At 42.0% G+C, this 243,677-nt stretch overlaps 2 protein-coding genes across 4 annotated transcripts; one reads left to right on the plus strand and one right to left on the minus strand.

Annotated features, from left to right (window-relative positions):
- The first annotated feature begins 9,228 nt into the window (after positions 1–9,228).
- On the plus strand, positions 9,229–186,253 carry GLIS1 (GLIS family zinc finger 1). Of its 3 annotated transcripts, none has more exons than XM_033068047.1 (11): positions 9,229–9,256; positions 9,825–10,205; positions 90,739–90,937; positions 96,774–97,875; positions 152,602–152,763; positions 155,850–155,948; positions 159,130–159,262; positions 164,367–164,517; positions 177,174–177,358; positions 182,649–182,816; positions 185,170–186,253. In XM_033068047.1, the coding sequence occupies exons 2-11, from the start codon at positions 9,863–9,865 to the stop codon at positions 185,304–185,306; spliced, it is 2,679 nt and encodes an 892-aa protein (XP_032923938.1). In that variant the 5' UTR covers positions 9,229–9,256; positions 9,825–9,862; the 3' UTR covers positions 185,307–186,253. The 3 variants fall into 3 exon arrangements, with proteins under 3 accessions (XP_032923938.1, XP_032923937.1, XP_032923939.1); XM_033068046.2 differs by having other exon boundaries at positions 155,850–155,960; positions 185,170–186,252; XM_033068048.1 differs by lacking the exons at positions 9,229–9,256; positions 9,825–10,205 and adding an exon at positions 53,512–53,621 and having other exon boundaries at positions 155,850–155,960; positions 185,170–186,251.
- Positions 186,254–216,048: 29,795 nt separating this feature from the next.
- On the minus strand, positions 216,049–222,120 carry DMRTB1 (DMRT like family B with proline rich C-terminal 1). The gene is made up of 4 exons (XM_033067985.1): positions 221,745–222,120; positions 219,720–219,952; positions 219,024–219,168; positions 216,049–216,119 (listed from the first exon to the last, which is right to left on the minus strand). Exons 1-4 carry the CDS (start codon positions 222,118–222,120, stop codon positions 216,049–216,051), a joined length of 825 nt encoding a protein of 274 aa, XP_032923876.1.
- Between the last annotated feature and the right edge of the window lie 21,557 nt (positions 222,121–243,677).

Consider the following 243,677-nt stretch of genomic DNA (forward strand, 5'->3'; position numbering starts at 1 on the left):
TATACAGAAACATACAGGAAACAGTGCTGCATTTAGTAAAACTCCCAGGTAATGATACTGGGAATTAAAGGAATCAACAGCTTTCTGTTTGGGGGGTAGGAAGGATGTTTGCACATCCAAATTTTTCAAAACGGTAGACATTATTGGTAGATTCTGGTGAAAAATACTACTTTTTAAAGCCTTTTGATCTGAAAACCTAACTAAATAATTTGAAAATTAACCACTCAATTTTTAAACAGATTCCAGTTACTGTGATACCTCTACTGGAAAATGTGTGGAGTATGAAGATGAGAACAGTAAGTTAAATGGTCTTGCAAATGAATTTAGTTTGATAAGGGGAAACAAAACTTTCACTTTCCTTCAGTGCTGTTAATCCTATGGTTTTTGTTGTGTTGTTCTTTGTTTTTAACAGAGGACCCAAGATTTGAGGATGGCCATGGTATTAGTTATGTTGGTGGGATGTGGCTGGGTAGTAATAGGGTGTCTGTAGGGTTTGGATAGAAGAGAAACCCCTGAATCTCCAGTCAGAGCTGCATATTGGTTTCTTCAGTACAGAGAGGTAATTTTTTTGTAATTCAGACACTGCAGATTTTAGATTTGGGAGTGGAAGTGAGAATCATACTGTTTTTTTTACATTTAGATGGCCCATAGCAAACACAATTAGGGGATAGATAGCCTTTCACAGTGTGTAAAGGTTAAGTTAAAGCTTCCCCACACTTGATTTCTACACAGGTAGAAGCGTCTTGCCTGCCTGACTTATTACATAATTTAATTTGCATATTTTTGGCATTGCAATGTGCACCTGGAGTTAAATGGTGCTTTAGCTGGTACCTCTGGTAACCCAAATACTACAGAGGAAAGTGTCAAATAAATTTTTCACACTTTCCATCAGGTGCAGTATTTTTTTTTATTGCTGTGGTATTTTCTGCAATGCTCTCACAGCCACAAACTGCAAGTTCTAATTAAGTGTTAGAGTTGTGAACAACAACTAAAGCGTAAATGACTTTTTGATGGCAAAGTGGTTGAGGTCCTTGTGTTGCAGCAGAGATTTGCACAGATCTGCTAATGTGTGTGTGATTCCTCCTTGTGACAGAAGAGCTTTCAAAAGCTGATTTCTTTATGGTTTCTTTAACAGCTCCAATACTTAAAGAGCTGAAGACTTTTTTTTTTTTAAGCCTTAACTTAAAAGTCCATCTTTAACAGTATCCCATGCTTGTGAATCACAGTGTACAAGAATATAAAGTGTGTGTTGGGTGCCCTTTGAAGTTGAGTAGCTGATAACATCTTATTCTGGTTTTGGCTTTGGGAATTATTCTATTCCCCTGGCAAACGGTGGTGATTTTCAAGTCCTTTTGTATACTTTTGTCTTAACATAAAAAGAACCAGTCTGTAAAGCCTCTGTGAGGTAGGGGAAGAGTATCCCGAGTTCAATTCTGCATTCTGGGTACTGAGGAAAAAAATAAAGCCTTTTTACAGTTGGTTTCTGTGTAGCTGCAACTAAACTGGATCCCTCAAGCCTGATACTTTTCATCTGTTTAATCATCTCCAAGCTGAGCTGCATCTTGTTGCTGGATTGCCTGCTGCATGCACAGGTGGAACAGCATTCTGGTAACCTTGTGAACAACCTGCTTTTCCCACAGGTGAGCTGCAGTCAGGAGTACCTGAAATAATATCCACTGCAGCTGTGCAGAGGTACGTGGTTGATGGTTCAGATACACGTTACTGTTACAGTGGAGTAATGAAATAAGGTCTTGAGCAATGAGTTATAAATCTGAAAAAAGCCTATCTTCCTTCATTTTCTGAGATACAGCTGTGAAAATTCAGACTGTGGGTGGATAAATGCAGAGGCCCTGGTCCTTGAAGCTCTTGCACGCTCCGTATCCACGGGAGCCGGGCAGGACTCGCTCCCTGCACAGGAGCTCTGCCCCTCTGGAGAATTGTCCCGGTGCCAGTCGCGGCTCCGGGCCTCAACGCCCCTTGAGATGAAGTGGTTTCGATTCTGTCGCTGCGTGCTTTGAACAGAGGCTGCATTGTGTGTGCTGTGCTCGCTGTCCTGAGGCCTGCAGCAGCCATCTTCCCACCTCCCACCGCGCTCTCCGGCTCCCAGGGCAGCCAGGGAAGCGCCAGGCTCTCGCTGATCCATGGGCTGGTCCCTGTTCAGTCACAGGCAAGTGGCGCAGTCTGCGGGCTCTGTGCTTGCCAGGCCTCCCCCAGCTCCTGCAGGTGGCCTGGGGGGTGGGTGGGTGTGTGGAATCCATAGGCTCAGGAGCACCCTTGGCTGTGGAGATGCTTTGCCACATACAGTGCTGCCCCTCTCCCTGTGGGATGAATGCTGCTCGCAGTGCTGTCCCTGTTCAAGCAGGTGTGTTGTAGCTACAGGGCTTCACACACCTCCCACCACTCCCATCACCACCTCTCCCCAAAGATGCAATAAAACAGTGGAAGTCTGTGTGGAATTACCACAGACACCACACTGCAAGTTGAAAATCCTCCCCACTATCCCCACACCCTCCTCCCTCTGTGGTCTTTGGTATTTTCCATCACCAGTACCGTGTTAATGTATTTGCTGTATGGATTAAACGCGTTTTGGGTGCTGTGGACATGCCTGGAATGTGGTTTGCCAAGCTTGTGTTGTAAGGGGATGTAGAATATTGTTTTCCTTTGCTGCAGACTTGTGGTAGAGATTTGCATCTGATAGATTGGCTTTGCACAAAAGAACAAACAAACAGCACAGCTCCCTTGGGTCTGAGAGAGCAAAACCTGCACCATGCTCAGATTTCAGGGGAAAAAAAAAACCAAAAACAAAACAAAAAACCTAGAGAAGATCTCACCTTTCTGTCCTTAAAAAAATCTTGGGCCTAGAGCAGACCTAGTCTTTCAGGAAACAGATGAACATGGGGTCTCTGGAGCCTGCTATGAGAACAAAACAGAAATAGAGAAATTCAAGTGGGAATAGTTCCCTATAGGATAGTCAAGCTGATTCATCAAATAAATGGTGATGGCACAGGAATTTCCTCTTTAGTTTCTTTTTCTCTCTCCCTAAAGAGTCAGTTCCTACACTAAGAAGAATTTCAGAGAAAACTGTGGCCTAAGCCACATGTATGTACTCATGCAATCACCAAAGGAACCAGTGCTGAGTGTACTGTGAGTTCCTCTCTACCCCTGCCCAAAACACACAAAAAATTACAGGCTTTGCCTTTCACTTCTTGAATAACTCCACTTTTACATCTGACTCATAAAACAGAGGGCTGAGGTGGGCTGTTGTATATAACAGCATCTCGTCTGAAAATGTATGACAAGAACCCTGGAGGAATTTTGCAGGAATTAGGAATGGAAATCTGTAACTGCCTGCGAGTCAAAGATTCTTGAGGATTATGTGTAAGCATCATTCTCTGCTCTTGCTAAGCAAGTTCCAGTTCTGAAGTTTTAGCTCAAAAGACAGACTGTGTGCTACCTCCAGGGCAAGCTCTGAGGAAAAGGGAGATGGGGCAGTAGCTCTGTAAGGCACTGGGTTCCCTGCCAGAGGTCACTGCTCAGAGCAGGTCTAGGCTGCAGACCTTGTCAGGGCTGGTAAAAGTTTTGGGTTGAGCGTGGCTGTATCTCAGAGCTGGGTACTGAGGGGCTTTTGTCTTTGCACACACTGGCAATCAGTTCTGGGAAAGCTTTATCAGCAACCACAGTGTGTTTTAGGAAGAAAAAGTCCACTCTTGTAAGCAGTGCAAGCTGAAAACTGACAGGGATAAATGGGTTTGTCTTTTTTGTGCTTTGCACAGAGATCCTGTGCAGCACTTCAGTTCTTCACAGGTGGCCTGTTTGCAAGTCTCCCAGATTCTGCATGTTCTGTTTGGGACACCAAGGGTTGAATTTAACTGATGGAACTGGAAATTATTTTTACTATAGACAATGCTGGGAAATGCTGAATAACCTGGAGCAAAGGGTGAGGGAAGCAGTCGATCTTTCTCAAAGTTTAGCACTCAAACAAGATTTTGGCTTCTGGGCCCCTGTTGTAAAATGGGGTTTAGCCTGACCTCACCCTCCCTCACCTCCAGTGATGATAACAAAATGTTTGTGTCCAAATCAATAGGCTGCAGTGATGGACACCAAAGAAATAGCCTGGAGTAAATGAATAATTCTGTATTCTGCGCAGGGCTTGGCTGGTGTTCAGTAAATACATTCACTGTGTGGCCCAGACATTGTGCCAATGAAGAGAAAACAGAAAGAAGAGTGACTAGCAGCTCATTCAGCAATCACTGTCTTCAGTGCATTGAATATATGGAACCCCAGGCAAAATAACTGGGGGTCATGTTATAACTCCAGTTCTGTAACTCATTTAGAGTAGGCATGAGTCAAGTTTGTACCAGCAATTCTAGTCCTGGCATGTCCCAGTGCCAAGGACTGGGTTTTACAAGCTGAACATTCTTAAGTTGTCCTGTTCTGAGGGGGTTTTGTTTGTTTGTTTGTTTGTTTATGACTGAAGTTTATTCTACTACCTGTGTTGTGTATACATGGTGTGAGAGATGATCTGTTTATGGACTGATGCAGAGAAATAGTACAGATCAATGTTTGAGGAAACTAACTGAATGGAGCCTGGTTGGACCCTTCCTTAGAGGTATTTTCCTCACAGTTCACATGAACGATCTGCCAATTAACTGGGGAGGCAGGAGGGATCTGTAGTGCTACAGTGGATTTTGGAGATAATAGTTGTTTCTTGCAGTTTCTGCAAGACAAAGGTGGAGTCAAGATTACCATTACCATGTGATTTTCCCAAAATATGCTATTGTAAAGAGGTTTGTTTTTAAAAGATAAGTCAGAGTGATCTGAGGAATTTCTTTTTTCTAACTACAAGAACTATAAACAATTCTGTAAGTGATGAGGCAATAGTTGAGTCCATCGCTAGATAATGTGTGGTCAGTTTGACCCTGCTGCCTTAATTTAGGAGGTCGTTTTCAAACCACTATAAAGAAGGGCTTTGTGCTGCCTTAAAGGGATATGGGCAATCTCTAAGGAACGTCAGAGGCAATTCCTTTGGCTCAGTTTTTGTTTGGTTGTTTCTCTTTTGCTATCTGTGATGCAGTAAATTACAACAAAAACAAGTCTGGACTTGGCATGCCTTCATAAATAAACTGCTGTGTGTGAATTGACAGCTCCTTTACAACCAGGTTATTTATAATAAAGTTTGTTATCCTCCCTCCAGAGAGCTTCTTTTGCCCAGTATTAAGAGAATGCTTATGGCAACACCTCCCACCTCTGTCTGCACTGCAGCAGTTACACAAAGTTCTCGCAGTTTCAATTGTGCCCTTTTAAAATCTCGTTTTGTTGTCTGCTGGAAGAGATGATTTCATTATGTGAACTAGAGATTAATACTTCACCTCTGCTTGTTTGCTCTGTGCAGCTCTCCTTACCTTGTGCAGCTCTCCTTACCTGTATCCATTCTCCTTCATTCCTCTCCTTGCACAGAACTGCTTGGGGAACAGGAGGTTTCAGCTGCTCTGAGTTTCTCAAAGATCCAGTTTGTGACCATGGCTGGTTACAGCTGTCACTTCCTGACACAGGTGAAGAGCTTGGAAGGCTGCATTTGGTGAACTGGAGTGTCCTTTACCCGCTCCTGTTACAGATGATCTCTCACTGTCCTCCTGTGTATCCAGCTCACGAGGCAGCAAACTGTGCCTGTGCAGCTGTGGGCATGGGGACTGTTCAGAGCAGAGAGGTTGTTGAGTGTCTACAAAAGCACCTTTAGGCCCTGAAAACACTACCCTGGCAATGATCTGATCGTGGCTGGTGTCAGTGGGAACATGTACCAAACTTTCAAGAACTTGTTCTCCTTACTGGAACAATTTCACTCTGGCCCAAGATAGCCTTAGACTACTACCTGTTTTCTCTTTCTTTTCACCAGCTAGGAGCAACTAGACAGATGGACAATTCTCTAATGACTTAGCACCTGTCCTAACCACTTGACATAGTGAGAGGGTAAGCAGCAGTTCCATTCCTCTGGATGTTTTTATACCAAATTGCAACCCCACCTTTCCTATGTGACTCAGAATGAAGCAGGGACTGAAGATGGGCTGTCTGCCTCAACTGAAAGGTTTGCTTTGCTGCTGGTGACATCATTAACAGAGACAAGAGCAAAGTGGCCTAAGTGTGAGCCATGCCATGACCAATGACCACAGCCCTTGGCAACCATGAATGCTGAACAAGAAGGCTAATAGAGAGAAATCTGTCCCCTCCATTTCCCTAAGGGCAGAATATTGCTGTCATGGGGGACAGGGGCCAATGACTGGTTTTCACAAGGACACAAGGAGGGAGACACCCATCCAACTCATGGACGTAGTGACAGCATTGGGTGAATCAGTGTGTGCTGTACAGCTCGTGCATGCAGCAAAGTCGTGGTGACCCAGGGCATGGAATAGTCTCAGCAGCCACGATTGCACTTGCTTGGCCTTTGTTCCAGAACCAAAACGTCTGAAGTGTCTTCTGACTCAGCAGGGAGAGAAAAGGGACTACTTAACTCTTACATTAGTGTAGTTATTGAAGGAGCATTTGTTTCTCCCAGCACTTGTTCCTTCCACGTCTGTGGACTTGCCAGACGAGCCAAGTTGCGGCTTTGGAACAGCCCTAGAAGTCTCTGTCAGGTCTGGAAGAGAATGTCCATCCACCACCTGTTTCTCTTGCTCAGGGCCAGGGCTGGGCATCCCCAGCTGCACAGTCCCACTAAAGACAGGGCAGCTGCCAAATGCCTTACAGGAACCTGAGCAAACAGCGCTCCGTGCCTGCTCCTGCCATGGAACAGCCAAGCCCTGCGCGATTGCTGAGCCAGTGGCGGCACCTGCCGGTGTTTTGCAGAAAGTTCTGGATATTGGTGATAAAAAGAAAGCAGCAGCGGTTCAGAGCAGGACACACGCGACCTCAGGTACAGAATGCAGTGATGAGGCTTAACGAGCTTCTCCCTGCTTGCTGTGGGAAAACCCTAACCACAAAAGAAAATCCCCCCAGGAAGGTACACAATATACCCAAAACTGTTTTCTAGGAAACTCCCTCTAGGTATTTGGGCAGCACGTATCAATATAGCTGTAATAATTTGCACAAGATGAGCCCACGTTCAGAATCCACCTAAATGCTATTTATTTCCTGCACTGGAAGCAGTGGGATTTCTCTGGTTACACTACGTTCTGGAATAATATTTCCCTCAGTAAATTTTGCTGTCTCTTCATGTCAACTAAGGTTTAGGCTGTTGCCACGGTGTATTTCTGTCTTAAATAATTACGGCTTGTGGTAGTACTGCCAGGTGCCTTTAGCATTTCCAAATCAAAGAAAAAGAACAGCTTGGTCCTGAGGGCCTCATGGATGGACGGGACTGGGGGATGGGGACATAGGTTAGCAGAGCACTAAGAGGTGGTGTGATAATGTACACTGAAAATTTTTACTTTGTTTTCATAAATCCCCCGGATATTACCATTCCAATTCAGTATTTGTGCCAGCTAGTTGATATTCAGTTTTGTTTCCCACTGAGGTTAAGGTAAGGATTTTCTCCCTCTTTGTAGCTTCTTGTTCCCACTAAGATATTCACAGGACATTTACCAGTTTTCAACCACATTTGACAGACAGCTATTAACTTCTGACAATTTTAGCGTGGTCTTACAGAAGAAAACAACCCCTTAACTGCCATTATTGAGGGGAAAAACTGGCAAGTTCCTTGCTTGGTAGACCTCAGGTCATCCATGCTAGGCAGGAATGAGGAGAGGCAATGCAAATTGGAGTCATTAGTACTGCTTCTCCCAGAACTACTTGTTCTATTTCAAGATCTTGTATCTTTTATTGAGAGTTGCTTCCCTCCCACTAAATCCACAACATTCACAGCATTTGCCAAGAAAAAGTCATGCCCTGCTGTCCTGACCATTCCAGCACTCTGTACACTGCAGCGTGGCAGATGTTACTACGGGTAGGATAAAACTGTGAGTGAGGCACTCTGCGCAGCATCTGTGCTACAAGAAGATGAAGATCTCTTGTCTCGCTGCGGGACGCTCCTCAGGAGGGGTGTAGCAAGACGCCAGTTCAGTAGCTGTCCCTCCTCCTTGTGCTAAATCTCTCAAGTCTCTCCTTTAGGTTTGCTGTGAACAAGCAGGATTTCCAGCCAGATGTCTGCCTGATTTACACCCATGTAAATCAGGGCTGACTCCGAGTGTCTCCTATCTCCGAGCTGTCCTGGTGTGTTACAGACCTGCTGTGCTGCACCTGTGCTGACAGCACCATGTAGGGCAGGAGGGTGGAGACATCCCTGAGCCAGAGAAGAGTGGGCTGGTACAGCTCTCTGGTGCAAAGCTGCACATTGTGGCTCAGCCTGCATTTGCTTGGAACCAGGCCCAAGCTAATAAACCCAACTAGATTGCTTCCAGACCCAAGCTGGCCCAGGAGGAGCCAGTGCTAATGTCACTGTGCTGTGGTGCTTGCTCTGAGCTTGCTTAATTGTCTCTGTGGGCACAGGCCAGCTCCTGCACCTGTAGGGCAGGCAGGGAATGATGCATGTCCATAGACTGAAGCACTGAATGCAGCTGGAACTGCATCACCAGAGAGATGTCTTGGCTAGGTTGTACCCACATCTCGTACTTCCCAGTCCCTGTCCTTGGCAAGACTCTGCTCTCTCCTGCTGCTCCTCTGCGACACGCTGCAGTGGCTGTGGCTTTCGCACACAAGTTGTTTATAGGGCACTGCCAGCTGTTCAGTGGCAGGCTGGCTTGTGGCTGTGCAGTGCCGGGGCAGCCACACGCCTGAGCAGATTGCCTGGGGCCGGGCACGAGGATCCTCGACGACCGCAGGCTAAGGGAAAGGGTCCAGGCCCATGGCAGCGGGGCCGCGGGAGGGAAAATCACGGACCTGTCGGGAGGGAAGTGGGCAATGCGGGGACTCTCCTCACCGGGCGGGCACCGGTAAGGTGCGGACCCGGGGCGCACCTATTGCCAGGCTGACCCTCCCAGTGGTCCCGCAAACACGGGATACCCGCGTTACCCCAGCCGCGCTGCGTGATGCGCAGCCGGACCGGGCCCGCGGCCGTACCCCGCTGCCAAACCCCGAGGGGCGGCCCCGGCGGCACAGCCCTCCCCCTGCCCGCCCCGACTGGCCCCGCCGCCGCGCCAGGGTAATGGCCCGGGCCGCCTGCGCTCTGGCAGCCGGCCCTGCGGCGGGGGAGTGGGGCTGAGCCCGTGCGCCCGGCGCGGCGGCGGGAGCCGGCGGGCAGCGCGTCCCCCCGGGCGGCCCCTCCCAGGTAGGAGCGCGGGGGCGCGGCTGTCACCGCGCCCGGCCGGGCTCTCCCCCCTTCCTCCCTCCCTCCCTCGGGGACCGCTGACTCGGGGACCGGGGCGAGCCCGGCGGTGGTGAACCCGCTTTGCCACCGCGTCCGTGGTTGCCGGGGCGGCCGCTGTTCGGATGCCTCAGCTGAAAGGCACCGGCCTCCAAACAACCCGCCCGTGTGCCGGGCCCCCTCCCCGCCCCTCCCGGCCGCGCTCGCCTTCCCGGGAGCGGCTCCGAGCAGCCCGGCAGTGTTGCCTAGAGAGGGAGCGAAGCCGACGCTCGGCACCGGCCGCCCCGTCCCTTACGGAGGAGCCGCCGGCGGGGTCGGAGCGCCCCGGGTCCTCCCCGGTGCGGGCGGTGTGTGTGAGACAGCGGGCGGGGGCTGAGGGCAGCGGGCTGAGGGCAGCGGGCTGCGCTGCCCACACGCGCGGCGGTTACCGGCCGTTGGCGGCGCGGGGCTGAGGCGGGAGGCGGCGGGACGGAGGGCACGGGGCTGAGGCGGCGGGGCCGGGCGCTGACAGCCCGTGTGCCGCTCGCTGCAGGACAGTGGCGAGGGCCCCGGCAGCAGCCGCGAGCGGACATGCACTGCGAGCTCGCCGCGGGTCAGAAAGACAGCGCCCGCCTCGAGGGGACCGACAAATGCCAGGGAGCGCCGCAGAAGGATCTGCCGCGGGTGACTCGTCCCGGCGCTGCTAAAGCTCACTTGAATGCTCAGATGTCCTTTAAAGCATCCGTCAGCAACAGCAGTGACCACACGGAGCCTCAGCAGAGCCCACCTGAAATGTCAGCGCCTCTGCTAGATTTCATCCCCAAACGACCCAGCATATTCGAGAGGATTCCGATTCTGCCCAGGGCGCAGGAGCTGCGATGCGCTAGAGGCTCGAAAGATTATTTCCAGCAGCAGAAACATCAAAGCGTGAAGGGTGAGTTTGAAAATGCATGCACTGAACACTACCATCACCAAAAACCTATTCACTAAATAAATAAAAACGTAACACGCTTCCCCCACCTCCCTTTTTGCTCTTCACTGTGTTTTCCAACTTATTTATTTAACTTCAAGCTTTAAAACTTTTTTTTTACTGCGCACCTTGGAGGGACAGGATAAAGCAGACTGTGCTTTGCTAGTGTGAAACTGAGTGTCTCTTAATAGTGCTTAAAATATTTTGAGACCAATATTTTGAGTTGTCCTGAACGGGTGCTGCTCATGCGGTCGCGTCTCGAAGGTTTTGGGGTTGGTGCTGGTCAGAGAGTGCTTGTGGGGTGTTTGTTTGTGAGCGTGCCCGGCTGACAATAAATGTCTGGTTCTTATTCAGCAGTTTCACCACGGTTGCTTGGATTTTATAGTTCGTATTCCAAGGAGGTGTTACAAATGCTGGATTCAGACGGTGAATCCTCAGGCTTGGAAACTCCAGGTGCCCAAAAGGTCAAATTCTGCTAGTTAACAAATGTCTGATTTTCAGCTGTCCATCGTTAAAGAAGTGGCACTGAAGTAGGGTAAGGAGTTGCCTACTAAAAACCTACACTTAGGTTTTAAAGTTAATTACACTTTTCAGCTAGAACTTATTAGCTCAGCTGAAATTTGTTAATCAAAATTCAGTTAAGATAATCCCTCTAAGGTATCAGTGGATGGGTTCAGAGGGAATTGGAGCATTTCTTTATGCTGCAAAATCGATAGCAGAGACTTATGTATACCTAAGGTTATTAACATTAAGACAACGTTTTCTGCAATGTTAAAAGGTAATTCCTTTTATTCTCTTCTTATCAGTCCTTTCCCATTCTCTATTTCAGATATATACATGCAGTTATCTTGTTGGTGTAAGATTGTTCTCACTGGGGTTGTTTCCAGTTCTGTCCATTCTTCTGAAAATTAAAAGTAGGCTGCATGCCCTTGGACTAGTGACATTTTCTTTTGTGAGCTTGTTACCTAGGGTGATGGCACCTTTCATTGCCATGAAGTTATGTTAATGAACACCTCGATCTGTGCTAGGTCTGTCCTGCAGACTCTAGGATGTGTTTGTTCATCACCACTGAATACAGACAGAGTGGAGCAGCAGGTTATAAATTACCTTTTTTATTTTTCTGTTTGTTAATGCTGCAATTCTTCTCTCCTGATTGAAAAAAAAAAAAAAAGGTTGTTAATGTTTGGCAGGAATGAAATGAAGGTCTGTTTCACAGCCTCCTGTTTGGAGGGGGGAGAAGGAGGATTCACACAGTGTAAAGGGAGACCTGCAAGCTCTTGTTCTGTGCTGCAGCCTGTGGAAGGGACTCGAGGGTGTTCTAAACCCTTGTACTCCCATGGGTGAGGTTGGTGCCACTTGACAGGGTTCATACTAGCTTGAAACCCTGTCCAGGCAGACTGCTGAAACACTTTAAAAATCTTTTTTTCCGTTGAGCTGTTTGGCCCTCTTTTCATGCATATCCCTCTTGCTGTTGCAGGGGTGTAGGGAGGGAAAGAGGAAGAATTAAATTTTGCCTTCACTTGGGACTGTTACAGTAGATGTAGGTGGGCATGGGAGAAGGTTGCTAATTCATCTTTCCTGACTGATCAGTTTCCCATTTTTACCACTGGGGGAAAAAAAAAAGTGTTTTAAATTTTGTTGTTGTTTTTTTAGTGTGTTTTCTGTCCAGGGTGTTACCTTGTGGTTGCTTCAGTGTATGGGTGACTTGAGTCATGGGAATAAGTAGGAGGTGTCCATGGGCAGGATAGGGTTCGTTTAACTAAGCAGGAGGATTTGATGGATAATGTTGGATTTTTTTCAAAGATGGCAACACTGAGTTTTTTGGGTTGCTTCCTGTTGTTTGTTTGTTGGGATTTTTTTGTTTGGTTTGGTTTTGCCTTTTTCTTTCTCCCCAAGAAGACATTTTCAGGAGGAGTTAGGGAAAATAAAATTTAAAGTAACATTCTGAGTCTGATATAAAATATGTGGGATGTTCTGCTCTTTCTGACCTGGACATGTCAGCAGGTGCTTTAATGTCCACTGGGGCATTTTGGAGTGCTCACTGTGCTCCAACTCACAAATCAGAGAGTATCTAAAGCAGGCTCTGCTGCAGACAGGAGAGCTGCTGCTCCTTCAGTGAGCAGTGCAAACCATCTCCCACCAACCCTGGTTCTCTCAGCAAGATAAAGGACTGGGATAGCTGCATGTGATGTGATATACCAAGATAAAGCTAAGAAGTGGAAGTGAGGGAAATACTCAGATTTACCCAGTGCAAGGTTTTGGGAAGGAGACTGATGACAGTTTGATTTCAGACCATCCTGCCGTGTGTCTCCTGTTCTCCAGCCCCAGAGTGCCATGTACCCAGTAATTCCCTCTGCAGTCTGGGTTAGATTACAGAATGTGCCTCCTGGTTTTGGTTTATCCACAGTTGAAAGCTGCAAGTAAGGAGTGTAAAAGACCTTCTCTTACAAGAGCAAAACCGATTTTATAGTTGCCTGTAAGGTTTTTTTTTCCCCCTAAACAAATCTTACTTTAATTTTTTTTCCAAAAAGAATGAATCAAAATGATACACTGCTCTACTAATAAAAAGGGCAGCTTTGAAGTAATCACAATGGGGAAGAAGTATCCTGCTGTTGTAATGTCTCTGTGGTGTTACTCTGCTGCTTCACAGCGTTTAAGTTATGATCCTGCAAAATGCTTCCGTGCCTGAGCAAGTCTTTTGGACTTTCTGAACAGCAAAACAAAAACTTGAGGGGTTGTGGTGGGGATTATTTCTGGGAATCAGATCGTTTGGGTCTAAACCTTTCAGGATGGAGCTGCTGGTTGTTTGCTGGAAATACCAGTGTTCTGGGATTGTGCTCTATGTTGTTTTCTGTTTGGGAGCTGTTTAAAATAAATGTCCAGTTTTCACCCAGCCAACCCCTTCTGATGTGGTTGGCTGTGATAGGCACCACGCTTTTCTTGGTCATTGATTTCCCTGTGTGTCACAAGGCAGAGTATTTGCATACACACTGCTTTTCAGAGGTATTTGTTATGGAATAACTACCATGAGGTATGAAGTCCATTTTACAGTGTTTTCCTGGGATTCTGTGTCTTTGATTCTGTGTTTTTGAATTTATAACACGGGGCAAAATACTTATTGTCTACAGGGAAGAAGCTTTTGGGAAGGCTTTAGTGGTGACAAAAGAGCGATCTATAAAGATGCCAAATATCTCAGTTTCTAAATGACATTGATTACGGTTGTTACCAGGAAACACTTCTCCTTTTCATTCTTTTCCAGTTTTGTTCAGTGTACCTAATTCATGACTCAGTAGAAATGACGAGATTTATCCTGTTAGCTGTGCCACTGGGAAATCATCCAAATGGCCCGGACCTTTGCAGCAAGCACTTCAGATATTAACTTACAGTGGGCAAAACAATAAGCTGGTCAAGTTGCAGTAGTTGGATGTTTCCTTGTTGAGAGTATGTTTTATTCAGACAAGGAGAACAGGCTTGGATTTTTTTTTTGTTTGTTGTTAACTGTAGCTGCTTTCAGCAAACATACAACTGATGTATTGAAATGTATTAATTTCATTCTACTGTTGAGAAGGAGGGACAAATCTTGCCATTTAATCCCCCTGTGACTATTTCCTTGGTTATCAAACCTGTCCTTGTGAAAGTAGCAGCTTATACAGTTGAGATTCTAAGCAAAAGCATGTTGGTTATGTGACGTACTAGGTGAATTGACTGATCTTGGGCCTGATCTTGCCATTTTCTTTCTTACACCTTATCTGTGTTCACTGGAATAATCTCACTGGAGCAAGTGTGACTGCCTAGAGCTGATAAATATGATGTGAGCTGATAAGGAAACAGGGACAAGTTCACTGCTATGGTGATCTCTAAACTCTCAGTTTCATGTAGGGCTGTAGTAATAATTATTTCTTGTTTTTACTCTTGCTGCATTTGAACTGTGCTACAAAAAGGAATTGAAAGGTTGGTCTGAACAGAATGTGCAGTTACAGAACTATATTTTTATTTCATGGTCTTTTTTTTGCCTAATTTTGTTTTGCAAGGAGAAAAAGGAGAAGAAACTGCAAATTGGAGAATGTGTTCATAAATTCATTTGGGATAAATAGTGACTGTCCTCTCCTCCCTTAAATTGCCTATAATGCTTACTTGTCTTGAATAGGCAAATAACTTTCAGTTACTTGCTGCTGAAGGAAGTTCTTCTAATGATTTGTGTTGCAAAATCAGTCACTGACTTGAAGATGGGACTTTCATGGAATTAATTTAAAAGCGGTTTAATTGTAGCTAATCATGAAATCCATTGTAATTTAGGAATCGTTAGTGGAAAATATCTAGCAAATATAAACCAGGAGATCTAATGATCAACCCATCATATAAAGGCATTCAGTACTTGTAAAGTAAAAGCAAAAAACCTCTTTTTCTGCTTCATGAAAAAAACCTACAACTACTGGAAAAGCTCAAGAGAAGAAATGTGTCTATTTTAATATTTGTAGAATTGTATGGAATAATAGTTAACGTCAGATTACTCTCAACAAGGAAATAAGTCTAATCATTGGAAGAAATTTTTTTATTTGATTTTGTTTGAAGGAATAGGAGTTAAAAATAAGAAACCACTTGTTCTGTCTTTAAAATGTTACGATAGTGGAAGTTATTATATACCGGGCTAAGCGGAGTGAGAAGAAAAATATCCTTTCTTTTATAGTTAGAAAAAAAATAAAGTGTACATCTTGCAAGTGGTTAAGTATGTACATTACTGCTTCTGTGAGCAGTTTCATCAACTATAAATTTTTGGACATAGAGTATTCTAAATTATCATTTAGATATAACTGAATGCATTATTTGTATCTTAAAAGTTCAACCCTGTATACACAAACTTTTAAGTGTATGCTGAGGATCTTTAGTGTATTTGGGATTATGTTCTGGGAGGGTTTCAAGATTAATTTTAGTGAAACTGCTTAAATTTAAAGTCAGTGTCTTCTAGAAGACTGTACTGCTTCATTGCAGTGAAGTGGTTTGGCTTTTTGTTGAATAAGGAGGACAAAATTTTACCCTAAATTATTAATATCAGTAGGGGTCTTGCCACTAACTTTAGATGGGTCAGTATTTCAATTCTACTATTACAGAAGTTCTTTTTCCCGAGTACAGGGAAAAGCTTGTAGAACAAATAACAAGTTTGTATTAAATCCATGTGTAAACTAGGAAGTGAAATAACGTATGGACGATGAGAGAAGTTTGTAGTACTGTGAATATAATTTCCATGCTCAGTACCATAATTACCATTATTGTAGAAATTATGCTATTTAGTGATTTTTAGAACTGTCAAAGATGTTGATGGCAGGGTAATTGGAGAGGGAAAATAGATGTAAACCACTCCGCTTTTGCACTCCAGATTTCAATCATTGTATGTCAACAAGCTTGAACCAGGCGTGCAATCTAGTAATCATTTCACAGTGCCTGAAACGGCTTTTAATAGACTGGGGTTTGTTTGCTCTTTTTTTTCCCTCAGCCACCCAACGTTGTTTCCCAGCACATTGCTGCAACCCAGAATACAGGGTTCCAAAGCCAGGGCAGTGCTCACTGAGTGTGGTACAGCGTAATCTTTCCCCATAAATGTGCAAACAATAGCAAAAGTATGTGTTTGGGAATATGGCACAGCTGTTATCTTCTGCCGGGAGCAGGCAGCGTTACAGTGACACAGAAGGACCAGTTAGAACCACCCCGGCCGTTTTATTGCCTGTAAATGGGGCGTGCAAAGAAAATCGAGGGCTAGTCCCTCCATCCAGATAACCATCGGTGCAGACTAGCCCGGCACTGCCTTTCCTTTTGAAGAATAGAGGCAAAGAGTTCCCCTTTTTCCCTCCCCTCCTGTTACATTTCTGGCACCCTGTATGTGAAATCTCGGTTGGAACCTGAACTTGCTGTTCTGAGAATCTGTGCTTCACTGGTTACCTGGAACAAGGACTTCTTTTTTTTTTTTATTGCAGTCATTAGTTTGACTATATGAAATGATTGTTAATGATTATTTGTAGACAGGACTGCTTGTAAAACGGATGAGACATCGTCAGAGCTGCAGCAGGAAATTGGTCCAAATTCTGTATTTTAGGTTATTTTTGAGCATTACAAGGTTGATCTCAGTCAACTCAAAGTGCTTAAGATCTTTTCATTTAAAGCAACTGTTTTGCTTTAACTCTGATAATTATCTTTGACTTCTCCATCATTATGCTTGAATGTATAGGTGATTATCTTACTGAATAGATTGGTAAGGAGCACTGTGATTGAATTTACGGCACCACATTTATTCTAAAGGTTAAATGAGTGCAAAACATTATAAACTACACTTAATTCTGGCATTTACATGTGTGATAAGAGGGCTTTGTGAGAGCTGTAGAGTTGTTAGTTGTTTTACAATGAGGAGAAAGCAAATTCATTCTTACATGTTGTTTGCATATTAGCCAGAGGGAGAAATGACACTAAGGCGACATCATCAAATACAGTAAAAAACTAACTTTTTAATACAGATGTCCATTGTTGTTTTAAGTGCTTAGGGGGTTGGTGGTTTGGTTTATTTTGGAACTTGCTGAACTATATGAAGTGTGTCTCCAGGGGCCTGGTATTTTAATACCTTGTAGAAGGTTGTATAACAGTAGATGATGTATTTTGCCTGCCTTCCAGTGCTGTAAATAAATTACATGTGCTGGCTTGGGAGAATGTACGTGAGGTGTAAATCAAAGGCTAATATAAGAAGAAAAATACCAATTAGTGATGTCTTGCAACAGGTTAGAGTTTCTTTACTTATTTATCTATAATCAAGAGATATAAGAGCAGTAATGTGTATAAAAATGTTAACATGAGACTCTTCCCTGGAAGGGGTAGAGGGTCTAGGATTATTTAAAATAAGTGCTGTGATTCACTGCTTTTCCACAATTTGCTATGGTTAAGTTGCTTGAATACTGAAGTCAACAATCCCCTAGGCAAAGAAAGATAATATAATTTTAAGCGTATTGTTAAAATTGAAATTTGATAGCTTCCACTCTCTAATCCTATCTAAGTCTCAGTTGTATTAAAAGGAAAATAGATACATGTGTCAGTTTTGGAGCATAATCTTTCTTTTGAGTTTAAAGGATGATAAATGTGCTTCAGACAAGCAACACAGCAGTTTATTGGTATGAATGTTTTGCTAAATACTACATGCTTAACGCAATCCCCATTCCTTTATAATAAGTTTAAATATTAATTCTTTGGAATGCTAGATGCCTAAAGCTAGATAGAAATGCTGTGCAGTTTCAGATATCTAGGAGTGGGCTTGTGAAACAGGATATTTAACTGGGAGAGATGAGTAGCACATTTCAGAGTTATTAGGGCAGAACAACAATGCAAGAGGATGACTTAAAAGTTACAAAATTGTTTTCTGTGCATGCGGCTTAAATACCTTAGAGTTATTTATTTGAACCACAAGAGTAGATTTCCTATCTATGTAGGTTCTAGATTGCATTTTTTATTATTATGTTGTTTAACTTCTTAGCTGCCTGCCCCTCTAAAGCAGCTGGCTTTGATTTAACCTGAATCCTTGACTGAGAGGGAGTGATCAGTCACGATGACTGCGAGTTGTGCTCTTTGGTGGAACATCTCTGTTGTTACCGAGGAGAGAGGACTAAACAGGACAGGAACAGTGCTCAAGGAAAGCAGCAGTTTGTATTCAGAAGGACTCACTTCACTCTTAAGTTAGCATTTACTGTCCCTGCCTACCTCCCAATCCCCATCTGTGCTGGATAGAGAGGAGAGAGTTAAAGTGAGAACAGATAAAAGAGGAAATTTTTGTTTTATTACCCAGTATTTTCTGGGAAAATCCCAGAAAGGGTTTAACATAAGGTTTCATAACTCTTGCTTTGCTCTACTGCTCCTCCTGAAATTGCAGGGAGTTGACTTCAGGAGGAGGCCAGTATTGAATATTTTTGAAAATTCCTTCCATACTCCTTTGAGACATAGAAAAGAAGATCCAAGTGTTGAATTTTCTCCTGGAGAAAAAAGCGTGCAAGCCCTTGTAGCCCAGTAGCTCAGGTGCCAAGGTCAGTTAGCACAGCACATTTGCCTTCAATTTCTCTTGTGTTGAAGACCATGCATGGATGTAAAGCTGGTGTGATCAGCCATTGTATGTGAAACAGGAAAAAGTGGTGAAGGATTGTGCCAGCAACCAACATGGCTGAGTATATTTATATTTTGGATTAACAGAACAAGGATGCTTGGACTCTGTTCTGGACTACTATTTTTATCATTTTGGGGCAAAGCTGTGTTCTGGTCATGATGTTTCTACAGTGAGAGCATAGCAGAGTATGGTGTAGAGAAGGACAAGCCAGTTTTGGAAACAGAAACAGGGCAGTTTTTGGGCAAACTCTCAGGACCAGCTTAATTTTCTGTGTTTCTCTGTCGAGTTTGTTAGTTCAGGTGCAGTGTTGGGATGGTGTGGCTGTGCTATGTTTGAGGTCTGACCTGTGGTGGTGCAGGATGTGGCTGTATCAGCCCAGGGTGGCACTTGTTTGAGTGTGGCTGCAACCCCTCTGCACAGTGTGTGCATGGCCTGGGATTCTCTCCTGGCTACATGAAATTAGCTGTGGTGTTTGCCCTTGTTGGTGAGTCTCTGTTAAACATGAATGGTGGGAAGTGCACAATCCATCTTTGTTATCTTTGGGAGAGAAGGTTTTTAACAGAGCGTTGAGTTGGGCTTGTTGCTGCCTGGCATCTGGATTGCGCTGCCAGTTGTGGAATTGTTGCAGAGGAGCAAAATCTTTATTTTAGTGCTTGATGTGCTGAGGTGAGGAAAGGAGGCTACATTAAGGGAGCTGTGTTGGACACAGCCAAGAATAAACTACCTGTTGGGAGGAAAATTTCTGTCCCCCACTCCCCAGTTTTCTGGTTTGCTCTCCCAGAGATGTCACAGTCTCTTAGGGTGCATTGTTCTTGAGGTAGAAATCGCCTGATGGACTATGTGTCCCTGGGCTTTTGAGGTGCAGGTGGCTCCTACAAGCTTCCCAAGATCCTCACCACTCTGGCAGAATGTATTTTGCACACAGCTGAGACTGTCTCCAGGACATGAAAAAGAAAAAGCAACACTAAATTCCTTCTTTCTGGATATCTGATTGTTGTAATGTTCAGTTTCCTTGAAGTTATCAGAGCTGGTTTATGTTCAACTGAAACTGAACTGGCCTGATCCCATTGTCCCTAACTCTGGTGCAAATCTGAAGTGATGCCATTTTAAATCCAAGAGTGGATAAAAGGAAGGCAGACTTGAGCTCTGGAGGGCTTATGTATAAAAATGTGTCCTCTAAGTATGGACTCAGTTCACTTGGCAAAAGAAAAAGACATCTCACGCTTTTAATCTGAACAGTTTGCTTCTTATTTTTCCTCCTGCCAACTTACCACAAATCCACTTTAATTCCTTTTCTTTGAGTTCTTGAGCTATTCGAGGTTTGCTGACTTGTCATAGTTTTGTGGGGATAAGCTACAGACAATGTGTGGATGGTTCTCCTTTTAGAATAAAGATCCCCATGCATTTCAGCATCTCTCTGATTTGGATGGATATGCAGGAAATTTAAGGGGATATTTAGAACCACTAGAGCCCACCTCTTCTTTCCCTTGAGTCTTAGTGACCTTTTCTTTCTACTCTCTTGGCCTCCTTACTGTGCCACTGTGCTATTAGTTTATTTTTAAATATATAGCTAAAGGTTGTAACTTAACTTGAATTGTGGGCTAAGTGAGTGGAAGCATGGCAACTGGTGTAAATAGCTTTTGGTCTGCTGAATGTGTAAATACTCAAAATCTGTCAGGGTGATTTGACTGGCTTTTATTGGAATCATTATTCCTATGAGATCTCCTTTCTCTTGTACTGCATCCTGTCAGAAGCTATTAGGCAGAGATTGCTGGCATAAGTACTCAAACTGCTTTGTCAAAATGCACTTTTATACCTGTTACTTTTGTATTTGCCAGTTCCATAGATATTTTTACAAGCGGATATGTTCTGGAAGGTTAGTAATAGAAAGCTGATATAAAGGGACCAAAAGCTAGAAGGTGAGAGCAGACTGGGATGATTAATCATCAGCAGTGTTTTGAGCTGAAATGTATGATAGCATTGGCTACAAGTGCAGCTTTTTTGACAAGTTAGAATGAAAACACTGGTGTGTTGCAGAGACCTGCAGCCTCAGTGGCACCCAGGTTGAGTTTCTCAAAATGAGACTAACCTGCTTGGGGAACTTTCCTTGCTAAGGGCTGGTGTTAATGCCAACAATAGATTTTTTTATTAGCTGCTGGAGAAGTTGCTGGAAGACTTGAAAATTAGGAACAGTAAACATCAGAGGTGGTAAAGAAGTTTTATGCATGGGGTAGATGTTTTGGCAGCAAGCAGTCGCTCTTGAAGAGACAGGGAGGAAGTTGTGGATCCTAGATAATAAGAGACTTGAGAGAAAACCTGGTGAAAAATAGCCTCATAGCCAGCTAGCATTTAGATAAAAATGAGTTATGACACTAACTACCACTAGAGAAAACAATCTGGGAGGTGGGATACAGGTTTCAGTGTGAAGGCTGCTGACTGCAGCGTTTGCTAGTTTGATGAGCAGTCCTGATTCAGAATTTGTTGTATATGGGAAGGAGCTTCCAAACTGAGTGATTTGTAGATCAGAGTTGCAGTTCCTGTGTATGGTGCCCTCGCATCTGTCAGAGGCACTGAGCTTGTTCTGGTCCAGAAGGAAATCTCCTGTTGCATCCTTTCTGAGCTGTGTGTAGCTGTAGGTTTTCTCTCTTGGTAACTAAATATTTTGTGGAATGAACCTGATCTTCAGCACCTTCTGTGTCTTCTGGATTAGTTTATTCTTCCACAAGGATTATGTGGACTTGACACTAGGAAAGATATACATTCTAGGACTATATTAATTTTCTGACATATGATGCCCAAGGATGGCATGGATTGTTTATCACTGGAGTTTTTAAAGACAGGCTGGATGGAAGTCCTACTGTGGAATGTAATTCTTTGGGCCCAGCTGTCTTTCCTGTGACATTTTTAATTCCCACATTCAACCGCTTAGGCACTAGAGAGTTAGAAGAGGTCTCTCAAGCTGTAATAGCCCAGGCTTCTGTCCTCTTTGACTTGCTGAACAAAGTTCAAATCCCTCCTTGTCTAACGTTGGTGTTTCTGGCCACTCATTTGTTTGTCAAGAAAACACTGAGAAGGCATACAATAAAAACCAGACTGAGTGAAGGGCTTGAAGAGCACCAGTTGGGAGAGCCAGTGGTGGGACAACTGGGCATGGAAAATGATTGATTTTATGTGCAAAGCAGTTGTGAAATGTTCTGTGGCATTCTGGGGACATGCCATTGCTAACAAATGATTGCCTGTTGGGGATAGAAAATGCCAACCATTGTTCTGAAGAAGGAAATAGCCTTATTGATACTGAATTAGGCTCACATTGAATTATTATTCATTTGCAGTGCATCCTGTTTTCCAAATACAAAAATTAACTGAAGGCCTGCAGCACTATTGGCCTTCAGCTGTTGGTTGTATCTACATCCCTATGGTCCAGGTGGAGTTTAGACTGTTTGTGTCTGAGGATGGATTGTGGCAGAAACTGGCATTAACAGAGCAGCTGAAGGAAGCTGTTCTTCTTTTTAAGAGTTCATCAAGTTAATTCTCGTTTTACAGCAAGCCTGAGAGTGAGGCTGGCAGGGGTACGTGTGTTGGTAGATAAGACTTAACTTCTGGGATGCATTTTAAATTGTCACATTCAATGCTGATGGCAGAAAAATAATGGTATAGAAAACAATACTGTTGCCTTTTTAAAGGAATGGAAACTGGCTTATCTATAGAAATTGAGATGCACACCAGATATAAATATTTTGTACAGTGACAGTGTTTTGTATGCAGCTCTGAAAGTTTGAGTTTTGTTCCCAGTGTTATTGAATAGTTTCTGCTGAAATCCTAACAGAATACAGAAAACCACTATAAGTGAAGTTTGTCCCTTCAGTTTAAGAGACTATTTTTATTTAATAAAAAAAATCAGGAAGTGACTGACATTTGACATTGATTTCTTGAGCAGTCATCAGGAACTGGACAACAGGTATTTTCTTGTGTCCTACATATGAGGCAGTACCTTGACATGGAGGATATAAATTGGTTTGTAGGTGGGAGGCTGTTTATTCTAGAATGCAGTGTCACTGAAAAGGGTTGGAATGTCACATCCAACTGGTATGAGAAAATAACACTTCTAGTAGGGTATGAAGTGATGGGATACATTATTGAAAACCTTAAGGAAGAGATGTAATTTTTCTGTAAATTATCGCTCTGGTAGCAGGAGGATAGATTAATGCTCAGATTTTCTTAAATGGCTTTGAAAATCAAAGGATTTGGAGAAGAACTGGAAGATGCTGATCCGTGTATGGTATCCATGGACTAATGGAAGATTACAGGGAATCTGGTCTGTTCCAGAGATGCAGTGGAGGGGAAAATAAGTGATACTTGAGGGTTCTTTTGAGTGCAGAATGGTATCTCATGGCTGGAAACTGAGAAGGATGAGACAAGAAGGAAGATGGGCTTTTGACTGCAAGGGTGATTAAACCTGGCAGTTTAGTAAAGGATGAACCTTCTGGTATTCAGAGAGTCTGAATGTTCCTATGGAAGAAATTATTAATTTCAACCAGAGACATTTGCATTCAGTGGCAGAATCACTAAATGGATGAGTTAGACCATGCCAAGGGCTTCCACTTGCAATCTGTAAAAGACTGGATTCCAAACCTGATGCTGCAGTTCTTCATGTGCCCTCTGCAGTGCAGTCCATGGGCCTGGCATCCAGATGAGGCCAAATTTATGCCCTCATTCTGGGTGTTGTGACAAAGAATAAGGAACAGACAGGGAGGAGAAGCATTGCCACAACCACAACCACACAGTTTGGGCAGTAGTTATGGCAAGGGAATCACTAGCAACTAATGTTTCCTCCAAACTCACCCTTTCTTTCCTCTTGTTATGTCTCTCCCTTCAGCAAACAGCACCACTCCTCCTGGACTAGACTGTTCAGGGATGTGATGGAACCTGCTGTCTCCCAGGGCCTGGGCTGAGACCAACTAAAACCAAATGCTGGGCTTAAAACCTGGACACGTGGGGAAAGGATAATGGCTCTGATAGTCTCTTGCCTGGCACTGATGATTTTCAACATTAATGTCTTCCCTTTCTTTGTTTTCTGAAATGAAAACAAAGGTTCAGCCTCCTTTCTAGCCCAGCAATAGTGACATACTAACACAGTTATTGCAGCAAACATTTTGGCCTTCTCTGGTCATGATGTTTTCTTTCTGTGGGGAGACTGAAATACTAACTCACAAATAATGTCTTCAGAAGTCATATTAGTCACACATTTTTAAGACATTCCAAAATCATACCAACCTCCTTCTGAGCTTGTCTGTTGCTACCAATGATTCAAAGTTTTGAAAACTCTCCTTTAGTTTTGATTTACATTTTGGTCTTGGGCACTTGTTATTTCTGGCAAATGCCAGCTCAGTTTCATTAAAGAAAAATCTGTTTTACAGCCACGCGGCTCAGATCTGCTGCGCTTCTAATAATTGATGGCTGGTTTCCTTATTTCCTGCATTGTAGAAAAATAAGGACCTTGTTAGATCCAAACAAGCCTGCATAAAGTCACAGTGTGAAACATCAGGTTGGGGGTGAGCAGAGCAGCTGTGGGCAGGTTTTACAACTTCGGGCTACAGTTGGTCGAGGCAGCCAAGGGAAACTGAGAGATACCCATGTGACTAAAATTCAGCTGAGTTCTTTGGCTCCCTGGCCTGAGATTTATGTTTGTGACACCTTTCCCTCTGTCAGTCCCTGGGCCAGACACAAGTCTGTCTGTCTGTGTACCTACGGCTCTGCACGCCCCGTGGAGTGGCCGCTGTGCCTGCTCCTTGCTGTGCCACCACGGGACGTGTCTATTCCCAGTGCTGCCTGTCTTGCTCCTGCAGCCCACAACAGTGTGAGTGTGTGCCCTGGGAGAAAGCAGCTGCCATGTGGTGGAGATGAAAAATCAAGAGCAAACACTTTCTGAATTTCTGCAAGTGGGCAAATTAATTTCAATCTGAACTGTCATCACAAGGGCCTTTTTTTCCTTTCCCTTTCCTTTGGGTGGTATCTTTGATTTATATTTCTGAATGAGGCAAGTGATCACCCTTTGGTGCTAAGTTCAGTTTCTTTATGGATTTTCAGTTGCAGAACCCAGCCACATTAATTTTGGTTAATGTGGTAGCTTTTTGGATTTGCTTGGGGTTTTTGTTTTATGTTGTTTTAAGAACCAGTGAAATTCAATGGTGCCTGTGTTAATTGAAAACAATCTGCTAGTTTTAAGGAGCAGCTAATGTCTCTCAGGTATTCTTCTATAGATGCTTCCTTGCCATTCTATAAGCTATAAATAGAGACAGGATCCTGCTTCAGAAATCCATGGAGTTAAATGGCTCCTAGGAAGCCAAGCAGTGATACCTGAACAATGTCATAAAAGGTGATGATTTGTTTTTTATTTTCATGCATTTCTCAGGTCCAGCCTGTTCCCTTTGAGAATGGGATGGTTACTTTCAGGAAAGATAAATGTGTGATGACTTTCTAGACATTCCTTTGAAGGACTTGCCCCTCAAAGGAGGTGAAGAATTTGTAGGAATTGTAGAACTACTGGAAAATCAAGCCTTACAGTTTGCTTTACCACAGGCATGATGCTGAGAGGTATTGAAGCACCTAACTCCCACTGACATCTGTGGAAATTCAGTGCCTAAACAGTTCTCTGGATCTGGTGCTTGGTCTTCTGGCATTGAATATTACACAGTTCTTGCTTTCTGTGGGTCTCCTTTTAAGGCATCTTCTGTGAGTGGTGCAATAATTTCAATTTTCAATTCTTCCCGTCGTGCGTTCCAGCACGTGATGCAGACAGCTGCCTAGAAAGCTGTGCCATGTGATAATCTATTGTTCCACCAAGGAGTTGAGGCCTACTAGACAAGCAGTGGGGTGGGAAAGTGAGTCAGAGAAAATACACTGCACTTCTATTAATTATTGCTGAGGGAGGATGGGGCCAGCCTTCAGGCATTGTGACTTTGTTGAGTGGGGAACTAGAGTGACATACTCATTTGTTTGAGTGAAAATCCAGGGAAAAGTTGGAGATTTTTGTTGGCATTTCCTCCACTCAGCAGTGATCTTATCGTGCTGGTTTAGTAGCAGAGCTCTTTTGGCTCCTTGCCAGGTGATACCATTGGAGTCAGTCTGAGATGCACAAGATAAAAGATCTCAGGGAATTACAAGTATTATGACTTTCCTATCAAACTGTTCTAATGTGTAGACTCCTAGAGTCTTCTGACCCAGAAAATGATATTTCTTTTAAAAATCCTCTTACTGAAGGAAAAGGAAACACAAGAGCAGGGAAGTGGGACTTGATGTTTATAAGGGCCCTGAGAGCAGCCGTAATTAGAGTAGGTTTTTGGAAGAGACTTGTTCCTTTGCCAGCAAAGGGCCTTGGTGTTCAGCCAGGTTAGATGTAGCCTGAGAGTAAGCACTTGGGAACTGCCTACCATACACTGGTTCTGTGTCTGGCACTGAGAACATGAAGTGTCCTCTCACTTAAAATATTTAGTGTACTCCCAGAGCGCCCTGTGAAATGCTGCTGAGGGCTGAGTCACTGCCCAGCCACTGGGGCTGGTTCTCTACACCCTGACTTGTGAAGGGCTGCGCCGGGGTGCTGTGATGGTGATCCCTCCCCTGGGTGCTGGCTCACTTGTGGTACTGTGCAATGGGCAGTTTCAACATGGGCCCACAGTTCTGGTGGTGTGGCCAGCTGAGTGATGTGAGAGCCAGGGAGTTCCTGGAATCCCCACTGTCAGCCTCTTCCTTGCATTCACAGATTCACAACTGCTTTGGATGTGAGTGTAGGCTCATCTGCACAAAGAGGTAAAGGGACTTGCAGCATCTAAGTGTGTGGGTGATCAAAGTAGTCATTAAGGAAAAAGACCTAGATGTTCTTTACTTTTTTAATTTTCTTTGTAAAGCTCAAAATTGAGCTCTTGAGTTGTTAACTTATTTTTCAGATTTCACAGTGCATGAGAGGAAAACATTTGACTTCCTATCCCAGGGCCTCTAGAGCTGTTGTCAATCCAGTTTCCCTGGTTTTAGAGAGGAACCACAACTGTCCATCATATTCCAGATCATGCAGAAGTCAGTGGGACCTCAGGAAAAGATGGTTGCTTCTGGCAGAACAAAATTTGAGTGAGTCACCTAGGACACAGTGGGAGCTGCAGAGAAAGATGCTGGGGCAGGGATAAGGGACCCCAGTGAGGTCTCTGTGTTTGTGCTGCTGTAGAGCAGAAGGCTGGGCAGGGAGGGTGCCCAGTGCAAACCCCACTGGGTGCTAGGTGGAAGAGACTGGGAAGGAGCATGGAGAGGGCCAAATCCAGTTTGTGGCTGTTGCAGGCAGTTGGTGCTCAGTGCAGGGAGCATCTGTCCCATGCCACCCACAAAGCCTGTAACAAACTGAGATCAGTAGGGGAAAACACCAAAAGCCACAAACTGCTGTGTGCCTTAAAGAGCAGGAGAGATTGAAAGCACTGACTGCAACCCTGGAAAGGCTGGGAATTTCCTTAAATAAAAATTCCCAAGATGACCCAAGCATCAAATCTGATCATTATTGTAAGTACCAAAACTTTGTACCTCGTGTTATTTGTGTGATTGGACAATTGGAGAACTGGTGACAAACTGGTGCCCACCAGTGCTGGAGTGGAGTGGAGAGCTCCCAGGAATCCTTTGGATCTTGGTGCTTACAGCAGCCACATTTCCATGCAGTGCACAGGAGAAGGTGCTGCTTTTTTTCTTTTCTCTCCCCCCTCTTCTCCTTTCTTCCCCTCTCTCTATTAATACCTGAAGCCAATGGCTGCTCTGAGTTACGAGGGGGTTTTATTGCCCAGTTGCATGGTGGAGGGGCCTGGTTTTCATTGTGCAGTGCGGGGTATCAGTTTTAACCCAGAGGCAGTGATGTTATTTAACAGGTGCCTTAAAGGCATAGTGCTTATTTAATCACCGTCTCCAGATCAACATTATGTAAATTGAAATTGCTTAGGTACGCAATTAATTGTGAATGCTTTAGACATTTTTAAAGGCATAAGACAATACCTGAAGTTCCATTTTAAGAATATCCAGGTCAAAGGACACACATGTTTTTATTTTCTTATTTGAGGTATAATGTGTTCAAGGCAGATTTATGGCACAACCTTTGTTTATTGACTTGTACTTTTCCACATGAAACTAATGGAACATGACAGATGATATTTATGAGGCATGTGTTCTTGATTAAATCATGTTAGACATTAAAACCTGATAAAAGAACGTATTTTAAAGGGTGGATTAATAGAAAAGGAGGCAGCATTGATTGGGGAGTTTACACGGAACAAGACATATTGCTCTTAGACTGAGTATTTATAGGTGAGATATGTGGTTATAAAACTTTAGAAGCTGAACAGAAAAAGATTAATAAGCTCTGACTCTTTGGAAAATTTGAGTTTTTTGTTTTCCTCCCTCTGTAAGCCACTGGCCACCTTGTATTTCTGGTCTTTCAAGTGAATTTATTCAGTTCTGCATAAGAACTTGTGACCCTTTGTGGCCTACTGCTTGTAATGTTGGCCTTACGTGTGTTGTGTATTCTTCAGGATTCCCAGTCAGCAGATCTGTGCAAGCAGCCTGAGCCACTGCTAAAAACTGCTATGTAAACATGCTGCAAATTCTCCTTCGATGGTACAAATGGGGTGAATCAACAACAATCCCATGGGGCTCCTTGTTCCCACCTTGATACCTGGGGCTTTGCACAGAGTTCTGAGTAGCAGGTTAGTAGGGAGTCACCACAAGTAGTATTTTGCATGTCAGCATAAGAGTATCCTCTAAGTATTTCCTGTGGAGAGCAATTGGAGGATTTTCCTAAATGTGGCAAGTGGGAACAGATTGAATTTGTTTCCTGGCTAATGAGACTAAAGGGAAAGCAGATACCTGCGTTCTGCTTTCAGTTACACAGGTGCAAATGTGGAATGTTTCCTGATTTCAGCTATGCAGATGGATCTGAGGACATACTCTGTCTTGGTGCAGCATTTTCATTATTGAGTTTTAACTTTCTGTGGCTGAATTTGTGCTAACCTGGATCCTCAAAGCTGCATTTTGTCTCGAACAGAAAAACTGCTGCAAGAGAAGATAGCTTTGAGTTCATAAAGCTCCTATCAGCTTAGATTTGCAGAAATAATGTTCACTGCAAATACAAGAAAAATTTAAGTTGTTAAGTTTTTGTTACAGTAAAGTAGTTTCATGCTGTGGTGCAGTATTTACCTCCTGCTTGGAACCTCTTCATCATAACTTGTGCCAGATTAATAGCTCTTTACTTCTCATCTGGAAGCGTTATCTTTGCTGGATGAGATATGGTAAAATGTGTTAAAGTGATAGGATTCAAGTATTTAAATGAATAAATTGCTTCAATATCTTCTACAGAGAAGGAATGCCAATTATAGGCACATTTATTGTTTGCTTTTGTTTGGACTTGCCAGAGTAGAAACGAAAAATATTTGCGAAATGAGAAAACTGTATAAGAAATACAGCTTTTTGTGAATGGAGATGCTTTTATGAAGTGTTGTGTGACTTAATTTGAGTTAAAGCATGACCTTGCATCTCATATCATCAGAGCAAGTTGTGTTTGAAAAGCTGTTAGCTAAAGTATGCTTCTGCTTTTACAAATCCAGTGGTAATTTTTTTTTCTTTTTTTTTTGTTCCCAGCTTGCTCACCAAAACCTCCCTGCCTTACCTGAGATTTTAGACTAAGCATTCTCTCCCATTAGGAAGTAAAGATCTTCATAATGTAGTTGTTTCCCTGTAGAGATTTCAGCCCTCCCTCCCCATGCATATGGTGTAAGCCAAAACAACAGATGTTAGAGAATAAAAAGAAGAGAATAGAAAATAGCCCTGGAAGTAATATTATGTTGTTACATTAGTATTTTGCCTCCTAAAAGATTTAGCAGAATTTAAAAGGCTTCAAAGATGGATTGAATAATAGATCAGAGACTTAAAAAAAATAAGTGTGTTGAGGCTGAAAAGAAACAAAAGAGAAAGAGGGGAAAAGTGTGATTTTGGAAAAAAGTAGCTTAGCTCTCGGTCCTACAAAAAGTGGAAAAATTATCACATTTAGAAAGATGGAATCTTCAAGTGGCAGAATGGATACTGAATGTGAAGGGCAGGTAGAAGGGTATTTATAGTGTTTTGTCTTGTACTGGTCATCATACCCCACAGCTCTGCCCTTTAAGCTGGGTTCAGGTTCTCCTGGCAAAACAGCACTTTCAGTCACCAGTGAAAATGGCTGGGGATGATGGCCATCACTCCAGAGATGACAGATCAGGAGGAAATTCTTTCCTGTGAGGCCCTGGCACAGGTTGCCCAGAGAAGCTGTGGCTGCTCCATCCCTGGGAATGTCCAGGGCCAGGTTGGAACAGGGCTTGGAACAGCCTGGGACAGTGAAAGGTGTCCCTGCCCATGGCAGGGAGTGGAACTGGGTGAACTTCAAGGTCCCTTCCAGCCCAAGACCTTGTATATTTATTTCTATGATTCTTTTCCCACAAGGATCAATGCTTACCATACCATTTTTTGGTAGTTTTTTGCCAGCCTGTTCTTACACTCCATGAAGAGCAGAGATCCTGTGTCCCTTGTGTTCTCATGCTCAGCTGTCTTTCACAGCCCTCTCCTTGATTGTCTTGTTTGCTAAGCTTCACTTCTCTTCAGCAAAATCCATTCAGAGTTTCATGTTGTCATGCTAGTGATAGGATTGGATCCAGAAATCCACCTCTTGACTTCGATTTTTCTAAGTCTGTGTAAATTGAAGGAAAACTGAATTCCTTCAGCTCCAACAGGTAATTGCTTCACTAGGAAAATCAGTTGCACTATTGGTAATTTCATGTATCATAAAGGAATTGTTCTTGGAGTCAAAGTGTTGGTACCAGGCTGCCAGGGAGGAAGCCCTGAAATTAAAACTTCCTTTTCAACACATTTCATGCTGAACAGGTTCTTACTGAGTTCTCCCAGATTGTCTCCTTCCTCTGCTCTGTCCTGCCATACTTTGCCAGTGGTTGTTCCTTTTTCACTTCTTGCTTTTTCTTTGCCTGTATTTTTGCTTACTGCTAGTTTGTGTTTCTGCATCTCCTTGCTGTGGAGGATGCAAAGTGATGGTGCCAGGGCATTGCTGAAGGAAGCTAAACAGGCCAGGCAGGAGACCTTTAGGAGATGCCTGTAATAGCCAAATCATGCTTGAGAAGCAAGGATGACCTATTGGCTCTCCTGTTGCTTTGTAAAGACAGCTGTCTTTACAAAGACAGCTCTGCTGGGAGGCAGCAGATTCCCATTTCCCACCATCAGAGCTCACTGGGAGAATGTCACATCCAAAGATTGTAAGAAATTTGTGTTTAATCTGCATTTCTAATATAAATGGAAAGAAAAACACGTATCAGCTAATACTGATTAATTATATCCCTGTGCTGGTGGCCAACAATGGGGATGTCATGCCATATAGATTATATACAACATGTTCTTTTTATGAATCAGCCAGGGAAGGCATCCAAGCTCTTTCAGTAGGTAGGTAAAGGGTTTGGCTAGTTTTCAGGGTTTGAAGCCATCTGGAAAAATTTAACCAAAATTATCTGCTTCACAGTCCCAAGATAAATCATTTTCCCACTTACACAATTGTTCCTCATTAAGCTAGTGGGGTTAGGGCTGATTAAACCCTGATATTATAACTCAGGCTTTTACAGAGCATTTTGCAGATAGAGTTTTCGTGGTGACAGTGATACCACTCTCAGCCCCAGCTGAGAACAACAGAAAATACAGTTTCATGGAATGGAATAAATACTCCATGAAACAGAAACAATTCTGTTTAGCTCTGTGTGGTTTAAGACATTGTCCTTTCTAACAAATGTTTTATCTAAACAGTTCAGTGTGTACTGCAGTACATATGTACTTATGTATTAGTATGAGCTAAATCTGTATAATGTGTAGTATGAATAATCTTTTATTGTGAATCAAAGCTGCAGACATGTCCTACCTGTGACTGCAACCACACCAACTTTGAAAAGCAGCAGCGAATAATTCTCTCTTAAAAACCAGCTTCATTATATTTTTCATGTCTTCTCTGCATTCCTAAGCAAACACTTGTAACTGAGAAGCAGAGGGAAGAAAGACAATGAATATTGTTCTTTTTTAAATGAAAAGAAGTTGGTGAACCTGATGCTGTGTAAATGGAGACATAATTCAGTGATATGAGATCTCCTTATATTTAATAATTTCCAGTGCTTCTCTGCATTTTAGAAAATATTATGGAAATCAGCTATTTCAGTTTTTGACAGATCAGTCTCATACTCCAGTACATTGTCCTTGTGCACTTGAGTAATGTTGTTGACTTAGAGGTCTGCTTATATGGGTGTGTTTTTAGCTTGGATTTACAGACCTGCCTGTGAAGTGCCTGTGATACACTTGATTAGGTGATAAGGGTTAAATCATTGACAGGTTGTAGCTTGACTGAGTGTGTAAGAGCTGCAGCCAGCTGACAGCATCACTGCCTCCCTCAGCTGCAGGTGGGGGGCATCCCTGGGAATGTCTCACAGGCAGTGTTTACAAGATGGAATCCTTTATTCAGCATTTGCATTTTGTCAGCAAAGGTGCTAGGTTTTGCCTCCTAGTGCAGTAAGGTTTGCTATGGGTGTGTCATCCAGCTGAGTGACATCTGTCTGTGGCTGCAGTGCTGAGGTCTGGTGATGTGGCTGAGGGTCAGATCTGAGCTGGGGGCTCTGCCTTGGCTCATCATTAGACCCTCCAAGGAGGCAGAAACCCCCTCGCTTGCCCTGGGCTTGCTGCTTGCAGAATCAGGCTGGTGATACCTGCTTTTCTGAAGTGCCTCTTGACTGGGGGGAGTATATGTGGTCCAAGAGCACTGCATATAAGTAATTATTGCAACTCAGAGGTTGTTAGAACTCCACTTTCTGGAAGAGTGGTCAGGAGTAGAATTTCACTTACTGGGAAACTGATGAAGCTCTTGAATGCAGTGGCTTGGTACATGCAACTAAAACTGTGCAGGGAGAAAGAAGGAAAGAAGCTTCTGGTGCCCAGCTGTGCTCATGCCAACTGCTACCCGTTCTTCCTTTTTTTCCTTTTCAAACTTTGTTATTCTTCTCCTTTGGAATGAGGTTTTTGAATGCTAAGAATTACTCAAAGCTCATAAAGTGCAGGGCTTAGAGCTACAATAACTAGTATTTCCAGGGCACACGTCATTATTACTGGGAGATGTTGGTGGTGTGTGTGGGTGTTGGGGCACGTGTGTCATTGTGAAATACCAGGGAGTCTTACCAGGCAGAGGAGGTCTGCAGCAAAGCTGAGGTGGTTAACACACACTCACTTCAGGCATGCACTTTAAACATCTGCCAACACTGAAAAACTTCATTCTTTCATTAAGTTGGTGCCTTAGGATCTGTACCCTGATGCACTTTCTCTGAATTGAGGAGGTAGACTCTGTTCTCCTTAGTGCTGTTTATGCTGTCACAAGTGTGTGGTTTTCACATGCTCCAGCAAAGGTAATGGGTCAGATTAAAAAAAGAAATCGAGCCAAACTCTTTTTATTCTCATCCCATTGTGACCTGGGGTAATGGTCTCTTTAGAGTATTGAAGAGTTTATATTTCCTTATAATTGATTTTCCGTATTTTTGGAAGAGCAGCGATACATTGAGCAGTTTCTGTGAATCTTCATGATGCAGGTTCTGTAACATCAGGGCTACATTATGCAGGAGATCTGCAGCCCAGGTGACATGAGAGGGCCATTTCTCATTGCAGAGCATGTCCCTAGTGATGAGCTCAGGTGCTTCCTGCCCAGGACAAACCCAGCTCAGGAGGGACAGGCCATAGGGGCTGCTAGAAGAGCTCTGAAGGATGGTGTGGTGAAAGCAGAACCCCCAGCCTGCACTTGCTTTGGGTTGGTTTCTGTGCTAATTCTCACAGCTCTTAAAAACCAGAAAAGAACACTTGGTTGAGCTGGAAGGTTTCTCATCTTGTTTTAGCCAGCAGATACTTTGAAACTTTTCCCATCTTAGCTTCTTAAGTCCCTTTTTGATTTCACCTCAAGATACAGACTCTTGTCTGAGGTCCCTGTGCAAAGCTTCTTGTTGTGATGGGTGCGTGTTCTGAGGTTTCCTTTTTGTTCTCTGTACATTATTCTTTCACATAAGTGCAGTCTTGCAGATGCTTATAAATTGCATTGTAAACTTGAGAAGCTGTTTTGCACATAGAGCCCTCTGATACCAGAATGTAGCTCCTGTCCATTGTGTGCTAAAAACATTTAGAAGTGGGCTCTATCTCTTGGTACAGCACCCAGTACTGAAGAACTGATCTTGCCTAGATCCTCTACAGCTTCCCCAGCAGTGGAGTTCCAGATTATGTTAAAGTCGCAGGTTTGGGGTTGTTCCTTTCATTCCACATAGGTTATTGAGGTTGTGATTCAGAAACCAGACTATGATACTGTAATATTTATGTCTAAATGGTTATTGAACCCTCCCTTCTAACATCATCTCTTTCTTGTCTGCTGCTAGTTCAAGTGAGCTGGGAAGTTATTTGCATTTGGAAGGGAATATATAAAAACAAACTAACATCAAGGTGTGGTTGCAAAATGTTGCAGACTCTTTGAATGTTGGGTGCCTGCTTATTTTGGAGTGTTTGCTGGGCTAAATGTAACATGGATTTGTCTGTGATGTGTCATAGACTTATCAAAGCCAAATTATTCATTAAAATAATGCTGAATTGGAAATATAAAGCAGTAAATACAAAGCGGATAAATAAAAGTTTAGCAGAAAGGTAACTTGATATATGAAACCATAAAAGAGATTTCAGAATTAATGAGGGAGACAATATTTCTCCTGTAGAGACTTTAGGACTCAGTTGAAGTAGTGTAACAGCAACACATTATTTATTTCTTGTGTTGCCTTATTCTTAGGCCCATGGGACCAGACAGGAAGGAATTAGAGAGCCCTATATTACAATTTAATTGCTTGAAGAAAAAATATTATTTTTTTATTGTTAACCATTAGCTGCTTCTAGTTTTATTAAAGTCATAATGTCCATGTAGCACCAGTGTTTGCAGCATGCAGTGCGGGCAAGGAAAATTGTTTAGTTGCTATAAAATCAGCTTAATGTAGGGGAAAAAAAAAGGAAAAGGAAAAAAATTGAGAGCTGGAACTAGACCAGTGACTGTTGCTGTTACAGATGTCTGAGAGCTGTGTTTTCTTCCATCAGAGCTGTGAAGAAGTGTCCTGATCTTTCACTGAAGAAGTGTTCACATATGCACCCACAGCTTTCATTGAGTTGAGCCACTGGCAGAGCTTGTGCTCACAGTTCGTTGTTTTCTTCATGTTGGCTTGGGATTTCTGTGTAACGGCCTGGGCTTGGTCACTAAAAGTGTTTTTTGGTTTTGGCTTTTGTTTTTTAAGCCACAGGTTAAAATTGTGACATTATTTGACACCCCTGTTTAATGCACAAGTTTGGTTTTTAGACAGGTTTGGGGTTTATGTTCTTTGTTTGCAGAGACAGTGAACAATGTCTTCTGCTTTTCTAACTATTGTTCATTTTTCAAAATCAGAATTCTCATGTGCCAGCTACACTGTGATGACTGTCCCCTACTGTGTTCTTGGCCTGTGGGAAAGGAAAGACAATATAATTGAGTTTGGCTCACCATGGCAAAAATATTTGGAGGAATGATCTCACACCTGCTTCAGGCTAAAAATGCTTCTTCCATGAGCAGCCAGAATGGCTCAGCTGTTGAGCTGTGGTGATCTGACCGCATGGACAGATGAGCAAATCTGAGACATGTCTGTAATGCACAGAGCACGTTGGTAATGGCAGCACAGCAGTTCAGCCTTGCATGGATGCACATGGAAGGGTTCACAGAGCTGTAAAATAATCTGTTGCATTTTTGCACGGACTCAGAATTGTCTTCCTTCCCTCTGAAGCAGGCCAGCAGATTTTTTTCCTAGAATGTCTCAATCCTTGATCCTTTGCTTCTGAAGAGCAGTTTCATATGATGCAGGGAGCTGGGTCTTTTCACAGAGGTCTCCAGCTAGGAAGGGACCACAGGATTTCACCATCTGATTCCTCTCCGAGTCAGCTCTGTCTGAGGTGGGTTTAGCTCTTCTGATGACTGGGAGGTGAATGACTTTCCTACCCACAGGTAACACAGCAGTGTCTGCAGAAGTGTTGTGCCTTCCTGTAAATTCAGAAAATGGTGGTTGTCTTTCTTCCTTTGCCTTGTTAAATTCATCCCCACTGAGTAGTATTTTTAACATCTGTGGTTAAACCACAGGGTGAGAGGTGCTGGCTGGGTTACCGAGATGATGGAGCTGTTGCAGCTCGGTGCTGGGGACTGCTGATGTTACCTACAACTGGCTCAGATTCTGTTTTAAACAAGGGCATCTTCCACTCAAAGGGATTCTTTTCCACTGAAATCCAAATCATCCCTTGTTATTACAAAGACAGCAACAAGATAAAGACCCTCTCAGGAGGCTTCAGGGACCTGTAGATCCCCAGGGCAGTTGTGATAAGCTGCTGTCTACTGCTCCAGCAGTGGCACAGGGCTGTAGTGTGTACTCCTTCCTAGAGCTGGGATTTGTGGGCTTTGTCTCACGTTGGCAGCACTTTGCATGTGTGCAGGTCTCCTGAAAGCCTTGGAAATCTGCATTAGGAATGTCTGTGTGTATATGGATATATGTGAAACCCTCAGGTACTGCCTTCTGCAAGAGCTGCCTTGGGAGCCTGTGAGCTCACTCTGAGTTGTTCAGGAAACATGACCTGCCTGATTTTGTGAAGGATGGCTGAAATTTGAAATGCACTGTGGCCACTGTGACTGACTCTGGACTGTAACTTTTTTTAAGACAGAGTTGGCCTGTTGATACCAGGACCAACTCTGCTTTTCTACATTCTCACAAACATTCAACAGGGAAGGTGCACTACTTCTGATGAATACTTCCATTGTTTGCCATGGACCCTGGGCAGTAACTTTGGCCCTACTGGGAAAGATTCCCATTCTTTGATGCTCTGATTCTTCAGCCAACTCCATTCTGTTTGATATAATTTTTAATCAAGTTTTCCTTTTAACTTGTAATGTAACAAGTCCCTAAATGTGTTACTATCCACCAAAGAGGGTTTCTTGGCAGGATTTCCAAACAAAAACAAAACAAAAAACCTCTATTCAGCCAAAATACTCTTTAACGGATGAAGCAACAATTACTTGTGGCTTTGTGAAAATAGACTATATATTGTATATACTGTGGAGCAAGAGACCACGATGTGTGTAGTGATGATTTGAGGTATTGGGAAATTAAGTGATCCATCAGTATTGATGCTTGGTGCCAAGTATTAGTTCAATGCTCCAATTTCCTATGCAATTGAAAGTGGGAGTAGGCTTTCACGAAAGAGGGTCTAGTGGTTAATGCACTGGGCTGGGCCTTGGGAGGTCTGGCTTTAATTCCCAACTCTCTCCAGGCTTGCTGTTCAACTGCAAACATGTTCCTTGAACTCCCAGTGCCTCAGTTCTCCTCTTTCCCTCCCTCACCCACTTCTCTTTGAAATCCCTTTGGGAGGAACTGTCTTTAAGCTTGTGTGTGCTATCTAAACAAAGGGTACTGCATCTCAGTAGGGGCCTGGAGATACTTTGACTATTGAAAGATTTGTAAGTGTTCTGGCAAATACAAAACTGTCATGTACACACGCATGTCAGGCAGGCTGAGTTATGAATGCAGTAACAGGGGAAAAATTAGCAGGCAGAAATGGCAACTGTTACAACCGCATGTTTTCATTTGGATATCTTGATTATGTGAATATATGGAGCAGCTGCTCCCATCCCCATCCCAGTCCCTAGCAGTACTGTTCCACTTCTGCACCAGTTGGGATGACGACATACTTGCTTAAGAACAAAATTGTCCTTTCTTCTGTACGTTCTGAGGCATAACACAGGGAGAGGCAGCTAGAGAGAGCTGTGAACTTGAGGGAGGGCAGTGCTCTGAACACAGTCCTGCAGCCTGCCCTGGATGGATCTCCTGAGCCTCTTGGCTTCCATCACCTGTAACAGGCAGGAAGTCACAGCTACCGTGATACTTCCCTAGACTCTGCAGATTCATTGGTGTCTCTGCAGAACTCTGGAGGTGATGTTTCCCTTGAAGTCTAACTTAATATTAGCAGTTGTGTTCAGTGGAAGTTGGGAATTTGAATAATAAAAGCCTCTGGGGGTGGGTCAGTACTGAAGTGCGTTTGCAGAAGTTACTCCAGCCAAGGGCTCAGGTTCCTCAGCAAAGCCTGGAGCCTGGCAAGGAGCTCCTAGAGGTCCTGTCTGCTCTGCTTGCTGAAAGGTTTTGGTTTGAGGACAGTAGGGAACAGCTGTGTTGGCCTGAGAAAAAGATGATGAATGTCCTTCCTGCCACCTTATGTTCACTTGAAAGTAAAAATATTCTGTAATTCTGTAATAGTTGTTTCTGAGGATGAGCCCTATAACATTACCCAGTATGAAAGCACCAGTTCTGTGTCTATGCTAATTTTGGCTGTTGGAATAGATAAAGAAGCTTTTCCAATAAGTGTCTGATTTAACATTGCAGCCTAATAAAGACAAACCTCCTCTCTGAACATGAGTGACACAACACAGATTAATTTCATTCAAACCAAGGGATTAGTTTTTGGACTCAAACTCTCATTTTGTCATGACTAAAATGGTGGCAATGACTACTTTGCAAAGCAGTGTTTCACCCTCAGCCTGTGGGAAGGCAGGATTGAGTGTCATGTTTTGTTTTCATTAGCAGAATGTTTTGTCATTGGACCTAGGCCTAAACAAGGCAGTGACAGGAGAGCTGTTTATGTGCAAGTGGATTGGACACGCGTCGCTGGCTGTGTGCATTCTGCAAACTGGGTTTTACAGAGATTTGGCTGCTGGGGTCTGGCCCAAGTGCCATGTCCCTGGATCACAGCTATTTAAGATCACACCAGCACACACCTTTGGGGCCAAGGAGATTAGACTGCCTGTGTATGGTTCCTTCCACTACAGAAGAGAGTTTTGTTTTGTTTGCAACAATGGGTAATAAGATCTCTTGTTGTGACTCCTGTTTCTGGAGATCTGAGTAGCAAAGTGACCATTCATGGATATGATATGAAATTATTTTAAGAATAACTTGACAATCTTAAACCACATGTGCTGTGTAAAGAAATGGTACTATGCTGGAGTGAGCTTTACTGACCTACATAAAGAGAACCTTTCTGCCCTACTGATGGACTTTTACTATAGATTATCAGCTCAGTCCTTGTCTCTGAAGTAAAAAGAAATGTCCTGGTTAGACCCTCTGAGTGTTTGTTCTCCCTCCTACCGCTCACGGTTGAGTTAAATGGAGTTTTGGCCCACAGCAGGCATGAAATAGCACAAAGGAGGAAATGTATGGAAAACTGGTTTGGTTTTTTTACTTGTTGATAACTACAGGAATTCCTAGCTCTCATCTCTGTATTTCATTCAGATGTGTAAGCAAGTAAATATATAAGCCAAATTAAAAAGGAATGTGACTCCAAGATATCCTAGGATTCCAAAGGTAGAGTCTGTGGTTATTATAGATGCTCTATTTTTCTAGAACACTACTGCATCAGCATCCACAGTAATGCATGCAACCTCCTACCTGTCTTTAAAAATAATAACTTGCAAATAAATACTTCAAATTATTGCTGACATACAGATGTAAAAGTGGGAATAGAAGAAATGGCTGTTTTGCAAAATAAACATTTGCAAGATCTTTTTTTTCAAATGCAAACACAGTATGTATACATTTTTTGCCAACAAATGTCTTTAAGGTTTTAGAATAGAGTCAGTTTACTTTTTTTGAAGTCTCTATGGGAGTTATCTTGATTTCCAGCCAGTAGGATCTGTCTGGTCCACAGACTCTCCCTGATGGACAAGAGTGCTACTGTTTGCTTATAGCTGTTGAAAGAATCGTAGAATTGGAAAAAATAGTTAGTGATAGAACTTTCATCTGCTCGTTTGACACTGCAGTTAATGAATGTCTCATGTCTTACCATCCAGAGAAGTGATATTTGAAATCTAACTGAATGCTGCGTAAAGTTTTTCGCAGTTAAGGGAAATCATTATCTCATTAAGGACTGAATTTTCCCACCTTGACAGCCAGATATGTCAGAGGACTGTAGCCAGTTTGCTCATGTAAATACCCAAGTACACTGCTTCCTCCCCAAGTGTTCAGTCTTCATCCTCACCTGACACATGCACAGGTGCATGAATACAGTGACAAGTTTTGTCCTTGGAAAGCCCAGCTTTAAATCTGACCTTGCAGGAGAGAGACTCACACTGAAGCTTTCTGAATTGAAGATGTCTTTTTGGAGAGGTGTGGTCCACCTCCAGAAAGCCCTGGAGGGTTGATCTTAGATGGGTCAGGTGTCATAAAGCAGATGATGTGAAATTTCTCCATTCACTGTAGTTGTGTAAAGCCAGCAGTATCCACACAGTTACACTCAGTACACATTTTTTTGGGTGGTTGGAAGCACCTGATCTGTACCTTGGGTAATGCCTGATTTAAACACATTCCAAACTGCAGGTTATGGCACCAACTCAGTCTGCAGCTAGGGATGTATAGACTGGGTTTTTGGCAGGAGCTGTCTAACTTTTGTCTGCAATGTATAATAAGTCTTTATAGTGTTTAAGACACATAAATCTGATCTCCCCCCAAACTGTCTGTAGTTCATTTCCTCCAGGGTTAGGGGCAGAGGGAAATCCAGGTAAATGGAAGGACAATTTGAAGAAGAGAGAGATCCTGTGAAATCATTTGAGCATGAAATGTTGGATTTAAACAATGAAGTAGCTTCCTTTCCTATTCTATTTATCATTTTAATTGCTTAAAGCATATTTCTTAGAAATAGTCAAAATACAGACTCAGACATATTTATATTTTATGCATCCCTGCTGTTAACGTTTTTTTGGATGTAAAATGGATCGACAAAACCCATGGAGATGTTTATACAGAAAACATAGTATAATGAAAGTCTTACTGTGAATTTTGTGTTGATAGCATTTGTAATAAATCAGGAGAGTCAATTACTTTACTCTGCTATACACACAGTAACTACTGTCACATTGCATGAAAACATTACTTATCTACTCACTGTAAAGATGCCAACTGTCTCTGGATCAAACTGTGCTGAACTATGAAGTCAGACTTCTTATAAGGAAGGAATACTTGCAAATCATACAAATATATGTTCTGGTGATAAAGCCAAAGGTTTTTGACAAACTACTTCATGAGGATTTTTCTTATTTGTTGTTTTCTCTACTGAGGGGGAGGAGGGAACCCAAATCAGTTCCTTGAGTTGTTAATGTTGAGCTAGTTCCTTGGGGACACAGAGGGATCAAGCATTCTGTATCTTAAGCATTTACAGTTTGGCAAAGAGAGTCAAGGCATCAGTCTAGGGGGATGTCCTGCAGGGACAGAAATACTGGGTATGTAATGGACACTGTTATTTCTAAAAGAAATCCTTTCTCAGGATTTCCTCTGGTGTCAGGCTGAGCAGGGAATGAGGGACTCCAGACCAGTATTTTTAAACAAAAATGCCTTGAAAGACATTCTGATCTTAGCTTTGAGTATTCATTGTGGCTCTAAAAACAGTAATACATGGGCTGTAGACCAAGTTGAGCATCTCGGTGCAAAATTCAGGCTGTTAGTGACTGCAGGTTTTGTAAGAATTGAAGCAGTGTCCCTTTCATGGTATGTGTAAACTTCAAAGGCTTTAGCTCTAGAACCACCAGAGGCACAAATAACTTGAGGTTCTGGAGCCTTTCATCCCTTTGAAAAAGGGATTATGATTATAACCCAAAGTTCTAGTCACCCATATTTGTCCTGGTTTCTTGATACAAGTTTTTCCAAAATCCCTGTAAGCTCCAAGTCATCAGTTTTATTCTCACTTTCAAAACCACAAGACCCTGGAGAAGTGAGTATCTCAGCCTGGATTGAAGCTCAGTTTTTAGCACAATAGTGTTAAAACTATGCTTGCTTGCAGCACTGACAGCTGGTAACACCAGAATTAGCAGTTATGCTGTTCTGGACTCCAGCCTTGGCAGAACCAGCTTAGGTACTGCTGAACAGACTACAAGGACCTTCCTGTGAGCTTACAGTTGGCTTGCAGCAGAAGACTCTGAGTAATCAGGCAATTACAGCTGAAATCGGAATCAGCCACTTGAAGGCTTTTTTGTTTTTGCATTTCTGTTTTGTTTGGAGTTGTTATGTGAGTTTAAAGATCTTGAATCATTTTCTAAGCCTCTGCATTCAAGTTGATTGAATACTGGGTGCTATAAAAACATTACTTCAGCACAGATACACTTAGACAACTCCCTTCTAATTTTCTGTAACTGCATTCGGGCACTCCAGCAATCTTTGGTGAAAAGCCATTGGATACAAACAAGTTGTAACTTTTATCCCAATTGGATGGCTGAAGGCATTTCATGTCTTTGTGTAAGAAAGTGGCCTTCTCTAATAATATATCCAGGCCGTGCAGGGCTGTGAAAAGGTTGCCTGTTTACCATAGCCAGGACTCTCTTTATTCAGTGCCAAGGGGGGTATTAGGCTTTCCCATTTGTGCTGCTGTGCTATTAATGCAGGATCTTTCGCTGCACCTTTTCCATCTTCCCAAGTTTCATGTGTGCCAAGTTCTCAGAATGTGATTCCTCTTTCTGGATGACACACAGAGGCAAGGTGATGTCTGCAACAAAACCTTATTAATATGCTTCTTCCCTTTTGGGAATTTCCAGGAAAGATAAACGTTTTCAGAAATGTCTGTTTAGATAAAGGAAAATTCCTGTGCAGTGAGTATTAATGACTTACAGTTCTTCCTTCTGTAGTCAGGCTCTTGCAAAGATTGCCATTTTAACAGCACCCATGCAGCATTATCTATACCACTGGATGTCCCTTAGGTCCACACACAACATTCTAATTATTGATGAGATTTCATCACAAGTATAGCAGGATCTGGCAAACTCTGTATGAATGTTCATGTTGTCATCCACATACTGCAGACATAAAACCACTAGCTGTCTTTTGGAGAAATCCATTGTTTCATCATGCATAATTGTACAGCACTTTCCAGAAATTTTCTCAGAAGCATCCCTTATGAGTTATAGAGCCATAATTTCCATTATCTCATGTTGAGTAACTGGATTTGTGAATTTGTCTTGAGTCATTTTCAGCTACTTTGAAATATGAGGATCAGATTCCGTTTGCAAACAAGACAGTTGAGATTGATTTCAACTTTATTCTTTGCTAAAGGGTATATTTTCAGTTTCTTTAGTTTAGTGGTCTTGCAGTGCAAGCCTTTGTCAGGCAAGATAACATCTCCCACTTAGTGTTTTCATAAGGATCTTCCTGTTTTCTTTTTTCTTTAGAGAGCATTGAAAATTTAGCATTTCACCCACATGTTTGTGGTCTTCTGAACGGTATCAGCTGCTTTGCAATGATCTCAGATAGATTTTAAGATTGTTTTTTCTCCCAGCTGGAAAACATGGATGGCATAACAGCTTCATCTGTGCAGTTAGTCAAAAGTGCAGTTCTTTGGTGCAAGCTACAACAGTAAATGTCCTGTCTGCTGTGACTACCTTGCAAACAGAGAACTGTTAAAAATCCTCAAATTAGGGATCTGAGCACCCAGTCAAGTAAAGAAATGATACTTTTCTTGATGAGCTGTAATTGGATTCTGCTGCAGCCAACATTGGATAGAACTTTAACCACCAAAAGCTGAATCTTGCTGAAAGTTTGGTGGGTTTTTTCCTTTTTTTTTTTTTTTTTTTTTTTTTACCCAGCAAGCAGAAAGCTCAAGTGATTTTCTTTGGCCTCTGGAAGTTACACTGTGATTTTGTGCTTGTTCAATCACTGCTAGCACAGTGATACAGCACAACAGTGGTTTGTTTATCCATTAGGTAATCCTGTCTAGAAAAATGAAAGTTTTATAGAATTACTGCACCATTTGTAGAAGAGCAATACCTTCCAACAGAAAACCAAAACATCTATAAGAGAAGCATGAAACCCTTTAGCTTCATGGGTGTGGGGTTTCAAGCTGCAGAAAGTCACTGAAAAGATGATGGTCTCACCATGGGCTGGCTGGTCACTCCTCATGCAGAGGTAATTCTTGGAGCTTGGTGACAGAAGGGAAGAAGTGGGCAGAGTAGAGGAAGTTGGCCAGACCTACAGCACACAGAGGGTATCCTTGGGAACAGAGAACACAGAAAGCCATCTTTGAGAGAAGGACAATAGTGTAGAAGAAATGGGAGACATGGACAGTAAGCTTCAGCCAGGCTTAAGTAGAAAGACCGTGTTGGATTGTTCTTCCAGTCCAGGAAGAAAGAGGCATCTAGACATGGTTGCTGAAAAGGCCCATCCACTCAGAAGGGTTTTTCAATAGCCCTTGGCTCCATGGGAGAAGAAACAGCAGATACCACTGAAAACTTACTAATTTGAATTAAAGAAAACAGCGAAGTGCATATCCAAGGGATTGATTTTGGTGACAGTAATTCATAAAGAAAATGGTTTATCAGCTTTTCTGCTAAAGCTGTCTCTTCCCATTGCCTTCCTTCACTATTTCACATAGAAACAAGTGTCTGCACCGTGGCAAATCACAGGCATCCAAAGAAACACATGAGGACTTTGCAGCACTGCTCACTCAGGCAGATCCTGGTCCAGCTGTAAGAAAAATGCTTACGCACCCAACGTGCCTTTTGTAGAATTTAGGAGCTGATGCTAGAAGGCTTTGTTGGCTGAGTGCTTAAATGTTCAGAGCTTGGAATTAGAGAAAAGCCAGGAAGAAATGTGCTTTTGGAGTGATTTCAGTGCACTTTGACTCTATTGAGGTGCATAGTATCAATAGTGCAAGCTGCAGAATTCTTGCTCAGAACTGACTGTTCTATTGTACAAACTTTTTCATGCCTTGAAATGGCACATGCTGATCCCAGATGTTAGAAATAATCAAAGCAATGTGACAACTACAAAACTTAGTATCAAAAGGCACAATCTGATCTGCATTTTAAGTACCTTTTGAAAATGCAGAATCAGGGGAAAAAGTTCTAAAAAAAATGGAGATATCTTTTCAAAGGTGTAGTTAAAAAACCAAAACTATAAAATTACAAATAGTTAAAAGATTAATGAGAGATTGATTTGTTTTATGTAGTTAATGCAAAAGTAGAATATTTTACATCTTATTAACTGTGTATTGGTTAAAACTGTTACCTTGATGACTGTGGAAAAAATGCAGATTGTCTGAGAACCAAAGGAAAAGAGCACATCCTTCAAGGAGGGGACTTGTTCTCTGCTGACATAACTCTGTCATGACTTCCATAACACCCATGGTCCTGCAGTGATTGATTGTATGGACACATTACTGAAGTTGAAATACCCTGTTGATTGTAAAAAGTAGTGTCATTTCCCCACCTGTAGTTAATAGGATTATTTTCCAGCAGAAAATTTCAACTCAACTGTTTATTTTTGTATTCCATGATTCTATGATAGAGAGGCTTCAAATCTATGTTTGTGGTATATGGATAACACCATGGTTTAGACCTTTGTGTAAAGATGTTTGTTTGGACTCCTGTTCTTTTTCTCTCCAAGATGCATGTCTCAGAAATACATTTTTAAGAAAAACTATGGAATCTGGGTTCAGAACTTTGTTTTTCTTGCTGTAGTAAAGGCAAAGATAAGCCTTACCTAAAATTATTCAGATGCTTCTAGGCTTCTGGAGAATCGATCTTAGATCTCAGACCGATTGAAGGTTGATGCAGACCAAATCCTTCTATTAGTGTTTCACAACACCAAGTGATTAGTAAGGTGAAGGCTTGGGCTCATGGAGATGTGGTTTAGGACGTGGTGTGTCCTGGGTGTGAGTGGGTCATGAAATGTCTCTCCCTATTCTGAGTATGCTACAGAGCAAAACGAGGTGGGGTCTGATTAACAGCCAGCACAGCCATTTAATGCCACTGTGCTATAGTATTTCCCCCGATCTGAAAGGTGAATTCAGGGATGCCTCTGGCAGTAAACATGACTGCCACTCACAGTTACTTTCAGTAATAATAATAATTTTAAAATAAATTGGTGAGGAGAATTTTTCCTGATTTCTACATCAAGGCACAAGGTTTGGCTGAAGCTTTACTTGCTAGGAGGCAAGGCTGAGATAAGTGAGAGAAGATAGACTTGGATTTTCTTGGGAAGGAAAGACAGTAGAAATCCTGGCTCTTAGCACCTTGAGATGACATGGTTGGGACTGTCACACACATACAGCTAGATGAGTGTGAGAGCTTGATGTATTGAAGGGCAGAGTTTGTGAAATCATCTCCTGCTTGGGAAGATTTCTGTTGGGGATGAACTGGCCACAATTTACTCTGATTTGAGGCAGAGTTGTGAAGGTTAACATCTTAGGGGTCCTTCTCATCTCTTTTCCATGAGACAGATAAACTTGATTGATGGTCCCTGATGTATAAACACCCAATATTCTCTATAGTAATGGAAGTGGCAGCAAATGCTGAAGGAAGAGCAGAAGGAGTCAAGCATGTAGTCAGACTTCCTGCCACTAATATTGTACAACTGAGGACTTCTTGAAGTAGTGTTCCTGTTGTATAGACCTTCATCTGTCTGGCTACCACAGTTTTTTCTAGTCACTTTTTTCAACTTACAGATTCACAATATTCCCAATATCCTCTGCTGGTTTTTCATAGCTTAGCTGTATTTTAGTGAAACTCCCCACTAAGAGCTGACCCACTGTGATTACACAGAAACTGCCATTTGATATTTGCATTTGGTGCCTCCTCTCCTTTGCACCTTACAGGAATGTGAGTGAAGTAGTCCATTATCCATGTGCTGCTTAGTAGTATTTTACTGCTTGGATTGCACAACATTTAATGACATGTTAGGGAAGGGAATTTGTCATTTCTTGTCCTGAAGGAAACTTGTCACAGGATTGAAATCAGTTTGCTGGTACAAAACTCAAACTTGAGTTTTATAGCATGACCTTTCGGGTAGGATGAGATAATTTTAAGAGGCCATCATGCTCCAGGGAAGTCAAAATGGAAAGAGAAGTGTGGGGGGAGGAAATCATTAAAAACATGAGTACTAAATTGTTTTTGCTCTGTGTTAGGTTCAGATATTTGTCCTAACATCTGGTTTCTCTACCACTTTCATCTTAAATCTAAGCTGGATTTTCTTAGTAAACAAGCAGCAAATTCATCACTGTGAGCTTTCCAAAGAGCTTTACAAGTTATTTTAAAGATCTTTTTGGATCTTTTATTTTTATTGCACAATAAGCTTCCATTCATGACTAAAGATGCTTGCTTGAGGTGTCAACAACCATTTTTCTTTCCTGTATTTCAGCCATGTTCTGTGAAACTGGACCAAAAAATCTATTAAATTAGATACGCCAATAGAAATTGATTTTGAAATGGAGAAAAAATAAATTATTATTCCTTCTGATATTCATACAGCTGTGAATACATCTTGATTCAATTTGTACCAAGCGGTGGGAAAACACTTTTTGAACAGTTTGAAAGCATTTAATAGTCCTGTGATGCTCAGTTGATTTACAGTTGAGCTGTACTGGATTTCAGTGCCATGTGTCTGAAAGTTTGAAGGTATGATATGGAAAATTATTACCTTCCCTGTTATTCTGAGTAATTGCTCTCTAATGGACTCTTCCAGCTTTGAGACTGTTTTATTGCTTAAGGTAACTGTTAGCTGATGCCAGTTAATACAGCAGTGATTATTGACCAGCTCCTGGGAGGATATTGTCTGTTCCCTGGGTGACAGGAGCCCTCTGTGCTCTATCCCTCTTAGCTTCTAAACAGCTCAGAAAATGGAAAAAAAAATAAAAAAGCTCTTTTCCTTTAGGAGTGATAACTTAGGATTGCAGAAATAAAGGCCTGGTCAAAAGTGGTTTGGACCACTGATGCAGCTAATTGGGAGTCCCATCTCAGCCTGCAGTGATCCTGGATGTCTCAGAGGAGTGCTGCAGCACTGTGGTTATGGAGTGCTTCCTTTCTGCTGAAGTCTTGTTGATCATCTTCTTGTGACACAAGGAGGTGAGAATTAATTATTCATGTAGCTTGGTCACCTCCTGTTATCTCTGGGTTTGAGATAAAGCTCCAGATCTCTGTGGGATCTCTCACTCTGAGGTACATTCTCTGCCTTTGCTTACGTCTGCTTGTTTGTACAGTGTCCCTTTTGGCTGGAGTTTAACTGCAGTCCTGAGAAAGGGTAGCCATGGATACACTGAACACAATTTTTTTGCTATTTCCATTTGTTTGCAGCCCTTGAGTGTTCTTCCATTGAGTTTGTAGCATGGGCATGTGCCATCTGAGGTTCCATGGACTGAAACAGTCCTTAGTACATAACCAAAAGGAGTAAATTTAGGTACTTGACAAAGAATGGTTTGGGAGGAAAATAATTTTTTTTCTGACTGGAAGTAGAACCTATTCACCAGCCAAACATGTTGGAAAATCATGGATGCAGCTCGTGGCACTGGCAGAGTACATGGGAAATTTGGGCCTTGGATGAACAAGTACCCATCTGAAGAGGTACTTCATTCAGTCAGGCATGCTTTTGTGTATTTATTCCATTCATACCTTATCTCTGCTGATCCCTATGTTTTTTTCTGGTCTGAGTGAGGGACCAGATTGTTTCAGATTGAAACTTTATGGGAAAATAAAGAAATATTTTAGATAATTGAGACTGCAGCCAGGCTATGAACTGCTGAATATTCTATCAAATGCTGAAAGAAAGTAGAACATACTGAAACTTCTGAAAATCACACAAAAGCATCTGCAAGATGGGCTTTATGTCTTCCTAAGGTGCTGGGCAGCTATGGAGGGTAGGTGGCAATGAAAATTTGTGGACATAAGTAAAAAGCTGAGCTTTAAAAATACTGCTATTATCCATATTTCTTTGAATTTGAACAGTTTGGAGCTTGGCAGAAAGTAATTAAAAGTGTCTCCAGCTGAGGCTTTTAGTTCCGCTTTTCCCCTGTTATTTTCCAGGACATTCTGCCCAGGTAAAAACGGTGGGGGGACATCTCTGAAGTTTCCTAAAGTGCTCTTGGCTGTTGAGGTGTGCCGACATGTTCAGGGAAGTGTTACAGGGCACAGAGTCGGCTTGTCCTGCTCTGGAAACTACTGAGAGTTAATGTTCATGCATTGTCTGGTGTGCAGGCACACGGGATAATCACTGGTGGCCTTTTGCTGAATAAATGAAAGAGGAGCCAGTAATTCTTCTGTAGAGGTACATAACTGCCCAGGGGCCTTTGCTGTGGGTTATTCGTGTTCCAGGCACAAGACTTTGTCTCCTGGATAACTTAATCTGCACCAGGGGAATTCAGTGGCCTTCCTGAGGGGAGATACAAGTGATGTTCAGGTTGGGAGGCAAAGAAATGGGACTGCAGGGAGGGAGCTGCATCATGCCAAGGGACAAAAAGACAGAAAATGATATTTTGAAATATGGTGATCCACATACAGAGACTGATGCTGAGAACAGAGAGGAGTTTAAGGGGAGGGCAGGGCTGTCACTGAGTGATCCAAGCCATAGGAGACCTGTCTAGTTAACAGAGCAGTAAATCTGAGCTTTCCTGTGTATATTTATTTTCACATCACAATCTGTTTAAGCAAGAAAAGCACATTCTAATTGCACTCTAAACAAGGATTTCTCCTTCAGCATTTTACAGCTGTTTCTTGTATGCGGTGCCAAGCTGATCTTGGTGATGAGATGTTCTAGCACAGCATGGACATGAGCCCAGTGGGCAGATGTTTCACTGCTGCATTTTCATTCACTCTTTCAAGGGGCATTTGAGAGACTGTTTTACTCCTTCATAAAGGTTTATAATTCATGAAGCCCATTGCTGTGCACAGAGCTGCACATCTGGCATAAAGCACTCTGGTGGCCCAAAGAATGTGCTCACAAGAAATAAGATGCTTTTGTAGTAAATTCTGCAGTCTGACTGGAATTAACTTCATTTAAGACTAAAGAGCAAAGATAACAGATAAGATAATGGCTCCTGGAAAGGTGATACAGGAGCTGAGTTACAGTACCTGTGAGTGCAGAGCAGCGCGGAACGCTTTGGGCTGTAAAGCGCTTATCAGCTCATGTACACAGCGACCTAAGGGCTTGATCCCGGCACTTGGGCTAATGAGGACAGCGTGAGCAGGGCCGTGCGATCCCCGTGGCAGAGCGTGGGGAGCAAACAGCCCTGCAGCCCTTTCCTTGCTGTTTGTGTGGCGGTGGGGCCGCCGCGGCACGGCGCTGCTGCCGGGCTGTGCTGCGCTCCCCGGCACGGCCTGGACACCGCGGGGACAGCGCGGGGACACCGCGGGGACAGCGCCGGCAGCACCGCGGGGACAGCGCGGGGACAGCGCCGGCAGCACCGCGGGGACAGCGCGGGGACACCCTGGGGACACGGCCGGCAGCACCGCGGGGACAGCGCGGGGACACCGCGGGGACACCGCACCCGCTCCCTCCGCTCCTCTTCATTCATGCACTAAACAGCAAAAGCAGCGTTCTTCCCCTCTAGATGCCCGCTGCAAAACGTGCGTTTGAAAACTGCAGCCCGTGTTGGTTAATTTAAAACAATCAAAACGAGCCAGTGATTGCGAAGATAAAAATATTCCAGTTGAATAATCAAATGTACCATAAAGTCCCTCCGGACTAAGACATCTTACTAGTGGCATCCCAGCTAAATTTAGACTTTCAAATTGAAACCATTTCTGCTGAGAGGCCAGATCTGTCGGCATGTTCTGCAGTTGGTGAAAAGACAAAGATCATTCCCAAAGGTTAATTCAGACACCTGAGGTCTGAAGTTGTGGGTGTCTCTCCTGACTCTTGTAAAAGGCTCTTGTGCTCCCAAATTAGACAGCATCAGTGCAGTGCTGAATTCAAGTGTAAAGTTTAGGCTGTAGTGAATTGAGGCACAGATTTTGATTGGCTTTCAAAGGAGCTGAAGCCAAGCTGGTACTTTTAGGCACAAAGGGCTGGATAAAGAGTTTTTACGGGCATGGAAAAACTGTAAAGGCTGACAGTAAGTACACATTAATCAAAACTGCTCCAAAAATTATTTTTCTTTAATGGAACAGTATGATTCCTGCCGACTTTTAATGGGCCTTATATTCCAGTTCCTGCTGTGATCCACTGCCCACAGTGCACCACAGTCCCTGTATTTGTGGAATGTCCTCTTGATCAGTTGGTTACTGCAGTGTCTGGGAGAGCCTTGCTGACTTGGTAAGAATCTGTACCAAGCAGGTGAATGACAGCCCAGGGGAGGGATGAGTTTGATGTTACTTTTATCTTGGGAAGTGGCAGCATTTGGGATCCACAGTCTAACTGCAGTGCTGGTTATGTTGAAGTTCTCCACTCATAACATACATACAAGTCTGAAGTAAGTACTGCACCCTTTTCCTGGCTCCTCTAGGAGCTGGGATTCTTGTCAGAATGTGACAGGAGATCGCCACGGGAAGCTTTGGAGTATTCATTAATAGAGAGCCAAAATGATTCAGTTACTTTAACAGGTTTTCATCAAAATCGTGTCAGGGACATCATCCTCTGCCAGCTCCATTGGAGGAGTTGTAAGAATTGAGCCCAGAGAAGACCAGAGGGGAAAGAAAACACACTTGAGGGGAGTCAGTTTTAACTCCAATTTATGGATGTGGAAAAGCATCCCATTTGCTAAACAAAGTATTTTCCTGCTTTGCCTATTTTTAAGTTCCTATACCAGTTACCTAGTGATGTATTTCCCATATAAAATTTTAGGGTAAAAATCTCTCTTTGTTCACTGTCATAGCATGCCCTCTATTTTTTCAGTTAGAGTGAGAACAGAATGTGGCTGTTCTATTCTGGAACAATCAGTGTTCTCCTTTTCAGCCTAGTAAGTACTCATTTAGCTTTATTTAAATATTATCATTTTCTTCTTCTCCTCTGAAAAAATGGGGGAAAATGTTCTTTTAAAAATTTGACTCACACTCAAGGGCTTTGTAAAAGCTGGAATGTGCAATTAACATAAAACCAATTCTTCAGTATCTGAAATTGTGGGGGGAAAAAGGGCAGAACTGATTCTTGATGCCTCTCTTGTGCAACCCAGCATTCCTTCAGAGTAAAAAGATTCCAGTATTAGTGGAAAGCGTTTTTGTAAGACATCTCAGCCCGTGCCAGCACGGCATGTAATGCACACCAAGCAGCCAGCTCATGAAGAAAAACATGTTTACAGAAACTGAAATGACTTCTTTGTTGTTTACTCGTGCAGAGGAGAGAATGGCGTCAGGAGTACTTCGAGAATCTTGCTTTTAGATCACCACTGAACCAGCACCACGGTGTGACCAGGCAGAATTTCAGTGACCTTGGGACCGTTCCAGGGGCTGCTGAGCAGATGCCCCATCATGCACATACAGCTGATGTGTGGCACACAGAGGGGCATTGTCGTGAAAGACACGACTGTAGACTGGGCTTAACCCTGCCCTGTCACCCCAGGAAGAGTGACTCAGTGCTCAGTCACAACAAACCCTGCTCCTAACATCACCCACCTCCCCAGCACTGCCAGACTCTGCTGTCTCCCTGTGCTGATGGATCCAGCTCGCCTGACCAGCTCAGAGCTCCAGCATGTCACTGAGATCATCAGTAATGTGTGAAGGTTTAAATGCAACTGTGCTGCTGGGGCTGGTTCATGCTGACCTTTGAACAGCACATTAGAGAAATCTTCCTCCCAGTTACAGGATTTTGGAATTCCTCTGGTTATTTCCTGTTCACTTTTATCTGCTTCCCTTTAGGGATCTGTAACTGCTTCTGATTTTTTTTTTTTTTTTTACCTTTGATAGATATGCATCATCAGTACTTCTTAAAGGTGGGGTTTGTTTTGTTTTGTTTTCTCTAAAGAGCAATTTGTAATTCATGCAGTGGATGTGTCTTTTGGCTCCAGGCTTGAGATCCTGGAGATCCCACCCACTGTGGGCACAGGCACTGTTGCATCTCTGTTCACCCGGGTGTGGAAGGTGTTTTGAGTATTGCCTATGCAGTCAATCAAATCAGTTATTTGTATCCTTCTTTTTGCAGTAATAACTAAGTGTTTACCAGGGTTACCAAGACCCATGGGTGTGCTGTGACGGTACCTGGGCAGGGGGGCAGCTCTAGGCAGGAGAAGGAAAAACCTGGCAAAATCAAAACCACTGACTGTAGAAGGTGATTTTGCCTTCCCCTTTCCTGGTAGAATAGGTGCCCAACAGGGCTTCCAGCTAGATGCTGAAGGAGTTGTTACCATGAGCAGCATTCATGGAAAGTGTTTGTGTTGTGAATGTCCAGCCAGCACAGCTCTGAGCAAGTAATTTGTGTGAGGAGTGTGCACCTTATTATTTTTTATTTTTATTTTTTTAAATTTTTGGCTACAAAGAGCAGGGAAAGGGGAGAGGGGTGATTCACACAGTTAGACATCACTTATGGTAAGTGTGTTGCCCTTGAAGAGCTTTTCAGGCAATTCTGCAAACGCAGCAGAGCTCTTGTGGGGCTCGTCAGGATTTTTAGGTCCTTATCCTTTCATTTTCTTTCTGCTCCTGGGTGGTACTCCTTGTCTTTGCTCCACTAGATTTTCTCCCTTTTTAGCAATAGTTTTCTCTGCTCTTCACAGTATCTTGTATTGCAGGCTCTCCTGCTTCATTTTCGACTTTACATTACCCTTGTGGCATGAAGTTACCCCTGTTTGTAAGTGGAGGAGCAGAGGCACCGAGTCCCCAGACCCTTTGTCCATTCTTATTGATCCTTATATACAGAGGTGTTGTATGATGTTCTTTAGCCTAAATTCTGCCAGAGAAGTGTTGACTAAATGCTCCTTCTGCCACTCTGGGGTTTCTCTGTACTGCAGGTTTACTAGTGATTTCTCCGTCTGACCAAGGATTGTATTTTCTGGAAAAACTTCTGTGTAACTGAATAAGTCTCTCTAATCAGGCTGTATTTTCCTGCTCTCTGTCCTTAATTTAATCCTGTGCACTTACAGTCATGTTTGCCTTTTTGAGCAGCAAATAACACTGTGTTCTGTAGGATCATTGCTGTCCACTTGCCTTCTTCCCTCCCACCACCTTCCTAGGATGCATCTCCCATTCTTTCTCCTCAGATTAATGAAACTGCTTTTCAAGACCTGATGTCAGTTTTTCACTTTCCAGGCCTTTCCTCTCCATACTTACTGTTTCTCTGACTAGCTGGAGTGATCTCCTCCTCCTCCTGGTGTCAGCTGTGAGGGCAGGAGCTCTTCTGGTGCTTTCTCTTCTTCAGCAGTGGGAGGTGAGTGACTGGACAACCATTGCCACATAGCTGTCTTGTGCTGCCCTCAGCATGGCCTGGAGACAGTCTGGGACAAAGAAACTGCTGGGGTAAGATAGCTGGGTGCACAGGGATTGTGGGGGTGAGTCACATGGGATCAGAAGTGTGACACAAATCAGTGTTGCAGCAGTAGCAACTGCTTCATCCTCAAAAGCTGATGGCTCTGTGGGAAGCAGATTGCCTATGACTCAGTTGGCTTTGCTGACTCCTGCACAAGTTTGAATGAAGCCCAGGCTGACCCCAGAGGTCTGCAGTGAGTTCATCCTCTTGATGCACACAGCTGGGAGATGTCTGATCCTGTCTCCAGTTGCAGTGCTGGCAGGAGTTAAGATTGCTACCCTGTGCTCAGAGCTGAGCAAGGGAGAAGGAGTCTTCCAAGGCTCACTGTGAATGGTGTTCAGAGGAATAAATTAAAAGGTAATGAGGATCTCTGAGACCTTTTTATCTCTTGAAATGAGTTATACTAACAACAAAGGATAACTTTCCTGAGGTGTTTAATAGTCCTGAGAGGTTCTGACAGCCTCAGCTGCTCTGCTGTGTGTTCCTTGGATATAGAGCAGCTACTGAGACTGTGAGCAAGGCTCACACTCCTCTCCCTTTCCTCCACCTTGCCCCATTTCTCCTGCCTTTCTGATTGATCACTGTGTACAAAACCAGTGGGTGTCTGTTTCATTTCAGGCACTGAGGAGCCATGCCTTCTGTGACTGTTGTTGGACACTGCTGCTAATGTGTCACATCACTAGAGTGGCTCTTCTCCTTATACCTCAAACTTTTGGTGGTGGCGTCACTGTGAAAAGTAGCATGAAATAGATGTTGGATCAAAACACATAAAAATGAACACATGGGGTAGTGTTGAGCCAGTTAATGGGACTTAATATTCGGCAATATCATGATTTGATGAAGTATTGATGAACAGGCATGCAGTTAGTTTAGTGTGGTTGTAAGGAAAGTGTGTCTTGTCCAAGAAATCTGACGTCAGATTTCCTTGAGGTCATGAGGTTAATGGATTGAGGTTTTTTTAAAAAAACCCCTCAAGTGGTCAAAAACCATAAAACCCCCAGTACACATGGTGTGATATTGCTGAAACATTTGCTAAACAGCTGAAAGTGCTGGCTTGGAGTAATTGACAGTAGGAAGTCCAGAGTAGGTGGATCCCCAGTGGGTTTGTGTGTGCAATGGTCAAGTCTTTCAATACTTGAGGCTGGAGCTCCTAAACCATGGCTGATAGAACCTCCTGCAGGATGTGAAGGTGGATTCAATGCTGAATAATGACAAGAGCAGAGTAATGTAACATTTACAATCATTTTACAAGTTGGAACCCACTGAGAAAAAAATATTTCAGCACAGCTTGGTATTTGTATTGCTGGGGCAATAGGAGAGACACCTTGTCCTGGAAAGCCTTGAGGTGGTTCTGAGTTCTGGGCAGCAGTGGCAGTACATAGACTTAGGTATTAGAGAGTTTTGTGCTGCTCCCAGTAGAACATTACAAGTTGGAGAAAGTGCATTAAAGAGGAAGAAACCTTCCTGAACCTGAGTCCTTTACCTTCTAGGTTATCAGAAAAGTTGAGTGAGTTGATGACAATAAAGCTCTGTACATTACAGGATTCTTAATGAAGCAGAAAAAAAGCATAGCAAAAACTGAGTTCAAACAAATAAAATTGAAAAAAAAAATAAATTCTTAATAAGAGATGCAGAGAATCTCTAGGCTATATTAAAGCTCTGGGCCTCCTGAAGTCAAGACTGGATGTTTTTTTGGCAGTTGTGTTCAGCTAGAGCGTGAGTTTACAGAATCAGAGTAACTGAGAAAAATTCAGGGTCAGACAATGGGATTCAGTAGGTCCAGCAGTCTTAAAAAAAAACCTTGAAAAATTGTATCACCTAAAGCACAGGGTCAGGCACAGAGCCAGTTTTCTCTTGTGGATGCTAAAGGCAGATGTTAATCATATCACATTCCTGCCAACCTTCACCAGATTTTCTTTGTCATCATCCTTAAAAGGGTCTGATTTTGCTCAGTGGGAGGGTTTTCACTGGCTTCAGTGAAGATGAGTGAGTCAAAATAACATTACTTTTACTCCCAGATCAGTGCTCTGGCTCAGTAGTGTTCAGATATCGAGTGTGAGGGACTCACTAACACCTTTTTATACAGGCGTCTCTTTTGATGCACTTGTGAAGCTTTGGAGTGTAGTTATTTGACAGATTATTCTTCTAAGAGCTGACACAGAAATTAGAATTTGGATATTGCATTTTCCAGTGTCATTTGGTAACAATTGCAATAAATTTGATGCATTTCTACCCATATAAACTGAAAGATCAGAATCAGACTTGTTTATATTTTCGTGATTGAGTCATAATTGCTTTCATGTCTTTGCTGTTCTTTTCATGGATATTTCCTTGGACTTTTGAGTTTGAAGAATTATTTTGAAAAAGGAAATGTGGGGAGAAGGGTGAGGATAAAGGCAGAGAGAGGGAAAGCAGACTGTTTTCCAGGCTCTCATAGCTACGTTAAAAAGCACCTGGAGACAAGTTAAAGAAGAGGTATTCTTAGCCCCAGCACAGAACTTACTGTTGCTTATAAAATCAGCTTTGCTGATGTTGCCTAACAACATCCCTGGGCAGCTTGTGCTTGAACAATTCACCAGGTTATTGTAGAACAGATTATCCACACTGTCCATCTCCTTCTGCCCGGAGGAGAGGCTGCCAAGTCCTCATCAGAACCCAACTGCTGCCTTTACTGCCTATTTCCCACTGACTGGGAGAGGAGCTGGTATTTAATTTGAAAAGAGGTTGTGTTTGTTTTGTGTGCTGTTAGACAAGAATCCTTTGCAGGCAAGGATCTGTGCTTCCCGTTGGCTGCGCGTGCAGAATTCCCATGGACGCTGATGGGATGCAGTGGATGGGGAGGGCTCTGTGGGTCAGTGCAGGGAGCAAAGGGGCTGCCAGGTTTCTGTCTGTTGCTGTGTGTACATCACGATCTCAGGTTGTGGTAGGGAATGGAGGGGCAGCCTGAATTCCTCTGGGTGGGCAGAAGAAAGCAGGACTAGGGGCAGTGAGTGGTACCTAATGGGATTCCCATTTGTAGCCTCAAGACTTATCCCTGCTCTCCTCAGCAAGGTCTTCCCATGTTTTCTGGTGTTGCTAAGCTGCTTGATAGCATTTCTGTCTCTAGTTAGCTAACCAGAGTGCCCACAACTGGAGGGCAAGTAATTAATTTGTCTATTAACACAAACCATAATAATCCTGGAAATTTACTAGAACTAAACAGAAACAAGTGGTAGCAGAAGTGTGAATGCTGCCCTTCAGTATTCCCTGGTCACCTGGATTGAGGCAAAGTGAAAGGAAAGAAGATGGCTGTTCTGTTTCTTGTGATGCAGGTTGGTGGGATTTGTCCGATACCAGACCCAACCTTTCTGTCCTCAGGTTGCCACAGTTTTACAGCAGACACAGAGAGAAGGACAGTTGCAGTGATTTCAGATTTAGTCCAGCCACTACTATGTAGTTGGTCTCTTTGGCATAGAAACTGCTTCATCTTCCTGTCTTCCTCCTCACATGAGTTTGAAGCATGACTAGTTTGTCCAGCCTCCATCTGCAGGTTACCATGTGTGTAGCACCTTTTTTTTTTTATTTTTTAAAGGGTATGAAAGGATTAAGTTAGCTGTTAAATCTCCAAAAAAACGGACAACTTCTGTTGTTGAAAAAATTGCGTTATGATAGTACAAATAATATTTCTCAAGTCTAGTTTTTTGATACAGTGACAAAAAATGTGAGTAAATCCTTTTAATTACACTTAACAAATCAGTGCACAGTGGGATGTAGTGCAAAATTAAACAAGCTACAGTCTTACGGACAACCTAGAAATGCATTCCTCAGTGTCAGAGCCATCCGCTGGTTCCTCCAACCTATTTTTCAACCACATAAGATTTAATTGTTGCAAATGGAATACTTGTTCTACAGAAGTCCAATAAATCTGCAGTCTGTCTTCCCAGTAATCAATCACAGATTGTGAATTGCATGAGGAAAAATCTATAAGATATGTTCTTCATGTCTAGTACGTTGGGTTATTTTCATGTCTTGTGGTTTGAATTTGGCCACTGTCATTTTAGAGGAATTTCCTGCCATCTGCGTTCAATTGAATTTTCTCACAGATTTGGGCTTGCTTGTAAATACTGGGATCTGGCAAAAGGAGTATCTTTGTTCTTCAGGGGCATATTCAAAAACCGTTAACATGGTATTGGCAATGTGCTGGGTTAGGGAAGATCCAGGAGATAAAAAAGGTATAAATTCCCCCCTGCCCCTAACAGCTGATGATTTATCTGTGTAGGAAAAAACACAATGAGTGCATGAGTGTGTGGTAGAGTTTTATCTCAAACTATCACGCTATTTCATATTTTGCTTATTATTAGGGTGTTGGTCTGACTGTTTGCTCGTGACCATGTACACAGGCAGCAGGCTGAGAGTAGCCAAAATATTACAGCAAATTCCTGGGGGGTCTCATTGCACGGTCCCAAACAGATTAGGAGTTGGTTTACCACCAGCTCTAATTTGTGTTTTGGCTGCTGATTTTGCATTGAGTTAATTTCCAAACAGTGATATTGGCATATGTAGATTCTTAGAAAACACCATACCTTGGGGCAAAGGAGCTACTTTATCTTCAGCTTAACATATCAACTGCAGTGTTACGAAATTCAAGGTAATCTCATCATCCTAACTGAAAACTGGAGAGAGCCCTCTACATTCCTTCCTGAGAGAGTGTGTATAATCAAATAAAAAAAATTCCAAGCATTGAGGATCAAGTTTAAACTAACAAAATCAAAACAATTCAGAAGGGAGTTTATTGCCGTCTTGAGCTAAACCTCACAATGAGGAATAGCAGATAAAATGGATTTACATGTGTGCTCAACTGTGTTACTCGCTGGAGATGGAAGAGATGTCCCAACTCAGAAAGAACCTGCTTCAATTTATCTCATTTTGCATATTTCAATTTGTCAGACTTTGTGTTGTTTGGGCATAAATCAAGGGCAGTTCCAGCCTTGCTGTGAAATGTAGCCCTGTGAAAATGATGGCAAGGGCTTTTAGATTTATCATGTCTCTGGTTGCTTAACAGCTTACTCCGTTTGTGGATGGAAAGATGTGTTTTCTGACTTCCAGTTTCTCAAACTAACTTTTGTCTTCAGGAGTGGGTTACTTCACCCTACTGTATGACACTGGGCTGAGATTAGATCTTCCCCAGATCCTTTAAACTTGAACTGTGCATTTAAATATGTGCAACTGCCTGGAGTTGAGCAGTCATCTGTTGATAGTGCAGCAGAGGGAATCCTGCTTCTGCTCCCTTCGTTCTGCAGGAAGGGGAGAAACAAGTGTTTTGGCCGGCACTGTCCTTGGAATCTCTCAGTGTTCTTTAACCTTTGGTTTCTAGCAAGCATTTTCCAAATTCTGTCAGTACCTGACAGCAGTCCTGTCTGAGATGTTAAACAACAGCTCAGCCCAGGCAGCCAGAGGGTGTCATTTTTGCATAATTTATTTTTTTTAGAAGAACTGCAGCATGAGAAATCAGCGAGTTGTTTTCAGTATTGCATTTTCCATGGTCTGGAAATAGTCAGTGCCTGTGAGACACTGACTTGCTCCTTGCAGTAGCCTGGGACACTCCAAACTCTCAGGCTGTGTCACTGGAGCCTCTGCTCTGCCCAGGGATGCAGAGAGCTGGGGAGAGCACAGCTGGCGCTAAATGCACTTGCATTTCTGTCTCTGGCTGCTTCCAGGACCAGGCAGCTTTACCAAGTGTTTGCCCTGGATACACGGGCAGATTGCTGCTACACATGAATCCCAGGGAATGTTTGCACTCCTGCTCCAGGCAGGCTGGCAGTGAGTAAATGGGCATAGTTCAGCTGGAGCAGGGTGATGCTGTGTGGTTCTGCCTTTTGGGGTGCCAGTGTGTCACCCTGGCTGCCATGGACCTGTTCACTGCCTGGGAGCAACCTCTCACATGGAATATTCCCCCAAGGTTCACTTAGGTTATCTTTCCAAAGATTGCAAATCTTAGCAATATTTTGGAGGTTTTATCCAGTTCTTGCTGGGCATACTTTTCTTTCCTCTTTCCCTGTTTCCTTAATTTCTTATATTAGTTTTCTCGTCATGACATTGGTGTAGATATTTGTCATTTTTGAGGGTATTTCCAGTGATGTGACTATTTTAATTCAGTTATAATACATCAGGCAGCACTATTCTGATTTCACTAAGGAGCTGAGGCTGTTTCTTTATGAATAGATGTTTATTCACGACTTCTGTTTATAACATGGCATGACTATATTAGCAAAGATTACCTATTTGATCTTGACAGCAAAGCCCACAATAATCTGGAAACACACCTTCCAACTTTAAGCCATGACTCTGAGAGAGAGAGGCTCCTTTATTTAAATAAAGTTTCCAAGATTCTCTGGATCACCAGTTTAATTTGCTTGTTTACCAAACAAAGGGTTGCATTTTACACAAGCCAAATGAGCCTGGCACTGCAAATAAAAAACAGATTACATTCGTTGCCATTAGTCACTCAGACTTAAAGGGCAGCTCCTCCCTGAAAAGCAGCTCTAAAAACGGCATTGAAGATTTCCATGGGTTTTGTCCCTTAGTATTTCCAAAGCATAAACATTAAAGCAATACTTCTATTTCCATGTGTCAGTCTTGCACAAGTTAATTTTGTTGCCTGACCTTCTACTAATAAAGTGTTTCACATTTGACAAGCCTGTCTCCTGTCACTTCACTTATGCAGTTCACTCTGTGCAGGTTTTGTCCCTGATTATTCTGAGGCAAATCTGGGTTCTGTTGCTGTAGAAGAGCTGAAACTCCTTATTTCTTAATGATTTTTTTTTGAGTGGGTAAATGATAGATGGGATAAATCTTCAGCATTTTCTTCCGTGATTAGATCACATCATGTCCTGAATAAATCCTGTTGTTTGCTCCAATGTTCTTCTGCTTTGGGTATAATATTTCTTGCTTTGTCTTCAGGAAAGTTGATAATTTACTTTGTCCCTGATCCTTTGTCACTTTATCACTTTATCGTGTTACCCTCTTGTTCCCTCTGCTGTGCCTTCACACATTGTTATTTTCCTCTCTCAAACAACTATCTCCCTTCCTTCTGCTGGATTTCCCAAACACTTGCCAAGCCCTCAGTGAGTTCATCTGCATGATGCTCTTCATCTAAGGCTCTACTGGAGACCAATAAAACCTATAGGGAATTAGCTGACAAAGCCAATTGTTGCTGTTATTTCATAAGCAAACATGCTTGCATTTTCTTTCTCTTTCTGTGAATAGCTAAATGATCCTAACAATAGTTCTCTTGTTCTTCATTTGCTTCTCCCTGCCATTTTGTATCATGAAGTTAAAGTACTGATATATCTAGTGTGCTAAAGGGCATCTCTCATGTTTGCCATGTGTGGTTACTGCAGAATAAAGAACATCACTTAAAGTTCTGTATGATTTTGATAAGAACAGGATGCTTATCCTGTGGGTAGTGAAAACTTCCTGATGGTCTTACTGATCCAGTCTGGCTTTCAAATGCTTGGGGTTTGTTGTAATTTTGGTAAGTAAATCTGTTGTTGCTGGGAAGCTTCCCTGGATGTGCTAATTGAGTTTTATTTGGATCCTGAGCTGTATCTCAGTAAGAACAGAGACAATCTAGGCTGAAACATCATGTGGTTGTGCATATATATGACTCTTGGGGAGTCTCCAGGCTGAAGTTTCTGGAGTCAAAGGTGCCCCAGCGAGATGGAGCAATATAACCTGGATTCTTGCCTTGATCTCCCACTGTGCACCTGAGAATTGCAGGTGCTGATGTCACCGTGAGAACTCCTGAGATGCTGATGAAATCACATGAGCTGAATACAATTTTGCAGCATTTGCTCAAACCAATTGGATTAAAACCATATCCTGCTGCTTTTACTATGATTACCCAGAAAGGTTGCTGTGTTGTCATTGAAGATATTAATGTGGCTTAGTTGTCTGAGCTTCAGAATACATCATGGAAAATGGCTGTGCTAAAAACTCTGTTAGGTAAAGCCAGGAGTAAAAACTAACATCTCTAGTAGAGATTTCCACAGTTCTTCACCAAAGGGTTCTGTTAAAAGGTGGCATAAGTCTGTGTGCCTGAACTGTGTTTACTTAGCTGAGATGTTGACATGGATGGCACTGATCATTGGAAAGTACATTTGCATTGCAAGTACCTGTCATTTTATAGAAGGCAAATGCTTGAGTGCAAGCAGGTGAATAATTTAAACTATCATGGACTGTACACAATCCAGAGAGTAAATAGGTCATTAGAGTAAATTAGCAATGAAGCTATAGGATAGAACATGCCAGCTAAAAGATTTGATACATTATCCTTACAGTTCTCAAAGACATGAATAATTATCCTCCTGACACAAGTGTCTTAATTTAAGTCAGAATTTGTATCTGGAGTTAGTGTGAAGCTCTGAGAGATAGAGGAGCCATGGGAAGCACCATCTGAGAGGGTGAAAAGCTCCACAGTAGGGTAGCTGTGAGTGGTGCAGGGATCTCTGACTCCAGCCATGTTATTATTACTTTTTATGATGTGTGACTTGTGCTGTGACAGATTAGAAATATGCTGTTGGAAGCTCAGAGAGGCATAGATACATAAAGTTCTATGAAAGTGTTTTAAAAACTAGTGACATTTTCTAATTATATGCATTATTTTTTTCTAGTATTTTTTCCTGTTGCTTTGGTTTGTGGTTCTTGATAAACAATTGGCTTTATTTAAACTGAAGTTCTGTTCTCAAACCCTCAACTTGTGAGTTGGATGCTCAACCCCTCATTTTTGGCCTCACCCATTTGCTGTGAGCATGTTTAGGACTAATGTCATCACACATCTTGCTTGGTGTTAAGTAGGAAAACTAAAGAGGTGGTTGAGGATAAAGAGAGTCTGTAATCACAGAGGGAAATTACACCTTCAAGCCAGCACCTTTGCTCTTGGAAAGTTGAGAACCTTGGGGAAGGAGCAGTTAAAATTCTCGGTTAGGTTTCTGTTATAAGCTCCCAACAGGCTGCAGGAGGCGTGGGGCTGTGAGGTTGTTCTCAGCTCAGGGCAAAAGCTCAGCTGCCCTGAAACCAGCAAAGGGAGCTGAAGTCAAGGCAAACCCCAGCTCTCAGAAATCACTCCTTTGCCAGAAATCTGCTCCGGACTAATCCCCAAAGTGATGCTGATACTGCCAAGAGACAAGAGGGCTGTGGCTGTTCCTCCTCAGCTATTAGTACTAAACCAGCATGCCTATGGGAGGGATCAAATTGCATCTGCTGGGAGAAAACCCCTCTGGCTTACCCTGCCTTTGTGCCTGCTGGAAGATGTGGCAGGGCTGCAGTATTTGGGTAATGAATGTTGCTGTGCCATCTTCACTTGGAGCTCTTCCCTTGCAGAACTCCTTGGAAACGGTGTTTGTTTAAGAGGCAAGGGGGGAGGGAAATTAGTATCAGGTAAAAATGTATATGTCTGTGTGTATATATAAATTCCCAAAGCATTCACGGCCAGCTACTTAATAGTTTTCATTGAATTAATTTTAAAACGTGAACCTTGTTTCCTTTATTTAATAGAACAAAACGGCTTCCATATTCTTGCCTGTAACTAGCAGGGTTTATATAGCATTCTGCAAACAAAGTAAGCATTAAAGTCCCTTTTGTCCATCTGTGGAATGAATAATTTTGTGCAAAGTATTTATTATAAGCACACGATACACTTAAACTTTTTACTGTAGTGGTGACAGATCCAGCACAGAACTGGATTGTTAAGTAGCAAGCACACCACGCTTCTCTACTGTATAAAAATTTACTGACCTTTCTAAAGGCTCTTGGTTCAAAGGAAAATGTTAGCTCACTTGGCTAACTTTTGGGTGCTACTTGAAACGATTCTGGATGTTGGAATAGTGTGCAAGAGGCTGTGACGAGTTTCGGTCGGAATTGCACAACTTCATAAAGGTAAATGGAAAGCTTTGGGTCAGGTACACACGGGCACTGGCTGCCCACCTACTCCTTGGGACTGCATGAGGCAGCAGCTGGGCACCCCTGGGTTAGGTACCAAAATGTCTTGGGAACCACCTCAGAAAAACATTAGGATTTCCCTGTTACTTGGCAGAGGTTGGGACTAACCCAGAGGTGACATGTCACAAGTACCTCCCACTAAAGTAGTTGCTTTTAGGATGATTTACAGTAGGTTCTATAATACACTAATGTGCACACACACCAGTCTTATTTGCTGTCAGTGAGGCAGTCCCTTCCCTTCTGTGAGTTCCATTCTTGCACATGGCAGTTAATTGCTCCCAGAGTCTCACTGTTCCCCTCTGGGGTTCAGTACATGTTTAGCATTCAGCAGTCTTGTCAGAACCAGACTTTGGGCTCCTCAAAACATCCTTCACTTGGGTCTGAATGTAGAGAGCCATGTTCAGGCAGGGCATGAGGAGATGAGATTTATGGACTAGCCACAGGCACAGAGAAGCACACACCAGGCTGGAGGGAGTCCCAGTGGGGATGGCCCACAAGCACAGGGCTCTTGGAGGTGACCTAAGTCACACCACCATAGATTTCCTGTAACCTCGGTTATGCTCACCTCTAGATTGGGCCCATGGGCTCTGCAGAATGTCTTGGGTGTGGCAGTAGGGGCAGCTGGTTTAGTTTGTCTCTCATTGTACTGATGTTACTGGCTGGAGGAAAAAAAAAGAGACTTTTATGAAAATGTATTTCCAATGCTTTCTGGCAGACAAAGCAACAGATTCCTTTCTGTTGATCCCTTCCAATCTGCTGCCCTCACCCTTTGGAATTAGCTGCATGCCATGCCTTTACAACCAGTTGCAGGGCCAGTCTTGTCTCCAGCAAAATGTCTTTCCTTCATTTATTTGAATTTCCCAGGGATGAGTATTCAGGGACAGCATCTTAGCTGATGTCTGAATATTTGCCTTTGTCCATCTATCTGGTCCTCTTTCCAAATGCTGTTTTCTTTGATTTCTTGAATAGTATTTGCAGTCAGTGATAATGAATTCATGGGCAAACCCACTGTGCATCTTGTTCTTTATTGTCTTGATAGGGTTACTGCAGTGTGGTGTCTGTTCTGCCCTCTGAAGTGAGGTCGTTTGTCACTGACATTTCATCTGTGAGGGAAATGTCTTCAGCTACTGTGCTGGTATATTCTTGAGTTTTATGATAGAAAAGTTCTTCGGGTTTTGCAGTGGTTGGGTTATGTCTGATGTGTAGAATGGCACCAGAAGTGGACTCATGGATGAAGAATGTGTCCCCTTTTCCAGCTGTAGCACCATTCTTCAGGCTCATGGTGGGCTGTCCGTGCAGCTGTTCTGGAATCAAACCTTCTGGACACAGAGCTTGTGGAGCAGCTATCAGAATAAACATTAAATTCCTTTGTGCATCTTTGAAATCCAGCTGAAGATCAGAGAAGGTGTACTCATGTATGATAAGAGGATAGAGATTGTCATTTATATGCAACAGCATTCTCTCATAGGTTGTTTTTTCCCTCAGGCTTATGGTTAGTGAAGAAAGATCCCTGGATCTCTTTCTCACTGTTCAGCAGGAATGCTGCATTCCCTTTCAAGCTTTGCTTCATGAGCATTCCTCTGTCATCACAGTGTTTATAATGCTACTTTCAGGAAAGATTTGCTCTTGTGCTTGCCCAAATCCCAGAGGGATCTGTAAGAAAGGTACGAAACCAGAGGAGAACTGAGTTCCTGTCTGTGGATCAGGAAGGTGGAGGAGAAGACATTCCTAAATGCAGGTCTCTTCATTAGGTTTCTGTTCCTCCCAATTTCTTTGAGTCTGTGTAGGTGCCAGTTGAGCTACTGCCATTTGTCACATCCCTGAAATCTCATGCTCAGTCTTGGGAAGGTTGGAAATACCAGCTCTTTTGGAATGCCTTTTCCAAAATGTCCTCAGAGTTACACCCTGCACGGTTAGAGGCGTGGGCAAACACAGGGAGGGAGGAGCAGTGGGAATGTTTCATGTTATTGTGAGTTTGGGAAAATGTCTTTGGTGTGTAGTTGGAATGTATTGTTTTAACCAAGAACAATAAACATAATGACTGAGAATACATAGAAGTATTTCAGGATGTTAAGGAGTGACCAAAAAATTTCTTTTTTTCTCCTGTAAAAGCCCATTTTTTCTGTTGAATAATGATGTAAACACTGTTTATTTCCAAGCAGGCAATTTGCACATCTGTTCTGATGTTACTTTCCAGGTTTGTTTGCTATTATTCTTTGATGGGAACACCTAAATTGTTTACAGTTCACAGCAAGACCTATTTAGTTGGGTCAGTTGGTTTCTTCATGCATGTAAGACATTCAGGGAGTTGTTTGATACACAGATAGGAAGAATCTGATGAAAAACTGTAGAAATAGTGAAGGTGATTTTTACTTCTGTTTAGTCTTACACCTGACCCAGTGTTAGCTATAATTTAAATTTAACACTTGTGTCAAGGAGAAACTTGAAAATAAGTCATGTTTGATAGTCTTGATAATGTGGTGTCTGTTCCAGCTGATACTTTATTTCTTCAGTCCTTTGATTCTTTCCATATGAAGGCAGCAAATATTTCCATCAGGTTGATACAGCTTTTTCTTTCCTTAGAAGTTGGATACCTTTAAAATGGCTCGAGCAACTGCATCTCTAAAATTTGCATAAATAAATCAAATGTGTACTGTGGCTTTTGTGATGTTCAGTGTCTTTATTATTTGATGATTAAACGTAATGCAATTTACTAATGAAGAGATGTATTTTGAAGAGCAAAGGTCAGGGCCAGATTTGAAGACTTCCATTGCCTGAAATGTCTAAAGTAATTTTAATCAGGGAATTTGCTTGCAATCATCAAAGCACTTTTCCTTTCATGATTTGAAAAAGTCTTGCTGCTGATGTTTATAATTATGGAACACCACCATCAAACCCTTTGCTCATCAAACTTCATTACAATGATTTATTTGACATGCAGTAATACTTATAATGCAGAACAGAAACAGAGCTATTGATTTACCAGCAAATTCATTAAAATTGTGTAAGTATTATTGCCAATAGATACACAAGGAACATAAATTATTTTATTCTGTTTTTTGAGTTACAGTGGGTCTGTCAAGGAGCTCCATATAAAGCAGGGCAGAACGCTGATATTTCTGTATGTTAGCAGACTGCTGGAATAACTTTTCATATGTAGAGATCTCATACTGTCACATTTTGCTTACAAAAGTATTTTGGTTGGTGCAGTCCTGTCTTGGAAGGAGACATATTTTATGACCTGTAATGAAGTCAAGAGTATGGTGAGTGAGATATCAAGACTGTTTTTTAGATACTGAATAGATTACATAATGGGGAGGGAAGATGGTTTGCATTTTTCTGCATCACAAGTTTCAGGTTCATCCAGAAGCTACCATGTGTTCAGAATATTTTGTTGATATCAAGAACTCTTTGACTTGTTTTTATTTATATTAAAATGATTCCAGGAGTGCAGAGAAGGGCATTTGCTGTTATTGTATCTCCAGACTATGCTTTTGTGTTGCATCTCAGCTTTTGTAGGATGTTCTACAGCACCTGTTCCAGTGGAGCTGGAGGATTATCTACCACAAACTGGTAGTGACTTTGCTGTTGTCATTAGTAAGTGCTGGGAATTGTTGGTGTTGTGCAGGAGGAAAGGCACCATCCTGTTATACCAGTGATGGAACTCTGTGCAGAAGTGTGGCGATTGAGTTGGGCTCTGGAGTGAGTTTGTCTCTGTGGGATTTACTCGTGGAAGGTTGTTGGATGTTAGAGGGAACTCCTGGATCGCTTAAACTGCACTGAGTTCAAGGGCACATTTTGTTCTCTGTGTGTTTTACTGCTTTCCCTGGAGGGTTTCATTTTTTTTTTTTTTTTTCTTTGTTTTTTTCTCTGGGCAGTTCCATTTTGTGCTTATCAAAGCTCTGCCAGATGCCACACTGAACAGTGTGCTGCTTTCCCCAGTACAGAGCATCTACTACACTGTTTTTTGGTTTCCATGCCTAGCCTCAGGCAGGATTTGTTTTTTTAATTACAAAGTTAATTTTTTTCTTTGGACACAATTCAAACAGCTAACAGTAATGCTCGTATATCCCTTAATGCCTATGACAGGTTTTCCGTGTAAACAAAAATTGCATCTGTCCTCAGGGACTAACTTCTGTGAGTATATATCATGAAACGTTGGCTATTTTTATAAGGTATGTAAATGAACATGGAAAATACTGAGAGGCTGTCCTGGAATGTGAAGAGCTTATATTTCTGTCTGAACTTGGGTAAGCAAACCTGTCCTTGCTTTTAAAAATGGTTGTTTTATTTGGTTCAGGGCTTTGGTTTTGGCTGATTGGTAGTGTATGACCCTTCAGGTCAGTCTGGATCTAATGGAGATTTCTGTGAAATCACAGAATTGAGCAGTCAGGAGCCACATGAGACTGCAACAAGCAGATAGGAGATGGAAGCTGAGTTACTCATTGGCCCTAAAATTGAGTGGTTCTGCAAAAGGAGCTGGAGTCAGTGCTGGAGTGCAGGAAATTTTGGTGATGGCATGAGCTGAGAACCTGCCCCATGATCTCCCAGCAGCAGGATTTGACTGGGCTGTGCTGTGTGTCAGTGGATGGAGGACAGGGTCTGTTCTGATCAGCTGGATCCACAGAACCATCCTGGGTAGGTCAGGCAGTCTCACACAGCACAGCGTGAGAATGGCTGGACAGACAATATTTCCTTCCCTAGATTTTCTCTGAACTTTACAGGTTTTCCAAGAATATCCATTCCATGTGTACAGGTATTGCTCCTGAGGTGCATAAATGTCTCTGGTCCTTCTAGGAGACAAATTACTATTGTGTTGATGTTTCGGCTCTTTTAAAGAGCCCGTGGATAGGAGCAGATGTGTTCATGGAGGCACTGGGCCTCCGGGCTTTGGCATCAGGATAAATTACTGCAGAGTAACAAATCACCTCGTGTCAGTTGTTCACTTGTGAGTAACCACATGCACAGTCCTTCCCTGCAGCACCTCCTTGGGAGTGAAAGGTACTTCAGCTCTCATTTCTGAAAGGACAGCTACCTTAAATGAAGTTGCACTTACTTCAGGAAAGTGACTGTACAAGGCACTATGAAGTGGTTGATAAGTAGAAACTTGGCACCTTGCAGTGTGGCAGAATTGTGGATCATTTTAGTTTCCCTTCACTTTAAGTATAGTAATTTTTTTCCTAGTTCAAAAAGAAATCAAAACCAGTTTAATCTTCATCTATTTCTGACTTCAGAGCACGTTGGTATCTCCCTGTTAGTTACCTTAGAAGTTAAAAAATGCTCTTCCTGTTCTGTTGAAGAAATACCCTTCCTTAGAAAATTTCTGTAGAATGAAAATTTGGCAATTTAATTCCTAGGCTCAAATCACAGCATTCCCTTCAAAAAATACATCTTTCTTTTCCTTTCCTGAGTGCTTACAAAGAAGAAGAAAAAAATTAGCAAGTTTTCCTTAAGTTTGGGTTCTGTTGACTTGATTGGCTGATTTCCTTATGGTGTTTCTCCAGAAGAACACAGGACCTGAAACTCAGTGTTGATCCCAAAATCACATGAGTCCCCTAAACTGGATGAAGCAGAAGGAAGGGAACTGAAATGGGAAGAAAGGCATCTTCCTTTTTAAGCAATTCTTTTCTTTCAGCTGTTTTTGTTCCATGAGCGCTGCCAAATCTCCAGTGGAGATTGGAGTCTGGAGAAAACTCTTCCCACCTCCTCCAGTGTCAGCCATGCTGAAGATGGCTACACCCAGTGCTGTGTTTGAGTGAGGTGTTTGACTTTCTCCTGAGCTGGAATGCAGAACAGTGAAGGGCTGTTGGCAGCTTTGTGATGAGAGACCCTGGCCTGGGCAGATCCTCAGTCCTGGAGCAGGATGTACCCTGCAGCCATCCCCCCTTCCTGTGAGGGGCTGCTGGCAGCGGGCGTTTGGAAGGATGTGGAAACTGCAAACATCCCGGATTCCCAAGGCAGGCTGGAGGGAGGGATGTGCCAGTTTGCCTCCCTGGTGATGACAGGCCTTGAGGCCTTGGAAATAAGGGTGTGAGGGATGGGATGGGAGGGCTGGGATGACCCAACAGCAAAAGGCTGGGGAGAGGGAGGGAGGGAGAAAGTGGTGACAGGGACTCCAGGGCTCCTCTTGGTTTTCTTGCTTTTGTCCCTTTCTGTTGTTTTTCCCTGCCGATGCAACAATGAAAATGTGACCAGGCCACAATTTAAGGTGAATGGGAAGTGACTGAAACCTGATACTACAGGAAAATGTGTCTAATGATTGTCTTAAGCTGGACTTTTGCATAGAGCCAGGTCTCAGATTCGCCTGAGCCTTGGGCTGACTGCACTGTGCCTGATTTCTGGCTGCACCGTGGCTTGAGCTATTACTTCATTCCCATCAAAAACGTAATTCTCACAGAGAATTTTTCAATCTTTCTATCCTCTGAGCACTAAACTCAGCTTATTTGCCCCAGAAAGCCTCGCTGAAATGTGCTCTGACAAGGCTCTGACTACCTTTCCTTTCTCTGATGGGTGATCTGTTGGGGAATGGGCCTTGCAGTGCAGTCTGAGCTAATTTGCCAGAAATGAAGACAGATTGTAAAAGGCACAGCAGCCTACTCAGAAGAGCTTTCTTTCTCCCTTTCCCTTTGCATCAGTTGATTTGTTATAGGAGGCATGTCTGTGGGGGACACTTGCATTGATGATTCCTTGGGATGCTTCTGGAGATCCTTTCCTGTGCTCTAAAATTAACCATGAAGGTTCCTCCTGTCTGGCAGTGACAACAAAGGCTTAGGAGGTTTAGAGTTTAAGGCTTAGCTCCAGTGAGTATCCCAAAATATATATGTCTCTGCAATTCTGGAGCCTGTTTGAATTATTCAGACTTCTTCCTGACCAAGATCATGCAATCCCCTGTGTGCTCTCTGGCTGTATTTTAAGATACTTTGGGTGAAGGCTTCATATTAGGTCTTGCCAGCAAATACATAAAGCATTGAAATGGGGGTGGCCAGACAGCAATGTTTTGACAGTAACTTCTCTATGTAGAGTGATTGTATGGTCCTGCAGAACTCGGGTATCTCACAGTCTTTAATATATTTATTTTGTTAGTATCCCTATGAGATACAGAAACGCTGTTACTCCCATTTAACCAAAAAGCCATAAAGTGCAGGCTGAACTCAGTGATTTGCCTGAGGGCCATCCAAAATGTGAATTACAAGCTCCAGTGTTTCAGTCTTTGCTCTAATCCAAGGACCATCCACCTTCCAGGCTTCAAGCAGACATAGGCACCACAGTCTTTGAAGATAAATCATATACTGTTGGAGGAAAAGCTAGAAGTGCCCTAACCTTACCTTAATTAGGGTGTCTCAAGAAAACAACAGTAAAATACATCATCTGTGATGAAGTATTGAACTTGATAGGGAGATCTGAAAGAGTCAGAGTGTAAAGGGCCATTTTTGAAAGGCTAGTAAAATATATGGACTATATGGAAAATGAGTTCCATTAACCCCTGAAAACATAGCAATCCTAGCTGTCATTTTTGTTAATTGGCATATACTGGTGTTTCCTGCACTGAGGTGATGCAGTAAAACTTAGAGGAATTTGTACAGTTTATTTCATGCTCCTGGAATCTGTTGGACAGTCACATTTACAGAACTTGCAGTTTGAAGATCAGCCTGTGATGCCTTTTGCTTTCCTTGTTCTGTTGGGTGTAGTTCACCAAGACAGAGGTTGTTCCTTGCTCCTATAATGTCATGAAATAAAGTGATCCTACAGTAGTTCTATTTGTTTCTTCTTCTGAAGAAGTGGAGTCTTCCAGAATTGCAGTTAGTAGTTGTTGTTTAATAGCTAATTTGTGAAAATAGTATTTAATTGTGCTTTCATGTGCACATAGTTTGTATAAGCAGCGCCTCTGTTTGCTATGTAGATCAAGAATTGGTATTTTTCCATCTAATAACACTGATTCCATCCAGGAGCATCCAGAAGGCACCGACAGCAGTGGAACGTGGGGCTTGCTAGGTGTCAGACCCGCTTGCTGGTGCCTGAGACTTGAATTTCCCACCAAACCTGGCTGCTCAATGTTGATGTGCTTGCAAACCCTATCAAGTTCAAAGCATGAGTTAGGACAGTACTGATGCATCTGAGGAAATTCTGTCTCCATTTGCTTTGGCAAGGAATTATGAGTTGGTTTGAAAATATTGAAAATATTTTGGGAATTATTAATTGTTTTTCTCTACATAAAGTGTCTTTTCAAGAAAATTTGACTGTGTTAAAAAAACTTAGTCTCTGCTGAACTTCAGCTGAGTTAATAAAAAAATAAATCTTCAGACTAGATTTATCCAAGCTACTAAAAAGTTGCTGGGATGAAAACCTAAGGAAAAAGAAGTAATTTCTGGCACAATGTGTTGTTTTATTTTGCATTTTGTTACATTAATATATGAGTCCATTGTTGCTACTTGATTTCAATAAAAGGCAATCATTACACAAACCCTTACTCTGGTCACTGAGCCAATCTGCAGTCTTAACTAAAAGATTAGATTCAGATAACTCAGCTGAGCTTTCTCAGAAAAATAGCCTGATAATATTTAAGGACTGCCTTGACCGATTGTAAATTTATCTTCCAGTATCCTTATTAAAGAATTAACAGAGAAGTCTCAAGCACTTCACCAGTAGAGACAGAGAGAACTAAAACCTCACAGTGGTGAAGACTGTTGTTGCTGCAGAACGAAGACAGACTTAGTCTTGCAGATTTTTTTTTGCATTGTTCTGTTTATGTAAACACCAGCATTTCAGTGGAGAATCGTTTGGAAACTTGGAAACTTTTAGCAGTGAAATGCTTAGAAATGTCCATACACACTGTGCACTCATGTAAAGTTAGAGCCCCTGTGCTAAGCCCTATAAACTATTTGTAAAAGAGTATTGTTTTGTTTAAGCTGAGCCCCCACCATTGATTTCAGGGTATGGCACACTGCAATAAAACCGTGGCCTTCGGTATCTCCTGAAAGCATCACTGTTTTGTGAATTACACAAGAGACGTTAAAACTTGATGGCTGGAGAACAAGATGTAACATGCCTTAGAGGGTCAGGGTCACAGTCAGTGTCAGCCTGGAGACGTAATGTTTTCCTGGCAAGACAGCAAGACTTGCCATCCCTTCGGATTAGGAGGAGAAGGGACATTTATAGGTAGAGCTGAGTTTATCCTTGTGAGAACGGGGCATCCTTTAGGACTAGGATATTGTACACATTCTATAGCACAGCCTGGCCTGAGAGGTTACAGGGGCTGAAGAAATGTTGCTGGGATGTGACCAAAGATCTGTATGGGTGGTAGTGCCTGAGGGAGAACAGCAATAATTAAAATGGGTACAGTCAAGGCAAAACTCAAGGAATGAAAACCCCTATAGTTATTACTGATTTTGTTGTTTGTTAGATAAAAAACTCACAGAGTTTAGATAAGGTTTTTGTTGCAAGGTCAGGATTTGATTTGCTAAGTATTTTAAATTACTGTTCCTAATTAGTTTCTAATAAAAACCATGGAGATTAAGTCACTGAGAGCTCAGAATTAACTTCTTGATTCTGCCTCACATTCTTGTCTTTCAGAGGGAACTTTGTCCAGTGTTTCTCATTTACATAAATTCGTTATCAATGTAAATCTCATCCCCAGATGTTTGCATATCTCTGTAAAAATACAGTTGTCTTGGAGAAACTGTTTAATTTCATAAAAACCACTTTTTCTGTAGTGCAGCCCAAACTGCTTGAATTGAAGGGTCTTCTTAATAAGAAAACTTCTAAACTTCAAAAATGTAAGAGGCAAGGAAGCAGTGCAGCAGGATTGAGATAATAAAACACAACAAAGATACTACAAACAGGTGTGTCTGCTTCAGCAGCATCCTGTGAGCTGTCAGGGACCACTTAGCAGAATGCAGCTACATTTCTGCCATTTGTTTTTTCTGAGAGCAAAGGATGTATTTCAAGCAGTTTATTCTAGCAAAATCAAATAACTGCTGTTAATTTCTTGTTAATTTTATTATTTATTTAATATTTAAAGTTTTGTGCTTATGTTATTTTTCAAATGCATTTTCCTTTGTATCCTTTTTGGTCTCTTGTACATTGTGTGAGATTAAGGCTTGTTTTGTTTGCACATCATTAGCAAAAGAAAATTAATTTACTTTATAGCAGAGATTTTGGGCAAGATGGCAATATGAATAATGAACAAATACTCAGATTCCTGTCTCCTTATCCCAATTGATAGTGTCACTGTATTGCTATGAAAAATAACTCTGTATGTGGTACAGTGCAAATTAGGAAACTAGCCTCAAAATACTTTAATGTCTTGTGCTGAAATCCCATCCTGACAGACAATGCTGAATTTAGAGTGCTAAGATTTTAAAAATACAGGGTTTCTAAGCAACAGTGTTTAGAGAGGGAACACTTCTTGTTCCCAGTTTTGCCTTTGACTGCTGTATCTATAAAATAGCTTAAACAACAGGTTTCCATGTTGCAGAGTGATTAATTTTGATACTAATGAAATGGGGCCCTGCTACCTTGCTCATGCTCCCATGTACTTGCAGTGTTTTGTGGGCAAGGTGCAGGATCTTGTGATGAATGGGTTGCTTTGAGTGTTCTCTTCATTTTACAAAGCATATTGTTCAGGGCTGGTTTTGTGAACAGCAGCTCAGCGATCCATAAAATAACATAAACTGTAGGATAAGAACTCACAAAGGAAAATCTGGCATTGACAAAAATCCTAGCTTTATATTAAACATAATATCTGACAGAATGGAAGAATGTGGTGCCACAAACTGTGGGAAATGGTGTTTTACTAAGAAAACAAGTTCTGCTTGTCCCAGTGTCTTCCCCCTTTTCCCAGGTGATTTATGGAGTGACTCTCACAAGCCTTATGGCTTGTTTTTTGTTGAATTCCAAGGGAACTGACATAGAGAAGTGTGTGATAGGATTAAAACTCAAGTCACTGTCGTTTAAATGCTAATCTCTGTGGATTAGGAGAATTTGGCAGCAATTAGAGAGCCAGTGATTGTGCACACTGATTTGAGGTAATCCCTGATGTCCATTGCCCTGTGCTGGGAGAAGAACCAGCACCACTTTATGTCAGGGCCAAAGCAAAGAGAGAGAATAGATATTGCAGTAGATACTGGCTATGGATGGCCTTTCAGAGCATGCAAAGTCCTTTTGCATAGGATGGCTTTTTGTTAGAGCCAGCTGCTGGTGAAAGGCTCCTCGGCCTCGTGTGGCTGAGCAGCGAGGGGCGAGGGCTGGGTGTTTATAAAAACCTGTGTAGAGTAACTAATGCATGAGATCACTTAAAAGGAGCACTGGGATCTTAAGCAGCTAAAAGAAAATGTTGCCTGTTTTAATTCAAAATCTTGATTTCAAAGAAGTCTGGTAAGATTTAATGATTAGTCCTGATTTTACTTTTTTACAGATGATCTAAAACTTGGAATAGTGATTTGAGACAAATGGCAGAACCATTTTCATGAACCAGTATCAAGCTTTCCTGTATGTCTAGGTTGTTGTAATGGTATTAATCTCTGCAGAGTGTCCTGAATCCATGTGATATTCCCTCATGCTAATGTTTGCATTGGCACATTCATATTGACAGATTTACGTGCAACTCCAATCTTTTCCCTCCTGATCTGACAATTTAGGAGGCTGCTGTGACAGATATTTCTCCTGCAGCCTTCAGAGAACTCCTCATTAAATCTTGCTGAGTTTACTGTCAGGTGCTGCATTTTGAGTCATGGAATACCAGGGTGGAAGGAACATCATGGATCATCTGGTCCAGCCATTTTTGGCAAGAGCATGCTCAAAGAATCATAGAATTGTTTGGGTTGGAAACGACTTCTTAAGATCCAACTTCTAACCCAACCCTGCTGAGTCCACCGTTAACCCATGTCCTTAAGCACCACATCTACACAGTTTTTAAATTCCTCCAGGCATGGTGACTCCAGTGCTTTCCTGGGCATCCTGTTCAATGCTTGACAGCCCTTTCTGGTGAAGGAATTTTTCCTGATATCCAGTGGACAGGATGGCATAGCACCAGCTGCATCTTTAAAGTGACTGATGTTGAGGAATCCATTTTGGGAGACTTCGCTCTCTTCAGGAAGTTCATTGGTGTCCAAACAGAATGTGTGGTAGCAGATTGAGAATATAATTTATAATTTAAAAAAATAAAAAAAGCCTGGAGGTGAAAGTTTTTTCAGTGCACCAGTTTCTTGGGCCTTTTTTTATTATGTATTCTTTAGTAACTAATTCCTTCAGGACAGTTTATATCAAGATCTGTTCGGCTTCACAAGGAGCGTGTTGAGTGAGCATGGAATGGAGTGCACAACACACAAGATCTAATCTAGCAATGGCATGAGTGCAAGTAAAACTCTGTATTCATGCATTGCCCCGGGGATTTCACTGGGGCTCTGCCTGGGCACCCAGCTCTGCCTCCATGGGCAAATAGGAGTCATGTGTCTGAAAGCAGCACAGAGCTGTCAGATGCTTGTCTTAGCCAGGCTTTACTATTTGTATAAACACTTTAAGCACTCTGTTGCTGAGCTTGGAAAACATTTTGCTTTGCCTTCTTTGTTTTGGTTTGATTTTATTTGCATGCATCATCTTACACGTGAAGAGATTGATCCAGTATAACCAACCAGATTGCAGAAAAAGGTTTTACAAGCAAAATTTATTTCCTTATGTCCTTTCTTTCCTGGAACACAAATTCACCAAAAAAACCCCCCTATTTTGAAATAGCCAACGATTTGCTCATAATGAATGTTAAAAAATATAATCCAGGCATCTGCTGGTTTGTGAATGTGGGTTTGTGCTTTATTGAAAGTGGATCAGGCTGAAATGTTTATTTTAGACAATGATTCTGAATACTGAGATGTACAAATATTGGTCTTTCATCTGTCTTCAGAACAGGCAAATATTGGGAGATGAACTTGCTCATACTTCCTCTGCCACTTGGGTAGAGTGTTTTAGACATTGAGGTACAAATTTGCTTTTTGCTGTCAGCTTGTTTTTCTGTATATCTTCAGCATAAAGAATACAGAGAAAAGATACATTCATTATTGACTTCCTAGAGACTGGCCATCTGATTTGTGGCTTCAAAGTGTCTCCATTTTATCTGTCAAAACTGATTTTAAACTTCATTTGTCTTCTGTTTTTGGCAGCGCTTTTTACCTTGAATTCAACTGTTTGACATGCATTGTACCAGAGTCACATTTTAAAAACATTTACAGTATGTTGCAGAAAAAAAAGGTTCAAGTTGGTACATCTGCTTTCAATATTATGCATCTCTCAAAGTGAAAACAATTTGAGAGCTGGCAATGGAAATGTTCTTGTTGTAGCTGTAAGCACAGCATTTAGGTAACTTAGAAGAATAGAGTAATAATTACAGAAAATGAATTGTCACAGAATAACATTCTCCTGTGATTATCACCAATTACAGTTAGCAGCTCCAGAGGCCTTGGTGATTAGATGCAGAGCATGGTTTCCCTAGACTGAAAGATGGGCCATTTCTCAAAAGATTTCGTTAAAAATTTCTCTCAGAGATTGAATTCCTGCAAATGGGGCATTAACAGCCCCCTGGGGGCTGGCACAGACACCTCGCAGTGCAGAGCAGCTCTGGGGCTGATAAAGCTTCCTGCTCTCCCTTTGCCCCAGAGGAGCAGAGCCTCAGCTTGGGGCTTCTCTCCAGACTCTGTCAGCATTGAGTGACACTGAGCACTCACTGCTCCTTCCCTGACTCCCACTGAGCTGGAACAGTGGGAAGAGAGTGCATTGCAGCTGGAGGATGCTCCAGTGTGATGGAGGTCTTCAGCAGTGGTGCAGCTCTGATAGAGGGCAAGAGAAATCTCGGCCAAATACACACAACCCCAGGGTCCCCTGTAGTGCCTGTGGCTTTTATCACAGCCACAAAGGCTCATTTTTATCAGAAATCCCTTCATCAGCCTTTCCCCATCTTGCATGTTCTCACCTTACTGTCGCTGTGTGTTAGCTCTTTGCTGCTCCAGTCTGGATGATTATCAGTGAGGGAGTCTTGCATGAGTAAAGCTTATATGAGAGGATGTATTAGAGAAAGAAACACAGGTAATGGAGGCTGGGAGGATCTGCTGACAGTGCAGGTAGATCAGAAGGACCTTAGGAATAGTCTGCAGAAAAGCCTGGAGGTGGAGTGAGGGTTGTGAGTTCCAAGTCAGAGGTGGAGCCTATGGTATGAAGACCTTCTGTTCAAAGTCAGAGTGAAAAAAGGCAAACTGAAGGTGCAGCTGGTGGGAGCTGCCTGTGATGACTTAACCATCCATAAGCAATGCCAGAGACTGAATTTTTAAAGTGCTGCTAGGCAGACAGTTGTCAGTAGAAGCAGCATGATTATGTTATGTTTGAATTTCTAATTGAGATTACAAACCATATAGAGTGTGAAGAGACACGGAGAAAGGACTAAGCTCTTTGAAATTAAGAGAGAAATAGGATGAATAGGATCCATCCTCTGGACAGTTCACTGGAGTAAATTCTCCCTGTGCATCACAGGGTTTTTCATGATTCCCAGAGCTTAGAACAGAATAACCTGGTGTTGATGTGTACAACCACCAGTTCAGAGGAGCCTGCTGAGGCTGACATTCCTGGTCTGCACTCACCTCACACCTTTGTGGTGGTGTGTTGCGGGATTATTGCCTGTGTTCTCAGCAATGTAAGGAAGGATTTTAAGCAGTTTCATTTGTTTCTGCATGTGCATGATGCTGAGCCTGGGGTTTTTATTCTTTCAATTATGCTCTGTAGCTTGGAATGCTTAACAGAGCCAGGCACAGGCAGTGCATAGGGATGAGAGCGCTGGAATAGAAAAATAAACAGTGGAAACCCACAGCTAAACTACCAGATGCTGGGGTTTGTTGAGACTTTTTTATAAGAACACAAGGACTCTGACTGGGGTCATTATCCCCATCAGCCACTTGTCAGTGTAAGTTCCTTTTTTTTTTTCTCTATTCTTTTCTCCCCCCCTCCATTTATGCCCACTCCTCCCTGTAAAATGTCCCAGTCTAAGTGTGTCTGAAATAACTGATTAGCTACTGCTTCCCTGGAAGAGAGGGGTGCCCCAATGCCCATCCAGGCAGGGTTGTGCAGCCACCGTGTCACCTCTGGAGACATTGCTGTGGCACTGGGCTTGCCTTAGGCTACAGAGAAGCAGATGACTGCACAGTAGGATGTTTAGGCAGAACTTTCCTTCTCTACTGAAAGCACTGAGGGGAAGTGTGAGAGGTTCCCTGTTGCAGGGGCAGACCCTGATATGTGAATTTATTCCCCACAGTATTTCTGTGTGCTTTGGACAAACACTACCTGTGCCTCAGAACTTCAGTCAGGTGAGAGTAGAGGCCATGCATGATCCTGAGCAGACCACAGTAATTCCAATGCTCTGGCCTCTGCTGGATGGATGTTCTGCAGCAGAGAGTGAAGAAATATCAATGATTTTAAAGGGAAATCAAACCTGAAGCAGGTGTTACATGTGACTGTAGTGCATAGCAGTCATCGAGGGTCTGAGTCCAGAAGGAAGGTCAAGAGAGATTCCTACCAAAGCCAGTAATTGTTTTCTTTTTTAGCTTGTTTATTTTCTATGCAGTTAGCAAAACGTGACTCTTCATTATGGGTGGTGTAACCAGTCATTAGCTGTATACACATGGCTGGGGTTCAGTTTCACAGAAACAGGATACTTTACTTTTCCACACTGACTGAGAACAGGGAAATGCACTGACGTACAGGGCATGTAGGGCTTTGGGAAACCTTTCTTGCTTGTGTTTCTGCAGTGTTTAAGCTGGTTCAGTAGAGCTTAGTGTTTTCTAAGCATCTCCCCTCCAAAAGTGCCTGTGGCTGACCTGGGCTGGCCTGTGAACCACTCTGAGAGCAGTTGTGCCAGCCTAGCCCGGGCTGATACAGCCGTGGAGACAGGCTTGGATCCCCTCTGCAGCACCAGGACTTGGGAGCGAGTCCCAGCAGCTGAGACATCCCTGCAGCATGCTCTGAGGAGCCCCAGCTTGGCTGCTGCTCGTGTCTTCTTTCCCTGCTTTGCTTTCTGGAAAACTACTGCTAATGATTTGCAGTGCAAATAATGCATGAGACTTGCTTCTGTCGTATCACAAGGAGTGATTTTGGAGCTGCGCTCTTCTCATGTTTTCCCTCTTGCTGACTCGCTGACAATGAGAAGGGAAAAATTCTTGGTTTTCTCTTTTTGGGAACTTCCAGAGGTTGCATTCCTCCCCCTTAATCTCAGCTAATTTCTTAGTCAGCGTGCTCAGGATGACATGGATTTCTGCCAGGTAAGTAGGGATTTTTGTGAGCTGTAGTCTGTTCAGTCAGCAATCATTTTAGCTGTAAAAGGCCATGGCTTAGTGTGGGGCTCAGATGACACACACATTCAGCTTCCAGCTCCTTTATTTTTTAAATGGCTTTAGTTATTCCCTCTCTGCTTTTTTTGCAACCTAGCCATAGGGTTTAGATCTATTCTGTAAAACTAGTGCTAAACCAAACAAGGCAAACTTAAGAAAGGCTTAATTAAAATAACAGAAATCTCACACTCACTGAATCTATTGCTGGAGCTCTTTTTGCCTGTAAACAAAAAATTCAAATGGCTGTTTTTCCCCCCACCCCCCAGTTTCATAAGTGGTTACTGAGCTTCTGCAGTTGCTACATTCCTTAAAAAGTTGTTATTTCTTTTTTGGTCACACACTAGGGGACTCCATTGTTTTCAGTGGTGCCTATTGAGTTAGGCCCATCGACAGCAGAACTCATTCTGGGTCATTAACTTTGGAGGCACAGTAGTATAATTTGGTGACTTTATTCTGTTTCTTAGCAGACACTTGTATTAAAGTCACGCACAAAACCAGAATAACCATCCTTCTCCAGTCCTGAAAAAGCCGAGAGTCTTAAAGGACCTCTTAAAGATCTTTTAAAGGACCCGTTAAAAGACCATTAGAATTTGTAAAGATGTGATTAAGCACATATTAAGCAGAAGTAGCAAAACAATGCTGCTATCTTATGTTATTGATTCTAGTGCTGTGCTGTTCTAGTGTTGACAATTTAACAAGATTGCTTGGAAAAACTGGCTTTGTTTAAGAGAAGATTCACACAAACAATTCATGATCTGGAGCATTTACTGTAGTGTGAGAAAATGAAGAAATCAGAGAGTTAATCAGTGCAGGTAGGAACCAAGCCTGAAGTTATCTATAGAGGGAGAGAGTACCACGTATGTCGTGTGTTTTCACCTAGCACACATTCATAATGTGAGACCCAGTGCTTGAACTGAAGTCAAACAAGTTGAAGCTATTTAAAATTCATGCTGAGAACCATGGAACAAACTGCTACTGAAGCAATTCTCCATCATTGAAAGATTCCACTGTAAGATTTGATGTCTTGTTAAAAGATGCTCTCAAGATCCAACAGTGTGTGGTTAAACTAGATGGAGATATCCCAGAGGAAATACAATGCACCAGGCACACTGGCATTCTTTCTGGGCTCAGCCTGTAAACTGTGTGGTCTTTGGAAGTTTCACTCTATTCCTGTGCTATGCTTACTATACACAAACTCAGTCACTTCGCCCTCGAGGTCTGTTTCCCACTTAGAAATGGTTCTTATACAACATTTGGTCCTGACATTTAGGGAACTTCCCACACCTTCTGGCCACACTTTGTGTGCAGTGAACATTTTAATCTCCACAGCTCTTAATCAGCCTTTTCTTCCCAGCACCAAAGTCACATAAAGGTGCACATGATCGAAGTTAGCAGTGTGCTAGGATGATGGTAAAGAGGAAAGGAAGGGAATGAAGGATTTGCCCAGAGCTGTAACAAGCTAAATTTCCTCCAAGACCCTCAAATCTAGTCTAAATAGAAGTTCATTCTGTCCATGGCTCTCTGCTCATTTTGGTTAGTCAACAATATTTACTGAGTTCCTGGCTGCACTCTTTGTATCTCTAATTGAGCACTGTTATTAAAATGCAGATGTCAGAATTTAGTGTGCATCTTGAGATACTCAGTTCTGGAAGACTTCCTAACTCTGATCTTGGTTTTACTGGTTTTGTAGTGCTGTTCATTTCACTGCCTGGGGCAGAGACTCCTTCCTGACTGACAACCAAACAGGAACAGAACTGGGCTCAGAGACAATATGATTAATGGATTACTCTCAGTTCCATGGGATGGATTGGATCAGCTAGAATGATTTCATGCCTTTCACGTATTCTTGATGGCAGAGATGGTCAGCAGAAAAAGTGCTGTAAAGTCAACCCTAATGAGAGTTTTGAGACTTCTCTAACACCAGAGTCTGGACATTGTGCAAATATGTGCATGTTCCTGAGAGTTTTTGTTTAGTATTTTATGCTGCTAAATTGTATTTTGGTATGAGGGGACCTTGGTGGAGGCAACCTTTACTTCTGCATGTGTGTCTTTAGTAAGTTCCATTCTGGGCTTTCGAGGCATTTTTCAGAGAGCGGTTTGATCCAACAGTAAAAACCAACAGCAAAACTGGATCATGCCAAAGGTTCATAATCTCATTATTCTCTGTTTTACCCAAGAAACAAAGATAAATTAGTCCAGATAAGATTTAACTGCTGGATCTGCCTGCTGTAGTGTGCTGCTGGCTCTCTGTGAAAGGAACCTGCATCTGCTACCAACTGCAAAGAACAGAATCTGATAGTGAAAAGTGTGGAGAAAAAAGGTGTATAAAATACAGAAAAAGGACTGCTGGAGACAGTTCAGAAGAGAGACAGAGGGAAGAGATCAGAGCTCTGGAAAACATGATTTATGAGAAAAAAACTTGAATAATGAGAGCTGTGTAACACTGGCGAGAGAAGACTGAGTGGAGACAGCCTGCAAAAACAAAAGGTTGCTATGGAGGGCAGGAGAACAGACTCCTCTCCGTGTCCAGTTTGGACAGGACAATATGTAACAGACTGAGTTGTGCTGAGGGTTCTTTTTTAAGTTAGACATAAAGAAAAGAATTCCTAAGTCAAGTGAAATGACTGAATAGTTTGCTGGAAATGCTGGAGTCTGTGAAGTAGATTGGTCAAACACCCTCTTGAGTTTGTGAGGCTGGATTATGCTGTGGGGACACAGGTCAGAGTAAATAATGTTCTGAAGACTCTTTCAGCCCTGTTTTTCATGATTGCATAATGTGTTTGTCAGAGCAAAAGGCTTCTCATGGTTACAGTGATCCTTCTGTATCTGTTTCTTCACTGGCATATCCAGCTTCATGAAATCCCTGAGATACCTTGTTCACAGGGCTGGGGTGGAAAGTGCACACCCAGTTTATGGAAGGCAGCATTGCTAAATAAAAACAGAGAGTACTCCACATTCCTCCTAATCCATAGAAACTGCCCACTGTCATCACTGGAAGATTCACAGAGGCCTTCTAGCAGGAGCTGAACTTCTCATTGTTGTTTATTCAGTGTTCATGTAAGACACCACCATTCAGTGAGAATATTTTCCCTTTTTATAGCATTTTGTGTACCCTAATTTTTCTTCATCTTCATAGCTCTGCTTTTCTTCCTTCCTGTGCCTTTACCTCTTCACAACAGATTTCACAATAGCCTTGTTCTTACCCTGTTCCACAGTCTGCTAAAAACCCCACAGCAGAACAGGTGCTGGTGGAGGTGCCTTGGTTATCCCCAGAATCCATTTGGAAGAGATGGATACAGTCAGGATGTTCAGTCTGAAGCTGCCCCACTTTGGATAGACACCTGAACTAATTACATTTAAGTCATAGAGTTCTTTTCCTGTGTTACATGGCATGCAGATATTTAGTGCACCAAGAACTCCTCTGTTTGACACTGTCCTTCAGCAGACTGTGCTTACTGGTGATACATTAAGTTGTACATTTAACAGGCACTGCATATGTTTGCAGCCCCAAAACTGCAGTCAGAGGAGAGTCTGCAAGAGGCCCATTCATTGGCACTGAGTGCAGAAGGGTAAATTCAATTTGAGTAGAATTAGTCCCAAGCATAGTTCTGGTAAAATAGAAAACGACATTGCAAATCACTTGATGTTAAATATATTTCAAATCAGGCCATGAAATAATGCCAAAATCCTGGCAGAAAGAAATGTCAAACAATGAAAACAGCAAATGAAAAGTAACAGGGCTAGGCTGTTGCTCTTTTCAGCATATGTTGTGGAAACTGTTTGTTTGTCTTGAATTTTCTTTCTGGCAGTGTTAATTCTCAGCTGCAAAGAGGCCATTACTGTATTAGGTATCAAGTGTTAAATGATCAAGGAGATGGTGTAGGTGAAATTGCCTCTTATGTGGTAGCAATTTAAGTTTTCATTGTAAAAAAATTATTCTGTGTAAGAGTACAAAGATGTTGCTAGGGGGTGTGGGTTGCTTGGTAGGTGTGAGAGGTGTGCAGTGAGTCTGGATGGAGGTTGTGTGTGTGAGGATGTCTCCTTTTTGGGGAGAGCATGGAGGAGCCAATGCAAGTGTTTTAGGAGAATGTGTAATCTTCAGCAACCAAATGCATTTTGGCTGTAGCTTTTTATAAAGAAGCAGAAAACAATGTGTGGGAGCTCTTGCAACAAGTGAGCTTGAAGCAAGGATAGCAGTGAAAAGCAGAGACTCGTGAAGTGTCTCATAGGAAAGGAGCCTAATTCACACTTCTTGGAGGACCAGCAAGTGGAAAACAACCTGGCAGTGATGTGCAGGTTTAGTAACTCCCCCCATTGTATTCCCTGTACGTGTTGGAGCATTCCTATCACATAGCAACATGTTCTTTGCAAGTTCTTTGTAGACTCCAGTCCATTTTGATTCCTATTATGACTCATTTTCTGTGAGTAGACTGGTTTCCAAATGTATGCATCAGAATTACATCCACAAGAATACATGTGCATCCACATCCCACCAGACCTTTTCCTTCACCAAGCTTGCTTGTTTAAAAAGAACAAAATGCTTTCTAGTTACTAGTTTCCTCCATTTCTCAAAGTTTGTTTTTCTGTGTAAGCCCAGGTGATCTACAGTGATTCTGTCTTTGTGGTTCAGGCTCCTAAAATTTTGAGCCCAGCATCTTGATGGAAATATTTTTTGTTGTGTTATTTTTTTTCCCCTTTATAATGTATTTAGTGTACTGCTGAGCCAGGCAGACATAAAATTCCTTCTTGGAATATGTTTATATAAGACATATGCAAGGTGCCATATGGCAAACCCCCAGCTTTCATTCCCTGCACATCCTTGTGTTTCAAATGTTTGGGAGAGCCCATACCCCTGTGGATTCTTTACATGGTCTGCTGGCTAGAACTTCCATGGAAAAGAGAGACTAAATGGGCTAAGTAAAATATAGGGGAGTGGAGATCTGGGAGTTTAAAAGTTCAGGGCTTAGTAAGAAAATGGGAAAGCAATAACCCACATGCGGTTCTTAGTAGGCATGCTCTGGCTATTAGGGAACTAAATGACTTTGAGAACAAAAGAAAATAAATAGATTTTCTCAATCTGTACATGTATGGAAAGATCCTGATGGCCAGTGGAATCATGTAATCAATTATGAAAGCATCTTTACAGGGGCAGCAATACATGTACCTCATCACATAATCTGTGAACTTCTGTCTTGAAGGAGTCTCTGGACTTCTTCCAGCCTTCAAGCTCTGTCTAATGACAGGGTGCTGTGAAAACCTGGTGGTGTCCTTTTAGAGCAGCAAAACAGACAAACCCAGGGGGCCAAGGGCAGGTGAGAGTGTATAGTTGTCTTAAAGTTTACACCAAAAGCACAGTGGTATTTATTTGGGGGGTATCCTACCTATCAAAAATACTGAGAATGAAACCTATTCCAAACATGGTCTTTACATGGTCTTTTTTTTTTGTTGTTTAAAAAAAAAAGTGACACATCAAATTTCATTACATTGAGCTTATATTCTCCAAGTGCCCATTAGGAGGGTTTGAGGATTTCCTTTTAATTAAAATAATGTTTGTTGAGCTTAATATTTTCCTAAAACATTTATTTTTAATGTCTTTTCCCTCTCTTACTAAAATCCAACTAGTGAGGAAGGATAACTGACCACAAAAAAGGCCAGATGTGCTGAGAACAATATTTTTCAAATTGCCTGGCAACAGGAAAAGGGTGATTCCAAGCTGAAGAGACTGTGTAACAATGAATGTAATGACAAGACCTGTGTTTCATCAAATTATGAAAGGTTTTGTCCTGATGGTTACAAAAGAGGCCAATGGTCATTTTCAGTCTGCTCTCACCTCTGTTTGGGTGTATAATTTACAGGTCTGAGATCCAAATAGAAGCCAAGAATGTTGAGTTTCAAACCTACATGTAGGGAAAGACTCCTTTTGATAGTAGACAGTGTATTTCTGTATTTTTCTGAGAATTCATATTCACTATTGCCTAAAATTTTTCTACCCTTACACTTCTAGGGTCTAACTCAGAGCATCAGCTGAGGCTGAAAGTCGCTGAAACTAAAGATCATGGCATGTGTTTCCTGAATCTTGGCCATACTTGCTGAGTTCAAAAAGTGCTGTGCAGGTCTCACATGGAAATCTAAACTTTCTAACATTGCAGCTGGTTTAGCAATGAGAGATGCAGTAGATTATTGTGTGTTCTTTGCTGCCTTTAAAATACCATGATAAAGTCAAATATGGGAGCCAAATCTAGCCACATGCTTGAAAGTGAAAAGGTTACAGATCTGTAAACTACTGAACTGTTTTCAAATTGTGTTAAGCTGGGCTGATATAAAATTAACCATACTGCTTTATTTGGTAGGGCCAACCATACCCATTCACTCTCCTAAAATACTGTGTGTAGTCTGCAAAAATAAATTCCCCAGAACAGAAATATAATGCAATCCAAATAACTAGTTTTAAAAATAAATTGAACATGAAATAACAAATATGGATGTAGCCAACACTTAGGGTCCAGAATTTACTAGAAAGACACACATGGCTTGTATTTATCTTTCATGAGTTTTCAAGATTGATACTCGACAAATTATTTCTCTATCTGGGTTGTTTTAGTTTACAAGGGTTTTCTTAGCCCTTCTGTCTTCACTCATACATCAATGTGAAAGTAAAGAAATAAGTATTTTTGTTGTAGGATTTTACTGCATGGTTCATAAAAACTCAGAGGAAAGACATCCTTCTTTTTTATTCTAGTCTTATTCAGTGCTGTTGGTTTTAATCCTAATCTTTTATAGATTGTTATCATCTGTATCTGTTTGGAAATAGTCAGAGGATCTGCCACCCTTGTTTTAAAACACCAATGTAGGACAGTTTTGGTCTTTACTTGACTCTCACTATATAGTATGGTCTACTTGGTGATAAAGAATGTTTTGGCTCTCAGTGTGTTTTTATTAAGGTAGTGAGCAAGCATTATGAATAAATGAAGCCCTGTCTCTATCAGCTGTATGAAACAGACCTTACAATGTGAACAGGTTGTAATTGATAAAGAGATCCAGGGTGAACCTGGGGTGTGGTGTGAGCTGCTTTGTTCCTCTTTGAACTCTTGAATGCAGCAGTGAAAATGTAGTGCTGTTACTGTTAAACATTTCAGTTCTCAGGGAAAGGAAAACAACAAAAGAGACTCAGAGTGAAATGGTGAAAAGCCCAAATGTCTCGAGGTTTGTTGTGCATGAGATGGTGCAGGTGACTGTGAGGAAAGTGGCCAAGAAAGAATCTGAACATTCCCTCTTTTTGGATCTCTGGGCCGAGATCTGGAAATTCTTGTTCTAGCTGAAAATCCCAGTGATACACTTGGGTAAAGTCTAAGGCTGTAATGACATCCATGTCTAAATCACTCCAGCCTACTTCTAAAATGTTTTTCCTTCTCTTCTTCTTAGTTGTGTCCATAATAGAAAAATTTAGACCCAAACTCATGCCCCTCCTAATAGTGGTTCACTGAAACAAAGGAGAAGACATGTTTTTCCATGAGGCATAGAAAATCTGTCTCCACAGTCACACAGCTGGGCCTGCCTTGTAAGCGGTGTAAGAACAACTCTAATATCTATTTCCCATCCTTTGCTTTCCTTTCCTTTGCTACTTTTCAGCCTCCAAGGCTTGGGGTCACAGCATTAAGACAATCCCTCCCATTCACCATAGAGAATGGCATGACAGGCATAAAAAGCTTAGGCAAAGTGTTGATTTTGTTGTTATTGTTGAAAATGTAAAAAACGGCCTATTTCATGAATCACTTTGAAGATGCTGTGTTTTGAAGCACTCAGTTCCTTCATTAGAGCTTTCAATCAGCAGTGCTGTGCATCTCTCTGGATGGCTTTAAATTACTGACTGTGTGGGAGTTGTGGCAGTCACTCCAAACATTTGGGGGTGTGCATTATTGAGTGCTCATTTTATGGAATTAGATGCTGAGTATGGGTACGGTGCCTTCTCCCCCATGCCTTTGCTGTGCTGGCAACTCTTGAGTTAATAATTTCCTCTCAGTGGAGGGATGTGATGGCCTCTTCCAGTGTGGATGATTTTCACTTGTTTGAGAAAATCTGGTGCTGTTTGGTCTTTCGCTCGTCTCACGTGACTCATGCCGCTGCCAGTAACGGCGTTCCATTTCTGTGTTGTCGTGGTAAATTTTGGACATCACATCCAAACAAAACCAAGAATGGCAATTTTTTTTTTTTTTTAACAAGAAGTAATTAAAGAGAATGAACAGTAAGAAAAAAAAGGCAAATGACCTAGTTTGGTCTTTGCCGCAAAACCCACAAGTCTCTGGGGATATCTAGTATGTTAGGCAAATATTTCAAATCTGTCTCTATTTCGAATGTGAGTCATTTCAATTAGACATCTTTCAGTTATTTGTTCATTGGTCTTAATTAGGTAAACTCCAAAGCACTGCAACATGCTTTTATTGTTGAATAATTACCCTTTTGGTAAGTTTTCTTGGTCTTATCTTCTTAACCTTAATAGCTAATTTTGTCAGTAAGGGTGAAGCCTTCCTGAATGGTAAACAAGGTGTTCCCTGGGGAAGAAAGAGAGCTATTGCCCTATAGTTAGGGGTGTTTTAAATGTTGATCTCATTGTTGGACAAACAGGTTTACCTTTGTGTAAGGAAATGTTCTGTTCTGGTCTAGGAGAATTTACCCCAACAAGAAATGTAGGGCTGACCCTGCAGGTCCTGACCAGTGTGAATTTTCCTTCCTGAGGTGTGGAGCCTCATCACAGTCCATGGGACCAATTCTCACGTGACTTAACCTGGCATAAATCAAGAAAAAACTCCCCCAAAGTCAGTTACCCCAGAATGAAAGAAGCAAGATATCCAAAATTGAACCAACTTGATTACTCATATGGAAGGAATTGCCTGATTGCAGCCTTTGCACACTACTGTATCAACTCCTTCCGTTCCCTTGCGAACACTTAAATGTGAAGATATAAATCAAAACTGCAGGACACGAAAAGACAAAAGTTACCTTGATGGATTCCACTTCATGAGATCCTTCTGGAAACCATTCTACTTTTATTAGATTTACTCTCTGTAAATTAGGATTAGTTTTTTATATGGATTTATGGAATGGCTGTAGTACAGTGCAAGCGGGGTGACCCCTCTGGTCGAAGGCAAGGGAGCGTGTGCTCTTTTCATCTGTTATTGCTAAGTTACAGAATGTAGGTTAAAGGCCCCTCGATACCAGTGAAAGAAGAGATCTGGTTCCAGACATGGAAAGTGCTTAAATCTTATGTGTGCCAGCCAGTGATATTAATATTGTATAGAACAGCCAGTTGTCAAAGGGCCAGATTCTGTTCTCAGTTACAGTGGTGTAAAGTGGATTTTTTCCCTTTTTTTCAGACGTAATGAATTCGCTTTCAATGTGTTTGGACACTTGAAAATTTGGGTTGTCTATGCTTGGAGATAATCTCACAGATCTTTTTTTAGTTGTTATGGGGGAAAAAACCCATGAGCTGCTGGTGTTGCTCCTTGCCCATCGTTGTTCCAGCTCACATGTGGTGAGCACATTTCAGAAGCTTTGGTGCAAGTGCAGCTGCACTCAGGGCACTGTTGTGCAAGACATTTTTAGCTTTTACTAATGAATCTGTAAGGTACTTTGTGAAGGCAAATGAATTGGCTGAAACAGAGAATTTCATGGATTTAGCGTAAGTGTTCTGTTCCTTTGCAGGGAGTGAATGTGTTCTGTGATTTGACAGCTACAAGAGAAGATAATTATTTTTGACAGCACAGGGATAGTGTTCATGTTATTCTAGGAAATCTCTGTCTTCACACAAACAGGTATCAGTGTGTGCTACAGTTGGTATTGCTGAGCTTTGGTGGAAGCTTCAAGTTTCTGTGTTTTGATAATATGATAAAATTGGTAAAGTACATATTTAGAAAGCCCTAATGAATTTCAGACTTGTGTCATTTGGGGAATGAAAGAAAGTGTTTTATTACAAGTCCAGTATAAATCTTAAACACTTAAAAGGGATCTGCAGTATTTTGGAGGGAAGATACATCTTGACTGTATTCCAGGTAATTCTGCTTTTGGAAAGAGAGGAACTGTGAATTGGGTATTGTAATATGATTGATTTACCATCTTCTCTTGGTGGTGTGGCCTTTAAAAACTTACTCACAGTGTTCAACAGTGTATTTAGATACCCTTTAACAGTCAAAAGTCTTATTATACAGTCTTGCTAAGGTAGATATTAACCCTGAAGTGAGTTAAATTATGATGGGATAAAGCTAGAATAGGAATGGAATAAAGCCCGATGGAACTGTAGACTCCAGAGGATATGATAAATGATAATTTATGTCATGGTTACAAGCAGGGCAGAGCTGATAGTCAGAAAGACCCACTACAAGCTGAAAGGCATCCAGAGTGGTCTTCTTAAACACCTCAGTCCAAACCCACTGAATACAACTGGCTGTGCAGGCCAGAAGATGCTTCATTTCTGTGCAGTGAGAAATAAACAACCATACTTCATAGATCCAAATTCCTTGGCAATTATTTTGCTTCCCTGAGAAACCTTTCACTTCCACTGCCTTGCTGTAAATATAAGAATTTTGGAAGCAAATCCAAAAAGAGTTTTACAAAATAGTTGTCAGTGGACAGAGTTCTTAGCCAAAGCCTTCCCTTTTTTTAATTTTACTTTTTTTTTTTTTTGACAGTGAACGGTGGCTACAATCACTGCAGCTTGATCTCTGAGAAGAAGAACATGATGGACATGGAGATGACGAGTGGCTCGGTGCCTGTCTGCAGGCAAGGTCTGTTCCTGCACACGGGGAACTCGCTGATGCGCGACCACGCGCTGTCCCGGGACAGGCTGCTGCACGTGGGCCAGCTCAACTTGGCGCACTCGGATCTCAGGTATCCTCCAGGTTTTACCAGCTCGTGCCCTTGCCATGGTGTCACCAAATCACTGCCTGGGAGGCAGGGATGATATTCCCAATCCAGTGTCCCCCACACAGTGATTTGGCATGCCACCCTCAAAGCCAGTGCCACTTTTATTTCCACAGCGTTTCCCTTAATGAAGTATTTGCAGAGTTCCCATACAGACACATCCTTGGTATTTGCTTTTAAGGCTGTAATGTGAAAATTTGGTCTCTGGTTTTGATATATACAGTGTAGTTGGATATGCTATGAACAGAATCTCTATTTAAACATTTGCTATAAATTAATTATATGAAAACACAGAACTCCATTATTTTTTTGTTGTTGTTACAAATTTAACATTACCAGATTTTAAACAAGTACCCTAAACAGACATCCATTGTGAATAGAAACATGCTACAAATTAAAATCTGTCCACCTATTTTAATCATGCTGCTTTTTGGCAGTGGATGTAATAGGAATAATCTTGACCTTTTTGAAGAGCTGTAGAAGAGAAAAGCCTCAATAAAGTTGCAGCCTTTATCTTAGATACTTGAAATATTTGACACTCTGTGGATGGACCTATCAGGCTGAAATTTCAATAGTGACAGCAAGGGGAAATATGGCCTACAGGTTGGTCTTGAAAATCCAAGTGTTCCTGATTTTATTACACATATTCATGCCTTGTTTCCCCTTTTCAATTTACTGGTGGGGTAAGAACATCTGTGTTTTCAGGAGAAGGAGGCACAGTAATGTGGCAAGCAAGTGGAAAGACTTTTTTTCATGTTTGTTTGTTTGGTTGTTTGTTTGAAAAGGATAAATAATATCCATGCCACAACAAAATAATCCACTATTGCTACAAAGTTTTGTAGATGCCTTTGCAGCTGGATGTAAATCTGCTCCCTTCTGGTTTCTTTATAGCTCAGTGTGGTACTGACAGTTATCAACCTTTTTTTTTTCATTCTGTCAGTGAGGACTATTATGAAACAAAGATAATTAGAGCAAGAGCAAACAAAAGGAGGAAGAGAATACTCTGCTTAGATCTTTTTGAACCTTTTTGTGAATTTTATAATGGGGAAATGACAGACACCTTCATACCTGGCATCACAGTACCCATCCTCAGAAATATGAACCCCTTCCAGCCCCCATTTGGGAGAGGATTCCCAGAACAACATAAAGGATTGTTGGCTGCATAACATGAGAAAGTAGCAGGTGATAGGCCTGGCTCCCTCCCCTCTGCTTTGTGGCATGGTCTAAAGCCTTGAGGCTGTTGCCTCTAAGTTTGGAAATGTTTGGAGAATATCCTGAAGGACTTTACAGGTTGTTTTGTGTCCCACTGGTCGTGCTCTGCTTGTATGTGCACCTGGCTGAGTGCATTTGTCTACATGGGATTTGCAGGATGAAACCAACCCAGCTCTGCTCTGAGGTCCTCATGGACACAGTGTCTCCTGATACCACAGTGCTTTTCATGAAACACATGGCACAGAGCCAAAACCTTGGCACTGGAGAGAAGGTGGACAGCATTTCAGAGCATTTCTGTTCGTGGTTCTTGTGTTGCTAAGGGTTCTTGACAAGCAAGTAACAGAAAACATGGTCTTCCCATGAAGATCTGAGAACAGGAGAATGTAACTGAGCTGGGAGTGATACCCAGGAGAGGAGTGAAGTCAGTGGGAGCCAAGGGTGCTCTGTCCCTCCCCAGATCTCAGCCTTCATCTGAAAATGTATGGGAGAAGCAGGGCTGGAATTCTCAGAGAGTGGAGCACATACACATCAGGGCAAACTCTTCGGTTGTTCTGCCTGGCTCTGATGACCAGCACAGAAATAAAGGGCGACACAAATTCAAGCTGTATCTCTGGGTAGAACTTTGAACCAGTTTGCATTTCTAGGTTACAGAACTTCCAAGGAAAAGCCAAACAAACCAGGGAGCATCTCCACTAGCAGTCAAAAATCTCCCTCAGGGTTTGGGGTTTTGATTGCCTTTTTTCACTTTTTTCGCTTCAATGCACTGAAACTTGTTATCCCCTTCAGCTTCTCCCTGAAATTGTTTTCCTTTGGAAACTGTATTCTAGGGATGAGTGCCTTAGTCCAAGAATCATTATCCCTCTTCTTCCTGGCCCCTTTTCCCCACTCAGTTAATAACTTTTAAGCTGTGCAGCGTAATTGCTGCTACATTCTATCTGTGAATGCAATGTGTGTGGGACTGGAAAAGTCCCAATACCTTCCTCACCACAACTGGAGGCAGCACACAGCTGATGTTGGCCTTTTGTCAAATAATCCATTATCAGCCACGGCAAACCCGCCCACGCTGCGCTCAGAGCTCGGCGCGTAAAACCCGGGGAAGACATCAGAGCGCTCGGATAGAGTTGCACGGGGTCCCTGGATGTGCAGCAGAACAATCCCCTCCAGCTTCTTCAAACTGTCAGCTATCACCGGGTGCACATTTCCAGTGGCAATTGAAGGCATGTATGTTTTGTAAATAATCCGGAGATTTCAGATACAGTCATCTTTTCCTCTGAGGGCAGTTGGGAAATGCAGCGCTTCTGGCGTGGTGCTGCTGGCCTCGTGCTCTGGCTCCAATTACCACGTAAGGGAGTCTCTTAGGAAACACTGCCTCAGTATCCTCTCAGAGGCTGCTGTTACTCTTCAAAGGCCGTACACTCAGCTTTCATGAGCTTAAGCAGCAATTCTGTTCTCTTACTCTGTCCATCCCTGGTGCATGGATGCTCCCTTTGAAGAGAGGTTTTTGGGGTATATTCTTCTGCTGACCCCACTCTCTTTCCTGGATTGCTTATCTGGAAACCCCCCAGAGCTGCTGTGGCTGGTCCATGTGTCCACAGTGCTCCTTGCTCTCCTTTTTCCCTCTCACCTTACCTGTTTATTTAATACGCATTCATATTTGGTTACTGTCCCAAGATTGTGAAATTCTTACAAACAGCACAACCTGTGGGTACCAGGCCTGAAATCTGCCCCATGGCTGTAACAGCAAGGTACCAGGGGCAAAAAGTCAGTGGGTATAAGGGGAGCCCCCCTGCAAGCTGGCTGTCAGACACCTTGTGCTGCTCCTGCATTGGTTTTGTTTCTGTGCCCCTTCTCCCTTCAACTCCCCCAGGCAGGGCTTTCCCTAGAATAGTGATGGCAGAGTTCTGCCTGGAATACAGGAACTTTGTATTAATGCAACCTCGATATCACTCAAAACCCAACACTCAAACATCAGGAAATTGAAGGAATGTCAGATTCTCCCAGCAGAGTTAGCTAACACAGGATGTATAGTGTATATAAATATACAGTGCTACAGAGAACACTGCAGATCCTGGAGGGGACTTGGTTCTGATCTGCACAAGCCGCCTGTGCTTATCATTCTGTTGGCAGAGAATGGATAAGACACATCTGTGGCAATGGGAAGCATGACTTCGGTACCCTCATCTCATTTGCTTTTGAAACAAGGCATTCCAGCTTGCCTTGTGGTTCAGAACTCTCTTGTGTGTCTCAGAATCTGCACTGCAATACCACATCAGTACAGTCTTGACACTGAGTAAGATCCTGTGCTGGAGATGCAGGTCTGAGGATTTTGGAAACCTTGTATTTCTCAGGATGTTTGTGTCCATCCTGCCGGTACTTTACACTAACTCCAGCTTAGTCGAAACCCAAACTTCTCTCCAGGATTTCTGGCAAGATAGGAACTTTACATAAAGCTTAATAATGCAGCACCAATTATCACAGGCTGAAATGTAAGGCTTGGGTTAGCTTTATGTGATGTAGGAAATGTGTTGAATTTACTTTAGCCTGAGGCTTTGGGACCACTAAACTGTGATACAAACGGAATTATTTAGAAGAGTTTTCATACAGCAGAAACCAATAGGAAATGCTGTGCCTGGCATGGCATGCTGTAAAGCCTTCCTCAGAATGAGTTTAAACACCACTCTTTGTACTGAGCAAACAGAGCAAGGTTTCCCAAACATGTGCAATAAAAGTATAGTTATGCCACATATTTTACAGACATATGGTTCTGTAAATGTTAAAAAATAATGTATGAATGCTGCTTGGTTTGGTTTTTTAAAATATAAATTTGCCATCTGCAGAAACAGGTGCTTTAAGTTTACCCTGAGACCAACTGTGCAAACCTAAAGGGAGAAATTATAAACAATGGTTTATGGAAACCTCTAAAATTTTTCAATGTACTGTTTTAAACATTCTGGTGGCAAACGAACGATCTGATTGTTCTGTATTCAGTGAATGGTGGGGAATTTAACTTCTCTCATGATCTTAAAGCATTTTTTTTACATTAAGCCCTATTGGAGCTTAGAAACCTGTCAGTAGTGAATGTAGTGTTCCCAATTGTATGCCTCGGACAGGTGCCAGTTTTTGACAACCTTGATTTCATGGGAAGGAAGTATTTTTTAAGTTTTTGATTGTTGTTAATTTTTTCCTCCCTTTTTGTTCTTTTGAGAGCTATTACTAAGGAAGTTTTAGACGTTATCCCAGCTTCCCATCTTAATATTAGTGATGGATTAATGGAAATAATAGTGATAAAATCATCTAAGGTATAAAATAAATGCAGTTCATTCAGCAGCTTCATAGTTGAGTTTATAAATGTCCAAAATACTTTTATGTACATGTGTTTCGTGCTTTAAAATGTGTCAGACTTGCCTTTGCTATGGTGTCACACAAAAGCTGCCAAATGGCTGGGTTTTCTTCAGATTTTGTGCTGCTAGCATCAAAAAAGCATAAAATTCATTTAAGTAGAACATGTCAGCTTAAGAGCCACGGGGCACTTCTCTGGAGGGTTTATTAGCTCAGGTACAGCTTTCCTGCACACAGATGTACTGTTTCCTCTCCTTGGTCTGGCACAATGAAGCCATAGGTTAAACCCTCCCATGCTTTAGGGATATGTAAGGAACACCCTCTGCTCCTAAGAAAAAGCACACAGTTGGATCATCCACAGTAAATGTTTATAGCTGAGATAAAATGTTTTATTTTAAGCCATAAACCAGTTGCTAACTGCTTGGAAGAAAATGTTAGGAGGAAATGTTTCTTAATGCAGTGCTTTTCTGAAAAGTCTTTTGTGGAGCTCCTCAAGGTTCTGCTTCCTCAATGAATGAATTCAACACACATCAAAAATGATGAAAGATCACTTCTGCAGAACAGAGCTGTGATTTACAGTCCCATGCACTCTTTATTATGAAAAATGGAGATGGGAGTACATAGGCTGCCATTTTAAATTTACTGGCTGTGAACTTTTTATTTAGTGGAAGTAAATATTCAGTTGATCTCACATTGATTCTGGAGTGCTGGTTGAAAGCAAGCAAGCAGTTCTTTTGCTGTATTCCTTTTTTCTTCAGTGATCTGGCTCCTTTTTTAATACAGGGAAGGAAGGCATGTCTCTGACATGTAAGCAAAGCTCAGCTAGCCTTTTTTGTGTCAACAAGAATGCCCAGGCATTTTCCCAGTGTGCTCTGAGGAAAATGACAATATTTGAATAATTAAAAAATGCCCAAAGTTCTCAAACTTCATTCTCAGCTATTGTTTTGCCCAATCTATTATGCATTGAAAGCCTTGATTGTGATTGATGAACTGCCTGTAGCAGCAGAGAAGATTCTCTGTTCCGTGTGTTACCCAGTGTGTAAAATTAATCCTGTGTAAAATGATGCTGTCTTTACACAGGTTGGAGAGGAAGCATTGCAGATTTTTTTGGTGCAATTGCTGCATTAGACAAGCAGCATTCAGCAAAGAGCAAGTGCTTCCATTCTGCTGGGCTTAACAAGTGTTGTGTCTTGTACAAAAATCATAAACCCTCTGTGGTGGTTAGCGATGCTTAATGAAAACTGTATTGCAGGTCACCCAGGTTTCAAGACTCAGTAGATTCTGCTGCTCCATGCCTGAATGGAAGTCACCCGGCTCAGCACATTAAACAAGAATGCCCCAGTGATTATAAGGTTTTGTCTGAGGCTTCCACACATAGGAGGATTACAGAGGGGATGGAGCTGAGAGCCTCCGGTAGTCTGCATCCTGAACTAGACCTAATGAATAATAGCTTTACAAATTCACTTTCGTCCTACTTGTTTAATAATGAACACAGCTCCTCCCTGGGTCCTTTGTCACTTGGCACCCCTCAGCACTCAGCCAGGCTACAAACAAGCAACCTGAAGAAGAGATGCATCTCTGTTGTGCCGTCTTCAGCCGAAGGAATCGATATTACGGCGATCATCCGCACGTCGCAGACATCGCTGGTCACCTGTGTGAATGGACTGCGAACTAACTCAACTGGCATTTCCTCTCATCCTGTGGAGATCAGTCATCACAGTGCTCAGAAATCCTCTCAGCCCCAGTCTTGCTCTCAGCCTGGAAACCCTTGCAGTATTCCCTCCCCTCCAGCATGTCTTGTACCTCTCTCCACTGAATGTGACAGAGGTGACTGTGAGCAGATACAAATGCAGCAAGTCGAGGAGAATGGCAGCCTCAGCCTTATGATGAATGGCACGAGCCTTCCTCACCAGAACTCCTCGCACGGCACCCAGAAGGTGAGTTTCTTAAAACAAGAGCCAGCTGACGATTATTCCTCCACTGCTGATCTTTTTCGCCATCACCAGGGGCTGCCTCCCCCTTACCACCTCCACCAGCAGCTCAGCCAGACCGCGGGGACGCTGCCTCACCTCAGCACCTCCATGTCTCCCAAGTCCCTGCAGCCCAGCGACGGCGACGAGCAGGAGCTCAGCAGTGGCAAGCAGGTCTGTCAGTGGATTGACTGCAGTGCCACTTACGACCAACAAGACGAACTGGTCAGACACATAGAAAAGACTCACATTGACCAGAGGAAAGGAGAGGACTTCACTTGCTTCTGGGCAGGCTGTGTCCGCCGCTATAAACCCTTCAATGCTCGTTACAAACTGCTGATTCATATGAGGGTTCACTCTGGAGAAAAACCAAACAAGTGCATGGTAAGTCTGGATTACATTTGTTTGAATAGAAACATAACTGCTCTGCTCTCTTCCTTGCTTTCTCTTCAATCTTACTCCAATATAATTGTTGTGCTTTCCTGTAACTTAGTCTGTAGCAGGCTAAAGGGGAATTGGAGGAAACCTTAATCTAGAAGGAAATGATTGAGTAAGAAATACTGTAGTTCTTGGAAAAGGGATTCGGTTTCCTTATATGAGAGCTTAACTTTTAATACAGTGCTTTGTTTTTTTAATATTCATTAAACCACTAATAAAGTGATGATCAAAGCACGCAGCCGTCACTTAACGTAAAACAAAGTCACTGAGCCTCGGGTGACATTTTTAATCAAGAAACATAAAACACATCTAATGAAATTCTTTTCATTCCTTCAGCTGAACAATAACCCATAGAGTTGTGAGTGCAAAAGTTTCAAGTGGTAGTTTAGACCAAAAAAAAGAAACTTGTTAGAGGATTTGAAACAGTTAACAGAAGAAAACGAATATATTTAATTACATTTTCAAAGGTTGTTAGGGGCTTTTTTAATTTGAGAAACAGAGCTTTAAAAATAAGTAAAAACCATTGTTCTCTTCTGATCAAGAAGATGTAAACAACAGCAGTGTTCCAAAAAGAGGATCTTGGGAATAACACCATCTCTGCATCTGCCCACCATGATGACAATATGGCCAAACTAAAATAAAAGTTAATGACTTCCATTAAGCTTTCCACATGTTTGAAACAACAATGATATAAGACCCTGACTGAAACAGATGAAGCAAAACAAGTTTGACATAAGCTTCCAAATTGGGCCATGAAATTTGGAAAGTCTCGTTTGTAACACCCACACGCGTGTGCACGCACACACACGCACAAGTAAGTGCAGACAAAGGGAACGGTTATGGCAGCAGGTTGGGGTTCCTGATAGGCAGAATTTTCAGCTGTATGTCTATTTTATTGTTTTGATCAGAGCATGATGCAATGGAAAATGCATGTAAGGATGTTAGATCATGACAAACTTTTCTGTGGCAAACTGGAGCTTTCTATGGAGGAGTAGGAAAGAATGTTTGTAGAAAAAGCTTCCAGGCCTGTGATGGTTATAGAAGGGAGAAGGAAGAAAACAAGAGTATTCAAAGTACGTTGCAGAGAAAAAATTCTCTATAAGTGATTGTCCTGATTATCTTTTTACTTCCACTGGATAAATTAAAAGTATTTCCTGAATGTCTACGCTGTTTAGTGGGTATTCCCTAAGATAATACTGGAAACAGTGCACTTAGAGAATACCTTCAAATTGTCCAAGATAAAATGGAAAGACTTATGTGCTTCTTTTTGCTTTGAAAGCAAGAACTGATGGTTCTATTTCAGAAGTAGCTCAATGACATTTTCTAAATGTACAAATGAATTTAACTTCCCCTGAATAGATCTCTTTTATTTATAAATTATCAAAGGATAATCCAGGTTTGCTTCTTTCCAAACAAAAGTGTAGGTAAGTAAATTGAAAGCATACTTAAAACATGAAGCCCTGGTTAGTTTGCTGTGGTGCTGAAAGATCAGTAGATTCCATGGACAAGGGAACTTGTCTCTTTTCCTGAAAAATGTGTATTTAACAGGTATTGTATGGCATATTTCTAATGTTACATCCCATTCCTGCAGAAAACGTGGTAAACCAGAGATACTAAATGCTGTAATGTCTTAGCAAAGGCTAAAATTGTCCTATGTTCAATTAATTTCATCTGCAGTAAATGATCAGCTTTTGCTAACACATCAAAGTTTTGTGAATAGGTTGGAAAAACCTTTGCTTCTGATATTGCAGACAGCCTGTATGTTGTATCTGTATAGCCTTGGCATGGAAGTATATGAAGATCTCTTTTACTGGAGCAGATATTGTAGTTGTTCCCATACATGGAATGGCCCAATCAGGACTGGGAACTCCACATTGCTCAACGTGGAGTTAACTCTTCTATTCCCACAGTGTCAGCAGAGGTATCCTGTGTTAAATGTTGCACTCTGGAATTCTGCAGGGAGTGAAGCGGATCCAAGAGAATACACAGAAACCGTGTCTTCTTTGCAAATTTAGTTTTCTATCCTGAAAAGGGTTTGATCTAGCAGGGGAAGGATCCAAAGCTGCAGCACAGCTCCTTGAAGTTATTAATATCAAGTGGGGATTATTTGCCCAGTGAATTCCATTCCTCGTGGAACAGGGGTTGCTGTGCAGTGTTGCATTGTGCAGTGATGTCATGTCATTTTAAATGATGGCTTTTCTTTTGATATGGTAATAATTGTGCTGTTATTCCTGCAAATTAAGAAGGCAATTCACTCTCTGTAAAGGTCTGAGATTTTGTTTCGTTTTTACTGTAGCTCTGTTAAAGTAACTTTGCGTCTCTTGGTATTTGTAGTGGAGATTTTCTTTCGCTGTTCACAATTACCCATTGTACTTTCTTTTTAAGCCCTTGATTTTGCTCTTGCCTGTAAGATGACTGCCTGACTAGGTATTGAACTGCTCAGGAGAAGCTAACAGCGAGCAGCACCCCGCCCTCATACATAAAAGTACTTTTCCATGTAAAATTATTAATTTCTTATGACAGGCTTTGCTACTATGTACTGTAATAGACAAAGGAATTTCGGAATTCAAGCTACTTGAGAACAGGAAATACATGAGACATTTTGATTGAAAAGTAAATGGTTCACTAAAACTGCAGTTAATCCTTTTATTATCTTTCCAACAGCAGTTTCCACAATACTTTCATGAGGTAAGCTTCCTTCAGTCCAACTGTAACACTCTCATCGTTGCAGCTGGTTTGAATTTAGTGAGCCTGCTCCTTTCCTTACTACAGACAGGCGACAGGCAAAACAGGATCTGGTGTGGAGCAGTGCTGGTGTTTTGGGTCCATATTCTGCTTGCTGTGTTCCATTGCCAAGGCCGGTACTATGAGCATTCTGTTTTCATATTCTGTTAAATATTCTAATTAAGCAGTGCCTTCTCATCATTGTGTCCCTCAGTTTGGTTTTTCCTTGGGCTCTGCAAGTAGTCTAAAGGAAACTACCTAATCTCTTTGCAATATCCTGTTATGTTTCATACTTAACTCATGTTATTTTAGTTTTATTAAATTTGGGGTTCATCTGCATTATAATCAAAAATATATCCAACAAAAATAATGATGCAATGCCTTTAAGACTTTAACTTCTGAAGATTAATTTCATGCTTTTTTAGATTTGATGTCCCAGACAATTGGAATTTTGATTGTCTGAGACAGCAAAAATTAGCAAGCTTAAATGGTTTTTATTTAAAAAAAGGAAGAGAAAAAGTTTCTCATAACTGCGTCTTTTGCTGCCTTTCAGTTCTTTGAATACTTTGGTGAGTAGAAGCGTGCTGAACTCTAGATATTGCATCCTTGGTTTAAGCCTCTGCTTGCAAATGTAAATACAGAGCTGCTCATTTAGTTGTCTAGAATTGTTTGATTTGGACAAATCTGTTCCTGGCTTATTAGTTTACCCTCTTGTACTCTTGTGGCTTCATAACGAGTAGAAAATATGTTCCCATCACTGCATTCATGTGTGCTCAGGGGCCTCCCCAGACAGGATCAAGGTAAATGATTTATCTTTATGTAATTTCTACATGTGTAATTAGTGTTTATAGAAATTGGCTATCATAATGTGTGTGAAATCTATGAAAGGAGCTGGACAAGGATAATATTTGTGGTTAATGTCTTTAGTTTTTGTATTTCAAAGAAACAAATGCCTCCTCTGTGTGTTCTAAACATGTTTCTCTGTGTTTGCCTAGAGAGTTAAGACTTTGAAGCAGAATCTTTTTTTCATGTATATAATCATCATACTCAGTTTGGGAGGAGTCTGGATGGAATGGTTTGGGTGCTGTATTGTACTCAGTGAAATTCAGCACCTGTGCTGTTTGTAGTCAGTTCTTTTGAATCCCTAAGGCTGAGACACCATAGGTACTGCATTAAACATGGGGAAATTGAGACCGAGAAGATAAGTAACTTGCCTAAGGGTGTCTTTAGGCAATGCCAGCATTCCAGGGCAAATCTTGTGTTCCAGTCACCACTTCACACAAACTAACGATTTGCAATTTACCGATGGAACAGATTTTTGTACAGATTGCACAAAAGATTGTGCTCTGGCTGAACTTCCTGTTAGTTTTTCACTGACGCAGGTGGTTTGACATGGTGTGAGTGTGTGAGAGCTTTCTTCACAAGGCTTGGCTGCATCTGTAACACTTCATGGGCAGCGACCTGGTTATTGGGAATAAGGGGGAATGAATGCCTGTGGAGCAGATTAGTATTATTGCTTCTGTTTCTGGGGAAACCAGTGCGGAATCTCTGTTCTCAGAAGATGGCGAGTCTGATGCTGTCTGCAGTCAGAGGGAGTGTGTGTCCAGCAATGCTGGGTGGGAAATGAGATCTCTACAGGTCTGCAGCTACAGAGGAGTCTCCAGGACAGCCCTGCATCTGTGGGGAAAATGAGTCTGCGTGTAGCAGCTTATCCACTTGTGAGCTACTTCACCTAAACAATGATTTTCCATGCCTGACTCAAGGGGATGCTGTGGAAGTCTGGAAAGTGTTTTCAGCTTTTGGAGTGGAGGGTGTCATGCACTGATGCCAAAGGAGTGCTTTAAAAAAACAACAATAATATTGGGCTCACTTTCTTTCCTTTGAAGTCAGTAGTAGGAAACATCCATCCTATCAAAGCTCACCAGAGATCTCTCTTTTTATTAGATCTCTGATGGCATTTCCCGATACTGTCAAGGAACGTCAGCATTCAAAACACCCCGATTAGAGGAGCAGACAGCAATGCAGTGGTTTTGTGGAAACACGATGTTTGTTTGTTTATAGAGCCCACTGCAGATTCCAGGGCAGTACAGATGGGTTTAAGCATGCCCCAGCACTGGAGGGCAGGCCAGCAATGGGCTTTAGGCTTGGCTCTCTCTCAGCTCATGCCCAGCCAGCTGGTGAGTTTGAACTCCTGTCTGCCCCCAGGAAAGCTCCACTCTAACCTAAGATCTTGCAGAAATTACTGGCCCCAGATTCCATTGGGAATGGGATTGTCCCGTGTTCCAGTCCCACTACCCCTGGGGCTGTGAGACCTGTCTTCTTGAGCTGGGCTGCAGAGGGAAGAGCTGCCAGGGTTTTCCTGAAGGGTTATCAGCCTCCCAGTTTTCCTGGGATTGTTGGGTTTCAGGACATTCTATGACATGCATCTGCTTTATCAGGCTGATAGAAAAATGATAATAGGATGCTGAACCTGATGGAATTGTGCTCTGACTGAGCTGGGCTTGCTGCCTTTTTTGTTACATTCCAGCAGTCTGATACGGGTTAGGTCTGGCTGACATACTTCCAGGGTTTCTTTTGCGTAAATCTAAATAAATTAAAATGAAGTAAATTCTGAGTGTTGCTGCCAGAATCCAAAATGGCTTTCAAGTTCACTTGTATGTTTTAAAAATGTTATACAGGACACTGAAGAGATCTGAGAAATGGAATATGGTAATTAGAGGTATATGAAACTTCTGTGGAGGAGGCTTTCAGATGCATACTTTCTCCATCCTATGAGAATGTTCAATTCCACAAGGTTTAATTTCATTTGACCTGATAAATTTCTAAGTAATTTGGGACCAGTTTAAAACATACTAATCCTGAGGATTTCCTGATAGCTTTGTGCAGTTCTGGTGAGTGTGTGTAGGTATTGCTGTTCAGTGTGTTAAATAAGAAACAAAGTGGGGCGTTAACAGTAATAGCACCCCAACACAGTGGGCACTTCCCCAGTGACACTCCCTGCCATAGGATATAGTGATTAATTGCCACTATTACAGTTCTCACAGTGCTGGATAATTTCCACTAACAATACTTGGTATCTGCCATAAGTAAGATGATAGGGAGATAGTGGTTTAGGGAACAGATAGCCTTGTGACAAAAGCGCGGATATTCATTTCCGTCTTCCATGATAGAAATTTTATTAGGTATTCCTCCAGTTTTTTCAAACCAGCAGTAGTATCACATTAAAGCTTTGAGAAAAAAAAAATTAGTGAATCTGGGTCAGCTTCACTTTGGAAAACAAGTGATGGGGGACAGTGAACAGGACTGGAGGATTTTGTTATATTGACATTTTATAGACAGTGCTATTTTGAAAATGTTTCAGTATTTTAACCCATGGTTTTTTACTTTCTGTTTCAGAATGAATAAGGTTTAAACAAAGACTTTTTTGGGTTGTTGTTTAAGAGCTTTTCTCATTTGATTTATTCAGTGTTCTTATTTTGTTAGTAGAGTCTCCCAAACAATTATATTTCAGCTCATCCTGGACTGATTTATCTTCTCTTCATTCTTCAGTATTATTTGGCTACTGAAACACATATTTTTTGCCACAATTCCAACTGTGACCTGATTTGAATACAAGGAAAATGATCCATTTTCTTGCAAAGCCACAGGTATTTGTCAGAATCCTAAACACTGAACTTTTGACAAATACCTGACAATACTCTGATTAAAGAGAACATCTTAAAGGGAGGGAACAATTTTGTATTAAAAGTGGTTCTCCACAGGGACTGTGCTGCTGGCACCCTTGTGGCACAGGAGGGGTGGTTGTACCAGAACTCCTCCACGCCAAGCAAAGTCATTCATGTTCTTTGTCAAATAATATAGGCTGTAGTATGCCCAACTTGGAAAAGTGAAATTTATTAGTTGTGACCTGCCATGTCTGGCTGCCAGACAAACTTCTAGGCATGTCTCCCAGGTCTTTTTTGGAAGATTTCTTCTAGGCTCCTTTCCCTTCCCTTTACCCAGTTTGCATACAAAAATGACATCTCGTTACCATGTTTTTATCTTTATCCTCTTGTCCCACAAGACTCAGCAAGTAGTGATTCTTTCTCATATTAAGACACTCAGAATTATTTCCAGCTCTGCTGTGGCTCTGGACAGAACTCTGCATGTAGATTTATTCAAACCCCAGTCTCAGCACAGACCTATAAACCTCTCATGAGGCATCACCTTTTGAAGACATGTTGCAAACAGCCTCCTAACTCCCAATTCATTCCAGCTGCACCACAGGATCACTTTCTTTGCCATGCAGATCAATGGATTTTATCAAATAATCACATCTGAAGAGCAAAAAGGGAGAAAGGCTTTCCAGCCTCTAAGCACTGTGTTTGCAATAACTCTTCAGGATTTCTGTAGCTCACCATTTCCCATGCAGCAAAAGTGTGACAAGGTTTCTGTCTCACTGTTTCCCCTGCCTCGGAGTGAATCATCTGTGGGTTTCACTGTTTAAATCTGTCAGTAGTAAAGATAAGTGATACACCCTCAGCTAGTCAGACATGTTCTCCACTCTAGTAATAAGTTTTAGAGAGTAGGAAATGTAATTATGAAATACTTGTTTCCTGTAGGAATATCTTAATTGTATCTCAAGAGTACCTCAAAGATGTGTCCAGCAGTTGTGTCCTAAAACCATAATTCTGCAGGACCCAGCATCATTTGGGGAGGGTGAGTTGTCTCCAGAAGATCTGGAAAAACAGGGTGCATTCAGTGATTTGAATAATATCTACGAACAATGAGAGAGGAATTTTCTTTTTACCCCTGAAATTTAATTTATAAAAAATAACTTGCATCCGAATACTATTAATCCTGTCATTTGGTGGACAACTTGGCTGCTTGGTGGAGAACTTCTAAGTTCTAACATTTAAAACAAAGTATTTGTGCTTGTGTTCTTGAGATTAAGTGCATGGCTTTATTTTATTCCTTTGTATGTGTTCTGTGGGGATTATTAAAAGTGGTAGGAAGTGTTCAGAACGCTCCGTAATTTAGCCTCTCTGAACAGTGATTAACCTCAAGAAGGAAAAATAGTTTGTATCACCTGGCAGAAGGCTTGGTCAAATTAAAAAGCCGTAAAATTAAATATTGTTTAAAACCTGTGCCAACGATCTACTTAATAATATTTCTTATTAGGCCAATGCATTTAATACTCTGTATTAGTGAAACCTATGTCATTTAATAAAAATGTTAATCTGCATTTGTAGGCAACAGAGAGGCTGTATAGTGTAGTCTCGGGGGAGAAAGAGGAATTTAGTGCACATTAAAACTTTATACAGTCATTTATGCATTTTTATCTCAGTTCTCAATGTGATGCATTTGTTTGTTACTTTGGGGCAAACCAGCAGCAGTTGGCCTTTAATATCAGATGAGAAATGAAAAGCCATCATTGCACAGTGCAGGGTCACATTCTGAAACCTTCACTGGCTCATTTAGCAAGCAGTCCAGAGGGCCTGGTAAAAAAGCAATGTGCTGGTTAAGCTAAAAATATCAAAATGTGACCTGCTGGCATCTGACAGCTCACTCTGAGCTATTTCAAAGCAGGCCTGGTTTTGGGTAGGTTTGTTCTGGAGGGGCTCTGCTCTGCGCCTCTGAAGTTGAGGTTCCCTTCCTCTCAGACCAGGAGCTGAGTTACTGAAATTTAGTGAACACTTCGGGATGCTGTCACCTTGGATCTCCTTTTCCTTGCAAGTACAGTGAAATAAATTTCTTTGGAGCACAGTGATGGTGAATAATCACAGTGAGGTGCTGAGGCCAATAACTTAATGTGCCCATAATGCTATTTTGCATCTCTAATCATTCCTTCTGCTGAGAATCTCACAACTCTTTCAGGCTTTTGCCTGCCAGCGACATTTCCTGCGTGGTGAGAACTCTTGTGCCCAGGTTCTGGATATAGCTGAATTAAGTCAGATTACTCTGCTGCTTTCTCTCCGTGTTTAAACTGGTGTCATTGTAAAGAACATATTTAAGTACTTGATGGAAAAGGCAAGGAAAATAGATCCTCCTTCCTGAAGTATTTTCTCTTTATTGTATTTTGTAAAGTCGGTGTAAGACTGTGTACCTTTGCTGACCAGAAAGTCCCTTCTACTTCAGAACATTATTCTCATGAGTAGACAGTGTGCAAGACAGTGATTTTATTCAGCTGTGACTTTCAAAGAAAATGTCACCATTGTAGAGAGAATGCAGTGCCCTGTGTTCTGTCTTACAGACACCTGTATTTTCCATAATTGGCTAAGTCAGAAATGGCTGCATGTCAAATAGCTGTGCATTTAATCACAGATATTTGTCAGTGCCTGACTTTTCTATTTACATCCCTGGCTTATTGTGGAGTCAAGGAACAATAGGAGTTTTATTTCAAAGTCTGCTGTAGCTGTCTATATCAGTGTCTTCCCTCCATCTCCTTCTTTTATTGTTGTGTACAGATAACATATGTGTGAAGAGATCCTCTGCTCAGGTACAGTGGAGCTGCAGTGTTAAATAATTGATCTTGATCTGTCTTTTGAAACTGCATCCAAGGCATTTAAAAGTGGGAAATGGAAAAAGCATGTTCTCATAATCCAGCTCAGTAAAGTTTGCACAACTGCTCTTTGTTTCATCATGCCTACAATAAATCTTTCATTTTTGCCAATTGAGAATGCCTACTAAATCTGCAAATGATTACTTCCCTGAATTGTGTTGGGATTCTTGCAATACATTTTTCTTACATGGGTAATGATAAAATAAGAGTCCATCAAAAAATATTTTATTGCCTGGCAGACAGCCTTTTATGAAATGGTTTTGATTCAAGGAGATTCTTCCAAGTGTTTTAGAACCGTTGCTTACAACTTCCCTTTAACCCTTGCGTGGAGGGCTGCCAGGCCCTGGGAATGTCAGGAACAGGGTCAGTCAATCAGCAGCTGGTGGAATGCAGGACCTGGGTATCAGTTTAACCTGCAGCCCTCGGCCTGAGAGCGCGGGCGCTGCCTCAGCGCGCGCTTGTAAAGGGGATTGTGTTACCGCGAGATTAGAGAGCTGATGAATGTCAGACTGGTGGGAACCTTGTAAAACTAATCTGCTGTATCCATGTTGATATGATTGCACCCTGCTTCAGCGAGAGAGTGAGGAAGATGGAGTGTTACAAAAAGGAAAACACAACGCAGAATTGGTGGGGCCATCTAGGTCACGGTGCCCAGGCACCACCTTTCAATAACGCTTCAGTGCACCCAGAGGCACACAGCTCCTCTCTGTCTCTGCCTTTGGGAAAGGTGTGTTGGCAACTCTGTGCCTTGTAATCAGGACCTTTCAGTCATGTCAAACAAATCCTGCCCTTTCCCCCCTTGATTTCAAATTGGGTACAACCACATTTGTCTGCCTTTGCTCAGGAACCGGCCAGCTGTAGAAATCACTCTGCTTTCCTTACAAAGAGACACAATCTCAACCCGCTTCCCTGCAGACCTTGAGCAAACTGTCTCTACGTGAAACAAGGCCCAGGGGATGCTCCTGGAATGGTGCAGGTCATGATGCCTGAAAATACATTCAGGTATCGCATGGAGAAGGGATCTGGCAAGAGACAGGTACCTTGTGGTACTTGCTTGCACTCACAAAACAGCAGTAGAGCTGACTCAGTGTGGGGTGCTCTCAACAAAACCACATCTGTTGATTGACATGTTGCCCACTTGCTTCCATGTAGTGAACTGCCCCCTCAGAAAAGACATGGAAGATCAGAAAAAAAGCAAATTGTGTAAAAATATTTTTAAGTGTCAAAATTACTCATGAAGTTTTATCTTCCTGCATATCCTCAAACGTAATGACATTTTTAACTGCATGGTTGTGGTGATCTCAGGGTTCACTGTTTACAGTACTTTGGTCCAACTGAACATTTTTAGGTCATGCTTTGTCTTCAAAGGCCAAGGAGTGAAAAAGCTCACAGCACCCAGGAGCCAGACATGCACGAGATGCGCAGAGCACACCAGCTCAGTCAGAGTAAGTCTTTTAGCCAGGTAGGTGGTAAATAGCATGTTATGCACTTCAGATTAGCAAACCTGCTCCTGTGTACACCTTGCTTCTGAGCTGAAGTGACAAAGTTATCTCAGCTGATCACTGAGCATCTCTGTTCAGATTTTGAAAGGAGGCAGTCAGGAATACTCCCAGGTGTGAAGAGACTTTGCTGAATTTGGAGGGAGAGGTGCACAGTGAATATGACAGGAAAGGCTGGGTGAGGGATTCTGCATCATCCCTTCTCACAGATGGATATTGAAAAGCAGCAAATTTAGGACTTTGTAAAGGAATGACTTTTTAACACTGAGCAAAGTTAAACGGATCAGAATGGAAGGAATCCTTGTGAAGCTTGAGTCTGCTTCTCAGGGGAATGTGATACCCCAGCCTTCCTCAGTACCGCTCAGGAAACTTGTAGCCAGGCCACTAGAATGACACCACGATTAAAACATGAATATTTGTAGCTACATTACTTCATTTCTAGTGCTGTAAAAATACCATTCGCATAATGGGGTAATGGCCTGCAAGTTCTCATGATTTCAACTGTTTTGGAGTTACAGGAGTTCTGTTCCTTTATGGCAAGCATCCATTTCTCATTTTAACATCTTTGGCACTTGCCTAAAGGATGGGAAATTAAAAAATGATTAAGGGGACAGAGAGACAGTCTTTTGAGGAAAGATGAAAGGAATTAAACTGAGGCTGGGGTGGGGAGAAGAGAAAAGGGAGGGATTGTTTAGGAAAGACTAGAAAACAAGTAGGGATGATCAAGCAAAATCAGGCAAAGGAGAATTTAATTTTTCATTAAGGTTTCCCAAAAAGGAGGTCTATTTTGGAGTGGAATAATTTTGTACTGGAAATAGAAGATGCCCAACTGTATGAGTAACGTAAGCTAGACTGTTTTAAAAATTTGGAAAAGAAATTGTAGGGCATAATTTTGAATGCAAAATTACTTCTCATTTCTGCTGTTCTCTGAACATAGATTGTTGCATTACTAGGTGTAAGAAAATGAAGTGCATTAACAGGCCTGGGGATACAGTTTTGAATGTATTATTTGGTTTTTTTGTCCTGCTGATGTTCTGTGAGGTAGCTGAGGATAGTCCCCATGCAGAGCACTGGGTGTTCAGCATCCCCAGAGCTGGGGACCCCTCTGTGCTCCCAGGCCAGGCTCTCAGACCATTCCCCAAACAGGTGCTTGCATTTTGCAGTGGCAGGTGAGAAATGGGGGCCTACTGGCTAGAGAGTCCATTTGCCAAGAAAGATACCTTTTGTTTTGCTTTGCCTTTACCAGGTTTGACCTTTATAGAACAAAAAGTTTCTCCTCATCACGAAGGAAAGCTTCGCTATTGATGCCAGTGAATGCTAACACACCTTCTAGAGCTTTGTGCCAGGAGCCGCTGTGCCATGACACAGGGATGCTTTATTTCTGCTGTGAAACGGGGCACAGAGAGACTGTTTAGCACAGCAGCAGCTTCACCTGCAGCTTCACTCAAAATTCAAGCAGTGAAATTCAAGTGTTGGATCCAGCTTGTTTGGTGTGCAGTGGTGGGTGTCCCAAAGCCCTGGGATGGGTCTGTGTCCAGCTGTGGAAGGCAATGTGGGAGCTACGCAGGTACAGGAGCATGGACAGATGATGGTAAACCAAACCTGGAGAGAGGAAAAGAAGCCAGATCCTTTGTAGGCATCTCTACTAAATCTGTAGCTGGGCCTACATTTGTCAGTTTTTTGCTCTTTGTTTGCGCCAGCCATTTGGAATGAGTTGTTCCCTTTAGCAGCTCAGAGCGCTGCCATGGAGAATTTATGTGATGGTTATAGATAGACAAGGGGGTGAAACTTAGAAGTTCAGGTTGAATATTTCAACTTGTCAGATGCAGCTTCTGATACGTGTCAATTGTTTCACGAAAATCGGGGTTGGATCACATCTCTGAATGGCAAGAGAAATAAATGGGTATTGTAGTCATCCAGATACTTTCAATTTTGATTGTTTATAGCAACGCTGACAGAAACTAACACTATACACAAAACTGGTTTTGAAACTGCCCTTTTTTCAGAGTTAATGACCCACAGGCTAATGGAAATTTGCCAGTTTTTACCAGCTGGGATCTGGCCTGATTTTGCTGGGAAATAAAAGTGCAAGGCAAAGAAACCATTTGGATTTCTGAAAGTCTGTAATGATTCTCTTCTGTCATTATAAAACCGTCCCTTTTTTTGTGTATTGTATTTATAATTGACCTGTACTTAGCAGAAATGCTGGCTTTGTCCAAGGACAGCATATCCTGATTGCCCAGGAATTCCTTTTGACAACTGCTGTGCAAACCCAAACCCAGCCCAGCCACTGTGAAAGGAGTTGCATTAAATCATGGCTTTGAGGATCCACTGACACAGCTCAGCTGCTCTGGCTCCATCCAGTAGAGGGTAGTCATTTTATGCATTTTATGATCTGCTCCTCCATTTATTACACTCAGGGTTTTCCCAGGTATTGCCAGGGGACTTCTCACACAATAGTTACTGCTGGTTTGGTTCCCATAATTAACCCAGGAAAGGCAGACTCTGTACCTGAGTGCATTTCTTTGTAAAGTCAACAAAAGAGGGGGAGTAAGCCATTTGTACTAATTACATATATAAAAAATAATCCCTAAAGGCAAGACTGTATAAGGTGCATTATGTTCAGGCAACTATGGGATCATTAGTGTCATTCATGATAATTTGATTTACCCCCATGGCTTCCAAACAATACGTGGCTCGTGAATTGGCTCGTAGCCTCTTGAATTGGTGTGAGTTAAGGATTGCATGGCAGCCTTGCATTTTTAGAAGGAAAGCTCTTAGGTCTTACTATGATGAAGGCTCCTTTGTTGTAAAGTTTTCTTTACTAAGATAGATGTTACTTCAGTTCACACTAAACAAATTGACTCTGGAGTTTTCAGTCTCGATTTGCTACAGACAAATTGTGAAAGCGTCTAATTGTAGCCTAAACAAAACCATATTTTCCTTAAAAACATGGCAGTGTGTTACTCTAAATCTGTGATGCTTTGCCTAGGAACCCATTTCAAGCAACAACAAAAAAAACCCTGGGCAAAATAGCCCAGTTTTCTTTAGACAAAACACCTTTGACTCCTTTTGATTGCAGTGCTGCCCTGAAAATGTTTCATTCTTTCAACTCTGTCCCTTTATGTAGTCAAAGACACTGGTGTATACTTTAGAAAATGGTAAATATGGAATGCTGGCAAATATAGCTTAAAAGAAGTTACGAGTAAACAACAATATCTAGACTGTCTAATTTCTAGGATTTATTGCAGCCAATTTTCACTTAGATTATGAGGGATGAAGAATAGTGAGCTTTTACATTCTGATTCCTAGTCCTTTACAACATTTATCTGTGTACAGTGGCTTTATTCATGACCTGAGTCTGGTTCTGATAAATTTTGAGAACTGTTTCATAATGTTATTGTAGAAATTATAGATGCATCATTTTGGCCATTAAGTCATTGTGCTTATGTGAGGTCAAGGGAGGTTGATGGGAAGGGCTGAGAGCAAAAGGGCTGATTCCTCTGCTAAAGATGAAGAAATATTTGTTGATGAGAAGTCAGCTGTGCTGCTGTGTGTGCAGTGTTGCACTCCCAGTTGGAATTGTAGCTGTCTTCTCCCCTGCACTTGGCTTTGTCCTGTCCACTCTGGAGCATCCAGGGAGGGAGAGACACCTCTGCTTCCCCACAGTGTCCCCACCTGTGGTCTCCAAGCAGAACAGGGTCTCCATCCTTCCTGCACCTGCGTGGAGCCTTCCCATCTGCAAACTTCAAGTCTCTGCCAATTCCTGAAGGATTGCTGAGAGCAGGGGCAAAATTCCCACTGACCACAAACAAGTGGGAGCACGGCCAGGGCTGGACTGATCCGAGCTCAATAATCAATCCCCCGTTCCCAAGATTCTGAGTGGTTCTGCTGCAGAGGGGATGATTCCCCTGCTGGGCTGTGCTTTCCACAGCTCCCCTGTGCAGCACCTCTGAACACTGCTCCCTGTGCCTTTGGAAACAGGGTGATTCAGTCTGGTGATTCAGTTTGGGAGGCTTTGAAGGTTTTAGCTCAGGTTTAGGGAAAATACACAGCATGAATCACCCAGGAACTTTGTTTTCTCAGTTAATTCTGTGGTAGTTGCACGTTAGAGCAATGTTTAAGGCAACGCAGCGTAGGATGTTGGAGGCTTTTTTTGCAGCCACTCATATCCCACTGTAAGCCAAGTGTTCCTCAAATTGAGCGCACAACACATGCTTGGTGGTCATTTGGGAGTAGAGAAGTGATAAGAGGAGAGGGCATGTCTTACCTGAATGAATCAATGTGCAATGCTAAAAGGGAAAGAAAGGGAGCAACTCCTCTATCCTTTCTTCCTTTGTAAATCCAGCTGTGTTTCATGATGGATGCAGAATTCTAAATTTACCACACAGTAATTGTTTTAATTTTTGGTCTTGGGGTAGCCAGGAAATGAAAACTTAGAATAAGAATTAGTGGGAACAGGGTGGTTCATTATATATGGGCACAGTGTATTGGTTAATTCAGGAATTAATAAAACTGACAGTGGTGCTGGGGCCCATGTTTTAGTTGTATGCCATCAGTATCCACCTTAAGCCTGCAAGGAGCCACATGCTATGGGAAAATGAGCATCTCTGGGGGCTGTCTGACCCATGCTATGGGAAAGTGAGCATCTCTGGGGGCTGTCTGACCCCAGTGACACTGTGGGGAGACCTTGGCAACTGCTGAGGTCAGCAGCTTTTGTAATGGTCACTCTCTGAAAGGTGCTGTGAAGAGCACTTAGATTTATAGAAGCCTAAGGACTTGGAAATGCTGGAGATGGAGTAGACAGAGCTGGTGTTGGGCAGAGGAGGAGATGATGTTTGGGTTCAGGACATGGGCTCTGTTTCCCTATCAGGAAGGCAAAAGGTGACAGTGTGGGAGTCCTGTGGCTCGCGTGTGTTTTGTTTGGATATTTCTGATCTTGTTGCCTTCTTGGCTGGTGCTTTGGGTTTGAACAGCAGTGTCCTATGCAGTATTTGTTTTGGAGCTTGGCTTCCTGTGTTTGTTCTGGGTCTGTTAATTAATAATAATGAAGTGTAAAATCCTAGCTATTTTTATTATTTTTTTGAGTTACCAAAACAAATGCAGTCTTCGTGACCAGTTTTAGTCTTTTGTGGCTATATAAATCTCTTGTTATTTAAATATTTGCTCATCACACTATCTTTTTGCTGCCTTTGAGGAATTAAGTTCAGTGACAAAGGAGAGAGTATCTCCTTTACTTCCAGAATTACTCATTACATGTTTGGAAAGACAAATACAAGGAGAACAGAGATGAAATGTGAAGAACACGTATACAAGCTAATGGTCTCAAAAGGGAAAATAAGCAAATCAGAGGTTACATCATATTATTGTAAGAATACATTATTTTGTTTTCAAAACTGTTATTTAACAGTGGGTTGAATCCTTTAGTCATTTAGTGTTGGAACTTCCAAAATGGCTTGTGGTTGTTCCATCGTTCTTCTTACACAATTCCCAAAGACATAAACGTTAGAGGCAGTGATTAATCTTCCTGTATTAATGGCCTGATCCAGCATTTACTGATGTCAAGAGAAAGCTCCTCATGTACTTCAAGAGACTTTAGAGCAGGGTGGTGATTTTTAAAACACAGATGTAAGCAGCAAATTAGAAGCAAGTTAGAGAAATGTGTCTAAGACCTGTAATTTTAAGAAATGCTGTTGTGAGACTGTCTAGAAACCTTAAAACGTATGTACAAATACAGAAACACATGGCTTGGAATTCATTGTGATCCCTCCTACCTTTGATCTTTTACTTTACTTACCATCACTTGTGTGCATATGTGTGGATGTGAGAGTAAACAGCATAATCCTAATTGTCTGAAAATATACATATGCTTATATAATGCCATAAATGAACAGAGTGTTGCTATGTAAATTTCCTATGGTATATGTGGCCAATATAAATAAATTCTTGTCACAGTAGTGGGGTTTATCTATATATTTTCCTTATAAACTAGCAGGTAATAATTTAATTCAAAAGCTCCTTCCAAAAATGCAATTAATGTCTTTTGTTATAGTTTCCCTGGGTTTAATAATCCCCTCTTCCAGATTTATATTGGTTTCTGGAAAGTAATGCTTATTAGAGTGTTTTTCCAAATTGGCCACAATAATCCACTGAAATCTGCCAGCTGAATCATTGCTATGCTTGTGAAATTGCCAGGATCGCCTGACAGTTATTACTGGGGTAGAAGGGGAGGGGGAAAGGGAATGAAAGTTTCATAATATGTCACTGTTATTGATACCTTGGCTATGACTTTTGATTTAGATTGATATGTTTACTGAATTCTATATGAAAGATGAAATGCCTGGTGCTGGATTGGCAGCACTGCTATAATGGAGAAAAAAATATAATAATTTTGTCAGACAACTGTATTTTATTCTGGGCATGTTTTAAAGCATAAACATGTATGTGCATGCATGTGTGTCTGTATGTAAGCATAGACATGTATGGATGTGTGCAGACTCCCTCTACCCCCTTCCTCAGCCTGGTTCTTGAGAAAGGAAGGGGATTTATGTTCCCTGAATCAGAGTCATGCTTCACGTGCCAAATCCCACCACCTGTACAAAATGCACAACCAAGTCAGAGTTAGATCGTTCACCTGCCCCACATCTTTATGTGCTCATTCTCCTCTGTACACTGCAGGTGATGTTGGAGGCAAGGATGAGTCTCTATAGCTCCAGTAGGTGCTGTTTTCTCCCATATTTCCAGAATAATTGAAATGGGATGATTTTTGCAGTGTCTGAATTAATCGTCCTTGTGAAGTGCTGCACAACTGGACCATAACTCTCATTTTGAGAGGGATTCCATGACACTGGAATGCTGGATCCTGCTGCCTAGATGAAAAGGTACATAAAAAAATAGCAGGGCTCTGGCCTGCCAGGGCTGTGCTAGAGGGACAAAGACAGAATGCCTCTGCCATTACGAGCCTTGGCACCACTGCTGGGACAGACCCATGTAGGGATGACTGCTGCAGGCTCTGGGTGTCTGGGATAAATATTGTGTCCAACAGCCATCCCTGGTGAGACTCTGCTTGGGGCAGTGCCCACCCCCATGCATGGGATTTATATTCTACTGGTGTAAATGAGATTTTGTTCAAGTCATCCATCTGAATTACGGGCAGCTGGGGAGATGTGAGAGGGGCAACCAGGCAGTGCTGCATGGACACACCTGGACACGCCTGCAGGGAACAATTCCTCTACTCTGGGGCTGCAGGGCTGTTAGTGCCCTGCTCAGGTCAAAAGTCTTCCTGACACAGGGGATAAAAGCCATTCTGGCTTGGGTTTTTCTATTTGTGCTGTTGCAGCTTGATTATGAAAATTTTGCCCTTTTTTGGTAGTTTTTGGATTGAGATAGTGGATCCCCACTTCAGTGTAGCCAGAAAAATAAGATTCTCAAACATTCTTTCATTTCCCCAGTATGTGGTTAAAGATGATTTCCATCTCAGCAGACATTGATGTGCCCAGTGATGCTCTAGGGCAGTATCCCTCCCCTAAGCTTCCCTTGTGAGGAGGGAAGTTTCCCTTTAGCAGCAGCCGGTGCAAGAGGCACATTGCTTTGGAGGTGGCTGCCTGGTCCCTTCTATCCCCTGGCATTGCATTTGGGGTCAGCTTGAGTGCTGCACACGTTGGGGGGAGCAGCCACATGGAATTGCTTCCCTGTTAAATTCATTGTGATCTGTCTGAGCAAGCCTAAGGGACAGGCAGCACGTGAAGAACCTGCAGTGCCACTTACATATGAGTACCAAACACTTGTTAGCACGATCCAACTGGGCTGCTGAACCAGTCATCTTCAATTTTTACAGCCTTATAATTTTTAAGACAATTTTTATGACTCTGATTGGAACAGAGATGATTTTTCTAACGTCTGTTTATGCCATTTCAAACTTGAACATAAATCTCATTTTTTTAAGGGGATTTTGTGGTTTTCTTGGCTTTATGAATTTTTTTTTTATCCCTCTTTTGTGCATTCTGCTAAATTAAACCAAAATAAACTCGGGGGGGAAAGCGATTCTTTAAAACAAATATATTATTTTATCCCTTCTTTGGACAGGAATTTTCATCAGAGAGACAAGGGTAGAACATTCTATTCAACCTTTGCCTGCTGATTTACACTGCCATCGTTACCAGAGCTATAATGATGTCCAATAACCAGTGACAGGAACTGCGAGGAGAAGCTTTGTAATATAACACTGCTCCCCTTTTTCTCCAGCAGCTTTGTTGGTGGTCTAGAAATAATTCCAAAACGTATTAGATAGTTCTCAGGGAGAACTGTGCATTCTTCCTTTGGTTTAGGAGAATCCAGGTCTGGGGTGGCGTTGTGTGGGCTCTGAGGTGCAGTGACTCACTGTAAAACCTGCAGGGGAAAAAAACAGTAGCTGCTGTTTTTCCTACAAAGCAGACCATGGATTCTGGTGGGGTGGCTTACAGGGAATGCTTCTAACCATGCTGTGGGATTCTGCCTTAAGTGTTAGGGATAACATTGAAGATTAGAGAGTGTCTACACAGCAGTGTGTGCCTGCAAGCCTGATGGATTGCTACAAGAAACCAAAGGTATTTGATAAACGCAGCAGCGGTTTATGGTGACTCTGTGTTGATGCCAGCAGTTCTGTTTGACATGTATTAGTACTTCTGGGAGGTCACAAGTGCTATCCAGCTGCATATCTGATGCTCAAGGATGAGTTTGTTGCTGCAAGGTGGCAAGAATCAGTTGTCACTTGAAATTGGACTTGGTGGTGTCTTCCAAAAGGTCCCATCCGAGCTTTGCTGTGATAACAGAGCCAGTGGCATCAAGGAATGAGCCTCTGCCAGCATCTACCACAGAGCAGCAGGTGAGACATGACTGCTTCTTCCTGTGTTTATACACAGAAAATGACTGTGGTAGCCCTGTGGGATCTGCTAGCAAATACTGACTTGCTGATGTTTCCCAGTGTAAGTGGTTGATATTTTATCGGCGTTACCAAATCTGCATTTTACAATTTTGTTTAATCCTGTCATTTTCAGCTGTTCATTATTATGGTAGTTTGTTGTTTATGGAGGTTGTTTCCATGTGGGTAGCTGCAGTTGTGTGTTGGATGAGGGAAAGTTGGCTGTTTTGCCTCTGTAAGTGTGTGTATAGTACTTGGTTTGGGTTTTTGGGGGTTTTTTCAGAGTAAGATTGCTCCCACTGCAAAACGGGACATTGGCCTACAGGCTTGACCACAAGTGAACTGCACTTGTTAAATGTTTAGATGAACAAATTACATTTGCAATTAAAAATAATCCTCTTATATGGAAAATTTAGGCAAAAATGTTTATGCAAAAAAAAGTCTTTTTCCTGGACTCCCTGCTCTAAGAACCGTAGCAAGGTCTCTGTGGCTGCTTTGGTGCAAGTGGGATCAGAATACAGCCCCTTTGTGCCTGGTACCCTTTGATTGACTAGACAATGCAAAAGACACATGCAGCATCACATTGGTTTAGCAACTAATATTTGACAATTTAAAAAAGTTTTCTTTTAGGCTGAGTTTTATGTAAAGCTGTTTACATTAAAGTGACATCCAATTAAAGTGTATCATGTAACCCACATCACAGTTCAGCACACATTTTCTGTTTTAGCTGACATATGGCCCCATTTATGAAAATAAAAATCATCATGTTTTGATGATATGTTCACATAATTTATGTGGAAAAGCAGAGGGAGAGAAGCAGGGAGAGGGAATGCTTTTGCTGTGTAAAGCTATTATTTTCTGTGATTCATTAAATGTCTTTTAACCCATGTGCACAGGCAAATCCCTCCCCCAATTCCTGCCCAGCCCCCTTCCCTGCAGTGTTCACTGGACAAAGGGAGTTAATTTCTTCTATGGGCAGAGGCAGCAGACAGAAACACTTCATACAGCATCATCCCATCCCACAGATGTTTTTACACTGAGGGATTCTTTAGTATTCTATAGAGGAGATACATTAGTTAACCTAAAAACAGATCTGTGGACAGCAGAGCTAGTCCAGCCCATTTTCCTTTGCTTGTCTCAAGGCTGAGAGGATTCTCTGATGTCTAGGGAGAATTAGCATCTACTGAAGTCTTTTCTTCAGTTTCCCCCCTACTTAGCTGCCAACTTTTGTGAAAACTGGTAGGAACTTAATGTCTTTACAACCAGAAATCCTTGGTCATTTTGCCTGGAATTTTCCTTGTGTATAAAGAAATCTGTTTCTCTTGCACACCTAAGTATTTCAGGAAAGCCAGGTTGCTTTCATTAAGGTAACCTATAGATAAGATAAATGATTTTTTCTGTAAAGTGGCCATGAATCAGACATGTCAGCACAAACTGAGGTGTATCTCAAGCCATCTAGAGCCAAGCAGTTTGGTGTTTCTGTCAGCACCCCAACTCTTGCTGACACTGACCCTGCAATAGAGAGTAGAGTTCTAAGCTGTTTTAAATCTACTTAAGACAGGACCATGACTGAGCATTATTTAGAACTATATCTTTGCATTTTCCCCTTTTAACAACTGCATATAACCCCTCAGGCTTCATATTTTTAATGTAGCAGCACATCAGTGGAAGAAAAGTCCCTGCCAGCCAACAAAGTCCCCATCTGCAGAATATGACCCAGTCAGTGTCCACTGGAGCACAGTTAATTCCTGACTTTCTCACATATATTAAGGGATAGATTGCCTTAAAATGTAAGCAACATAACTACAGTGAATCTTTTGTCTATCTCCTGTTTTGGGACCAAGCAATGGGGATTATTGTTTAAATGGTAACTACTGTTGCATATCAGAGGGCAAGATGTGGTGGTGGTAGTTGGATTGCATAAATCAGTTTGCCATCTTGTCCTTGCCAAGGTAAGCTGGACTGTACACCTGGAACCTGCTTATTTGCAGCATGAGACTGGCACATGAAACCTTTAGACTGCACAGTTTTGATCAGTAGATGTTTGGCCACTGTCACAGAAAGCCATTGAGTCGTGTCCTCTGTGAGTGCTCTCTTAAATACTACCACAAAAAGCAACAAAGAGACATCACCCAGACATCACATTTGGACTGTCCCATTTCTTGATAGATGTGACTGTGAAGCCTTACCAGAATTTCTCATTTGTTGGAACAGGAGCAGAATCTTGTCAGTTGTAAGGTATTGTACTGTAATCACTCTGCATTTCCTCCTCACTAATGGCTTTTTAGAATCATCATTCTTGACATAAGTTAATGCATAAAGGAAAAACCCCACTTTCTCATTTGCCTCAAACAATGGGAAAAAAACTAATAAATTTTGCCATCCAAAGTCCAGTGGGATCTAAACTTCTGATGATAGCATTAAATCCTAAAAAAATGCAAGAGTTCCAATCGAATATGGCAACCTCTGGCAGAACCTTCTTTTTCTAATGAAGTCTGTGCGTTGTTCAGTTGGCTGGTGATCCTAATCAGGGTCCTGAGATCTGTGCATTCACTCTGGTTTTGATCATTATTACCAAGATTAAATAGGCATAGAGCCAAGATGTTGCAGTGTAATAACCTGGGAGTTGAGGAGGAGGGAGGAGAGAGTGAGGGATTATTTATTGGTTGGATAAATGGGGTTAGCAGTTATTGAATGTAGCAGAGAATTTTTTTCCTGAAGTCAATGGCCATTTAAACAACAAGGTTTATGAATGAAGGATGTGTGTCAGTTAAGAAAGTAGAAACAGTATCATGAGTGAAGAAGGCTAAAATCAGGCCCTGTGACCCTGAAGTAGTTTTGTTTATAGATTTCTAAAAAATTGGTTGAGTAGGATTGCAGACTCTTGGATAGCAAATATGTCCACCAGTAATCAGCTTTTTGTAATGGTGCTTTGTGGCAGTCCTGCACAGTTAACCTCAACACTCCACAGACCACGGATGGAAACCCTCAGCATTTTTCTTTCTGAGGTGGCTCTAGGTTTGTGCATAGGCATTTATTCAGCAGTAGGCAAAAAGAATTATTTTCCATCTTTTAAGAACACAGAAATCCATTACATATGCTCATAAGCTTCACTTTCACCAAGTTCATTAAATACAAGTAGAAATTCCCTCCTCAGTGCAGAATTGTGCTGTTTCCCATCAACTCATCACCTCAGAGAGGCTTTCAGGTTTCCTGGGTAGGTAGAGTAAAGCTGGAATTGTGACGTCTTCTTCTGTTCTGTAATTTGATTCCTAGAGTTTTGGCAGTTTCTTCAAGGAAAATAATGTTACAGGGTTGGGGTTTGTTGGCTTTTTTGTTTTGTTTTGCTTTTAATTAAAAAAGCCTGAAGCTTTCATCAGAGAAATTCTTGTATCCATCCAAAGGAGAAAAAAAAAGCTTGCAAAACTACCCTCAAAATTGTTCTAATAAAAATTAAGGAACACTTAGAAGGAACAGAGGTTAATATTCTTAAGATTTTGGCTTGCTCTGATGTAGAAGTTAACAAAAGCTAATGGGAATGTCATGTGTTACTTGGGCATAGCCTGCAACATGCACATACAACATGCACATGGCAGATCTAATAGCTGGCTTTCAATCCCTCCTGGCAGAACGTTTCACTTTGTTTGGAAAGCAGAGTTAGTGGTCAGCGCTCTCGGGATATTCTGCACAAAGCAGAGGCTCAGCTGTGCTCCTGCTGCTTCTCTGCTCTGTCACATGCAGGGCTGCTCCCCCATTTCACCTGACCCAGTCTTGGAGCAATTCTTCTAATTATTTAATGGGAGATCAGCCTCGCTGCTGTGGTCTGTAAAGAAAAGGAACATGTTTATTTCGACTGGGACATTTTAATATCTATGTCCCCAAAAGACTGTTAAGAAACAAGCAGTGACTGAACCAAGTGTCACCACAAAGCATAGAGAGGACAGATTTTTACTTGAAAGCAAAGTATTCCACGTTGGCAGAAATACACAGTTTGATTCTAAAGAGAGAAATGGTATCTGATGAAGAACCTCTCATTTTTTTTTCAGAGGTTCAAAGTGCTGAGCACCTATAAAAACAGACTACTTCTAAAGGTATTTGCATAAGTATTTAGGTGAAGATTTTGGTCTACTTTTAGGTGAAATTAATGGCTCACTTCAAGCAGTGTTAAACAAAAACATCAGAATTTTCAGAATAACAGAACAAAAATAAAAACATAAAATGCAATTACTAGCAAGTTTCAAAATATTAATTGCAGGTGGAGTCTGGAAGGTGCAGTCTGTGGCTGTCTGATTAGGTTTTTTAGTACAACAAATTCTGCTCTGTGGAGAAAGGTTATTTGCCATGTACAGTAAATCTTCCCTCTGCTGCTGAGTTGAGAACTTCTCAGAGAACATTTCCATGTGCCCATGATGTGAGGTGATGCAGATTGCCTTCCAGTGAGATTTGCACTGTGTGTGCTTGCCCCTCGTCCTGTGTGCCCACTCCCTCCTGGGTTTCTGTAGGTTATGAAGAGCACATGTTGTGCTCAGCTTCACAGGAATGTGTTCTTACTTGAGTTGGTGAATTCTCTTTGGAGACTCTGATTAAAAACTAAAGTTGTCCAGAAGACAATGAGTCATGTCCTGCTGTCTGTTCTACATGGCTACATCTGACTTTTTCCCTTTTTTCTCTTCTTTTACAATCACATTCTAATGATTCAGTCAAAGTCTTAAGTACAGCTTGCTGTACCTTTCCTGTTAAAAGTTTCCAGTTGACATTTTCTTCTTGTCTCAAAGGACGTGTTTCCTCTTCCAGAATAATTCCCAGTTCTTCTGGTCAATGAGAAACACCTGCCAACCTGACACTGAGGAAAAGTTTCACAAAAGACCTTTTCCCACACTGTAGTGCTTAATCCAGTTGTTCCAGGAGAAATAAAGTATTTTCATGCTGTCTTCAGTTATCAGGAGTGTCCTAAAAGGCTGGTTATAGATATTAAAGACTTGAGCCAGAACAAGGTGGCCAAATCAACACAGAGAAACTCATCTGAAGTCTTTCTGGCAGTGCAGTGTGATTTTTTTTGTCTTTCATGTCTAACCATACGAGATACATCAGATTTTGGGTACAGCTGTGCTGTGGTTTGGTGGTGGTGAGAAGGCTCCAAGCCAGCCTCCATGGCTGGTGTGCCTGCAGCACTGTGCTTTTAATCACACATTTTGAGTCATCTACACTGCAGGACTGAGCCTGGCTTAACCCTGGATGGAGAAGATTGTGGTTAAATTTGTGACGGAAATAATTGTCAGGTCCTGCATTAACAAATAGGCACAATCCAAGTGGAGCCTGCAATGTTCTGCTTCCATGCAGACAAGTCTTGTTTGTCAGAGGTGTTCACAGTTGTGATTTGAGATTAGGGAATTTATGGAAAAGGAATTACAGTGGTCATAAAACAGGACTTAGCCGTACTTATTCATCTGTAACAGTGCAAGCATGCTGCTTCTGTTTTTTCTTCTGGAATCAAGTTCACTGAACTCACTTTAATAACCTGGCCAGGATGAAAGGTTAAATACATACACCGTGCAGAGCTGCTGAACTCAAAGACCTCGGGGACTTTTTCAGCCTAGATGAGATCCATTGGTTGTTTGGGACTATTAAAGACCACTTCTTTTCCAGCTGGCTGTAAAGACACCACCATTGCTTAGTAACCTGGTGAGATGTGCCACAACAGTTCCCTGAAGAAGAAGAGGTGGAAACATGCTGAACAGATTAGAAGGCTCATCTGACAGCAAGTCCTTGCTGAATGGTGTATCACAAAGTGAATACAGCTTTTAAATCTGGAACACATGGCCTCTGTCTTGATGCTGTGCAGGCTGACATTTGAACACCATCACCATGCCTAAGTCTACATTACATTTTTCTTTAATAAATAGGTAGAGAATCAAAAGGAAGAATCAAAATGATTTCCAGAGATTTGTAGTACATTAATGTCCACTCAATGGACTTGGAAAATAGGCATGAATTTTCCTTTCAGTGGGGACAGAATGGAAGGTAGATATCTGGCTTGGAATTGTTGATTTTCTTAAACCATATTCCATGTTCCAGGAGGTCCAGTTTTTAAAGTTGCCTCCTTCTTATGCCTTCTAATGCACACAGGCCTTTCACTGTCTGTCACTGGCATGGACAGCACATCTTTAAGGCCATGCTGAACAAACCAGTGTGTTCAGATCATTTCCTGAATACTGAACCATCTTCCCAGCACCAAGGCTTGGGGTGTAGGGTCTGCCCCGTGCGCATCATAACTTCTGTTCAGTGTTTTCTTCTCTCACAGATTCTCACAGGAGGAGGCTTTGGGCACTTTCTGTGAGCCCAGCAGTGTTCCCAAAACATCCTGTCCCATATTTATTCCTGAGGTGTCTGTCACTCAGCAGCAAGGGCTGTCTCTGCTGCCACAGGTGCGCTGAGAGCGGATCGAGGTATGCGGAGGAAAAGCTGTTTGGAAAACTAATTTTAACAAGAGCCTCGCATAACAGCTCTGGATTCAGGACCTTAACAACTTCATAAAAGCTTGTTGCTGGTGTTGTAAAACTCTAATACACAAGTTCATTCCACATAAGAACACGGCTGTAAGTTTTTAGCTCCAGATGCCAAAGAGTGATCCCAGCCTGTTTAAAATGTGCTAAGCTGCAACATGCTACATAAGTTAATACCAGCTTTTTACTTTTTACCTTTTCTGCTTGGGGCTGTGCCAGTGCCAGTCACTTACATACTCCTTTACCTTGATTCACTGTAGGAGATGAGGCTGCCAAGCCAGATATTTACCTTGGGAACACACATTCTTATCCTGTAACATTTCATCAGCCACAGCTAAAGAAAAGATTTATGGACTTTGTAACACTAAGATTATTTAAGTCACTTGTTAGCCAAAAATAATGTAAAGACATACAGTGCTTGTTTCAAAAAACTTTGTAATTAGGAGCCCATACTTTGCTCTGATTTACAATGTAAGCTTGGTATCCAATTAGCAATAATAGTGTTCTTTTAACTAAAACACATATCCTTCCAGAATTATGCAGACTTTCCAATTACTGTGCTATGATGAAATTATAGCTAGAGACTCATAAAGTTGTGCATAGTTTATAAATGCAATATATTCTTAACTACCTTGCTGTTTGGTATATCCTAGCAGGACTCATGTGTTCTCTGTGTTATGGAGGCTTGTTAAAAAGCACATATAAGATTATTGAAAAAGTATGTCAAATAATATTTATGTACTTACTACCATTGTGATAGGCTGTTACTGGTCTTTCTGATTAACACTTCTGCTCAGATACAACATGATCATGTGACTCAATCTCTAAAATTCAAAAAGCATTTTAGAAACTTGTCTTCAAAGCACCTGGAAACTTAAACCCTCGAGGGTTACTGATTGCTTTATTTTTTACCTTACCATTATGACACCCCCTTTGTTTTTCATAAAAGGAGAAAAACTTTTGCTCATTTTTAAAGCAAATTGTAGTGCCTCACCAGCTCATACACAGCATCTCCTCATGCTTTTCTGTAAGCAAAGACAGAGCTCCAGCTACTTTTGCTGATGTGGGAGCAGATTGATAATCAGAAATGGTTACATGTTGTCCTGTAGTTAAAATCAACAAGAGAAAAGGCAGAAGTGCAGAACAACCTTTAGGTGCTGTTGTGCATTGGGAGAGGGCAGGAGGAGCTCCTTGCTCTGTTCATAGCAATTCCTTTTGCAGAGGGTTATTGATGAGAAAACCATGTCTTTTACAGGAATGGGGGAATGACTAAGGCCTGTCCAACACTGTGAAAGTGTTGGTAACACTTAATGAGATGACTAAACAGGCTGCTCCAGGGCTCTTGCAATTTATTTATTTTTATTTATTACCCAGAGTTTGCTGAGAACTGCTAGTCCCAGAAGGAAGCCCACTTTCAGCTTGCAGAAAAATACTGGGGGAAATGGCTTGGATAGAGATGAAGAGGAGAGTGTGTGCATTGTATTCTCTGTGACACTGATCTCTCTGTGTTCTCTCTCTCTGTTCTCAAGTATGAGTGACTATATGTGTATAATCTTGCTTTATTAGACTAATTCATGTTTGCTGTTAATTAAAAATTATTTCAACTTTGCCAAAACCTTATGAGCTCTGTATGATGAGAGTGGACAGGGAGAGGATTCAGTGAGGATGACCTGGGCTGTTGTCATCTTCAGCTCTGTGGCCTATCCCATCCCATCCCATCCCATCCCATCCCATCCCATCCCATCCCATCCCATCCCATCCCATCCCATCCCATCCCATCCCATCCCATCCCATCCCATCCCATCCCATCCCATCCCATCCTCCTCTTCCCCAGCCCCTTAGCAGGGCCTGGTGTGGGACATGCTCTGTGTCAGGTTTTGGGGGAGAGGTTTTTATTCTGGGGGATGGAAAAAGAAAAAAGATTGTTGAGTGGGGGCAGTGCCAAGCCCTATGTGGTACCTTCCCTATCCTGAAAGAAAGGAAGGAAGAACAGGCTGCCCTGTCACCACCAGCTGAAAAGCCCTGTCTTAGGGCAGCTACATGGCTTTGCAGTGTAATATGGATCAAAAGATTAGAATTAAAATAAAAACTGTAACCCATGAAACTCTTGAGAGGTTGCTCTTTAAATCTGTCCTTATTTTTACAATTCTTCTAACTTAATAAATGAGGCATCTTCAGTGTGAGTCATTTAGGGGGACAGTTTGGGTTCTTCAAGTTTTGAGGCTATTTTAATTTCTCAGGCTATTCATTGTCTGCATTTGCTTTGTTTCATTTTGTTTGGTTTTCATTCGAGCTCTCAGTTCTATATAATATAAAAGCACTCAGAGCTGTATAAATTATGGCCCAAGATGCCTCAGGGGAGTTGGTAGTGAGTTACAGCACTGTGTGCATGCAGTGTCTCAGCTGCTCCGATTTACTGGTCCAAGTGGAAGAAGCTGAGAATCATTCCAGCTTCAGGAGTGCCTGATGGCACTCAGTGCAGTCAGTAAATCCGACCTGTGCAGACAGGGATTCCTGCTGCCAGACTGTCCTGGCACACCCACCTGAGGTGTAGGGCTCATGGACATGGAAAACTTGATTGCAGCATTTCAGGGTAACCTTAAGAATTGTCTGCTTTTTTGGCCCTGGGATTGCTGCCTCCAGAACCATCCTGGGAAATTTCTGGAACTGGCAGCCAAAGTCTTGGTTGTTCCCAGTGCCACCCACTGCTCAGCTCCCTCCCTGACCACCCTGGAATTTGTCTCTGACTCTCTCTTCAGGTTTGGCTCTACCAAGAAAAGGGACTAATTTGAGAAGAACACACTTGGGTTATGTCTGCTCTACAGCCAGCTCGTCTCGTTGTGCCAAATTAAGTTCTCCAATACCCTGGAATCAGAACAGTGCAAGCAGGATGGAGAAGAGACAGAATATTAAGTGCCAGGGGAGCAGTCAGGACAGGGCAAAGGAAGATTTAGGGTAGGTGGGGTCCATGCTGCACAATGATAGGCATCCAGCAGTTGTGGAAAACAATAACAAATGGATAAAAGAAAGATTTATGGGAAGATGGTGTGTGCAAATTGGGGCATCAGAACTGCATTAGTTCCCATTCAATTATCTGTTGAAAACCTCAACAACACAAGACAGGCCCTCACTTCAAAGGCCTTAGGTCAGCTGAGGAGCTGAGCTCAGTGGGCTGAGCCTGGGGAGGCTCCTCACAGCTGGGAACGGGGCTGTACCAACAGTATGGAAGCACTTTTACATTCGTGCTTGCAAATATTTACACATTAGGTCATGGCAATTAGGAATAATTAGAGTGGAATGTACCTTGTGTTCAAGGAGCCAGGAACTAGGCCCATGTCATAAACACTGAGTTTATTTCTGTTCAGGGTAGGACAGGGAGGCTGCGGTGCCTTCCCAGGGCTGCTCCCAGTGCAGCACACAGGACTGGGGTACAGGTGGTGCTGGGGATCCTGCTGGGGGATTAAAGCTCTGTTGGCATTTGGGGTTTTGAGCTGCACACTGCAATCCCTCTTCAAGGCTGTTGAACTGCAGTTTAATATTTTCGTATTATCAAATTGTGGAGTGATACCAAATACTCCCACCCAGCTACCCAGGAGCAAGGTTTGTCTTCTCACAGGAATACTTAATAAGAAGCCTTTCTGTCAATACTGTTCCTCCCAGCCTTCCTGGAAGAAAAACTGCCAGAAATGAAAGTCAGATTTAAGAATAACAGTGGAGGGGATTTATGCACTGGTTGGCAAAGGATCCAGAGAATTACAGTGACCAGATCTAGACCAGACTTTTGCTAGTGAGGTTGTAAGTGGCACTGAAACTGCTCTGGTGTGGAAAACATATCCTTGAGACCTATTAGGTGTGCTTTGCAGTTGGATTGCAAAGTTCCAGTTGGAAAGCTCCAGTTGGAGCTGGAGACAGCACTTAAGGCAAATCTGATTTGTAGGAGCTATGGACATCTCCAGCAGCCAGGACTAACAAATGGCTGCGTTTGCTTTGCCTGGACCACAGCTCTATTGTTACTTCACAGTGTTGTGGGGCATCGTTACTCATAATTGTTCATAAATCTGGTGATTAAAAATGACAGTGCACATAAACTGCTTTTTAATACTTTGTATTTATACCAAGCTATTTATTAATTATGTGACTTGCCAACATATTATTACTTCACCTTAATTAGTGCCTGGCAGTGCATTAATCACTCCTCTGCCACTGCACCTCAGGGCTCTCTTTAATTGCCATTGGCTTTCTCCCATGTTTGCTGTTAGCATGTGCTTGGTGATCTCTGGCTTTGGGACCCTGGGGACAGGATGTTGTTGGGGAGGTTGAAATGGTTGTTTTTGTGGACAGTTTTAGCACAGGAGCTCAGTGCTGGTAGAGCAGCTGTAAAGGTCACCAGACAGGGTGAGATGCAGGGACAGGTCACATCCTCACCTGCACCACTGCCAGCCCCAACCTGCATCTGACTGAGCCAGGCAAGTGGAAGCTCTGTATTCCTGTGGATTCCCTCCCTCCCTCCCCAAAGGAATGATGGCCTGGGGCTGTGCAGCTGTGCCTGAAGGGTGACAGTTAACAACAGGATAATCAAAATCAACTGTGCCTTGATACTGTAAAGTATTTTCCTGGCTTGGGGAATACATTGCCAACTCTTCTTAATGTTAGGTGTGTTTTGAAGTTGGACAGTGATGTGAGTAGACTGTGTAGTTTTAAAGTGAATCCAGTCTTTAGAGATAGTTGAAATCTCCAGCTACCATGAAATATGTTGTCACTTCAATTACAGTTGCAAGTACCTCTATCTTATTTGTTTCCTGTAATACCAGACAGACTAGGTAAATATATATCTTTTTTAATGAAGCACAATATAGTTTTTAAATGGTTTATATCAAATTGTTTCCAGTTTCTTATAAACTCCTGATTTCTAAATATCTCCTTATTTGTTCCATATGTTTCACTGAAGTCATTGTTACCAGTACAGCAGAAAATACATAAATAATCTAGTAATTTAACATAAGTTTGTGATTTTTCTTAAGTTACTGTCAATCAAATATCATTAGTATAAACTGAAATCAAAGCAGAGCCAAAATCTGTAATTAAATCATGGAGGATGTCCTGAGACAATGAGAAAATGAGGAGTTCTCTTGCAGGCTGTTCCACACACAGCTCTGTGTGTGTTGGGAGAGACCACAGGGAGGAGGGAGCTTTTCATGACAGTGACTGTGCTTTTGTCAGACAGGTTCCCAAGTACAGTCATGACAGGTGGTATCAATCCATTCATTGTGTTTGGTTTTCACTTAAGTTAAATATCCAATGCTGTATGAGGGTCTAAAACCAGGAAATGTAAAAACGGTCGTGGAAGATGCTCCCAACCTGCTCTTTGAACCTGATGAGAACGAGGCAGTCTTGTAGAAAGTCTCTGTTCAGTGAGAAAAAAGATCATAGAATGGAGTTGGAAAAAGTGTCAGGGTATGCTTCATGAAAAATTTCAGCATTTCCTGAACAAAGAATGCCCTTATTGCCCAGTGCAGTATACAGTTTTTTTATTATTTTCTCTCCTCCCTCCTTTATCAGTAATGAAAGAAGGAAAAGGAGAAGGAACAGATGATAAGAAGAAGAATATGGAAGAGGAAAATAGGAACAGCAAACGGTACAGAATATCTAAAAGTTTGTGGAAATCCTTTTACAAACATGTGGAAAAATCTAAAAAGTGTAAGCATTTTCAGATTTGGGAAAATGTTATTTTAAATCAGAGATAGAAAAGAAAAAGCACACCATTCCAGGTACTAAAAATGTTAGTTCTTAAATGTAAGACATCACCAAGGATAATTGTTTATGTGACCAGTGTTCCTTTTTTCCCATCAAATACATTTTTCCAGGCTTTGAAGGTGTCTTGGTTAATAGTACATCACTTTGTCTGAGGTGGTTTTCATCCATCTCTGTGTCAATACATCAGCTAACAAACCCAAGTGTACTTGTCAACCAGATCAGCAGTTCCAGCTGCCTTTAAATCTGCACATTTTCTCCTCACTGTGCTGTTGCCCTTGAGCCCATCTTTGGTTTTGGTGAGTGCAGAGGTGTTTTCACACAGGCCATGTAAGTAGGGATTATCTTGTGAAGAAATTGCATTACTTTCAGTGTGTGGCTAGGAACCCTTTCCCAGTTTTTGTGATGACAAGGTTCTCTATTCAGCTCAGGTGAAAATCCTGGGCAAATTTAGCATATTCCCATTATGGCTTTTATATTGCCAAGTTCATGAAACAGCCAATTTAATCACATCATGAGCACTCATCTGTTACTTGGTAATTCTCTGTTAGGATTTTCTTCTTTCCAGAATTTTCTGCCTCCTCTGAGTCTCCACTTTCCTTCACTGCAAATGGTAGTCCACAGTCACTGAGGGGTGACAGGGAAGGACATTTCTGCTGCCAGGGTGGAAAGCCAGAGGCCAAGAGCCTGGGGTAAACCACAGATCTGAGAGGGAGATAGGTGTTCCCTAAGGGTGAGCACAGAAACCAGAGCAGGGGCAAGACACAATGGATGATGCAAAATTCCAGTGCCCAGAGGTGGAGGTGGGAGGTGCAGCTATTTCTGGTCCCTCTGGGAAGCCAAGGTGATGCTGAGGAAGAGGAGGAGAGGATGAAGCTGGACTTCACTAGGCAAGAGCAAAGCAGCATGTTAGGGCTGCTGCAGTGATGGCTCTTCCAGTGTTTCTGCTGCAAGCTCCATTTTTCAGGGGTTTATAACTTGCTCATAAAAATTTACTGCAAGCCATAATTTGGCACACAGGGTTCCAGGCTGAGAGCATACTGCTTTCCTTATTTAAACTGCATTTGGTTTATTGACAGGCCTGTTTTCAAATTGCAAAAGAGTGACGAGTGAAATAGAAATCTAATTGTTTGAGAAACTATTTTTCCCTTTTTTAGGACTCTCTAGCCCCTAAACAGCTTTAAACCTCTACTGGTGCCTTTGAGTATTAAAAAGAGCTAAAACTAGTTAAGAAATTCATGTTTAAATAGTGGCTACTGTGCTTATTGAGAAAGTATACCTACAGTGTGTAGCATCTTTCAGCCTGATTAATCCTAATGCAGCTTTCCAGCCTTCTAAAACGCAGCTGAAACATAAATACAGGCAAGATAAAAGGAAGCAGTTAATAATGTAAACCTGTATAGCAGGGCTGAATGTGATTTGGGCAAGGCTATTCTATTTAAAGCATCTGGTCTTGCAAAAGACACCAGAGATCCTGCAGATCAGATTTTCAGGTACTGCCTTTCTCTTCTGGAGAACACAGGAATGAAAGTGATTTTTTGCAGTTGTAGTTTAAGCCATTGCTGTATCAAAGCTTCTGATTGAAAATCCCAGTCATGGATACACATTTTACTCTGTTCAACAGTGATGCTGCAGTGAAGAATTCAGGCTTTGCAGGTCATGATCATGGTGTTTGGGTGAACATTGGGAGATTTAATTCTGATTGCTTCTCCAACCCTTGCCAACATCCTGGTCCTTCCCTGAGTCTTTGAGTACAAGCTCCATCCTACATTCCCATGTGTGTATAATTCTACAGGTTGGAATTACAAGCACTGAGCTTTTGAATTCTAGTTTCATAGTGAAAGTACCACAAAAATTATCTGTATTTGTTTTTGGCAAATCAGTTTGCATTTTTTAATCAGCTCTACTTAATTCTGTTAAGTAAAAATATGCTGAATATGTGTCTAGGTTTGCAGATGATCCTTGCTTATGTTTGAGAACTTGGCCTTGAGTGGGTTGATGTTTCACTTACAGGAGAAATGTCTGAACAAGCAGAAGTGTTTTGGGCTGGTTGAGCTGATTTTTAATATCTAAGCCAATGTGAAATGGTATCTTTCTTTATAAAATACATTTCTGAAAACATATTCAGAATGCTTCTGTAATATCTGGCATTCATACTGTGGTAATGTGAGAGGAGGAGAGATTGGCATTTTCTGAATTCAGCAGGTGGGACCTTCCTGGTGTTTTTCTGGACCTGTTGAAAAGCTGATTGATGTTCTTCACTGTCTTAGTGGGGACTTGATCTCAGGCTTGCTAGATAAATCCTATTTCAGACTTGAATTTTTTGTGTGGAATGTCACAAAAGTGTTGTATCTAAGTCTTCTTCCTTGTACCCAGAAAAATGAATTTTACCATCCAAGAGGTGCTTTTGCTGGCTATTTGTAGCCTCAGGAAGCATAAAACTGTGCTTCTTGTACCTCCCATCCTGACTGATCTCACTCTTTCAGGATTTGCCTTGGCTAATTCACGACTTTGGTTGCATTCTTGGGAATACAGCTCCGAATACTTTCTTAATAGAAAAGGTTTGACTACATAGGTACAGACCAAAAAGACTAAGCAGAGGAGTTTTCAGCCTGTGTGTGGTCACAGTACTTGAGCAAATCAAGTGGACAAATTACTCTGCTGCCATATCTGTTTCTCTTGGCAGAACTCTGACAATCTTCTGGCCTCCCCTGCAAGTGTCCTCCGCTGTTTGTGATCAGATTCACTCTGCAGATTGTGTGTGCGTAGGGATTCGCCTCCTAATCTGCATGGCTGGCTTTAGAGAGGCTCTTCTTGAAAGGTAATAAATTACAGATGGAATGATCTGAGCATTTGCTGCTTGTTCACTCAGGGACTGCTACTGCAGAGAGGTTGAGCCCTTGGCACTGAGGCACTGGAGAGAATGTGGACATTGGTACAGCTCAGCACTGTGGGAGTGAAATGAAAAATCAGAACTGTTCTCAGAGAGCCCCGTGCTCTGCACCATTCCTGTGCCACCTCCCAGCTCCTCTGGTGGCTTTGGGAGGAAGCTGCTCCAGGAGGGAGGGTCAGGCAGCACTGGAGAGGCAGAGAAAAGCAGAGAAGTGAGACAGAATGAGCTTTGTGTGGCTGTGGCTGTCACTGCCCAGGGGTTGAGGGAGTGTAGAGTGAATGAGAGTGAGGAGAAATTATTGTTTTAAAATCAAAGCAGTGTTCTGCTTACAGAGTTGAGATTGCCGTGGCCAAACTTACACCTTTGAGATTTAAGACATGAGGAATTGTGGTGTTGGCTCTGTTCTTCAGGTGATACTGAGAAGAAATCACTGAAAGAGTTTATAAGGAAATATTAGGGTCACACAAAATGCTTTTTAGCTGCAAAGATTTATACACTCTCTCCATGTTACTGTATGGAATTATAAAATATTACCAGGACTTTTTTATTTTATTTTTATTAATTTAGCAGACATTTCTCATCTGTGTGTACTAGAGGATGGGAAGCCTTATCTCTGTGTACCTGTGAAAATGTAAGGTCTTGAAAAAGCATGGAAATTGTAAAAGTAACAATCACTTATATTTGTATTGAGTCTAATTTCAGCAAGTCTGAGATTCAGCAAGGCACAGGTCAGGAGCACTGTCTGTGGAACACTGCAGGGCATGGAGACTTCTAGTGGTTTAGGGTAGGAAAAGAGAGATCATAGACAGCTAAGCAAGGATAAGAGTGTTAAGCAGGCTGCAGTTTTACTGTGTAATTGGTGTTTATTTAAGAGATTGGGAAGTGTTTCCCTGTGCTTCCTATTCCTGCAACCTTGGCTGGATTAGCCATTGCTACTCCAAACAGTTTCACAGTGCTTGTGCTTTCAGCAGGGTTTAAAAAGTGTTCCCTGGCTGTTTATTCATACACCAGGGTTTGAATGTTGCTATCCCTTCTTTCCATTATTTGTCTTATGGAGTCCACAGTTTGAGTAGAGCAGATGTGATTAAAATTGATGCTCTCTGGTTTTTTCTCTGGGAAAGTCACTGCTCTGGTTCACAGCATGACTCTGCAAACACTTGCCATGACTGAGCTGAAGGCGTGCAAAACAATGGAAGAATGTGTAAAAAAGGGTGAAAACAGGGGCAAGAATTCCTGAAGTCAATATTGGTACCAAAGTGCCTGCTTTGTGACACTGGGCCCTGAGCTGGGGTGAGGTGACACCTGCTGAACACACCTATGATGGATTTTTGTCATCCTCTGCATATGTGACAAACACACTTGAGTTTAGTTCAGTGCTGCTCATCCAAGCTGTGTTTGCTCTGAGAGAAAATTCAATGTTCAGCACCACTCAGTGCTGAGTGTGACTTCTGGTGTCAGGACAGGGCAGGGATGGCTTTGCTGGGTGCTGAAGGGAGAACAGAATTATTTGAGATCATAAAATATTGTGTACTTAGTGCTCTGAAGTTCTTCCCTCTAGAGGTGAAAAGGAAAGACAGCTTTATTCAGTGCATCTTCTCTTCCCTGTAATTGTGGTGGTTAATGTAAATTCCTGTATCACACTGCATGTAGCAGTCACCAAACAGTGTTTGAGTGCTGCTACTATTCTGATGCTATCTCAAGTAACCAGCCTGATGTTCAATATTTAATTAAAAGCAGAAAACTTGATACAACTAAAAGATGGGAATCTGAAGTACATGGTGGCCAATCTAATATTTCTGACATACTCTTTGATAAATCTTGTTTTACAGCTGCATCTGGAACAGTCTTTGTATGTCCTTTATCTCTTTAATTCTTTTTGCACAGAACAAAATAAATTGGAAATGAAAAACACTGGCTTATTGTATTCATCTAAGGACATGCTAATTGAAAATGATTGTTTCATACTGAGCTGGATTCAAAAATATGTACATCTCTCTTTCTCTTGTTTACACATAAATCCATTAATGTGTTGAAATAGCAATTGCTAGGTCAGGGAGAAGTGAGATAAGTGAACCAGAGGCAGGCACTTAAGAAGTAGCCATACAGTGAGGCAAATTCCTATGCCAGCTTCCAGATCCTTTGGCACAGATATGGTTGCCAGAATCTACATTTTTATTAAAAGCAAAACAAAACATAACTTTTTTTTTTTGTTTTGGTTTGAGCTTTTAGGTCCACTGAGATAATTTGGAAAACATGAACAAGAATTTTTTTTTTCAAAAAAGAAAACCTTAGATTTTCTTAAGCACACTTAAAACTACTAAAAAAAGAAATGTGGTGTGGTTTTAGGTTATTCTGATTAATTTGATGGAGAAGTTGCTTGTACTCTCTTCATCCAGTTTTGGTTTATTCCTCAAATGAACTTGGAATTGTAAAGCAGTTAATGAGGACCCTTAGGACTTCTTTTAAAAAAAGTGATTATTTTTAATAATTAAAATTGTTGTCCAGATTTTGGTCTAAATTCTAAAGGGATTTCTTTCAGATTCTATCATCTTAGTAGAATGACTTTCAGATTACTTGGAGTTTAGGGGTTTTTGGGAGGGAAAGATTGCTACCAGATGAAATGTGTGTCATGGATATTGCATGCTGATAGTGTCAATTTGGAGGATTAGAGTAAAATAAAAGACCAGTTAAAATTCTAAACGAAGCAGAGCACACAGCACAGAGTGTATGGCCCTTGTGTTGTAAGAGCACACAGTTTTCCAGTTAGGATTCCAGAATATAACGTTCCATACACAAGGACAGATCAGGGAATAGCAGAACTGTGTGTTTTCAGCTAAGAACTGTTCCTGACACATCACAGATCCATGGGCTCCTTCGTGCCTCACTTGCTGGTTACTGAACAGTGGCCAGCAGTAAAAACTGAGTGATAATGACTTTTCTTTCTTCTGCAGGATTAAATGTTTTTGTCTTGTTTATCTTCACCATTGTTATATTGCCATTTACACCCTAGATCACCTACCCAGCACTGAAAGGGCATGACATTTGGACAGCATTGTTCTGTGCCTAGAGTTTAGAATTCACCAGTTTTTACCAGATGGCATTAAACGAAAAAACAAAACAAACCCTTTCAAAAGGTTTTTAAATTTACTGTGGTCCCTGCCTTCAGATCTCCAATCTTCCCATCAGTGTTAGCATGTATTTGCAGCCCATCAATGTTAGCATGTATTTGGAACTGAACTATTGTGTTTGGCATTAAAACTTTTTGGATTTGTTTGTTTGTTGTCACTTTAAGATATCAGATGAAGTGCCAGTGGGTTTGTATCTTGGACAGCTGTGTCAACTTTTTACTAACAGTTCAAGCCCACAGCTTAAGGGGAGAAAGGCAGGATATCCCAGGTGAGCTGGTGAGTCTGGATTTGTTGACATTGTGTGTGGACCAGTGGACTTTGCATTTTTTATGTGCTGGGATGTTTGTCAGTGGGATTCCAGACAGAGGAGAAGTGGCCAGTGCTGTGAGTTAGCACCCAATCCATCCTTGTCTGTGGGAGATGGGAAAGCTGAGTAACTCAACTGTTTGAACAAGAAAGGACTCACTAAACTTGTTTTGCTAAAAAACAAACCTGACTTTTCAGAACTACCTGCAAATGAACACAATAATTACTTTTGGTAAACGCAAAATCATTTCTTCCTACACTTAGACATGACAGCGTGCTCTCTCTGTTGGTTCTGATGTGCAGGAAAGGCCAGCCTGGGGGAGATGGTTTAAACCAATGTTTGCAGTGTCTCCTTGGCCACATCTCCCCTGTGCCCTCATGGAGGATCATTTACATTGTCCTGGTGGTGTTTGCCAGAGATTGCTGCGTGTGACTTTAATGGTGAGCACACAGATGTGTGTGTGGTGATCTGTTGGTGCAGTCCTTTGTGGCTGAGGATGTCCTTCACATCCTTGTAGTGCCAGGGCATGCTTTAACTCAGAGCCTGCGGGCTGCACTCTTATGTTTAAGAGCTGTGATTTTGTCATGGTAAATTTTGAGGGAAAATCATGTGTTAGTTATGGTGGAAAATACCAGTGGAGAACCAAACAAAGTAACACAAAATTGGGGTATGTTTTGTGCTGTCTGACATGGGGTATTTAGGTGCATGGACTTGGTTGGTCTTGAGCAGAATCCTGTACACAGGATTCAAAGGCAGGAGAGTATTCTGTAACCTTTTTGTAAGGTTTTTTTTTTCCGTCCCATCTTCTAATTTTGAAATCTTTCCAGTGGGCACAATCTGCCCCATGGGTTGCTCAGCATTTGTTCTGCTTCCTTTGTCTTGCTTTTCTATGGCAATGTGGTTTTCTTGGTGACCCCCCCAGTGAAAGCAAGATAGTGAGTGCAGTTAACTCTGTTGAGAGCCGCTCCATTTTCTCAGCTGAATCCCCCTGTCATGCCTTGCCTTTCCCAGCCCTCCAACCCAGCCAGGCTTTGGTCTTGTCCTCCCAGAGGGATGCCACCATTCTTCCCTTTGTCCTTTCCATGAAATTGAGCTCTTTTGCCTTCCTGGCTTGGTGGGAAAATGTGAAGAGATTGATGAGGTGTATTCTTTGGCTGTGTACAGGTACTGGCTCCTGGTGAGGATTAGGAAAAGGCATTCTGATGATGAGCCATTCTCAGTTTAAGGAGTCCATCACTGGCTGTGCTTTAGACAAACCTGCTGAAGCAGTGATTTTGAGCTGTGTCTCAGCAGGGGATAATGCTGGTGCTGGCTTCAACCTCAGCTCTTGGTGTTGCTGTAGCGGACTACAAGCTCAAGACTCAGCTTTTAGAGCAGATGTCTGCACATTTTCTACTGAAAGAGGCAAGTTCAAGAGAGTTACTTAATGCTGCATCAGTAGTGGTGTGTGTGGTCGCACTTACAAGGGCTCTGTAACCAGTTACACTTCTCATCAAATGACAGAAGCACGACTGTGCAGTCCCTGTTTCAGGATATGCAAAAAGATTGATGCTAGTGGGTGGTTTCAGAGATAAATTTCTCTGCCCAGAAATGTTTTGAAGACATTCAGTGCAAAGAGAATGGCCTGTTGATGTAATTGGTGAGATCATGTGTATATAAAAGCCATGAGAACAGGAAAGGCTAGTAGGTTGGTCACTCCTGCCCCTTGTATTTTCCTTGCATATGTTTTCCAATTGCAACTTGCCTGTCTGCTCTTTGGCTTCTCTGTAAGTAAGGACTAATTAAAAAGGCACCAGCCTCCAGTATGAAATTTAAAGAGTTTTTGCTTCATATGCTCATGTTTGGCAGTGAGAAAAGAACAAGGAGGTGAAGGTTTGTGTCCACACAAAATATTGGTCCAGGATTGTTTGGACAGAAAGAAAAGCTGCATCTCTCCATTCCTATGGGCCCTGGCATGTCCAGGATTGCAGTCAGTGGGAGAGGAGTAGGTGTGGGAAGGATCCAAAAAACCATGCCCAGGGTAAAAAGTGAAAAACAGAGTGGAGCAGTCCTAGGCAGAGGGTGTTTTACATGGTCTGCTGTCCAAAGCAAGGCATTCCCACTCCACCCCTGGGGATGGCTGCTCAGGTCTCTCTTTGTGGAGCAGTGTGGACACTGCATGTGTGTGTCCTTTCTTTCTCTGGCTACAAGTCCTTGAGATCAGTCGGGAGAGAGCTTTACATGGAATCACAGAATGGTTTGGGTTGGAAGGGATCTCAAAGATCATCTCCAAAGAAAGGCTTTTATGCTCTGTCTTTTTCAGTTGTATTAGCTGGGCTAATAAAAACTGCTGTTTCTCCCAGCAAACCTTTCCTCACTCTCATTAAAATATGTGTTTGCGTGCTATGGAAAGTTAAGGTTGATTTGGATATTCTTCTGGGGAAGGAGAAAAAGACACAGCTTTAAAAAAAATTTTTGGAAGCTTTTGGGAGAGGTCTAATCATTCATTAAATGAAAAAGTTCATTCTCCTTTTCAAAGAACACATTGTGGTCACAAAGATCACCATGAAATCAAAGCAAGTTTGCTGCAGAACTCGTCTCTTACACAGAAAATTAAACTTTAAAACGTTTTTTCTCAATTATGACGTGACTGAAGAAGAAAGAGAAGGTAGGTTTTTAAAAAGACTTGTAGATGAATTCAGAGTCCCAGTCTTTATTCACATAGCCTATAATTTGAAAAAGTTTATCAGAATTCTTTATAAGTAAATGATAGGCCAAAACAGACCAAAATTTTGAAGTAAGAAATGAGCTGTGAGGCAGTGCTATGAAGGTGCTGGTAGAATTGGAATAAAAGAACAGAATTTTTTTAATGTTTTAAAAGAGAGTCATGGAAGGAAAGAGCCCTGCAGAAGAGTCACAAAGCAGTGTGGCCTAAAAGTGATGAAAATGAGCTTTTCCTGGGCATCTGTGTGAAGAGCAATGTTGGAACTTCCTTACCTGAGGAGTGCTCACCCAGTGCAGAGATCTCAAGGTGCTTTACAGAATTAAAGCCCAGTGAATTAGAGCTCAGTACGAGCCAGAGAGACCAAATACATTTATTTCTGAATTTCATAGATGATTAATGAGTCACAGAGAGGACACATTCAAAAGTGCTTTGAGTTTGGAAATACAGTGTTGTACATACTCAGACTGGAGGCTGTACATTGCCTGTGCCCTTGAAATAACCTTATTCATCTGCACCTGGAAGTGGTTCTCCATCCACAAAACCCAGTGGGGCTGTTTAAAGCCAATTCACAGGTGTCTGAAATTTTACATATAGAGGTGTGAGGCTATTTAAAACATATGTGCAGGTGTTTACATTGCAGAGTGCAGGAGCAAGGCTGTGCACATCCAATTTAGGTTTCATGTTGAAAGACAGGGCTACCTGAAAGGAAGTCTAGGAACAGGTGGCAAGGTTGGCATGTTCCCAGCTGTATCAGAAAGGAGATAAGCCATACTATAGAGCTCATTTTTATGTTACATAAACTATTTGCTGGTTGCTTGTTCAGTGTTACTTCCAAGTAGGATAATATTAGAGAGCATAAAAGTGCAATAAAAACTACCCAAAGATGATGATGTGTCCAGCATTCTCCCCAGTGTTATGGTGGTTATAGATTTTCTGCTGGAAGTCCTGATTCTCCAGAGCTCTGCTCCTGGCTCAGAGGCTTTACCCCAGTGACTGATAAGATCAGGATACCTAAAAAATACCTCACAAGTGGTGTTGCAGTCCCTGCTGAGGAGGTGTTTGAGTACAGACTGCGAAGGATTCTGCTCTGCAGAGGCATTGAAGTGATTTGCTCAGGGTCACACACTTGGACTTGCATGACACCAGTTGCAGGAACAGCTCCAGGACCAGGCATGAGTTGTTAAAGAGTATCCTGGGGTGCCACTGACTTCAGCTTTTTAGAAATACTGCTGCTAGTGGCTGTTCTGTCTAGTTGGAGAGGGGCAGTTTTATAAGCCAGTAGATTCTGGAAGACTGTGTGGAGAAGAGTGCTGAAACTGGACATCTTGAAAGATGTCCAGGAGAAAAGCTAAGTCTTCCTGAAGTTTGTGGTATTGTCACGTGCCAAGGCTGGCACCCCAAGGAAGCAGGAACATTCCTTTTTCCTGTTTCAGAACCCAAGTGGACAGGCCAGTATTGAGGTGTAACAATTCCAAGGCTGCAGGCAGCTCAAGTGCCTTTCCTCTCAAGTGACACAGAGGACCCAGGTGGGGAAGAGAGTGATTTTAGGGAATTACAGCACTGTACACTTCCTTTATCCCAGTTAATCTCTCTAGGAAGTGAGAGAAGAAGTACAAATGCTCACTTGTCTTAAGCACCTGGAGTTTGCACCCAGAATTGACAGGAGTTGGAACAGAAGCTTTGTTTGGGTGTGGAAATAGCTCTGCAGTAGCTGCTGTCCCTGAAACAATTAGGGCAGGTCCCACCAGGAGCTCCTCAGTGAGGAGCTGGGAGATCTCCTGTGGGTTGGTTCTGCCAAACCTCACATGAACTGAGCTGCACCAGCAGCCAGGAGCAGCTCAGCAGATTTTAAGATGAGCTGCACAAGGTGTTGAAGTCACCCAGCACCTTCAGCACATGGATCTCTGCAGAGCCAGGAGGGGCAGAGTCAACCTGAAAAGGTAAAAATGAACCATACAGTTCCTGGGAGGTTTGGTTGGGATGTGGTCCAAGTTCTTCCTGTAGTTTTGGGTCATTTCTGTTTGATTTACCCAAGTTGCTGTGGCCCATGCTTGGTTTGAACCCCCAGAGCAGGACTTGGTAGCACATTATGAGACACAACTCTTGTGCCTGGTGCTTTTTGCAGACCTGGTACCTGCGAGCATCAGGGCTCCCAGGACAGTGATAGGAGGAATAAACAACTTGAAAAACAAAATAAACTCTTGCTATCAGAGTCACAAGGCGAGCTGTCCAACACAACAGTGGTCTCTGATTTTATATTTAATTTTAGAAGCTGAAACTAAATGTTTTAATTTTATATTATTCTCAACATAATGCTAATTTGCTCCAGATGTCCACTCCGAGCTGAACACTGCCATTTTGCATAGAAAGCATGTGCGTCAGTGATTTATTCCAAATAGCTTCTATTTTACTGCATTTCATTTTATTCTGAATGAAGTACTTAACAACATGTTTCTCTTTAAGAATCTTACTTAATCATATGGATATAATTTCTTCAATTTACGTTTTCAGTTCTTTAGTGTGGTGGCCACAGGGTGTTTCTTAACCTAGGAAGATTAAATGCACATGTTGAAAGCTGCTTGTATTTGATTTTGAGGCACTTTCATTTCAAAGTCCTTCACGTAAGGTACAGAAGTGATTGTGGTTTCCTGCTAGGTTCTGGGATAGAGGGATAACTCTCAGGAAAACCTTGCAGATACCTTCTAATAATCATCCATGACAATAACATAATTTCATTTCTTTCGAAACTGTGGTCTACTGAGAGTGTTTAAGACTTTTTTTATTGGGGTTCAGGAGAAAAAGAGATTTAATTTTCTTGTCATTTCTGGGCTACAGTTCAACGTTTCAATTTAAAACCTATTTCCGCTGAGCTCCTTTCCCAGTTTTCCCTCAAAATATTATCTTAGAAAATGTCTTTTATTCAGTTATTTTTTTATTTATTTAGCAGCATATTAAAAATTATGTGAGACAGCTCAATACGAACCTTTGTTATTTGAGCCTGGCTCACTCAGCCATTCCTGTGCATGGGCTGCCATTGGTCAAGTATGTCAGGAATGTCCTTTGGCAGTGGCCTCAGGAGCTGCGTCATGGGTGTGAGACAGCTCCTATGAACTGCTCAGCGTGGATGGGAAGCTGCTCTGAGCCTTGGAACTAAGTCCAGGGAAGATTTTTATTCTATCATTTTAAAGCTGACCCAGGTTGTGCAGTTTGTAAGATGGGATGCTTCTGCAGTGGTCACAAAAAATGTGATATGCCAGATTCCTCAGATATCAAAACCTACTCTTCATCCCTTTTAAAAGTTGTTTCACTCATATGATATAATCCCTTTTCCTCTTAGGGTTTTACACTGCACTCTATGCCATGGGATATAAATTTCATGAGGTCGCATCATTTGTGAGGCAGGTTTTTCCCACCTGAAATAATGTCCATCTGTATTCATTTACATCTTCTTTTTGCATTTCTTTTTCAATCTTAGCTTTTAATTTTCAGAACTAACCTTGCTGTTATTCTACAATTGTATTAGTTTATTATACTGAATTGTTGACACAGCTGGTAGGGAGCTAAGTGCTGTGGTTTCACACAATAAAATTTCAGACAATATGTGTAGCACTTCTTTTTCATACATATCATTTGAAAACCATATGATTCACCAATATGTGTTATTGTTATCCACCCATGTGGGACACAATCTATTTTAAATTAGTGAAGTGACTTGCTAAACTCCCTGTAAACAATAAGACTGTGGGAAAACATTAAGTGCTATTCAGAAAAGAACATTGCTATACAGCCTTTTATCCAGAGGATCCCACAGTGCTGCAGAGAATGGAGGGACCTGGCACTGCTCTTCTCAGAGCTCATCTTCTCAACAGGCTTCAGGAGGCAGCTCCAGCCCTTGAAACTGGAGGCACCAGTTCAGTGTGGATGTGGTAAATCACCCTGAGTGAAGAGTAGCAATAAGGTGTTCATTGGCAAAACCTTGGTTTAACATCTCCTTTGGAGAGAAAACTGACCTCCTTTAAAGCAGGTGAGGGCTTGAAGCCATTTTCCTAGGAATAAGTCTCTCAGATTTTCCTTCATGTAATGAACATGGCCAAGCAAGACAAAATGCAAACACTGCCAGACTAAAATTAATGACTTAGGATGAAGTGAGGATGAATTCCTTATTTGTAGGGGGAAAAGAGCCAGTTCCTTCAGAAAGAGAAGGTTGTCCTTCTCCATGTGTTACCCTGAGCTCTCTGGGATTCTGCTGGAGTGTGCTGATGAAGGAGACAGCTGTGTCTCTTGGGGTTGCTTTTTTTTTTTTTTTTTAAATAATGTTTTAAAAACAAATGCTTTTTAAAAAGACAAATAATAAAAAGTACAAGCATTTTTGCCCAAGAGCTCCACACCCAGGGCATGAGGCAGAGCAGAATGAGGTAGCTGAGCCTGCAGTGAGAGCAGCTCCCAGCACATCACACAGCCCCCAGTGCTTCACCAGCAGCTCTTGTGGGGCTCTGCCAGAGCTCAGCTTCACACCAGGGAGTGTCAGGCACAGTCATTTGGGTTATAGCTGGGACCTCAGTCTTCACTTAGGGATAATCAGACTAGCCCAGCATGGCACAGAAAAAGCAGGAGCCCATCTGAGCACTGAAAGTCCCACTGACTTTTCTGAGAACAGCCTTGGAGAAAATGGTGTGTTCTCCTCATTGCTTTGTGCAGATCAATCCAGTGTTGGCAAGTTCATGCAGTTTTCATTGGGAATTTGCAGGGAAATTTTACTCTTCTCAGCTGAACTTCACAGAAATAACAACTTGAGGTAAAAGCTCCATTAAGCATTTATGGAAATGAGCATGGGTAGAGTATGAGAAGGACAGTAGGTTTTAAGATTAGAAAAAAATCCAGCCTAACTAAAATGAGAGAAAACCCCAGCAATAAAACTACTGACTTTGTGAAATATTTAGTGAGGAAAATGAACAAGCTGAGTTGAACCACGTACAGAAAGTTGCATTTGCAACAAAAAGCTTACATACATGGGCAAAGAGTTACCTTGCTGCTATTTTTCATCTTTCCTAGGAGAATTTGGTTATGCTGGAGTAGTTTAGTCAGCTGTAGCCAGCAATTTCCCACTGTAGATCAGATTTCATCCATGGGATCCTCCTCTGTTTGATCTGCCAAGGGCAGGAGCCACTTTGTAAGCTGTGATGACATGTGACAAGCTATGACTGTAAAACATATTTATTTATTGGTCTTGACAAAGGTAAGAGCTGAGTTTTCCAGAATCATAAGAAAATAGGAGTCCAGGGGGGATGAGTGGGAAGTTCAGAGGGACACTCACTGTTGCCAGATGACACTGTGTTTGTGACACACAGGTTTGTCACACGCTGGTCTCAGATCTTCTGTGACTGGAGGCAGACACAGCACAGACCTAACCTGGGCTGTTCTGGCTGTGGTGCACTGGAAACTTGTCCTGTTCCTAGACACACTCTTGGCATTTTACAAAGGCAGACTGGACTATGTGAGGATCTTTTTGTTCCTTTACTGGTTCATTAAAAATAAAGGAAAATATGAAATAAAGAGGGAAGTTTTTCATTTTTGGTTTTTTTTCCCCCATGTGTTTGTTGGTGAATGCATTCAGAGTATTTCAATAGTGTCTGATGCCAGTATAACAGCTTAAGACTGTTTGCTTAATTCCTAAATGTGCACATTATTTTTAGCAAACATTCCTAATTTATGTTTGTCCTGCCTCTTTTCCAATGTCCCATTGGATTCAGAATGTAAACCAGGGCAGGCAGCTTCTCTGCCATGCCCTTTGCAGATGCCTGTCCCAGAGGCAGGGTGAGAAGTGCCCTGTGCTGGGCACAGAAGGGTTGCTGAGTTCCCCAGCATGCATGGATGTCCTGCGCTGAAAGAGAGCGCTCAGCACATCACAGGAACAGCTTACAGAAGCAGGGTGTGTAATTTTTAATAACTGGGATAAAAACCCCCAGTGACATCTTTAAAATATAAATGCCTTTTCTTGTTTCTTTTATTTCTTTGCCCCCCTTTATTTTGCCTTTTCATCTCTTCTCCTTTCAATTCCATTAAGCTTCATTGTACAATAATGTATCGCAGTGGACTTTTTTCAATTATGTTTTTGATTTTTTCCTCCTTGTTACTATAAAACTCCAGATGTTTTGAGACTTCATGGTTCTCTGGATTATTTTTTCCTTTATTTTAATCTTCTTTTGTAACATGCCACACATGTGGTATTTTGGCCTTTTAAGATGCTAGGCTATGCTAATCAGCCATAAGTTTTGGGGTAGGATTTTTTTTTCTTTTTATAATTACTTTTCTTCCCCTTCTTTCTGCTGTTGTCTCTTTAATTATTTTCTTTTTTCTATTTGTTTTATTTTTTGTTACCCCAACTGGTTAGTCCACATCAATCGTTCTGGATTCTCCCTTTGCTCTGAGGCTGCATTCTTTATGTTAAGCAAATTAATTCTTCACTCCAAACTTTGAAACTCCTATACCTGTAAGTAGATTATGAGCACCTTTTTTACCTTGCTTGTCAGAACAGAACTGTTTGTACTGAAATTGCCCCCCCCAGACCAAAAGCACAGACTATTCTTTAAAGATTGAGATGGATGCAAACAGATGATACTTCAGATGCAAACTGGAATGGAAATGTTTCCTTGGAAATTAAGACAATGAATTGCTGATCCAGAGAAACAAGTTTTCGAAGTACATGTAGGAAACTATACTTTTTATTTAAAAAATATAAAAGTACTGGAGGGAATAATTTTAATTTATTTGCGGTTCTTTGCTGGCACAGATGGAGAGGGTTTTTAATTGATTTTGTTCATCTTAATTTTGTCCCCAAAACAAGCAGATCTGGCTTCAGATATTAGAACAGCAAATCTTGGATTGTGTGCTGTCCTTTAATTTCAAATAGCTTGTAAGCTATTCAAAAAATCCCAAATAAAGAATAGTTTCCCAATTACATCTGAGGAAATAAAGGGGTTGACATGGGGTGTCTTCTTTTCTTATTACATGACCCTATGAATTTTGCATTTTGTTCTTTAAAATGTTGCCTCATGTAATGTTATTTTTGCCTGCAAACCATAATACTGCATTCAGTCCAACTGTAATGAGGTTTCAGAAAATTGTTTGCTTTCCAAATGACATATTTAGCAAAACCTTATGGCAAAATCTGTGGCTGTCAAGCTGCTGATAGTAAAATATTCCCAACTTTCCTGGTTCATTCTCATATGTTGTAGCAAACAAATGCAACTTCCCCTGTTTTGACAAATGTTTATACTTCTGCTTGATTAAAGAAGGATTACTAAAAAGAGTTTTAATACCAGAAATCAGTGAAAAGGATAGGATGCTCTGATAGTTTCCCAGATATTTTGGGGCTGCTGGAAAATGTATGGAAAGCTCTGTTTGCTCACTGAAGTGCGTGACCTGCTGGCACTAGAGGAGGTGAATGTATGAATATTCCATGCTGGAAGCAACATTTGCCCCGTGCAGGGGATGCTGGCAGGCAGGTGCTGGGTGTGTTTGTGTGTGGGAATCACCTCAGACACAATCAGACCTGGGCTCTCCTGGAACAGCCTGACCCAAAGGAATCCTGCGTGGCCAGGTCTGCATTCCTCATGGATCCATCCCTGCTGCCACTGCCCCAGGGGCTTCAGCAGTGCGGGCTTAGGGGCTTACAAAATTCATAAAATTGAAATAAAAGAGACAGCCCCAAGCTTTATTGGAGTCAGTGATGATCAGACACCTCCTCCAGGGATTCTCAGTGTATTCGTATTTCCCAGTTTGCTGGTAATTAGGAAATGCACAATCTGTCTAACAGCATAAAGAAAAATGAATTACTGGTGGACAGTGTGTGGAGGTGAAATGGTTGGCCACAACTACCCTAAACCCCAGCAGTGTGAAGGATGTCTTGCATTTATACTATGGCTTACTTTTCTAAGTCTTTCTTCTTCCTGTTCTGAACCTTTTAAGCTTTTCTTCTCTTACACACCACCAGCTGTACAGCACTCTGGCTAAAGTCCTAAATGGTTTTTTTTAAAGACAAATGATTAAAAGAATTAAAAGTGCAAGCATTTTTGCCCAGGACTCAAATGAAATAGCTTGTAGTGTCACTCTGTAAACATAAATTGTTCAGGCTTCAGAAATAAAACCAAACGCAGAAATTGGCAGATCTTTTAATGTTACAGCTACCTTCCACTTCATTGTAATCACAAAGGGGGAAAAAATCAGTTTCAACAATTTAAATCTGTAAGCTTGAATCTGGCTAAATAAATTTGGATTCTTTAGGATGTTAAAGTCTCATTCCTATGGGTGACTTTTTATGTACTCACGTAGTTGAGTTTAATAAAACTCCTTGCATGAGCCCTGTTACTCATGCGCAACTATTTGCAGGATCAGAGCTTTACATTGTAGCTACAACAGCGAATTAAACATTAATCTAATTAGGAGTTAGCTGGGGAAAACAAAGCACCAAAACAGATACTTTGATTGTGCTGTGGGGTGGAACAACTCGTGTGTTTTAACAGATCGGAGCCCCATGTGCTCCCAGCCACGGCCCCAACATTGGCCTCAGTGTGCTGTAAAACATTGATGCTATTTAAAGAGTGGTGTGGCTGTTTCCTCCCCTCCAGAAGGGATACACAGCCTCACTGGATCCTTTTTCTCATAGCATGTTTTTCAATAAAAATTTTCCCAATTTTGTAATCAGTTGGGAAGAAAGAACATTTCACAATGTTCATAAGGCTTGTGGATGTTTTGACCAGACATCAGATTTCCTATTGATAGCATTAAATGCTTTGGAATGAAATGTTTTGGGTTTTCCATCTGTAGGCTGTCTGAGATGTCAGCAGCCAATATGACCTGCTCTTTCCCTTTTAGGTCTATAAATAAAAGGCAGCTTGTTTAACTGATCTTGCAGCAGAGAGCAGAGGTGTATATTAATGAGCTTGCTCTAATGGCACACTGGACCTATTTAGCACTACGACTGTGAAGCCTTCTCTTTTTCAGTCATAACTCATTTCCTAAGAAAATGTCAGTTATTGCTTCACCCTATGGTCTGAGCTGGTTCGTTTATAGTTTATTTCTTCTGATCTGTACCACTGACAGATATTCTAGACATGGCCATGATTAAATACGCTTATGAAAATGGTAAACATCTGATAATATAAACCCTCTTGGGAACATGCTGTTATTTCTGCGTGGCAACATTCTCAGGTGCATTCAAAGTATAATCTGGAAGCAAAGAAAAAACATTTTAAGCAATTACAGTTATTAGATTAAACTGTTTTGTTGGGAAAATTGTGATGTGTTTAGATCACTGTGAGATAATTCAGTGTTTTTATAAATACGGCTTTTGAATGCATGATATTGCAACAGCGACACTGCAGTGAGATTTTAGTGTGAAATAAAGACAACATATGCATTTCCATATGGTAACAAACTAGTTTAGTCCCATAAATTTCTACAAGGTATTTTTTCCTGGTAGAAGCCCTGTTCTGAAAGCAGCAGTAGTTATAAAACCCAATAACTGCATTGTGTTCCTCCTGTAATCATGTGGCATTGTTTTGTGCCTGTGCTTGGGTGTATGCAGCATTAACGATCTCACAGCAAAGACAAAAGTAGTAATTGCAATATAATTATTATTTTTATTGATGAAACTTGTTTAAGAGCTCTGTTGACATTTACAGACTTTGAGGATCATGCAGCATTTGTTACAGTTATCCCAGGCATCAAACGTCCACAAAATGTTTAGGATTGTAGGATTAAGCAGTGACAGATTGGGGCCAGATGTCTGGGAGATCCTGTAAGTGGCCTTCTCAGTTGATAAAATAGCTCTTACCATCCAGAAGCTCTTTTGAAACTGAACATTTGCTCTTTGTAGTTGAAGCTGAGACACTTGTGGGATGGCTAGATCTTCCTGGAGGGTATTTAAGAAGGAGAATGAGCACCCCATTTTCCCAAGAGTAGTTTTATATTGTGTAAATGTAAATGTAAATATACTTCAAGTAGCAAGAGTTGGCAGAAGGGTTAAAAGAGTTGGTGAGTAGCAGTTAAACCCAAGAATTACCTTACAAAGTTGTCTTAACAAGAGTCCAGTTGAAGTTGTACCACTCCAGTTCAGGGAAGCTGTTTCCATATGTGGACTTCCTTAGGAACAAACTGTGAGAGACACAGTCAGCAGATCCAAAAATAAGAGAGTTGAAAAAGGTGTCCTGCAAAGTGCAACTCTTTCTGCAGTTCTGAGTGGATTCTCAGCCCCATCCTGCTCTTTGCACCAGCTCCATTCCTCCCTCCCTTTCAGACCTTTCATCTTCAGCCTCCTCTCTTCTCAAGGCAAGGTTCTTGTCCCCACTGCTTTCCTCTTGAAAGGTGTTCCTGTTTCACCAACCCAACCTTTGCCAACTTGAAAATCTGAGTACTGCAGTCACATTGTTCTCTTTGCTGGTGTATTTTTCCACCTGACATGTTTATCCTGAGTTTTCACTGCATTGGGACCATCCCACTGTCTGTTGTCCAGTTTGGTAGAACTGGGTTATACAAACAATGTGAATTAGGAAATAATAACATAAATAAGAAGCTCTGAATATCCAAGCATATGTGATGATGGAGGAACCTTACTCTGAAGGAATTGGCCACATTTACTGAGAAAAGGCAGCTGACCACAGAAGGGTCTGTAAATGAGCCCATATTTGTTTGAGTGTTGCTGCTCTGTAGCTCTGAGCTCTGGTAGGCCCTGCTCCTCTCTCCCTGAAGTGTCGATCCAGCAAACTCTTAAACATATGTGCTTTCATGTGTTTTAAATTAAGCTTGTGTTTAGATGTTTTAGGACATTTGCTGTTGGAATTTTTGCTACTGACATCAATGAGAGTGGAGCTGGACCTTTAATGAGTTTAGATTATTGTGCATACCTTCCTATTTTGCATTGGGCTCTAGAGATGGAACTGAAGACTGGTAATCCATTAGAAAAACATTCTGAGGGTCAATATCCTTCTCTCTGATTGGAGAGAGATGGATTTGATGGCTGGAGTGCTCAGTGAATGAGGAGTGATGGTCACAACCAGAGTGGTGAAAGACTCAGTGTTCAGATGGGACATTGGTGACAGGTGGTGTCCCTTGGGGGTCTGTAGTGGGACCAAGTGCAGTCTCAGCAAATTCATGGATGACACCAAGCTGAGTGGTGCAGTTGACACTCCTGAAGGACAGGGTGGCATCCAAAGGGACCTGGACAAGCTCCAGAAGTGGCCCTTGGGGTTTTCAGCAAGGCCAAGTCCAGGATCCCACAGCTGGTTCAGGGCAACCCCCGGTATCAACACAAGCTGGGGGATGAAGGAGCACAAAAATGCTCCAAGGGATGGAACACCTCTTCTGAGAAGAAAGGCTGAGAGGGTTGGGCTTGTTCAGCCTGGAGAAGACCCCAGGGAGACTTACAGCAGTGCTTGAAGGGGACCTGCAAGAACTTCAAGGGATGCCACACTGTGGGCACACTAATCAAAGGAGGCTGGAAAGCAGAGGATTGGGAACAAAAAGGAAAAAAGTGATCTTTAGGACCTCAGAACATTCACTCAGCTTTATGGAATGTCCTATGAGAACTATGAATTTGCTGAACTCTGCTCTGTTTTTCATGGACTTCAGCGTTTTTGCACATTTCAAATTGCTCCATCCTGAATCTTTGTCAGATTTTTAGTGATGATTGTGAAGAAAGTTTGTTTCTTTTGAAGCTTTGGTGGCTTTGGTCACTTCCAAATCTCCCCACCTCCTTGCACCAGCTCAAGTGTTCAGAGGTGGGTTGTGGCCAAACAAAGCTTCTGAACTCATAAACTGCATGTCTTCCAAACTCATACTGCATGTGGTTTTGTGGATCTGTCACAATGGCTATGATGGGCAAAGATGGAAAATATATACACATCAGGTAGTTGTCTGTACACATATCTAGTATGCCATTCAGGCAGGTCACTGCTCAGGGCACTGAAATATTTATGGCAGTAAAGGCCACGTTGATCCTTTGATGTGTGAGTGGCTGGGACAGGCAGAGAAGTGCCAGAAACCCCTCTGCCTGTAGTGTGCAGAGCTGACCTGCCTCCAGGTCGAGAATCACTTTGATTGCTGTGTCAAGGTATTTACAAAACTGGGAAAGCAGAATGTGGTGCTGTGGGAGATCAGGTGTCTCCAGGTTCCGGCACCTTCAGCTCCATCTGCAGCTGCTCTCCCTTCCCCTCCCTCCCCTGCACTGCTGGGTGCCACAGCTGAGTCTGCAGTTTGCATGCACTGATGTAAGAGATGTGTGTGACAAACAGGATTGGCAAGGTGATGATTTCTGTGATGCATTCTGAGGAGCCACAGGTTCCTGGAAAGCTGCTGACCAAAATTTTGACTCGGCAAAAGGAAGTGACAAAGCATTTGCTGATTTTGTGAGAGTCAGGATTTCACTGTTTATGAGCAAGAATCATAGAAAAAGCTATGGCTTCTAGAAACAGTGCTTGGAACAGGTTGCTCAGAAGCTGTGGCTGCCTTATCCCTGGAATTGCTCACGGCCAGGTTGGACAGGGCTTGGAGCAGTCTGGGTAGTGAAAGGTGTCCCTGCACATGGCAGGGCTTGGAATGAGGTGAGCCTTAATGTCCCTTCTAACCCAAACCATTCTATGAAGATACACCTGCTTTATTTCAGAATTGCTCTTAGTTTTGATAGGAAGGTGGATTGAGTTGTGTTTCTCAAATACATTCCTTGAGATCACGAATCCTTGAGGAACCAGATTTTTATCTGTGTAGAGGCATAAGATGTGCAGTGCTGTGAAACAGCAATATATGCAGAGTGGGCATAGACTGTGCATTCCATCAATTGAGTATTTGCTGCAAGTATTTGAACATGTGAAAGTATCTGAGTTCATTTTGTGGGTGTGCAGGTGCACAAATGTGCACACACAAGGATTTGTGATCACCTGGAAGAGTTCCCAAAGCACATCCTACAGACAGTGCCTCCACTGCCTGTTGTCTGTAACACTGAAACTTAGCAGTGAACAACACCCTTCCCTTGGCCTAGTAGCTGGAAATTTTACCTATTTATTTATTCAGATTGAATTTGAAACAGTGACTTCTGTTATGAAGGCTATGCAGAGTTTTATTGCTGAGTGCCCTAATGAAACGGGTGCTTAAGAAGTCAGAATTGCTCAGGTTACTGGTTGTATAAATGCTAAGAATGATACAGCTAGTAAAGAAAAGGGTGCAGAATAACAGCAGAGTTCCTTTGGATTGATCTTCAAATGGATCAGGTCCTCCTGTAATAGTCCATGCTCATCTGCTCCAGTGTATAATATTTCAGACACCTGAAACCAGGTTCTAACCCGCCAGCTTCTCTTGCTCTCTGTCTGTAGCAGCTAATTGTTACTGCCCACAGTGGTTCCTGTGCCAGTTAGCATCTCAGAGGACTCCTCAGAACACTTGTTCTTTCTTTAAATTTTCTCTTCTGACACCGTGTTTTTAAGTGTTCAGTTCAGACAGAATGTGTGAGATATTTATAGCCCTTGTATTATTACTGAGCTGCACACCGTGTCTTCGGTGACAGATTAAATGAACAGCACAATATGTTGTGTTTCATCCATAAATCTCAACAGATGTTTGAATGTTCCTTGATTTATTGCACGTCCAACTCGGTTCTTACACTGTTCTCATTGTGGCTGCACATGGTTTATTTAACAGAACCTTACAATGATTTTTTTATGATGTTTTTCAGTTTGAAGGGTGCAACAAGGCATTTTCTAGGCTTGAGAACCTCAAGATTCACCTCCGGAGTCATACTGGGGAGAAGCCATACCTGTGTCAGCATCCTGGCTGCCAGAAAGCTTTCAGCAACTCCAGTGACCGGGCAAAGCATCAGCGGACACACCTGGACACCGTAAGCATGATTTCATCCTGGGAGCTGCACCCACTTTTCCAGTGGTCCTGGTACACAGTCGGTTCTGCAGCTGCAGGGGAGCTTGGCATTTTCACGAGGAGAGTCTTAGAAAAGTCAGCTATGAGCAAGTGTATTTGGTTTAGAACTGGATGTGCTTTGAGAAATGAGAATGTCTTGATCACAGAGAGGCAGTTAGTTTGTGTTACTCATGCTGAGGGTGAGTTACGCAGGAGTGAGTTACTCAGCAAACTCTGCCATTGTTCCTGTTCCAGTAAAAGGAGGCAGCAGCTCAGTAATGTGTAGCTGAGTGAAAGCTGAGTCACTGCTGCTGCACCAAATGTGTGTCATTGTCTCACTTCCTGTCAGTGAATGTTCTGAGTGAATGCTAAAGCGTCCAGACCTCTCAGGGGAAGGCAAATGCACCTCAGTTTTGGGCAGTAATTTTGTAAAAGTGAAAACAAATCTGTCCCATAACTCTGTGGAATTGGATAATACCCTCCATCAGAATTAACTGTGAGAAACACTCTTTTATTCTCTACACTTGGTAGATTTGGCTTGACTCTGCAGCTCTTGTCACTTGTCTCACAGAGAGGATGGGAGCCTGTCAGGTGTCCTGGGCTCTACTGAAATGAAATCCCCAGATCATGGGGAAAGAAAGCAATGAGACAGCTTTGCACACCAGTCATGTCCTCAGCATAAAGCTTGTAAAGAATAACAGGCAGAGTTGTTGCTTTGTCTTTTTCAAAGAAGTGAATATATGGTTTAGTTTGAGCAAGTGTTTATGGGGCAGAACTTTTGAGTTTAATTGATATTTACTTTTTAAGCAGTTACACATTTCAGACATTGCAGCATTAAGGAATGTCTAATGTACATTATGCCTTGCAAAAACAAACAAGTAAGAGAAGCAAGTCAGTCACATTTTCCAAACCAAAACACACTTAAAATAACAATGTTTTATTTATTTGAAAGTTAACCTGAGATATTTGAATTTGTAATTTGCATCTCTTTTGAAAGTGGATATACTAAATTGCATGCAGTTTTAAAATTTAATTGCATGAATCTAGTAGATATATTTTTTATTAGCCAAACTCACAAATGGAATGCCATCTATTAGATTTAAGAGAGAACTTACATGTTTACTAAAATGAACACAAATTCTTTGTATGTGTTGTCTCTGCAATATTGAAGACAAATGTCTTAACTTTCTATTTTCTTTTATTCTCTTCTCCCTTTATCTCTGTCTTTATTATCTGAAAGTGCTCATAACTCAGGAAAAAGGTACAGTAATCATTTTCTAATAACTTTCTTCAATATCTAAAACCATCCTCCGTGCTATTCCTTTGCAGGCTCTCTAAAACTGTTTCTGTAGTCCTGCTCACAGTAACTGAGTTCCACTTACCTGGGTTAATTGAAGCTCTGTGGTTTAAGCTCAGTGAATTGTGTGCTTATGTGAATGTGAAAAATAGCAGAGCTGCAGGATGGTGCTGCTGCACCAAACAACTGCCTGGAATGTCAGAGCAAATAGCCATGAACCTTTGTAAGAGTGGTCAGATTCTCATCTAGTTTCCCTATGACTGAGTTGAATGATTTTATCACTAATTTGAATGACATCAGTGATTTGAAAAATACTCTGCTCATTTTTCTGCCAAGGGATTTGTTAAAGTTTTCCATAGCTTTTCCTCAGGTGTCAGTTCTCTGTGTTCCAGACACTCTCAATAAATCTCCTTTGCCCTGTAACTTTCTGGGTAGGTGCTGTGTTAGCCTGTAAGGTCATGAATTGGTGAATGATTCTATTATTCCTTCAGAAATTTCCTGCTGGCTGGACAGAGCAGCAGTGCTTATCCTCTGGAGGTACTTACAAAGAAAGGGGGTTTACAAAGGCTGCTTTTTCCTTATTGAATGCATTTGGAATTGGTTTTAAAGCTCCTCAATGTAGGTCACTCCACCATTTATCTTCTCCAAAGGAGAATCTGTAAATCATTTCACTTACTGGTGTATGCTAGTTTGATAGAATCCCTACTAAATCATCTGGAAGTAGATCTTTCTCCTAGGCAGGAGCAGAACAAAGGGAACCTGTCTGTCCTTGTGGTAAAAAGGGCACATCAGCACTCCTCCAGGGGCAGAGTAACTGGGTTTAAAGGACCTCACAGTCACTTCTCCCAAAACTGGTGGGATTTTTTTTCCTTCTGTGCATCCTCCTTCTGAAACCAAGGGGATTAAAGAATGTGACATCAAGGTCATGGCAAACCAGTTATCTGCCTTTGAGAAGACACCAAAAGGATTTGCTAGTCCTAGTGAGAAGGCTGAGGTAATGCTGATAGATGAGGCAGGAAAACAGAGGGCAAAAGAATGTTCCATTCAACTTTAAAGCTTTGTGAGCTGTACCATGCAGCACTATTTTGCTGACATTTAAGCCAGTGGTTAATTAATAAAAAGTGCCTTTGCTCATTGTGGCAATTGCACCTTCATTTAGAGTTTGTTCTGTAACCCAGAGACAGTGTTCCATTTGTTTGGAATAGGCATAGCCCCAAGAAGAATTCAGTGAGGATTTCCTTCACTGGGAAAGTCCCTCTGAGCCTCCTTTTCTGCAGGCTGAGCCCCCCAACTCCCTCAGCCACTCCTTGTTCTCCAGACTCTTCCCCAACTCCATTGCCCTTCTCTGCATATGCTCCAGCCCCTCAATGCTTTTCTTGTCAGAACTGCACCCAGGATTCAAGGTGGGGTCTCCCCAGTGCCCTGCAATCCTTGTAAATTTTATGTAAATCAGAATGTCTGTCTTTGTACTGGGTCCCATGATAACTTTGTTTGCTGTAAAGGCTAGGGAATAAAGAAATGCTCTCAAACCCCATTCATTTCCACCTCACTAGCATTTAGCTCAGCCCAGTAAACCATATCCAGTGTGCAGTGCAGAATCACTTCTGTTTGCGCCGTGCTGGTCTGTGAGCTCAGAGGAGACTCAGCAAAGAGAGGGAACAGCTCAGGCTGAGCACTCAGTGTGCCCGTCCTGCAGCACTGGCTGTGCTGGCTGGGGCAGGCAGAAGCAGAGGCAGAGGGGTGTGACAGCTGTCCCTTTGCTCCATTCCCAGAAGCCCTACGCCTGCCAGATCCCCGGCTGCTCCAAGCGCTACACCGACCCCAGCTCCCTGCGCAAGCACGTCAAGGCTCACTCCGCCAAAGAGCAGCAGGTGCGTAAGAAGGTAAGAGCAGGCAACGAGTGGCACATCCCCAGAGCTCCGCAGTGCAGCCATTTTTAGTTTACCTTTAATTCATGTATTTTCAGATCAGTTTTTCTGCAATATGATGCAAGAAAACTTAAATGGAGCTGATTTTCCTGATTTTTAATTACTGTTGTTAACCAGCCCACTTTATATTGGTACTTTCAAAGGCTGCCACCCTCTAGTTTCAGTTTGCCCCATGCTTGCTGTCCATGTGTTTCTTTTCCAGTTCATCTTTTATACACAAGCTTACATTGTGCTGTCATTCACATAAAATGTCCATCACTGAGTCTCCCCAATCAGGACTAGCTGATGGTATTTACTAAAGTACATGTTGGCAGATCATCTAAAACACAAATGAAACTAAGCCAGGGTACAATGGAAATGCAAGAAAAGAGGACTTGGAATAGATGTCCTTGTGTCAGCCATGCGCCCTTCCCTCCTGCTGCTTCTCTTGTAGAGTTTTCAGCAGTTTGAATGTAGAGTCCCCTTTCCCAGGCCAGCTGTGTGTCCCCTAATTGTCCCTGTAACCCTTCTCTCTGCCAGATGTGTGCAGTGTGAGCAGCAGTTCCCAGCACATCAGTGACCACAGCTCTGCATTCTGTGTCATCACTCATTGATTGCATGGTGAGCTTTGTGCCTGGGAGACTCACGGGCCCAGCACCATCCAGCTGTCCATGGAATCCAGTCCTTGCACACATCAGTCTAGTCTAAAATTTTTATCTATCCTGGCCACTGCCTGGTTTCCCATCCCAGTTTTGTATTACCAGACCTTGTGGTTTCCCTACAGTTCTCAGCTTTAGAAGGTTCCACAGGATGTGCTCTGCATGTGTGTCCCACAGGTCACAAAATTCCCAACACTTCCCTAGATTAACCTTTAGCTTGTAATGAGAGTAAGAGTCAAAGTGCCATGGCAGTAATTGATTAATTCTGTGTAATTAATTCTGTGTAATCAGAGTCAGAATGGCATAACAGTAATTGATTAATTATATGTAATTAATTCTGTGTAATGAGAGTAAAAGTCAGAGGGCCATGGCAGTAATTGGCCACAGAAAAAGGGTGACTGTGGCACCAGGGTCTTCTGCAATTGCAAGATCTTTGCAACAGGAAGGTTTCTTCTATTAAATTCTCAGCAGATTGTGGAAAGCAACTGTGCTCCCTATTGCAAAGAAGAGAATTTCCCCATTTTTCCTTCCTGTGATTTCTGGCATACTTTGGAGAAACAAGAGGGAATGACTTCCTAACACCAAACCTGGGTGTCATTTGTTCAACTTGTCACCATTCTTTACATCTAGGGACAGTCCCCACTGTTACACCTTGTCCCCTCCTGAGACCTCATTCCATTTCTACAGAGCAAGGTGGGAAAAAAACCCCAAATCCAAACTTTGTGTTAAAAGGCACAAAGTACTGCCTGCATCAGCAGCAGGAGGCCTGAAACACAGAATCAATCCTGGACAAATTTGTTAACACCAGCTGCAAACTCAGGCTGCTTGGATGCACCAAGACATCAATATCCAGGGTTTCATATCACTTAATCTCCTGCCTTGAGGAGTTTTCCTGTGTGCATGTACACAGCCTTGTATAGTCTTATCAAATCTATCTTAAAATAATGTTAGCAATTTGCTTCCCACACCTTATTTGGTAGACCAGTCTGAATCTGCACTCATCCAGTGGTTTGAAATCATCTTCAGATTTCCTGTCTCATTTATCCATGATAACTTTATGAATACTTGATCCTGTGACTTTTCTTCCCTCAAGCTAAAAGGCACCTGAAAAAGCAGCAGATTTAAAGTGTGTTTTGGTGAGGCTTTCTTAAAAAGGATCAAAGCAAACCTGGATGATAAAGAAACAAGACACCCCCCTCCAAGTATTTAATTTAAATAGATTAAAAAACCCCAATACCTTTCACAACTAAGTAAATCCCAGTGTTACTGAGCAGCCCACTTTGGATTTCAGATTTAGGAAAAAAAGGGAAAAGACTGTTTATACTCACTTGCTCATTTTTGGTTATAACTCAGCAAAAGCAGTTGTCCATTGGTATCAGCTTCCCAAATGTTCTGAGTGGAAATGACCTAGCCAAGAAAGAAAAATTAACAGGCTGTTCTGCCAACATATCCTGGTTGAGATATGCTACCAAAATGTGCCATCTCTGATACAAAACAAAATGCCTGAGCTTAGACTTGTATCAAAGGAATCTTGAGCACTTGGTTCCTAGCTTAGAGGATTAGTGCAGTGGTGATATTTGGTTGTTCTGAAAGGCTTTACAGGAACAAAACAGGAGAAAGTTAGCTGTTAATGTAGTAGTATTTTAATTGGCTGCAGATGCACTTTGTGATCCAAATGTCAGATGTTTATCTCAAACCCACAAATGGCTGTAGAGCAGAGTTCTGAGAAGGTTTGCCTGGCCCTTTATTTAGAATACCCAGGCCCAGGGGAGATGGGTATGTGAGGCTGTACCCATAAGGACAATAACTATTTATTAATGGCTGTAGAATATGATGGCTGTTTGTGTAATGCGAGCACTCTGTTATGACAAAAGCTTGGCAGCATCAGCATGTTTGAAAGAGAATTAGAAATGCTTTTCTTTCTTAATTCTCCTCTCCTGCTGTTTTTAATATGATCGACATTGTGGTTTTCAAGAGTCTGCTTCAGAGCCTTTTGCCAGAGCTTTAATTTCCATGGAGCACAGCTGAGACGTGAGTGGTACCTCTGCACATCACTGGCAGCGCCTCGCTCCGCCAGCCCTAATCTGATCAGCACAAACGCTTTTCTTTCCTATCAAATGGCTTTCCAAGTGTCACAGTTACAGGCTGATGCAAACCTTTTGCCACAGAATCCAAGGAACTGCAGAAAGCCTGAAAATGTGCAGTTCAATTACTCAGGAAGGTTTGAAGGAACACAGGGTACATTATTGTCTGAAGCAAATGGTTGTTGATGTAAGATTAGCACACTGAATTTGTGCCCTTCAGAAAACCAAAGTTATCTCTAATTACAAGTACCAAGTACTACACATATCCTTAATTACACTGAGTTCCTAAGAATGGCATTTCTTCTTTCAATATATAATCCTTACGGAGATATATTAAGTTAATTACAAAAATAATTTGGTTTTACTGTGCAACATAATGTTTCTTTTATCCTCCTCTTGTAGCTAAAGTCTTGTACTGATATTGAACAAGATGTACTCAGTGAATGCTTAGCTATCCAACAGCTCCACACATCTTCACAGCACATCCTGGATGGGAAGTGTGCCAGATCTGTAGGTCCTCATGATTTAATTACAGGTAAGAATACTTCTAATAAGTGTGGTGCTAAATATGTCATATAACAGAGGATTCAAAACAGAAAAGATTTGTCACTGTGGAAGGTGATAAAAATCCAGACCAACAAATAAGATGAAATAATTCTGTGAGTTGTTTGCTAAGGCCTTGCTTTTTTTTGTTTGTTTGTTTGTTTTTGGAATTAATCAGAGAAATAGCACCTGTTAATTTCTCATGGAGGGGGCAGCAGCCCTGCTGAGAATTTGTCTCCATCCATTTGTTCTCCTTTCAAAGTGATCCTTGGCCTGGGCAAGTGCAGGTGCAGGAGCTGTGCTAAGTCCAGGAGGATGCTCTGGCACAGACTCCCAGCCAGGAGGGTTTTCTTCAGGAGCTGCAGGAAACCTGATGAGGCTGAGTGTTATGATGCACTTTGGACCATAACAAAAAATATGGTGATACATGAATGGGGAGAAAACTTGAATTTGAAATGTCAAACCTCCTTCTAATAATGTATTCTAGTACTTAATCTCTTGGTCTGTATTTCCTTTCATTCTTGTGGTTTGAACAAAGTTGGCACTTATCAGGGACCTTAGACACTTCTATACGTTTTATAGGAAGAGAAAAAGAGGTTTCTGTTCCCTTCTGTAGGAAATAAGATTTAGATCACAGTTTTTGAACCCCAGCAGAGGATCCTGAATCAGGGATGTGCATTTTGAGGTTCTGTGTTCAGGCAGCAGAGAGAGGCACTCCCAAAGGCCAGCAGTGTAACTGGAATCTGCCTTCTGCAAAAATCTCCTACTTTTTTTGGTTACTCCAAATCTTCAAAACAAAAAATACATTTTACTTGACATCTCCTATCCTCTTTTCTAGTTCAAGTTGCATTAAAATGTTGAAACGTAACAGAATGGAGTAGAAAGGGAAATAGCCCATCATTCTGATGTGCTTTCCCTGGGAGTCCGCACTCGGGGCTTTCATGTGGCTCCTTGAAAAGTGGGAGAAAGCTGGAGGGGTTCAGGATAATTTCTAGTGCCACATGCACTGAAAAAGGTCTGTGAGGGCAGCACTTGGTCTGTGCTGTCCTTTGACAGCCCTGTGTAGCTGGAGCATGGCTTGGCTCCCGCTTGCAGGCAGGGCAGCAAAGAGCAGTGACATTTTCCTCAGACCAGGCTGCACTTCAGAACCTCAGAAACAGCCTCAGATTTCAAGTGACAACAGTAAAACAGGAAAAGAGTTATTAGCTCACAGATAAACAGACCATCCCTAACCTCTCAGTGTCATTTCAGAGAATCTCTTGTGAAATGAAGGATTTTATCTGTCCATAACTCTGGCTTTGTCTGATATGATTTCTGTGCTGATTATATCGATCCATCACCAGGATGTTGTAAAAAAACTGTAAATCTTTCCTGATGGTTCCATCAGGTCACTCCATAAGAGACCCCATCAGTGCACAGTATGAACAAGTGCCAGGGAGAAATAAATCAAGATTTCAAAGACTGTTTTGCAATGAAACAGAAGTTTCTTCATCTTATGTGCAGTACAATCCACAGGCAAAACTGTTCCTCTGTCATTATTTCAGACACATAAACCAAAGTGCTGATCCTTACAGAATTAAAGCATAAGGACATTCCTGCTGCCACCTATAGTCTGCAGTGATTGCACATTTGCTCTTTCAAATAAGCTGAGGTAATATTTTTTGAGAAATCAGCTATAATACTGTATATAGACTATACATGGATAAATACAGTGTATGATGTCCGTCCTCATATTCCACTTGAAATATGAAAACATTCATGGTTTGGGATTTTGAGCTTGGTTTTTGTGTTATTTTTTTTCAAAGAAACCACATTATTAATGTGCAGAGCTCTGGGCTTTAGGGATCACTTGGATTCCTGGAGAATTTCAGTTTTGTCTTTCTCCAAGTTAAAGCACATTTTAAATATGTCAGGGATGAAAACCTATCACAGAAAAAATGAAATATTAAAAAAGGCCCCATCCCTTGTGTCTGACTTCAAAGCAGGTAAGACAGTGAGCAGAGGAATGTTTCTGCAGTCAGAGAAACCCATTGTTTGCTGAGCTCTTCCTCCTTTTTCCCTCCTCATAACTAAGATACTTCACGGCTGCACACATTTAACTCTGCCTGTGGACAGGGCTTGTATCACTCTGGTCCCACTCAGGCATTTTCTCTGGGTTTTATTATTGTTTGCTGCTCCCAGCATAAAGCTGAGGGGGGAAAGGCTGCTGGTCACAGATGCTCAGAGCACTGTTTTGGCCACAGATGTTAAGGTGAAAGGCCAAGGCATTTAAAATACTGATTGATGACTCCCATTTACAAGCTGAGATGGTCAATGTGTGCAGAGGCCCAAGGTGCACAGGCCTGGCATGGGCTGCACTTGCAGGAGTCATTCACAGCAGCTCCAAAGGCTTTTCTGTCACTTCAGGTACACAAAATATTAGTGCTCAATGTGAAAAAAAGGGAAGAACAGCTGTAAAAGGAAAGAAAATTTGGAAGTACTGAAAATCATACTGAGACTGAATTATTAACTACCTTTCCCTTGATTTGTTTGTCCGTGGGGAGGGACTGGGGTGAGGCACAGGGGGAATGTGGGGACAGGGACACTCTGTGCCAAACTGCGCATGAGTGGTGCTGCACAGAGATGGAGAGAGAGAACTCTCTGATGACAAACCCTACGAGCCTCAGTGCACAGGTCCAAGCAGATAAAGTGTCATCAGGAAGTCAGAAGATTCATCTGGGAGATGTCCCCAGTTAGAAACGCTTCAAGCCAGCAGTGGGCACTGGGTGTCCACCCCAGCAGTTCCACAGATGGGTAAACTCCTCTGCAGAGTGGCTGGGGATGGCAGAAAGTGGAGGTGACAGGGATTCTGGTTTCATTTGGTTTTCTGATGTGGTGGTTTGAGTGCTGGGATCAGCTGCTGCCCATACAGAGTTGTGGGATGGTTTTTAAACATTTTCTTACTCCTCTAGAGGGTTATGCTGATTGTAGGTACTCAGCTACTCTGTATTTCTCATTACCTCGAGGAACAGGTCAGGAGAGAGACATCCTAAACATTGATGAACTTTTCAGGGGTGGGATTGAAAGATAAAACATGGAGTGTGTTTGCTGGCCACCACACTGCTAAGATAACCTTTTTTTGAGGGCTTTTGAGCTTTTTTCACAAGTTACTGCTGGGCCAGCAGTGTGGGAGCCTTAGAGCATGAACAGCTTGGTTTAGGTTCTGCAGTTTCCTCCAGGCTGTGCTGTCAATATACCTGAACTGGTGGTGTGGGAAACAGAGCTGAAGTGCAAAATGACACTGAACAGTCGAGGTCAAATTTGGCTCATCTTTCAACCCTGACAATGAATGTATGAACAGGGAGGATCTGAGGGAAGTGGAAACTGTTGTATTAAGAAATGGACTGAAGCCACCAGTGGAAAAGCATTTTCACAGTGTACCATCCTTGCTACTGACTTACTGTTACCAGAAGAGGCTTTGACAAATAAATCCTCGCATCACCTGGCAACATCTGACTTCTTAAACCCTCCTCTGTCTGGTGTGCAGTGCAGAAAGCAAGTTGTTTTCAGTGGCTGGTTGACAAATGTTCTGTCTAGCTGGAGACAGAGATGATGTGGTTCAGTTTTGTTGCTTTAGATCTGTCAGCAGCTGAGGACTCATTGTTCTTGAGGGGTTTTTGACTCATCTGTAGCCCCTGACAAAGGTGGCTGGAATCTTGCCTCGGTGGTTCTGCTCCTCAGTCACACACAGAAACAAATGCTGACATTCAGATGTTGCTTCTCCACCCCAGAGGTGTCACACTTTCCCCACAGCTCAGGATTTTCTTGTTGCCTTCTGCTTGTTCATGTCACTGGAAGGGTTTGGGAGAGGTTCAGTCCTGAGCCCTGCAGTGACACAGGACACAGGACAGGGCTGAGCACAGCTGGCACCTGGCTCTGTGCTGGGTGTGCAGCTCTGCTTGCACAGAGTGAGAAGGAACAGATGAATGGTACAGGAGGACAGTGTGGGGCTTCTGTGCTCTAGAGCTGGACACTGTGGGAGCTGGCAGAGCTCACTTGCTGCTCACAGCCTTCAGGTCACAGTGTGAGTGGCAGTTCTGGTCCTCATCCATGTGCACATTCCCTGGGAGGGTGGGACAGAACTGTGGCAGATGTGTTGTCAGCAAAACTTGAAGAGGAGAAAAGCAGAAAAACTGGGAAGAGAAGGACAAGGACCAGACTTTTCCCAGAAGAGCATGACAAGGAGCCAGCCCTTTCCCCTGCCATCAGGTGGCATTTGCACACTCCATGCTTGCACTGCTGTGATGTCTGTCACCAGAGACCTGCCCTCAGTGCAGCCTTCACACCAAGTGTCAGTGTGAGGGCCCTGAGCCCAGGCAATGCCTGTCTTGGTGCATGGTCACTCTTCAGAAGGGAGGAAAAAACTTAATTTCAATATCTTCATCCAAGAGCCCTGGACAAAGCTTCCTCAGTCACAGGTGTGCTTCAGGCTATGGGAGGCACTTGGCTTTTGGTGCCTTGCTGCCATGGTAGAGGAAAGTCCCCAAAAATGGTACACACACACTCCTTCAGTAATTCAGTAATACAGTAATGCTGTTTTCATGATCTCATTTAAAAATTCTCCTTGTTCCCCTTTGCATTTAATTTATTGGGGTTTCATTTGTATCAATATGTGATATTTTTAAAATGGTCTGGGATGTCCAGCAGCTTAGTAATGGAAAGTCAAATTACAGAGTTTGAAGTGAACAGCAAACCCAGGGTACCATGGTCTGTTTTGCTGTGTGAGCTCCATCCCCTGAGCACTGCAGGTTCTCTCTTACAGCTCTGGGAAAGGCAGGGTGGGAGTCCTGCCAAGCCCTCGTGGCTGCCAGGAGGGTTCTACAGCTCTGTAGAGCCCAGGGACACCTGGAGCACCTGGGAGGGTCAGAGAGGAGAGAGCCACATGTCAGAGTTCCTCAGCACAGCTCTGAGTGCTCTCAGGCACAGGTATTCACTGCCCCAGGGGCTCTGCTGTGTGGCTGTGGGTGGATGGGGGATAGGGATGGAGTTGGAGACTCCCCAGGTCCTGCTGATGCTTCCTTGCTTACTCTGTTTTGCCCACTGCTGTGTGTTCCCAGGCATGTACAGTGGATCCAGCACCAACCACAATGGCCCCTCCCCAGCTGTGCTGCCTCCTCCTCACGACATTCCTTCAAGGCACCTTCCCCTCGACTCTGCCCTGTCCAGCCCACACCAGCACCAGTCGCCGCTGGAGAGTGCCAGGGACGGGTATGTGTGATGTGAAACGTGCTGGGCCTGTGTCTGGCATGATAATGGATGATAAATTGTTTATTTTACTTTACATGGATGCTGTTCAAAAGAAAACACAGGCCCAGACGAAGCAATTTTGTTTGTTTTAGAAACATGGAATAATTTAGTTTGCAGGGCACCTCAGAAGGTCGTGTCATCCGTGCCCTGTGCAGAGCAGGGCAAACTTGGACATCATTATCAGGCTGTTCAGGGCCTTGTCCTTGTCTTCGACAAAACACAATGGGATTTTTTTCTTCATAGCATGCAGTTACATTTAGATTTTAATTTTGTTTTTTAATTCTTGCTGAATGACTTCTCGTAGGTTTGGATAAGCAGAGAGAACTTTTCTCAGCTAACATGAGAAACCTCTCAAAGGGTAAAACCTGACCTATGACTCACTCAGGAATCAGACTGTGTTTGCCTTAGTAAAACTCAGTGTCAGAGCCACGGCTTTCTCACTTCCTTGCTCTCTGATAAGGTTTGCTGCAATGCACCTCTCAGCAGCAGGCTGACCCAGGCAGATCCTAATCAGGGAGAGTGTTTAATTCCACTGACTGTATGGATTGCACTGCTACAGCACAGATACAATTGCATGGCTATAGGATGTGATATTTCTAAAGTGCCGTTTGCTCAAGGCTCTCATAACATCTTCTCAACAGTAAAGAATCTCTCTGCAAGCCACAAAACTCTGCTCTAACCTTTTTACTCAGATTTTTTTTGGTGCCTGGCCTCATGCAAATTCAACTTCATACTTACAGTTTTACTTCCCAGCACTTTGGATGGGGAAAGGACTCTGATTTGGCTTTACTTTAAGATACAGAGAGATTAAAGGATTTTCTTTCCCTAGGAATGCGTTGGTGTCCTTTAGTAAATACAGCAATCAAATGTAGAGTTTTCCTGTCCTAGTCCAGTGACTGACCTTTCCCTTCTTTCATATGGGGCAAGGAAAGCCCAGAAGGATTTTAGGCAAAGGACAGAAGGCAGAATGTGTGTGGCATGGAAGAGATGCAGCAAGGGAATTAACACCTGGGGTGGTTGGAGAACAGTCTGATTGAGGAAATTCAATTAGAAACAAACTAGTCCTTCTTATTTTCCTAATTGGGGAATGAATTCTGCAGCAGGCTGAGCTTCTGTACCCTCTGCTCTTCCAGCCTTCTGTTCTGACCTCAGCCAGTAGCAGGTACCAGTGTCCCCCCTCCCAGTATGATAGATAGATTTATCCTGTCCTTGTCCCATGAAATGCCTGTGCCCACTCCTTCCCTGCCACATTCCTGACCTTGTATTAGCTGTTGGCAGACTCATTCCCATGGCAGAGTCGTGGCCAACAGGAGGCACTGGAAATGACTCCAGATAAATAGGAAGTTTTCTGCAGCAGAGAAGGCAGTAGAGTACATAGGAGGAATGGAGACAAACATTCCAAAGTGAGCAGAATGGGACTGCCTGAGCCTGTTGGAGTGGGATCCCTCCCTCTGGCTGCTCCCAGTGTGCTGCTGAGCTGTTCCCTCTTGCAGTTGGTTCCTAGGGGAGTTAAGACAACAAATCCCAACCAAGAATGACATAAAGTAAGGATATACTGTGGGAAGGACTTAGCAGGCTGTCAGGAAGGTGGATTTGTTTCTAAGGCACTTTGTGTTCTGGTGCTGCTAATAAGAAATGAAAGCAAAGACCTGACCAGAGTGAGGGCAGCAGACAAGTTTCCAGTTTGAGGGGTTGGAAGCTCCCAGGTGAATTCTCATTCCTGCCCCTGGTGTCTCCATTCCAGAGCACAGCACTTCCCTTCCAGCAGGAGCACCTTGGGCAGTGGGCTGGGCTCTCACTGAGCTCCTGCTGCAGACACACCACGGTTTCCATCAGAGTTGTCTCTGCCAATTCCAGCTTTAGTGCAGTGCAGATTCCTTCTCAGAGGAGACAACAGTGCTGATTCCTTATCTCAGTGCTCATGTACTAAAGTCTTTGCCCAAATATCCTATGACAAAATGTCAGAGAACAGATTCCTAACCATGAGCCAAACATCAGGGAATGGAGACTGGAATGTATTTCTGAATAGTTATTTTAAAACAGGGCATCCAGTTTCATGACATAGTTACTTGGAATTTTTCAGCATCTCAAATACCATTTTCTAAACTCAAAATAATCTTCATTCAGCATCGTCATTCCCAGTCCAAGATCCTTCTGCTGTACTTAATGCTTTATGCTTACATTATTCATGACTGCTGAAATGCAGCCCATGACATCTTAATTGCAAGTGCAGAAACTTTGTGTGAACTAATTAATAGTCCTTGAGTTTCATTTAGCACAGTTTTGTTTAAATCAGCCATCCATTTAACTGGGCAAAATCACTGAACACTTGCATGCTTGGAGCCCCTGGATCACGGAGCTGTTCCTCTTGGCCAGCTTGTGGCAGTGCCATCCCTCCTGGAACTGGATGAGGGAAGGGAACCCCTCCCACTGCCTCCTCCTTGGGCACTCTGCAGCTCTCTGGCACACACACACAGGCTTTGGCCTCGTTTGTCAGCTGTCTCAGCGTTGGGGTTGGAGCAAACACAGAATTCCTGCTCCGTGGATCGGGACCATGACAAGGCTGGATCACATCGTGCAGTCTGTGGCAGGAACCAAGTGATTACTATCAAGAAATCTAATTACTGAGTCATCAAATGTGCAAGATGCCAAAAACTACATGAGGCAGAATACAAATAGTCTACTCAAGTTTGACATGAGATTCAGAATTTGATTTAAAGGCTTTTTCTTTTTTTTTAACAAAAAAAGCCGTATGTTACACTGTCCTTTGCCAAAGTCAATACCAAGTGCAGCAGTCAATTTTCCCAAATGGTTTGCTGAGACATTTAAATAGTTTGACAAAATTATCTAATTCACTTGAAAATGTTCTCACAAAATCTGACCTCATTACCAAATGTATTTATACTGGCTTTATTCAATATGGAGCACATTTTTTCAAATTCTGGAATGAAGTGTATGCTACACTAAAAAAATCTACTTATATTGATATTAATTTAGCTAAAAGTGGTTGGCTGAGAAATACTTCAGCATGCAGAAAGTAGACTTGGCATGATCCAGGTTAAAATGTATATTTATTTTTTATTTCAAGTAGCAAGGGTTTATTTTAGCATTTCTTGCAGCATTTGCCATGTATAATGTCAAACTGGGTTTCATTTTGCCCATTACAAAAATAGTCAATTTTGATTTGTAGCAGAGTGAGGACCGAAAAGCAGCTTTTAGTATTAAATCTTGGGTGAATGTTGCACTTGGCTTGCTTTCTACTATTTTTTTAGCTGTTATTATCCAAGTCATCTAAAAATGCACTTAGTTTTATTTGTAGACTATCTCTGTAAATTGCAATTTAGAATATTCAGTGTGATAAATTATCAGCTTTAATGAAAGTGATCTGACTGAAGTTAAGTGAGTTTGAGTGGTGGCACCAAGTTTGGGATTTGCACCAATTTAGTGCAGTAGCCCAACAAGGTCACTTTGTAGGACCTGAACACGATCCCTGTGTGTGTGACTGAGGCTCTCTGTCACTTGTGCTGCTGTGACAAACTGCACTTCTGTTCCCAACAGGAGCTGGGGCACTGACAAATAATGACTTGATTGGGAGGGTGATGTGTCTCCAAGGGAAAGGAAAGTGAAACCATTTTTTTATATTTCTGTGGTAATTCAGGTCATTTCTGCTCTGTAAACACACCAGTGAATGAGAAGTAGTGGGATTAAGACATCTGTGATGTGCAGAGGTGGTGATTAATGAGGACTCTGAGCCAAATCTGGTGAGCCTTTAATATAAAGGATTAGCTCTAAGCAAGGTTAGAGGGAAGGGCTCACACAACTCCCTTTGCCTGGACTTCTCCCCAGCCAACTGCAGCCAGCAGAAACCAGGGGCCAGACCCCCCTGAAGTGACACTGACCCCCACAGAAAATCACAAGAAATGGGATTTAAGAACTATCAAGTGAAAAGAGACATTTTAATCAGGGCGCTTAAACATCAGAGTTTTTGTTTGCTTGCTTCTTAGCACCTGTTATTTCAAATACCACAGGAATACTTCAGTGTAAAGAGTTCTCTGTTAAAACTTAGTCCTTCACTTCTTTTTACATGAAGTAACACGAGGTACACAGAGCCTCCCTTCTGCTCAGCCAGGGAACACCAGCTTGGAAATCCCTGATATTTTTAACTTGAAACTAAACAAGCAGGATAAAATCTTGTTGGTTACATGGGGGAGATTCTTTCCTGTGTTATCTCCTTGAGCTGCCACAATCCAGGCCAGGTCAGAAAATATATTTGTATTGCTAATTCTCATTACTTTAAGAGACAATTAGGTGTCTTAGCCACTCATGTCTGATTCCTGTTTATCTTGTTTATTTATTAATCTTTTAAATTAAGTTTGTGAGTTTATATAGATCTGTGGAGTAAGAACTGACACACTGCTAGGATCTTTGTAGGAAAGAAACTTTTACTCTCTAAAAGTACTTTGGAGAACTAAATACCTACACAGATTTTGTAACAGACCAAGGAGATCCATCCCTCATTCTCTGTGGATTCCATTGGAGAATACTCTTCATTTATAACAGAATACACAAGTCAGTGGTTTAGTCTTCCCTTCAAAAGCACTAAAACCAGTAACAAGAAACAGATATCTCTGACAGCTGAAAACATTTTCAATGGAGGAAGCCAAGAACCCTTCATAATTTATCTCAGTGTTATGGATCTGAGCACGCAAAAGGGGCATCAGTACATCTGTCCAGAAAGAACAATGTACAGGTGTGGCACTGGGCCCCACAAAACAAAGAACATCAGTAATTAAAAGCATCTGGTTTCAAATCCCAAGTCATTTATCTCATTGTAGAAAATGTGAGCAGAATTCATTCATAATCATGTCCAGATAGGCTTATACAGGTTCCCCCCTTCCCTTAAAGCAAAATTAGCATTAGCATAGGCTTACTTCAACACTTACATGCTTTTAAGAATAACCTGGTGCTGGATCCTGGGATAAATATTGTTTGTCCTTCAGCAGAAAGAGGTGGGCCAGTGTTTAATTTGAGTTTCTGAGAGGGCTGGACTGACACTCAGGAGAGAGCCTCCACCAGTGCCTATCAAAGTAAGGGCCGTGGTGCCTGCCCAGAGGAGACACTGCAAGGAAGAGTGAGTGAGAAATCAGAGTTACAGGAGAAGGTGAGAGGTTAAAGGAGATGGTCAGAGTAACTCAGAAAGCATTTAGGATGGATTCAGCCAGTGCTCTTCTGCATTACATTAATGATTTTAGCCATTACTGGATTTATCTGTAGTTAAATTTACACTTAACATCTGTAAAGCTGTTTTTTCTCTTTTTTCCAAATTTTGTTTTGTTTTTTAAGCAAAACTGCTGCAGTTTTATGCAAACCATATACACCAAACATAGGAGTTTATCATGGTGTAACAAATAGTATTTTTTCTATTTTAATATCTCCCACTATTTAGTGTGTTCTGCCTGGCAAACCTGAAGACAGCAGACATCAGTACGTGTACAGAACCCACCCTGCTGCCTGTTTGCCAGAGAATGATGACCTTAAATGACTGAAATAAGATAGATCAGTCAAGCATGCAGCACATGCCAGATAATCTGGAGTAGACAATCTCTGTGTTTGATTACATGGCTTTGTAATTGACTTCCTGGCAATCACTTGAACCTAAGACACTGCTCTTTATTTAAATATGTTTTGTCTTTGGCCATATTAATAAGGCTTTTCTTTCACTCCAAAATATCTTTTCCTACTAGACTGTAAGCAAGAATAATTTTTCACATCTCCCTCATGTGTAGTGAGTTGCACTGTAGGGAATTATCAGCTTCATTTCAGAGTTATTAAACAAACCCTTATAAATACAAGCATCCTTTGGAGTGGCACAGTTCCCATACTGATCCCTATGAGGAACTGCTCTGCAGAATTTGCACATCTCAGGTCAGAACAACTGCAGAGATACTCACTTGACACAGAATAAGTGTTTGTGTGTTTTGTGAGCTTGTGTGGATGATGAAATGCATGACAAACACCGAGTTATGCTCTGTGCCCCACTCACACTTGCACATGTGTTTGTTAGAGCAGACAAGGAGTATTTCAGTATTTCAGGAAGCCCCTCTGGGCCCAAGAGCAGGACCACACAGAAAACCCCTGAGTGGACCAGAAGAGGACTTTTAGGGCTCCTTTGTGATTCTGAACATGAAATTGCTTTTGTATCACTGTTGTTGGTATCACTAAAATTATTCTAAAGCAATTAAATGATGTGCAGCTCTTCAGTCACATGAAAGTTCCTGTGGATAGTGTTCTCCACAGTATTTATGAAGCCTCCCTTACTCCTTAGACCTGAGCACTTGTGGACTCAGAGTGTGGGTGAGTGAAGGTGCAGAACTGGATCCAGGAAATCCAGGGCAGCATTCTGAGTGAAAATTAGTATTTTGTATTTGTCTAAAAGCCAGAAAAAAGCTGCCATTGCCTCGGCACTACTTTCAGGATGTCACACACAGGTGTGTCACAGGCTGCACTGCAGCAGAGCAGGCACAGAGCCTCTGGCCATGCTCCTGGGAAAAGCAGAGATGTGGTGTTGTACCTTGGAGTACCTTGTTGTGCCTTGGAGTACCTTGTTGTACCTTGGAGTCACAGCCCCCTGTCACAGCCCCAGAGCTTGGGTGCTCATTGTTTACAGGAAAAGGTAAGAGATGCAGAGATGCCCAGCAAGGTGATCTGTGTTTCAGGATTTATTATATATCAGGGAGAGGGGGGGAAGAGGAGAAAGGAAGAAAGAGGGAGAGAAGGGAAAGATTCCTTGCATTCCAGAAACGTAACCAGAGGCACCTGGCAGTGATTAGTGCAAAGGTTCACCAAATTTCAGATAGAGTCTGTCTTACAAAAAAGTCCAGAAGAGTGAACGGTGTAACTGTTTCCTGAGCATGTGCTGACAGAAATTCCCCTAGGGCAAGACCCAGAACAGAAACACGTGGCCAGAGATTGGGCTCTATCCAGGGACCTGATTAGCAGAGCTTTACACATCATTTTTAATATTATGGGAAGAGATGAAAATCCGTGTTAACTTTTTTTTCCATTAAAAAAATAATCTCCTGGTCCTGGAACTGAATTGGACTTTCTCACAGTATCAGTGACTATAATGCTTGGGGGAGAGATTTTATGAATGAACTGGTTGGAGTGCTGGGTTTTATGGGAGAACCTCATCTCATGGAAACTCTTAAGTTCCTGTAAGTGGCTACAGTGCTGCACTTCAGATAAAATGTGGAACTGCTTTGGTTTGTGCTTCTTACTCTGGTGCTTGATTTGCTATTTTTTTCATGTTAATCTGAGTTAGAACATGATTCTCAAAAGTCATGATTGTTCATGGCAGTACTGCTGGGTATGGAACTGTTACAGAATGGTCTTACAACCCAAAATATACAAAAAATGATTTGACATAAAGGACAGATGTTTTTCAGCCTGGATTTGGTCCTGTTTCCACTGAACTCAATGGGATATGGGTTGAGGTTCTTTGTCTAGCTGAGGAATCTGTCAGTCAAGCCATCACACCATTACCAATAAAAACAAACCCAGACAGTTTTCATATTGGAAACATCCCTGTCTTACATACTTACATTTGCAGTTATACTTCATTCCTATTTATAATTCAAAAAATCTTAGTTTGAATTTATTTTTTATTATTTTTCAATTTTCAGTTCCACACGGTGTTTACTAAGTATACTGTATGTAGTGTTTGACAGTCAAGTTCTAGTCAAGCTCTGTTATCTTGAAAGGAGTTTTATAATTCCTTATTCTGTTAATTTGTCCTGGAACTGTTATTGAACAAAGACTAAAGCAGAGGGCAAATCTATTTCAGCCTCAGACTAAGCACTGTGGATATATAGAAGACACCTATCCAGACTTTGTGATGGAAATCTCAGAACAATCCATGTCCATCTGTATTTATTTGTTTGGTTCTTTATGCTGCACTGATATTGGAACAGGACATTTGGTGTGCACTGGGAGAATACAGAGATCATTAAACACCTCTGCCTGTTTGGGGAGGCTCAGAGTACAGACAAGATCAGTAATTCTAAAGCATGGTACTTGCAGCCTTTAGGTGTGTTTTCTGTAGGTCACTGCTAGCTCATGGCATACACAGGTAGTTCCCTCACACTGGCCTCACTTAAAATTTAATATAAGCTTCCACCATCCCAAATACATTGTTAAAGCATGTTCACAACAAAGTTTATGTAAAAAAATTTACTGGGATTTGAGATTCCTAAGATGTGCACTTAAAAAGGGAGAGGAAGATCAATATTTTCTATGTTTTGACTTTTAATTTTCCCTTTTGAAAAGTCCTTCTGTTAGGACCAAGATTTCTGGGCATTCCCATTGGTGTGAGTGACAAATGCTTTCCAGTAGAACTGAGGAACTGGTTTGCTGTCCATGACTGACACTTGGTTTCATGATTCTCTGTGGATAGAATCCTACTTGTCTGCAGGAGTTCGTGTGGGGAGGGCTGTGGAGCTGGGCATTTTCAGGCAGTGTTGGTACAGAAATGTGCACAGTGCCACAGACAATGTGGTTACTTAGGCTCAGTTATTCCCAAAGTTTCCTTTTGTGTGTGTATGAATCACATAAGATTTTTCTGAGCAGTCCTTTCCCTTGATTGCCTGCTGATGCCTTCTCAGAGGAAGCGTTGGCCCTGCAATCCCACATGAAATCCCAGCTCCCTCTGACAGGAATTCCATCTCCAGCACCATCCCTCAGTGGTGCTTCATGGGGAACTGGAAAAGGCCCCCAGTACGTGGTCAGTCGCCCTGAGCTGTGTGGTGAGGGAAGAGAGCAGAATTCCTCTCTGCCTCCATGGGCGATCACTTTACATCCTGAAGCTCAAGATGTGATTACCCCTCGCTTAGCATGGAAATGTTGGTTTTGGCCATTAAATTATTCAGTCCCTTCGTAAAAAAACAGGTATTTTGTTTGATTTTGTGGCTCCTGTGAATGTGAATGGCACAGGCCAGGGCATGCTGTGTGAGCAAAATGTTCCTTTTGTTTCTAGCCAAGCTCCTTCTCTCTGTGGTGTGTGTCCTGTTGCTCCTGTGTCTTGGACAGGGTGGAGAGGAGGCTCCCCCATCACACCCTTGTATGGCCCTCAACAGAAATATTCCACAGAGCCAGGAGCCTTCAAATATAATGAATTAAGGAAGGATATGGATTTTTTTTTTCATGCCTGTGAGAGTATTTATATCTCTTTATATATAGCTATATATAGGCACAGATATATATTAAAAGGCCCCAAAGGACCTGCAAATTTACTGAATTATGCAAGTTACAATTAAGGTAAAATATATGGTATATATTTATTATTGCTATCCAAACCAAAGCAAACTGTGGTTGTAGTACAGTATTAACAGGAAATGTGCAGGCTATTAGTTATTGAAACACACATGCCTGAGCTACTGCCTGGGAATTTTAGTGTATCCAGCTGAGTTCGTGCTGTAACTCCTTCAGTGTTTCATCTTCCACACTGAAGGCATCACCTTTTAGGCTCTAATGCATTAACTGTTTAATTTGTATCAGGAATGATTCCTCCTCTTTTGACAACTTGACTATCACAACAACCTAATTAGTAGGCAGATATTCAGGAGCGAATTAAAAACACAGCACTGGAGACTGGACAGTTTTGCTGATGGAAATCGGCCCTTGAGTGTGCCAGAGCACGTTCACACACGCACACACAGGGTCATACTTTAGGGACCAGCTTGAGCTGTAGGGATTGTGATGAATATTTTAAGGACACAGATCCCCATGTTGGCCACTTGTGCTAACATAGCCAGATTTTTCTGCTGAGCCAAGTTCTTTCCTAGCTGTGCCTTAACTTCCAGGAAACATGGAATGAAATTCCTTCTTGGGAGAGCCCAGATTTTTATGGTGAACCGCTCAGCTCTGTGAGATGCAGAGGAGGCAGCGGTGCCCAAGTGCTACCCGGAGCTGTCAGGGTTTCAGCTCAGGTTCCTGCTCCTAGGATACAGCTGCCCAGAGCCAGCAATGTTTGCTGAGCCCCAGCTCCGGGGCAGCCGTGCCCGGCCAGAGCTGCGAGCTGGCAGCTCCAGCCCTGCTCAGCATTCCCGGCTGGAGCACAGCCTGCGCCCCTCCGGCCTTGCAGGGACATCACCACCCCTGAACACTCCTCTCAAAGGTTTCGAGGCACAAACCCTGTGGAGCTCACACACAGGAAAAACAGGAATGCGAGACTGAGAGCGCGGACAAGCGCTGCTTTAAAAATAACAATAAAAACTTAAATTCTTCTCCCATGGTTAGGATTTAAGTAGCCTCTGGGAGTAGTTAAGCTGGGTAGGGAAGCTGGGATGTTCAGTATTCCCACAGCTGGATACCTAAGTGTACCATTTTTGTTGGACAAGCAGCACGATTGCACAGAATTGAGAACCACCATGGCCCAGGCTCACAAAGCGCTGGAGCAGGTCTCCATGGGGGGCTGCGTTTCCCAGCAGTAGCCAGGACAAGACATTCCAAGGGCAGGCAGAGGAAACCCAGCACAGGCAGCTGCAGAGGACTCGCTCCCCAGAAGCATTTCCCTCCCCTATTCAGAGTGGTTTCTGGCTCATCCCGGCACTGGAGTTTTTAGGGCATCTTTTGTTTCTCTTTTAAATGTGTGTGTGGTCATTACCCATATAAATGTCACTATCATGAGCTCTTCTAGCTATTATCTTTCCAACGAAAACAACTGCAATCTTTTTAATCTGCTTTCAGATAGAAGCATTTCCAGGCTTCTAAGAGCGTTGCTGGCGCGTGGAGGACGCTGTGTCTGTCTGTGTGTCTGTCTGTGTGTCCGTCTGTGTGTCCGTCTGTCCCGGTGCCGGGCGGTGCCGCAGCCTCGGAGCTGCTCCTGAGCGGCCCCGCGGATCGCGGCTGTGCGGGCCTGCCCGGGAGCGGCCGTCCCAGCTCGGCCCTGCTCCTCAGCAGCCGTCCCAGCCCGGCCCTGCTCCTCATCACCCGTCCCAGCTCGGCCCTGCTCCTCAGCAGCCGTCCCAGCTCGGCCCCCGAGCCCTCGGAGGAGAAGCTGCGGCCCCGGGGAGCTGCCCTGGGTTCGGCTGCCGCTGCTGTGCAGATAAATCCCGTGTTTTCCTGGCCCTGCTCCTCAGCAGTGCGGGCTGCAGAGCGTTTGGTCCCCGACCTGAGCGGCCCCGGCACCTCCCGGACTCTTTTTGGCACCTCTGCAGCCCCAGGCCTTTTCCAAACCAGAACAAATAGGATATTTTCCTCTTCCATGTTGGCTCCTTTAATTTGACAGTAGCCTTCTTTATTGTACATATTACTGATCAGCACTTACTGGAGGGGGTATCTTCCTCACAAAAAAAAAAAATTGTTTTCCAGTTCTTGCAATTTGACTTGAAAACATCCTTGCCTTCACCCATTTAACAACACTATTCTAATTCCTCGGTTTAGTTTAGGGAGATCCAGTCTTTGTGGTTTGTATTATAGGTCTTGCTTCTTGTTTTGGGAGATGGAATTATTTGAGCATAGGATGGGCTTGGATTGGTTGATTTAAACCCCTTCTAATATTTAAAGCGTCACTGTGACAGCTTTTGGCAGTGTTCCTGTGCCTCTCATGTTAAATTTGGTGGAGCTGTTGTCACCATTTATTCACAGCTCCCCTCTGTTTACCTCTTGCACACTCCCATGTAGTGCTTAGCCCTCACTGGAGCCCAGCCTCGCTCCCAAGCTCAGTCCAGCTGCTCCAAGAAGCCGTCGTGTGAAATGATGGTTTATGGTGTTTGAACAGCTTGTGCAGGGCTAGAGGAAGACACCAGTGAGAGATTGAAGTTTTTATTTAGTTAATTTTTGTCTGCCTCCAACAGTTTGGGCTCAGTATTTTTTTCCAGCTCGGTGACATCTATTACAACCTGCAGAGGTTGTTTTATTTTTCTTCCTTGGGTTCTGTGGCTGGGAGGTTTCCACAGGGTGACTCTCAGACTGTGAGCTGGATTTTGCAGCATCTGAAGGTGCTGGTGCTGTCAGAGAGGTCCTTCTTGGGTTTAGCTAAAGCTCTGGAGGCAGCAGAGAGGGAACTGAGAGCTCCCCATGCTGCCTGTGCTGTCTGACAGGGCACGACTGGGCTGTGCAGCACTGTCACCTTGTCACAGCTGTGCAGGATCCACCTTTGCTCATCTGCAGTGAAACCAACGCTTTCCTTTGTCCTGGCTGCAGCTTGACCCTCTTACAGCTTTACCCCATTAAGCTGTGTAGGCACTTTAGCAATTTGCTTGCATTTACTCATTCTAGCTATATTTTCCACTTCTGTTTCTGGACATGCATCTCACAAAATTCTAAATCAAACTGAGCTGTGTTTAAGTTGCTCACTGAGGAGTGGTGTCATTTTGATCCTGTCATTATGGCGAGTGCAGGAAGTCAGTGTAAAGGAACAGAATTCCTTGTCTGACTCTCTTGCCTCCTAGCAAATATCTGAAGGTAGCAATGTTTTGTTCTCCTTTATTCCAATATAATTTGTACCTGCAAACCAGACTTCTCTACAGTTTGACCATTATGGAAATAGTTCATTCAAGTATTTAATTTTACCATATTATGATGTGATATGTGAAGTTTTTCTGTATTTTCTTTTCTAGGCTTGCTCCCAACATAATCTCTCCACTTGTCAGCCCCCTGAAAGCTTTAGTTCCACCTTCCCTCTTGCAGAAACATGGCTCTCCATCATCCCACAGCCAGTCACCCAACGGGCAGCAGTTTTCTGGGATACCAAACACATCGTACGCCCCATTTCCCAACCAGTCTGTACAGCAGGGATCTCAAGGTAACTCTTCCCTCTTCTTGTTTTTTGCAACTTTTCTAATTTCTAGCTCGACAGAAATAATTTGTTTTGGTTTTTCATATTTGGCTAATACTGTCAGCATTTCAGTGGGGAACTGCAGTTTTTGAACCGGATTGATGTACATACAGATGGAAATTTTCAGACAGGTTCATGCTGTGAGATGTCATCATAATGGGGAAAGCTGTCCCAACAGCAGATTTGTTGCTTTTATTCAGGTCTTTCAGTAGAAGCCTGCTGGCCATGCACCTCCCCTGACTGGTGAGAGCCATCCAGTCCCAAAATACATGGGCTGAGGCCCCTTGGCAGTGTCCTGCTCAGCCCACTCATAGTGATGCACAAGACATAGAATTAGACAAAGGAAACAGATGTTTTTTCACTTATTATTTGGAAGTTCAGCTTGTTTTATGTTATATAGTAACATGTAAATGCCCTCTGTACAACTGTAGAGTGCCTATGTTATTCAAGAACAGGAGTGGGAGCAGTAAGCAGCTGTCTCACAGCTTAATTTAAAATATTTTTTGTTCTGAATTACTCAGCCTTTTAAAGTGAGACCTTACATACCTATTCTGGAGTTCTGATGTGGGAAGTAATTAATGTTCCTGAAATTTTTTGAGGCACAAATTAGCAAGAGATATTATTATCACAGATTCTTCCAGTAACAGGAGCTTGCATATTTCAGAAATCTGTTATGCAATCCAGATGGTGAGCTGCTAAAATGTGGTAAATATTCCCAATAAAGAAGTGTGCAGGACATCTGTCTGCTTGCAAGAGCCTGAACACAAACCCATGAGCAGCTCCCAGCTGGGATGGGGTTGGGTATCCCAACAGTTCCCTCTGCCCCTCATTCTCTGAGCAGTGTTTTTGCTCTTTGGTTGGACAGGCTTAGTCTGAAAAGTTAAAGCATATTATATTTAATGATTTGTGCTGAAGGAAAAACTAACTCAACCTGATGCTCAACAGATTATTCAATTTAGAAAGATTAACTCTGTAAGGGAGAAGTGGCAGATTTATGATAGCATATAATGATATATGATTATGTTGCTATAATGAGCTAAATAACTACAAGCCACAAGAGGAAAGTTTAGCAGCTCATTACTACGGCAGAAACAAATGCATAGACAGAACAAGTTTTGAACCACTTAAATAAATTGACTTTATTCCTTAAGAAAACCACATTTCCTTTTGAATGAATTGTTGCTTTCTAAGTGTTATGTCATGTGGTTTTGAAAAAGCAATAATTTTCCACTTTGGCCAAATGTTGAAGTATTATTATAAATTAATTATGGAAATGGTCATTCCCAAATCAGTTTTGATTAGCAGCCTTTGAAACCAATTATCTGTAACCTGTACTTAGCTGTACTTGCTCTACATTTTTTTTGCCTCTCAGGTCATTAATAGCACATTTTTCTAATGGAATCTGTAATAATTTGGGAGTTTTGAATTTTTGCCAAAGAAAGGTACACCACATAAACCTAGTGTAGAACCAGGCATCTGTACAGAAGCACATAAACAGTGTGGATGTGGAATTTTTAGGAGATGGCAGCTTCATCAGGCTGGCAGCAGAAATATTGATAATGAAAGAACAAGCTGACATTATTTATATGTTTTAACCTAGCTGTAGTAAAATCACATGGAAATCATTACATGCCGAAAGAATTTGGCAGGCAGTGGAATCCTGTAGTTATTTATACCTGACATGATTTCTTGTCAGAAATTTTATGGAATTTGAAAAGCTGAGATTTATTTGCAAATACATGTAAATGACATGACATAACAAGATGGCATTTAATAGGCATATTCCAATTATTTGCTCATTACATCATTCATTTTAAAGCTGCTTGAAGTTTTCTAGGCTGTGCCTTAGAGAAGCAGAGGCAGCCAGTGCACTGTGTGAAGTGGCTAAGTGCAGCTTTTCTGCCACAAATTATTTCAAAGCAAAATTTTAACTAAATGTTATGTTTGGAACTCAGTTTATTCCTTTATGAACTGTTATATTTCTACATCTACTGTACATAAAACATTTAACAGTGATCATTTAAACTGACAGGGCATTTAGTAAATTCTTCTCTTGAAAAATAACCTCAGAAAATTCTTGATTTAAATCAAAACTGAAGGAAAACCTGAAATCCATGTGGCAAAAAAAATATTGGTGAAACACTTATTGCCAAGTTGGTACTACAGATTTGCACTCTAGAAGGAGCAGGGATGTCAGCCTTCTTGCTTACTTTGTATTTTAACCACTGAAGGGAGTCTTTTTTAAGAACTTGTAATAAATGCTCCCTATTTAATTTACTCTAATCAACCCCATGTCGTTAACTGAACACTTGGTCATGGGATTTTAATAATATTTTAATTCCCCATATTTTCTCAGTGAAGCATTTAAAGAAATCTACAGGAACCACAACTAATGCAATGATCCCAAAGGTCAGAGATCCCATTTTAGTGTCATGTTTTGTTCTACCTGCCCTGTGTTCCTGCTGCACCCTTTCCCATCCTCATCCATGTTTTTTCTTTCATACCTGAATTTATCCCACCTTGCAGGCACATTAGAACAGGGAAGGTGCATTTCTCTGTGTTTTCTCTTGAAGCACCTGGCAGAAATCAGGTCCCAGTGAGCTCAGCAGTGCAGTAGCACCAGGATTTTCCTACAGCCCTCTCCTCACTGGGTGGTTCCAGGAGCAGTTTTTCCTCTGCATTCTCAGATTATCTCACAGTGGTGCTGAGGGATAAACCCTGCAATCCAAAAGGGAGTTTCATTGCTTATGGCAGTTCTTTTCCATACTCTGATTCTGAGGCAATTCTCTGCTTCAGGTATTTCCAGACAGTGTAACTTAAAACACTTCAAAATAACCTTTCCCCACAGGTCTTGGGAAAACCCTGGATCTGACTAGTTTCAATCCAGTTCTGTCATGCTTGGCTGCTCTCTGCTTTTCTAAGCCAGCTCTGTAGATCATGAAGGTTTTGAATTGGTGTAACAAAGGCAAGCCTGGGAGCACAAGGGAAGGACAGCAGTTACAGGGACAGAGAAAATACATGTCATGTCTTCCTTAGGAGTGATGTCTGTAGCAGACATTCTGGAAAAGGTTCATTTTTAAATTTTTTTTCCTCTAGTGCATCTAAATGCTCACTGTATCAGGTGTGCCTCCTTTGAAGCCAAGTGTCTTTTTTTCACTGCTCATCTCAAAAGGATGTATTTTTAGAAGGCTTACAGCAAGGAGTTTGTTTTGTAAACAGAAAGTCAGGATAATTATCAAAACCAATCAATAACACACTGTACCTAAAACCACATCAAAAGAGGGCTGTGCTACCTTCTTAAGAGCTCCTTGGTTCTTTGAGCCAGACTCTCCAGGCAGTAAACAGAGGTGGCTGGCTGTTTATTCCAAGGAAAGACATGCATCATTTAATGCTCAGCTTTCCAAATTTTTGGGCTGCCTTCTCCATAGCAGCAAATATGAGCAACCTTGGTACACAGTGTGTAGTGTCTTTAAGAGCCATCCATTAGGACTTCACTGATCATGGACATCAACAATTTAGGTATTTTGTAGTGGATCATATGTTCTCAAGAAATTAAACATCTAATCCTTGCAGGTTCTGCCAAAGCACATATTCAGCTGGGAAGCTTCAGAGCAAATCTTTCACCACTCAATGAGTTTATTGCATTTCTACTCAAGAATTGCCTCTCTTGGCCTTATTTATTGCCTTGCCACCTTAGGAAATATGAAGTGCCCAATCCCTGAGCTTTGTCAGACTTTGGTAGTAGAGGGAAAACAGAGATGTGTGGGAGATCTTACTGAACAGGAGAGAGCTTGCACACTGCAGGAATTGTACAGGACACATTCACCCCATAGAGCCCCAGGTGCTCTGGGGACAGGCACAGGGATTTAATTTCTGAACAAACAGACTGAAGAGCTGCAGAGGCAGCCCAGCAGGGCAGGGCTCTGCTGAGAGTGGGGCTGAGCTGTCAGCTGGAAACGGGGAAATGTGGCTGGGACTGGGATTCACTGAACTGCCCTGAGCTTCTGCAGGAGTTCCTGAGGAAATGTTTCAGTCTGAGTAAGACTGAGGGAAGAAAGACAACAGCTCCATATTTTTTCTGGCAGTTAGAGGAAAATCCTGAAGCACATTCTGCTAGAATTCAAGCCTAGTTTGGTTGACTTCAGTTGCATTTAAGGGAAGGACAATCATTTTGGAGAAGGCAGGAAAAGGGGTAGCTGATAGGAATGTACAGTTAATGTGCAATGCACCTGGAGTAAGGAAGAGGCAGGAGGAAGGAAGAGAGTTAAATCAGGCCATGACTGGTTTAAATACTGTGACAATCTTTGAGATCATCCTTATGGGAACAAATTACAATTTTTTAGGATTTTGGAATAACTCATAAAAAATTGCAAAATTCCTTCCTCAGCAATTCATTTGTCCTTTACTGTTCAGTATCTTTTGTTTTCTACAACTCATTCACAACTTCTGATGGCAAAACCCAAACTGCTGGGTACTGATAATACAATACTTGGGAAAAAAAAACAGGATCTAAGAAATGCTGGGTATGTGGAGGACGAAAGTCAAACATGCCCCAAAACCAGAATGACTGAGGCAAGCAGAGACCATACAGATCCATCTTAGCACTTTCCAGAAGCAGAAGAGCCCCTGATTGAACTCACCTTCATGTGACAACCATCTGGAGTCAGTCCTGCAGTTCTAGGTCAATTTTACCTGCACACTGTGGCCCCCTGTGTCCAGTGAAAGGAGGTTCATTTGAATCAAGGACAGGGAAAGAAGTTTGAGGAACCTGTGAAGGTTCTGGATGAACAGTGCTGTGTCTAGCAGTGCACAGCACACGCTGGATGAGAAAAGACACTACTTAAATGAGAATGAAGCAGTGCTATTCATTTAAATACTGTATATTGTATTTAAATTAAGAGTGATTTGTTACAGAGACGTTCCCATAGGAGCTGAGCAACCTGGACCTGTTCCAGTGGAGAGCTCACTGCTGAGCTTTGAACCAAGTGTGCTGTTGACTGTGTTCAGCTGATCTGTTGCTTGAAATGAAGCCCATCCTTGAGATTTTTGCTTGATGGGGATCACAGTCCACAGCACCTTGTGGGACCAAGTCTGATGCAGCTCTTCTGTAACTGCACTTTAAAGAACAGGACAATCATTTATCCAAAGTTAAAACTGAGGGACTAAACCCCCCCCCCCCAAGTAATGAAATGCTGTGACAGAAGTGGAGGCAGTACCATTGCAGAAGGATTGAATTGTGTGCAATATCTGCTTTCAGGTTACCAAGGCAGCTTTCACTCCATACAAAACTGTTTCCACTACGGAGATTGCTACAGAACAATGGACCAGTCTGTCAGCAGTGATGTGCTCACAGGGGACTCCCATTGCTTCAGTCCTCTGAGGCAGAATGGCTATCACATACTCAATGCACCTTTAGCTTCAACAGGTAATTTATTCCACCTATAAGGAATTATCCATATGATATCTGTAGCAGGAGGGGCAAAGAATACATTTTATATTCAACGTTATGACAAAACATGTTCGTATAAAAAAAAAAAAACCTGAAATTCATTTTCATCTATAAAAACCCCACAAGGAAAGCAAATTTTTTTTTCTTTAATCCTGCTGTATTTGACTGATAGGCAAATTCTCTTCTGTTCTTCTGGATGCCATAAGCAATACCCACCTTGGAGAGCTGACAAGGCACTGCCTACATTTTTTTGTGTGGTCTGTTCATTGCACATCTCAGGTGTGCTCAGGCAGGCTTTTATAATCAGGTCAAAATTATAATGGCTACATTACTATAGTACAGTATGCTTAGTATTCTTTTTTATCCCTACCTTTAAAATGAAGAATTGACAGAATTGCAGAAATCACACAAAACATGAGTATTGTCAGAGCCATAAAACACAAGCATTTTCTGCAATCTTTTCTTACATATCTCCAAGAAATTTCTCTTCATGTCTGCACTCAGGAGGGCACCTCGGTTAAGAACGATACTGGAAACATATGTTTAAGTGCTTTTTGAATTGGGGCCTGAGTCAGACCACAAAATTAGAGTTGACTTTCCTGTTTGTTTTGTATTAAAGGAGACTCTGTTCAGAGCAAGTGTGCACGCATTTGTCTGCTGTTCCATTCTGGGAAGTGCATGCATCAGTAACCAACACGAGGGAAACATTTAAGATGAAGTTTCAACTTCAACTTTGAATTCTTTAGTGTTACTCATAAGTTTGATATTACTAAAACATAGGGTTTTTTCATGTTAACATCAAATTTCAAGCTTAGATTGACAGCCTGCAATATTTAAAGAACAGACTAAATAAACTTTCCAAAAGAAATTGTAGCAGTAAAGAATAATACTGTGGCAAGACACCAACTTCAACAACAGTTGATTTTTCTGTCTGGGCCTAAACTATCATGAAATGTTTCTGTTTAGTATTTTTGTTTTTAGAGTGGTTATTGAGGCATGCAAATACTTAAAAGGCTGAAATATAAACATGTATGAAATATATAAATCTCATCTCATCTTTTAGTGTGCAAAATAGAACCATTCAGGTTTGCAAGATTCATCAAGGCTATGCATTAATTTTTTTTCAGGCTTTTATAGCACCATTAATATTAAATGAGATCTCATCTCACAGGAATGCCAAATGTGACTGGCAAACAGCTGTTCCATGAATCACATTAACAGTCAATAAATTTTTATTTTCTGTTCAGGACTTTGGATAGTTTACTCTATCTGGAATCTAATAATGATTTCTGGGGTGTATGCTTATCTTGGGTTTTATCCATCTCTGGTTCTGTATCCACCCTGTATACAGGCTCATCAAATAGAAATTAGCATAACATAAACACTTGCAAAACTTATCAAAATATGGTCACTCCGCTTGGCTCAACACAGATAAACATGCTGAGGTCGTCCTCCAGAACCTCTGGACATTCACTGTGTGCCAGATTTCTGCAGACAGCAGAATCTGACCTGTAAACCAACAGTCAATTAATAAGTCATAGGAAAATGCAGAAATGTAAGTAAGTAGAGAATTTGATCTCAAAAAATAAAAACGTATCTAACAGTAAAATAGCCCCAATGAAGTGGACAGGTTTTCCTGCAGCCAGGACTGTGTAGGATGCAGGATCTGTCCCTGGCTGTGGTGCCACTTAGCCCCAAGGCCCCTGTGGAGCCTGGGCAGAGTTTGGCTCAGCCCCACCCGACACACCTGCCTGCAGAGGTGTGGAAAAGACAAGGGGAAGGCTGAAGAGAATGTATAACCTCATTCTCTACCAAGGCACAGACAAAGAGTCATTCCCAATGGTCTGGTGCTTCAGCCACAAGGATCAGCCATCCCCAGTAGTCCCCACTCTGTGTAAGGGCTTGACTTTGTGTTAGCACAGACATTTGCTAAACTGCATCTTGTTCCATGTGCTCCCTCAGCTACTGCTGCTGCTGTTTTTTATTCCAGTTGGAGGTAGGCTCTGGGGTCCCTGGGGGCTCAGTCCAAGGGTCAGAACATTGCCCACTCGTAGTTTTGATGTCCTGTTCAGATAATGACAGTGAGTCCCAGGAGAGCTGTGCTGGTACTTGCACTTCACTTGCAAGTGCACAGCTTTGCACAGAAACGAGTGGGAGCCCCAGCCATGGTGACACGAACACCCACTGAAATTTGTGCATCTCCTGGGCAAGGCTTTGATGCTGGACACTGATGTCTTTCCATTAATGCTGTGTTGGGTGATCCCAGACCCAAGCTGTGCTTCCCTCCTCTCGTGCACCGTGCCACTAACTCATGTCCATGCTCTTCCAGGCTATGAGGGGATCTCTGAAGCCCAGTGTGTATCTGAAGACATGGTTTCCAGTGGAACTGATGAAAATGGATTCTTCCAGACCAGTGCCTTTGATCACTGCTTGAATCACATTCCTTCCATCTACACAGATACCTAAGAGCAGTGCTGGCCTTGTTTCCTTTATTATACCTGTAACTGCGTATGTAATAACAAAGGTGTTGTTCAAGTACTTTTATTTAGTCTGTATCCCTATATGTGCTCATTTAAATGAACACCTCACATTTACCAAACCATTTTATACATGAATAGTCTGTATAAGATAATATTGGACCCTGTTCCTTTGCTGTGGCACTTTGAAATTCATGCTTTAAGGGAATGAGGAGTATTTCAAGCAGCTTGTTTTGTAAGTTCTCTCAGTAAAGTGTAAATGTAAGTTATATAATAAACTTGTAAAGAAGATGTTTTCCTTCTTGGAAAGTATGCTTCAGTTTGAGAATGTTGTTCCCTTTAATCAGTTTTCATTTAACTTGTTGGTTCGGTCTTCCCTTTTTTCTTTTTTTTTTTTTTTTAACTAAAAGGATTTTTTTAATCAGAGACCTCATGTATATAAAGATCTACATTTGCTCAGCTGTTTTGTATTTTCAATTTTACAAGAAAGCATTAAAAACTGGAAACAAGTGTACTGTCATTTCTTAACACCACTGGGCTCCCTGATACTGCATTCCTAACGTGCCTGAGAGGGATTTTAACCAAGCAGTGACATCTCAGTCACTGTGACAGTAAATCAGCCCACGTGTATGTGAAGGAAACCAAGAACAGGGGTCCCCTGCAGTAGTTTGGTTCCCTGTCACTGTGGCCCTTGCCCCAATGAGCTGCACTTCCCAGCAGAGTGGTGATTCCTGGGACACATCCTGCAAGGGGCCCCCAGTGTGTGCCAGGTTAGAGCTGAGCTCCTGAAAGTGTCCCGTGGCTCTGGGAGAACAGTAAGGAAAAACTGACTGGAGGGGGAAAAAAAGAGCTCTCATTTACAAACCACTGCAACTTGGGCTTCAAAAGGGCTGTCCAGACCCTGCATCAGTCCATGTCTGTTCTCTTACAGAGTTAGCCAGGCTAACAGGGCACCACTGAAAATCCCAGGCTGGGTTGAACCCAGTCTATGGCTGGGAAGGTACTTTTCTTTTTTTGTCTCTTCTCTCCCCAGAAGTGTAGGACACAATTCAGGCCCCACAGGGCGCCTGTGTCCCAGTTCCAGGATCCCTGGTGCCCCTGTGCCTCTCCTCAGCCCCTGCAAACACAGAAATTCCTCCCATGCTGAGGCTGGTCCAGGGTAACCAGAGCCTGCACGGTGCACTTGTTTCTCCGGGGCCTGGTTGCACCTTGTTAGTGCATTTGAAAGGGTCTCTGTATCCAATTTAGCTTTGTGTCCTCAAGAAATTTGAATGAAACTTAGACATTCAGGAAGTTTTAGTCACTGCAGAACAAGGTTTGTGGGGTTACATGACCCGACCCCCCCGTTTTAGCCAGGGTTCCTCAAGCTCTCTGGCTCTCAAGGACACCCAGTGCCAGCTGCAAACCCATTAATTGTGGCCAAGCAGCCCTGGCAGCACTGACTCATCATTCCTCTCCTAGAACTGAAATGGAGAAAGGCTCCAAATTGTGCTCTAAGCCTACACATGTGGCTTTGCTTCTGATCACAGCCACATTTGGCTTTCTGTCCTGTTTATTTATTCTGATGCCTCAGAGTTGGGTTTTTTTGGTCTCAGACATAAGTGGGCAGAACTCTTTCCCAGAACATTAAACAGGAGGCAGGTAGCTTAACAACTGCCAAGCAGGAAGAACTAGAGCTTCTGAAGGAAGATTTAGAAAAATATCTAAAGCCCAACAAAAGCTGTAATGTCTGAGACAAAAGTCAAAATAATTCCTGTGCTGCAATTAGTTGGAAACACAGAAAGGAAATCGTGACTTAAAAACAAGATTAATTCAATTTCCTAAAAATTAAATAAATTCTTCTAAAAACAGCTTTTTTTTTTTTGTTGTTAAAAATATAAACCAACCAATCCTAAACATATTTGATCAATTACAAAAATTCTTATGTCACAACAACCAGGCTGTTCAAAACCACACAATGATTCACAAAGGTTTGGGAAACTTAAAGCATAGCAGCTGGGGTGATGATTTAATTCCACAATCTGTGTGAATCAGGTTTTCTGTAAATTAAAAGGATAGATTCAGAGAAATGCAAAAGCACTTGTTTGAGTCTGTATGGTTTGGAAAGTTATCCATAATAAAACCAGTAAAATACACAATAGCACAAGTTAATGGTTACTCGTGTGCTGTGTACCTTATTATTTCCTTTTATTACATGTAAGTAGGGAAGTATCTCATGTAAGCTTTTCCTAAAGACACAAAGAAACCTTTCAATGGAATTTATTGCTTGGCAAGTTTCTCATTGTGGTGCTGTAAAAACCCCAACAACTAATATGTATAAATAACTGGGGTAAGGCTTTAATAGCAGAAAATTATTACCCTGTGGAATTAAAATGGAACTGCTGGTTCCAGTTGACTGTCTGATACTTTTTCAATCTAAGCAACAGAATTCAACTAATAAATTACACTACTTGAAAAATAGCTACAAATCATTTCCCCAGTGAATGCAAACCCCATTTACCCCTGTGCATGTACTGTGTGTATGCAGGACACTTTAGGAATAACTGAAATAAGATGACCTTCAGTGGCTGATCAAGCTGGGAGAGAGAAAATTAATTTCAAGTTGACACTGAAACAGCAAAGGCACTTCTCTGCACTCTCCACCAGCTGGGCTGGAAGCCAAACATTCAGCAGGACTTCAAAGCTTTTAATATAATCAAGCTCAGGCTTTTCATTGTATAGAAAACCAAAATGCTTGTTCTGTTCCCATCCTGCTGCAGCACCTCACAAGCTACAGAAGTGAGGTCCTGCCGTGCTCCAGACGGTGATGAGATGTGCTCACAGAAATCCCAGCATTGTTCCTGCTGGAAAACACCTCCATGACCATCGAGTCCGTGTGGCATTCAGTGACAAAACACCACTCTGGTGATGCCCTCATTCTGATGTGGCAGCAGGGCACAGGAGTGGCCAAGCCCAAAGGTTCAGGTGTGCAGCAGGGATGGCAAAGCCGGCTCAGGGCTCCCAGGGAAGGGATGCAGGCGCTGAGAACGTTCTCAGATCATCTTCTTATGTGTACAACCAACAACAGGAACAGCTGCTGCTTGTGGAAAGGCTCCCCCGTTTCTGAGACTGTCCTTCTCACTGGATACATTTTCTAAATGGTAAAAGTCCAAAAGGCCAAATTCCAGAGCACATTAAGAGCACCGGTTTGATACTGCAATAGCTCTAAGTTACGCAAGCAGTGCAAAAAAACCCCAGTGCTTAAACCAAGTATGTGAAAATAAACAGTGACTGTAAATTGAATTTAAATTGCATAAGAGAAAAAGATTTCAATGGGTTTTGTTATGATCTTATTAAGACCTACACGATTTTAGTTCAGCTCTCCAGTAATGTATTTGTATTAAATTAGGTCAGTGCAACAGAAGATGAAAAAATAGCCAGCCTATATAATTTAATTCACTGACAACACAAAGCCATTGGAATATTCCCTCCTGAGATAAGCCCTTCTGAGATCTGCAGAGTTACACTAAAAGCTCCTCTCTGCTTCAATTTCAAAGCAAACTGCAAAGTCCCTGAGGTGATTTGGGAGCCCATGGCCCAGAATCAGCAGAAGGAGGGCTGCAGCCATAGATCGTCACAGCCTTTCAAGGCTGCCTGTCTCACTCCATGGGCTGAAAACCACTCAACCATTACAATTTTTCTTGAAACCATTGAAACTGTACGAAGTCCCAATCTAGCTAAAGGCCTTGTAAGACTGAGCTTTCTACTAGATTCCTACTGAGATGAAATTTGTCCATTCCTTTGGCAAAATGATTTTTGTAGTGGTGGTGAAGCCAGAAGAAAATAAAATAATTATTCTGTGCAAATACAGATTTTCTGGCCAGTGCTAGGAAACACATTCAAAACCAAGTGATTCAACTTTAAAAATGCCTTTCTTGCCCTGTGTTATACAGAAGTTCTCTTCAATTCACCAAAGACAGCAAGAAAAGCATGATGCTAATTTTCAAAAGTCTTACAAGTTTAGGCCTTCTTGATTTCAGAGTTTCTCCCTCCTTTCTGAGAGTCTGCAACTCTCTGAGTGTGCCTGTGCAGCAGACACTGGACTAGAATGAGCTGCTGGGCACAGGGACAGCACAGAGACTGGGATTGGGCTAGGAAAGGAGCTCACTACACTGCTTTATTGCTTTAAACCCATCTTCCCACACTTTAAGGTTCCCTTCATTTCAGAAGGCCAGGAGGACACCCCCAGTCCTCAGGGCAGTGGTAACTGAGAGAGCTCCAGAGCAGCTCTTCCCCTCCCAGCTCCTGGGATCAGTGTGTGGCTCAGACACGGGATCACAGCAGATCCAGGGTTTTCAATAATCAGGGATCACTTCCTTTCCCCACACTCCACATGTTCATGAGTGGTCAGACCAGCACTTTGGCTTCCTCTCAAGGAATGAGAAGGAAAAGATGCCTCCAAAGGGAGTGTCAGTCTGTCCCAGGAAGGTGTTGAGGAGCCACAGTCTACACATCAAAATGCAAACATCATAAACAGAGCCTGTGCTGTGCCAGCATCCTACATCCTTTCCTGGACATCCAGTGCTCCTCTCTGAAACAGAGCATGCCCCACACAGCAATCTGAGCAAACCTGGACACCACTGGGACCAAAAGAAATCCTGTCAACTGCCCTGAGTCAGTGATATTGCTGAGTTGCAGTGGGCTGAGGAACAGATTTTTAAAGGTGTCTGAAAAATGAAAAAAAGGACTAAGTGGTTTGGGTTTGTTTGTTTGTTTGTTTGTTTGCTTGTTTGTTTTTAATACAACTGCCTCAAACTGTTTTAATCTCATCTCCAGGATTTTATTTCCTTCTGAGAAATCCTCTCAGGTGTCTATTTGCATCTTTAGGCACATTCTTCAAATCTGGGCTATACTGCATTATGAGTTTTCTTTCCTATCTCTCAGTTGAGAATCACACATTTGCCTAAGGAATTCTCTTTTCTTTCAATTCTCTTTGAAATCTGTTAGGATTATAAATACAGGCTGAGCTGGGAACAGGCACTGGAAACTGCCATGAAGACCATGTACAGAAAACAGTGATTCTAGTCACACAAGATACCTGATACAGTTGGCAGGAAGGCAAAGCTAAACAAATGCAGGTTTACATTTTACTATTTAAAGAATAAAATATCCAACTTGAGTTCCATTAACACCTGTCAGGACTTTGGTACATACTCAAATCCACATTTCTAATTTTACTGCTAAATAATCCCAAACTTGGCAGTTGGAAGGTAAAGCAAAATACCCAAGCTAAACATCTGAAGCAAATTGTAGCTCTCTGGAAGAGCCCTTCTGCTGTATAAATGAAGGTCATATGTATAAATGATTAGAAGCTTAAGGAAATATGTCTTCTGCTTTTCTAAATTGATAACATACATATTGCATTAATATTCCCACATCAATTACTGGACGTGTTCCCTGCTGTAAGAAAAACGAAAATTTTTTAAAATAATCCTGTGGAGTAATATTCTTATACTGGCACAATTAACTCTTGCCACGCAGAGGGAGAGAGGTTGATTTGATAAACTACATTCTGGAAAAGCAATGTGTAAGTCCCTGGAGGTGCCATCACCTGGGTGTACCCTGGTTTTGGGGGACAGGCTGTAAGATGCAAGAGCTGTCCTTTCCCTGATGAAAAAGGGACAGAGATGACAGGTGCTGGTGGGGATGGGGTGGGAGGAAGCAACCTAAATATTTATTTTGATTTGGTGTTAAAGTCATAGCAGCTGCACCAATGGCTAACCCAGGAGCTTTGGTTATTTATCAACAGCAAAATAAACCAACAAACATTGCAGAACTCTTTAAACACTTGTTTTCTCTCTGTAAGACGCAGCTCCTCCTTGGCAGTGGGCATGGGGCAAGGTGTGACCCCAGCAAGAAGGGGAGGACCCCCAATTCCCAGGCTCTCATGATGGATGGGCTGCCCAGGCCCTGCCACAGCTCTGACACTGCTGCTGGTGCCTGTCACCCCTTTGGCTGCCACTAAATCACACCTGCCAGAAAGAACTCAATCCTAAGGCTCATAAAAATACTTCTGAAACAGTTTTTCCCCTTTGAAGCGTACCAGATCTCACGAAATACCAAGTATTTTCCATAAATGTTCCCAAGCTAAAATACACCTAAAGACATCTACAAAGTCTCCAGTATCATTCTCCTGGATAATGTATCCCATTATAGCCTGAGCACCTACTGCATGTCTGGAAACCCCTCCTTTCCCAAGGGAGATGGTCTTGGCATGGGCACCGGGGAGCCCAGCTCTGGTGCTCTGTGCTGAGAATGGCAGCAGAGTCACCAATTCATCACAGCTGACACTGAGCACAGAGAACACAAAAATGCAAACAGTATTTATCATTTCTGACAGATTCCTTTATTTTCTGCTTTTTATTAGCTGACATAAAGTTAGGCTTTTTTCTTACCAGAGACAGAAGTCACTGGGGGGTGTGGAACAGAGGAATTATTTCCACTGAAAAATACTCCTATATTTTTACCAAGCATTAGAACTCTGTGACACATAACAGCAAACCACAAATTATGGTGCCACTTCCCAATTTTGCAAGTTGGTAGCAACTCAAATCCCCTTCTTTCTTGTCCCAGTGGATGGAGGTAGGTTGCAGGCTTACAGGAACACCACCTTCACTGCACATTTCCAGTTGACAGTCCCAGATTTTTCTGATATTTCTCTTTCTCACAAGAGGGAGCTCTGGCTCTGGCATAACCTTATGAAAATGTCCTACCCAGGCCCTGCTACCTCTAAAACACCCATCTCTTATTCAAGGTCAGGCTTGCAGAGCTCCTTTTGCAGATAAAAACCCATCAATAAGCACTTGAAAATCAACATGAATCTCAATTATGAAGAAAGCTGCCATTTTAATAAATTTTCCAGGTGAATTTGATGGTTTTGAACAGTGCCAGAAAGATCAGTGATTGTCAAAAAACTTTTTTTTCCTCAGAAATCATATGGGTGTTATGGCTGAGCAATGAAATCTGATCAGTTAGAAGCAATAAAATGGAGTTACAGAACAAGAATACCAATAATCCTTATAATGTCCATTTTACTGTTTTTCTAAAGACCCCACAGCAAATCCCAGCTAAAGTAACATTTTGCACAGTTTAGCTTAACCCCTCCCTCTATCCATGTCCCATTCTGCTTCTTACCCAGATTTATGGGCAGGTCTGTGGTCAGCCAAACTGGTGCACCAGAGGGTCATGTTGGACACCTTGGATTTCTGTGATGATCTCATAATTAATAATTTTAGAAAAAAAAAGTCCCTTCCCCAAAGAGATTCCTATTACTAACACCTCTCTCTCTAAGCCCTCCTCCTCCAGCACAACCCAGGTGGCCTCACGCAGCCACTGCACAGTTTGGGGGCTTAAAAATAAGTTCTTGCCACACTCAAAGGCAGAGAGTTTACGTCAGGAACACTTCAGCACCCAGAAAACTGCGCTGGTCCGAAATCCGCAGTTGAGATGCGTGTCCTTGGGCTCCCTCTGCTGATGCCAGAATTATTCACAGATCCAGAGCCATGAAGTGCACTGCCACCACAGTGATGTCTCGAGTATCTCCAGTAACAGAAAGGTGTCCCAGGCTGGAACCAGGTGCACAGGGCTCCTCAGGGGCAGGGAGCAGGGAGATGCATTGGAGGCCCCTACTTCTAAGGGAAAATGAATAGGAGAAGAAGCAGAAGCAGAAGCAGAAGCAGAAGAAGCAGAAGAAGCAGAAGAAGAAGCAGAAGCAGAAGCAGAAGAAACAGAAGAAGAAGAAGAAGAAGAAGAAGAAGAAGAAGCAGAAGAAGAAGCAGAAGAAGAAGAAGGAGAAGGAGAAGGAGAAGCAGAAGCAGAAGAAGAAGCAGAAGCAGCAGAAGAAGCAGAAGAAGAAGAAGAAGCAGAAGAAGAAGAAGAAGCAGAAGAAGAAACAGAAGAAGAAACAGAAGAAGAAACAGAAGAAGCAGAAGCAGAAGAAGGAGACGAAGGAGGAGAAGAAGAAGGTTGTGCAGCCCAGCACCGTGCCCGCCTGCAGAACACACTGGATCAGGCACTCACAACATCCCACAGGAATTGTCAAGGCATGGACGAGCTGCAAATCCTTTTGATTTATTCTGAACAAAACTGTCTTGAAAATACAGGTCTGCTAGGATTTTCCGTGACCAGCAACCCAAAGAATCCCGTAGTTGCCTAAGGCTGAGGTAAAGAAGGCGAAGGTAATTGCGGAGCCCCGGCCCGTCCTGCGCTCAGCACCGCACACGAGCCGAGCCGCGGTAATTAAATGCAGCACGGATCTGTGACAGAGTGTGAACAGAAATATAAAAAAGATTAAAAGGCGACTGTGGAAAGCTAGCGTGCTCCTCACATAATTAAAACAAGTTGTTCAAAGGCTGCTGCTCGCCTGCTAGCACAGGCTGGGGCAGGTTGGCAGCTGAGAGCGGGGCTGGGCTCACCCACATCTCTGCCTTGTCCTCAGCACAGCCCGGGCTGCCTCAGTTTCCCTGCACGGCACATGTGAACGTGCTCACTCCCGATTTCGGAAAATTATTTTATATCCGTGGATTAAGGATTTCATATCCATGGATTAAGGGTCTAAAATTATCTCACTGCTTCCCTATTCAGCTCGGCTTTGTTTAATTAAGACTATGATTAACTGAGAGAGGGAATACGAATTCGGTGCTGGCTAAAGGCTTCTTCAGACAATGATAAAGTCTGCCTTTAAAAATACCCACTTTGTTCACAGCCTGTGGTAAATACAAATGCAACAGTCTATTTAATACAAAATGGTTTTTGAAGTAGTATTAGCACAACATAAAAGCTTTAGCCATGCAATACATTCCCTCTAATCCTATTTTATTTTTTCTAAACATTATACGCTATTTCTGTGGAACATTTATTATACAATAAATACAGAATACTTCACTGCAGCAATATTTCCCAACTGGCATTTATATTATGCAGTATCAAACACTACAATCAATATAAATACATTTCTCTATATTATGTAAGAAAAACATTCATTTAAAGGAACTTTTAAAATAGTTTTTCTCTTTTTCCCAATAAAACTAATACTCTACTTCCTTTCTCAAATCCTTTTTAAACACCCAGCAGATTCCAACAGTTACAAGTTAAACATTTGAAAATGACAGAATTCACCATCTCTCTAAACTTAGGAATATAAAAACCACATGTCGACATCTAAATAAAAACTGTCAAATGTTGAACTTTTTGCCAAAGTGGTTCTAGCGGTTATAGAAAATCAAAGTTTATAGAAAAGGGTAGAGCTCGCTTTGGGGAAAAGAAAAAAAAAAAGTAAGTTCTGCAACTCATATTGAGTCACTTTATTCCCCTCCCAATTTGAAATTTTAGGGAAAGGCTCAGCTGGCTGATGGCATGTGATGAAGCGGTTACCTGAATTCCAGTCAGCTCCGAGCTGAAGCTGCAGTGTATTTTAGCCAGAAAAATTCCCGAGCCAAGAGAGCTTTGTGTCCCTAGCCCAGCAATCTGCAGCAGTGCCCAGGTATCTGAATTGACATCCCTGATGTGAGCTGCCTGTTCCAGCACTGCCTGTGCTCCCAGAACACTCTGATCCATGGAAACTGTCCCAGCAGCTGCAGGCCCAGGTAGAGCTGCAGCATGGCCAAGCAAATTGCACCATTGTTTACTTAATGATGCAATGAAAATCAAGGGAGAACTGGCAAATCCAGACGTGTTATGCTGGGAAATTAATTATTTTCTAGTAAGGCTGAAAGTACCTCAATTTTTATTTAGGGATTACATTGGTGAAAACAACTGTTCCCCAGGAGCAATCAGCAAACCTGTCTGGCCACCTCTGTGGACTTTGTAAGTGGCAGAGCCTGTTGTGCTGGGTCTCCAGTTTTGCTTTTCCAGAGGTAGAAAATCATCTGCAGGGAATATCAATAGAAAAAGCCAGCAGAGTTGGAGTATCCTTTGAAACAGCTTCCACCTCTCTGCCACTGCAGCCACTGGCCTTTGTTTTTATAGCAAGAAGGAGAAAAGAGGTTGAAATGCTCAGGTAGGTGATGGATTCAAATGCTTTGCTTTCAGGACTAGATTTCTTCATGCTAAATGTGCATTTTCCCATCCTGCAAGCTGGGTCAGACTTGACTGCACAATGAGTAACAGGAGGCAGCACCAAGCATTTCCCTTCCAACCACCATCCTGTGACAGCAGCACTCAGCATTTGCACTGGAGATCAGTATTACAACAAGAACGGAAAAAACCTTGTCAGGGAACAAATTAGCCTAAGTAGAGAAATGTCCCTGACCCATTCACTGCACCAAAACAACACAACTTTCCCTCTGATCTCTGCATACCTGGTCCTCCCATGAAATCTTGTTTGAAAATCAGCCCAAGTGGGACACTGAAGTTCTGATGCTGATGTTTGTCCCTTGAATTGCTTAGCAAAGTAGTTGCTTTTCAGAAACTGGTGGAGCAGAGATGAAATCAATCACAGAGGCAAATTATTTTTAATGAGAGAAGTACCTAATATAGTGAATGTACCTTACTGCACATGTGCACTTCAGCATTTATGTCCCTTTTTGTAGCATCTGAAAATTACACCTACCACACGTATCATAAAATTAAATGCTGCATTATTTCTCCAAAAGAAACCATAATGGTCTTTTGTAAATAATTTTATCTACTGTTCAGCATTTTACAGTCTTGCTATGTTATACTACAGCATTTATTGTTTTATAAGTGTTAGTGTTCTCTGGTGGGAAATGCTGTAAAAAACATAGAAACTGAAATAATTTTTTTCATCTCCTGGATTTATAATAAACATGGGACTCAACAGACAGTTCCTCAAGCTGGAAGCCATTTGGTTTGTGTCAGGGGAAACACTGGGTAATCAGGACAGCCTGCTGCTCTGCACTGGCTAAGCTAAAGGAAACTTACACAAACTGAAATCTCTTTTCCTCTATATATGGGATTTTACAGCTGATGCAGCTTAGCAGATTGCTCAGTGCTCCCCCAAACCTCCTGGCTGAGCCTTTAGGGATCCTGTCCCAGGAGAACAAGGGACACATGCCAGGCAATTCTCAGCTCTGGGGATTTGCTCCCAACGTCTGCAAACTGTTGGAAGTCAGTCTGGCTCTGCCCTGTCCTGCACCTGCATCCATGGCTCTGCTATGGGATTTGCCAGGACTCTGTGACATCCCTCCCCTTGCCCAGGCTGAACAGTTCACAGCACTGAGAGAGCTCCTGGCACAAAATCCTGCTCCAAGTCTGATGGTGGTGTAAGGCACTTGGTCTCAGCTCAGTGTCAGCCAAATGAGTTTTCACTTTTTCATGCACTTTTAGAGTACTTCAGTCCTAGGCATTTCTCTTCTTTAAAAAGCAACAGATACTTAAATTTATGAACTGCGGTTCCTTTCCCTGGTATTTTTGGCATTTCTGTATGCTGTACACAGTCAGATGGCTTCCTACTGTTATTTCATCTTTTATTTTCTCATTTCCTCTGGGGCTTTGGGGATTTTTTTTTTTTTTTTTTTGCCTTTCCCTTGCACTGTGAAGCCACCTACAGGGTCCAAATATTGCTTCACCTTTTGGGCATTTTCTGCTCCTAAGGTGGTGGTTGAAGCTGTACATCAGCTGCAAATGTTGCTCTCTGAATTGTTCATAGACTCTAAAAAATGCATTTCAGAGGAGCATTAGTTTTGTTATTTGCACTTTTAAGGTTCATTGTGGCAGTCACGGTAAACAAAAAAAAAACCTCACAGCCCATCTCTGCCAGAGTGAAGGATACCTGGAGATACCTGGACAATCCCACTTGGGGACACTCATTAAGAACCAGAAAAGCACATTTTAATTTGGGAAGGCTTTTTTTCCCTACTGGAAATGCATTTGGTGAGACATCTGCCTTGCCTGGGGGCAAGGAACAGCAGACCAGGGGCCAGAGGAGGGCTGTTCCCAAAGCCAGGGCCCAGCACAACAGGACAAGCAAATGAGGGACAGGGATTTGGGTAGAGAGCCTGAGGCACAGCCTCAAGCTTGGATTCATTTTTAATCGGAGTCTTTGAAAATCATTCCTAGTCACTGTGCTGCCACAGGGGGATACATTCCCCCCCTCTCAGCAGCACATATTTTCTAACATTTCATCAACTTCTTTCTGAAATAGAAACTGTCATTTTTATATGATTTCTCCCAGAATTGTTAATGAATTACCAACACTGATGTGGTATTTTACTGGTTATGGTGCTCATTACTAAAGATTTCAGCTCTCATTTTCAACTGCCTGCTTATGTTTATTTAATTAAAAATATGATTGATTTCAAGGCAATACTTGTTAAATGTTATTTTCCACTTCACTTTTAGATATTTTGCTAATGAAAAACCATATTCAATTAATGGTGTGCACTACAGCCTTTACTGTTCATTGTATTTAATCTTCATGTGGCCCCTACCTGAAGATTATGGAAGGTTAAAAACTTGTATTGTGAATAAGTCTTCTTCTCTACAGCAACAGATTTGTGGGGGTTCTAGTGAGAAATGGGTAACACTGCAGAGATTGTTTTTCTACATACAATTATTATCAATATAGACATTAAACATAATGAATAACTTCAGATTACCTCGTCATGTCTTTAAACAACCACTTAAAAAAAACAGAGTCATTCACTATTCAAAATATCAAAACCAGCAAGTGTTGAATGCTCATCTGAGAAGAGACAAAATTGGCATTGAGGGTAATGCAAGAGGCATGCAAGAGAGATGGAGAAAAAAAGGATTACATATACATGGAAGGAAGCCAGGAACTGGTATGTGGGTGTTTATGACGTCTAGCTAACAGTTTTCTTTAATGAATATATTATTAGACAGCATTTAAACACAATTTATCAATAGCTGTATGTCAGAAATTATCTTAAATTCAATTGCTTCAGATCTAGCAAGTTAGTATTAATTTAAGGGAAAACAGTGATGCAAGGTTCCCAGAGAAGTTGTAGAAAAATAAACAATATTGCTGAAGATGTTTCAGTGCTATGATACTCCTCTAAGTTTCTCCTCACTGGAGAGTCTTTGGAACAGTCAGAAATACAATATGACAGCATAGAAATGCTGCTGTCAGACTGTGCTCCTTCAACCAGAAAGCAAAAGACACAAAGACACCTTGAAAAAGGTGACAGATGCATTTGATACTTGTGTTGTTTTCACACTGCTTCTCAAACCACCTCAGCAAGAGTCACTAGACTAAGCAAAGCCTTACAAGTGCTAGAACTGGAAGGTATGGAAACCAAAAGGAAAGGGAAGACAGTTTATGTCCTCCAGGCAGAGTTAAATTCTGGCAGATTAAATTGGAATGAAAACATCATGTCAATTAATTAGTGCCTTTATTATTTTAACTGACGCTCTGCAGGCCCTGAAGCTTCGTAGCTTTTAAACACCAAAACTGAAAAGTGAAACTCCTCCCTGAAAACCCAGTGGGCAAATTCAGAAGAGAAAATGTGATCTGAGATAAAGCTGCAGAGGCTGCTGAGCTGACTGACTGGGAAAGCAAGGGACAGTGCAGGATGTGGAGGGGCTGGAAGAAGTGGGATGTGCCAGGGAGTCCCAGTGAGGAGCTGCTCATCTCAGGCAGGGGAAGCTCAAAGCAGCCGTGCTGGGGCAGGAAGGTGGGTGGGAAAGTAAATTGGAGCAACTGGGGGGGAACCAGAACAAGCAGAAAGACAGGATCTGAATGTGAATTGTCCAAAACCTAGAGGTAACAGAATTAACACTGAGCCATACTGGGCATGATTAGAAGTACAAGAGCCAGTGTAGCAGCAAGAAAGGCACTGCTGCAAATGGGCATCTCAGGAACTATCCAGAATTACCCATCCCTGCTTCCCAGTCAGCCTGCAGCAGAGGGCTCTGAGCTAAGACTAGGGATTGGGGCTTTTAAAGTTTCGTTAGACACAAGCCAAGTTTTCTTAAGTTTATTCAGAATGTGCACCAAATGCACTCAAACTCCATAACCCTCCAGAAAAGAAAAGGCAAGGTCTGCAGGCAGCTTCTCAGAATATGACACTCTTCTCCTATGTTTGTGTTGAACTAATTCCCAGTTTGGTGCTGGGGAAATTGAGCTGCTGGAAAGACAATCTTTCTTATGAGAAATACAACCAAAATCTCGACCATTTATTTTTTAGCAATTACATCATGGTACTTTAAAAGAAAGTAAGAAGGATGAATTTTAATCTTAAGGTCTTGGCCAGTTTGTATTCTTCCTCCCCAGAAATTTTAACAGAAGTGATTGCTCATGGGCTGTTGGATGTGTTAGGAGGGGAGAGCAGCCAGATCCTGGCTGGCAGTGATGCTCCCTCCCCATGGCTGACGGCAATTTGCCCCATGCTCAGCAGTTTTGGGCCTCTAAAATTAAATGAATCAGCTGCAAAACAGGTTTAGTCAACTGGATGAATCAGGCTTAAGGCTGCACAGCAGAGCACAGCAACTCCAGCAGAGTCACCAAGTGATGACAATGCTGGTAACAGGCTGAGAACTGAATGGGATGCAAGAAAAAGAGAGGTATCTGAGAGCCAAAGAGAAAATGTAGGTTTTTTGTTGGCACCAGTTCTCCCTGGGATAAGTAATTTGGATGTAGCATTGGTGCTTGAAGCCAGGGAAAAGCAGGAACACAATCACACGTTGCCCCAAAGCTGCAATGCTGTGAGAAGCTTGGGGAAAAGGTGAGAAAAGAGACAGAGAAGCCTCATGGAGGGAAAAGCCAAAGGGGTAAACTCAAAATACAGGGAAATGCAGTATCAGTTCTTTGACCAAAGCTGGCAACAGGTTACTGTGTGCATGCTGCCACAAGGAGCAAATTAACTGGTTTGCATTAAAAACAAACTGATGAACAACCTAAGGAAACCTTATTCTTCCCAAAGCAGACTCCACAGAACTACACACAGAACAAAGCCCAAAGTGATATCCAGGCTGGCAAAGAGCTGCCCTGGCTCTCAGCATCCTGCTCAGATTTCTGTTTCCAGTTCCTTTCTTCAGTCTTCTGCTGGCTTTGTTCATTTTGCCAATACAATTTTTCAAAGCAAAAGGATGGTGGTGGTGGTGGTGTGGTTGTGGCTTAACTGAGTCTAGATTTGCTCTCAAGTGGACACTGTAACTATAATGCAAATAATAATCTGTGATAATGATATGCAAGTGTCTTAAGGATGATCCATTCCTGGCCACAGATGAGGTGCAAATCTCCATTTTCAGGCTTCCAGATTTCTTCACAGTATCTGGTAACACTGAGTGATGCAATTGTCTCACCTTCAATATCCCAGAGATACAATCTCTAGAAAGCCCACAACTAACTCTACTTTTTATCATCTGGAAGAGGTTTTGTTTCCTATTTTGTCGGGTTTTTACTGTACCTAATGGAGAGGTGGGCACAAAAGCAGGATGTGCATAAAGATTGGGCTGCACAATGATATAAAGAAGTCAGAAGCTCAAAGAAGCTTCAGTCCATTCAATATCTGAGCCTGGGCTGGTTCAGTGTCTGGTATAGCAGGCAGCCAAATGTAAACACTGAGCTGTGAAGTGTCTCACTACTTGCCAGGTCTTCCCACTATGCACGAGTTTGCATTACAGAACATTTAATTACAGTGTTTTGACTAGAACCAGCTTTTCCCTTTCAGCCAAGCAGAAAAGTAACAGAGTAATTAAAAAAGTAATGAAAACTCAGTAAAAATTCCTTAAGCCAAGGACCCACATTCAGTTGCGATTTTGAAGAACATATGTCAAGGAAGACTCCTGCTAACTGTCATTTAGCAGGTTGTTAAAAAGTTTCAAAAATGAAATAAAAGTTGATCCACGTTATAAAGTTTATTCTTTTGTCTGAATTTTTAACTATCTTTTTTATATGAAGCACAAGTAGAAAGCACAAAACACAGTGAAAGTAGTAGTTCAGAGAATTTCATCCTGTGGCTTATGAAGTTATTTTATGCAAAAAGCCATGTTGGCCTCAGTGGAAGAATTTGCACAGCCATTACAGAATTCAGGCCCAAAGCTTTGGAACTATGATTACACTTACAGGTAGCTGCTTTGCAGGAAAATCTTCCTAGGAAGTGTGGCTGGTATTTCAGTATGCCAGACTCTGCACTGAAAACCAGTGAAGAAAGCTTCCTTTCACGGCATTGGGAGGTGCTGAAAAGACGATGGTAATTTAAACCATCATCACAAAATGTATCCAGTCCTATGCAGAAAGTCATGTGAATTTACTTCTGCTGTCAAGAGTTTGTTTTTAAAATAAGCCTTGACTTAGGATGTAAAGCAAGTAAAATAGGATAGCATGTAAAATAACATTTTAGACTGTAACTTTTGGGCAATAATTGAAGTCCTATTCCTCATTTGCAGTCAAAGTCATAGTACTTCAAAACATTAATTTAGTCTAGTGTTTCTTTCTTTTATGGGAAATTATAAAATATTATATAGGAGAAACATTGCAATCAGGCTTAGCCCAGAATACAAAGGGCATTTAGGTCCTCTAACGAGTTGTGCAAGAACAGTGTACTGCAAAAAGGCCTGCATGTCATACATCTCTCCCTCATTGTAAAACATTGTTCTTACCTTTTACTGCAGCCTTTTACTTCATCTTTTTTAATTAAAAATAGAAGGTATCCAATTTCACTGTGCTTGTGCAGGATGGATATGTTCTGAGTTCTTGAAATCACACTGCAACAGTGGTGAATTGAAAGAGTTGGGAGTGCAAGAGTAAGGAAAGGACAGCATGAGCAAAGCCACCATGGTGCTCACTGGTGCCAACTGATGTTTTCTCCTATGTCACAAGATTAAATATTATATTAAAAATACAAAATGTTCTGGAAGCACCATTCCATTCCCTTCCTCCCAGAGTTCCTGGAGGACCATGCTGTGTGCTCAGCATACAGCCCCTGCCTGCCTTCCCCTGCCAGTGCTGGGCACCACTGGAGATGTGGAGCTGACTTTGGCCTTTAGGCATTATTAGAGCACAAAAAGAGCACAAAAAGAGCACAAAAAGGTGCTTTACTCTCACAACACGGCAGAGCTGCCCAGCTTTAGGTAACAAAGCCACCTCAGTGTCAAACACCTCATGCTAAAGATGTCTCAGTTATCTGGGACACAGGACAGAGAAGTGGCATAAAATAAACACAATGTGTTTAGGACTGTAAGACTTCAAGTTCAGTAACCACCAAATAAAGAATCATTTCAGGGTTTGGGTTTGAATTTTTTCTTAGGAAATGTGAATTTCTGCCCATTTTGTTGTGATTTATTCTGTTTTGACTTTCCTAAGATTAAGTGATGCATACAGCAGGTGGGTCTGAAGATATCCACACACTACTCCAAGAAAATGCTACTTCAGTCACTGCAGTGAGCAGCCTTTTCTAGCAGGGCTGGCTTCAAACACTGCATACTTGTAACAGGGAAAATCCCACCATTAAGAGGTTAGCCCAGCTCTGATTGTCAAAAGCTGTCAATCACAATGGTTGTTTCTCCACCATTCAGAGAATTAACAATGAATATACTTTTTGACATGCTAAATGAGACTTTGGAACACTTTACAAGACTTGGCTCAAAAGTGCTACCTCAAGAAATATAGAATGCCAGCAATGTTGACACTGTGTGACAAATTATATGTTCCTTAATACTCTGTGTCACTCCATTCAGTTTTATAATTGGCACTGACTGTAGCTGAAATCTGATCCAAAGTATACAGAATTAACTGGCATTTATTTGTTTTGTCCCTCAGCATTTTCCATGCTACAGATCTTAGTAAATGTTTACTTAACAGGGTGGCATACTAATTTTTCCCATAAAATATACATGTCCATATTAATGATATAATAATTATTTTTCTGTCAGATGATGGGCTAGCTGTGTACAGCCAGGACAGACTGCAAGTGATACCTACAGAGTACAAGCAAAGACAAACCTATTGAATACAGATTTTTGTACCTTTGCCTTCTGCCCACTTCATTAAAAACACTGAAACTTCAGAGGTTAATAACCTGCCCAGCAGAAGGATTTTCAGGGAACCACAGTTCCAGGCAGAAACACCATCAGCATTAATTCCAGAGTCACACCAATTAAACTCCTATTCAGTGCCCTGTTCTTGTGCCCTGGGTATTGGTGTGCAATAGCTCTTGTGGGCCTCTCCCTGTTATTTTATCCAATTCCTACTGAAATAATTTCATCTCTTGCTGTACATCAATAGCACGTACCCTGGGGTCTCCTGACTTTTTGCAACTGAGTTTGTTTTGCATTTGCTGGCTCCTTGGTGATTAGGGTTCTGTAAATCTCGGTTACATCCATTCCCACATCTCTGAGGGCTCAAGTCCTACCCAGCTCAATCCCTCCTAGCATGGAAACCCCTTTGCACTCCTGCCTCTCTTCATCTCCAGCTCCCTGTGCTTTGGGAAGAGTTGCAAGGGTGGGCAACAAGTGCTGAAAATTCCCAAGGATGTTGGGGGATCTGAAGTCAGGACACCCCCATCCCCATTCCCCTCCCCCAAACAAATCCACATCTGGACACAAATGACTCACTAATCCTATTAGAAAACAGCATTTCAGACCTGTGCTGTAGTCCAGGCTCCATCTGCATTCACAGCAATGTAATTCAAGACTGACCCAGATTTAGAATAGATAAAACAGTGATGTAATGCTAATATTAGCTAAGAATTACATCCTCATATGTATATGTATACAAATAAATAAATAAATACATAAAATATATACATTTCTTGGAGAACATTGCAAACTCCTCCCACAGCCTCTCAGTAGCAAAATCAAAGCATGTGGTTTGCACTTTTCTGGAACATTAAAACACCATTTCCTTCTTAACAGAAGAAATTCAGACTATGGTTGGCTATATTTTCCCCAGAGCTGCTCAGCGTCCTTGTGGAAATTTTCAGAAGTCTTGGAAGCACAGAGCTCTCCCTGGCATACCAGCCAGGATCAGTGCTCACAGGTTTGTGTTTGGACATTACTTTTAGAACCATTTCCAAGAATTTTTTAACTGGGCCTGAGGATGTGCCAAACAAGTGAAATTTATTATAGACTCAAGCTCCTAGCATGAGAATTATTTGAAAGGGAGAAAATCTGAACTGGCTTTAATTTACAAAGAACAGAAACAGTAATTTGGTTTCATTTTGATTGCAGATATTTTCAGGAATTATATAAATAAATAAATAAATAAATAAAAATACATAAATATATAAATATATATGACCTCTCAATTATGTTGGTCTTGTTTCTTAAACATAATTTTCTAAGCCAACATGTTCTTATTTCCTCAGCTCTTTCCCATGCAGTTATTTATTGGTTCACACTTTTTGTCTTGGTGCCAAATGCAGTAAGATCACCAGAAAGGCAGGGATTACCCAGGCTGGATTATGTGACATCCAGCATGTGCATCCAGCCACTTGCAGGACATTTATAAAGAACCAGTGGAAGATTCCTGAGCTGTGCTGAATGTTCACCTCATTCCTATAGCCACACTATGCCATCACTATCTTTATTTATTTTTTTTTAAATCATAATCACTTGGGCCTCTGGGTAATTGGAACAATTAGGGTGATTAATTGCATGTTTGTAATAAAAACAGAAGACCAGGGAGGGTTACATTACAGGCTAAATATTTTCAGAAAACTGTATCAGCTGGTAGACATAACAAATGCGATCAGTTCAATGCAACATGAAGCTGAGCACATTGTGCAAACTGGTTTGCTCTGGAACTCGAATCTCCTCAAAAGAAGCCAAAGTGTTTAAAAAAATAAACGAAGTCAGAGTGCACAGGGGGAAAAGAAATATTGACATGTGAGGCTGCTGTACTTGTACCATAAAGAAACATTGTTTTCCCTGCGGTCCTTTTATTGTCTAAATAGAAAGTGCAAAGCAGGGGGAAAGCGCACAACAAGGCAGAGTGCACGAGTGAAGGTCAGAGCTTGTGCTTGGAAGCAGTGAGTTACACTGAAAGGAAAATTGGAAAAGCACACAGCAGGGTACCTACAGAACCAACACATTCCTCAGAGGGTAAACTGACCTGCCTGCCACTACACTTGGAGAGGGAGGTCAAACCCAAGAACAGAAGATACTCCCACTGAAAATTTCATCTGTTGAATCTTCTCTTACAAATCTGGGCTCTCATCTTCTCCTCAACAAGATGCTACTGAAAGGCAGCTTCAACCCATGCCTCCTTCTGGCTTTCCTTGCAACCACCTGGTCTCCAGAGACCCACTTTGACTAAATGGGGCATGAATGCTTACTTACACACACTTCCCAAAGGAGAAACAAGTCAAGAACAGGCATTACCCACCCCACCATGAAAGCTGTGCCAGTGTATGGCAAAATGCCAAATTCCTGTTAGGGAGGAGATCTCCCTCAGCAATGCCAGACGTGGCTCAGCTATCACAGTGTTGTTGTCATGGCCATCACCTTCCTGCCTGTCTCCTGAGGAATGTGAGCATTGCCAGTGCTGTGCAGCTCAGGTGTGCCCTGCAGGAAGGTGCAGGGCTCACAAGTCAGGGATGGCTGCACACCAAGGCAGGTAGAACCTGACAGCTCAGGAGCCACAGCTCTGGCCATCACCTGCAGGAGATGTCTGTGCCATGTTCCAACTCCACAGCTCTGGCCATCACCTGCAGGAGATGTCTGTCCCATGTTCCAACTCCACAGCTCTGGCCATCACCTGCAGGAGATGTCTGTCCCATGTTCCAACTCCACAGCTCTGGCCATCACCTGCAGGAGATGTCTGTGCCATGTTCCAACTCCACAGCTCTGGCCATCACCTGCAGGAGATGTCTGTCCCATGTTCCAACTCCACAGCTCTGGCCATCACCTGCAGGAAATGTCTGTCCCATGTTCCAACCCGGTCTTGGACATCAGTGACTCTACAGGATCTGACCATGGTGCTCATCAGTTAAGAGTCTTATCTTTGGCTGAGCCTTCACCAGGCTCCTCTGTGAGGTGCACTATCAAATTTCTACATAAATAAAAAGCCAGCTTCTTATACTGCCACAATCCCACATACCTGCCTGGTTACACGGAGAAAGTGAATAGTGAAAGGTTTTATGTTCCACTTGTATGATTGGAGACTTTGTGCTTTTACACAAGCACAGGGTCACAGGGCAGGAACAAGGTGTTTTCTTTCCAGTCAGCATGAACCTGACATTTATTGCATGAGGGTTTTGTTCTATTTGTTTTAAGTCAACTACATTTTAACTCAGTTCAACAATGCTGGAAAACCTGACAAAATATTCCAGAGTGTTTAATCAGCATGAACGGACAAGCATCCAAAAGTTAAAATAGGAGCATGTTGCAGTTTGTTCTTTACACCAGTAGACTTTCTTTCTAGACACACTTTCTTGTTCCAGTCCCTGACAAGCATTTGTGTCTCCTTTGGGAAACCTGTCTTAAACATTTCTCTTTAGCTGGGAAAAGTCTTTTCAGAGAAATGCCAATGGTTCTTGTGATTAAAGAAATTAAATTGAAGAAATTGAAGAAATTGGCTTTTATTTTCAATTTAACTGTGGAATTTCTGTCAGGCTCATTAAACTGCCAAGTCCTCCCCTGTTTAACAGAATAAGCAACATGAATCTGTAAGAGGAGTGGAGGAGTGCTGAGCCACACATCATCAGTATTTCTGTACATACCCTTCAGAAGGGGCCTGTATTTTCCATATGTGTTTTCATGTATCATCACATTCAAAAGAAACAAACAAACAAAAATGGGCAAAATTAAAGAACTGGCTTCTCTGCAGTCAAATGTGCATCCACTCCTAGGTTAAACTCCAAACTTCTGAAGGCATTTTCTTGCATTCTCCCTGGGAATCTCACTTACTACACAGGGGGAAGGAGAGGGGCAGACTAAATATGTGTATATATATACATATATACACACACACATATAAACTATATCTTAAAACTTTGAATTTACTTCCCTTAGTTCCAGATTGTTATTTTTCAATACAAATAAATTTTGTTGTAGATGAGAAGAAATATCCTTCTCCAGTTTAAACCAAATTTTGCATTCAAATATCCAGTTTGTTATGGGGATATTGACTTGGGTTTGCTCACTGCAGAAAAGGCAGAGTACACTTAGTCCTTTAATGTTTCAGCATTTAATTTACCAGTTACAGAGAAAAGTGTTCTGAAGGCCATGAAGTTCTGGCTTAATGTAAAACAAGGTCCAGAAAAATTAATATTATCAACAACAACCAGTTCAGTCAGAACTTCTGCAAACATTAGAATCATTCATGAATATTTGACTTAACAGTTATTTCTAAAAATGCAAAGCCATTTCAATTCACTTCTCACTTATTATTCAGTACACTACTCCTAACACATTTATATCTTGTAAAATGCTCCTCAGCAAGGAATAGAAAGATGGATAAAATGCTGCTTTTCTGACAAGACAGTTTTATAAGCTGTAAAATATACAGTAACTCTGTTTAATGGGTAGAATTTCAAAATAGTGAATAAAATTCACTACTTGATGTTGCTCACACACATGAAAAATTCCCCACCTATTGGAAAAGATCTTATTGTCCCCATCAAGACACTAAAACCAGCCTCTTAAACATGAGCCTAATTATGCAAATATAAACAGTACCTATTCACACAGGTACTATTCCCTGAGGATATATCATTTTGTGGAGAATTAAAAATTAACTTTTGATGATCCAGAAATTATCCTTAGAGAAGATATCAATCTGGCTTCCTTGTTTCAGTTGCAGCTCAGGTTGAACAATTTTATCACCAGTCACTCAAAAACCTACAGATTATCCACTCTAAACACAGTCTGATTATTTTACTTGCTGAGAACTTGGTCTATTGGAAGATGTCTCATCAGTTCATTGTGTGTTCTTCAAGGAGTGCCTCATTCCTGCTCCTGCTGAGAAGCTGCCCCTCACAAACACCATGCATGTGTGTTTTATGCTTTTAGCAAGGATTCTATTGAAAATGGTGAATTCTGCTTTGGAATCTTCATTACAGAGTAACACTGCTGGGATATTCCAGCTAAACATCACAACTGTCCTTTGCCAGAGATATCTGCAGTTTTGCTTTCAGGATCACACACTGCTTTTCCCCTATGGAACAAACATCTTACAAGGTTCTGGGCCTGCATTCTGATCATATTTCAACGGACAGTTTTCCTTGTGCTTTTTTAAGAGCTAGCCTGTGTTTTTCTTGCCTCTCACTGCACATCTCTCCAAAAGGAACTAAACTCACTAGATGAAACATTGGCCCTCCAACTGCAGCAATTTGCTTTGCAAGTTTCTGGTTTCTTCACCAAATTTATTCCTCTCAGCTGTGGCTCTCCTTTAGTCAGATGTAAAAGATTTGTATTGGAGGGAACAAAGTCTCGTGTCTGGCATGGATGAAGTCAATCTTGTAGAACTGCTGTGCTTGAATGCACCAGAAGACGTAATGTAGGAAATCACACTCGAAGTACATTGAGTTGAGAAGTGAACTGTGGCCAATATTAAATACATTTGTGTGATTGCTACAAGATCCCCATTGGGTCCTTGTAGGCTCTGAGTCCTATTTTCTTTGGTTTTCCTTGCTGGAGATCCCACTACACTGTGATACATTCCAGCTCTGTTTCTGCAAAGATTCTTCATTTGCTCATTCTCTCACTCAACTTTGAAAACAGAATGCCTTTTTCTTGGAAGGAAGGTTTATACTCTAGGAGAAAAAAAAATTAAAACTGCCTTTAATTATAACCTGCTTCTCTAGAATAGCAAAAAGGACACCATTCACACCAAGTGTGTACATAGGCTGTGCTTCCACAGGTTTCTGTAATTTAAACAGCTCTCAGACATCATTTTTCTGCAAACACTTCAAGTCCAAAAAAGGTTAAGACCATTGGTCTGACAAAACTAGGACAAGAAGAGAATTAACTGCCTGACTTTACTCAGTAGGACTGAGGTCAGGTATTGAACAAAGCCTTCCTGACTCAGCTTCAACTACTACAGCACCCTGCCTCATGAATCACCCACTAAGAGCTAGCTTATTTAACATCTACTTAGAATCTGTATGATTTAAACACTGTAATAATCACTAATCAATTTGACAAGCTTGAGCTTAGAGGGGGAAAGCCTGAAACTTGGTATAAAAATATCTTTTTCTATAGTTACACAAAGAAATTAATTTCTTTATATTGCTATATAAATATATGTAACTCTCATGCAGAGAGGTCCTCAAAAACAGAGGCTTGAACTGAAGGTAGCACAATCATACTGAAACAAATGGACAGTCCTGAAGGCACAGCACTCTCCTGCCTTCTTATAGCACTGGGTCCTTCCAGCAAGCAGATTGAAAATTGCTTAGCCCAGAAGGCAAGGGCCTTCTTGAGCTCCAGTCCCTTCTGTGGCTCCAAGAGCAGTTTGGATTATCTATTGCATGAAACACAAATTTCATCTCAATTTCTTCAACCCATCGACATGTCTTCTAGAGAAACTTGATTACTTGGTTTAGACTTAGGGCAATGGAAAATTCACACCACCCTGTTGGCAATCTGTTCCCCTGGTTAACTCTCTTCATCTAAAATTTCACTTTTGAACTTGGAAACTGGTGTCAACCAACCAAATTTGTTTAGCCAGTATGAAGCACTGTAAAGACATAAATTTGTCTGAAAGAGTTGGATTTCATTTGACCTTGAATCTTAGACTGAAGTTCAACATGAATCAGCACAAGTCTCATTAGGGCTAGATATCCATTATAGCTAAGTTTAGGTCCAAGGAATCCAAAGACATGAATAACTGTGTTGAATTACTTAAAAAATAGAAGTATTCTAGGTTAAGTCTTAAATGTTTTCCTTTCCTGCTTTAATGCTACAGGTTTGGTGGGTTTTATATTTAGACTTCTGAAATCGAAATAGTAGCCTGAAAGCAAGAACGTTTTAAATGGGTGTCGAATGCAAAGCTGTATCAAGTATGGCTAATGTCTTTTGGGTTTGATTTATACTGTGAAAAGCAGTATTATAAATGCTGCCAAAAACTTGGCTTTAACTGTAGTTATCACTGAGAGGAATGATAGATTTGTCTTTACAAACAAGCTGTGGGTCTGCTGGTAGATAAAACTAGGACTGAGATGAAAGAAACAATGGGAAGAATTCCACTGATTGATGAATGGAAAAAAGATATTTGCCTTTACAAACAAAAACTCACTACCACCCTGCCACCATCACTGGGCTGGCCTGGGTGCACACCTTCCTTAGAGCACTGTCAGAGGTTAACAAACACCAAGGGACCACGGCATAACCTTCACCATGGAAACTTTCCTCTCAGCACCGCCAAGGCTCCAGAACCACAGAATATTCCGAGTTGGAAGGGGCCTACAAGGACCATGGAGTGCAGCTCTGAAGGGACTGGCCCATGAGGGACAGACCCAGCAGCACCCCGCTCTCAGCAAGGGCAGGATGCGAACCAGCAGCTCAGCCCCAGCACGAAGCCATCGCTGCGCTCTCCCCAAACCTCTCCCACAGTGAGCAATTCAGCACCACGCCTGGCTACCGCGGCAGCACAGCCCCACAGGGCTCCCGACTGTACCTCCGAGCCCGTACCTGTCTGCCCAATGCCGTCAATGAATAGTCCATTGGCCCCAGAGCCGCGGGGAGCGCGGGCAGGGCGCGGGGAGGGGCCGTTCCCTCATGAGGGAGCGCCATGGCCGCGGCCCCGCCAGCGCCCCCTAGCGGGAGGGCCGGCCCCGCTCCCTCTCCACGGATCGCTCCCAAAACTCCAAGGAAACGAGTTGGGATTCTCATTTTCCGTCTCCCTCCATAGCGTTCCTTTGGAGTACGCCACGTGCTTTGCGTCGTAAGGTGAAAATTGTTGTTCCTTCTTTTTTTTTTTTTTTTTTTTTTTTTTTTTTTTTTTTTTTTAGATTTGGCTGATTCATGTGTTGCAGCAGGAAGGTCACTGAGGCCTTGTTGTGCCTTTGGACACCGGCAGGAGGGATTTGTAATGCCAAATGTAATGATTTGTAATGGCTGAGGGACATCAGGAAGCAAAGAGCCATTCCACAACATGAGGAACGGGATGTAAAAAATCTTCAGGTGCACGAGGCTTTTGAATTTCTGGAATTTAGGTGTATATTTGCTGTTGGAAGAGCATGAGAAACAGTCTATTTGCACCTTGATCAAAAGGATATATTTCTTAATGAAAAACAGAATCTTTTATAAAAATATTGGGAAGGTTCTCCCAGGGAAATGTGTATATGGCTGTTATTTAAACCACATTCTCTGGAAAAAATTAAAATTTTGTAAAAAGAAATGTTGTGTATTTGCTGTAGCTTATGTGGCTTCAGCACTTTGGAGTCCCTTGTACCAGCAACAGTAATTATTAAATGAAACCAGAAATGCGTCCACTGAAGGCAGTTGTGTAAAATAAAAATTTTTTTAAAATCTGTGTGAAATCACAGCTAGATCCATTGCCCTATGGAATGAGCAGCAAGGTCACCACTAATGTTTCCTGGCTGAGGACAATATCCAAAGAACCAGCAAGAAGAAAGGAGAAAAATGTACCCATTGTAATTAAAAGTAACACCCAAATCAATCTGATTTTTGTGGGGGCTCTTTCAGAATTGCTGAAGCTGAGATCACTTGTGTATGACAAGGTGTACCTGTAAGGATTTTTGGAAAGTCAAATGCACAAGGTGAGTGTGTGGACACGTCACTGCCTGGGCATCTGCGGTGGATCTGGAGCTCTCGCTGGGCTGCAGTAAAACAGGCAGGCAGTTCCTCTCTGGTTTCAGCAACAGTTGCCACAAGGTCTCTCTTTACATTTGGATTTCTCTCTTATATTCTGGCAAGCTAAGTAGAGACATAACTCTGTGACTAATGCTAATGTTGCAGTAGTAAAATATTGGGCAAAAAAATGGCAAAAGCAGACCCACTTGCCTGTAAGAATGATTTAATTAAAGTTTTCACTGTTCTGAAATAGCTGTTTCACATCGTAAAGAATTTTTCTGTCATGAAAACTATTTTTTTAAGGGGAAGGAGATTTTTCTTTGCTGCAAGCTGACTTTATTGGTAAGCAATTAAATATTTCTTTGGATTGCAGTTCAAAATTAATTACTCATTAATGTGGAAAAACCAGCTATAGTCTTGCTGTGGATTCAGAGGTTTCCAACTGGGTGCATCTAATTCCAAGAAGAAAAAAAAAAAAAAACCTAGAAGGAGAATTATAATTACTGTCATATGAAAACCTGCTTCAGTCCAGATGTAAAAGCCAATAGCCTGAGAGTGTTAACACTGAGCAGTCTGCTGCAAGGAAATGACAGATGAATCCTACATATGTTTGCAGAATGGACATATTATATTATCCTTCTAGAATCTCTTGGGTTTGCTTTCATTTTTCTAAAGCTCCTACAAAAAATATATCTGCAGATCTACAGTAGTCTGGGGGTTTTGAGTGTCACAGACACCTCTGTATAAAATCTGGATCCTAAACTTGCATACCTAACTAATGCTGTCCACTCTCTACCCTCACTAGGAATTCCACTGAAAGTAATGAAATTAGTGGTGGGAGTAAATGTTAAAGAGCTGGGTCCTAATTCCAGGTTTTCTCCTTCAAGCAACAAACAAGGAACAGAGCTTGTGGCTCTGTGAGGACCCAGGGACTTGCAGCAAGGACAGAGAACTGACAGAAGTGTCAGGTGTTAGGAATCACCTTCAAAATTCAGCTCAAGGAGTGAATCCTCAGAAATCTGAATGATGACAATTATATATATGTTGCATGTATGCAACCAGTAGCAGCTTGCATGCAGAAAGATTTCAGAAGCAAAAGGAATCCTTTCCTTTTCCTTCACAAATTTTATTAATTCAACCAAAGTCTGTGTGCCTTCAGCCTTAATATAAAACAATAAAATTCTGGGATGATTTAGGCTGGAACAACCTCTGAGTGACTTGTCTAATCCAAATCATTCCATTTCAATCCAAACTGATTTCATTATCCCTAAGTCATTTATTTAAATAAATGGAGTCAGAAGAGATCACAGAGTTTAATTATTGGAAACACTGGCTGGCACTATGTTTGGAATTAAAATTACTCACTTTGAAGTCCTTAAGTGCACAGTATGACAACACCAGTTGTCAAGGAATGGTTTTTCCTTAGTTAAAAAGGACAAGCTGAGCACAAAGTGGAAGAATGAAACCTTGAATTATCCATGTAAGTTCATCCTGTCAGCTGGAGAGTTACCCACTTCCAGTTCCCTTACTGAGTCATTTATGTCTCTAGGCAGGGATAGGTGCAAGAACTTGGGGAAAAGTTTCCTGAAGTCTGAAATGACACCACACAGAGTTTTACTGATGACAGGATTGAGCATATTAAGCAGGATTGGCCTCCCTGTTTTCCTATAGCTGTAGGAACACACAGCCTTAAGCTGTGCCAAGGGAAATTTAGTTTGGGTGATAGGAAAAAGATTTTTACTGAAAGAGTGATAAAGTACTGGAATCATCTGCTTGGGGAGGTGATGAAGTCACCATCCCTGGACATGTTTAAAAAAAACTGGATGTGGCACTTAATGCCATGGTTCAGTTGAGGTGTTAGGGCATGGGTTGGACTCAGTGATCTTCAAGGTCTCCTCCAACCTGGTGATTCTGTGATTCTGTGAAAACCAATTGAGCCTTTGCACCAGTTACTTTCTTGTCCTTCAGGTGTATAAAGTAGCAAGGTTTGGTAATGGTTTTACAGCTGCTCTGCCACCCCTGACATGTTCTAAAACTGAAAACTCTACTTTTAGAACCCCCCTCAGTAACCTCTGGATCTTTTCAGTTTAGTTGCATTTCTCTGGCTTTTCATTAAACTGCTTCCCTCTGGAGATGCCCATTTATCTGCAGCAATGCAGTGAGGGAGACCTTGTGGAGTGCCACTCCTTCAAACAGCTCACTTGATGATAGTTCAGAAAAAGGGAGGAAAAGGAAAATAAGGAGTTTGACTTGGCAAACTGGAAGCAGTCCCTGGCCCAGTAAAACAGAGCAAACAGTGCAGTATGTGCAGTATCTACAGTGACTGTGCATTACTGTCAGTGAAATGGGCTGGAATCCACCTTGCTTTGAGATTTAAGGAGTAATACTACACTCAATATGACTTTAGAAAAATATCTGGGAAGGAGCTGGTTCAAGTATTCATCCTGAACATTACTATTTTATTAAATCATTATGTTATAAAAACCAAACCCTCCATCCACAGAGGAACTGGCTTTGTGGGCACTGCTGGTATTTCTATTTGTAGATTATTTTATTTTGAAAAGAAAGAGGTATCCAGAGCTTTCCAAGCAGACAGAAGTTCTGGAACACTCGTGGGAGCAAAGATCCTATTGTAAATCTAAACTATAACAAGTTATACATCAGATTCTTTCTATAGATAAATGAGTTTTTCTGTTTTTTTCTCTTGGCAGTTCTAAATTTGCCACTTTCACTTTTGCCCTCAAACACTGTGCTGCAAAGCATTCCAGCAGATCATCTGATACATTAAACAAAAGATAAATGTTCAGCTTAGCAGAACTTCTTTACTTCTTGCATTGAGCAAGAAGTTATTAATACAAATATCAGAAAAGAAGTCTGTTTATTTTACTGTGCTCACCTCTACAGAAGCAGAAAGGCAAAGGAAAAAAACACTGAGGCCTGAATCTCCTTCCAGATAAGTCTGCTACACAGAGCTGTTCAGGGCAACATTTGGTTAGAAAAATTACATGCAGACACACATCAAACCATAACAACAGTTTAATGTATATTTTTTAATTATACAAAAGTCCCACCCCAATTATTCAAACATTAACAACTGATCCACTTGATACAAAACCAATTAATCCAGGCAAAACAGTAGAGGAATATACCACTCATTTTTAATTAAAGATTATCACTGACAATCATAGTGTGGATGGATTTGACTAATTATTACTGTAACTGGTGTTTTGTCCTGGACAAATCTCTCCACACCTTGGCTATGCCACAGTGCACTTCCAGTACACATGTGTAAAGCTGTCTACAGCAGCCCTTTAGAAACAAACTACTGCTCAGTTTCAGCTGACACGAGTTAAACAACACTGAAATCATGGATAAGTCATCAAGGATATTCAAAATGTCAGATGTGAAGCCTGTGTGACAAGAGGTGGTTCCAAATAACTTTGTCCCCATTCTACACAGAAGGTGCCTTAAAGGACCCAGAAACAATGTGGAGGCACCAGGCCTTTCCACACCTTCCTGCCACGCCCTTCCAGAGCAGCACCCACCCTTCCCTTCCCCTGCTCAATCACCTTCTTAGGCAGCCAAGTGCATCAGTAACCCAGGCTGTCTCCACATCCTCTCACTGTCTTCAGGCTTCACATCACTTAACTCTTCTGTAACATTCAGAACCAGATTTCCTTTACAGCAAACTGATACAAACAACATATTTCTGACTACTGTGATGAACATGAAAATGCTGCAGAATGCACATGGCTCAGAGACCATGGTCTGGGTAACCTCAGCAGAGGAACAAATTCAGAGTCATAATCATTTGTTGCATCCACTGGAAAACCTTTTAGGAACATGGGCTTTGTAGAGCTTGGGAGGCAGAGCTGTGAGCCTGGCAGCTTGAACATTGATCATAAAGTGAGGCAGGGGACTAATCCCCTTCTGGCTGTAGTGACTGCTCAGTGATTAAGTGTCACTCTACCCTCATTAACTAACACTCAGAAATGAAAACAGTGCTGCCTGCTCTCAGCTCTTCTCCAGCCCATTTATTGTGTATAATATACAGATTGCTCTCTTCTTGTTTATTCTGGGGAAGAAGGAGTTTGGCCATGTTCATGAACCACTACTGAATCCTCACTGTCAGTTTCAGTAGCTAAAATGAAGAATAGAAAAATGTCAGAGTTAAACACAAACAAAGAAGCAAAAATCCCAAACCCTCTGTTTCAGTTCTTGTTACACCTGGAATCAATCACATTTCCACATTTGAAGCTGCACTGGAATAGAAGAATGAGGCAGACACTTCTGCCCACTTACCCACAGTGAACCTATGCCATGCCTTTTCAACACTCCTGTGAATTCTCAAAGGCCTTGACAAAGTGTTCATAATCTCTTTTTCAAATCCAACTAGGGATTTTTATTTTATAAAGTATTTACTTGGCGATTTGCATGAAAAGCTCCCTCATCTCCTCACAGGCAACCTGGGTTTTGGTTTTCTGTGGCTTGCCAACCATTTGTGGTCAGAATCTACCATCAGATGCTGTACTGGCTATTTTACTGGACATATCTTTTGTTTATTTTGTCAAATCTCTGTAACACTACCAGTCAGTACTGCATGGAATTCTGTAACAACATGTCTATACTTCACACCACCCCTGTAACTCATTAACTCAGATCTTTCTGGAAGCATCTTGTACCCTAGGAGCATCTTTTTCAGGTAAGCCTTGGGAGTTTTTCATTTTTGTTTTTATCTGAGATTTCCTTCTGGGCAGAGACCACAGACACTTCTCACCAGCTATCAGCCTGCTAGGTGACAGCTTTCTATATCCATCTTCCTGCAACAGTTTTGCCAGAAAACCCATTTCACCTCAGTTCTGGAGTTTCTGGAGAAAGGATATTCCCAAGTTTAACTGCAGGTTGGAGTCAGTTCCATTTTGAAAAAGACATTGTGCAATCCTAACACATCTGTATGCACTACACATTACAGCTTTTCTATTCTTCAAGCATCTTGAATTCCAAAAATAATTTATTCATTTCACTCTTCCCTTACATCTTCATCTTCTACTGCCAGGCTATTTTGTATGACCTCATACAGAATTATCCCCCCTCACTGGGTTACAATTTCAAATTCCTACATATCCTGGAGCACAAATGCTATGCAGTAGAATTAATTTCTACTTTCTCCACAGCACTAAAGAAACTGGATTGCTGTCTGAGCAACACAATCCGTGATGCATTGTTTCCTATGGCACTGTGCCTGGGCTGTGATTTCCCTGGTGTGTGTTAAGGGCTGAGGTCATTAGATGGCATTTTGCTCCCTGGGGGAGGCTGTTCCACTGGTGTTTCTTCTCTATCCAGTTCCTGTTTTCATCAGTTTTTGGCCAGTACAACTTCACTCTACCAATGCAGGACTGGATTTCCTCTGTTTCCCTCACACACTACTTCAGTCCATGTCCCCCATGTTTGTGTGCTACTCCCAGTTCCTTCCCATTCCCTCAGAGTCCAACAGACAAGCTACAGCTCCTTTACATGTTCTCTGCCACTGCAGCATCTCCCAGGTTTTTGTCACCTCCAAATCACAAAGCCCATTAATCCTCACACACTGCTGGATTTGCAGGCTAGCCCATGTTTTCCTCTCTTCCCCTCAAACTCATCCTGCATTACTTCACCTCCAGCACACCAGCATCTCCCACACACTGCCTTTACCAGTATCTTAAACTAACTTTACATTTCTGCAATGTCTGTACACCCATATACTGCTATATTCTCCATATTCCCCTTGTCCCCTACATCTTCTGCTTCCTTTTCTTTGGCCTTCCTGCCAGACAAGGAGCAGGGATGCCCCAGCGCTTGGGGGATGTGTCCCCACTGCTGGGCTGACTGGCAGCACTTGGTGGCTGGCCCAGGGACACACACACACCAGTCAGGGACTGAGTGCAGGGTGACAGCCTGCCCAACACCACTACATGGCTGCAAGCAAATGCTTCAGTGAGAGACATCTGCTTCCCTTGCACATCAGTGTTGTGTGGGCATGTGATCACAACAGGTATGTTTGGCCAAAAATAGCTAATGGGTTGAAGACTTATGAGAGGACTGACATTAATGGAAAATGAGGCTGCACGAGCCCTATGTTGTTGAGGAATCAGGCCAAAAAAACCCAATTTATATTTTGTCCCACATAATCATCACCACCATCTTTTCAGTTCAGATGACATCATTCTACTTTTCTCTTATTTCTCCTCCTTGATTTTTCAGTGGGTAATTATTACAATCTATTTCATCAACTGCTTAAAGATCTTTTGTTCTCATGTTCAAGAAGAGAAAGAAAGTTGTATTTATTTATCTGCATTTTAAAAAGTTTAAAATTAAAAAAAATTAAAATAAAACTGGCTATTTGCACATCCAGTATTAGTAGTTAATTCTCTGAGCAGCTCTACCCTCTTGTGGTCACAGCTTAGCTGCAGCCAGATGAAAAACTTGCGAATATAATCACAAACATGTCCACATGTAGGCATAGTTCATGAAACAGACCAAAAACAGAGGGGCACAAAGACTTCATCTATGACAGAAATTTAAAATCCTGCAGGAATCAGTTAGAGATTTTGAAGATTCAGCCTTTCTTTTCTAGCAATTAAAGCCTAGGATTTTCAGATGAGCAAGAAATTTCATATTATTCATGGTTAAGTGTTAGTCTGCATTATTTTTTAACGATTTGTCTAAATTGAAATACAACCAAGTAATTTTTAAGATAAGCCCTGCAAACTAGCTATGTAGAGAAGTATTTTTCTTTTTGAGAACATCAACAGATCATTTTCTGGAATAGCTCTGAGTCCTGGGACCTTTGAGATTGAGGTGCTTGTCAGCTGGAAAGCCCAAGCACGCCAGGCTGCCTCCCCAGGTCAGCCCCTCCCAGAGCTGTACAACCCATCCCAGGAGTCAGGACTTTGGGCCTGGCTTCAATCACAGAGGTCAAAACTAGCTGGGATCAGGGTCTCTTGGGTTTCCATCTCTGGGGTTACATATTGAAAGCAGGCTAACAGTGAATCTCCTACTTCCTTACCATGTACTTCCTTGGTTGTTTCAGCCAGGATGTTCAGTGAAACCGGAGCTGGGATGTAATGAATCCCTGTCAGAAAACTTGATGGGATGAACTGATGCAGAGGAGTGTAGTATCCTTGAGGGAAATCTCCAGCTCCATCTGGAACCTGTGGAAATACATGAAGCAGATCACCTTCCACCTAAAGACTCTCCAGGATACATCTGCATTACCATTTCTGGGTTTTTGTCCATATGCTGCCACATCAGTGCACATACTGGCACATGGAAAGCCTGTGCACAGGGTATCATGGTGCAGCTGAGGAACAAGAACTTCTCAGACCATGTCAGAGCAAAACTGACCTTTGAGTTCTTGTCACCTGTTCTGGCATCTCATTGGAGTAGTTGGTTTAAATCAGGAGCAGCCATCCTCTTTCTCAGTAACCCCTGAAACATGTCAGGGAATTTCTATCCAAGCATAATAAATCTATTGTTTATTGTCTTGAGACAGATCACTCTACCTTACCATCAACTGATGAATTGTACTGAAAGCAGGTCAGATTATTAACATCATCACTTGCTAATGTTTTCTTCGGTGTGATGTATCAGAATGCTATGAAGTATCTGGTAAGGAGGCTGACTCTTCATGGTTACTTCAACAGAGAGAAGGCAGCTAAAAGAATGCAATATTAGCACAAGTAATTAAAATCCTGCTACTCACCGATACAGTGGCTGCATTCCCTGGCACATAGCTGCTAGGAATGTGTCGGAATCCTCTCTGAAGTGATAGCCCTGGAGGTGATGGTGCTTCCCCACTGCCTGACTCATTGATGGCAAATCCCAGGGAAAATGGGTGGTAAGGATACACCCCAGAACACCCAGGGTACACTTTGGGGATTTCTCTCTCCAGGTATTCTGGGTTGATAGTGTATTCTGGAGGAAAAGCAGGGTGAGCTAGGAAACAATGAGAAAAGAACAAACAAAATTATCCATGTTTTTGGATAATAATTTTATGGAGTTACATAGAAGTAGCTGCAGGAACAAATTCCACTCTCAGACAGGAGAATCTGGCCCTTTGGTTTCATGTTTAGCTCCCCATGAATTGATTTTGCCAGGAACTAAAGAAAGGTACAGCACATGACACTGTAATGCAGCTATTTTGCATTTTTTTCTGTCTTGTGTGCTGTAAAGTTTGTCCTTAGTAAAGCACTGGCTGCAGAATCTTATTCCTTCTTGCACATCAGCAAGAGCCAAACAGCCTACCTTAACTTTTGACTCTAGTGGTACTTCAAACAAAATTCCACAGAAATACCAGAGTTCCTAATTTTCAAGTGTTCTAGTAATGCAGTCCTTTCTGTCACTTCTTAGGTTAATTTGCAGCACACTCAGTTTTAGGGTCATACACAAACACCTTTTATCTTGCATCTTGAATCTTATATGGCCTCTCTGAAGTCTAAGGAAAAGAAGCAGTGGCTATTTGAATGTAAATAGGATCCTTCTTGTCTACCCCTTCCTCCGATTGGCAGAGAAGACAAAGAATTTCCTTTTCAAGGTTTACTTCTGGAGTACTATAATTTGTGTCTAATTATTTGATTGAAGTTGGTCAGCAGGTTGGAAGTGTTAAAGGAAGGACTGACAGACATCTGTATAGCTACTATCATCTATAAACATACTTTTATTCCAAAAGAAAGCTAAAAAAGGGAAGTTATTGACACTATTCTCTGGGGATTACAGATGTCCGAAGTAAGTCTTTTCCCTGGTCTTCTCAGGACAACATTTTGTCTTGCAGGCTGCCAGCTCTCCAGAGGCTCAGATTCATGACTGCTGCAATCAGTAAGTAATTTCTGCAACATTCTTATAGTAATAAAATGGAGTTACTATAATAAACTAGAGAGGTCACATAAAAGACTCTAGTAAGGAAGCAATTTAAGAGATGACAAACCATACAACTGCTCCACCGGAGAAGTTTATGCTCTGCTCTTGAATACCAAATGCACTTTTACTTCAAGTCATCCGAGCCAAATTTAGGTTTTTTGCTACAGGTATGAATTAAGGCGAAAAGGTCTTTTTCTTTTACAGTGCTAGCATAAAATGCTTGCTTCAGCGAGCTGCAGCAGTGCCTTACCTATTTACGTGCCGTCGCTGAGCTTTTTGGCATTTCTGTTGCTGGAATTTTGTGCCTGTGAGTTTATAAACACTGTGGCAGCACTCAGAAAAGCATGCGGAGCAGACCCAGTTTGGTTGCACTCCCAGCCTAATTTCCCTCTCACTGGAAGCCGCTTCGCTTAAGGCTCGAGCTCGCCAAGGGCGGCGAGGCTGAGCACGTTGTTCCCGCCCCGCGATGGGGCTGCACAAGCCCAGTGTGCTCCGGGAAGGACAGCGGGACAGACAGCGGGGAAGGACAGCAGGACAGACAGACAGCGGGGACAGACAGCGGGGACAGACAGCGGGGAAGGACAGCGGGACAGACAGCGGGGACGGACAGCGGGGACGGACAGCGGGGACGGACAGCGGGGACGGACAGCGGGGACAGACAGCGGGGACAGACAGTGGGACAGAGAGCGGGGACAGAGAGCGGGGACAGAGAGCGGGACAGACAGCGGGACAGATAGCGGGACAGACAGCGGGACAGACAGCGGGAGCGGCTCTCCGGGCAGCCCGAGCAACCAGCGAAATGTGGCACGACTGTCAGGGGAAAGAGAACAGAGGAAGATGGTGGGAAGAGGCTTTGGGGACGGGTCCTTACCGTCGTCCCTGAAGGGAGGCGGCGGTGGCCCCCAGCCTGCAATGCTCTTGCCGCCGTCGGCCTGGCTGCCCTTCTTCCTCTCGTGGCTGCCGAGCTCGGGGGCTCCGTCCTCCCGGGCTGCCGCCCCAGGGCCCTCGCCCGACGGGACGGGCTCCGCGCCCGCCCGGGCCGGCGGCTCCGTCTCCTGCTGCCTCAGCGCCTTCTGGGCTGCCATGATCTTCTGCCGCTCGGTGATGAGCGAGCACTTCTCGCACAGGCACAACTTCCAGCGGCAGTGCCCGGCGTGGCCCTTGACGGGCACCACGAAGCCGTGGTTGCGGCAGCGGGAGCACTTGGGTGCCCGCAGCGCCTTCGCCGTGGCCTCGGCCGCCTCCATGTCCTCGCAGGTCCTCCCCCTCCCCCTTCCCTGGGTTCTTATAGGGGACAGGGCGCTGCCTGACATGTAGCAAGCCGGCCCGGCGGGCAGAAGGGCCCAAGGGGCGGGTGGGGAATGCCCTGGGCTTTGTGGACGCCCTGCCCTGCTCTGGGGCACAGCCTCCCCGGCACCCCCTGCAGCCCTTTGGTGCGGCCGGGAGCCGAGCCCCGGCCGCGGGGGGCTGGGCCTGCAGGAGCTGCGGGGGGCACGGAGCCCGCGGCGGGTGCTGAGCCCTGTGCCCTGTGCTCCTGCTGGGGTGCGAGGTTTGGATGGGCCCGGCGTGCACGACACCAATGGGCTGTCCATTACCGTAGCACCCTAAAAGATAATTTTCCCTTTTGGCACTTTAACATCTACACCCACTTTCATAGCTCTCATGCATTCACTTTTAATGTGCACGGGACTAGAGTCCCGTTTTGTTCCCAGTTTGCAGCATGCTTCTCTTGTTGAGGAGTGACTGCCTCTGCAGGAAAAGAACACTTTCATCATTCTGTTTTTCAAAAGAAGGTACTAAGACGAAGGTGGAAAGCATACGTCATTCCAGAGACCTGTCTCTGTTTCTCAGAATTCCTCATTCTCTGGGAAAAAAGACAAGCTCACAATTAGAAGTACAGGAACGCTCCAGTTCTAGTACTGCTTTGAAAGCACTTGTTATTTGTTACTGCTGGTAGCTGCGCATCCACGTTTTACACAGTAGCCCGTTTCAGGAGAAAACTCCCCACTTTGCAACACTGCTGGCTTTTCTTACCTATACAATAGCTGTTTTAAAATCTTAAGGTGCCGATAGCTTCTATGTAAAAAAGAACACTACAAAATGAATCACCACATAGTAGTGAAGCTTTCTAACAAGTTTCAAGAAAACCAGGTAACATCTATCTGCTTGCTCTGAAACAATTCTAACTGCAATGGAGTTTTTTTCACAGAACGTGGCAGAAGCCCTTCCCTTGGTGCAAATAACCCTGCAAAGGCCGGTGTAAGAAGGGTGTGAGTTCCACCCTTGTTGGGGGTGAGCCCCAGCAGAGCAGGCCCGTTAGGGATTTGGCAAGGGTGTGGTTTGGAACAAGTCTTGTTTGCAGTGAGCAGCCAGCGCCTGTGCCCATCAGAGCTCAGCAGGGAGTTCAGGCTTCTCACTCTGCAAAAGACTCAGTAGGACTTTGCACCTAAGTCCTGCAGGTTTCCAGTAGGATTATGCCTCCTGGGGAGATGTTTTGTGACTGCAATACCGGCATAGGAGCCCAGACTTGCATTTGAAAGCAGTTCAGACCCAAATCCTCAAATACACCCAATCTCTCGACCCCTCAGCTCCAATCCCAGCCTGCAGGTTTCACTGACCCCGTCACAGTTTGAGCCTTTGGCAGCTGCTCTCTGAGAGGACTCAGTTGTGCCTTTGCAGGAGGTGCAGCAGAGATCCTGTGCCTCCTCTCCCAGGAGTGCCAGCAGCTGCCTACCCGAGATGCCTTCTGAAGCTTGGTGTGGAGATCCAGCTTCATGTGCATAGCATGTGTGTGTTACCATTCCTTCCCAGTTCAGAAAGGCACTGGCTTGATGTGCCTTCAGTAGAGCTGCTCTTCAATGCAGCTGTGCCAAGGCCTTGATCTTCTCCTACTCATTCTAAACACTGTATTAAATAGAGACAGATAAAATATTTCTAGTTTTATGGTCTGTATTTTTGCTGTATGCTCAGGATGTGCTAATTTAGCTGTAGAATGAAAGAGGATGGATGACACATTTTAAAAACTGTAATTATATCTTTTCATAGATACCCAATCTGTGTTCATTTGGATATGAGAAGAGGGTGAGAAGGTAGGCTATGTGTATTTTCCCCAGTAATTTTCTATTCTGAGTCATATAATAATATTCTTCAAATACACATAAATTTATCTCTTCTCTTTCTAAAATGGTGTACCAGCCATGGGCTGAACCAGATTCTTCACTAATTAAACCATATCTTTCAAAGTCATGTGGATTTTTCTTTTGAACAACTTTCACCTAAACATTCAGGACTTATTATACTCTCCATATAGTTTGTTTCAAACATAACTAGACTTGCTTTTTGTAGAAAAGTGAATATTTTACTTTGCTTGTGAGGTAAATGCTTATTTCTGCAGGCAGTTCAAAGAATTCTGTTATTCCAATCCTGTTATGTTTTTGTATATATATTTGAATTAGCCTAATCACACACTGTAAGAAGACCATAACAGAGAGAAGAGAGAACTATTTCAAAATACATTTTTGGAATTGTATGTGGATGCAGTTTCATGTCTATTATAAATTTCTTCTTTGTTCATATTTGAAAGAAAATGAGGCCCAATACACTTCAAAACTTAGTTTTCTCTAGCATTTTATGTAACATATGGTGGGAGCAGAACATAAAGTGTGTAAAGAGTTGTGTATTAAAGTAGCATTTATAAGAATTATTATCTTGCAAAAATGAAAGGAAGGCAACCTGCTGACTTTATATTATTGAAATAAATTGCAATAATATCTCTACTCCTTTCCAACTTCTGGATCATATAAAGTGTGTGGTTTTGGTATGCAGTTTGCTTTGTACATGAAACAGTGAGGAAAAACAATGACTTAGCTAAAAGGGAACAAATCAAAAGACTGTCATAAAAGTGAATAGCAGAAAATTGGTTATTTTTTTTGTCCTTCTCAGACTTTCCAGCTAATACTCATACAGTAAAGAAAATTGTTCTGTGGCAAGAAAATCATTCTGACATTTCAGAGAGCAACAGCAACTTAATCAAGAAATCTGTTCGGGCTGAGCTCTCCATTAATAAATATTTCCACATTTGGTTCAAAATACATTTTCTTTTACATAAAAATCAGGAATATCTTTCAAAATTTTAAGACATCACATATGAAGGTAAAATCCTCTATTCAAAAAGTATCTTTCTATCTTTGTAGTTTGGAAGTATTCCATTATGTAGTATGGAAGTATCCATTAGTTTGGAAGTATCCATCATAAGTCATGATATAAAAATTGATATAGTAGAACAATTAGCAGGCCTTCTCCATTATAACTGTGTAGTGCTGTGTTTACAGCTCAGTCAGGGCAGAATTGACATGTGGAGGTTTACCTGCAGAGGTGGAACTGCCTGAAAAGAGCTCTCACCTTCCCCTGTCCCAGAATATCACTTTAAGAAGTAGCATATTTAGCATGCCCATAGTTTGAAGTTCCTTATAAAAAACTTGAAAGCATTTCCAACATCCTCTGGCTGGCCTGCAGTACCAAATCCCCTCTTGCTGCTGAGCTCACAGCAGCACACATCCATCAGTGCTGCCACAGAAGTGCAGGGCTCAGCTCTCTGCTGACAAGCTCACGAGGTTGTCTGATCCTGCCCAAAGCAAGCCTGTATGACAATGAATAAACTTCCAGTCAGTTCTGTGCACTGTGTTTTCCACTTTTCTAATCTGGGTGAAATTGTACTGTAGTAAACATTTTTTTTTTAAATGTGGAGAAAAGTGCAGTGTAGAAACAGTGCAATATGATAATACTCTATCTACCTTAAAATTTCAAATGGCTTGAATGTGTTTGGGTTATACTTTTTTAAAATCTGGTTGCAGTTAAGTCGTTTAAATTGAAATAAACAGATTTAGCTTTTCAGTTGTCTTTCAGCATCAATTCCTTTATTTTAAAATGTTGTCTTCTGTAATGCAAGCAGGAATTCCACTGAGGTGTGTGGGGGGGGGTTATTGTTGTTGTATTTAAAACAGTTTTAACCAGAACACAATTAGATGTTGACTTCCATCTGCTGTATGAAAAAGGTGAAACTCTATGCTGTGATCAGAGAAAATTGGATGGAGTTTATACATATTTTAAAATCTTAAAAATGTATCAAAGTTATATAAGCACTTCTGGTTTCTTTAACAAACACAACTAAAATAAATATTGAGTACTTAAAATTGAGTATCTTTTTAATATATAACAGTTCTTAAATACCAACAGCAGAGACTTTATTAGTAACACTGCTATTTGTTTATTGTAACAAGATCTTTATTTAAGAGAAAAGAAATAGTGATTAAACTGGAAACTCTGTGATCTGGTTATTTCATGAGTTCCAGAAGAGTGGGGTGGACCTGGAGAGAAATCAACCCCAGCAAGGAAACCAAACACGTAGCAGTTCTTATTCTGCATCAATACACCTCTCATATAAGCAGGAAATAAAATGCATTAAGGGGAAAAGAATGAGACAAACATAAATACACACACACACACACGGGTGCTTTCCCCAATAAGTGATAGGGTGTTTAAAGATCCCTACCTAGAAAAAAATAGATCCGTGATAAAAACCTCCTGTGGGAGTTGTTCAGTCAGTTTGCAATAAATAAGGATCACTGTATCATCAAAGTCTGATTGTTTGCTTATTTTTCTATGGCTAAGAAAATAATTATCCCTTCAGAATAAATCTTTTGTTACTTTAGAAGGTCACGTTTGTAGGCATTGATAGAAAAAAAAGTGAAAACCCAGAGAATAGTCCACTCTGGCAGCTGCAGGAGTGCCTCAGTTACAGCATCATTTTACTTCAGTAAGTTCCCAAATTTAGTGACTTTTATACTGGATACCACTCAGCTTGTCAATCAGTCTTCTGCCTAGAGAAATAAACACATTTCTAATCCAGAGTCCTCATTCTCCTTCCCCTCAGCTATAGTTCTTGTCATATTATCTTAGGCACAAAGAACAGAAAATCACAATGGAATTCTCCCAAACAGCAAAAAAAGGATGTCATGCAGAAACAGCCACGCTCTGCACAGTAAGTAGGTGGCCTGTTTAGAGTCATCTTTGCTTAGCACCTATTTCATGTTGAAATTGTCATATTACCTTGTCAGCAAGCCTAAAGCAATGCTAATAGATGGATAAGGCAGGAGACAGCTGAAAGACCACTACAAACATCGAGTGTACTTGCTGTGGGCAGGATTCCATTTGTGATTGTCAACACTGCTACATATCCCACATTTTCTAAATGCATTTCTCCACCTCACATCTGAATTAGATTTCAGAATAGCTGAAGTAACTTAAACAATGCAAAATAACTAAAACCATCTGTTTGCCATAATTTCTTCTTCTTCAGCCTGGACCCTTCACAGATACTTCAGTGAAGCCAATAAAAATGAAATTACCAAATAGTAGTTACTTATCAGCATAGAATGAGCGACTATCATCAAAATGTTTAGTTTGGAGACAGAACAGACAACATTCGTGATGATTAAGCTCTGGCATGCATGCTAAAATTGATTTCTGGTATTCACACCAATAGAACATCATCTGGTCTTTGGGGATGATTCTGGGAATTGATAGACTCCCAGGGAGATGATAAAGATTTTTGCTGGCTCTTTAAACCTGTATGTCAGAGAGAAACTGGTTTGTAGTGGGGAAGAGAGTGCAAGCACAAGCAGTGATAAATTTGCATTAGCTCATTCTAGCCAGGCATACTGAAGGATGCTGTTCAAGAAGCATTCCTTCTGTTTGTTATTTCCATAAAATTTTGCTGTGGACAATGTCAAGATAATCTTTCCAATTTAATAGAACCTTGTAGATTATATATACAGTATATGTGCATATATTGGAGATATATTTTCATGGGAGAGGACTTTTGCAAATATGAACATAGTTAAGTTGAAAGGATGCCTGCCTGTCTCCAAACTGAGGGAGTAAAGCTCTCCTGCCCTGACAGACATGTCCTTGGTGTGTTAGACAAATTGCATTTCTCTCTTTCCAACATGAAATTTGTGGGTGAGTTACCTCAGCTGGCTCCTGGAACTTCAAAATCCACTAACACAATGTAGAAAGTAGACAGTGTAATAGGAAATAAAATCAATGCATTGATAGGTCATCATCCTTTTTTCTACCTCCTTGATGCAGCAAATTAAAAAAGAAGTCCACTTATTCCCCAGTGGACTGCAAATCACCTGTGGCAGCAGGTGATTATGGAGAGAGGGAGCAGAGATTATGGGCAAAGAAGACATGACAGTAGCAGGCAGCTAACCAGCAGCTTTGACAGATATGAGATAAACATGCATGGGTGTGAAGCCATACTAGAGTGTTTTCCCTGCAGAAACAAGAGGGAAAGCAAAGAGGACATTTCCTTGGCATTTCATACTTTGTGATCATGAAATCAGACTATCTTTCATCACAATAAATGTAAATATTTGCAAGATTAGTTATTATGAAGCATAGAAATAACAGAATCAGACAATAGGTTGTTAGCAATATTTCCTTTGAATCTAAACCAAACTCGATTTTAGGTCAGGAAAGTTTAGTTTGATCAACTCCAGAAAACAAATAGAAAAAGACACCAAATCATCTCTTCAATTTCCCTGGAGCTGTGGGACCCAACTGTCACAAAAGGTTGTGTGTAGCTGCAGGGTTGTGCTGAAAGATTGACCTCCACAGCAGTGCTGCTGCAGGCAGTCCCTTGTTCAGCTCTTTCCTGGGCAGCAGAGCAGAACATGTGGCTTTCACCCACCCAGAGCACAGCTGAGAGGAACCTCAGCCTCTGCTTCCCCAGCCTGTCCCGTGCATGTGGAATAACAGGAAATACAAGGGCAGCAGTGGTGGGAAATCGTGGAACCTGGTGGTTGATGAGCAGTCATCCTGCTTGGTGATCCCTGGTTTTGGCAGAAGAGCAGCAGTTGTCTCTTTCTTCATGTGTGTCGTCATCTTTAAAATACCAGCACCAACCAACACACACATTTTTATTTAAAATGAAATACTGGAGGGTTAAGTCTTATCAAAACCACACATCTAAGCTGACAGGAGCTGCATTTCTGGCAGGAGGAGTGGTGTGCCTGCTTTGACATTCCAAGGCAATAATCCCAGGACAGGGAATGGATTTCATGCAGTGTCCCATCCACTGAGTGCACTGAGCTCTGCCTCAGCCATCCTCAGCCTCTATCACCAGAAATGTCCTTATTCCCCAAGATGAGTTTCATTTCAAAGCAGTTTGAACCCACAAATGTCACACTCTAATCCATTTGCACACAAAAGGAATGTTGTCTTAAGGTTTATTAGGATTCCCTTAACATATGTTTTCCCTGGATAATGAATATGAAAATGTTGACCTGGAACATGCTGTTTTTCAGTAGTACAATAAACTTCCTCACATATTTAATATAAGATTTATCTTTCATTATTTAATGAAATGAAAGCACTAACATGAATACATGTAATAAAGTGCTTTAATACATTCACATAAAGATGAGTGTTCCTGAATGAAATGTGTATCTACAAAGTTTATTGAAATTGCATATTAACAATATTTGTCTTTTATTTTAGCATCTTTACCTCATAACTCATACAAAACCAAGCAAGTTTGGTATTATTGAGCACAATGCATTCTTAAGTTTGAAGTGTTAATGGCAGTGACTCTTGTTTGCAGTTGGCAGAAATGTTCACAGGATATTTACTGGCAGGCCTGCAGAGGTTTCCTGCTCTTTAGTAGAAAATCTATACATGCCTGAACTGTACAAATCTCTATACTGCATTTTAAATTGTTAACCAGAGATAGAAGAGTAGATGCAATACATACACCAACTAGACACAATATCTATCTTCTACAAAAGGTACAGGTTAAGAAAAATAAGTAATTTTCTTTAATAAAAGAATAAGACAACATCATAACTAAAATAAAATATTTGTGTCTGTTCTTAATTCAGACAAGTCTCAGTCAGTACACAGATCTCAATCTACACTTTTCTCAAGTGTTACTTGTTAAGTGTTACCCTTTTAGAAACAGATTGTTAAAAAGCAAATGAAAACATCCTTATCTCTAGGAAATCTTATCTAAATGAATTTCCTGTGCTGTGAAAAACAGAGATTATAATGAATATTTGTGTTGAGGTAGTAAATAAAGTGTAACATGAATCTTTAAGGGAAAATAATTAGGCAGCTATCCTCACAAAATTACATATTTTAGTGTTGATTTATTGGTCACGTTATCATGACATTGATCTGTCCAGCAGCACTGTGATTCAAAATGGTGAACTGGTGAATATTATAGATTTGATAATAAGTCTGGGGAAAGAAGATGAACTATCTTCATTATCTCAGTAAGAGAAGCTTTCCCATTTTTACAGCACACTTCCACCTCTGCACTCAGATATGGAGAATAAAAATAAATGTTTGACATGAGATTTCAGGAATGTCTTGTGCAGTTGTACCAATATTCTCATATATCTGTCAGCAACACCAAACCTAAAATATTTTGGGATTGTGTTCAGCTTTGCCACAGATATCTTCACAGCAGTGACTTCCAGGTAGCCTCTGTTCAAACTAATGGATCTCTTCCATGTTTGGTTTCCAGAGCTGAGCTCCTGATGTTGGTTTTTCATACATACATTATATGCTTTTAAATTTCATTCCATTTCTGTTATTCCATTTGTCACAGTATCTATTTCTTTCCTGTTTGAGCCTTTAATCCTCTTCTGTGTTAGTAATATCTCTCAGTGTTTGCTTTCTGCAGAATTTCATTAGCATACTTTTTTGTGGCAGTCATTACTGCAAATATTAAATAAGGCAGATTCCAGTATTGATCCTTCAAGAATTACAATAATATCCTCCCTTGAGAAAACAATTCCTCTCCTAGCACAACCAAAGGCTTTTCCTGCTTTTGCATTTCATTCACAACTTTCTTTGCAGAAGCCTGATAGATTTTATCTGCATCACTTTCTAGTGATTAAAGCAATGGTTTTAATCAACAGATTCACTCAACCTGTTTCACCTTTGGTAAACTTACCTTGCATTTGGTCTCATTTTCCATCTTCTTGTACTCATGTGGATTTTTTTTTTAAAGGAAAAACCTTCTAGATTCTGGAATACTGTTGAGGTCACTCTAATGTTTTCTGGTAATTCTTTTCTCCCCTTTCTGAAATTCTGCCAAGAGGTTTGCTTTTCAGCAGTGCTCTGCTACCAGTCAGCAGCTTTATTAAAAATCCTTGCTGCTGGACATGCAATTTCATGTGCCAGTTCTTTCAGAACCCAGGGACAGAGATTATCCTGTCCTTCCAATTTCACTGCTTTAAGTGCTTTTTTTTTTTTTTTTTTTACCTCACATATAGTAATTTCAATATCCACATTTACATTTACATGTTACATTTTTTGTGGATAGTTTTATCTTTAATTGCAAAGTCGCTGACAAAGAAATTCTTACTGGGATTTATTTTCATAATAAAGGTCCTTTGATAAATTACAGTTCTATGTGAATTTTTATGGCTTTGCCAAAATAAATTAAAACCCCATAATTTTAGGGTTTGTGGGGTTTTTTTTTTACAGCCAATTTCATATATAAACTTTATTGTGAAAAGAAAGAAACAGTTACACATCCATGCATGTAATGGTTCTATGGCAATGTCACTATTATCAGACCATGCCCTATTTAGAATACAAATATGTCTGAAAATAACTTGATTCGTGAAGTGCAAATGGCAGAACTGTACAGGAAACACTTCAATTAAATGACTTGCAGGATTAGGGGTTTCATTCTGTTGTCAGAATATTTAATTCAGGAGCACGCACTGCATCCCTCCAAGCTCCACAGGACAGAGTAAGGCTTTTTGGGAATTACAAAACTTCACTGATGTACAAAGTTTACTTACTCTATACATGATAACAGGGAAATAAGGAGAAATTGCAAGACTGCATACCTGGCAGAAAACCACTCACAGGTTTCAAAGTTATTAATTTTCTCAGTTTGAACTCTGGGCAATAGTAAATTAAAATGATGAAGCAAAGGGTCTCCCTTTTACACTGGTTTCCATGATCACAGTGGGGTTTACAGCGGGAAAAGCATGAGAACGAAATGATGAAGAACAGAGTATGGGGTGAAGGAAGACAGACTGAAAATTGAGTAAAATCAATTTAGAAAGAAAAAGTGCATCTGAGAAAAAAAAAGTGAGAAAAAAATAGTGGAGGGTATTTACAGAATTTACAAATGAAGTGAAAATGAGAGATATTGTGCTCAGGGTTTTCAGCCTGATTTAGGTCAGTATTACAGTAGCTGACTAGTAGAAAATAAAATTTAGGTGGGGACCTGCAGGAAGAGTGAATTTATATTTTTAATTTCTTTATGCTCTTAAGAAAACCTCCAGAGTACAGGAATATTTTGTTAATTAAATACATAAAAATAAATGAAAAAATGAAACAATAGACTTGTTACTTAGAAAGAGTTTCCCTGTCTAGCTGGCAATCAGCAATGAAATACTATATAACAGTTCAGGTGCTGTGGATATGTAGTTTAGGCAATGTTAAGGCAGAAGAAAGGAGAAACTGGTTGATATCCATCTCTTTTTCAGCAAAGACTATTGAAAGCAAAAGCGATTAAAGACAAAATCTGACCTTATGTATGATCGATCATTTCAGACTGACATAATACAGAAGACTCAGCTCTCACTTCTCAGTAGAGTAAAAAAAAGAGCTCTACTAAATTTAATGAAATTGCACTAAATTGCTATCAGTACTGTCAAAAGCAAAAGGGAAAAAAAACCAACCAACAACTCATGAAAGAATCATACCAGTGTGCATTTCCAGCAGGGCAGAATCTGGCTGACAGATGTTCACGTGCAGGCAGATGGCGTTTGTATGTAATACATGTACAGACAGATAGGCATAAATAGTGACTGCTAAAAGCATCATTTCTGAGAGACTTAAAAGGAAAGTTTTAGTATAGGCTCAGTTATTTTTTTCCTTAACATTTGTGCTCTGCTAAATCTTTTCATGTGCCAGAATGACTTGACTGCAAAGACAAGGAGCATCCTCAACTGAGGCATTTTCTGAAAGAACAAAGGGTTCCATGTAAATATGGAAGCTGGGCACAGATTATGTGGAAATTTCAGTCCAAATGCTGTGAACCACAAGGGCAGCTGAATCCCCAAATTCAGCCCCTCAAAGGGGACAAGCAGAGCTCCTGCTGTTGGTGTTGCAGCTTTGAGGCCTGGGTGCCCTCACTACTGACGGTTCTTTGTGCGATGGAGGCCTGGATCAAACAAATGCAGGAGCTCCATTTAACGAGCACGGCTCAGCAGCAGCAGAGAGCTCTGCCCTGGCCTCCCTCACGGTGCCCTTCCTGCCCATGGAGGCCTGGATCAAACAAATGCAGGAGCTCCATTTAACGAGCGTGGCTCGGCAGTAGCAGAGAGCTCTGCCCTGGCCTCCCTCACGGTGCCCTTCCCGCCCTGCTGCGCAGCCGCCATTTTGTGTGCAGAGGTGTGAGGGCAGAGTGCTGTCCCCTCACGGCCTTCAGCTGAGCCTCGCTGGCTCTAGGGCCGCTATGCACCTCAGGGCAAGGCAAGGGACATTTTTATGGCAGTTTTCTTGCTCCTGTGCACGTTGGGGTTGCTCAGGGGTCCATGCACACCTGCCAGCCCTCAGCAGGACCCTCCCTGCGCCTCAGGAGTGGCTGCGGTGGGAAAAAGAACGTGGTCACCTCAGGGGAAACATGGAGCCCAAAGCTACTGCGGCTGCATGTGGCACCCCTGGAAGGGAAAAACACACAGGAAGAGAGGAAGAAATAGAATAAAAGACACAAAATAAGCAGTAGCTAAAGTGGGTGTTGCATTCCTTCCCCAAAGGAAGCATGAACCCGTCCTTCAAGGAGGTGCTGCGCCAGAGGAAGCACAAAATGGCCACCCGGGCAAGAGAGGCACTGCCGCCAGCCTGGCAGGTGGTGCAGGACAGCAGTGCCCAGGAGAAGCAGGCCCAGGCTGAGAGGATGCCAGCCCTCAGGAGAAGAAACCATGGAGGAAAAGGTTAGTTTTTTAACTGAGGTGTTTCTTTCTTCTGGCGCTTTTAGCATTATGAGGGTTCTTGGCTGCAGCCACCATCATGGCACTTACTGTTTTTGTAGCACCTGGGCAGCAGTGCTTGGCTTTGGTGGCTCATTTGACCACAACTCAGAGACAAAAATGAGAGGAGGAGAGGGAACCAGGCTAAAACTTGGGGGTTACATTCTCTCAAAAAAGAAGTCTCCTGAAGCCCTCTGCCCTTCAGCCCTTCTTTGGGCAAGGAGATTTCTTCAGCCTCCTTAGCACTGGCAGAGTTGTTCTGTGCTTTGGTTATCAACTCTTTAGAGGATGAAAGGGCAGGGGTAGGAGGGCAGCAAGGGCTACCAGCCCCTGGCATCACTAACCCTGGCCAGGAGCCTGGCACCAACAACTTTATCCATGTCATTGCCCGGTCTTGTTTGCCAGCCAGGGCCGTCCCCGGTGGCAGCTGATGTGCTGCTGCTTGCAGTATGTGAAAATTTGTGACAAAATTTCTCTGTGTTGCGGGTGGATCTAGATAAAGAATCCGTGGAATGGGTTGCAGGGGGGCGGGTGGGTGCTTGTGCTTTCTCAACAGAGTGTTGTTTCTAGAAATTCAAACTAATCTAGGCAGTTCTGTCAAGAAAATGTTATAAGCTCCTGTTAGATGTTATTCCTTTATGCCAGGCATTTATGATTTGTTTCTGTCACAGTGGCAGGTGGAATTTTCACACAATAAAAGTATTCTTGGCAAGGAATAATTAGCAGAATATTATGGATTAGGTGGGTGTTGCCTGTGCAAGGACAGAGCCAAAGCAAAACTTGTGAGGAGAAAGAAAAGGCTGCAATGACAACTTTATCCTATTACTGCTTGTATTCTCAGTGACCTGTAAAATCAAGAGAGCTTTTAGTGTTTACAGTGCATCAGGCATAATAATAATAATAAATGTAGATGTACAGTACATTTGGAGAGAATGGAGTTGAAAGCACTGCTTCAGGAAGTGCAGCCGTGTCCCAGAGAAGCTGTGCATGCAGGGTCTGTGTACAAAGCCCTGCGTTTCAGAGTGCAGTGCTTGTGCCCCAGGGGCCCTGGGTTTACTGGGTTCTTGAGACAGCTGAAAGTCATCTCATTAATGTCATTATTGATAGCAAAGGAAACGTACTTAAATTGCTTTTCAGAGAGATAAAACACATAATTAAACATATTTTAGAATTCTTTTTAATTATATGGAGTCTATTTTTTTATCTTTTACTTGAGCTCCTGAATGTCTTTGTCTATCTAAGCAGACAGTAAATTTTTAATTAATAGCCAGTAAAGACCTCAGGATAGAAATAGAATCCTACAAAAAGATTTCTGTTGTGCTTCATTATATGAACAAATCTCCAAAGAAGACTTCTAATGTCCTAGTTTTTCTCTTTGAATATTCCTATTCCTCCGGGTAGAATCCAGCTTGGACAGAGGTTACTGCACTTGATGCCTGGCTGGGTCATTTTACTGTCAGGTGTAACTGCACTTGCCTGTAGCATTCTTTCTCTTTGTTGGAGAAGTGGTGTATTTTTGACCCCACACATCCCCTTTTCTCTCTGTTGCCAGCAGGCTGTGTGCAGTGCTAGCACAGCCAGAGCATTTCCACAGATTTTCCTGCAGTGGATTCCTCATAAAACTCAGAGCTGATCAGGGCACCCCAGGCTATGGAGCAGAGTGTTGCTGCTGTCCATCTCTTTGCTGTTACTGCAGTGATAAATATTCCTTTTGGGGACCACTCTTAGCACTGGGAGCTGTGTTCAAGATGGCAAAGACTGAGTTCACTTGGGCGCTTTACTTACAGGGCTGCAAGCAAATGAATTGATTAGAACTTCTCTAATCAATGCAAGGTACCACATCAGTACAAGTCACATCTCATCCATCCCTTCTCTAGAATAAGGAGACAATAAGATAGATTTATTTCCAAATTTCAGTATGCAGCCACTGCTCTGTCTCGATACAGTTAATTTCAAAGAAAGTGTTTGCTCTTTCTGTCTTGTTTCCAGTGTTTGAAATTTCAGATGTAGTCTATTTCCAAATGCCTTGTTATTGTTCATACAGGTTCAATTTTCCTTGGTCTCTCTGCAACAATTTGGTATAACTTCTATGAATAAAAAAAATTAATTCTTTTTAAAGAGAGTTCACATTAAACCTGTTTTGATTGTTTTTCATGCTAAATAGCAAAGATGAAGTCTTGAGTGATTTCTCTTTTCTAAAACAGAGTGCTGAATATCTTTTAAGAAAATGATAATGGACTAAAAAACAATGACTTTACTCTGATACATCTCATTGAGTCCTACTGAAATGAAGGTGGAGCTGTCTGACTAAATTCTTATGCAAAGATTCTTGGATTTCTAACGAGAGATCTATTTGTCTTCATTTTCTAAAGAAGCTTCAAAGTGTGTGACACGTATTAATTCACTTGTAATGTGCTCAGTGCTTCTCTCAGACTTGGGGGGCAGGGAGAGTGTGGGGAACAGGTGCTGTGCCTTCATCCCAGCCCCTGGGACAAAACACACCAACAATGTCTGAATTAGCTCCTGTGTTTCCTGAAAAACCTGGGAGGTGACAGCACAGGTGTGACCGTGGCATTGGGCACGTGCACTTAGGGGACACAGAGGGCACACACGTGGGTATAGGATATACAGGATACCCCTGTAGCCCTGCTGTGTGTCCCGTGCTTTATTAGGGTTTATCTGTCCCTCCTCACAGAGGGATTTACCCAGGTTCGGACCAGAGCTCAGGTCTGAGGGCTTGGGCGATTCCTGACAGCGTCGTGCCGCCTTTGGATCAGTAGATGGAGCTCCAAGATAAATCGTTCCACCCTGAAGCATTTCAATCAATTAAACATAACAGCTGTTAAGAGACCGCAGTAATTACATGGCTAAATGATATCCTTAAATAATCACTTGGGATTTATACATCTTATTCCTTAAATCTTATCATTCATACATGGAGGTTTGTTAGAGAGAAAAATAAAATTAATTCTGCGCCTCTCTGCCAGATCTCTCTGGTGTCTTTCCAAGTGTTTAGAAGACTGAATGATAGCCAGAGTCATACATGTACTCTTGGCTACAGTGCTTTTTCTTCAGCAGCCTACAGAAATCCAGTTTATAGAAACCTGCTTATGATAATGTGCTTTATTTTTAACCCTCTTAAAATCACTGCATTTTCCCCATATAATATTGAAGAAGTAGCACTGACTTCTGTGGTTTTCCCACTTTACTGTGTTGGCCCTTAGGATCCCAAATTGTAGTCTATATTTAGTACTGTAACAATTGTTCAAAAATCTGACCCAGAGTAATTTTCATTATAATTAAATTGTCTCTGACTTCTACCATTCGCATGTATGCTAATTGCTCCCAGTGTTTAAATGCATCCCTTGAAACTTTGGGAAGAGGAGACTGTTGAGTTCCTGATAACAGAAGAAACATCAACAGCAAGAATTGCCACCTTAAACTGTGGTGTCTATACAGGATACAGTTGTCCAACAATATTTTTTGTGACAGCAGTATAAGATAAACTGTCAGGGCACAAAAAAATGTTTTAAAGTTATTAATTAAATTACTGATCATATGACAGGAATGACAGTTTGTTTTGTGAGAATTTGAGCTTTGGTAAAATAATTCTCAGAGAGATAGCAACTAATTAGAACACAGCAAGAAGATTTCCAGGCAGCTTCTTTCCAGGTAAGTGAAATTAGGAAGAGTTAGGAGACTGTGAGAACAACACACACATTGGAGATCAATGACAAAATAAGGATTGACTCTTGCAGGTAACCTAAATCTGAATTAATGTCCTGCTGTTCACAATGTGAGATGGGAAGTGCTGCTGGTTTTGTCTTGTATTTGGCTCTCTGATAACCTCAGGCAGTACAGTGAAGCCAGGGCTATTCTGTATTAATTTATTGAGACTCTGTTTGCATCCTGTTAGTTAACTAAACATGTGTTTGCTTCTTCTGACATGTGAGAAATCCACAGAGAAACATTAGCCATATTATATATTAATGTAAAATGGAATTAATAGTGATGTGAGCTAATAGGCTGGGCTTTGAACTTTGGCTGCAATAGGGAAGATTTCTTGCTTGTTCTTCCCATTCAGACAGAGGGATGTTTAAGTAGGTGATGGAAAGATGCTGGCATCCAACATTGTGAATCCCAGTAGCTGGAATTGCTGAGATGATGGATCACACGCCCTGGGGATCTGTTTCCATCTTCACTTTAAATTCCTTCTGGTGATTTTGCCAAGGCTGCACCTCACACTGCAGTTTACCTTCCTGCTCCCTTGAAGGAATGAAACCCAGCATGAGAAAAGCAGATTGACAGTGAAAATGATGGGACACAGATTTATTATGAATATTTCTCAGAGAGGTCATTCATTAGAATGCACAGCTGACAGTGATAGTTGAGATAATGTTTCCTCCCATGGGAACAATTCTAAAATGGAGAGGAAAGAACCCCTCACTGAGCTCCCTGCTCCCCGCCATGCTTCAGGCCCTGCTGCAGGTGAGCAGGAAGATGCAGGTGTTTGTCCTGCTCTGAGTCTCTGCTGCCAAATGGCAGCGATTTAGGGGACCAGCTCCCCCCTTCCCCACCCTTGGGCAATGCTGCAGAGTCGGTGCACATCAGGAGCTGGACATAAGCTATGTTGGCTAGAGCTTTGCAGTGGGAATTTTCTCTAAGGTTCTGCAGAGTTCACCTGCTGTGACCTCCTTGCAATATTTATGGAAATGTTTGGCTGAGCTTGTGGGGATCTGTAAATCCCCAAAAGATCTTCATGCAGGATTTCCATTGACACCACTCACACTTAACTTTCACCAAATCCTTGAGTATCTAAAAAAAAAAAAAAAAAAAAAAAAAAAGACCTCACAGGGGAAGGCTTCAAAAAGGGAATTAATTGGGTGGAAAAGCAAAATACCTTCTGCTGTTTGAAAATTCAATTCCATAGAACTGTAACCCTTGGTACTCAGAGCAGCAACTTTAATCAGAACTCTGGCTGATTTTTTTTAGCAATGTTTTTTAGTGCAGTCCAGCTTTGCTATTAAAACCCATTCTTCTGTTATGCCTTGGAGGAGAGATGGCTCTGTTGGGAATAACATAAAGCATGTATATTGAATTCCTTTTTTAAAAAAAAAGAAGTTAAAATAGCAATAGCAGCCTTGTCAAAGAGCATTGGCTGGGGAGCAGCTTGCAGAATCCAATAGCCCTTGGGCTTGCCTTCAATGGTCCAGTCTCACAGGTGGTTGTGAACCCTTGGAAATAATGTCAGTGTTGATTGTTCTTTTTAATTATCAAGGTAAACACTGGAAGTTAGATGAGAGCTAAGAAGCATGTCTTGTCAGTTAAACTGAGATCAGAAATGCATTAATGCTGAAATTTCCATCTTCTAAAAGCCTCTGGGATTTTTTGGAAGAAAGGACAGACATGAATACGATGAAGTTTAAGCAGAGAAATAATATGATTTTGGTAAGAAATTGCTATGGAGCAGAACCTGAGTTTTTAAGCCAGCACAGGTGAGTTCAACTGTGAACTTCCTGATCAGAGCTGGTTCAGTCTCGTGTATCTTCTGAACAGCACCTTCAGGGAGAAAAGTAGATAGTGAAATGATTTCTATTTAAAACATTTCATTGCTTCAAGTTGAGTCTGGTTGCGCAAAGTGGAGAAGTAAGCTGAATAAGAATGATATCAAGAAGCTTCACAGGTAAAAATGAAATATAGAATAAATCAGGAGTGTCTGACATTTCCCTTTCCACGTGGCATAAACCAGCAGAGCAGCAAGCACTCATTATAAGCAGTGCTGTAGGAGAAATTCTCCTGGAAACATGCTGAATGTTCATTTTCTTCACTGCACCACCTGCCCCAAGGCCAAACCTGTCCAGAATTTTAAGCATGCAGTCCCAGGCAAAAGTGTTAAAACCGAGTACAACTTATTTAGCTTTTCTCAAGTAGGAACAGCCGGGATATAGACACTGAAGTTTCAGGGAACTTGCTGTCATATGTTTGTGAACGTGAGTAAAAAATCCAGTGCTGAGCCAAAATCTAGCAGCAACAGGAGGGATAAGCTAAGGAGAGGGGATCCCTGTGCTACTGTCAGCAGGAAAAATATATCCCAAATATTTCCCACATCCTTTCAGCAGGACCCACAGACTCTGAATGCTCTCTGGCCAGAAAGCGAGGAAGGCGAAGAGCAGAAGCACAAAATTGAGTAGCACAACAGTCACTCCCTCCTTTGTCTTTCTGCAGTCTCTGCTGGGAGTCCTGGAGTCTTCATTTATCATCCTGCACTACTGAAATCTCTCCCTGGAAACGTTTCAAAGGAATTAGGGAAGAGCAAAGAAATAAGGAAACAAATCTAGCAACAGAATTCCAGCTCCTCTCATACACTGCATGCTGGTCTAAGCATTAGCTGGAATTTCAAGGCAAATGTTAATGGTCTGGTAAGACTTATAGTCACAAGAGGGTTTTTTTAAAATGGAAATAGCATTGATAATACAGTGAATGGTTCAGGAAATGATCCACTTTAGACTAAAACTTCAAAGATAGACAGGCAAGGCTCATTTACTGGAGAAACCACCCATGTAAAATAATATGCCTGAAATCTCTCTGGCCAAGGAGACAGCTTATTTCAGAGATAGTCATCCAAGACCTCAGCTAGTGGAAATCAGCATAGCTCGACTGATTGAATCCTGTGAAAACATAATTGGGTAGAGTATCCCCTGTGCTCCATTTCTTAGAGAGAGGTAAGGACAGGTCCAGTTCTTGTGGCTAAGAGGGCATAAGCTGTGACAGGAGTAATTTACAGGAGAGACATAATGAAAGGGAAATAAATTTGTCTGTCAAAGGATTCTAAACAGTTTGGAACAATCAAAAAATGCAATATAGCTGTTCATTTTTGAGAAAGTGTCATAAAAAGGCTGATCAAAAACTCCATCCAACTTTGCAATAGAAAAGATTAAGTAAAATGATAGCATTTTCAATAGAAAATTGTAGGGAGAAAAAAGCAAAGAGCTCAGCTCTCCCTCTGCAGAGTAATTACTAAGAGATACCTACTCCAGCTTTGTTCAGTCAGAGATCATGATAACACTTACAGAGATACAGCCAGACTGTTTGGCTAGACAGCATTAATATAAACCACATAATTTAGAAACTACCTCTCCAGATTCCATCTCCAGATAGAAATCTGCTAATGAACCATGATTCAGTTATATTCCTAATCAGGAAAAATGTCTTTCAAGCTGTGTTCCAACTGGGCAGTGTTTTGCTTCCTACATCCCAAAGACCAATTAAATACTTTGCATGCAGCTATGCTATAGATGATGAATGTACTGTACAAATTAAATCAATTTTAGTGAGAAAAATAGCTTATGTTCTGCTTATTTCAGTAAAAAGCCAAACTGCTGATTTGCAGGACCCCTGTAAAATGGAGTCCTACATGGAAGAGAGCAGGGATTGTAAGTCTGGGTGGCAGCATGACATTTCATAGGCTCAGTCACTGGAGAAATTGGTGCCTAATCTGATTCTGCAGCATGTCAGTCACAGAACAGTGACACCGCAGTCTTACTGGCCCTCCACCAGAGATAGATTTGGCCCACTTAACTCAGGTCTGGAAAGGATGAAGTCCTATCAGTAAAACCTGGAAATAGCTGGAAATATAAATTCATCCATTAATAGAAAGTGGGACTTTGTAACCTTCCTCTCTCATCACATGGGTCTACTCCACTGCTTTTTTACCAGGTCAGAATTTTGCATTAAAATCTTCACTGCCTGAGTTTAAATTAAATCCTCTCCATCCTGGCAAGGAGAAAATACAGAGGAAATCCTAATGCAAAAATATAGTTCGGAATCAGGAGAGAATCCAACCTCTGCACCAGACTTCAAACATCAAACTGCTATTTGAATATATAGAACTTTTTAGAAATAATATAAAAAGCTTTCACAATTGTTCTCCCCTGGTATAATCAGGGAAGCCAATTCACTCCAGTCAGAGAGCAGTCAGCCCAGCAGTATCTTAATGTTAGTATTTAATTGACAAAAGACTATTTATCACCCAGGTTTCTCCCAAAGATAATTGGGTTTACATATCGGTCCACCAAAAATTGAAACAAAATTTGTTCAAAACACAGGGGGAAAAAAAGCTATTTGTTTGTATCCATGATTTGTATCTTTTGTTGCCAGTTATTTTGGAGCATCTTATTTTTTAGGCTGTTTCCTGATGGCTTGAATTCTGATTACTTATCCTCAGGAACTCAGTATGAGATTAGTTCCACTGATCTTATTGACTTTGCTTTCATGTGCAGCGGGTAACACTGGGGAAAAGCAGAAAGGATGGAGTCATTATAGATTCTGAAAGAAGTAAAAACAAACACCCACCACAGAACACTTGGAAGAGCACAGGAGACCCTGCAGCACAGCTCTGCTGTAACAACCCACTCATCCCCACAAGCTTTATCTTTTTGAGTGGAAAATGTGCTGGCAATAGAGACAAGCTTGTGTGAGAAATACAGGCTAAGCCTCCAGGTAAAGGTAAGTAAGTCAGTGCTTTCCAACAAAAGAAGAGACAAAAAGAAATGCACAGTGCTGGACTGAAAATCCTGACAGACTCCCATTCCCTGATCTACCCAGTCTTGAGGGATGTGTCACTCTAGGAAAGCATTTGTCTCTGTCCACATCTACTCAGTCCATATTTGAGTTTTTTGAATCAGCTGTAGCATGGACAAAATTTTCAGTGGTTCTTAGATGCTACTAGGTAGATTTAAATTTTTTTCCAGGCCTAGGGAAAGGAGATATTTAGGTCCAAGGAAAGTCAGGCAGGACTCTTGATCAGATTGCCCAGATAGTTTGTGGAGTTTCCCTCACAGGAGATACCCAAGAACAGTCTGGACACCATCCTGTGCTGTGTGCTCTGGGATGACCCTGCTTGAGCAGGAAGGCTGGACCAGATGCCCCACTGTGGTCCCTTCCAACCTGATCCATTCTGTGTTTCTGTGATTCTGTGACTCTGTGACTTTCCTGTTTGGAAAAGCATGACATTGGATGCATATCTCTGTGTTATGAAATTATTTTGAAAATCTGATCTTATTTTGTTGAGCTCAGGCTGCCCAAACCCTTGTTCTAAACACTGCAACTCCCAGGTTGGATTCAGAAAATCTAAGTTAATAGAAATAGATTAGCAAAGTGGCCATCAGGAAATAGAAAGCAGGAACACTGCTTCCTATTCTCACATCCTTCTTGTCAGATCCACGTGGGGCCTGCCACATACTTACCTACACATCTTCCTAAATGTAAGTTTAAGGCACAGGGAGAAACCTCACCTGGAGACGTCTGGGATTTTGCTCCCATATTATGCCCTATAAGGTGTAGAAAATTTGGTCTTTTTCAACTGTGAACTCAGCACTGCAACTCCTTATTAAAGAACTGTTCTTCTTTCCTGAAGAATCCAGCAATTTCTCGGCATAAGAAGTTTCCTGTCTCTGACAAGGCTTTTTTTTACAAATTGAGGTTGCTTTGTATTGCAAAGGAAAATCTGTTTTGTGTGGTCTCTTCTTCAGCTTGTTACATTGTAGAATGCTTAGATAGAAAGCAAGAGGGAGAACAGGAGCTCTAGTGCTCAGGGAAGAGGATGCTGATGACCTTGATTTTGCAGATCCTCAAGGTATCAGCCAGAGGAAATGCAAATATTGTACAGCAAAATGTGGCATACAATACTGACCTATCAGTGGAGCCAAAGGGGAGCAATCCAGCAGGTATTAGGTACTTCC

The sequence above is a fragment of the Catharus ustulatus genome, chromosome 9, assembly GCF_009819885.2.
Source record: "Catharus ustulatus isolate bCatUst1 chromosome 9, bCatUst1.pri.v2, whole genome shotgun sequence".
NCBI lineage: Eukaryota > Metazoa > Chordata > Aves > Passeriformes > Turdidae > Catharus > Catharus ustulatus.

Bases quoted from the DNA above. Each gene is read 5' to 3' on its own strand.
- GLIS1 (XM_033068046.2), top strand. From the start codon at position 9,863: ATGCACTGCGAGCTCGCCGCGGGTCAGAAAGACAGCGCCCGCCTCGAG. The intron at 152,764-155,849 runs GTAAGCATGATT...CTCCATTCCCAG, and splicing joins AGCGGACACACCTGGACACC to AAGCCCTACGCCTGCCAGAT. The intron at 164,518-177,173 runs GTATGTGTGATG...TTTCTTTTCTAG, and splicing joins CTGGAGAGTGCCAGGGACGG to GCTTGCTCCCAACATAATCT.
- DMRTB1 (XM_033067985.1), bottom strand. From the start codon at position 222,120: ATGGAGGCGGCCGAGGCCACGGCGAAGGCGCTGCGGGCACCCAAGTGC. The intron at 219,953-221,744 runs GTAAGGACCCGT...ATTGTTTCCTAG, and splicing joins GCCTCCCTTCAGGGACGACG to CTCACCCTGCTTTTCCTCCA. The intron at 219,169-219,719 runs GTGAGTAGCAGG...GTATTTCCACAG, and splicing joins GGAATGCAGCCACTGTATCG to GTTCCAGATGGAGCTGGAGA.